Source organism: Agelaius tricolor, unplaced genomic scaffold (assembly GCF_023055355.1).
Source record: "Agelaius tricolor isolate 1412-34295 unplaced genomic scaffold, bAgeTri1.0.p SCAF_25, whole genome shotgun sequence".
Classification (NCBI taxonomy): Eukaryota; Metazoa; Chordata; class Aves; order Passeriformes; family Icteridae; genus Agelaius; species Agelaius tricolor.
In genome coordinates this window covers 10,372,337-10,585,423 of record NW_027269285.1, presented here as the reverse complement: position 1 = coordinate 10,585,423, position 213,087 = coordinate 10,372,337, and the positions used below count along the sequence as shown (strand labels likewise).

Sequence of the window (213,087 nt, the reverse complement as noted above, 5' to 3'; positions counted from 1 at the left end):
ACCTTAAAGCCCATCCTGTTCTACCCCTGCCATGGGCAGGGACACCTCCCACTGTCCCAGGCTGCTCCCAGCCCTGTCCAGCCTGGCCTTGGGCACTGCCAGGGATGGGGACTCCACCCCAGGGAGGTGGAGGGAGGGCCCTGGGCAGCCCCTGGCAGTGCCTGACTCCCCTTTCCATGGGGAAATTCCTGCTGATGTCCCCCCTGAGGCTCCCCTGGCCCAGCCTGAGGCCGTTCCCTCTGCTCCTGTCCCTGTTCCCTGGGAGCAGAGCCCGGCCCCCCCGGCTGTCCCCTCCTGTCAGGAGCTGTGCAGAGCCACAAGGGCCCCCCTGAGCCTCCTTTGCTCCAGGCTGAGCCCCTGCCCAGCTCCCTCAGCTGCTCCTGGGGCTCCAGGCCCTTCCCAGCTCTGTTCCCTTCCCTGGACACAAACCTCCAGTTAACCCTGCACCATCAGCTGGAATTTTGGGGCTTGGTGTGTTTGGTGTCCACCAGGACCCACCACATTCCCCTCAATGGATCTTGGCCTTCAGCACCTCTTCCTCTTTCCTAAATTCCCTCCATCCCACACCCACCTCCCTGGCAGAACCCTCCCAGTCCATCCCAGTTCCCTGCTGGCCCTGGGAGCCCTGGCAGCTGCAGGAGCTGCTCTGGGAGAGAAGCCCCAGAACCAGCTCGTGTTGTGAGGTGCTCCAAAGCTCCCTGACAGGGGGCTCCAAAGAAAATGGTGTTTACCCTGTCCTTGGCATTGGTGCCATTTCTTCTGCAGCCCCCAGGACACCCAGTCCCTGCTGTCCCTGTCACACAGGTCCCACCCCCACGAGGCTCAGCTGGGAGGACTCACTGAGAGGCCCCTCCTGATCCTCCCTGTGCTCCCTCCATCCATCTCCTGATCTCCTCTGTGTCCTCACACTCCCTCCATCCTCATCCTCTGTGTGTCCCTGCATTCCCCCCATCCTCTCCACATCCCTGCATTCCCCCCATCCTCTCCACATCCCTGCATTCCCCCCATCCTCTCCATGTCCCTGCATTCCCCCCATCCTCTCCATGTCCCTGCATTCCCCCCATCCTCTCCACATCCCTGCATTCCCCCCCATCCTCTCCATGTCCCTGCATTCCCCCCCATCCTCTCCATGTCCCTGCATTCCCCCCATCCTCTCCCTGCTCTTCCCCACTGCTCCCAGCTGGTGCTGGGCAGGGAGGGCACTGCAGGGGACAGTGTGGGTGACAGGGGGTCAGTGCCACAGCATTCCCATGGGAATTGGCACCTGCCATGTCCTAAAACAGGGCTTTCCCCTGCCCTGTGGGACAGCTCAGCCCTGTGGGGTGGAGCCAGGCATGGTTCCATGTCCAGGATGTGGATTTGGTGGATCACAGGATTTCCTGGATGGGCACTCAGCATCACCTGACCACAGAGGCTGGACCCATCACATCTTCCTCATCTTTGATTAATTTTTTCAAGTAAAAAGCTGAGTCAATTCAGTTTTCTTACAAATATTCATAAGGATTGAAAGGATTCAAAGGGAATGAAGAAGAAATAACATATCATTAAAAAAATTACCTAAAGTTTGCCCTAAACTATGAATTTGTTGCATTAATGACTTTCAGGCCTTGGTATCAGGCATGTTCCAAATCCTGTGATCCACACCCACCTGGGCCACATCTGGAGCTGCTCCCAGGGCAGGATTTCCTCCTGCAGTTCCACTGGGGTTGCCTTGTGCTCAGGGTGGATCTTCCAGTGCCCAAATCCACCCAGGTGAGCTGGGTGCTCACACCCAGCGCTTCCAGAGGCACAAGAGAACACAAGGACCCAGATCAGACCCCTCTGGCTGTGTGGGGACACCCAGAAGTGGGGACTGGCTGGCACAGCTGGAGCTGTGGGACCCTGCTCTGGGACCCTGCTCTGGCTGTGCCAGGGAGGCTCTGCCCTGCTGGGAGCAGGGATTTGCTGCCCTCCCACAGCAGCACCTCCTGCCTCCCCTGGAACTGCTCCTGGTGGAGCTAAAAGGGGCTGCAGGGCTGGGATTGCTCAGGGAGGCTTTCAGGGAATGGATGCACCCGGGAAAAGTGACCTGAGTTCAGGGAGGGTTCTGTTCTGCCAAGGGCAGTGAGAGATCCCAGCTGGGAGAACCTCTCTGGTGTCACAGTTCAGGACCAGCCCATGCTCTCGTGCTGCCCTAAGTGTATCTGACTCAATACCTGTAATTGCATCCCCTTTTCCATAGGCTTTGATCTGGATCACGGCGCTGCTGGGGTTCCCCATCCTCCTGCTGCCCCCTGCCCTGGTTTGGGGGGTTTTACCCAAAGCCAAGGCACAGAGCATGTCCTGGCTGCCACTTCCTGCCAGGGGGCACCTGGTGCTTCCAAACCCAGCCTGGAGACTCAGGAAGTTCCACCCTGAGGGGCAAAATGGACAAAAATCATTTGAACTTCTTAAAGCCAGGGAGAATTGGAGGGGCCCTGAGGAGTCCTGTGCCTGGTCCAGTTCCCCCTTCCCTGGCACAGCCTGGAGCCCTCCTGGCTGCTCCATGGGCTCTTCCAGCTGTGCTGCTGCTGGATCCTGACTCAGGGCTGACTCACCTGCCATGGGGGCTGCGCTTCAATTTTGCATGAGGATAAATATATTTGTTTCCAAAAAACCTCCAGCAGGAAAACATTCCCCCAAGCAGAGCATTGTCATCCATCAGCTTTGGCTTCATCTGGCTCCACTCCTAAATCATTTATGATGTTGGAGCTGCTGCTGTGCCCTGAGGGGGAAGGAAGAAGAGATGGGAATTAATTGAAGGAAGGGCATCGTCCTCATTTTGTCACCTCCTCATTTTGTCACCTGCAAACTGAGGAGCTGCCAGAGGGAGGGACCCAACCCAGCCAGGACATTTCTGCTCCTTCACTGTGGGGAAGGGGAGACAAGAAATCCCTGGGAAATCTTGCAAAGGAAGCCCTGGCCCTGCTGGGGCTGAGCTGTGCCAGGCTGGGAGCTCAGCAGGTCCCCCTGGCCTGGATCTCCTCCCTGGCCCAGCCCAGCAGTCAGAGCAGGGGCTGGAGGTGGCTGGAGCTGCTGGCCCCGGGTCCAGCAGGGACATTTGGGAGGAGGGGACCCAGCCAGGGACCAGTCCAGCTCCTCCAGGCCAGACCTGCACCCCTGAGACCCAGGAGCAGCACCAGGGAGGCCAAGGAGGGTGGGGGTGAATCCAGCCCGTGGAGTGCAGGGAATTTATGGCTGTCAGCACCCAGTGCCCCATCCCTGGTGCCCAAGTCCAGAGGGGCCCCAGGAGCTGCTCCCAGGGCTGGAGCCAGGCTGGCAGAGCTGGGGGTGCTCACCTGGAAAAGGCTCCAGGGAGAGCTCAGAGCCCCTGCCAGGGCCTGAAGGGGCTCCAGGAGAGCTGGAGAGGGACTGGGGACAAGGGATGGAGGGATCAGGACACAGGGAATGGCTCCCAGTGCCAGAGGGCAGGGCTGGATGGGATATTGGGAATTAGGAATTGTTCCCTGTGAGGGTGGGCAGGCCCTGGCACAGGGTGCCCAGAGCAGCTGGGGCTGCCCCTGGATCCCTGGCAGTGCCCAAGGCCAGGCTGGACAGGGCTGGGAGCAGCCTGGGACAGTGGGAGGTGTCCCTGCCATGGCAGGGGTGGCACTGGATGGGCTTTGAGGTCCCTTCCCACCCAACCCATTCTGGGATTCCTTGGAGCTGAGTTCTGCCCCAAGGATGTATTTCCACCTTCTCCCCATCCCAGTTCAGGACAGGCTCTGGAGCTGCTGGGGAGGGTGGATGCCTCACCTGGCATGGGGACTCAGACCCCCAGGCAGCAGTGACTGGGGGCATCTTCCAAATACAAATTTTTAAACCAAAAGATCCCCATCGCTTCAGGACAGACTGAAGTCAATGAGAAGGCTTGCATGGAATTACTTCAGGGAAAAAAAAAAAAGGAAAAAAGAAAAAAACCCAAAAAAACCACAACCCCCCCCCCCCCAAAAAAAAAAAAAAACAACCAAACCAAACAAAAAAAACCCCAAACAAACAAACAAAAATAAACCCAAAAACCCAACCAAACAACCTCCCCCCCCCAAAAAAAAAACAAACCAAAACAAACAAACAAAAATAACAAACCAAAGAAAATCTTGAAAAAATTCAGAAACCAGCAATTACTTATAAAAAGGTGGTGAAATCCTGATGGAAGAAATGCTCTATCCTTTCTGTGTCTCTGCTGTTTCCATCACCGGCATTTTTAGGGATGCTGATAACAACATAATCCTCACCTCTGGGGTACCATCTGGGAGATCAAGCACTGCTAAACTCCCTCTCTGTGCCAGGGGCTGGGCTTGGCTCAGCTGTGAAATCCTCTCAGTGCTGAACACGTGTTGGTTGGGAAGCAGGGAGAGCATCAAAGGCAGCAATGACCAGCTGCTAAAGCCCGGAGCAGCCCGGGGTGCCTTTCTGGGAAAGCTGGAGCCTCCTGTCACATCATCCCCATGGCCACCTGGCCATGAGGGGCTGGCACTGAGCCCCTCTGGACGCTGAGCTGCGGAAATGGGGCCTGGCTGGAGAGTTCTGCACTGGAACGGGCTCGGTGCAGCCCTCGCTGCATCCTGGCCATGGGGATCCTCAACTCCGGAATGTACCTGGAGGGGCTGGAGGTGTCCAGGGCAGGGAATGGAGCTGGGAAGGGGCTGGAGCAGCTGAGGGGGCTGGGCAGGGGCTCAGCCTGGAGCAAAGGAGGCTCAGGGGGGCCCTTGTGGCTCTGCACAGCTCCTGACAGGAGGGGACAGCCGGGGGGGTCGGGCTCCAACAGCTTCAGATCCTCCTCTCCTTCCCCTGCAGGGCACACCCAGAGGGGATTCAGGGATTGGGCTCCCACCCTCCTGAGCCCCTCTGGACTGGGGGCAGCTCCTCACACTCTTCCAGCCCAGCTCCAACCATCCAGTGGCTGAGAGCCAGAGCACTGCAGATGGATTTGTTTGAGCCTGGAGGTTTCACTTGGACTTTTGTTTTATTTGCTTCTTTCCCAGGCTCAGGCTGGGCTGGTAAAACCCCAATCCCCCTTTTGTCTTTCTGACTGACCCCCACACCCTCCTGTGGGGCAGCAAGGGCTGCTCCTCCCCTGCTCAGCCACCAGCATGGGCTGCTGGCAGCGTTGGGTGATGGAAGTGTCGGGAAAATTAATCCACAAACACCAGAGGTTTGTGTCCAAAGAGGAGACAGAGGAGTCCTTTTGCTTTATTCCAATAAAGGCAGAGGCCATGGGGCATTCCCCTGGGGTCTCTCCAATTTTTGGAGCACCCAGCCTCCTTTTTATCCCAATTTCCAGACACATTTCCCTTCTCTCTTTCCCCATTGGTTGAGGTACCTGAGAGGTTCAGACTTCCCAGAACACCTGATACCAAAGATTCCCCTCTAATTTATAACCCTCCCTTTTGATTTATAATTCTTACAGAATTTAGGGGTTTTTCTTCCCCATTGTTTCTTTCATCTTTCAATGTCTAATTTCATTTATCAGCAAACCTAAAGTTTATTTGTGAAAGCAAATCTCTTTTTCCATTCAGCAATCAGTGGAATCCTTCCCATTGTTTCTTTGATCTCCCGGTGCTGGTTTTATCTACCACAGCTTGATTTTAAAGACAAATCCACTGTTCCTCTCAGAACTTTGGACAGACTTGTATTCCCCAGGGAAAGGTGTTGCAGTAAGGTAGAAAAATTGTAAAGAAAGGCCTCATAAAATCAGACCTGCTCTCCTAAAATCAGTGGCTGGCCTTGTCAGGCCAGCCCTTTGCAAGTTCCCGTATGAAAGCAATCCTGGTGTGAGCAGTTTGTTAACATAACAATCTATTCCTGGGTAAAATACCTACACCTGTATAAACTGTTTTTACACCTTAGATAGAAAAATGAAAACTATCTCTCACAAACAACTTTCCCTGCACGTACACCCTGGGGTTTGAGTGACCAATTAACACAGGGTAACAACTTGTTACTAAGCAATGAAGTAATTGGCAAGAAAGCTCCTGACCAACTGGAGTCACCCACGAGGTCTGTACAAGTGTATAAAAAGGAGTTATGTGAATAAAGAAGGGGCTTTTTCCACCATGAAGAAAATGCAGTCTGTGTGATTGATTCCCACAGGAAGGTCCCAGCCCCGAGGCCAGGGGTGCCAGGGGTGCCAGGGTGGGGTCTGGGGTCTGTGCAGGGCCAGGGGCTGGGTCCTTCCACCCCTGGAGATTCTGTGACTCTGATTCCTCCAAGGAAACACCTGCAGCTCCTTTCTCAGGTGTGAGATGGCCCAGGCTGCTCATTAAACACCCCAGAGCAGAGCTCCTGCAATTGGAGTTGTTTCCATCTCCACAAGCAGCTCCCAGCAGCGTTTTGCTCTCTTTTGCAGACTGAGACTCCAAACTTGAGCCCAGGGAGGAGCAGTTCTGGAGGAATGTTGGCAGCAGTCACCTGCTCCACATCTCTAACAGGTTTCCAGCTCACACTGGCTGCTTCCTTTGGGTATTAGTGCTGAAATCACTTGAACTACGAATAGTGCTGAATAAACTCAGAAATCTTTGCAGCAGAATCAGTGTGAGAGAGAAAATGAGTGCTCACATTGTTTAGAGATTCAATATTATCTTTTATCAATAGGATTCAGGGCTTTCTAGGCTGTTTGCAGACTTCACTCCTCCTTTGATAACACAATGTGAGGTTTTGATGTTTCTTATCTCCCATCTAAAGCCTTCAAAGCCAGGCAGTCGGCCCGGGCTGTGCTGGCTTTGTGCTCCTTGAGTTCTGCCTTCCCTGTGCCTGGAGATCCCAAACCTCCTGCAGGGGCAGTGGCAGCTCCTCCCTCCCTGGGAGGGTGCAGGGGAAGGTCTGGCTCCGGGTCTGCCCCAGTCCCTGCAGGTTTTGTGACCTGGACAAGCCCCGGAGTGACCCCACTAGTGAGGATTGGGCTGGAGGCCTCCAGAGGTGCCTTCCATCCCATAATAGCCAGGGGCTGTTCCATGTAAGAGCTGAGCTTTGCCCTGGGTCATCCCAAATGGTTCCCAGCCATGCACTGGGGGATTTTGCTCCCTGTCCCATAACGGAGTCCCCAGTCCCTCCTGCAGCCAAGGCAAACCCGCTCTGCTCTCTGCACCTCAGGGCCACCACAGCCCTGTCACAGACACATTTTATGGAAAATCCTTTCCTCAGGATTTTTCCTCCTGAGAAGCTGAGAGGCCTCAGGAACAAAATGTAACCAATGGTTATCTGCTGCTGTGGAATGCAACAGGTGCATCTGGGATTGGGCTCATGTGGTTGCTTCTAATTAATGGCCAATCACAGCCCAGCTGTCTGGACTGTCTCAGTCAGTCACAAGCCTTTGTTATCATTCCTTCTTTTTCTATTCTTAGCCAGCCTTCAGATGAGATCCTTTCTTCTATTCTTTTAGTATAGTTTTAATATAATATATATCATAAAATAATAAATCAGCCTTCTGAAACATGGAGTCAGATCCTCGTCTCTTCCCTCATCCTCGGGCCCCTGTGAACACGGTCACACATGGTCACACAGTGTCACACACGGTCACACAGTGTCACACACAGTCACACAGTGTTCACAGTGTTCACACCCTCTTCCCCCCCCCCTCCCCTGTCTCTTCCTGTGGTTTTAGGGTGGTTTTTTGGGTATCTGGTTTTTCCTCCAAGATCTTTAAGCTGTTATCCAAAATCCAACTTTCCCCAAGGCCTTCTGTGCCCAATCAGCAAATATCACCTGATTTTGTGGGGATGAAGCCATTATGTCTCCCTCAGCAAAATCTTCTCCTTTTTCCCCAGGGGGAGGAGAGGCCTTCCCTCAGGATTATGGGATTAAGCAGAGCTTTAAAAGAGAGATCTTGCTTTGGTGCTTGAAGAGCTTAATCTGAAATCCCCTCCACAGTGAGTGGGGCTTTGCAAACGCTGAGTAAGGGATTGGAGCTGATCCCTGCCCTCCAGGCCTGGAGCTCCAGGTGGGATCAGCCCACCCTGGAGCACTCCTGGTGTCCTGCTTTTCTCCTGGGATGTGCTTTGGGCACAGCTGGACGGGCCCCTCCTCCTGGATCCCAGCCTTGGGGGGAAGTCACAGCACCACCCTGGGATGAGCCCAAACATCCCTGATCCCTGGGATTTGCCACTGGATGTGGCTGAGCTGCCTGGAAGGCACCTCCCCTGGGTCTCACCCACCTGGAGAAGTTCCAGCACTCCCAGGAGCTCTCCAGGGGTGCTTTGGATGGAGCTGCCCATGGCCACATCCCACCCCACTGAAGGCTTCCCCTGCTCCAGCCCTTCCACAGCCCCTGGGGCACAGCAGCCAAACATCCAACAACCCAAAAGGAAGGTGGAAAACCACGTGGCTGCTGTGTGTACCTGCTATTTATATTTATATTTCAATTTATAAAAATATTTATATTTATTGTGACAGTGTTCACAAGGGTTCTTGGATCAGGGAAGAGATGAGGATCTGACTCCATGTTTCACAAGGCTGATTTATTATTTTATGATATATATTACATTAAAACTATACTAAAAGAAAGAAGAAAAGGTTTCATCAGAAGGCTGGCTAAGAATAGAAAGGAATGATAACAAAGGTTTGTGGCTTGGGCTCTGTGTCCAATCCAGCTGACTGTGATTGGCCATTAATTAGAAACAACCCCATGAGCCCAATCCCAGATGCACCTGTTGCATTCCACAGCAGCAGATAACCATTGGTTACATTTTGTTCCTGAGGCTCTCAGCTTCTCAGGAGGAAAAATCCTAAGGAAAGGAATTTCCATAAAGGATGTCTGCGACAATTTATATTTAATTTTCTATTTATATTTGTTATTTTTATTTATATAGTTATTTTATAGTTGTTTATATAGTTATTTTTATTTATCCACCCTCCCAAGGCACGAGAGCTACAGAGGTGCTTGGAAAAGCTCTCTGAGTCCCCAGGCAGCAGAGGAGCTGCTGCTGGGATGAATCCACTCTGTCTCCTCAGCAGTAATTTGCCATGCTCTGCCTCTGAAATTTGTGTGCATTTCTGGCCCAGTGGAGAAGCTCTGGCCGTGTGCTCATCCCACACTCCAGGGAATTACACCCAGAGCATCTCCTGATGGAAGGAGGGGGGATGGCTTTGCCTCCTCCTTCCTCCCAGCCAGAGCCCAAATCCCAGCTGGAGCTCTCCTGGCAGCCCTGGGCACAGCTGGGAATTCCTCAGCAGCTTTTACCTTTTACAGAGGGTCAGGAACAGAGCTGGGACATTCACAGGCCTCTGTCATCAACAGAAATTTGGGAGGCTCCACCAAGGGGCTGGAAAGCCCTTCCCAAGCTTTTCCTCCTGTTTGTTTGTCTTTTGTGCTCCCCAGGACTGCCATTTGTATCACAAAAAATGCAATTCTGGGGGACTTGGGGGAGTTTTCTGCTCTGTTGAGCTGTCACTGGTGACCACAGAGCCACAGAGCATTTGGGGTTGGCAGGGACCCTAAAGCTCCTCTCTTCCAGCCCCTGCCATGGGCAGGGACCCTTTCCACCATCCCAGCTTGGTCAGAGCCCCACCCAGCCTGGCCTGGGCTCCCAGGGATCCAGGGGCAGCCACAAACAGAATTGCAATGGAAATACCCAGGCTGGAAATATTGTCCCTTTCAGTGCTGGACACTGCTCTGGTGGCAGCTGCAGGGACACCTCAGTGGCCTGGGGGAGTTTGTTTGATCCCAGTTAAAATTCCAGCTGGCAGGTGCAAGGATGGGCTCTGTTCCCAGAGGTGCTGCTGGGAGCAGGACCAGCACAGGGAAGCCAGCACAGCATCCCTGAGCACTCCCAAAGCCTGGGGCCATTCCTGGCAGCTCCTGGACAATTCCACCTGGAGTTTTACCACACTGGACACCACAGTGTCCCCCTGGCCCCTCCTCCTGGCCATGTGGGAGTGCCAGAGCTGCCAGCCCAAGGCCAGGCTCTGCACATCAAAATCCCATGGAAGTCTCCCAAGGTTTGCTGCAAGGTGTGTGGAGGCTGCTCTCCTCCTTCCTGCTCTGCCTTGGATGCAGCATTCCCAGGAAAACTCCAGGGAAAGTGTGTGTGAGGGCAAAGCAGGGCAAGGCAGGAGGAGAGGAGGAACTCAAGGAGATGTGCAGCTCCCAGAAGGCTGCCCTAAAAGAAGGCACGAAGCTGGGATGAATGATGCATGAGAGAAAAGCCTGGGCACAGCAGGGAGGGGGAAGGAAGGGTGGTGGAAATGGATGAGAGAGATGAGTGGAAGAGCCACAGGAGCAGGTACAGCATTTAGCAGGAGCAAGGGGGGAAAAAAATAAACCCATGAAACCAAACCAAAAACCTTGTGGCAAAAATTCCAGTGAGCCTCAAGGAGCTTTGTGGAGGGTGGGAGGGACTGGTGACATGAACACTGGTGTCACTTGGAGCTGTTTTCCCTGTTCCAGGGGGAGAAACGGCTCCAGGAGCCCTGCAGGGCCAGGTGCCTCCAGCCAGGCCAGCAGGGGTGGATCTCCCCCAAATGGGCTCCTCTGGGCTGCAGGAGTGGGAAGGGAGAGGGAGAACAAAGGGAGCCGAGAGCCCTCGGGCACCTGGAAATTGTTAAATGGAAAATGTGTAATCTCATCACAATTAATGATGTGAACGTCTGGGAGCATGGGAACACATTCGTGTGCAGAAGCAGGGCCAGGGAAGGGCTCCCAGAGCCCCCCCTGCTCAGGGACCTGAGCCCAGGAGGATGGGGATGGCCACAGCAGAGGGGCTGGGGAGGCAGAGCAGGGATTTGGTGCCTCAGGGCTGGGAACGAGGGAGAGGAGGGGACAGAGGCTGGGGTGACCCTGGGCAGGTCCCTGCAGAGCCCCCGGGGCTGCTGGGCTGGCTCTGCAGGGAGGGGACAAAAGCTGAGCCTGGGGAAGGTGAGGGAGGAGCCAGGGCTGGGGTTTTGATAAAGGGTCTCAGAGCCGGGAAAGGAGCTGCGGGGCAGGAGGAGGAGGAGGAGAGGCAGTGCCTGTCCTTGCCGAGGACAGGGAGCTGTCCTTGCAGGGCTGTGCTGTAAATCTGCTGTGCAGAGCAAGGAGAGGCAGCTCCAGGACGTTCATCAGCTCCTTCTCCACAGGCAGGAGCCCAGAAACGTCCCCACAAACCCTGGTGTTGCTGTGGCTCCAGGTTATCTGGGTCTCACACACTTCCCATGTGGATACAGCTCTGCTCCAGAGGGTTCCAGGAGCTCCTGGAGGATGGTCCCAGTCCCCTGAGCCCCAGCTCTGCCTGCTGGACCCCCCTGCCCTTGTGTGCCCTGCTCCTGTCCCAGTGTGCTTCAGCCAGGGAATGGACCCAAACAAAGCAATGCTGTGAGACTTGAACCCATTGGCCTGGATTCACTCCTGTGCCCTCAGTGCTCCCTGGAATTCTGCTGGCCATGGGTTTGTTCTGCTGCTGTTAAACCCTGAACACCAAAGCCAGGCTTTGGGAGGAAGGCCTGGGATGCCGTGGTGTGAGTGAGAAAGCAGCTCCAAGGGCTGGGTCTGCCTCTCCCCTCTCCTGCCCACCCTGCTGGGCTCTTCCAAAGCCCTCCGGGAGCCACCTCTCCCCGGGATGGTGCAGAGCAGCCCCTGGATGGGCACAGCCTCAGACCCATGGATCCTGCAGGGCCAGGAGGCTGTTCACCATCTCTACTCCAGTTCTGTGTCCAGGTTGGTGGCACCAGGGCACCATCCAGCCCTGTTGGGGCTCTCCATGGCCCCAGCCCTGCCCTGCCTTTCCTCGGCTGTCAATATTAACGCTCGGGGTCAAGTGGAGTTAAGTGGCTGCATTAATTATTCATCAGTTCCTCGGAAGGGAGGGCGGTGGCACAGCACGGCTTTACCTTTGCCGGGGGAGTGTTTGGGCAGCCCAGGGCCCGGGCTGGGCAGGGTTTGCTCGGGACTCTGAGCTCGGTGCTGATGCTGGGTGGGGCTGGAGCCGGGCACAGCACATTCTGCACCAATAAACGAGGCCAAACTGAGCTCCCCTCCACAGCCAGCTCCACAGGCAGGAGGGCTGCTCGGCCAGAGCATCCCTTCAGTGAGAGCTCTGCTCCTCGATTAAAAATGCAAAGCCTTTAGTGCTCACACTCATCACCCTGACAGGGGCTTGTGGTAACTGCGGGACCAAACTCCAGTTAAAGGCACAGGGAAGGCACAGCTGCAGCGGTGCTGAGAGCACAGCAGTGGTTTCTGGAAGAAGTGGTTGGGCTCAGTCCCTGCCCTTCACCCTTCCCCCTGCAGTTTGGAAATGCCAGCAGCTTTGGGAGTTCTCTTTCTCCTGGGTCTTTGCCTGAACCATTTCCTGACTTTGCCTCAGTTCTGTGTGAGAGCCCCATTAAGGCCAGGAAGGTCAGGTGTCCCAGGCTCCTGGTGCCCGTTCTGCACATGGACACCTGTCTGGTGCTCCTTCAGAGGCTGCTGCCTGTGGGCTCAGATGAGGCTGCTTTTGGGGCCTGGCCAAGGGATGAGACCTCCCTGGCCTAGCTGTGCCTGCTCTCATCCTCAACAAACTGAGGGGCAAATGCCCCCAGCCCTTCCCAGCACAGCCTCCTCTTTTCCTGGGAAATCCAGCTGTTCCAGAGGTGACCTGATTCCCTGGGAAATGAATGGAGCTGAGCCCTTAATCCACCCCAGCCTGGGTTTGGTGTGCTCACAGCAGCAGCAGGGACTGAGCCAAAAGCAAAGCCCTGCCCAAGGTCCCAGGGCCAGGAACCCACTCTGGAGTTCTCTGCCTCCCGTTGGATCAGCCAGCAGGGAACCAGGCTGCAATGATAACCCCACCCTGACCTGCCCTCAGCACCACATCAACGAGCTGAGGAAAGCTTTACTGATAACCTCACACTAGCACGGTCCTGAAATCCAACAAAACTCAGGAGAAAAGCAAAACCACTGATGGAGACTTGATTGAAAAATAGAAATAGTCTTGCTGGCACATGCAGAGAAGGGAGGAACCCCCAGCCAGTGAAGGAGCTGCTGTGAACACCTCACCCTGGGCAGCTGGGGCTCCATGGTGGATGCATTTCAGAACTTGGATTTAGAGAGTTCTTGATGTCAGCTTTGTGCCCTCCCAACCACATCCTCCTGTGCAGAGCACAAGGAACATTTGTGCAAAACCAAATTTCTTCCCTGCTTTGCAAGAGGTGCTTCATGTCTGCCTGAGCTCAGCTGGGAGGAGGAGGGGCTTTGCTGTGAGCTCAGCAGGTTCAGGCCCCACTGGAAATCCAGGGAGAACAAGTGGCATAACCAGGAGAGGATAACCAAGGAGCCAAGAGAGGCTTGGGGCTGCTCAGGATAACCAAGAGAGTCCTGCTTGGCCAGTCCTTCCTTTCCTGTCCTTTTCCAGTCCCTTGCTCTACAGGCTCAGGTCTGGAACCACCCCAGGTTTCTGCTGCAGGAACAATGTCCCAGCCCTTTGGTTTTCCTTCTCTTCTCCTTTCCTGATCCCTGGCATTGAGCAGTCAGGGCCCTGCTGAGGCCCTGGGCTCCAGGAGGGGTGAAAAGCTACACAAGGTGACCTGTGGTGGCTTTTGCTCTGTGTGGGTGTCACCCCTGCCTGGGCTGGCACTGATACCTTGGGTTTAAGTTTTTCTGTTCTGTTTTGGTGTGCAGCTTTTAGCTTTACATTAAGTGTCACTAGGATCTTTTCACAGGGTGGTGAAGACAAAACAATCCCATTCTAGCTGGAGACTCAGGGACAATCTCTTCAAACTTCAGGCTCAAAGCATAAATAATGTGAAAAGAGAAGAGCAGGCAAGCAAGCAAGAAGGATGAAACTTTATAATTTGAAGCTGTTAATTGGACAGTTGGCTCCTCTATGCAAATGGACTAAAATTTATAAAATGTAAGATCTCATGACCAAGCTCTCTTTTGCTTCCATCTTGGAGCCATCTGGGCAGAACCATGACTGTGGCTCTGGTACTGCCAGGGTGTGGCCTTTGAAGGCACTTCCATAAATATCCATTTTATTCCTCTGAACTCCATCCAGCCTCTGCTCCAGCTCCTTAAGGCATCAGCACTGCCAGCCCTGCAGCTGCTCAGGCCACAGCGATGTGTTTGATGGATTTGATGGGTTTGATGGGTTGGATGGGTTGGATGGGTTTGATGAGTTGGATGGGTTGGATGGGTTGGATGGGTTTGATGAGTTGGATGAATTTGGTGGGTTTGGTGGGTTGGATGGGTTTGATGGGTTTGATGGGTTGGATGAGTTTGGTGGGTTTGATGGGTTGGATGAGTTTGGTGGGTTTGATGGGTTTGATGGGTTGGATGGGTTTGGTGGGTTGGATGGGTTGGATGAATTTGATGGGTTGGATGGGTTTGATGGATTGGATGAGTTTGATGGGTTTGATGAGTTTGGTGGGTTTGGTAGGTTTGGTGGGTTTGGTGGGTTGGATGAATTTGATGGGTTTTATGGGTTTGATGGGCTGGATGGGTTGTATAGGTTGGATGGGTTGGATGGGTTGGATGAGTTGGATGAGTTTACTGAGCTGCGCTGAGCTGCTGCTCCAGGGGACCCGATGGGAGAGGATCCCAGATGGATACCCAGGCAAATGTGGGAGTGTGGGAGGATCCCCATGGCCCCTGGAGTGAGCAGGAGCCCAGCAAGGCTGGGGAGCACCGAGTGCAGGGATGCAGTAAGGCAGGGAGGTGTTCCCACCTCTGCTCCTGACCCAAGGTCCCCCCGCCTGTTCCCTTCCAGGGACCCCCGTGGAGCCCTGGATTGGGAGGGGGCTGCAGGGGCAGCTTGGGGTCACTGCTCTGTGCCCTGGGGCTGAGCCCACAGCTGGCTCTGTCCATCCAGGCTCCATCTCCAGCAGAGCCCCAGGGTGACCAAAGGTGATTTCTCCTCCCTGTGATCCCCCAGTCTTGGCATTCCCTCCAAAATCCAGAAATGTTCTGTGCTGCCTGCTTTAAACTCCAGTTCCAGCAGCGGCTCCTTGGCTTTCCCAAGGAAGGGTCCCATTTCCAGAGCATTGTTAATCCTGGATCACAGGATTTCCTGGTGCCTGGGGTGTTTGCATACCTCACTTCTATTCTATTCCTTCTCTGCACTTTGCTTCCATGCTTTATTCCAGTGGTCCTGCTGCGCCTCAGGAGCTTCTGAGCTCTAATAATAATTGTAGGGGTAATAAAATAAATCATCCTGCTGCTACCTGCATATGCCTGGTTACTTTCCTTGCATTTCTAATTAGAGCTGGACTGGATCAGTTGGGAGTTTGGACATTTTCCTTTGAGCTCTCCATGTCTGTCACTCCCAAACCCATCACAGCCCAAAAACCTCAGCATGGCCTCGTGGCCACGAGGTGCCATCAGCCCATGACAAATGGCTGAGGGTCCTCACTGAGGCTTTTTAGTGGGTGAAATCCCAAGGGATTAAGGGCTGGCTGTTCAGAGACTCCAGGCTGTGACAGCCACTGAGTGAAGGTGCTGAGTCAGCACAAATGAGCTTTGGACTCTCAGGGTGGAAACATCCAGGAGCTGGGAAAGGGGCTGGAGAACTCCTGAGGGAGCTGGGCAGGGGCTCAGCCTGGAGCAAAGGAGGCTCAGGGGGCCCTTGTGGCTCTGCACAGCTCCTGACAGGAGGGGACAGCCGGGGGGGTCGGGCTGTGCTCCAGGGAACAGGGACAGGAGCAGAGGGAACGGCCTCAGGGAAGGCTCAGGGTGGACACTGGGACAATTCCTTCATGGAAAGGGTCATTCAACCTTGGCACAGCTGCCCAGGACAGGGTGCAGTCCCCATCCCTGGAGGGGTTTACAGCCCTGTGCATGTGGCACTTGGGGACATGGGGCAGTGCTGGCCCTGGCAGTGCTGGGGTGGTTGGACTCGGTGATCTCAGAGGAGTTTTTTAGCTGCAGTGACTCTGTGATTCTGTGATTTGTGCAAGAAAAGCCTGTGTGACTGTGACTGTGTGACTTTTTCAACCACCTCTGGCCACGGCAGTTTCCAATTTTAGAACAGAAGAGCAGCAAAAATTTGGGAGCAAAATGGACCCTTCAGAGCTGCCCTTGCAGGTGGCAGAGGGCTGAGGCAGGGGTTAATTCTTGTCCAGTTCCACACCAGGAGCCATGGCTGAGTCATGAACACCATTCCCAGAGCAACAGTTTGGGACTGCAGCCACATTCTCCCTGCTCTGCTGGAAATGATGGATTGGACATGTTCTATCCTCACCTGGAGACACAAAAATATGAAGCTTTGGGAGGCTGATGAGCTCAGGATGGAGCTTTATCCATCACAGCCCTGGGACTCTGGGCTCTGTCACCAAGGGGCAGAGGAAGGTGGGTCCTGTGTCCATGGAGAGCCTGGCACAGCCACCCTCCCTCAGAGCCCCAGGTACAGCAGGAATTCCCTGACCAAGCCCCACCTGCACAAGTGGGAAGACAAAACCTTCCAGAGGTGAGGGGATTTGCTCTGTGTCCAGTTGAGGAAATGGCAGGAGAAGGAATATTCTTATTTTTTCCCTTTCCCTTTGGTGTCTCAAAGACAGGAGGAAGGAGGTTTCAAGGCCTTATGGCTCCTGGGAAAGTGTTTTTTAGGCTTAATAAGAATGGAAAAACCCATCCATCAATCCCTTCCTGCAGCTTCCAAGCCCTCAGCCACACCAGGATTTATGAAGCAGCACATTTGTGATGTGTTCAAGTGCCTGAATCCTCCAGAGCTTCTCTGTTCATTCTGTATTTTTGGGATGAGGAAATAAAGCCCTGGCAGAAACCGGGACAAGGGGGAGAACTGCACTGAGCCAGCTCCAAGCCAGAGCCAGCCAAAATCCTGGAGACCCTGAAGTGAGTCACATTTGATTCTTCTCTGCTTTTTTTTTGCCCTCTGTGCCCCTCCTGGTGCTGCACAGCTGCTGCCCCTGGGGGATGGAGCCTCCTGAGGAAATCCAGGATCACTGATGGGCTCCACGTCCTGGTGCCCAAGGGCTGTGTGCCCAGGGGCACTCCCAGCGCCCCCCCACACACACAGGGAGGGTCTTCAGGGGACTTTTGGAGGGGTTTGACAACCCACCAGGGTGTCCCATTGGAGAGGGGATGCCTGGACCCACGACTGAGGGAGCCAGGAGCTTCCCATGAGGAATTTGGTGTGGAGCTCCCTCCTGGGGGCTGGCACTAGGCTGGGCTGGCTGTGCAAGAGAAGAGTGGAGGAGGAATGTCCCTGCTGGACAGCACTGGACAGCATCCCTGGGGAGCCTGGCCTTGGCCAGGGATGGGCCAGAGGGCTCCTGGCAGGAGAAAACTCCTGGATGGATGGACATGGAAATTGGAGTGGAATGTGGAGACTGCCCTGTCCCTCCTGGGCTGGGTGATACGGGGAGATCAAATGGATCTAGAAAAGCTTCCTTGGCTGCAGGCATGGAATGGAACAGAAAAGCCCTTTCACTGGGGGGGTTTAGCTGTTCCTCCTTGCAGCATTACAGGGAGCCTCTCCTGGGAGCTGCTTCACCAGGGGTCAAACCAGCTGGGCCCTGGGGCAGAGTGCTGTGTCTGGGTCACCCATCCTGAGCACCAGGGCTCTGGGGTGCCCTTCCCAGCCCTGCCCCTCCTGTGCTCCCAAACCCTCTGTGCTGGGCACCCCGATGGACTCTGCACTGTCCCCTTGGGCCGCTGTCCCTGGCACCGGGCAGGGCCGGGCTGGGCCGGGCAGGGCTGGGATGGGCTGGGCAGGGCAGGGCCGGAGCAGGGCTGTGAGAGTCTGTCTGAAATATCCCTCATCTGCCTCACGATTGTCATTGGAGAGACCACCGAAAAAACAAAACCCCTCATGTCTGCTGATCTTATAGGGGGAAAGTCATGTGCCTGAGACCTGAGAGCTTTGCTAAGCTATTGTTTTCACAGGTGCATTTGCTATATACTACACTGAGCTCAAAGGGCACCCTGCCCTTTTGCACAATAGCTCTGGAATCCTCCCCACCTCTCGGCCTGGCTGGACTCCTCCTAAGCTTTAGGGTGGTCTCCCCCAAAGGAAGACCCCTCTCACCTGTCCTTAACTATCGTGACAGACAAGTAGAGATGTAAGAAGCCTCTTCATCAAGAGACCGAGACATGAAATCCCTATGTGAGAAGGCCCCTCTCTCCTTCCTCCGATGTTGCAGTGTGATTTCCTGTTTCACCTATCCCAACCCCCTCAGGTGTGCCAACCTTTCCCCCTCCCCCTTTTGCCCTCCTGCTAAGAGCTGTCCATCAATCTTAACATTCCAGCAAGGGCGTCATGTGGGTGGCAGATGCCCGTCAGGTCCGGGCTCATTGGCCTGTCCAAGTGTCTGTATCCTTGGGCCTTCCCCTCCTCACACCTGGTTGACCCTCACCTGTCTCCTCCCCTCCCCCGATCCCGGGGCTTAAAAGGACACGAGACCATGCGGCCGTGTGTCTGTCTGTCTGTGAGCTGTTACCACATTCAGAAGTCTACCATGCTGCAATAAAACTCTGGACTAAGACTCTACGACAGAACCCGCTTCTTTTCTCTTCACTGCCGCTTGAACCTTTTCCACCACAGGTAAACTGAGTTCCTACTTTGCCTGGATTTGTTCCGAGTGCCCAGTTGCAGCACCCAGCTGGCCAAAGGCATCTCTGGGGTGAAAATGCCACAGCTGCCGCCTTTGGTCCAGCAGCGAGGGCTAGAAGAATTAGGCACCCCACACCCGGAAACATTGGGGTCTAATATTCAATACTCCAGAGACTGGCACTGAAACCCCCAACTCGGGGGAGGTGTGTGGGGGGGGGGGGAAGGAAAGCTGCCCAAAGCAAGATGGATGTTGCAGCTGCAGGCCGTGGACCACGAAAATAATGGCTCTTGCCTGCTGCCTAACTTGGACTGTGTGTACCCTTATCCAAACACTATTCTTCCCCCCTAAAGATACAAAGCTACCTTTGTTTCAATTGCAAAATCCATCCCCTTTCCCCCATCAAAAAAGAGTATAATTGGGGTCCAGATGAACTGTGCCTCTGAGATCTCCCTGGACGTGGCCTTGTGAATTCCATTGGCAGGATCCCGAAGGACTCCGCAGTACCACGTTTGATAGCTATACACCCATTCTTTTTCCTCCCTCTTTTCCCTTATTTTCTCCTTTTTTTCCCCAGTTCCCTCCCCAACGCATTTTTGCTGTGGTTATTTCAATGAAGCTGCATTTGTTTTGATTATCACTGCAAATCCCCTGTGCCGTGTTGGTTTTTTGCACCCTGAGATCAAATCCAGGAACCATCATGAAACCCATTTGTAAGGACGGATCGTGACATGGGCCTGGGCAGGGCAGGGCCGGGGCAGGGCCTGGGGGCTCCCTGCCGCTGCTTTCTTCTCCTTGTCCATGTTTTCTGTGTTTTCTGAGCCTCTCCCCCAGCCTGTGAACCCTTTGGGTCCCAGCTGGCTGCTCCTGCCCTGCTCTGTAGGCCCCAACCCGGGCTGGGCCTTGCTCAGGGCCTGGCTCCTGGGCCAGACAGCTCCTTGGCCAAACTCAGCCGTGCTCACTTGCAGAAATGGGATTTTGGGCAAAGCTTGCAGTCTGCCTCCAATCCCATTCCTGCAGTGGCTCAGGCTCCTGGGATGGATCTGCAGGAGCCTGGCCAGAGGCTTTGGAAGATGCTGGTCATGCTGAGGGACTTCTTCAGAGTGAAAACCTTCCATCCTCTGAGCCCAGACTGTGTTTGAGGTATTTAAATATCCTGAGGTCAGGTTCTCTGTAGCTCAGATCTCACTGGCAGCCCATGCAAATTAAAGTCCTGCATAAAAGGGAATTTAAGATTCCTAAACCATGCTTGAAAATCTTTACTTGCACCTTTTTTGCTGTTTCCCTGGACCCTCCATGGCACATTTCCTTCTCTGCCTCTCCTGGCATCTCCAGGCTCTGGTCCCCTCTCATTTGAGGCGTTCATTATTTTCTTCACAGCATGAAATGCTGCAGCCTCTGAGAAGCCTGGTCCCTCACTCTCCTTCCCACCTCCATCCCATCAGATACTCCTGCTCCCTTTGGCTCCATGCACTTTATATCCTGATTCCAGCTGCAGCCTGTGCCAGGCCCAGGAGCTCCATGCTGGGGCTCCAGAAATCAGGGAATGTTTCTGCAGCTGAGGCAAAAAACACTGGGGGTTTTTCCCTGCTCCCCAAGACTTTTCCAGGAGAGGCTTTGCAGCCAGGCGGGTGTTGGGGAGGTTTGGGGGAGCCTGGGAGCACCAGGACACAATTCCTCACAATTCCTCTGCTCCTGGAGGGATCAGCAGCCCCAGCTGACAAACCCTGGGTGTCTCTGGCAGCGCTCCATCATTTTGATCTGGATTTTGACACCATGTCTCTCTCTCTGGTACTAACAGAATGGGAAAGGAAATTATGTGTATTTGAACAAATCACAGCACTCTGACAGGAGTCAGGAGCAGTTTTAATGAAGTGGATTTGTTCCCTGTCTCATCCCCCTGACTGGTAAATTTAATTTACTTTGTCCCTTTAAATAACAGAAATCTGTGATGTCACATCTAATGCTCCATCAGCATCTGTAATGTCATCAGTCACAGAGGCAATAATGTGACACAGATATTTTTTTAATGATAAATGGCTTCTATCATTCTGGAAAAGATCCCACCTTAAATGGATTGAGGTCGTGCAAAAAGATTCCTTTGGATTAGTTTGGGGTTTTTTTTTTCAATTTTACTGAAGTGAAAATTGGCTCGGGAATGATGTTTGAAGTAGGAGATGGGGAGGTCTCTTGGTTTGGAAAGACAGGACTCTGCTAAGGAAGGCAGGAGCCTCCCCTGAAATGGAGAATGTAAACCCTCCCCACCCCTCCGAATTGCTGTAAATTTTAAATTAAGGAGCTCTCAGGCAAAAATATGGGAGTAGGAAATAACAGTTCTTTAATAGGGAAAAAAAAAAAGGATAAAATAAACAATGCAGTACACTAGAACAACACTGACAGAGTCAGAACCCAACCTGACACCCTGTGGGTCAGGGTGTTGGTAGCAGTCCAACTGGAAATGTGGCTGCAGCCCTCCTGCAGTGTCAGGGCTGGTTCTGCTGGAGCAGGGATCCTGTAGAGAAGGATGGATTCTGCCTCTGAAGATCCAGTGGAAGAAGAGGCAGCTGCTGTTCCTCTGGGAAATCCCGTGGAGAAGCTGTGCTGGTGTCTCAAAACCTCTGGATTATATCCAGGTAGGAATGCTTGGCTCCTCCCTCTGGGCTCACATCTCCCAATGGGATGCTGTAGTTCTTATCAGCCATGCAGGGACATTCCATAGCTGTTATCAGCAGATGTCCCCTCCCGAGGGAGGAGTGAATGTGGTCACTCAGAGAGAGAGATAAGGCAAACTGCCCACTTGACAAAGGTAATCTGCCATACAGATGGTAATGGAAAACATCTTGCATTGCAGTCTGGAACAGGAGGGAAGAGCCCTGCCCTGGGCACAGAGCGAGCAGAGGGCACTGAATGGGGCACGGCACAGCCCAGGCTGTGCAGGGATTGGGGTTTGCATTCCCCCGGGCACGGCACAGCCGGGGCTGTGCGGGGATCGGGGTTTGCATTCCCCTGGGCACGGCACAGCCGGGGCTGTGCGGGGATCGGGGTTTGCATTCCCCCGGGCACGGCACAGCCGGGGCTGTGTGGGGATCGGGGTTTGCATTCCCCTGGGCATGGCACGGCCCAGGCTGTGCAGGGATCGGGGTTTGCATTCCCCTGGGCATGGCACGGGCTGTGCAGGGATTGGGGTTTGCATTCCCCTGGGCATGGCACGGCCCGGGCTGTGCGGGGATCGGGGTTTGCATTCCCCTGGGCACGGCCTGGGCTGTGTGGGGATTGGGGTTTGCATTCCCCTGGGCACGGCCCAGGCTGTGCAGGGATTGGGGTTTGCATTCCCCTGGGCACAGCACAGCCTGGGCTGGCCCCGCTCAGCTGTGACTGCTGGCCTCATCCCACAGCCCGGGCATCCCTGCAGCCCCGGCTGCTGCCAGTCCCAGCCCACCGAGGGGACAGCACACGGTGCCAGCAGCTCCTCGCTGGCATTGCCCACCCTGGCTCTACCCCAGCTGTGCCATCCTGGGCTGGGGTAGCCAAACCCCTCGGGCTCTGAGGTCCTTCCCCACCTGTGCCCTCCTGGGCCACCTCTCGGCCACCTAAGCAGCTGCCCCCAGCAAAAGCTTCTTGGCAGAAGCGTTCCTGCTCCAAACCCAGGCACACACCCCGGGAGAGCTGCTGGGGCTGGGCAGGGGCTGCTGAGGGCTCTGGGTTCCACTGCTGAGTGCTGATCTCTGCTCCTGGGACAGGAACAGGAATGGCTGGGGCTGGGCCAGGGCAGCTCAGGCTGGAGATCAGGGAAAGGTTCTTCCCCCAGAGGGTGCTGGGCACTGCCCAGGTTGCCCAGGGAATGGGCACAGCCCCGAGGCTGCCAGAGCTCCAGGAGCTGCCAGGGATGCCCAGGGTGGGATTGTTGGGTCGGGGGCTGGACTGATGATCCCTGTGGTCCCTTCCAGTCAGGCTGTTCTGTGATTTCATGACTGGAACTGTTCTCTGCTCTCATTCCCACAATCCATTTTCATTCAGTGCTGCTCATTCCTCAGGGTGCCCCTCACAGGAACAGCCCCAGCTTTGGGATTTGTTTCCCTTTCATTTCTTCCAAAGTTTTCTTCTTTTATTTATTTCTTTTCTTTAACATCCGAGCTCATGAGTGATGCTGCCACCACTTCATTTCTCTCCCCTAAACTGCAGAAACTGCTGCCCTCCACCTTTCCAGGTGTGACAGCCAGGGGAGGTGGGGGCAGAGCAGAGGGGCGATCCCAGCTGGGCGTGACAAGAGTGGAAACTGGAACAGGACAGCTGCGCAGGGATTTCCACTGTCAGTTCCACCTGGGAAATGTGCTTTCCATGGATGAAGGGGTTCTGGAAGCCTGGTGCCAGACAGGATTGCACTGCTCAGATGGCCCAGTGCAGGTTGCAGGTGCTGCCTCTTTTCCCTTGAACTTGACGATTCCTGCAATCCAAATAAACCCTGCAGAAGCAGGTTTGTGTTTTTAGCAGCCTCAGTCCTGCTCTGTGCAAAGCCAGGCAGCCTCAGGAGCTGCCAAGAATCACAAAGGAGTCTTGGAGCTGCAACCTGCTCCTGCACCTGGTTTTCATTATTTGTGGCAAAATCCTGAGACCTTTTGTCACTCACTGAACAAGCACAGGAGGAAAAACACTCTTGGGGAGGAGGTGTTGGTGAGGGCTGTCCTGCTGATGTCTCCTTGGGTAATCCTTTGGAGAGGGGAGCAGAGGGGAGCAGGCCAGGGGATCATTCCTGAGCACTGTCCTGGCTGGGGCATTTCCTGCATGGAAACTTGTGCTCACCCCTGGGGCTGCTCCTGCCTGGGCCTCTGAATCCTTCTGGGAAAACCTCCCAGCTCCTGCATGAGGGCCCTGGGCTGTGGCTCAGGAGAGCCCAGGTGGGGTCTGGGCTCAGGCTGAGCTTTGGGAAGGGGCTGGGAAGGAGCAGCAGGGGTGACCATGGGAACCAGCCCATGCCAGGGCTTTCCTCATTTCCCACTTCCTGCTGATCCTGGGCCTCTCTCCCCACCCACCTCCAGGACCCCTTTTGCCCTTCCAGGTCTTTCTTCAGGGTCACACTCCCAGCCAAGGATGATCCCTCTGGAAGTCCAGGCTGGAGGGATTTCATGGGGAAGGTCCCTTCCCTGCGCTCCTCTGCCCAGCTGCCCCTCCTGGCTCTCAGGGAGTCTCTCTCCATGTTTCCTGTCAGCTCCCTCAGGTCCTGCAAGGTCACAATTCAGTCACCCCAAAGCTTCTCCTGTCCAGGTGAGCATTCCCAGCTGTGCCAGCCTTTCATCCCAGCAGAGCTGCTCCATCCCTCTGCTCATCCTGGAGCCTCCTCTGGGCTCCTCCAGCAGCTTCAGCAGGAGTTTCCAGGGAGCTCCACAGGTGGACCCTGCGTGAAGGATCCCCTCTGACCAGCAGCTCCCTAAACCATGACTCCACGTGTGTCCAATGGCATTTGCCAAAATTCCAGGTGTGTCCAAAGGCATTTCTCCTGCAGGCTGGCCCCTCTTCCCCCTCCATCCCTGAGGAGATCCTGCCTGGCCACAGGATGACCAGCCAGCTGAGCCAAGGGTGCCACTGGCACACTGTCACCTGCCTGTCCTCTCCATTTCATTCCCATCTCTCTCTCCAGCTTCTCCCCATCCTGCCACCTCCCCTGCTCCCCCTCAAGACCTGCCAGGACTGTGTTATTTATTCCCCCTCCATCACAGAGGGGGTGCTCCATGGGCTGCTCTCCTCCTGCTGCTCCCCCAGCACAGGGCACGGCCGGGACAGCAGCAGAGAGGATTCCTGGGCTGTGATGGGGCCACAGGAAGGGTTAATCCAGGTCCTCCAGCAGGAATGGAATGGAGGTAATCCCACAGAGGCTAATGGGAACCTCTCCATGATGATACTCGTTGTTCTTACGTCCTTGTCCTTCAGTTATTTGATTCATTCACTTTTAGGATAAATACAGGATTAACCCAAAATGAGGTTTTAGGAGGGACAAGCTCTCACTCTTTAATTTTAATCTAAAATTCATTCAAAAAATTCCCTTTAGTGATTGAGGAGAGGTGATTTAGGGAAGGATAAAGGCACGGGGCAGCCTGGGGGTGGATGGGTCTGGGACAACCCCTGTGGGTCCCAATGTATGCTTCAAATAAACCCAGCACATCTTTCTTCTTTCTCCTCTCCCTTCCAAGACCTCCTGATAAGCTCTTCATCCCACATTTGGGGGTTTAGCAGATTTTTTAATCTTTGGTTTTGCCTTAGGACATCTCTCCCCTGGGGGCTGCATTAGGGCTGCTGAGTATGGACATCACATCTGCCTGCAGGCCAGGTACAAGGTGAAGAGCCATCATCCCATCCCATTATCCCATCCCATTCCATCCCATTATCCCATCCCATCCCATCCCGTTATCCCATCCCATCATATCCCATCCCATCCCATTATCCCATCCCATTATCCCATCCATCCCATCCCATCCCATCCCATCCCATCCCATTATCCCATCCCATCCCAAGCTCCTCTGCTCCTGCTGGGAGCTGCTGGAGCAGGAGGGCCCCAGCCCTGCCCTGGGCAGAGCCATGGGGAAGGAAGGGGCAGCACAGACACCCCAAGGTTCTGGGCACTCCTCAGGGTCCCAGGTGGGCACAGGGCTTTGCCTTTGATTTGAGGGTTTCTTTGCATGCACAAAAGCAAACCCACAAAGCTGCAGCTGGTCTTTGTGGTGAGCTGTCCCCATGGAGGGCCTGGCACTGCCCCTGCAGGGGACAGGGTGGCAGAGTGACAAAAGTGTGGTCACCTCTGTGTCATGCCAGGGATAGGGAGCAGGGAGGTGATGCTGGAGGTGACTTTGCAGCCCCTCCACTGGGCTCTCCACTTCTAGGAGACGACCAAGTCTACAACGTAGCTGTCACGGCCCCTGCTTTCGTAATAATTTTCTTCATAGTTATACCAATTATAATCGGAGGGTTCACAAACTGACTAGTTCCACTAATAATTGGAGCCCCAGACATAGCATTCCCATGAATAAACAACATAAGCTTCTGACTACTCCCCCATCCTTCCTTCTCCTCCTAGCATCTTCCACAGTTGAGGCAGGTGTTGGCACAGGCTGAGCAGTGTACGTCCCACTGGCCAGCAACCTAGCTCATGCCAGAGCCTCACTGGAGGCCTGTCCATCTTCCCAGCCTTCCTCTGGGGGAGGGTTGGCCACGGCCAGGCAGGCCAGCAGCTTTCCCATCCCATCCCATCCCATCCCATCCCATCCCATCCCATCCCATCCCATCCCATTATCCCATCCCATCCCATCCCATTGCCCCATCCCATTATCCCATCCCATCCCATCCCATCCCATTATCCCATCCCATCCCATCCCATTCCATGCCATTATCCCATCCATTATCCCATTCCATCCCATTATCCCATCCCATTATCCCATCCATTATCCCATTATCCATTACCCCATTATCCCACCCCATCCCATCCCCGGGCCGGGCTCTGGCCCCGCCGCGCTCGGGGATGCTCGCCCAGCATCGCCATGGAGACGGGAAGCCAAGGTGAGGAGCCAGAGCTGGTCCTGGCACATCCCGGCAGCACGGACCCGCTCCCGCAGCATCCCCTGGGGCAGGGGACAGCGGACAGACATCCCCGGCTGCAGGCACGCCCTGGCATCACTGGCACGGCTGAACGAGGTGGTTTTATTTTAAGTGTTGCCTCGGCTCCGTGTGGGAAGTAAATATTCCGTTCCAGGCTGAACCCTTCCCTTCTCCTGCTCCCGTGTGCTCGCCCCGGGGCACAGGAGGGGCGGGCGGGGGTCGTGTGTCCCCCCCGGGGCAGTGACACAGCGGGGCAGCGCTAAATCGTGCCTTGCATTGCAGGGAAGAAAAGCTGCGCTTCAAAGAGCGCTTTAATGACTGCGCTGAGCCCCGGGGCCGCGGGCACCGAGCGGAGCAGGAGCTGCTCTGGGACCGGCTCTGCGATCACTGCCAGGGAGGGATCGAGGGGCAGAAAGGAGCCCGAGGGCACAGCAGCCTCTGCCACGGCCCCAGCGATCTAAAATCCACCCAAAATCACGGCAGAGAGAAGCTTGGAGGGGCTGGAATGTGACTGAAACCCTCAGGACGTTATGGAATCACAGAATCATGGAATGGGTTGGGCTGGGAGGGACCTCAAAGCCCATCCAGTGCCACCCCTGCCATGGCAGGGACACCTCCCACTGTCCCAGGCTGCTCCCAGCCCTGTCCAGCCTGGCCTTGGGCACTGCCAGGGATCCAGGGGCAGCCCCAGCTGCTCTGGGCACCCTGTGCCAGGGCCTGCCAGGGAACAATTCCCAATTCCCAATATCCCATCCATCCCTGCCCTCTGGCAGTGGGGGCCATTCCCTGTGTCCTGTCCCTCCATCCCTTGTCCAAAGTCTCTCTCCAGCTCTCCCAGAGCCCCTTCAGGCCCTGCAAGGTCACAGTTCAGTCACTCCAAAGCTTCTCCAGTCCAGGTGAGCATTCCCAGCTGTGCCAGCCTTTCCTCCCAGCAGAGCTGTTCCATCCCTCTGCCCATCCTGGAGCCTCCTCTGGGCTCCTCCAGCAGCTCCAGCTCCTCCCTGTGCTGGGCCCAGGCTGGGGCAGCTCTGCAGGTGGGGTCTCACCTGGGCACAGGGGCAGAATCCCAATCCCTGCCCTGCTGCCCACGCTGGGATCAGCCCAGGATTTGGGGTTTCTGGGCTGTTCCCAGTGCACATGGATGGCTGTTTTCCTTCTCTTGTGAACTGGGAGCCAAACTCTCTCCTCCCCTCTGGGGACATCCCCCAGCCAGGGCTGGGCACTGGGACTGGGTCCCTGCTCTGGGCCAGGATGCTATTCCTGGGCAGGGGCTGCTGCCCTGTGTGAGCACCTGAGCCTGGTGCCAACCCCTTTCCCTGGCTCTTGGTGGGCTGGGAAGCAGGGAGATGCCAAGAAAATATGGGAACTACTTGCCAAGTCCCTTTGGCATGTGCCTGACCTCAGATGGAGGGGGCAGTGCCTGGGCTCAGGGACTGAGCTTCCCTAGTGCTGAGGGCTCCCAGCTCAGAGCCACACCTGTCCCACACTGCCAGGGCCACCCAACAGGACTGGTGGCCCCAGGACAGGGCTCCTGGAGCTGGGCTTGGGCTGGTTTGGCCACACTGGATGGAGAACATGGTGGCACATGGAAAAACCACACACAGGGAACATGGAGAAGCCACTCACAGGGGACATGGAAAAACCACACACAGCGGACATGGAAAAACCACACACAGGGGACATGGAGAAACCACACACAGGGGACATGGAAAAACCACACAGGGGACATGGAAAAACCACGCACAGGGGGATGTGGGTGCTGGACCTTGTAACAAAGTCTGGCTCACTCCATCCTAAATGTGGGCTCTGTGTCCTCCTGAAAGAGCAAAAGACACCAAAGTGACCCCAACAGCCTGAAAAATGCACCAGGCACAGGGAATGGGCAGGGTGGGCTCTTTGCTGAGACCCTCCTTGGCTTTGCCTCCTGCCTGGATGGGTGGAGGGACATGGCTGGGCTGGCAGGGGGGAATTGCTGGGCTGGAGGAGCCCTGTCAATGCAGCCAGGCCTGCAGGTGTGGGGCAGGGAGGGCACGTCAGGAGCAGAGCAGACTGCAGGGACAAAACCTTGGGGGGTTTTAGTTGAAGGTGTTCCTGATTTGAGGCAATTTGGAATTTTCCAGCGGTGTCTGACTCAGTTGAAGGCAAGAAAAAACAGTTAAATAACTCTGTGGGCAGCAGAGCCAACAGGAGCTGCTTTCTGTGGAGTTATGGCCTTCAAATCTTCATCCAGCACTCTCAGCTCCTTCCCTCAGTCCCCACCAGCCTGGCAGCAAAACTTGGGAACAGGATTGTCCAGGCCTGGCACAGCTGCCTGGGGCAGGGGTGAGTCCCCATGCCCAGAAGGGTTTGAAATCCACATGGCTGTGGCTTTTCCCAGCCTCCCTGGACCTGTGATTTTAGGGATTGAAGCCCCATGCTTGGGCTGGGCAGTGATGTTGTCTCTGCACATGGCAGAGCTGAATTTGTCTCTTCCTCTCACAGAATTTATTCTGGGCTTATTCAACCACTTGTCCTGAAACCTGTTGGAAGAGCAGACCCTTGGGATCTCTGCTCCAGGATGAAATGGAGTCTGAGCTGGGCAGTGTGTGCAGGAGGGAGCAGGATGGGCAGTTCAGGGATGGGGGCTCTGGCTCTGTGACCTTGGCTTTTCCTGAAGCTGCAGCTGGGAGCAGCCAGGGAGGAGCAGCACTTGTTAGAGCTGTCAGCTCACAGCTCCTTAATTCTTCTTTTACATTTGGAGAACCTAACCCAGCCTGTCAATAAGGGCTCTTCTGTTCCCACTGTCAGTTAGAGGCTGATTTATGTCCTGAAACAGGATGATTTAGGTCTCCTTCACATTTTCCTTCCAAGCTGCTTGCCAGTGGAAGTGGGGATTCCCATCATCTATCCATGGACCATCCCCCAAGGTCCTGCCCAGCCCTGGCCCTCAGTGTGTCTTGCACAAAATATCACCCACCAACTGTGGAAACAAAAAAACCCTTTTTTACATATCTGGAACGCAGATACTGCTTTTTATCTGTCATTATCATATCCCCTGACAGCAGACATGGTAAAGATTAATTTCATGCTGATTTCTGCCTTTCAAACACAGGTGAAGCTGGGTTTTTTGCCAGATTTTCAGCTCTTGAAGGGGTCTCTCCTTAGAGGACAACCTGGCACTGATCAGGGTCAAGATCAGGCTGAAGCCTGTCCTGGGCTGGGCAGGATTAAGGAAGGCAGAAGCCTTTGATGGGAAAAGCCACATCCATATGGCAGGAATGCACTTTAATTCACAAATGTGGGGAAAAAAGGAATAAGTTGTGATTATCAGCTCCCCCATGTTTAACCAGCTTTTTTGTTTGTTTCCAAATTCCTTTTGAAGTTCTCCAAAACAATCCCCCAGTGCAAGCCAAGATGGGTTTCAAAGCTTTGTCTTTGGATTCAGGAAACCAACCCCCTGCCCATAGGTTTGCAGCGTGTTCTATTCTCTCTGCTTTTTATCTTTATTAAAGGGCTGTAATTTGGGTGATTCATTGTGAATTCAGCTGGCAATTTCCTTGCCCTGACACCGTCCTCCTCCATGCAGCACAGGAGGGTTCTCAGAGAAACCCCTCTGGGAATCAGGAATTCCTTCATTCAGTCCCAGGGAGGGCTGAGCTGCTCTGTGCTGTGCGAACTCAGAACGAGGGAGGCAGAAGGGGCTCTTGTAACCTGAAACCAAAGCAAGTGAGGTGGTGTGGCCTCCAAAACACCTGATGGAGTGAGACAAGATGCATCCTGACACATCAAAACCTGCAGGAACAGCAAAGGTTAACACTCCTGGGCTCAGGAATGGCAAAAGTTAACATTCTTTGGCTCAGAAATGGCAGAAGTTAACATTCTTGGGTTCAGGAAAGATAAAGTTAACACTCTTTGGCTCAAGAGTGGAAAATTCAGCTCTCCTGTGAGCTCAGCCACTCCTGGCTTTCCAAGCAGCCTCACTGAGCTGGAAAAGGAATGGAGCAGGAACATGATGTGGTGTTTGGATGAGATCCTGCCCAGCTCTCCCCTTGAGGGATGGGTTTGTGCCACCCCACTGCCAGGGCTGGGGGTGATGTCCCTGTCCCAGGGCCCTTCCCACCCCTCCAAGGGCCCCAGAGCCCTGCCTGGGGAAGGGTGGCTGAGCTGCTGTGAACAAGAGGGGCCTCCTGCAGGACCAGCAGAGTCTGGGGGCTCTGGGCAAGGCAGCTAGAGCCAGGGGCTGATCCAGACTCTGCTCCAGCTCCTCTCACCTGAAGTGCCCTTCCCTTGGTGCTTTTTGGAAGCCTCTGTCTTCCCATTCATCTGCACAAACCTGATGTTTCCATTAGGCTCAATCCTTGAGCAGGCTCAGGGACAGTGAAATCAGTGGTGCCACTTCCATTAGGAAACCAAAACCCAGCAGGAGTGAAATGAGCTCCTGCAGGGCTGAGGAGCAATGCTGACCCCAGCAAGCCCAGCGGGCACCTCACTCCTGCAAACACCCACTGCTGCTGGGGCTGAACATCTGCCCAGCTGCAAACCCTCCCAGAGAGGAGGAGACAGGCCCAGATAGGGCCACCTGTAAGATTTAGGGTGGAGGACAAGTGCCAGATTTAGGGTCTGTGGAAAAGAACACATGAATAAACCTTCTGTGACCCCAACTTCACATTAATGGTGTCCAACAAAGCCAACACTGAAACTGTGGCAAATGAGGGACTTGAGCTCACTGCACAAGGAACATCTCCTCTGTTGTGGCCATGGATCTGCTCATTCTAAAGAAGAGGGAAAAGTGAATATTTGCAGTCAAAAGCCAAAAATGCCATGATTCCAGGCTGGCATCAAGCTGATGTTTGAGCTCACTGCACAAGGAACATCTCCTCTGTTGTGGCCATGGATCTGATCATTCTAAAGAAAAGGGAAAAACCAACAAAAGCCAAAAATTCCATGAGTCCAGGGTGGCATCATGAGGTTCATTTGCCCCTCACCACAGACTCCCAGGCTGACAAAAGAGAAGGAATAAATGCAAGGTTCATTTCAGAAACACGAGGAGTCAGCTAAAAACACAAACAAGGCTGAGGCTCTTCCCAAAGTGGAACAGCTCAGCCTCTCCAGCCTGGCCAACTGCACGCCTGAGCCTGACTGTGTTTGATCTGGGAATCAGATTTAGCCCACACCATCCCAATGAAAAATATCACACGTGGTCTGCACTTCAGGCTATGTTCCAATATCTGAAGGAAGGGATCTTTTAATTGAAAACCTTAATGTTTCTCGTTATATTTAAAATTAGAGCAGAACGGCAATAAAATTGGTCATGGGATTGAAACAAGTTTTCAGGGAGGGAAAGAAATTTATTCTTCATTTTTTACATTGAGGCATTCGTTAAAGGCTTGGGCACATTTGATTACGTCAATGCAAGGATTAATAATTAAAGGAACAACAACCACATGCCTTGGAGAGACACACGAGCAGCTCAGGCTGGAGCCTCTGAGGACACCCTGGTTTTTCTGGAATCTCACCCCTGCCTGCTGCCCCTCAGTATTTAGAGAAGCACTTTCCCAGCAGGCTCTGCCAGGCGATGCCTTTCCCAGGAATTTTCAGCTGGTGCCTAAACCCAGGGAATTGGTACCAAGGCTTGGTTCAGATTGATTTTGAAGGAAGACTGTGCTGTTCCCACAGTTTATGAGGGGTTCAAAGAGAAGTGTTGGGGGTGACAGCCTCCAGCCCCCAGCAGGAAGCTGACAGATGGTGATGCACCAAAAACCCCACAGCCCTGAGTCAACATCACCCAGGAGTGATGGAGAAGGAGGCTCCAAAGCCTCTCCCTGTGCATGCCCAGAGGCAGATGGGAGTCCACAGGCTGGGGCTGGAGACAGAGCCATTCTGCTCCCAGCGTGGCCCCCAGCCAAGCAGAGCCCTTGGATTTTGCTCTGTGGATCCATCCAGCAGCCCCAGGGCTGTGAGTGACTTCCCGGGCACTGCAGGTGGCTCAAAGCCTTGGACTGAGGGACAGACTCCCACTCCAATGCGGTTTTCCCAACCAGGCCCAAATGGTGCTTCCCCTCCCTCCCCATCCTTCCTCCCTCCATGGTGGGAATATTCTCGTTCATTAATAACCTGCTAATTATCCCAGCAGCTTGGAGCTGGGTTGCAGCATGGAATTAGAACCAGCTTTTCCTTTTGGCACCCACCCCTGGGTGTAATTAATGAGGCGAGAGGAAGCCAGAACACGCGGGTCAGCCTGAGAGCACGGCACGCACTGGTCAGACACCCAGAGCGGGATGTTCCCAGCCAGCCTTGGGGAGGGAGGGTGGCACTGTGGGGTCAAACCAGGCAAAAGGAGATAAAGAAGAAGAAGAAAGATGTGCTCCTTGTTTCCTTTGGTTTTCCTCATTCGAGCTCAAAATCTGGACCAAGGAGGGCTCCATGGAAACCCTGCTCTTCATCCCCTCTTCCCTTTTTTTGGGAAAGCTGGATGGAAGGCTGGCACCGTGTCCTGGCCATCCCTGCCCTGCTGAGCAGCCCGAGAGGCCCTGAGAGCCCAGCCTGTTGCAGATGAGTGTTTTCATGGAGGTCTGGAGAGCGACTGGATCTGGAGAGGGACCTGGAGCTGAAGGAGGGACCGGCGTCACTCGCACGCCGCCAGTGCCAGGCTGTCTCCCCACTGCCTTGGCACCAGCAAGTGGCCTCCAAATCCAAATGGAATTGCTTCCCTGCTCACGGGATGCGGGCAGGAGCTGAAGACCCCATCTTGCAGAGCTGGGCTGGGGTGACGCAGCCCTTCCCATTCCCCTTCCCCACGGCCCTGGGTGACGCAGCCCTTCCCAACAGCCCCGCTCCACCCAGGGCTGGCGCTGGGAGGGCAACGCCTTTGGGCACCGCCACAGGCTGGTGGCATCACCAGGACAGAGGGACACGATCCTCCTCCTCCCACTTCTCTGGAGCACTGGTAGAGCACAAACTTTGCTCCGTGCACCCTCCGGAGCGCTCGGGCTGCCCTCGCCCACCCCGCTGCCTGTGGGATCCCCTCTCGCCGCGCACCGTGCCTGCTGGAACGAGCCTTGATTTCCAGCCTGCTGCTGCCAGCGCAGCTCCCGCTGCTGCCGGATCCGGCCCCGCGGGCTGCCAGGATGCCCCCGACGGGCGGCAGGAGGATGCTGGCACTGGCAGGCCCGGGCGGCAGCGCGGCGCTCCGGGGGCAGCAGCAGTGCCAAATTGGGGTTCTAGCCCTTTAAATCCGATCCGGTACTGCAAAAAAAAAGGACGAGCGAGCAGGAGAGAGCCTTCAGACTCTTTTAATTAAAGCTTGTACCATATTCTGTATTCCCAAGTCACGGCAGCCGCCCGCGCTTCCCCAGGACACGCCGGGCTCCGTCTCCGGCTGGGCATGGACGGGCACCGCGCCGCACCGGGCACCGGCGGCTGGAGGTACGCGAGGGACGGGGCTGCGGGCACGGCTTCTCCCCGCTCCCGGCTGCCAGCTGGGAGCATCCCCCTGCTTTCCCCATGTGTTTTCCCGTGCCGGGGAGAGAGCGGAACGCGTGGCTGTGGCTGACGCGGGGCCGGGGCAGGAGGAGCCCTCCCACCGCGCACCTGGGGCCGGGGCCGCCTGTCCTGCCACCTCCGCTCCCTTCCCGCTCCCCTCCTTCCCTTTTAAATAATTGAGTGCATGACCCGGAGTTGTGGCTTTTTCCCCCCTCGCTGTTGAAATCCCGGAGCTGCCGCTCAGCAGAAGCTAAGTTGGGATGCCTGGCCCATAAATCGCGGCAGAAGTTGGTCCCCGCCGCGCTGCCGCCGCTCGGCTCCTCTCCGTCCCCCGGCTCTCCCAGGTTAGGGGAGTTTTGCCACATCCTTCCATGCGCATTGCACTCGCAATGCAGAGCAGTTCTGGAGAGCCTCGCGGAGCGAATTCCGGGTTATTGGGAACGACAGCGTTGTTTGCACGCCGGAGTCTCCTCTCCCCAGCACTGTCACCCACCCCAGCCTTCACCGGGCTGATAAATCGCCTTTCAGCAGGAGCCCTGTGCCCAGAGAATGTTTACTGTGAACTGCCCCACTCAGCCAGTGATTTTCCTCTCCCCCTCTCCTCCTTAACCGAGTGGCTCTCTGTTTATTTATTAAAAGCCACGCAACGTGACTTTTTCCTTAAATCATGGATTGTGCGTTCCTTCATCTCCATTTCAGGTGGGTGCATCCTTAAGGTGCCCTGACCGTAATGAGAGCCTGTTTGAGTCCTTGCAGCCAGGTCCCAGGTGAGGTTGGGTCCCTGGGAGCCTCTGTCCCTCAGGATCCATGCAGGAGAGAGGCTGTGCCAGCAAACATTTATCCTGGTGCCTATTGGAGGTTAATAACTCTTTTGACAAATAGCAGCCTCCTCGAGGCTTGAAATAGGATTGGAAAAGCAGCCACTAATCTCCTTGAGAAGTGCTCGATGGTGGCCACCTCTCAGGAAATCAGGAGAGGAGCTGTTTATGTTCTGCATGTCGAGGCGTTAGCACAGCAAAAAAATCCCGCTTTTCTTAATCCACTGGGAAAAACTCTGCCTCGCCTTCATCTCTCAGGGTGGAGGGCCTGGGGAGGGAATTCTGTGAGCTCAGCACGGCCCAAAGCCCACAGGACCGTGGGGGCTGCACAGCTGGGTCAGGAAAATGGGGTTTTTCTCCTCACACACGGTGTTTGCCATCAAGGAGGGAGAGATGGGACGGGGAACTTGGAAGTGAGCAGGGAGAGCAGAGCCGTGGGTCAGAGAATGAGCATCTGAGCAGCAGCACCTGCAGGGATCAGCTGGTTTGTGGGCAGCAAAACACTTTGCCTTGAGCAGTAAAGGAGTGAAACTTGAGAGGAGGGGGCATAGAGCCTGCAAGGAAAAGCAGAGGTGCCAGGACAGAGGGAAATCCATGGCACAGCTCCGTGCTGAACTCATGGAGTGCGAGGCAGCGCAGGCAGAGGGATGCTGGGCACCCTAGGGCTTTGGGATCGTTGGTTTTCCCTGCTTTCCTCAGCAGTTCCCACCCCTTGGTAGTTCTTTAGCCATCTGTGACTTTGGCGACATTAGGAAGGAGTTTGTCCCCTGTGAGGAGAGGTGGGATAATGGCTCCATTGTTCCCAGCTCCAGGGGAAGAAAATGACCTGGCAAGGAAACCTGAAAGTGCCTGAAAGTTAAGAAGCCCTGTTCCCGTGATCTGAGCAGGGCTGCAGGTGAGCTCTTCTCGGGTGAGGCCCCTGGAACCTGTTCCCTCCATCCTGCAGAGCTGGAGAACACCAAGCAGGGCTTGCAAACCACCAAAAAATACAGGCAGCGTGTTGAAAGATGAACAAAATGTGCATCTTTTTTCAGCAAAGCAGCTCAAGCACACGGAGGGTGGGGAGTAATTATTTATAGTACCATCAGCAGAAATAATAGAATGAATTGAAGAGCTGAAAAGTTTTGCTGACTCTCAGGGAATGCGTCCTGGCATGGACGGATCATTCCCGGGCCCAGCCCTTCGTATCTCCAGCGCTCCCAAGAGCAGCCTGGAGCCACAGCAGAGCCTGGGATCCAGGGAGCTGCTGCCAGTGGGAGGATGGAGCTTCCCTGGCAGCTCCCAGCTCCCTGCCGAGCCCCCTGTGCTGCCCGAGGCCGGATCCGTGTCCCGCTGGATGCCTGAGCACGGGAGGAGCAGCGCTGCCAGCGCAAGGGCTGGGTGCCCAGGTTTGGCTTTTCCGTTTCTTTCTGGGAACACTGAGGTTAAGAAGGGAGGTGAGGGGATGTTTTTGAGGTCAGCAATTAGTGTGATCTGGTGTTTTGTGCTCTGTAACTGAACTCAGAGTGCAGGGTTTGTCACTCCTGAACCCAGGAGCTGGGAGGGTTGGCAGGCACCCACAGGGAATTGCTCACCTGGAATTTATTGCTCATGTTAAAGGTGATCTGCACCAGGGTTTGTTTTCTAAAGGGATATAATTGAGTTTGAACTCCTCTTTCTGGGGATGAAAAGGCCTCTTTGGCATTTCCCCCCCTTTTCTTCACCCAGGAATGGTGAGGAGTGCCAAGCTTGTCCCTCCCCATCTGGGCAGATGTTGGAGGTGGCCACTGAGGCTGATGCAGGTGGGAAGGGTGAATTTAAACCCTGACTGAGCAGCAGGTCCTGGACAAGTGTGGCAGAGTCCCCAGCATTCCCCAGGGACAGGCTGGACTCCGTGGGACAGGTTCTGAGCAGCCCCAGCGCCCTTTCCTTCCCCAGGCTCCTTGATAGCACCACCAGGGACCATCCCCAGGTGGGCACAAAGGGCTGAGTTGAAAGGTCCCACCAGGCCTTTTGCTCCATCTTGCCCTGCCTGTCCTTCTCCAAGCAGCTGAGATTTTCCTGCTCCAAACTAGAGCTGAATTTCTGAGAAAGAGGCAGAAAAATAATTCTATTTTTATTGTTGGCAATAACCTTTCCTACCTCCTTGAGTGTAGAGTGGAAGGAGCCCAGCACAGAAGGCAGAGCTCTCATTTCTGCTTTCCCTTTGCCAGTCACCTTTAAACAAAAGGAACCCAGCAGGGTGTCTGGAGCAGGAAGGGACCAATATGGATCTGGCGGAGATAAAACCTAAATTTACTACTTGGAGCTGCTAGAATCTAATAGATTCTTCTATTTAGAGCAAGGGATGTTTGTCAAGCCCGTTCTCTATCACTGGCAGGGTATTGCAGTTGGAATTAGTCTGATAAATTAAAAGCAGTCTAGAGAAGTCTGAAGTGGTAAAAAAACGCAGCATATGAGTGAAATTGCAGTTATTGAGGGAAATGCTTGAGGGACAGACACCAGCACGCTGTGTCAGGCTGGGGGTGGCAGAGCCACTGCCAGGGGATGGCAGGATCCAGATATGGACCTGTAGGGATGGATCATCCTGCTCATGGTCATCTGCTGTGCTCACCCTTTCAGAGCAGGTTCATCCACCTCACGCTCTGCTCGTCTCCTTTGGTGTTTTTACCCTTTTTTCCCCTCCTGCAGGATGTGTTTTAGCCTTTTGAGCAGAAGCCACTCCCAGTGCATTATTTTAAGCCCCCACTTGAATGGAAGGAGGTGAGAGGCTGCCCAGACAATGCAAACCTTGTGTTCCATGGTCACCCAGAGACTGCCAGAAATCCGTGTCTGCTGGAGGCTGCTCTTTAAATAGAGTTACATCATGTCAGGAGCCCTGGGGACCCTTGAGAGCAGAGTTTCAGGAAAGTCATGTACAGATGTTGCCCAGTTTGATGCAGGTTTCACCCTTTAAATCCTCTTGTGCTCAGAACTGAATGACTCTGGGTTGCTCCTGGCTCCAGCCAAAGCCTGGACTCCAGTTTGAGACCTGCCCAAGCACTCTGGGAGCCTCAGGCACTGTTTCAAAGGGGATTAATAAACCCTCAGGAGCTGCTGATGCTTCACTGGGAGCTGGCAGGGAGGCCCGTGCTGATTTTGGAAAGGTTTCTCCTGGAGGCTCCACTGCAGGAGCAAAGGCAGGAAGGGGCTGGCACCCCCAGAGCTGCAAATGGAACAGGAACCTATTCAGAGTGTGCTTTGATTTTTGCTGCCTCATAAATCCACTGTGGCAAAGCAGCCTACAGAGCTGGGAAAGGATTAACTGGGGAAGAGGGAAGGTCTCCCAGGGGTTAAGCACAAGAAAGCTGCTGGTTCTTAGGAGCAAGGAGCTGCTGTGGAGGAGTCACCGGTGTGGCTGCCCCGGGGATGTTTGTGCCTTGTAATGATCTGCAACCCCCCTGACACCTCAGCTGGCTCCAGGCCTGGGGCTGTGCTCGAGACAGCAGGAGAGTGTCCCAGAATCCTGGAATGCCAGGCTGGGCCAGGCTGGGAGGGGCCCAGAGGGTCCCTGGTGGCACCTCCCTGCTCAGGCAGGGCCATCCCAGAGCACAGGGCACAGCATTGTGTGCACAGGGCTCTGCAGGATCCCCGCTGAGGGAGACTCCAGCCCCTCCCTGGGCAGCCTGCTCAGGGCTGGGCACTGCCCAGGGCAGAAGTTGTGCCTCCTGGGCAGGGGCAGCTCTGGGCTCAGGCCCTGCCCGTGGCTCTGGTGCCACTGCTGGGCCTGGAGCCGAGCCCGGGCCCTGCTCTGCCCCTCCCTGCACACAGGGACACCCAGGGCTGAGGGCCCCTCTCAGCTGGGGCTCCTCTCCAGGCTGAGCAGCCCCAGCTCCCTCAGCCTTTCCTGGGCACAGAGATGCTCCAGGCCCTCCTCATCCTCACAGCCTTAGCCTGCCCTGCTCCAGGAGCTCCTGTCCCTGCTGTGCTGAGGATCCAGAGCTGGACACAGCACCCAGAGCTGCCCCGAGGGCTGGGCAGGGGGTCAGGATCCCTCCCTGACCCTCTGGCAAAGCATCACCACGGGCAGGGATCGACTGTCAATGGTGGCTCCTGGGAAGGGCAAAGCTCCTCTGTCCTGGTGATGGACAGGAGGCTGTTATGAGGTGTGGCTGTCACAAGAGTTAACTGCTGTCACAGTGGTGCTGTGACAGTGCCAAGCAGCTTTTTTTGGGTGGCACTGTCCCTTGGCACCTCGGTCCATGCAGACTGTGTTGGTTTGGTAAGTTCCTCTCAATGAGTTCACATGCAAAATCCCATTTTCTGGAACAAAATTGCAGATCCCAGAGCTGTTGTAATGCAAATAACACCAGTGGGATTAATCCCAAAATAAACCCCAGAGAAAAGCCTGAGGGGGCAGGACCCCATCCAGCTGCACCCTGGCACAGCAGGAGTCCCACTGCTCCCAGCCCATGGAGCCCACAGCTGTTCCAAGTTCCTGATGAATGCCCAGTGGAAAGGAGATCCAGGCAGTTTGGATAGTCCATCAAACAAGCTGGAAGAGTGGATGGTTTCTTTTCTCTGTGAGGTTGTACCAGGGTCTGAAGGTGCAGTTTTGTCCTGTGACCTGATTGAAGCCAAGAGTGCTCTCTTTGGGGTATTTGGTAAATGTCCTGTTCCCTCCTGGGGTGGAAGCTGTAAAAGGGGCTTGCTCTGGGATACAGGAAGGAGATGGATCTGTGGAAAATGCTGTCCCTGCTCTTTGCAGTCCAGCTGAACCGTGTGGAAGGGTGGATGATGAGGTGATAAGGGCTTATTATTCCTGTTCTGGCACTAAAGGCAAGGAGGCTCCACCTGGGGTCTCATTTAATGCTTGAGAAAACCACTGCAGCTCCAGAGACTGGGAGCAGCCAGAGGCACCAGGAAGCCCTGGTCCCTTTGGGAGCCCTGACCCTATTTCAGCTGTGCGCTCTGCACAACCCAGCAGAGCTGGCTCTGGATCTGAGCTGGGCCCCCAGGCTGCTCCAGGCTCAGGTGCCAAAGTGTCAGAGCCACTGCTGGGGACAGTGAGGGTGGCCCTGCATGGGCAGGGGGAATGGGATGGACTTCTTCAACCCAAGCCACTCTGGGATCCGTGAGAAGCCCTGGCAGATGCTTGTCTGGGGGTGCAGGCTGGGTGAGAGGAGCTGCTGTGTCCATGAATATCCATGGACAGGGGACAGGAGTGCCTGAGGCCTCGGGGGCACAGGGGGGAGCCTGGTGCCACCCACAGCACTGGGACATCCTTGTGCTGCTGCTGTGGCTCAGCAGCTCTGGGAGCCTGGAGCCAAAGGCAGGGGGGATTGCCTGGACTGACAGTCTGGCTTTTCAGGGCAGGGCAGGGTGACCATGGGAGCTGCAGGCACAAGGGGCAGGAAAGGAAGGAGAGGGAGAGGCTGGGGAGGTTCCCTGGGCTTCCCCAGAGGTTCCAGAGAAGCTTTCCAGTGGGGTTGTAAGGAAACACAAGGTTCCCCATGGCCCTGTCCTTGTCCTGAGGATTGTCCCCTGTGGGCACCCCCTTTGTGTGTTCTCTGGGGACAAAACACCAAAATAAGGTTTGTTTATAAAATTAATGATGGGGTGAGAGGGGAAGGTGTGAAGGGAGTCCTGGCACCCCCTGGTGCTGAGCTCCAGCCCCAGGCAGGGCTGCAGAGCAGTGTGGGATGGAGAGCATCCTTTGCACAGGGGTTTGTACAGCACAGCAGCTCTGGTCCAACAGCAGAGCCCAGAACTCCCTGTGGGACCTGGAGAAACCAGAGTCTGCCAGTGCCTTCCCTCCTCCCTCCCTGCCACCCCCCAGGCCACAAAGTCCCTTAAAGCTATTTGGTTTTGGTGCTTGAGGGTTTGAAAGGACAGATTAGCTCAGTTTAAGAGTGTGAGTTATGAGCAGAACCTGCTCTGTGCAAAGCACAGGGTGACCAGTGATGATTTCACTGGGCTTCTTCCTGACCATTAGTTAAACACTTTATGTCCCAGCTGTGATCCACAGAAAATTGCTGGAACATATCCTGCAGCTCTCAGTGTCCAGCAGCTCCAGGAGGAAATATTTGCTTTTCTGGCAGTAGGAAAAAAGCCACAGAGACTCAGGGCATTGGTATTGGAGCTCCATCCTTGGGACTCTCTCTAGTGAGGACAAATTCCCCTCTCACCTCATCTCCCGAGGAAGGGCAAGTGCAGCCCATTCCTCCTCCAGCTTCCCAGCTCCTCTTAACCCCTGCTGAAAACTTCCTGAGCTGAAGGCTGTCTGTCACTCTCAATGCAATATTTTATTCCTCTTTTGAGCACTTAATGTCTTCCAGGAAAAATTCAACAACATAATTGGGCACTATTTGCAAAAAACACTTCTGCCTTTTTCTTTTTTTGAAACCATTTCTTGGTAATTTCCTTGTGTATCTCTTGAGTCTGGTGCTGTGAGAAACAGCAAGTGTTTGTTCCCTGTTGCCTTTGCTCCGTGATGTTGAGGATGTGATAAAACTCTGGTTTAGTAAGTGTTTCCTACATCCCTTTCAAGCATCTCTTTGCCAGACTGAAGGGCCCTGACTTGTCAATCTATTTCTGTGCAGAATTCTCTCTCTGCCTCTGTCCAAGCTCCTTTCCCCCTCTCACCCTTCCTCGTTCTGTTATCTCCCCTCCTGAGCTCTCTGAGCAGGGATTTGTTCATCCTGCAGGTGCCCAGCAGAGCCAGACAGCAGCACAGCTCAGTTTGCTCTGTTTCTCTGACAGAAATCTCTCACATTGCATTTTCCTGTGGCTCTTTCCAAAGCAGCCTCCACATCCCCCCAGTGACTCCTTCCTGGCCAGCAGGGCTGAGCCCAGAGCTCAGCATTTGGTAGGGAGACCATGGGGTCTTTTCTGCTGAGCAGGATTTGGCACTGAAATTCAGCTCTTCAGACCTCAGACATTGGATTTTGTAAGATTTTTGTGCAGCTGTTGCAGCAGTTCAGGGTTTGCTGATCCTGCTCGACTCTGTGCCATTAAGGGAAGCTGTCACTGCACTCACACAGCTCCAGTCCCCAGGCACCTTCCCAGTCACTGAGTGGGTCTATTTTACAGGGCTCTCTGGGGCTGCAGTGGGAAGTGGTTTCCATGATGAAAACTGACTGTTCATCTTCGTTTCTGCCTCCTTTCCCCATCTCCTCGGGAATGACAAGGAATGCAAACAATTCCCTGGCCCTTTCAGCCTCTCCTGAGCTGTGCTGGGTGCTCACCCATCCTCCTCACCCCCTGCCAGAATTCCTTCCCCTCCTGCTTCTGACCAGGCTGTGGTGTCCCCTCTTCAGAGAGTTGTTGTTCAGGCCCCTTTTTGGCTGTCCCCCTGCTCCTGTCTGAGCAGTTTGTCACACCCAGGGGTCTCTTTCCTCCCTGGATACACTTTGAGCCTTTTAATTCCCCTGCTCTGCTGGGTTGCTGCACAACCTTTTTTCCTTTTACCTTTGGTTGGTTTGGTAGTCTGTGATTATTCCAGGTTTGCAACAGAGAGTTTAAAGCAGTTATTTTAATCTTTTAACTTCTCCTTTTTTATTTCTATTCAAGCAGATTCTCAATTTTTAATGTGTTATATAATTTTTAATTATATAACAATCAGTATATTCTGTGTTTCTACATTTATACCTTTTTATAATTAATATAAAATGTATATATTTACATATATATATATAGTCAGGTGTGAACATAACTCCTCTATAATATAATTGTAATATATTATATATTGTAATATATATATTATAATATAATTATAATATAATATGTATTGTGATAAATACATACATTTTATATTAATTATAAAATATAATAATTTATATTTGCAGTTATGGGAGTAATTCTGACACCTTGGATTGCTCATGGCCATCTCAGAGCCAGAGTTTGTTTTCTGCTCTCAGAGTTGATGCTTTTCCATCCAACAATTCTTTATTGCTCCCCAGCTCTGCCAAGGCCAGCACTGCCCCGTGTCCCCAAGTGCCACATACCATGTGGGTTAAGCCCCCAGGGCAGCGGATGCAGCAGGAGGCAGAAGCTGGGATGTGGTGCCTGGAGGCAGCTCCTGCTGCTGCTGAAGGCAGCCTTGAGCCAAGGCTTGTCCCTGGAGTCCCCTCCCAGCTGCCAGCGTGGCTTTGGGGGGTTTGCCCTGGGTGAAGCACTGACACTCACTGAACATGCAGAACCCCCAATTTCCTGCCTGTTTGTCCCCTGGGATGAGCTGGGTGAGCCCTGCCCTGCCCTGGGGGTGTTCAGGCATCTCCTGGAGCCGGAGCAGCTCCTGAGCTGGGAGCTCTCCCTGCTGTGCCCAGTCCCTGCCTGACCCTCGGGCACGGTGCCCTCCTCCCACTGCCACCCAGAGTGCCCAGAGCTGCCCAGAGCCTCCTCCTCCTCCTCCCTGAGCAGCTGTGCCAGGGCTTGCCCAGCTTTCCATGGAGGAATTTCCCCAAAATCCCCCCTGCCCCTCCCCTGGCCCAGCCTGAGGCTGTTCCCTCTGCTCCTGTCCCTGTTCCCTGGAGCACAGCCCGACCCCCCCGGCTGTCCCCTCCTGTCAGGAGCTGTGCAGAGCCACAAGGGCCCCCCTGAGCCTCCTTTGCTCCAGGCTGAGCCCCTGCCCAGCTCCCTCAGCTGCTCCTGGGGCTCCAGGCCCTCCCCAGCTCCATTCCCTGCCCTGGACATGCTCCAGCCCCTCAAGGTCTTTCCTGGAGTGAGGGGCCCAGGACTGACCCCAGATTTGAGTTTTGGCCCCACCAATATTGAGTGAAGTCATAATTAATCATCACCACTCATCCATTTCAAATCCCTTTCCTTTTGAAGTCACTCCTGCATTGCTGTGACAGTGGTCAAATGAGAGGTGGCAGGACTATTCAAGCAGGCCTAAATTAAGTAATAATTGAAATGTTTGAAGGAAAATGAGAATGGTTGTTGGGGTCAGCCTTAAATATGTTTTGCTAGCAGCTTGCAGAAGAATTCTGATGAAAATTGCAGTACTGTATGAGCCATGATTGGCTTTTATTTCACAGTAAATAAGTAGAACAGGAGAAAAAGGGGAGGACACATGAGAGCACAGTTAATAAGATGTATAATCAAATTAAAACTTTTGCACAGTGATATTGCATGAGGTAAAGCTGCAGAGTTTAAATACAGAATAGATTTTGTTTTTCAAAACCCTAGAATGTTTGAAAGCACATTGGACTAATTTATACATCCCATGCTTTATGGAGTATTTATTTAATTTGGGGAAATGAGGCCCCTTTTGATAAGCAATAGCTCAAAGTTCTGCTGAAGAACAACAGCAGCATAGAAAAAGTTATTTTAGAAATCTCAAGAGCTGCCAGGCAAGTCCTGGTTTAGAAAAACATGGAAATTCAAGTGCAGTGACTTCAGCCAATGGCACAGAGCACACGCTGAGGTGGAGACTGTGCCCCTTTCTCTTACAAATCCTTACACTTGCTTTCCTGAGCCAGGAAAAGGAGTTCCTGATTTCCTCAGGAGCACCAAGAGCTTTGAGCTGTAACAGCCGTGGGTCATTGAAATCACCTGGCACTGCTGCTCTGGGCTGGTGCAGGGTGGCCACAGGTCACACCTGATGGGCCTGCAGCTCTGTCCAGCCTCAGAGATTCCATAAATGTGGTTCTGTAGCACAGGGCCACTTCCAGAGGAGCACTCTGAGATGCCAGCACAGCTGACAAGGGTTTAGGTATTCACCAGCTGCATCCCAGTGCTTCCCATGTTTCCAAAGGCTGGGATCAAGCCTTGGTGCTGTCAGAGCCCTGAGGGCAGTGACCCTGTCCTGGGGCCACCAGTGCCACCAGGGAGGGATTGTCCTGCTCTGCTCTGGGCTGGGCCAGCCTCATCTCGAATGTTGGGTGAAGTTTGGGGCACCACAATGCAGGAAAGCCATGAATCCATTAGGATAGCCATGAATCCATTAAGAAGCATCCAAAGGAGGCCATGAAGAAAGTGAGTGGCCTTGAGGGGAAGAGGAGCAGCTGAGGGCACTGGAATGTTCAGCTGGAGCTGAGGAGACTGAGGGGAGACTTCTCATGGTTGCATCGTCCTCATGAGGGGCACAGGAGGGGCAGACACTGATCTCTGCTCTGGGGGACAGGGACAGGGCCCAGGGAACAGCTGGGGCTGGGCCAGGGAGGTTTAGGGTGGAGATCAGGAAAGGTTCTTCCCCCAGAGGGTTCTGGGCACTGCCCAGGCTGCCCAGGGAATGGGCACAGCCCTGAGGCTGCCAGAGCTCCAGGAGCTCCAGGGATGCCCAGGGTGGGATTGTTGGGGTGTCTGTGCAGGGCCAGGGGCTGCACTGGATGATCCCTGTGGTCCCTTCCAGCTCAGGATATTCCATGGTTCTGTGATGCCCTGAGTGTCCTCACCAGGGTCCCACCCACACCCTGCCCATGGAGCCCATTCCAGATATTTCATTCCCTGCAGGTACCTTTGTTCCCACCCTGTCTCCCCCACCTCCACTGCAGCTTTGTTTGCATCTGCTCCTGACCGAGCTTTTTGGGTAGGGTGGATGGAATTTCTCCCTTTTCCCTTGAGTGTCTCCAGCACTCAGCTCTGCTCACAGAGCTCAGAGCCTGCAGGACCCTCGGGGAGGGCTCTCCCTGCTCTGGGGCCACCCCTGGGCACTGCTTTGGTCATTCCCACCATGGAGCAGGTCCCCTCTGTCCCTCCTGAGCCGACACTCCAGGCTGGGTCAGTGCCAGCATGAGGAGCAGTGGTGTGGCCTGGGGGATTTGGCTTCCCCACTGGAATTTCCAGGAGCTGCTGCTGCAGCCAGGAGCAGGATGTGGAGGTGGGATGGAAGAGGCCTCCTTGGCTGGCTGAGCACATCCATGCCCTCACACTGCTGCTGAAGCCCTGCTTGAGTTTCAGCACCTCTGGGCATCTCTGAGAGCCCAAAGTGTGGTTTGAACCTCCCCTGGCCCAGAGGCTGCAGCTCTGAGTCAGGGCAGCTCTGCCACTCCACAGACCAGCTGTGCCATTCCTCAGGGCAGCTCTGCCATTCCAGAGCAGCTCTGTGCCATTCCTCAGGGCAGCTCTGCCATTCCAGAGCAGCTCTGCCATTCCTTAGGGCAGCTCTGCCATTCCAGAGCAGCTCTGCCATTCCTTAGGGCAGCTCTGCCATCCCTGGGCAGCTCAGCCATTCCAGAGCAGCTCTGCCATTCCACAGGGCAGCTCTGCCATTCCAGAGCAGCTCTGCCATTCCAGAGCAGCTCTGCCATCCCTGGGCAGCTCAGCCATTCCAGAGCAGCTCTGCCATTCCACAGGGCAGCTCTGCCATTCCAGAGCAGCTCTGCCATTCCAGAGCAGCTCTGTGCCATTCCTCAGGGCAGCTCTGCCATTCCAGAACAGCTCTGCCATTCCTTAGGGCAGCTCTGCCATTCCTCAGGGCAGCTCTGCCATTCCTTAAGGCAGCTCTGCCATTCCACACTGATTTTCCTTCCATCCAGCCTGGCCATCCTCACAAGCACCTGCTGGAGCCTGGCTTCGACCCAGACCTGCCTGGTTGGACCCAAACCCTGTTCCTCCTTCCTTCTCCTGCTCGTGCCTCATTCCTGGCTGGGGCTTTGAGGACAGGAGCCTCCTGCTCTGCACAAACTGCTGCTTCCATCCTCCCAGCAGAAGCATTTCCAGGGAATTTGCTGCAGCACACGGCAATTATGTGACGGAAGTTGGGTGAACGGGAGCAGGAATAATTTGCAAGTTCTGCCAACAAAATCTCATTCATTTTTGTTGTTGTTGTTTTCTTCCCCATACCTTGGCAAGACTCTTTCCTGTTTTTCTTTCGTTCCATGGCAAATGCACAATAGGAACAGGAGGTCAGTCACTGGGAATTGTCAATTTATAATTTTTCTGACGTTGCCAGTTGCTTTTTCTAAAGACTGTGAGCAGTGTGTGAAGCTCTTGTTGGGTAACAGACTTAATTGGATGATTCCTACATTTCCAAGAGCTTTTAGGTACTCAGCACAATCCTTCCCTAATATCCTGTGGCTGTGTATTTGTGCTAATAAACTGAATTGTTTAAGTCAAATTGACCCCAGAACTGCCACCCTGCAGGTTTTGGGAACAGGATATGTAGGCAAAAAATAGCAGCTGGAATGGAAGAGTCTGTCAAAGAATCCCAGGATGTCAAAAATAGTATTTTTGTCCAAATCCTTCCAGCAAAGCTAAGAGGATCAGGGCAGGTACAGGAGAAGGAATAAGAAATGATTGTTACAGATCCAGGAGGTCAGATAAGCATGGCTTGGTGAACAGGGAAAATATGCCTGTAAAAGTAAAAATGAGTGAACTTTCAGCTGGGTGGGGATGAAAAAAGGTGGCTACAGGGAGGGAAAAAAAGAAAATTTGAGTCAAACTCTGCTGAAGTTGACAGCTCTTTTCCTCTGCCAAAATGGTCCCTTCTGGTTTGGGTCAGGAAGCAGTTTGGGAGCAGCAGGAGCAGTTTGGGAGCAGCAGAAGCAGTTTGGATTTGGGGATTTCAGATTTAAAGGAATTGTTCACATTTTTTTTTTTTACCAGATCATTTTAGTTTGCATGAGAAGCTCTCCAGTGGGGAGAGTGGAGAGCTGAGCCTATCCCTGGGCTGGGAACAGCCAAGGCAGCAGGGTCTGGAGATTGCTGGAAAATCCCCAGTCCCAGCCCAGCTCCAGGCTCTGTCCATGCTCCCGTTCCAGCTCTCCCAGGCACAGTCTGTGGCCCATGGCTCCTGACCACGTGGAAATTGCAGTTTGCAGTCCTGAGGCTCAGCCTTGGTGCAGCAGGAGGCAGAAGCTGGGATGTGGTGCCTGGAGGCAGCTCCTGCTGCTGCTGAAGGCAGCCTTGAGCCAAGGCTTGTCCCTGGAGTCCCCTCCCAGCTGCCAGCGTGGCTTTGGGGGGTTTGCCCTGGGTGAAGCACTGACACTCACTGAACATGCAGAACCCCCAATTTCCTGCCTGTTTGTCCCCTGGGATGAGCTGGGTGAGCCCTGCCCTGCCCTGGGGGTGTTCAGGCATCTCCTGGAGCCGGAGCAGCTCCTGAGCTGGGAGCTCTCCCTGCTGTGCCCAGTCCCTGCCTGACCCTCGGGCACGGTGCCCTCCTCCCACTGCCACCCAGAGTGCCCAGAGCCTCCTCCTCCTCCTCCCTGCAGGCTCCAGTGGCCTCACCCCCTCTGGGCAGATCTTCCTGGTTCTTAGGGACTGCCAGGAAATGAGGAGGTTCTCCCCAGCCCCCATTGTTTGTCAGGTTTGGGTTTTCTGTGCTGGATTAAAGCCACAGAGGGATTTGGGACTGAATCAAGATGAACTTTGGGTTCTGCTAAGACCATCAGAGAGTGAGGAGATCATTTGTATGATCCATGAATGTGTCCCTGCATGGGCCAGAGGTGGCTGAGGGCTTTGCCTCTCCTTTGCCTGATGTGAGCTGTGCTTGTGTGTCTCAGGAATATCCTGTACACGCCTGTGTCCCAGCTGCAGCCTCACCTTTACCTATTGCCCAGCCCAAATCCCACCTGGAAACACCAGGGAGCATCCACGGCACTATTCCAGGGTGGAGAGGAGTGCTCATGAGCTGCCCTTCATCCCCACAGCCACAGAGCCACAGAAACCTTCCCACCTTCTGTCCAGGTGCCAAGGGCCTTCCTCAGCCTGCTCCCCAAGTGAGAGGGCAGCTCGGGCATTCAGGATTGAATCCTGCCTTGGAAGTGCCTGCAAGCCCTGTTGGACATCTGGGAAGTGACTGAGTGACCTGTGAATGGAATTGGTTTGGGACAGAGTGTACAATGATCCACTGTCTCCCTCCACTCCTCTCTGCACTTCCCCAACCCTCTCCACCATCCTCTGCCTCTCCTGGAAAGAAAAATGAGATGTGAAGGGAAGGAGGCCGGGGGGAATGCGGGAGTGCAGCTGTGTGAGCATCAGCCCAGGCTGCGGCAGGGGGAGCCCTGAGCCCCAGCCAGCCCCACCCGGTACCTGCTCCCAGCTCCCAGCCCCGCTCCAGAGGTGAAGTCTGGAGCAGCTGCTCATTTCCATTTAAGCTGTGGGGTTTGGGCTATTAATAAGCCTGGAAAATAACCACATGTTCCCTGAATTATGTAACAGATGTTAAATTCCCTGAGATGAAGAGGTGTCAGCCTGATGGAAGAAGTGATGTGAGGACCCTTCTTTTCCCTTAGAGCTGGGTTCTCCTCTTCTGAGCAGCACTGATTATCAGAGAAAAGAAAGCAGCGTCACCCCCGGTTAGGACGAGCCCCACCTTTGCTCCGTGCCCGTGTTCGTGCCCCTCCTGGCTCTCCCCAGCAGCACATTCGGGTGACAAGTGTCACCAAACCGGGATGAGCTCCGTGAGTCACCGTCGGGCTGGCTCCAAGGAGAGAGGGAAGCAGGGCCAGGAGCTCCAGTGCCGGGCCAGCGAGGGGCTGGGCGGAAAATGCCTTCCCAATTAACCCTTTCAGGGACACCAAGGTGTTCACAGCCTCACTGCGGTGCTGTGAGAGGGCTGGAGGTGAGGATGGAGGAGGTGTCTTACCGAGGGGGTTCAAAAGGGTCCCATTCAGTCTTCTCTTTGATAATTTTTAGTTTTAGGGTTGTTGTTCCTGATCTTCCTCTCTCCCAGAGTGAGCACTCCTGGGGAAAGGTTCTCAGCAGTTCAGGGTGGTGTTTACTCACAATGGAGCTCTTCCTAAAATCCCTGCCGGGCCACTCGGCACAAAGATTGAGGCCACACCTGGAGGATGAGGCACCTCCAGCCCTGTGTCCTGTTCTGGGCTGCTCCAAGGAAGACCCTGAGGGGCTGGAATGTGTCCAGGGCAGGGAATGGAGCTGGGGAAGGTCTGGAGCCCCAGGAGCAGCTGAGGGAGCTGGGCAGGGGCTCAGCCTGGAGCAAAGGAGGCTCAGGGGGGCCCTTGTGGCTCTGCACAGCTCCTGACAGGAGGGGACAGCCGGGGGGGTCGGGCTGTGCTCCCAGGGAACAGGGACAGGAGCAGAGGGAACGGCCTCAGGCTGGGCCAGGGGAGGGGCAGGGGGGACATCAGCAGGAATTTCCCCATGGAAAGGGGGCTCAGGCACTGCCAGGGGCTGCCCAGGGAGGTTTGGAGGTGTCCAAGGAAGGGTTGGATGTGGCACTCAGAGCTCTGGGCTCGGGACAAGGTGGGGATGGGGCACAGCTTAGGCTTCATCCTGGAGATCTTTTCCGAGCTCAGTGATCCTGGGATTGGAAGGTGGAGGGGAGCTGTCAGAGCAGCTGAGCTTTGGTAGAGCCGTGTCTGGATGGGGACTGGAGACCCAGCCCAGGGGTGCCACGTTCTCTGTGGGTGGAGATAACACAGAGACAGACACCAGAGGCACGGGACAGCCCTGCTCCAGGGGGAGCTGCTCCCCCGGGGTGACTCTGCTCAGATCTCATTTCTCATCTGCTCCAGCATCTCCTGTTTGTCACCTGCTGGCAGGACAGCAACAAGCCCCTGGTCCAGCACCGGGAATGCTCGGGAATGTGGCTCAGGCACAGCCAGGGATGGGACAGGTCCTGAGGGTGGGGACAGATCCTGCTGCAGCTGTGGCTGTGTTGTGCCACCACCACTGTTAATGGCACTGCAGGGAAGGGCCCTCCTGGATTCCTCCCTCTTTTTTCACATCCTGCACAAGGCAGGGACAGAAATGAAGTGACTGCCTGCTAAGTGTGGAATTCAGCAGGATTTAGGATGTGCAGGGACTCTCCTGAGCACAGACACCTCACCTGGACAGGCTGGCGCAAGGCTGGATGCCCCAGGCATTGATTGTTAGGCACTCGGCAGTAAAAAAGAAATGTGGTGAGCAGGGGACTGGATTTTGGGTGGTTTCCCCATTTCTGCCTAGTTCCCCTTTCCCTGTCCTTCAGGAGCAGTCTCGGTGTTATTCACTGCTCACCACTGATTAAGGGGCTGCTAATGGCATTACTTATTTCATTATCCAATCTGCAAGATCAGTCATTATCTAGGGAAAAGAAAAGTCCATTTCTTACTGGCATTAGGTGGCTGGCTGGCAGAGTAAAGTGCAAGGTTCACATTTGGGAAGAGGAGCAAGAAAAAATTTATTTTCAGGGAGAAAATTTGTGCTGAAAGTCATCTCCAAGTTTGCATTGCCCAAAGAATGGAGCTCAGATATCAGAGGAGGTGCTGCAAATCACAGAGATAAAAGAGGTAGCCCAAAGCATAAGGACTGTGTCAAGAAGATGCCCTCAGAGGGCTGGGATAACAGTGCTGGTAGTAATAATAATAATTAATAATAATTATAATTAATAATAATACACCTTGGAGGGCTGGGTCAGAGCTCAGGTGCTTGAGGTGTTGTGCAATTGCAGGCAAAGAAATTATTGCTTTCAATTCACCTTCCACAGAAAGGGCGAGCGAGGCCAGCTGGCGAGTGACAGATGGGCAGGGACAGCAGGGACGGGACACAGGGAGGGGACACAGGGAGGGGACAGCCGGGGCGGGGCCCGGGGCCCGGCAGGAGCGCGGCTGGCCCGGAGCCGGTGTCAGGAAGGATAACGAGGGGCATCTGTGGGGCACCCGGGGGCACCCGGGCCAGCAATAAATAAATAAATAAATAAATAAATAAATAAATAAATAAATAAATGTCAGAGCACGGGGAGAGCCTGGCTGAAGGATCAGAGGTTCCTGGAATGTCCTGAGTGGGGAGGATGAATTCCAGCTCCTGGCCCCGCACAGGACAGTCCCTAAAGCAGTCCCTAAAGCACAGCAGGTGCCTGGCAGCATTGCTCCATCGCTCCCTGCTCACGGCTGCTGTCCCTAAAGGAATGGGGACAGGGCCAGCCAGTCCCAGCCACAGGGGCCCTGCCATGGCCATGTCCTGGCTGCAGAGAGGAAGGGGAGCTGTGGCCACGAGGAGCCCTGGCATGGCCCCGCTGGGCATGGGAGGGGAAGGGGAGCTGTGGCCTGGGCTGGGAGTGGCCTCAGGGCCCTGTGGGGATGGGCAGGGGCTCGGTAGCACGGCACAGAGGGGCTGTCAGGCTTGGAGGGTTTGTGTGTCACTACTGGGGAGGTGACACTCGCTGAGGGGACACCCCGGGGGTGACACCTGCCGATGAAAGGTGCTCCTCTTGTCCCGGCACAGCCCGGCAGTGCGGGCTGGGGTCAGCTCTGCCCGGTGCCACCTCCTGGCACAGCTCTGGGGCCGCTGGGGGGACCCCGAGCGAGGCACTCCGGGCTGGCACCAATGGCAGCGGCCTCCTGGCCAGGGGGCTCATGGATGCCCGTGCGGGTGTGTGCAGGAGCCTTTCCAGCCTGTGCCCAGCACTGCCAAGGAGCGCCTGTGGAACTGTGGGTCTGAGCTCCCCCAGCCCGGGCTGCAGCTGGAGCCAGCCCTGCCCCTTCCACCTGCACTGTGCCAGCCCAGGAGCCCTTGGCTGGTGCCCCTTCCACTCGCTTTGTGCCAGCCCAGGAGCCCGTGGCTGGTGCCCCTTCCACCCACTCTGTGCCAGCCCAGGAGCCCTTGGCTGGTGCCCCTTCCACCCACTCTGTGCCAGCCCAGGAGCCCATGGCTGGTGCCCCGAGGGAGCAGGGCCGTGCCCCGCACCGTTCCCTGGCACTGTGCATTCCCCCGAGCCCCGCTTGTATTGGGAACCGAACATCTGTTCCAGATGTGGCCGCTCGGTGCCGGCGCTGCCGCTGCTGTCCCGCTCCTCGGCATGAATTATTGACCTGGGGGGTTTAAATAAATGATAAAGCCTGGCCGTGCGTGCGCTGAAGTTTGTGTCGCTCCTCCGCAGAGTCGCGCTCCGGGCTCGCCTGGCCCCATGATGAGCTCGCCCCGCGCCCGGGCCCCGCCGACTCGAGTGCCCGATGGGGCTGATCCAGGAGCCGGCAGAGGGGCAGCCCAAGCGTGAAGGTGGCCGCGGGGATGAGTCTCCGGGCGAGAAGGAGGAGCCGCCGCAGCGGAGCCGGCAACCGGAGTTCCCCTCCTGGCAAGTGCTTTCGTGCTCTGCGGGCCCTTCCCGGCGCTGGCAGGGAGGGATGGAGGGAGGGAGGGAGGGGATGGGGGGACGCCGCTGCCCCCGGGGTGGCCGTGGGGACGCCGGGGTGCGGGGAGGATGCTGGCTCTGACCCTGGAGCAGAACCCGCCCCAGGCGCTGCTGAGCGCGGACGAACCCCGAGCATCTCCCGGGAGGGCAGAGGGACCCCGGGCTGCAGCCAAAGGTGGGGCCCGAGCGAGCCGGCCCCTCCTTTCCTGCTGCCTTCGCCTGGGAAGTCCGAGTGGAATTTTGGAAGCCGAATTTTGGAAGCCTGGTAGCCTTGGAAATTGATTTTTTTTTTTTTTATTACTTTTCTTTCTTCACCATTTTGAAAAATGGCTTGACTCACAGTTGCATGAGGCTGTGGGGACTCACAGCAGACCATCTGTTTCAGCTGTTAACAGTCATTAATTCTTTCGTAATTTTTGCTACTTTCGAGACACTTTGGGGAAAAAAATATGTTCTGGATGGCATTGGAGGAGTTCAAAGTCACTAACATATTTTTCTCACAGAAACAATGTGCCGTGAATGCAGTTGTTCTAAAAGAAATACATTTTTATTGGCTTTCTAAATGGGGAATTTGTCTCCCGTGGCCATGCAGGAGGACACGGTGTTTATCTCCTTTTCACCATGTATTTGGCTCATACCTGCACTGCAATCCACAGACTGAGCAAGGTTTTTCTGGGTTGAATCTACTGCAGAAAGGCTTTTATTAAAAAAAAAATACAGTGAGATTTTCTCTTAAGCCACTGCATTTCTGGGCCCAAGCACTCAGTGATTAACTCTGGGATTGTCTCCTGCCCTCCTGGGACAGGTGCCCCCAGCTGATGGCTCGGGGTGCTGGGTGGGGCTGGGGCAGCTGGCCTGGTAAATATTGGCACAAACCATCCCATTGTCACTGTCCCCCCAGCCCCCCAGAGGGCACATGGACCCTCCTGCCTCCTGTTCCCTGAGCCAGCTCCTCAGAGGGGCTGTTCCTGAGCAGGGAATGCCCCTCTCTGTGCTTCAGGTGTGCTCCTCACCTGCTCCATCAGGGCCTTCACCCAGGCCTGGGGTTCACCTCTAAGCCCCTCTGGGGGTTTCCCTGTGGCTCATGGAAAGTTTTAGATGCAACAAAAAAACATCCTTGTGCTTTGCATGGAGTGCCAGGACAAAGGGAATGGTTTTAACAGCCAGAGGGCAGGGATGGATGGGATACTGGGAGGGAATTCTCCCCTGTGAGGCCCTGGCACAGGGTGCTCAGAGCAGCTGTGGATCCCTGGCTCCCTGGCAGTGCCCAAGGCCAGGCTGGACATTGGGGCCTGGAGCAGCCTGGGACAGTGGGAGGTGTCCCTGCCATGGCAGGGGTGGCACTGGATGGGCTTTGAGGTCCCTCCAACCCAACCCATTCCGGGATTCTGCGATTCCACAATTTACGGAAATGGAAAGAGAGGGTGCAGGACCTTGGGAACACGAGGTGGGGCAGCTCCCCCAGGGGAGTCCCTTGTGCCACCACGAGCCCGTGGGGTGGGGACAGCAGAGCAGAGCACAGAGCTCTGGCTCGTGGCTGAGCAGCTTTGGGTCCTGTGTCTGTGCCAGGAGGTCAAACACGGCCAGGAGCCTCCGGAGCTGCTCCGGGGAATGAGGAGCAGAGGGGCCCTGCCCTGCCTGGCCGGTGGCACCGGGGAGGGGACAGCCAGGACAGGGAGGGGACAGCCAGGACAGGGAGAGGACAGCCAGGCACAGAGGGGGGGACAGCCAGGATAGGGGAGGGGACAGCCAGGACAGGGAGAGGACAGCCAGGCACAGAGGGGGGGACAGCCAGGCACAGGGCGGGGACACCAGGCACCAGGGAGCACTCCCAGCCATCCATCAGCACTGTGGCTCTCCCTGCAGTTACAAAGGTGGCCTGGAAAGGCTCCCTGGAGCTGGCCCAGGACCCTGCCCGGGCTGGCTGGGGGAGCAGCTCCTTGGCACCACCTCTGGGGCCGTGCTGAGGCTGAGCCTGGGCTGGGACACCGAGGGACACCTGGGTGCTGGGGAAGATGAAACAGGAAAGCCTTATAAATATGATTGCCTGGCAAAAGATTTTGAGAATATAGAAACTATAAGTGAGATTGAAATGAAAGCAAGCTTTGAGATCCCTCAGTTACTGAACAACTGGAAAACAATGGCATGGCCAGCTGAAGGTGATCCCCTTTTGATGGAACACCCTCTGCTTGCAGACAGGCCCAAGGGTCAGAGCAGACCCTACAGCTTGGCAGAAGGGGCCCAAAGAGGAGTTTTAAGGGTTTAAAATGTAACATAGTGTGGTAATGTAATGATTCTTATAGGCTGTATGTAAATGCTATAGGATTTGTATATTGTACTAGATTGGTCAGTGAGAATGAGAATATTCAACACAGAAGAAGATTTATTGTATTGGAACAATCGCTCTCTTACCTTTTTACTCCCTTACTCTCTTACCCTCTCATCCTCTCTGCCCCTCTCTTCTCTCAGGCCTGCTCTGAGCTGTGCCTGGCAGCTCCCAGCAGGGCCCTGCCCCAGGCCCTTTGCAATAAACCCCAAGTTCCTGACCTGGCTGCAGAGATCTCTGCTCTCCATTCATCCCCACTGTCCTGCCCCCCAACGCTCCAACACTGGGGACAGGGGGTGGCACAGGATGGCAAACCCCAAATGGCTCCATGGAGCAAAGCAGAGTCCATGGGATGTGCCCTGAGAGCTGAGCTCAGGTCTGGATGATCCCATATTCCAGGGATGGACTGCAGCCACCTCCTGGCCTTTTCCAGGCCATCCCTGGCTCCTGCTCTCCTTCCTGAGCAGGGGCTGTGCCCGAGTGCTGGAGGACAGCCAGGATGTGCTCGCCAGCAGAAGGTGCAGGAATTCACATCTGGAGCCTTGGAGACGTTTGGGGCCAGTGTGGTTTTCATTTGAGGCCTTTCCGTTCTCCATTGACTTAATTAAATTAAAAGAAAGAAAGAAAGAAAGAAAGAAGCAGGCAGGATTGGGCTTTTTTTTTCCCTTTTTTTTTTCCTGATCAGATGCCTGGCTCGGTGTGCAACAGAGCCAATTTTCATTTTGAAATTTCCTTTCATTTTAAAGCTCCCCACAAGAATTTGGAGCTGCAAACCAAAATGAGGAGGTGTCAGACTTCACAAACCAATCCAACCCCAAACCTATTCATTAACTCAAAAAGCATCTTCTGTTTTGTCAATTTTCTGGAAAAAATTGACTTAATTTTTTCAAATAAAAACATTGCTTTTAAAAAGAAAGAACAAACAAACCTGAATTAAGCAGAATTACTCAATACTCCTCATGATTTGCTGCAGGGGAGAGAAATGGGGGTTGGCTCTTGGCTGAGGGCTGCTCTCCTCCTCTGCCCTTCCTGCTGCCAGTCTGTGCCATGGGACAGAGAATTTCTGACTATGGACAGAGATTTGCAGGTTTGATAAGGATGATTTGAGATCCTGAGGCCTCTTTATTCCTGATGCCCCAAGATTTGTTGGTTTTCCCTGCATCCATCCTCTTCCTCCTCCCTCCAGGGGCTCAGATCTCGGTGCACCCCAGAGACCCCCAGGGCACAGCCTGTGAACCCCTCCTGCTCCCAGTGCAGGGAGGGAGGGAGGGAGGGAGGGAGGGAGGAAGGAAGGAAGGAAGGAAGGAAGGAAGGAAGGAAGGAAGGAAGGAAGGAAGGAAGGAAGGAAGGAAATCTCTCCCCAGCAGGAAATTTGCCCATTAACACCCCAGACACCAAAGCCTCAATGGAGCTCTTCCCTCAGCTCAGATGCCTCTCCCTGATGGGAAGTCTAAAAATAAGCACATTCTCCACAAACAGCTTAAAGATGTTGAAAATGAAAAGCAACAAAGGCTGGAGAATGGATGAGTCACTAAATTACAGGGCTATCTTTCAAAGAGCAAAACAAACCCCAGAGAGCCCCCCCAGCCCTGGCTGCTGAAATTCCTGCTGGCTTTGGGGCTGGGGCTCAGTCTGTGGGCTCTGAAGGGTGAAACCTCACCCACTTCTGCTGCACTCTGTGCCAGAGCTGCTCTGAGTGACCAGAGGAAAGCCAGCCTGCCCAGCAGCACCAACTGGAGGTGTTCTTGTCTCCCACATGGGCATTGCTGGGAGTTTTTGGGATAATCCCCCTCACAGGAGCTCCTGGCATGAGGAGCCTTCCTGCAAGGGCTGTAAGCAAAAATTCCTGTCCACAGAGGGTTCCCTGGCCCCAGGGAAGCCACAAGTGTTTGGAGCCTCTCTGGGAGAAGATCCCTGTGGGTGTCTGTGCCTTTAGCTGGGTGAGGTAACACAATTAAAGGTTTGGGATCTTCCCCCTCCCTCAAGGTCTCCGTTCAATGAGCTCCACCAGGGTGGACTCTGTTGCAAAGCTGCAGCTTTTTTAGCATTTGCAGATGAGCTTGAATCAAAATGCTGGCATTTGAGGCAGCAGGAAAGGGGCTGGCCTGGAGCCAAAGCTGTGCCTACATCTGATGCTTGCAGCCAGCCCCAGGCTCTGGGAGAGGCTGCCATGGATCCCACAGATGGTGGGGCTGAGGTGCTGCTGTGCCAGCCCTGCTGCTGGGCTGTGCCTGCCCTCCTTGGGCCTGCAGGGCTGCAGGGTGCCCAGGGGGAGCCCGGGGTGCTCGGGATTTGGAGGGACTTCAAAGGGGTCCAGTGCCACCCCTTCAAAGGGGTCCAGTGCCACCCCTGCCCTGGGGACCCCTTCCACTGTCCCAGGGAGCTGCAGCCTGGCCTGGGGCACTGCCAGGACTGAGACAGCCGCAGCTGCTCCGTGTCAGGGCCTGCCCACCCCGACATCACCCCCAGCCCCCTCATCCCTCCTTTCTGTGGCTGTGGGGGAACAAGGCTGGCAGCCTGGCCCGTGTCCCCAGCCCGCTGCGGCACCACTCCCGGCCCAAAGAACCCTTTGATCCATAAATCCATGGCCTGAGCTGGCAGCTCCAACAAAAGCTGTGCCCAAGGATCATCAATCCTGGAGCAGAGCTCGCCCAGCAGTGATTTAATCTCAATATTCCATTCTGAAATGTGCTAATTAAACTCCAGGAGAAAGCATCCAGTGCAGAAGCGAGGTGGAGGAAAAGGAAAAATAAAAGTTTCTCCTGGAATAATTAAGCACCTTTAAAACATGAAAATCCAGGCTAGGGAGCAATTGTACTCCTTCCACCAAGTGTTTCATCAGAAATAATGGGGTGGAATTAAGCAATACTGAAAATGTGGGCTGGAGGTTGGAAAACCTCTCCTACTCGAGGGTGGGAAAGGCTCCTGAGCCCTCCCCGGGGTGGGGACAGTGGGTGTTGCCCAGGACATTCCACACTGGAGTGGGCAGAGCCCCCTCTGAGCACTATGGGGAAGGGAGGATTGCAGAGCTCCCCCCTCCAAGGGCCTTCCCGATTTTCTGGGCTTTTCATTCCAGAGGCCCATTCCTAACTAACAGAACAAAGCTCTTTAATCCCATCGAGGACTTTCTTCTCTGAGGGACCCCGAAGTTTGGCCCTCCAGGCCTCCCCTTTGGCTACAAGGGATCTTGGAGAGGCACACGGCTCTCCTGGAGCCATAGCCTGGCTTGCCCTGCCTCCCCTTGGACACCCAATTTATTGCTGCTGCTGCTCCGTGGTCCCTCACCCCTGGCTGGGCTCCCAAACCAGGACCCTGCCCTGCCCTGGGGGTGGCTTTGCTGGGCAGCTCCCCACGAGCTGGGCCCCAGGGAGGAGCCTGACTGGAGGGAGCAGCTCCTGGGGAATTCAGCAGGTGCTGGTCACCCTGGGAGTGACACCCACAGTGTCCCCAGGCAGGGACAGCCGCCTGCCCTGCTGCCATCACTCTCTGTGGCACCTTAGGGTTTTATCGGCTCTGCTGTATTCCAAACATCCCAGGGCTGATCCCCAGGGAAGCCCCATCCTCCTGGAGAGGTCCATCCCCCCCTCAGCCCCAGGAGAAGCTGAAAACCAGAGGGTTTGGAGTGACCAGCTCTGCACTGTAACAAAGAAAAAAGGGAAAAGAGCCGTGGGCTGCCCCTATTGATGTGGACACAACCTGGAGATATTCTGGATCTATTTGGGGATTAATGAGGACTCGTTCCTTTCAGAATTTTTAATTATAAATATATTGGCCTAATGGGTTTTCCAGCTACTGTTTTCAGCCATGAAGGTTGGGACCTTTGTGGTTAATGTTTTCCAGAGCTGAAGGAAAGGAAATTAGCTAAAGGCAGGGAATAACTTTCCCACATGAGGAGGTTTGCCCCCATTTACTCACATAGGCAGCCCAGATGGAGATGAGGGAGCTTGCAGGTGAAAGTTTTCTCATGGATCAAGGGGAAAAAAATAGGAACAAAAAGTAAAAGGATGAGATTCATCTGCATCTCATTCTGATTGAACAACATTTGGTGCCATCACTCACCTTCCACCGCTGGTGCTGAGGGCCTTGCTCCTGGAGCAGGGATTATCTTCTCACTGAATGCCAATAAATTAATAAAAATGGTGAAACTCTAGCCCAGCCCTGATGGTTTATAAGGGACTTGGAGCGTGGCTAAATTCCTGAATCTCTGTGCAGGCAATGTCCAGGCAGTGGGAGAGGGGCAGTGGGATGCAGAAATCCCCCCTGGGGCAGGACAGCTGAGCTGGTGGAGCAAAATGAGTTGACCATCAGTGGAGATGGGGTTTCTGTGGGGTTTGTCTGCACAGGGAGCAGAGAGAGCCAAAATCCCTCTGCCCCTGGGTCCTGAGCTGCAGCCCATGTTCATTGTGATCCCAATAAATCCCAGCATGGGGAACACATGACCCACGAAGCTGAAGGGAAGGAGACAGGAAGGATTTTACAGCAGAAAAGTACAAGGGAGACAAGATGTGAATTAAACACCTTTGAGCCCTAAGATCCACACTCTGCAGGCTTTGTCTGATGCACACAGGGCTGTGGGAGTTGCTGGAGATGGCAGGTGTCTCTCCAGGCTGTTTTCCAGATCCAATTGAGGCAGTTTGAGCCGTGCTGGGCTCCCATCAGAGCCTCTCCTGCAGTCAGCTGCTGTCACAGCACAGCATCTCTGCTTCCTTTCAGCCCAAATTGGTTTCAGTCAAACTTCCCCTGCTGGGAGCGTCCTGGCCCAGCTGTCCCCGGGGTCAGGGGCTGTGCTGGTGCCAGGCAGGGATCCAAGGACTGTGTGCCTCAGGAGCATTCCAACAGGAGCTGGGCAGCCAAGGCGGCTCCACCGAGTGCTGCTACCAGCTGAAGGTGACTGCAGCAGGCAAGGGGGGAGATGTGGCTGGGAGAAGGGCATTCCTGCAGGCACCTCCTCCTTCCCAGCCCCTGGGATCGTGATGTGGCTCTGCCAGTGGGGCCAGGCAGGCTGGGGGCCCTGGATGCAGGGAGAAGCAGAGTTTGTGCACACAGAGCACAGGACACACCTGCAGCTGTGGATTCTTCTCCTCCACTGCTGCTGGCCAAGAAGTCCAAGGCCATTCTGGCCAATATCAGCAATGGTGTGACCAGGGCAGTGAGGGCAGTGACTGTCCCCTGTGCTGGCACTGCTGGGGCACCTCCAGTGCTGGGGGAATTTTGGGCCTCACGCAAGACAGACCCTGAGGGGCTGGAGCAAGTCCAGGGAAGGGAGTGGAGCTGGGGAGGGTCTGGAGCCCCAGGAGCAGCTGAGGGAGCTGGGCAGGGGCTCAGCCTGGAGCAAAGGAGGCTCAGGGGGGCCCTTGTGGCTCTGCACAGCTCCTGACAGGAGGGGACAGCTGGGGGGGCCAGGCTCTGCTCCCAGGGAACAGGGACAGGAGCAGAGGGAACGGCCCCAGGCTGGGCCAGGGGAGCCTCAGGGGGGATTTTGGGGAAATTCCTCCATGTAAAGGGTGGTCAGGAACTGGCCGGAGCTGCCCAGGGAGGTGGTGGAGTCCCCGTCCCTGGAGGGATGGGCGTGGCACTTGGGGACAGGGGTCACTGGTGGCCTTGGCAGTGCCGGGGCAATGGCTGGACTTGATCCTGGAGGTCTTTTCCAACCAACGATTCCGTGCTTCTAAAAAAGGAACCGGCGGCTTAACCCCGCTCCCTGCCGAAAGGAGACCTGGAGACGCACCCTGCCGAGGGGGGCTCGGCCCCCAAGGAGCGGCTCCCCCCGTTCCCCGGAGCCCTGCCCGGGGCTGGGGCCGCTTCCTGCGCGCAGCATCCCCGGCTGGGCTGGGGCTGGCGCTGGGGCGGAGGGGGGAGCCCGGCGAGGAAGGGGGAGCCCGGCGAGGAAGGGGTTAGCGGGGGCCGCGCCGCAGGGCTGCCGGCGGAGGGGAGGGAGGGTGGTCCCTGGCCGGGCCGGGGGAGCGGCGCGGCGCGGCGGGGCTCGGGCTGCGCTCGGGGCTGCGGGGCCATGGGGCGCTGAGCCGGGGCTGCCGCGCCGCGCCGCTCTCCTCCTCCTCCTCCTGCATCGCCTCCGTTCAGTCCAGTTCTTCGCTTCTTTGATTTGATTTCATTCCTTCGCTTGGTGGGGTTTTTTTTTTTTATATTATTTTTTTTTCTCTCTCTCTCCGCCATCCCCACCGCCCAGATCTCTGTGTGCCTCCTCCCTCCATCCTCCTCTGAATAACTCGTCTGCGAGCGATCTGGAGGGGCGGGGGGGGACAGTGGAGCCGAGCAAACCTGTGGCGGAGGAGCCGGCTGGTGGAGAGGTGAGTGAGGAGGTGGCGAGGATGGGGAGAGCTCGGGCTGCCCCTCGGCCGGGCGGGGACGGAGGGAGGGCTCGGAGGGAGCCGGCAGCGCCCTCCCCTCCCCGGCTCGGGGGCACCGCGGCTCCACCGGGAACCTGTTGGGGCTTCAGCCAACGCCGCCAGCCGGCTCAGCCGGGCCGGCAGCCGAGCGATCCCCGCGGGGGGAGCCGCGGGAGGCCGCGGGGTGCGCGGGGGGATGCTCGGGATGCTCATCCCCTCCCCTCGGTACCCGGATCCGCGGCCGTGCCCCTCGCCGGCGGTGTGCGGCTGTGGGCGCTCACACGCGTGTTTGTGGAGTTGCCATGGAGCGGCACAACAGCACTTTGGCTGCCCAGAAAACCTTTTTAATTCGTGTCCTGGCCCCCTGCTCGTCCGTAGCGGGTGATGTAATGAGAGCTCGGTGTCTATGCGGTGTCCTGCTCTCGGGTAGTCGGACACGGGTGGAGATCCCAGATCCCGGAGCAGAGGGAGCATCCGCCATCTGTTTGAATGGACGGGTCCTTATCAATCTGTCAAACCCAACCAATGCACTTGACGGAGGAATCCGGCCCCGAACACCTCCTGATGCCGCTGTCGGCAACCGAAATGCTCCGGGCAGAGTCGCGCCCGACCCCCGCTGCCCGCTCGGAGCCGTGATGAGCCCAGCCCCGGCTGCTTTCAGCTGATTCAGTCACCAGGTCCAACACCTGATTTGCAGCGCTCGCCTCCTGCATCCCCCTCGAGCAGCCCCGGGGCTGCAGCGGGGCTGGGGCTGTGCCGGCTCCTGGCCGAGCCCTTCCGCGGTTACTCAGCAGCTCCTCAGACCTTTCCCACCCACCAAGTTTCGCTGTTTTCCGTGGAGCAGCTGCCTCCCCCTTAGCGCGGGGCGCCTGGCGAGCTGTGTCCCCTCCCGGTGGCTTTGGGAGTGTTGGAAGTCCTCGGGACACGGATGGGCTGCGCCGGGAGATGAGAGCGGGACGGGCGCTGCGGTGGGCTCTGGGTACCGGAGGAGAGGTGTGTGATCCTGGGTGGCTCCAAGGGCTCGCTGGACTACAGGAGGAGCTTCCCGCAGCCTGGGAAATGGAATTTGCCCGTTGTTGAGCTGTAGAATAGCTGAACAAGGCCGGCAGTGGCACAGGACTGGAGCGCCCAGGGTGCTAGCATCACGTAGGCAGCTGCCACCGAAATGACACACTTGATTGAAGGCCAAAAGAACCCAATACGTAACTGCTGTGATTAAGCTCCATATGATGCCTCAGAGCAAGTAAAAACCCCTCCTTCATCTCATCTTGCTTGTAACGAGACAGCCGTTGCAGGGATCTCATTTGGGTCATGTTGTGGCTTTTGGGGGATTCTGGGGGGGTTGTTTTGGGTCGGTTTTTTTTTGCTTCTGGCTGTACACACCCATGACCTGCAGCAATCAGCTCCCCCGCGATGCCCCCTGAGAGCCTGGGGCTGTAGGTGTGCTGCTAGCTGGGAATACAAATCCGAGCAGGTAAGAGCTCCCCATGCCAGGTCTTTAGCAGGGAATTTTCCAGCTGGCTTCCCGTGGGTTCTGCACGCTCCCTTTCCCCAGCAATGCATGTGTGGGACTCTGTTCCCGGGAAGGGTTTGACGGGGAAGCTTCATCCTCCCAGTCCGGGGAGTCTCGGTGGATGCTCGGCTCTTTGCTCAGAGGATGCTCTGGACCTGTAGCCAGATCCTCTCTGCACTGCACCTGTGGATAAAGGCTGTGCCCGGAGGGGTCTGCACGGCTGGGGCACAATCCCAGCGGCAATGAGGGAGAGCAGCCGGGTCCTGCTCGGGTGAGGCTCGCGGGGGTGCCAGGCTCTCCCCTGGGGAGGCTCTGTCCTGCGGGAGCTGCGTTCTGCTCCTCCATCCCTCGGGAGGGTGCAGAGCTCGCCTGGCTCCCACAGCGCCTTCCCCTGAGTTCTCGGTGGGGCAGGGGCATTTCAGCAGGGAACAAAAGCGCCTCGGGAGCAGCTCTCTGCCATCGAGCCCAGGGCAGAACTTGGCTTGCCAGGAGAAAAAGCCCCAATGGAAACAGAGCAAAAGGCACAAAGGGAAATTTAACCCCGATCTCTTTCCTGCCTGCCTCACCCGTGGGGGAGCGGGGCTGAGCCTGGTTCCCCCTCCCTGGCTCCATTTCCAGGCAGGTTCTGTCCAATCGCGGTGTGCTCGAGGGTTCTGCTGATGCAGCCGATCCCTTCCATCCCACGGCAGCTCTGTAACTATAGATGGGCTTAGAAACAGCATTTTGGGGGCTGCTTGTCCGGGCTGCCCTGCCCCAGCCCCTTCAGTCACATTGCAATGGCCGGTCCCGTGCGGCTCCCCCTGCCCCCGGAACGCTGCCCCTGTCGGTTCAGAGCAATGCAACTTTCCCGTCGTATTTCCTTTGAAATGTCCTAATTTCTAAGCAAAATCATGGCTTGACCCGTGCAGTGATGGTGCCGTGCATGTTTTGTCTTCCAGAGTTGTGGTAAACTGAGCAAAATGCGCATTGAGAAACTCCTTGGACTAGAAATACCCTCCACCATCATTTTACATCTGTGCTCACAAAGCTTTTATTGATTTGGGATGAAATATGGCAGGCAATCTATGAGGAGATGCAAATTCAAACAGACAGAGCCTTTTCAGAAAATGCTGGGAATGTCAGAAGGGTCTGGGAGCATTCATCGTATCCAGGTGCCTTCCTGAGGTGAACTGAGAGGGTTTTCTAATGTTGTGTAAAAAGACCAAGTCAGTTTTATTCAGTTCATACAGTCCCCAGGTAATGATGTACTGGGAATTGATCATATGGCAGAGCTTTGCCAGGCTGGGGAGGCTTTAACTGTGCTTTTAACCTGTGAATGTGGTTAGAAGTGTGAGGCAGAAACTCAAGTAAATCCTGGGTATTATGCAATAGTTCTTGGGCTATCATGAAAAAAGGGCAATAGAAACAAACTGGTTTAAAGGTCTGCTTTTAATTAACTGCAGCCTCCTTCGATAAAAGCACTAACATGTGAAAATGGTTCTCAGAATAAAGACATTAAGCAGTGGTAATAAAAGCCACAGTCTGAATTTAGTCTGTTGAACCTGGAGTCCATGGGCAGGACCTGGAGGATGTAAAGAAATTCAGTGGGTGGTTCTAAAAGTGCCCTCTCATTCCTTGAACTTAACATCAGCTTGTGGAGGCTTGCTGGGCATCCTTGCAATTGCATTTTTACAGCAGGAGAAAAGCAAATCTGGAACATCTGCACTGAACCCTGTCCTTAGGTCTGTCCCTCAAACATCTGCACTGAACCCTGTCCTCAGGTCTGTCCCTCAGACATCTGCACTGAACCCTGTCCTCAGGTCTGCCCCAGCTGGGGCTTCCAGGCCCCTTTTTGGTCCTGGACCTTTCCTGGCCCTCCCTTTCCCAGGCACTACCCAGCATTTCACCTGGCTGGGTCCATATTGCTCCATACCTGGAGCCATTCCCTGTTTGCTGGCCTCCCTGCAGGTTTGGTGGCTGTCCCTGGGGTGGGGACACTGCCCAGTGGGGTGACAGGGCCCAGTGGGTTCATCTGTGAACCCCAGCACTGAGTGATGCCTGCTGGAGGAGCTGGTTTGGGGCTCTCTGAGCCCTTTTCCTCACCCTCCTGTATTCCCTGCCTTTGCCTGAAGTCCTTCCCTGCAGCAGGGCTTTGGGAGCTCAGGAGTGCAGGAAGGTTAAAATGTGAACAGGGCTGGGCAGTGAGGCTTGCCTGTGGGTGTCCTGCAGGGTGCCTGGCACAGGTGACAGCAGGGAGGACATCTGTGTGCATCTCCTTCTCCTGGCTGCTGGAATGTTAGACCAGAATGTGAGGCAGCCTGAGGAGCTGGGACTCATTCAGTGGTGGGAAGGGCTCTGCTGGTGCCCTGCACAAATCCAGCCTGGCTTCCTCCATGCCAGCCCCCATTCCTGGGGTCTGTGCCCTGTTCCTGCCCAGGGCCTGGCTCTGCAGGGCTCAGGGGGGCAGAGACTCTCAGAGCTGAGGAGCTGCAGGAGCCTAAAGAGGCTCTCTGTCCCTCAGGGTGTGCAGGGCTCAGCTGTTTGAGACCCCTCCTGCCAAGCCTTGGGCAAACTGAGGAGGAAAACGCGGCCTGGGTGAGCCCTGCTGGTGCTGCTGCCTGTCCCAGCCTGTCCCAGCCCAGGAGCTGAGGGGTTCCCAGCCTGTCCCAGCCTGTCCCAGCCCAGGAGCTGAGGGGTTCCCAGCCTGTCCCAGCCTGTCCCAGCCCAGGAGCTGAGGGGTTCCCAGCCTGTCTCAGCCCAGGAACTGAGGTGCTGCTGCCTCCAGGGATGCTGTGACCCTGGGGGCAGGGCTGGAATACCTGCACGTTTCTCTGCTGCTGATTGACAAATGTCCCCAAGGGTTTGAGGCTGTGTCCAGAGGCTCCCAAGGATGTCACAGTAAAGTGTTCCTTGGGGTCTATTTATTCATTCAGGTCAGAGACTCTGCTCTGACCCCTTTTAAAAGCAGCACTCAAGGAGAAATGGCCTCTCTCCTTTTTCCCCTGGATATCCCTGACCTCTCCAGGGCAGTGATTTCTCCTCAGCACATCAACCCTTATGCAAATGACATTCCAAAGAGTTGATCAACCCAGCCAGGTATTAAGGTTGGGAAGAGCCAGCCCGAGAGCAAATCCCAGAAAAAACAAGAAAATGAAGTCTCTGTAGCTGTTTCCAATTAGCCAGTGCTGCTGGTTCTCCTGGTGTTTCAGGAAGAAACATGGAAATCTCAGAGCAGAGCTTGTTTACAGAGTGCTTGTGGCTTCCAGGCCCAGCCAGCGTCAGATTTCTCTCGTACGTTCCCTTCAAATGAAGGCTGAAATAAAAATAAGGATGCTGTAATTTGTGCCACCCTGAGAGCCCAGCACTGCTCCAGCAGGAAATGATCCCTGGGGTTCCTGGAACAGCTCTACTGAATCTTCCCAGGAGCAGGAGCTTGCAGGGAAAGCAGCACAGCCTGACCCTGCTCTCTGACAGGAGCTGGGCAATCAGGGATGGTGAGGGGCTCCAGCATGGGCTGGGGCCAGGGAGAGCCCAGAGCTCCGGGGTTTGGCCCCTGGAAAGGGCCCAGTGATCCCAGTGACCCCACACACAGCAGTCACTGGGATCCCTGCCACAGGAGGGGGTGCATGGATGGATGGATGGATGGATGGATGGATGGATGGATGGACGGACACACAGACCACATTTGGCAGCAGTGCTGTGTGTCCAGGGCAGCTGACATTCCCAGTGTCTGCAGGAGTGGAGCCATTGGCACAACAGCCCCTGCAGCCTTTGTCCCCACAGCCCATCCCTGGGCAGTGACAGCCCAGCCTGGTGGCCCTGGACCCTTGGGGAGGAGTCTTTGTCCCCACAGCCCATCCCTGGGGCAGTGACAGCCCAGCCTGGTGGCTCTGGACCCTTGGGGAGGAGTCTTTGTCCCCACAGCCCATCCCTGGGGCAGTGACAGCCCAGCCTGGTGGCTCTGGACCCTTGGGGAGGAGTCTTTGTCCCCACAGCCCATCCCTGGGCAGTGACAGCCCAGCCTGGTGGCTCTGGACCCTTGGGGAGGAGTCTTTGTCCCCACAGCCCGTCCCTGGGCAGTGACAGCCCAGCCTGGTGGCTCTGGGCCCTTGGGGAGGAGTCTTTGTCCCCACAGCCCATCCCTGGGGCAGTGACAGCCCAGCCTGGTGGCTCTGGGCACTCTGGGGGGGACAGGTCTCCTTTTGGAGCCGCCCACCCTCTCCCAGCAGCCTGGGATCCTCCTTGGATCCCTTGAATCTGGGCCATTGTGTCTGAGGACGCTGTTCCAAAGAAGCTGCTGGTCCTGGATGTTTGCAGGGAAGTGCTGGGAGTGGATCTTGGTTGGAATCTTACACCACAATCCACTCCAGTTTATACAAAATTATTCCACTGTTGGGGTTGCCCTTGTCTCTAATTCCCTTCTGCTCATTTCTGTGTGTTGGTGGCTCCAGTCCTCCCAGCTCCCAGGGAATTTTCTGTAGGAACCATCAGCCATTGCTTTACAAAATAACCCTCACCAGATGTCCCAAAGCCTCCTTTAAAGATGAGGTCTGGCAGAAGTCAGATTTATTGGGAGCAATTAATTGTCCTGCTAAGAGCCCTCAATGTTTTGGCATTTCATTAATAAGACGTAATCAACCACCAGGCTATTTGGAGTGTGTTACTCTGTCAGATCCACTGTTAATTGTCATTATTTGATAGATTTCATGTTTATAATTACTGGTGTGTGACGCAGGGTGTGCTCTGAATAATCCATTGTGTATTGTTTTGTGAACCAGGGTGCTGGGGGTGCCAGCAATTGCTGCTGCTCGTGTCTCCAGGGCTGATTTATGCCTGGCCAGGGAGGGAACTGGACAGGAGGGAATGAACAGAAGCTCAGAAAAGTCCCCTCTGGCCAGGCTCAATGAGCAAACACTCAGCAGCTGTGAGTGGAGGAGAAAAGGGTTCAGCAGAGCAGGGAAATGTGTTAGGGATGGGTTATGGGGGTAGGGGTGACATTTCCTCCCTGCTTTGATGTGCTCCTCAGCTCTAAGCTCTGGGATATTTATTTTTCTTGCTGTCAACAAGGACCTCGTTCCCATCATTTAATTCTGAGTGATCTCAAGTTGTACTCAGGGAAAAAAACCAAAAGAGCTGAGTATTCCAGAGAAAGAGAATTGGGATCTTTTAGTGAGTGAGCAGCCAGGACTGTGGGGCTGGGCAGGGCTGGGTGATGCCCCAGAGCCTCTCTGGCACCCCTGAGCTGCCCTTGGTGCTCAGCTGAACCTGCTCCTGCTGCCTTTATCCACCCTGACTTCTGGAGAAGCTGATTCCTGGGAAACAGGGGCCAGGAGGAGCCCCCTGTCCATGCTGCAGGGATCCCTGGTGGGCACAGGCTGCTCCTGGCTCCCCTTGCAGCACCAACAGGAGGGGCTGGGCAGGGAAATGGGGCTGCAGGGGCTGCTGTGGGGCCTGGCAGCTCCAGCAGCTCCCCCCAGGGCAGCCCTCCTGGGTTTTAGGGCCCAGGAGGAGCTCAGAGCCCCCAGTGTGGGAAACAATCCATCAACAGCCCCAGATTTTCACCCTTTAACTCCAACAACATCTTCCAGTGAGGCACCAGGGCCTGGTGACAGGCTGGAGGTGTCCCCCTGGTCACACAAGATTGGGGTGTTGTGAGGTCCCCAGGACGAGGTGAGATATGGGAATTTGACTCCATGTTCTCAGAAGGCTGATTTATTATTTTATGATATGATGTTATATTAAAAGAAATTATATACTAAAACTATACTAAAGAAAGGGAAAGGAGACATCAGAAGGCTGAACAAGAATGATCATGAAAGCTCCTGACTGACTCCTCAGAGTCTGACACTGCTGGGCTGGGATTGGTCATTAATTAAAAACAATTCCCATGGAACCAATCAAAGATGCACCTGTTGATGAATGATTTCCAGACCACATTCCAAGCAATCAGATAATTATTGTTTACATTTCTTTTCTGAGGCTTCTCAGCTTCCCAGGGGAAGAAATCCTGGGCAAAGAGGATTTTTCAGACAATACCATGGTGACACTGACACGTCCCTCCTGGGATGTTTGTTCCAGAGGCTGATCAGCTTTGCCACGTGTGCTGGTTTTGGTTTGTTACTTTGAGATTTTGTTAATGTTGAGATTTTTTGGTTAATGTACTAATGAGTGTGGTGGGTTTAGGGTTAATTACTAGTTAATTACTAGTGTATTTACTTTTTGTTGTGAGGTAGGATTAGGAGAAAGGTAAAAGAGGTTTAAAACTTCAAAAGGGTATAAAGAAAAATGTATTAATAGTAACTAAAAGAAAGAGTAATAAAAGAGTAATAAGAATTAGAACAGAACGTTTAGAACACTTTTCTTCTTACAATTTTTTTTGATAATATAAAGAAATAAAACTTTAAATTTTAGTTAGCTTACTATTTTTAGAACAGTCTTTCTTTAGTTTACTTAGGGAGAGAAGTCTGCCTCAATTCCCCATGTGCAGATCCTTCAGCTTCCCTTCTACCTGGAGATTTGAGAGGTTTTTGTAGCCTGTGTGGGTTTCCTCTCCTAAATCCCTGTCACCTGAAAAAGGCTTTTTTTGGGGATCCTATGTGATGGCTGTCCCTGGTGTTCTGTCCCACAGGAGGGAATGGGAGGCTGAGCCTCCCCAGAGATAAAACTTTCATTCCCAAACAGATTTTTTCACATTTCCAGGTGAATTATTAGAGGGGAGAAGAGATTAAAGACTTTTGTCCCATTGCTGGCTTTCTTTTTTTTTACTTTATACCACCAACTCAGGCTTTCCAAACCTGGAAGATGGAATTTTATTTTTACTAATCTTGATTAAACACAAGTGGGGGCAGCAGCAGTGACAGAAAGTGGAAGAGGGCAGCACAAATCTGGGGATTTCTGCCTGCAGGAGGTGAGGATGAGTTTGGGAGCTGAGGTGAGAGGAAGCACGGGTGAGGCAGCGCTGCAGGTTCATTAATGGGGCACTTGAAACCTGTTTGTAGAGGAGAGGGGCTTTGTCCCCTTGGGAGGACACACGAGATATCGGATCCTTGCAGTCCCTCTGCTTCGGGATCAGCTCCAGGCACGGCTCAGAAACCACAAACAGCAGCTCTGGGCTCTGGCCGTGCTCTCCCAGGCAGAAATGCTGGGTTTGATCCTGACCCTGCACCCTCAGCTCTCCCAGGCAGAAATGCTGGGTTTGGTACAGACCTGGCACCCTCAGCTCTCCCAGGCAGAAATGCTGGGTTTGGTACAGACCCGGCACCCTCAGCTCTCCCAGACAGAAATGCTGGGTTTGATCCTGACCCTGCACCCTCAGCTCTCCCAGGCAGAAATGCTGGGTTTGATCCTGACCTGGCACCCTCAGCTCTCCCAGCCAGAAATGCTGGGTTTGATCCTGACCTGGCACCCTCAGCTCTCCCAGGCAGAAATGCTGGGTTTGGTACAGACCCTGCACCCTCAGCTCTCCCAGGCAGAAATGCTGGGTTTGGTACAGACCCGGCACCCTCAGCTCTCCCAGACAGAAATGCTGGGTTTGGTACAGACCTGGCACCCTCAGCTCTCCCAGGCAGAAATGCTGGGTTTGATCCTGACCTGGCACCCTCAGCTCTCCCAGACAGAAATGCTGGGTTTGATCCTGACCTGGCACCCTCAGCTCTCCCAGACAGAAATGCTGGGTTTGGTACAGACCTGGCACCCTCAGCTCTCCCAGATAGAAATGCTGGGTTTGGTACAGACCCTGCACCCTCAGCTCTCCCAGACACAAATGCTGGGTTTGATCCTGACCCTGCACCCTCAGCTCTCCCAGCCAGAAATGCTGGGTTTGATCCTGACCTGGCACCCTCAGCTCTCCCAGGCAGAAATGCTGGGTTTGGCACAGACCTGGCACCCTCATCTCTCCCTCTCTGCCAGAATTCAAAGCAGCAGCAGCAGTTGTGTCAAGATGTGCTGTCTTTTCAAGTGCCCTCCCTCTGCTTTTTCATTTGGAATTTACTGCAGAAGGTGGGAAAACCCCCAGCACAAAACCTTCTGAAGCTCCAAGTGCTTTGTAGCTCTCGAGGGTGGAAGTTTGTGGCTCCTGGGGTGCTGTACATTACATGAGGCTGTCACTCAGATCTTGTTCTCTGCCTTGCAGAGGATTTTTTTTTCTTCCCAGTTACCTCTTTGAATGCTGAGAATGATCTGTTTGTAAAGGCTTTTTGACCCAGTGATCACCATGAGCTGCTTTGTTGTTGGTATCCCAAGCCAGGTGTGCCAGATCTGCGTTTCCTGCCTGAATCAGAGGAACATTCCCTTAGGATTGTGCCAAGAAATGATCAGATAGAGCCCAAATGCCATGCAGGTGTGCTGAGGGCACGTGGGGATGTGATGGGCCAGGACAGGGAATGGTCCCTGGACGTCAGTTTGGGTTTAACCTGGATCCCCAGCAGCAGATGCTCAGTGAATCTCACGTGTGTGAGTTCACATTGTGTTTGCAGTCCATAAATCCTTGTGAAAGGTGGAATTTGTCTGAGAATGCATGTGGAAAAGCCAGGTCTAAGCTCTGATACCCAGCCAGGGAAAGGGGAGCTCTCCTGTGTCCCAGAAGAGCTCTCAGGGAGCTTTGGGGCTCACTGCCCTCTCAGCCCAGCCTGAGCAAATCTGGCTCCCCAGCCCTGCCCAGAGGGTCCAGTGCCCTGTTCCTCTCTGTCCTATTTATAAATATCCCCAATGTGCCTTCCTGGTGGCTTGGGCTCTGAGAGCAATAAAGACTGGGATCAGTAGTCAGCAATCACAGACTTCCTGCAGGACTGGCCTCCCTGCGAGGATCTGTGCTCTATTTTAGATTGAAAATTCTCTTAAAAGAACCAGACTTTATTTTTCCCCATCCCAAGGCTCCTTCCAAGGCCACTTCTCGTGGTTTGTAGTACAGACTGAGCCTGAGCCTCCTCTCAGCCCTGGCTCTCTTCACACCCCTGAGCTGAGCCTGGTTAAACCAGGCCTGGGCAGTTCATACCCTTCACACCTTGCTGAGCTCTGCTCCTCCTGAGCCAGGAGGAGCCCTTGGAGCCCTGCAGGCTCTGCTGTGGCCAGCTCAGGCTCAGATTGCACTCCAGGTGCCAAGTTTGTGCACAAAGTAAATTAAAAAAGAGAAAAAAAAATCTTTAAAGCTATTGTTAGCAGCAGGGAATGCAGGTGACAAGGGACAAAGTGACTTTTCCCAGCACAAGGATTTTGCCTTCCCTGAACGGGGCTGGCTTCAAAGCAACCGTGGGGATTTAGTCCAGCTCAGCCTCTCCCATGGCAGAGGTTAAGCCAGGCCTAACCATGGCCCTCAGCTGTCCCAGCCTCCTTAGAGAGAGAGAGGGAAGCATGGACAGCACCATGGAAAAGGACCAGGAGTAGCAAAGGAGCCTCTCTGGGAGGTGTCCCCTGGCTGGTGCCCCATGGAGGGTCAGGTACCCCAGGCTGTGTTTGCTCTGCTGTCCTTTGGATCCAGCTGGATCCCACAGCCTCCCTCCAGGACAGGGGCAGTGCCTCAGGCCTGGGGAAAATGGGATCATTTCCTCCAAAGGATCATTTCCTGCTCTGCTGTAGATGTTCAAACACTGCTGTGCCCAGGGAGAAGCAGCTTCAACACCATCACTTCATTTGATGAATTTTTAAAGGGTTTAAAAGTGACCTCAGGGAATTCCCAGCTCCTGCTCCATTTTCCTGACTGCTCCCTGGATTTTCAAAATATTCCTGGATTCCTTTCAGCCCTGAGGAAGGGCTAGGAGAGCAAAGCTTGTGCTGGTGCTCCCCTCCTGCCCTTGGCCATCCATGGAGGGGTGCTTCCCATTCTTCCAGCTCAGCCTCCCTCAGCCCAGCCTGTGGCAGAGCTGGAAATCTCCAATTTATCCTCATCCCACTTTTCCTCATTTCTGCCTGGTCTGTTGGGCACCACAGGGCTCAACATCCAGCCTGGGGTCCTGCCAGGGCGCTCCCAGCCCCTGGGATCCATGGAATTGCAGCTCCATGGGGAGGGCAAACACAGCACTCTGGCTGGGTGGGACACAAGGGAGGTTGTGTGTTCCATGCCTGAGGCTGGAAAAGCAGAATGGACTCCCCAGGGTGGATTCCCGGGCACCCTTTGGGCTGCACATGGGAGAGAGAGGAACAAGGAACCTCTTCTGAAGTGGTGACCAGCCAGGAGATCCAGGATCAGCAGAAATTGGTCCCAGTTCTGTCCCAGAGATGGATCCTGAAACCTCATGTTTAATGTTTTAATGGTCCTGTGGGGTTCTGTGGGCTCTGAGCCTCTTTGGGAAGAGCAGCACAGGGGCTGATGAGGAATGGGAGCCACAGACATGTGAGCAGTGTGGAGATGGCTTTTTTTAATCCAGATGGAATATTGCTATGAAAATCTTCTAAATTCCACAAACGTGAATGTGCTGACAGGCAGGAGTGAGACTGGCAGGGCACAAAGGGGTGGGAGCTGCTGGGAGCCTGGACAGGGACTGGAACCTGCCAGGGGACTCTGGGGACAGTCCACAGAGCTGGTGAGGGCTCTTTGAGTGTCTGGGTTTGAACAGCCAGGTGTCTGCTAAGGAAGGCAGAAATGGAGAATGTAAACCCCCTCCCTCTGAATTATTATAAATTTGAAATTAAGGGGCTCTCAGGCAAACGTGTGGGAATAGGAATAACAGTTCTTTATTAGGGAAACTAAAAATACAAATGTAATAGTACAGAAAAAACCCCACAAACCACTGCCAGGGTCAGAGCAGGCCCTGTCCCCTGTGTGTCAGGGGGTGGCACAGCCCCATCCCATGGGGGCTCAGCCCTCCTGCAGTGCCAGCTGTGGCTCTGCTGGAGCAGGGATCCTGCACAAGGGGGGAGTTTTCCTCTGCAGCTCCAGGGCTGCTGCAGATGGGCCTGGGCTCCCTCTGGCCATGCAGGGCAGCAGAAGCTGCTCCTCTGGCAATGCACTGGGCAAAGGCTGCTGGGCTGTGCCAGGCTCACATTGGATCCAGGTAGGAATGCTTGGCTCCTGCCCTGGGCAATGCAGCATCTCCCCATGGGATGCTGGAATTGGATCAGCCCTGCAGGGACACTCAGTGGCCATGGACAGCAGAGATCTCCTGCAGGGAGGATTGGCTGGGGGAGAGATCAAGAAAACTGCCCCAAGAACAGCAGAGAACTGCCCAGCTCTGACAGATGGGGATAGAATGCACACCCCAGTTAAATCTTTCAACTTTAGACATTGAGGTACCATGGGGAGATCTCCACACACTTGGTGAGGGGTTCTTTGGGGGATTTCTGGTTCAATGTCAATGTTTTCGTGGTATTTTCATGATGTTATCCAAGGGGATTGCACTGCTCCTGAACCCCCACACTGTGCTGGGTTCACAAGGTCCTGGTGGAAAATGTGTCTGTGCTGGAGAGCCCAGCCCAGCCCAGCTCCCTGCTCAGGGGCTGCTGGGCAGCTCTGGAGAAGGGGCAGGAGCCCCAGGGCCACCCTGAGGATGGGGCAGAGTGCTCAGATGGAACATTTGGAGAGGTAAAATGCTGTCAGTGCCTGCCCCCAGCCCCTGCTGCTGATGGTGCCAGGTGCCACCACGGGGATGGGGTCAGCAGCACAGGGATGGGATCAGCAGCACAGGGATGGGATGGAGTAGCAGTGCAGGGATGGGATGGGATCAGCAGCACAGGGATGGGATCAGCAGCACAGGGATGGGATCAGCAGCACAGGGATGGGATGGGATGGGGTCAGCAGCACAGGGATGGGATCAGCAGCACAGGGATGGGATGGAGGTGCAGCACAGGGATGGGATGGAGGTGCAGTACAGAGATGGGATGGAGGTGCAGTACAGAGATGGGATCAGCAGCACAGGGATGGGATGGGATGGGATCAGCAGCACAGGGATGGGATCAGCAGCACAGGGATGGGATCAGCAGCACAGGGATGGGATGGAGGAGCAGTACAGGGATGGGATCAGCAGCACAGGGATGGGATGGAGGAGCAGCACAGGGATGGGATCAGCAGCACAGGGATGGGATCAGCAGCACAGGGATGGGATCAGCAGCACAGGGATGGGATGGAGGTGCAGCACAGGGATGGGATCAGCAGCACAGGGATGGGATGGAGGTGCCGCTCACTCCAGTGTGGTTTGAGTGTCCCAGGGCTCGCTGGGCACTGGGAGCAGCAGCCACAGGGAAGCTGCAGGAGGTTTCTGTGTTTCTGACCTGGATGGACACTTTGGCTGCATTCAAAGTGAGCCTGTCCCAGAATCCCAGACTGATCTGGCTGGGAGGGACCCACCCAGTGCCACCCCTGCCACGGGCAGGGACACCTCCTGCTGTCCCAGGCTGCTCCAGCCTGGCCCTGAGCACATCCAGGGATGGGAATGCCAGCCTGGACCAGTCTGGCTGTGCCAGGACAGCCCTTTTACCCCTGACAGGCACCTACATATTCCCAGGAGCTTTAATGGATCCCCCCCTAAGGGCTTTCCCACTCCAGTGCTTTGGAGCTCTCCCCCACCTGCCCCTCCTGGGCCCCTTTTTGCTGTTTTCTCCCCATTTCAGGCTTGGCTTTGGCTGCAGGTTCCTGCCTGAGGGTGCTGAGGGTTCCTGAGGCACAGCTCCACATCCCTGGGGGCCTCTGGGCCCCTTGGAGCATCCCTTGTTAGAGCTGAGAGGTGCTGGATTCCGGGGGCTCTGCAGGGTTTCTGCTGAATGATGTTACAGCTTTATACCCTAATATATCTGGGCAGCAGAATTTAATCCAGGATTTCTCACTCCAGGGTATCATGGCTCTCCTCCAGCACTAAAACACACCACAGGATCCAGGTAGGAGCTGATTTTCAGCTCTTCAGCCCTCAGGGGAGAGGCAATGTCTTTTTTTTTTTAATGGTTGTAGGAGCTAAGGCTGTGCAAGTGATTTCAGGAATGCTTTAAACCCATGGTGAGCTGCTATTCCATCCGTGGCTGGGCTCAGGGGGTGCAGGGCTGGGGTTTCCTTCACCCAGGGGCTGGGCCAGGGGTGCCAGAGCCCAGGCAGCCCCATGGGCTCACTGAGTGTGCAGGGCAAGCTCCCCCAGGGGAGACTGGAACTCCTGTGATTTGAAAATTCAGTGCAATTGCTTTTAGTGCTTCTTGGGGCTGTGCAAGGGTTGGACTCGATGACCCCTGTGGGTCCCTTCCACCCCTGTGCTTACCCTTGGGGTGATTGTCCAGAGAAAACAGGAGCTGGTCACTGCCTGGATGGTTTGTGGTGGGGCTGGGAACAGGTGAAGGTGGTGCAAGGGGCTGGAAGTGTCTCTGCAGTGAAAGCAGAGCTGGCATTGCCTCTGAGTGTCCCTTGGCCAGGTAAAATTCCCATTTTAGTGCTGAGCAGGTGTCAGAGGGAGCAGCGTCTCAGAGTGGAACCCATGAATTGGCAAGGGCTGGGAAATTACAGATGTGCCTAATGAAACAGAACCCCTTGTTTATGTTTCTGATGTGCTGCTGGAGCAAACTGGCTCCCAAATAAAAATACTTAAAACTACGATTAGGATTTATTTACATAATTACTGCCAGGGAAATTCCTGGAGCGTGCTGAGCAGTGCAGGAGGAGCCTCCTGCTCTCCCTCTGTGCTTTCCTGCAGGTTGGTTTGCTCCTGGGGGGTCTCTCCAAGCTCTTCCCAGCCCAGGGAGCAGGAAGGCTTTTGTTCCCACTGAATCCATCTGCATTGTCTGCATCGTTGGGTTATTGGCTGAGGCACAGCCAGACCATCCTGGTGCTGCTGAATGGAGCAGCATTGCAGAGCTGGCACCTCCTCCTGGGCACAGAACTGAGGGTGGGCTCTGAGCAGCCCCTGCCCTGTGCACTGAGGGCCCTGGGGGCTTCCAGAGCCACTCCCAGCCTGTCCTGGCCACCTCCAGCCCCAGGCAGTCCCTGGCCAGCTCTGGGTGGCTCTGATGATTTATTTCTGCTGGAAATGTGCAGCCCAAAGCACAATAGGCCTGGGATGAGGTTGTGCTGATTGAATCCAGCCCTGGGCATGAGAAATCTTCCTCTTAATATTTCAATTGACTTTGGCAAACTCGCCTCCTCCTCGTGCCTCCTAAATCACAGGGTGAGTGCTGCTGACAGCAATTCCCACTCCTGTCTGGGCAGTGCCTGCCCTTCCCTGGGCTGGCACCTGTGGGGTTTGCAAACACCTCCCTGCTCCAGCCCCCCATGCAGAGGGATTTCTCCTCAGCTCAGACCTGGGAGATGGGAATGTTCTTTGTGGGGCCCTGCTCCAGTGTGGATGTTCTCCTCTCAGAGGGGTCTGCAGTGACAGCACCCTGCTCAGGGTGGGTGGCTGGGCCCTCTGAGGGGGCTGCATGCTCCAGGAGGGGTCTCAGGGGTGCCAGACCCTTCCCTGCCCTTTGGAAGTTGTGCTGCTGGGCAGCACTTGGGGCTGCCCCTGGATCCCTGGCAGTGCCCAAGGCCAGGCTGGACAGGCTGGGAGCAGCCTGGGACAGTGGGAGGTGTCCCTGCCATGGCAGGGGTGGTTCAGGATGGGCTTCAAGGTCCTCTCCAACCCAAACACTCCACAATGCTGTAACCTGTTCCCTGCAGGTCAGTGCAGAGCCCTGTGCTCTCTGTAATCATTACCAAGGCTGAACTCTGCAGGCTCAGTGCTGGGCAATCCTGTTCCCCAAGGCTCCACTGCTCTGGCTCCCCTCACTCCTCTCCAGCAGCCAGAGGCAGGAGCTGCTTTGCTGTTTGTTCCTTCAGCCTCAGAGCCCAGCTCTGAGCTCAGACCACCCCTCTCACACCCACCTGGGCTGCTGCTCCAGCCCTCTTGGGTTTGGTGTTCCTGGAATGGCTCCCAAGGTATTAAAGTCTCTTTTTCCCCAGCCCCGTGACTGCAGAAGAAGTTGAGATTCCTCAGCTCTGGTTTTCAAGGTTGTTTATTTTCTCTTATCTGTTCCATTCTTTCTCTGACCTGCTGAGATCTGTCCAGCAGGTCGGGTTGTGGCACAGCCCCTGCCCTTGGGGTGCTGTTGGCTTTTTATACTGAGAACTGTGTGTGCTTTATTTACAATAATTTCCCAATACCCATCACCTATGTTAGACAGTCTGTCTCTACCCTAAACCAATCCAGAAGTGTCACCATCACAGCAAAAGATGGAGGACAAGAAGAAGAAGGACAGGACATGCCCAGATTCCTCCATCTTGCCTCTTGGACCCCCATTCTAAATCCCCAAAATTCTACTTTTTCACCCTGTGACAAATTCACTATCATTCTACTCAAACTCTTGTGGCTTGTAACTCTTCACACAAAGTTGGTAATTGTTTCTATGGGCTAAAATCAAAGGCACAGGTGTTTGTGACTCTGTGCCAAGGTCCCTGTGCCCCTGCCAGGGTCTCGAATCACCCAGGGCAGCCAGAGGAATGTCCTGGGCTCTGACACAGCCCCTGCTCCAGGCCAGCCTTTGCTCCATCCCATGAAACAAAGGTAGATAACCACAATGACCCTCTCTTTTCCTGTTTTGGTGGCAGGGAGAAGATGCCATTCCACCATGTGACAGCTGGCTTGTTGTACAAGGGCAATTACCTGAACCGCTCGCTCTCGGCTGGCAGCGACAGCGAGCAGCTGGCCAACATCTCTGTGGAGGAGCTGGATGGTGAGTGCTGCTGGGCTGGGCTGGGCTGGGCTCACTGCACCTTCCCCTGCTGCAAGGACACAGTTAACTGGGAAGTTATTGTATTTGCAGGGACCCCCATGGCAGGAAGGAATGATGAATCTGACTCCATGTTCTCAGAAGGCTGATTTATTATTTTATGATACTGTATTATATTAAAGAATACTAAACTAAACTATACTAAAGAATAGAGAAAGGATTACTTACAGAATGCTATAAAGATAATAATGAAAACTCCTGACTCTCTCCAGAGTCCCGACACAGCTTGGCCCTGATTGGCCAAAGAGTGAAAACAACTCACAGCAGAATGCAATGGAACAATCACCTGTGGGTAAACAATCTCCAAACACATTCCTCATGAGCACAACACAGGAGAAGCAAATGAGATAAAATTGTTTTCCTTTTTCTCAGAGACTCCTCAGCTTCCCAGGAGACAAATCCTGGGCGAAGGGACTTTTCAGAAAACTTCTTCACAAGAAGTGGGATGGCTCAGCAGATCAGAAACACAGAGAACACCCCTGACCAAAGCTGTGCTGGGAGCTATGGAGTGATTTTAGTCTTAGCTTTTGTCCTTCTGCAGCTTTTTGAAATATTAAGTCTGCATTTTATGGGTAAAATGAGAAAATTTAGGGTCATACTGCCCCAAAGATGTCTTTAGCCTTCCCTGGGGCCCTGCAGAGCTGAGTGTGTTCTTCACACCAAGTCTCATTTGCTTTGAGGCCTTCCCAAAGGGAGGTTCCTCTCCATGTCTCAGTGTAAGAAGATGCATGGAGGTGGCTTGTGGCTTAAGAAGAGCTTTAAAATTCCATTTTCCAGATCAGTGGTAGGGAGCACAGAGCAACCCTAGTCTGGCATGGGCCATCAGGAAGGTTGTCCACATGTGCTGCCTGGAGGATCCCATCATTCCCCCTGCAAGCTGCTGCTGTTAATCCTCTCTGCCCTGGCCTGGGATGTGTGGCCAGGTAGGGTTCCAGGTCCCCAGCTGGCTCAGGGGGGAAGGTCTCTTTTGTAGAGGATTTGTGGCTCACCAGGGTCATTTCTGAGTTAAATAATTAATGTTGTTGAGTATTGTGGAATGTATTGGAGCTCTTGGTTTGCTTTCCAGTGGACACTTGGTACAAGTCATGGTCACAATCAGGGGCCTCCATGGAGAACTTTTTGAGGGAAGGATCAAGGGAAGGGTGCAAAGTGGAACTGGACAGGCTGGAGGCATTTTGGAGCAACAGGAGGCCAACATTTCTGACCACCCTGTCCCTTTTCTTGTGTGCTTTGGTAAATCAAACCTTCATTTCCCAGCCTTTCCACCTCAGAGCCTTTGGATTTGGGTTTGTGAGCTTTACATGAATTTAGCTCAGGTACCAACAGTGTTTTCCTCTTTCCAGTGAGGGTGTGAGGACACAGCTCAGGTGAGAGACAGCCTGAGAAACCACTTCAGTGCAGCTTAGCCCAGACCCAGGAACCCCAGCACTGCCAAGGTCACATTCTGGGCTCTTGCCTGGAGCTTGGCTTTCAGGTTTGAGTTCAGCTGAGCTGAGCTGGCTCAACCTCTCCTCACCCCAGAGACGCCAAGAGCATGGCCAGGCACAGCTCTGGCCTGTCCTGGTGGGGTCAGGGGGCTGCTGAGCACACTGAGGTGGGAGCAGCTCCTGCAGCTCACTCCAAGCACAAACAAGGATCTTCTGTCAGGGCTGTCCCCATTAAAGCACGGCTGCTGGAATTGCCTGCTAGATTTGCAGAGACCTGCCAGGAGTGGCTTCGAGTGGCCCCGGGGCTGGAATCCCTGCCAGGGCCGGGCAGGGCTCGGGGGATGCTCGGGGGATGCTCTGTTCATCCCTGCTCTGCTTCCCCCGTCCCGTCTGCATGGAAACTGGGCTGGGGCAGGAAACCGGGCTGGGCTGGGTCAGAGAAGGGAAATGGATTGGGCTGGGTCAGAGAAGGGAAGGGAACCGGGCTGGGCTGGGCTGGGGCAGGGAAGGGAACCGGGCTGTGCTGGGTCAGAGAAGGAAAGGGAACCGGGCTGTGCTGGGTGCGGGAAATGGGCTGGGCTGGGTCAGAGAGCCGGGCTGTGCTGGGTCAGAGACCCTGGTTGTGCTGGGTGAGGGAAATGGGCTGGGCTGGGTCAGAGAGCCGGGCTGTGCTGGGTGCGGGAAGGGAGCCCAGCCCCGATCCTTGCCCTGCTGTCCCGATGGCCGCGGGAGGAGCTGCAGCCCAGCCCAGGCCAGCCCCGGGAGGATCCGCGCTCCGGAGTCGCGGATCGCCGCCGGTAATGAACGGCAAATGAGGGAGAGGAGGAGCCGCCCCCGGGAAGGAGCAGCCCAGAGCTGCCAGTCCGTGTCCCACCGCAGGGGCCGTGCCGGGATCGCTGCCTCCCCTCGCTCCGGGAGCCTGGACACAGCTCTGCACCTCAGCATCCATTGAGTCCCTGTCTGCCGAGCACGGGCTCCAATGAAGGTCCTTTCTTGTCCACACCCCTCTTTGTGCCTTTGCCGTGAGGATGCCCCAGCTCTGGGACAGCTCCGAGCTCCACCTCAGCTCAGTCTCCACCTGCACACACGGCACCAGATCCATCCGTGTCTGAAAAGCCAGGGCAGCAGAAGAAGCTGGAGATGCTTCTCCATGTGCCAGCAGTGTTCAGCCTCTGGAATTTATATTTAAAATGAAGTCAGCAGTCTCCATCTCCCTGTGTTTTGTCTCTAATACCAGATCAGTGCCTGACTGTGCTGGTAATTGGGAAGGTTCACTGCCCAAACCCCAAACAGAATTAGTCTTTCTGCCTTTAAGCATAAACTGTCTGAGGATGAGTAACAAAATGTTCTTCCTTGAGAAGTTAATGTCAGGCTATTGGAGCTCTGTGGATGGATCAAGCTGTGAGAGCTCGATGCCAATAACAGATTTGCATTTCATCTTCCAGGCTGGGGAAGAGATGCCAAAATTCTCCTTGGTTTCTTTTTCAATGAGGTTTTGGTCCTGAGGGAGTTCCAGCCTATTGAGAAATTCCAGTCACACAGATTAAATTATGATAAGTTTGGAGCTGGAGGAGTCACTGGGAATTTTCTATAACGTTCCTCTGCACTCAAGGCTCCAACAAGTGCCTGATCTGTTGGGTTCTTTCCAGCAGATTTCTTTTTTTTTTTTCTGTGTCTGGCTCTGTGTGTGTCAACACTGTTCCCTTGGGAAGGGTTTCTGGGATCCTGCAGGGGATGGTGCTGCAGCCCGACCCCACTCCCAGCTCATCCCACAGGGAATAGCCAGGAGTTCTCCCTGATTCAGCTGCAGCTGGGGGCTGGAGGAGAACAGGGAGATCAGGAGATGGAAAAGAGCTCTGATTTCAAGAGATGTAAGGGGAAAGAGCCCAGGGCTTGGGGTGAGCACTCAAAGTGCTGCTCTGCCTCTTCTCTGAGAGGTTATTCTCCAAATGAATATTCAGAATCCCAAAATCCCAGAATGGTTTGGGTTGGAAGGGACTTTAAATTCCATCCAGAGCCACCCCTGCCATGGTCAGGGATGAACTCCCACTGTCCCAGGCTGCTCCCAGCCCTGCCCAGCCTGGCCTTGGGCACTGCCAGGGATCCAGGGGCAGCCCCAGCTGCTCTGGGCACCCTGTGCCAGGGCCTGCCCACCCTGCCAGGGGACAATTCCTCATTCCCCATATCCCATCCATCCCTGCCTCTGGCAGTGGGAGCCATTCCCTGTGTCCTGTCCCTCCATCCCTTGTCCCCAGTCCCTCTCCAGCTCTCCTGGAGAGAGACTGCAAGGGGCTCTGAGCCCTCCCTGGAGCCTTCTCCAAGTGAACAATCCCAAATTTCTCAGTGTGTCTCCATAGGGGAGGAGCTCCATTCCCTTTATCAACTTCACACCTCCAACAATTCCCTGTCCTCCCCATGCTGGGGACACCAGAACTGTGTCCAGTTTCCCAGGTGAGGCCTCAGCAGGGCACAGGAAGTTTTTCCCTGTGAAGCTTTCCTGACCTGCAGCAGCCATCTGCCATCCCCAGCTCTGCTCTGGTTCTTCCCACACTGCAGGAGCAGGGGGAGGCAGGAGAGGAGGGGTCACTCTGCTCATGGGGGTCCATTCCCAGCAGCAGGTTTGCTGTTTGTGGGGCTGGAGTAGTGTGAGGGTGTTTGGGAGCTGTCACAAAGGGAATTAACTGGCCCAGAGCTAAATCAGGAGTTGCTAACTCTGGGTAAATAACAGAGCTGGAAGTGGCAGAGCCAAGGGGCTCAAGGGCTGGGGGGGCTGCAGCCCCAGGAGCAGGGCTGGGGACACTCTGGGGACACTCTGGGGACACTCTGGGGACACTCTGAGGTCACACACCCCTGGTAAAATGGCCCAACATCACCAACACAGCTGTGCCACCCTACCCTGCCTCTGAAAGCCAGCCCAGGTCTGGAAGTGGCACCATAACCTGGCTCTGAGGGACTGGAGGGGTCTGGGGTGGATGTTAGTGCCATGTGCTTGGAGGTTTCTGTGCATGAAATGATAAATCCAGGCTGGGAGGGGCTGTTTTACACAGATTTTCTGGCTCTTGTTGGTTGACATGAAATCATGGCACAGTTTGTGCAGACTCTGAGCTTTCCACGTCCCTTTCAAGGCAGCTCCTGTCCTCACGTTCTGAACCACCAGGAGTATTTTTAATAAAAAATGCTGGATGGAAATAATCATGTCAAGCTTGAGTCATCCACCTCCACAGGCACTATCTAAAGGGTATTGTCAGGAGGGAAAAACATTTCCAGAGTGGGAATGTGACAAATCTCACCTGAAGGAAGGCACATGCATGATAAGCAGTCTTGGGGGAGATGCAAGTGGGGCCTTGCAGAGAAACCCAAATGTGAAGCATGGCAGCAGCATTTGTCCAGGCAGACATCCCAAAAAATCCTCACCTGAGCCAGGTGCCTTGGGAATCAGCAGGAGGAAATGTTGCTGCAGGGCAGTGCTGGCTTCTGGTGCCTCACCCAGGGAGCTCCTGCCTCAGGTGGGGCTGGGGTGTCTGTGGGGTTTCTTCTAGACTGGGGGAGATTTTTGGGCTTTATACAGAATCCCAGAATCACCAGGTTGGAAGAGACCTTCAAGACCATCGAGTCCAACCCAGCCCCAACACCTGAACTCACCCCTGGCACCCAGTGCCACATCCAGGCTTTGTTAAACACACCCAGGGATGGGGACTCCACCACCTCCCTGGGCAGCCATTCCAGAACTTTATCACCCTTTCTGTGAGAAACTTCTTCCTAATATCCAGCCTGTATTTCCCTTGGCACAGCTTGAGGCTGTGTGCTCTGGTTGTGTCAGTGCTGCTGGAGACAGAGCCCAGCCCCAGCTGAGCACAGGCACCTTTCAGGAGCTGTGCAGTGACAAGGTGACAGCACAGCCCCTAAGGAGGGTGGCAGTGCCAGGGCTGGGCCTGGCTGAGCTGCAGGTGTGAGCAGAGCAGGCCAGGGCTGCAGGAGCTTGGCATGCAGGGGAACACAGGGCAGGAACGGGGGGCTTTCCCTCACCAGGAAGCTTTTCCATCCTCATGGTTACAAACCACAGCAGGTGCCTGAGTCCTGCTGCTTCTTCCCAGCACCTCCCCTCTGCCAGCAGCTCCTGGCTGGTTTCTCTTTCCTGGCTGGAGAAGACATCCCTGAGCAGCTCCTGAGTCACTGGAAGCAGCTCCTGAGGGAATTTCGGGGTCCTGGCTAAGTGCTGCTGCACATGGAGTGGGATCAGCACTGGCAGTAACCTAGGCAGGGCCAAGGGGCTCAGGGGGCTGCAGCCCCAGGAGCAGGGCTGGGGACACTCTGGGGACACTCTGGGGACACACACCCCTGGTAAAATGGCCCAACATCACCAACACAGCTGTGCCACCCTACCCCTGCCTCTGAAAGCCAGCCCAGGTGAGGCTGTCCCCCTCCTCTGGTGACACCTCTGGTGACACTCCTGGGTGCTGGGAGCCCTGGCAGGGAGGGGCCGTGTCCTGCAGGGCTCTGTCACCAGCCAGGCTCCTCTGGGGCTGTTATTTGGCACAGCCCTGGGAGCCAGGAGGCTGGGGCTGCTCAGAGCTGGGGCTGTGCTGTGTCCAGGAGAGCTCAGTGAGGTTCCCTGGCTCAGGCAGAGCTGCTGTGCCCCAGCTCCTGCCCCTCTGCAGAGGCTGAGCCTTCCCTGGCACTGCCATCCTGCAGGTGGGCACTGAAGGGAGAGGGGAAAGGACAGGGAGGGTCCCTCCAGCCTCCCCTGTGGGACTGACTGGTGTTATCTTTGTGTGCCAGGTGGGATCCAGGCAACAGGAGCAGGAACGTGCTCAGGGAGGAGAGCCAGGGGAGAGGCATTAGTCAGGGCTGAGTCATGGACAGCAACAGGCTGAGCCTGCTGGGCTCAGGGAGGGGAAAACACCTGGAAAGGAAAGGAAAAAGGAAAAAGGAAAAAGGAAAGGAAAGGAAAGGAAAGGAAAGGAAAAAGGAAAAAAGAAAAACAAAAAAAAACAAAAAACAAACAAAAAAAAAAAAAAACAAAAACAAAAAAAAAAAAAAGAAAAAAAGAAAAAAAAAAAGAAAAAATTGTCCTGGGCTAGGAGATGCTCTGGACATGGATCCCTGCACAGCTCCCCAAGAGCTCAGTGCAAGCCCTGCAAGCACTCATGCAGTGCCTGGGACTGTGTAAAGCTCATTTGCTGTTTCCCAGAGTTCTTCCAAGGGAGGTTCATCCCCAGTGTTGTGCTGTGAGTGGCTGGAAATGGAATTATTTCTGTCTGCTATTGAGCTGTGATGGGGTTTTGTGTCCCTGGATATCAAACTAACAGCACCATGGCCAGGCTGCTGGGGACAGGAGCAGCTCTGTCTGTCCCTTCTGCTGAGCTCCTTCTGCCAATTTTCCAGCTACAGCTTGGAATTCCAGAGTGGATTTCCTTGAGACTTGGAAGTTCCAGGTATGGAGCAGCCTCCCTAAAGAAATGATAAAATCTGGTGCAGTGTTAATGTTCTGAGGATTGCAGAATGCTAGAAAGGTTTAAGCTGGAAGGGACCTCAAATTCCATCCAGTGCCACCCCTGCCATGGCAGGGACACCTCCCACTGTCCCAGGCTGCTCCCAATGTCCAGCCTGGCCTTGGGCACTGCCAGGGATCCAGGGGCAGCCCCAGCTGCTCTGGGCACCCTGTGCCAGGGCCTGCCCACCCTCCCAGGGAATTCTGCAGGAATTCTTGGGCTGTAGGTTCCCATTTGCTCCAGACAGTTCCTGGATGGGGATGGAGTGAGTCCCTGTCCCTGTCTTTGTGACAGCCCAGCCCTGGGGAGGCTGCAGGGATCCCCCAAGGCAGAGGTTTTGGGGTCACTCCCTGTGCTCTGTCCCATCAGGAGTCTCCAGCATTGCTGGCAGCTCTGGCTGAGGGGAGGCCCTGCCCAGCACAGCTCCATTGTCCTGAGCTCCTTTTGGGAATGCTCCCTGTGGCAGGGGGGTCCTGTGTGCCATAGACACTTCCAGCACCACCAGCATTCCCTCAGCCTCCAGGAGAGCTCTTTGTCCCTGGAATTGGCATCACTTCCCCACAGACAGGCAGGGCAGTGTGTGCACAGCCAAAGGGTGGGAGCACTGGGGGTCTCAGAGGAATCCCAGGCTCTGAGGGTTTGAGCTCCTGCCTTGCCATCAGGACCACTGGGGCTGGGGATTGTAGGAGCATGGGGGGCAGGATGGTGGGGATGGATGGAGAGCAGAGATCTCTGCAGCCAGGTCAGGAACTTGGGGTTTATTGCAAAGGGCCTGGGGCAGGGCCCTGCTGGGAGCTGCCAGGCACAGCTCAGAGCAGGACTGAGAGAAGAGAGGGGCAGAGAGGATGAGAGGGTAAGAGAGTAAAAGGGGTAAGAGAGTGAGGTTCCCGTTCCAATACAATAAATCATCTTCTGTGCTGAATTCTCACTAACCAATCTAGTACAAGATACAAATCCTACAGCATTTACATACAGCCTATAAGAATCATTACATTACCACACTGTGTTACATTTTAAACCCTAAAAACTCCTCTTTGGGCCCCTTCTGCCAAGCTGTAGGGTCTGCTCTGCCCCTTGGGCCTGTCTGCAAGCAGAGGGTGTTGTTCCATCTAAAGGGGATCACCTTCAGCTGGCCATGCCATTGTTTTCCAGTTGTTCAGTAACTGAGGGATCTCAAAGCTTGCTTTCATTTCAATCTCGCTTATAGTTTCCATATTCTCCAAATCTTTTTGCCAGACAATCATATTTATAAGGCTTTCCTGTTCCATCTTCCCCAACAGGGGATGAGCTCTGAGCTCTGGAGCTTCTCAGCAGGAGGGTGGCAGAAAGCTTCCCCCACCCAAAGCTTTCTGCCCCCCTCCATTCCTTATTTTGGAATGGAAATACTTCTTCTACTTCCACAACAAGAAGCATTTCCATTCTCCTTTACACCCCAAGCCCTGCACAAGGAGGCTGGACTTTGGCAGGTTGATTTTCCAGGGGGACAAACCCAGCCTTGGGAAGGGCTCAGGGCTCTGCTCCCCCTGTCCCACACCCTCTGCCAAGGGGAATGTGTCACCTGCACTCCCTGCCCCCAAAATGCAGGAACAGGCAGCAGCAGCATCTCCAAGGAAAGAGTCCTTGCAGCAAGAGAGCACAAATAAAATGGGATTGGCTGCCAACAAATTAAAATGACAGGGACACCATCTGGACAACAATTAAGGGGATGGTTTGAGCTCCAGCTATGCTGACACAGTTTGGGAACAGGCTGGTGAGACAGGGAGCTACTGGGGGGATATTCAGATATCCTTGGGCAGGGCTGGAGGACTCCTGGATTACTCTAGTGGAGATGGAGCCTGTCTGAGCTGGAAAAGGATGGATTTGGGGAGAGGGATCCAAACAGTGCCTGGGTGCAGCTCCTTTTGGGTGCTCTCAGCAGAGGTGCTGCTGAGGCTTTGGTGCTCCCTGGCATTCCATGGATCCTGCCAGGCTGATGCTCCTGTGGCTGGGAACTCACTGCCTGTGTCCCCTCTGGACATGGTAATGGAGCAAATCCACATCAGGAGCTAAACTGCCCTAACAGGCATTTCAATCTGGCTGTGACACATTTATCCAATTTTTAATAGGGATTTTTAATTTTTGATGCAAGCTCCTAGGCTGGATCATTAATTTTACAAGTCCTTCAGTCCCTGGTGTTAAAGCTGGGTTTAGCAAGTCCCTGCTATTGCAGGAAATGTTCCTGGATGCAAACAGGGCTCTCATCCTCACCTGCTGCCTTATTGCTCTGCTGGGCTGTGGCACTGTCTGGGACAGGGCTCCTGCAGCCCAGAGCTGGGGCATTCCCTGGACATTCCCTGGACATTCCCTGGACATTCCCTGGACATTCCTTGGACATTTCTTGGACATTCCCTGGACATTCCCTGGACATTTCCTGGACATTCTCTGGACATTCCCTGGACATTCTCTGGACATTCCTTGGACATTTCTTGGACATTCTCTGGATATTCCTTGGACATTTCTTGGACATTCTCTGGACATTCCTTGGACATTCCTTGGACATTCCCTGGACATTCCTTGAACATTCTCTGGACATTCCCTGGACATTCTCTGGACATTCCTTGGACATTCCTTGGACATTGCTTGGACATTCTCTGGACATTCCTTGGACATTCCCTGGACATTCCTTGGACATTCCCTGGACATTCTCTGGACATTCTCTGGACATTCCCTGGACATTCCCTGGAGGCTGAATGCCTCAGTGTCCCCCATTTTCCAGGAGGGGCAGAGCTGTGGATTCAGGGAGCTGTTGGTGTGTTGTGCACACCCAGCCAGTCCCAAACACCTCATTCCTGCTGGCCCAGCTCCCAGGGATCCCTTGGGACGGGGTCAGTCTGTCCAGAGCTTCTTTCCCTGGCAAAGGGAGGCATCAGTTCCTGCTGAGGCTTTTGGGGCTGGGCAGGGCTGGCAGTGCCACAGGGACAGATGTGGGACATCCCTCCCACCCCCTAAAGGGCCTCTCCTTGGGATCAGGAGGGAATTGTCCCAGCCATCCTGGCCACAGGAGAGAGGCCCTGGAGAGGCCTCAGTGCTGCAGAAGGCACAGCAGCCCTGGGGACTCGAGTTGCTGGTCCCCAGCTGAAAATCTCTTGGGACTTCTGCTGGTCAGAGTGACTTTGAGATGTGTTAGAAAGTCTCTTTTTCTAGTCTGGCAGTTGAAGAAGGAGGCAGAACTCTTCTATTCTTGTTCTTAAGGTTGTTTATTGTTTCTTATCTATAAAATTCTTTCTCTGGCCTGCTGAGGTCCATTCAGCCGGACAGTCAGAGGCACTCTGCCTGCCCCAGGGTGGTGTTATCTTTTTATACTAAAAACTACATGTACTTTATTTACCATAACTTCCCAATACCTATCACCTATGTTAGACGGTGAGCTTCTACTCTAAACCAATCCAACAGTGCCAACATCACAGCAGAAGATGGAGGCCAAGAGGAAGAAGGAGAAAGGCTGGACACACCCAGATCCCTCCATCTTGCCCCCTGAACCCCCATACCAAAAACCCCAAAAAATCAATTTTTCACCCTGTGACAAACTAATAATTATTCTACTTAAACTGTTGTGGCTTGCAGATCCTCATATAAGGTTGGTAATTTTTTCCATGGGTCATAATCAAAGTCACAGGGGTCTTGGGCTCTGTGCCAGGGTCTCTGAGGCCCCTAGCAGGGGTTCAGGCAATCCAGGACAGCCAGAGGAATGTCCTGAATTCTGACAAAAATCCCTCTGAAAAGCCATTTCTTCCCATTTAACTGCACAGGCAGAGGCACAAACCTGCCCTTTTCCCTGGATTTGAGCTGCCTTAGGCATCCCTTGGTGGCACTGAGTGCTGAGCCAATGGCTCACTCTTTATTTCAGTTCCTGGGGCCTCTCTCAGTGCTCAGGAGCTCAGGGAGGCTGGACAAGGCTGTGCAGGAGCTGGCACAGGGAGGGCTCTGGGGGGTCCCAGCAGGGCAGCCCTGGGTGCAGGGCCCAGAGCAGGGTGGGCAGAGGGGCCTGTGGGGCTGCCAGGCTCTGCCCACTCAGACAGGGTCTCAGAGCTGGCATTTGCAGATCCATCTTTAATTGCCCTGATTCAGAACCCTGCAGGGCCTGGAGGTGGTCCTGGTGCTGGGCTGGTGGGGCAGTGCAGTGCCAGGTGTCCCTGGAGCTGTGGGGACAGGGATTCCAGCCAGGAGGTGACATCCACTTCAGCACACCAGCTGTAACCAAGCCCAGCCCAGCAGAATGCTGAGAGCAGCCTCCTCCCCAGGCACAAACCCCTGCAAAACCCCACTGATCTGCACAGGGGAGCATTCAGGAATAGGTTTCCCCCTAAATAAGAGGGTTTGGGGGTTGGGTGCACACTGGAGAAGCAGAAGGGCAGATCCCTGCTCATCCTTCACTGGGATCTTTTGGCTGTCACTGATGTTTCTGTGCCTCAGTTTGCTGGGATTTGGGGAGGGGGAGAAGCTGCCCCAGCCTTGGGAGCTGTCCCAGCCTCTCTGTGGCTGCTGCTCCCCACCAGCAGTGGCTGTGCCTGGACTCCCCAGTGCCCCTGTCCCTGTGGTCCCTGCTGGTGACACGGGGGTGGCACCAGGTCCTGGCACAGCGCTGCTGAGGCAGTGGCAGGGACAGAATCCCAGTGACAGAGAGGGTCTCACCTGGTGCCTTTGCAGGGCTTTCTCCAGATGCTGCCCCTGGAGCAGAGCCTTTGGGGTCAGCCCCAGGTGTCCACATTGGTGCTCCTGCTTTGGGGTGGGTCCAGAGCCCCTGGCACTGCAGGATCCCAGCCCTGCTGCTCCAGGGAACATCCAGCACCCCCAGGGCTCTGCTGGGGACACTGCAGTCCTGTCCCCATGTCCCTGTGGGCCACAAAGAGCCTTTCCTGTCCTGAGGAAGTGAGCAGGGTGTGGAGCCAGCAGAGGGGTGTCAGCAAACTGGGAATTAAACCTGGGTGTCCTCTCCTCTGGCTGGATCAAACCTGGGTGTCCTCTCCTGGTTGGAATCCTCTGTTTGCCAGCTCCCCTTGCCCAGCCGTGCCTCCTGAGACACCTCAGCTCAGCTCAGATGGGAAGAGGTGCCAAGGCTGGTTTCATGAGCTGGATTGTGCAAGGATGCTCCCCCAGGGGCTGCACTGCATGTTCCCAAAAGGGCAGAGCTGGGGGAAGCAGGAGAGGAGGGGAGGAGCAGGGGGGATGTGCCCCAGGGCATGGGGCAGGATGGGTGGAGGGAGCAGAGGGTTTGGAGCTGGGGAGGAGCTGAAGGAGCTGCAGCCTCCAGCCTTGGATCTGCCGTTCCCAGAGCCCTGTCCAGCTGTCCCTGGAGCCCAGAGCCTGCAGGCAGACAGGCCCAGGGGCCAGGGATGGAGCAGGAGCCCAGCAGGCAGGGCTGCTCTCCCACCTCTGATCTCCTGTGCATCTGCAGGAGCCCTTGGAAGTCCAGCCTTGGGCACCCATCCATGGGGTGCCCCTCTGCCAGGGACCCTGGTGCTGCCAGAGCTGGGCAGGGCTGCAGGGCCCCCACAGGGCTGTGAGGGACAAGGATACTCTGGGAACAGCCCCCTCTGCTTCCTGATCCAACCCTGGATACCAGGAGGGCACAGGAGCACAGGGAGTGTCCAGGGGCACAGGGAATGCCCAGGGGCATCGGAAATGTTCATGGGCACAGGGAATGTTCATGGGCACAGGGAATGTTCATGGGCACAGAGAATGCCCAGGGGCACAGGGAGTGTTTGGGAGCACAGACAATGCCCAGGGGCACAGGGAATGTTCAGGGGCACAGGGAGTGCCCAGGGGCACAGGGAGTGCCCAGGGGCACAGACAATGCCCAGGGGCACAGGGAGTGTTCATGGGCACAGGGAGTGTTCATGGGCACAGGGAATGTTCAGGGGCACAGGGAGTGCCCAGGGGCACAGACAATGTCCAGGGGCACAGGGAATGTTCAGGGGCACAGGGAATGTTCAGGGGCACAGGGAGTGCCCAGGGGCACAGACAATGCCCAGGGGCACAGGGAGTGTTTGGGATCACAGACAATGCCCAGGGGCACAGACAATGCCCAGGGGCACAGGGAGTGTTCATGGGCACAGGGAATGTTCAGGGGCACAGGGAGTGCCCAGGGGCACAGACAATGCCCAGGGGCACAGGGAGTGCCCAGGGGCACAGGAAAAGCAGCAGAGCTCCCAGGGCCAGGCAGGAGCTGCAGTTTTGGAACGCTCTGGGAGCCCTCAGTGGCAGCACAGCCACTGCAGGGTGAGAGCACTGCAGCTCCTGGGGCTGGTGCCAGCCTGGCTCAGGTATTGCTCTCTCTCCAAATGAAATGAGTTGAAGCTGAGCCGTGGTTTTGGCAGGCTGAGCTCAGCCCCAGGTCCTGGCTGGGGGATGCTGGGCAGGGAGGGCTGGCCAGGGGCTCTCTGGGGCACCCTGGGCCTTGCTCCAGGTGGGGTTTGGGGCATGAGCCGAGCCAGGATCTCTCTGTCTGCCTTGGTCTCCTGTTCACCCCACTCTGAAGGGCTCTTGTGGCCTGGGCCCAGCTGGGAGGGACAAAAGGGGGGGACAGTGGCAGTGCTGGGGCAGCAGCAGGACCCTCATGAGCATCACATGGAGCAGCCCCCAGAATGACAGGGCAGGAGATGGTGGGGCTCAGTGCCCAGCTCTGCAGCCCTGGCACTTTCACCAGTGGGGAAAGCAGTGGGAGCCAAACCTGGCTGCAGCTGGGGTGGGCTGGACAAGCAGGGAGCTGCTCAAGGGCCGCAGGCAGCCAGAGCCAAGGAAGAGCAAGAAAAAAAGCTCCCCAAACCATTCACATTTGGAATTTTCACTCTTTACTAGTGCAGAACAGCACAAAAGCTTTCTGAAAATGTCTCCTTTATTTTGATAACAATTCTGGGAAAAAAAAAAAAAAAGAACAAAAGAAAGAAAAGCCCCAAGCTTTGGTAGTGAATTATGTTTGTGTCTCATGGTCCTGAATGCACATCATTAAGATGTCATTTAGGAAAGTCTCTCTAAATAAGCCATTAGAACACAAGCCTATTAGAAACATCTGGGATGAGGCAGTATTTTGTATTTTAGGATTATTCTTTTGGGCAATTTCTTTTTAATTTGTGAGGAAACACAAATCTCATTATTTTCCTTTCAACAAAATCTAATCCAGGACATGAGATTGTGTGAACAGCCCTGGGCAGGGAGGGGCAGTGTGAAAAATGCCAATCCCTTGTTTTTAAAATTTTAAAAGTTTAATAATAAAATGGTTATAAACATAACAATATAATTAGAGTAATAAAAATTTGGACAATTTGGATTAGGACAATATGAGACAATAAGAACAAAGAGGTATGGACAGTCCAGGTACCTCTTTCTGGGCAAAATAAGCCCGAAAAAGGACCCACATTAACAGAGGATTAACCCTTAAAAGCAACAGCCTGTTGCATATTCATACACCTCATCCATGATGCAGAAATTCCATTCAAACCCAGGATTCTGGCTGGGCAGTGTCAGCTTCTTCCTCTGAGTCCTGACTGCATCTTCAGGGCTGAGCAAGGCAGGACAAAGTTCATTTCTTCTGATAATGGAGCAATGAATTCTCTTTGTCTGAAAGATTCAGGTGTCCTGTGGCTGCTATCTGGTGCAAGTACCTCACTCCTTTCTTAAAAAAATATCCCACATACATAGTCCCTATTTAACTACAAAAGTTACCTTTTAACTACAAAACTCCATTTACCATGCTACTAAAATGTTCATACAGCACTACTAACCAATACAACATAATACCTACAGTAAATATCTGCATGGAGCCATATCATCTGTACTTTTCACAGGCAGGGAAGGACTCTGGAACCGATGGGAATTGCTGCTGCTTCCCAGAGGTACAAAAGCCTTGGAGCAGTTTTGTGCTCAGCAGTTCCTCCCATTGGCACACGAGGAGGGGACTGTGCTGGGCAGGGACACAAAGGCAATTTCTGCCTTTGGAATGGGAGCTGTGTTTGCCAGCATGTGTAGCCCCACATTTCTCATCACAGAGAAAAGCAAGGCACATCTTCCCAAGAATATTTCTGGGTTTCACATTCTCTGAACCTCAGAGAAAGGAAAAATAATTCTTATCATTTGCTGTACCTGTGTTTGTGCAAAAGTAGAATGCAACATGGAGATTGTTTACCCACAGTGATGGTGTTTTGGTTCCTTGGCCTGTCAGGGCCAGGTGTGTGTGTGTGTGGTGGTGTTTGAGGATCCCCAGGATGAAGGAAGAGATGAGAATCTTGACTCCATGTTTCAAAGGCTGATTTATTATTTTATGATATATATTATATTAAAAGAAAATTATATACTAAAACTACACTAAAGGATTTCACCAGAAAGTTAGCAAACAAAGAGAATGGAATGGAAAATGATAATAAAATCTTGTGACTGACCAGAGAGTCTGAGCCAGCTGAGTGTGATTGGCCATTAATTAAAAACAACCACATGAGCCCAATCCCAGATGCACCTGTTGCATTCCACAGCAGCAGATAACCATTGGTTACATTTTGTTTCTGAGGCCTCTCAGCTTTGAAGGAGAAATATCCTGTCAAAAGGATTTTTATAAAATATGTCCATGACATGTGTGTGTCGGGACTGTTGGGTGACAGTCACGAGTTCTGTGCAGGCTCTGCAGGGTTGGGTGCTTGGCAGGTTCAGTTTGGATGTATAGAATAATATAATATAACAAAGTAATATATATAATAAAGTAATTATATATAATAGATATAATAAAGTAATATATAATTTATATAATTTATATAATAAAGTAATATATATAATAAAGTAATTAATTAGCCCTCTGAGATCAGTGGAGTCCTCCTCATCATTCCTCCTTCGCCGGGGCCCTCACAGCACAGCTCTGAGTGTCTCTGAGGGATGCACTGCCCAGCACTCAGTGCAGCTTCTCACTGCATGGAAATGTGATTCCAGTGCTGCAGGAGGGAAAAGGAGGAAATAGAGACAGTTGGATGGTCTGTCCTCTGTCACAGACATATTTCATGAAAAATCCTTTTGCCAGGATTTTTTCTCCTGAGAAGCTGAGAAGCCTCAGAGGAAAAGAAAAACAATAATTATCTGCTGCTGTGGAATGCAACAGGTGCATTTTTGATTAGTCCATGTGAGTTGTTTCTACTTGATGACCAATCACAGTTCCAGCTGTGTTGGGACTCTGGTCAGTCACAAGATTTTATAATCTTTCCTTTCCTTTCCTTTCCTTTCCTTTCCTTTCCTTTCCTTTCCTTTCCTTTCCTTTCCTTTCCTTTCCTTTCCTTTCCTTTCCTTTCCTTTCCTTTCCTTTCCTTTCCTTTCCCTCTGATGAAATCCTTTCTTCTATTCTTTAGAATATCATATATCAATATCATATATCAAATATATCATTTTCTTTTAATATAACATATATCATAAAATAATAAACCAGCCTTCTGTAACATGGAGTCAAGATTCTCATCTCTCCCCTTGTCCTGGGACCCCTGTGAACACCACCCCAGTCCTGCTTTGCTCCTGGGGGAAGTGCAGTGAGACGGGCTGAGGTTCCCTCTCTGGAGCACAGGAGTAACGAGGTCCCTGATTGTACAAATCTGTTACTCAGGGACTGCAGGGAGAGTTAACAGCCCCAGGACAGGCACTGCCTCCCAGTGCAGCTCTGCAAATAGGGGATGGTGCAGTTTATTGAAGTTTAAAAGTAAATGGATACCCCTACTTTTTTCTATTTTTTTTTTAATCGGAGCCAAATCAGCACATTTGAATTTTTGCATTTTTCTGCCATGAATCGGAAGTTACGGAAGAAAAAAGAATTCTCATTCTGTTCCAAAACAAAGTGTTTCATTTTGAGTCTGAGCTTTTTCACTCAGTTCTGCCCTGAAGGTGTGGCAGTCGTGCAGATTTTGGCTGGCCATGTCCCAGCTTCCACAGCAAGAGCAAATCCAAGCATGGGGCGGGGGCTGGGAGCTGATGAGGTGTCAGGAGAGGCTGGATCTGCTTTGGGGAAAGCTCTGCAGGACACACAGTGCCTGGGGTGGTTCTCTCCCAGCCAGGGGCACAGCAGCAGGGCCAGGGATGGGCAGGGATGGGCAGGGATGGGCAGGAGGGGCAGGGATGGGGAGAGATGGACAGGGATGGGCAGGGATGGGTAGGGATGGGTAGGGATGGACAGGGATGGGCAAGGATGGGCAGGGATGTGCAAGGATGGGCAGGGATGAGCAGGGACGGGCAGGATAGGCAGGGATGGGCAGGGATGTGCTGGGATGGCCAGGGATGGGCAGGGATGTGCAGGGACAGGCAGGAATGGACAGGGATGGGCAAGGATGGGCAGGGATGGGCAGAGATGGGCAGGGATGGACAGGGATGGGCAAGGATGGGCAGGGATGAGCAGGGGTGGGCAGGATAGGCAGGGATGGACAGGGATGGGCAGGGATGTGCAAGGATGTGCAGGGTTGGGCAGGGATGGGCAGGGATGGACAGGGATGTGCAGGGATGTGCAGGGATGGGCAGGGATGGACAGGGATGGGCAGGGATGGACAGAGATGGATTGGGATGGGCAGGGATGTGCAAGGATGGACAGGGATGTGCAGGGATGTGCAGGGATGGGCAGGGATGGACAGGGATGGGGAGGATGGGCAGGGATGGACAGAGATGGGCAGGGATGGGCAGGGATGGACAGGGATGTGCAGGGATGTGCAGGGTTGGGCAGGGATGGGCAGGGATGGACAGGGATGGGCAGGGATGGGCAGGGATGGACAGGGATGGGCAGGGATGGGCAGGGATGGACAGGGATGGGCAGGGATGGACAGGGATGGACAGGGATGGGCAGGGATGGGCAGGGATGGACAGGGATGGACAGGGATGGACAGGGATGGGCAGGGATGGGCAGGGATGGACAGGGATGGATTGGGATGGGCAGGGATGGACTGGGATGGGCAGGGATCCCTCCCATGATGGCAGAGGAGCTCCAGGAGTGGGGTCACACCTGAGCCACCCCAATGCCCTCAGGGTCCTGCCCAGGTGCTTTCACTGCTCCCTGAGGAGCTCCCAGGAGCCAGCCCAGGCTCTGGCCAAGCCCAGGAATGGCCATTCCAGCCCAGCAGTGAAAATCCCCAGGGTTTGGCTTGGCTGGGCTGCAGAAGGGACCTTCCCACCCCTTTCTGGGAAGGGCTGAGGGAGCTGATGGCTTCCTCAGGGTTCATTCCAGCTCATTTCTGCACAGCTTTCCTTTGCTGGATTCCCCATCCTCCCTTTTGTCTGGCTCTCACTTTTCACAAGGCGAGGCTGGAATGTCTGAACTGAGGAAATGGCAGCAAGGCAAATCAAGAGTCTGGTAAAATCCAGGGCTCTGGAGGGGGAGTCTGGCTTCTCCTCAGGTTCCCTGCTGTCCTGCACTGGCTCTGGCATTTCCAATCTGCTTTTTTCCTCCTTGGATAAGAAGATGTGCTTTGATTTCTGCAGCTCACATCAACAAGAGTAAGGCTGAGGTGTCCCTCCAGGCCTGGCAGAAGGAGATGGGATCAGACAGCAGCTCTCACTTCAGAAGCTGCTGCTCAGCAGCTCTTGGGGTTTGGAGAGGAGTTTTTGAATGATTGAAGGGTTCAGTTTATTTCCCCTGTAAGAGAGCAGCAGGCCAGGGCTCTTGGCTGGGTGACACCTGATGTCATTGCTGTGGGGAAGGCCTGAATCTTCTGCTCTGGGAATGTCTCTGCTGAGGTCTGTCTGCAAGAACAGAGCTGAAGTTGCTGCTTTCAGCTGTTTAGGGTGATTATTTCAGCCTCTCACCCACAACTGGGGCTGGAATCAGGTGTGGCAGATAAAAGCTCTGCTGCTGATGTGTTGAGAGCTCCTGTTCCTCCATCCCAGCAGTGCTGGAAGCCAAAGGTGGCACATCCCTGGAGTTCCTGTGCATGGAGAAGCTGCCCATGGGATGTTCCTCAGGAGGAGCAGGGTTGGTTTCTTTGCTCAGCCAAGGGAAGAGCTGAGCTTGGGGAGGGCCTCAGTGGCTCCCAAGGAAAAAGTGCAGAATTTCCCCAATGTGAAATCCTGATCCCAGTGATGGAGGCAGGGAAATTCCCATGCATGGAGCTGAGCTGGCACTGAAGGGGTCAGATAACTGCTGGTGTCCTTAGAGTCTATTTCTCATTCTAATGGAAACCTTTTAGGGATCAGCTCCTAGAGAAAGTTTCACCTTCCTGAGTGCTGGAAGATTGGATGTCTCATCCCCTCCTGGGGGTTTCTGGGCTGCAGCTGCCCATGAGCACAGCTCACTCTGCCAGCCTGCCTCTGCTGCCTGAGCAGGTCTCAGCTCCTGGGCACAGACCCAGTGCCAGCCCAGTTTGTCACTGGACTGGGCCTGGCTGTGAGAGGGGCTGGGCTGGGAATCAGTGCTGGAACAGAGAGAGGCTCTTTGAACCTGGCCCTTTGGGTAATTACCAGTATGGTAATTGATGTGCTTCATTAATAATCAACTCTCTGCATTCCCTTACCTCTCCCAGCTCCTGCTCCTGAGGCCTGTGAGGCTTTGATGGGATGAGAGCAGCAGAATTAAGAGACAGGGCTGGAAAGGGAGGCTCTGAGGCAGGAGGGCCACAGACCCCTCTGGGTTTGTCTAAAACAGATCAAACAAGGGGGTTTGGTGCTGCTTGGGCATTTCCCTGCCACCCTTTCAGGGAGGCACCTCCTCCCCCTCCATCAGCCCCAGCTGTGCTCTGGCTGGTGCCTGTTCAGGGGCAGCTGGGATAACCCCAGGGAGGGGACAAACCCTGTTGTGGCACTGGCCAGAGTTCCTCACCTTGAGCCTTCCCTAAGGGAAGAGCCTGAATGAGAGATGTGGGACTCCAGGCAGTTCTTCAAAATGCAGTTTATTGTATCTAAAATGCAGTTTATTGTACACAAAATGCAATTTATTGTATCCAAAATGCAGTTTATTGTATACAAAATGCAGTTTATTCCATCCAAGGCGTTACACCACTCCAGGGTTGTGGGTGACAGAGCTGTGCCCACAGCTGTCAGCTCCAGCTGCAGGCAGGCCTGGACACCCTTTGGTTTTGGTTCCAGTGCATTATAGACTTTTCTTTGCTGAGCATCTTCATACAGTAGAACCAATCTATACCTTAACTATTATCTATAGCCTATCATAACTGCTGTAATTGCCATATTCATGTTACTGTTCTCCAATCACTAAAAATTAGTAGTTACAGTTTAAGCTGGAAGTTGTTTTTCAGTTTTCTTGCAATGGAAAATTCTGAAAGCCTTTTTGAAAACCTGAAAACCTTTTTGAAATCCTGAAAACATTTTTTCTACTTGCAACATCAGCAGCCTTGTTTGCCAGTGCTATCTTTTTGCTTGGTAAAAACATCTTCTGTTTGAGCTGGGTTTATCCTTTGCTCTAAGCCATAAAACCCCTTCTAACTAACACAGCCTTTGCCTCCTTGGTTATCCAGTGAGACTGGCTCAGCAATTCTTTTCTTCTAGATCAGAACTTGCTTCCATCTCTATTGCATTCTCAGGTTCTACATTCAGAGATGTTTCTGCCAAGCACACATATCGGTGAGACTTTCCTGTCAAACTTTCCTCCTTCCCAACCCCTAACCCCTGATTGCTGCTGCCCAGGGCACAGCTGGGCATCCCAAAGGGTGGCACTGGGGACAGGCAGTGCCTGAGCAGCTCCTCACAGCAGCTGCTTGTCAGGGTCTCTGGCTGGTCAGAGTTACCCCAAGATAAGTTAGAAAGTCTCTTTTCCCAGCCTGGCCCTTGAAGAAGGAGTCAGAGCTCTTCATTTCTCGGTCTCAAGGTTGTTCATTGTTTCTTATCTATAAAATTCTTTCTCCTGCCCTGCCAAGGCCCATCCAGCAGGACAGTTCCAGGCACTCTGCCTGCCCCAGGGCAGGGTTATGTCCTTATACTAAAAACTACCTGTACAATATTTACAATTACTTCCCAATACCTATCACCCATGTTAGACAGTGAGCTTCTACTCTAAACCAATCCAACAGTGCCACCATCACAGCAGAAGATGGAGGCCAAGAAGAAGAAGGAGAAAGGCTGGACACACCCAGTTCCCTCCATCTTGCCCCCTGAACTCCCATACCAAAAACCCCAAAATCTACTTTTCCACCCCGTGATAACTTCACTATTTTTCTACCTAAACTGTTGTGGCTTGCTGGTCTTCATCTAAGGTTGGTAATTTGCTCCATGGGTCATAATCAAACCCACAGGGGCATCTTGGGCTCTGTGCCAGGGTCTCTGAGCCCCCTGGCAGGGTCTGGGCTGCTCAGGACAGCCAGAGGGATGTGCTGGGTTCTTACAGCTGTGAGCAGCCTGGGCTCCAGCTGGGGCTCCGTGGGACAGCCCTGGGTAACTCTGGGCAGCTGTGAGGAGAGGAGCTCGCTGGGTGTCAGCTCAGGGATGTGTGTAGGAATCTTTGAGCCATAAATACTTGCTGAGGGCTGCAGTGACTTTTTTAATTTGAGTGGGGAGAGCAGAATGTGGCAGCCAGGAAAAAACCTATGGTACAAAAATAGTAATGGCCCTTTTGGGAAGAGGAAACGATATTCCACTAAAAACAGCAATCCCAATTAAATGGGAGCATTTAAACCAGGGAATTACTAATTACCTAGATATGGATGAGACAAACATGGCAAACAGATTTATTGGGGAACTTGGAGCTCTGTACATATGTCCACGATGATTTATTTTCTTGCCACGAGCTCAGAATTGTCTGGGCTGTGTAAATATTGTGGTTGGTGGCTGGAAAGATTTCCAGTGGATCAGGCTGGGAAGAGTTATTTGGTCAACCACTGTTACCAGAGCTGGGGACTTTCATCAGTGGGGACTTGGGGGCATGGCCAGGCCCATCCTCACCCTTGTTTTAATTAACCCTTGTTTTAATTAACCCTTGTTTTAATTAACCTTTGTTTTAAATAACCCCTGGCACGTGAAGGGAACCTCTGCCACCCCCACTTGGCTGTGGTGACCTTGTCTGACTCTGGTGGAAAAAAACACCTTTCCAGGCAGGTTTGTTTGTTACAATGGTGCAAGAGGGGCAAGATGTTAATTTTTAAATATGAAAGTATTGATTTTCCACCTGGAATGTGGGAATTGGCTCCTGCCTCGTGTGGAGGGTGATGGGGATGTCCCTGTGTTCACCCTGCACGGGGTGGGCACAGACCATGGTGTCCTTCAAACATGGATTTCCAACAGTTTTCCACACCTTCACATCTCTTCTGTTTTGACATTAATAAGAATAGCAAAGAGTTCAGAGAAAGTAGTTTTGGCATCTACTGTATTTAATTTGCTCCAACTTTCATGTGGAGTTTAATTTAGACTGATGAGAGAGGCAGTTTTATGAGTATAAAACTCCATTAATTACAGATCCTGTCTTAATTATAAATGGCTCTGTTTTAAAGGAAGTTTTACAACCAAAATTAAGACTTGGAGCAGTTCAATCAATACAAACATCAATTAGACCTGACTTTGTATTCCAATTAATTTCTAAAGCTTCCCAATGAAGTGTGAGCAGCGTGGCCCTCTGTGCTGCTGGCTCTGCCCTCGCTGGGCACCAGGAGGTCCCTGAGGTTCCCTTGGAGCCTCCTCAGCTCAGCGTGGCTGGAATAACAACCTTGCCACGGGGCTGGGTGTGCCCAAAGAAAGCAGCAGAGCTCGTGGTTCAAACGGCCCAGCCTGGCACAAAGGGGGGCCAGATTTGTTCCCTTGGCTGTGGCCCAGCAAAGGTTGGGATCCCCAGGTGGAAAACTGTCCCAGCAGGCCCCTGCTGCCCTGGGGAGCTCTGGGACACCCCAGGGTGGCACATTTGTCACAAAGATTACACAATTCCAGCATGGGTTGGGCTGGAAGGACCTTAAATCCCATCCAGTGCCACCTCTGCCATGGGCAGGGACACCTCCCACTGTCCCAGGCTGCTCCCAGCCCTGTCCAGCCTGGCCTTGGGCACTGCCAGGGATGCAGGGGCAGCCCCAGCTGCTCTGGGCACCCTGTGCCAGGGCCTGCCCACCCTCACAGGGAATTCTGCAGGAATTCTTGGGCTGCAGGTTCCCATTTGCTCCAGACAGTTCCTGGATGGGGATGGGGTGAGTCCCTGTCCCTGGCCCTGTGACAGCCCAGCCCTGGGGAGGCTGCAGGGATCCAGGGGCAGCCACAGCTTCCCAGGAACACTCCCCCAGGTGTGGATGCCACAGGCTAAGGACTTGGGAAGAGTTCAATCTTCAGGGCAGGATTTAGGGAGGCCCAGAACTCTCTGTGGCCTTCAGACAGGTCCCAGTTGCCTTCTCCTCCCACGGCTCCTTAGGCAGGGACTCTGTGCCCATCCAGCTGCTCCCAGTAGAGCCCAGCCCAGAAATCCCAGGAAAACCAACAGGAAACTGTAACCTGAGCATGCAGGAGGAGCTGGGAAGTGTTAGTCCATCTCATTGCAGATTTTGGTGGAACCAGGGTTTTGGTTCCAAGCTCAGGGCTCTGGAGCTGTCTGAGGTTGGGAGAAGGGCAGGCAAACCAAGGCAGCCCCTGCCCCAGTTCCCAGCAGATGTTGGATGTTTGAAGCCCTTTCAGCTGAGCCATTTGGGCTGGAGCAAATTCTCCTGAGATATTTTTAGACAATAGGAGCAGCAAAATCTTAGCCCAGAGCAAGAAGCTTCCAGGGGCTGCCCTGGCTGGTGCTGGGAGACCTGGGGACTGCTGGGAATCAGGGAATGAGGGATTTCCAAAGGGATAGAACTGCCAGGAATCTGGGAATGAGGGATTTCCAAAAGGGTACAACTGCCAGGAATCTAGGAATGAGGGACTTCCAAAGGGATAGAACTGCCAGGAATCTGGGAATGAGCCTTTTCCAAAGGGATACAGTTAACAGGGATCAGGGAATGAGGGATTTCCAGAGGGATACAACTGCCAGGAATCAGGGAATGACAGATTTCCAAAGGGATAAAACTACTGGGAATCAGGGAATGAGGCCCTTCCAAAGGAATTAACTGCCAGGAATCGGGGATTGAGGGATTTCCAGAGGAATACAACTGCTGGGAATCAGGGAATGAGGCCTTTCCAAAAGGATAGAACTGACAGGAATGAGGGAATGAGGGATTTCCAGAGGGACAGAGCTGCCCTGGCCCTGTGTGCACAGTTCCTGTGATGAAGTGTGAATGTTGCTGCAGCTTTTCCACGAGAACAGGAGAGTGAGGAGGGGAAGAGGCAGGTCCTGCCAGCTGTGGCTTCTCCCTGTGTTTCTGGGATGGGGCCATTCAGGGAATGGCCAGTCCAGCCCTCAGCAGCTCATCTGAGAGCTGGGGCTGCCCAGGGGGAGGCCCTGGAGGTGCCCAAGCTCCAGAGAGGCTGGTGGGGATAGTCCCCATGGAGATGGCCAGGCTGGAGGTGCTGGCCTGGGCTGTGGGGCTGGTTTGGGACCCCAGGAGCTGCCCATGGCCCACCCTGGGCCTTGGCTGGCCATGAGGGGAGGTCAGAGCCCTGCTGGGATCCTGAGCCCTGGAGCAGGGGGGAGCTGGGATGGTGAGGTCACTGCAGACTGATATTGTACCATGGATTGGAGATCCTGGCTGGGATGGTGAGGTCACTGCAGACTGATGTTGTACCATGGATTGGAGATCCTGGCTGGGATGGTGAGGTCACTGCAGACTGATGCTGTACCATGGAATGGAGATCCTGGCTGGGATGGTGGGGTCACTGCAGACTGATATTGGCTCCATGGAATGGAGATCCTGGCTGGGATGGTGGGGTCACTGCAGACTGATGTTGTACCATGGAATGGAGATCCTGGCTGGGATGGTGGGGTCACTGCAGACTGATGTTGTACCATGGATTGGAGATCCTGGCTGGGATGGTGAGGTCACTGCAGACTGATGTTGTACCATGGAATGGAGATCCTGGCTGGGATGGTGGGGTCACTGCAGACTGATATTGGCTCCATGGAATGGAGATCCTGGCTGGGATGGTGAGGTCACTACAGACTGATGCTGGCTCCATGGAATGGAGATCCTGGCTGGGATGGTGAGGTCACTGCAGACTGATATTGGCTCCATGGAATGGAGATCCTGGCTGGGATGGTGAGGTCACTGCAGACTGATGTTGTACCATGGAATGGAGATCCTGGCTGGGATGGTGAGGTCACTGCAGACTGATATTGGCTCCATGGAATGGAGATCCTGGCTGGGATGGTGAGGTCACTACAGACTGATGCTGGCTCCATGGAATGGAGATCCTGGCTGGGATGGTGAGGTCACTGCAGACTGATATTGGCTCCATGGAATGGAGATCCTGGCTGGGATGGTGAGGTCACTGCAGACTGATGCTGTACCATGGAATGGAGATCCTGGCTGGGATGGTGAGGTCACTGCAGACTGATGTTGTACCATGGAATGGAGATCCTGGCTGGGATGGTGAGGTCACTGCAGACTGATGCTGGCTTCATGGAATGGAGATCCTGGCTGGGATGGTGAGGTCACTGCAGACTGATATTGTACCATGGAATGGAGATCCTGGCTGGGATGGTGAGGTCACTGCAGACTGATGCTGGCTTCATGGAATGGAGATCCTGGCTGGGATGGTGAGGTCACTGCAGACTGATATTGGCTCCATGGATTGGAGATCCTGGCTGGGATGGTGAGGTCACTGCAGACTGATGCTGGCTCCATGGATTGGAGATCCTGGCTGGGATGGTGGGGTCACTGCAGACTGATGTTGTACCATGGATTGGAGATCCTGGCTGGGATGGTGGGGTCACTGCAGACTGATGTTGTACCATGGAATGGAGATCCTGGCTGGGATGGTGGGGTCACTGCAGACTGATATTGGCTCTATGCAATGGAGATCCTGGCTGGGATGGTGAGGTCACTGCAGACTGATGCTGGCTCCATGGATTGGAGATCCTGGCCTGTCCCTCTGGGGGACACGGGGATGTGACCCAGCTCCTGGCTGTGGCACTGGGGCAGCTCCTGTGCCCAAGGGAGCTTTTCCAGCAGTGCTGAGGTTTGCAGTGTGGGATTTCCACCTCAGGTGTTCCAGGGATTGGGGTGGGTGCCTGGAGGTTTCTTTATTTTCTTCTCCTGCCCATGGCTCAGCAGCAAGGAGAGGTTTGTCAGGAAAATTAATCCACAAACACCAGAGGTTTGTGTCCAAAGAGGAGACACAGGAGTCCTTTTGCTTTATTCCAGTAAAGGGAGAGGCCATGGGGCATTCCCCTGGGGTCTCTCCAATTTTTGGAGGATGCAGCCTCCTTTTTATCCCAATTTCCCAGCCACATTTCCCTTCTCTCTTTCCCCATTTCCGAGGTACCTGAGAGGTTCAAACTTCCCAGAACACCTGATACCAGAGATTCCCCTCTAATATACAACCCTCCCTTTTAATTTATAATTCTTACAGAATTTAAGGGTTTTTCTTCCTCATTGTTTCTTTCATCTTTCAATGTCTAATTTCATTTATCAGCAAACCTAAAGTTTATTTGTAAAAGCAAATCTCTTTTTCCATTCATCAATCAGTGGAATCCTTCCCATTGTTTCTTTTATCTCCCAGTGCTGGTTTTATCTCCCAGCAGACCCACAGATGGTTTGGAAAGACAAATCCACTGTTCCTCTCAGGTTCTTGTCAGGGTCTGGTGGCAGCTCTGTGTTTCTGGTGGCCACAGAGTGTCTGGCAGTGGCTGGAAGGGCCACGTTGGAGGGACAGGTGACAAGAAGCTGTGACAGCTCAGCAAAGCTCCCAGCCTGAGCAGAGCCCAGGATGTGGCAAATCCAGGCTGCAGAGTGGGAGAAGGGTGTGGAGAAGGAGAACAGGGAGCAGTTGTTGGCTGTCTGCTCCAAAGCAGAGCTGCAAATGTCAGATGGAGCTGGAGGAGGTGTTTGGGAGAGGAGAAAGTGGAGCAGCACTGCTGGCGTGGGTAATCCATGGGACTCCTTCCTGCAGGGGAAACTGAAGTAAATGTGATCCTGACAGGGAATGGGAGCATTTGTGGGGGTCTTGGGGCTGTTTGAGGAAGGGCCCTTGAGGCTGGATCAGATCTACCCTGACCTGGTGCTGCCCTTCCCAGGAGCTGCAGAGCTGCAGCTGTCCCTGGGCCAGGCTGGGCATTCCAGGTGCCCCCAGTGCCCTTCCTTGGGCAGGGATGGAGCCAGCTGGACTCCCCAGTGCCCAAGGGCAGGGCTGGATGGGATATTGGGAATTAGGAATTGTTCCCTGGGAGGGTGGGCAGGCCCTGGCACAGGTGCCCAGAGCAGCTGGGGCTGCCCCTGGATCCCTGGCAGTGCCCAAGGCCAGGCTGGACAGGGCTGGGAGCAGCCTGGGACAGTGGGAGGTGTCCCTGCCATGGCAGGGGTGGCACTGGCTGATCCCTGATTCCATGGACACTGTCCTAGTGAGCTTCATGCAGGCACAGGGAATGTGTGAGGGCACTGCCAGCCCCCTGCTGGGACCTGGGATGGAGTGGATGGGAAGGGATGGATGATGTGCTGCAGCAATAAACTCCTGCTGGATTCCTGGGGCTGTCCTGTGCAGGGCTAGGAGCTGGACTGGGATGGTCCCTGTGGGTTCCTTCCAGCTCAGGAAGCTCTGTTTCCATGAAATTGGCAGAGCTCTTTGGGATTTTGCTTCTGTTTTGCTCTTCTGTGCTGTTACTAAAATACCCTTGGAGAGAATATCAGATGGAGACGAGGACCAAGGAGCTGCTTTTATCCTTCCCCCAGGTCCTGGAGCAGATCCTCCATGTCCAGGATCCCTCCTGAATCTGCAGTCCCTCTCCACAGGCAGCTGGCACAGGATGCAGCCTGTGGAAGGAGCACAGCTGGGATTTCCCTGCTCCTCGTTATTCCTTGGCCACTGTGGAGTCCCCTGGAGCTCTTGGCAACCTGAAGAACTCACAGCAGCTTTTCCTGAGCTCTGGAGGTGCTGATTCAGTGTCTCCAGGATAACAGGCAGGTTCTGTCCCGCACAGTGGGATCAGCTGAGAGGGATGTGGGAGCCTCTGGAAGCAGCAGCTGCTTCCCAGCAGCAGTTTCTGCTTTGAGGGAGCAGCTGCTTCCATGAGAGGAGTGGGAAAGTAACAGAAACTTTGGGTTTTCCCCCTGAACTGACTTAGGAACTTTGCTCCCTTCTCACTGCTTCCTTAGGGAGACAATCCCCCTCTCTCCTGAGATGTTTTCATAGAAAACTCCTGAATCCAGGTGTTGGACCAGGATCCCCCTCCCAGGCAGGGTGGTTGTGCCCCTCTGGAAGAGCCCCAGCAGTTCTGGGAGAAAGGGATTGGTACTGGATTCTTTCCCTTCCTGCCTCCTTTGTGCTGGAAATCCAGACCAGGGCTGGGTTTCCTTGGAATTGAATTATGGATTTAATGGCCAGGCTGCCAAGAGCAGTCATGTGGGCTTGACTCTATTTCCCATCAATCTAAATCAATTCATATTTGCAAGAAATACTTCCACAGTCATTTTATCAACCAACTCCATTATTGCCTGGGGAAATTCAATGGAATTTTAAGATGGGACCAGTTGCACTTTGTATTCCAGGCAGACCAGGAGGTTTAGGGTGCTGTGTCTGTGCTCATACTGTGCATGGATATTGTGGGGAAACATTGATATATTGAATATCTGTACTGAGGCTGTAGTGACCCTGCTGCTGCAGCACTGCACTGTGTCCCTGGCACTGCCACAGCCCCTGTCACACTGACTTGTCACCATCACATTTTCTGGAAAAATCCCTTCACCAGGATTTCTCTCCTGGGAAGCTGAGAAGCCTCAGAGAAAAATGAAAACAATAATTATCTAATTTGCTTCTCCTGTGTTTTGCTGCTTTGGAATGTGGTTTGGACATTGTTTACCAACAGGTGATTGTTTCATTAGTTTCATGTGAATTGTTTTGACTTAATGGCCAATCACCATCAGCTGTGTCGGGTCTCTGGAAGCAGTCACAAGTTTTCATTAGTATCTTTTAGCCTTCTGTCTGGATCCTTTCTCTATTCTTTAGTATAGTTTAGTATAGCATTCTTTAATATGATATAGTATCATAAAATAATAAATTAGCCTCCTAAGAACATGGAGTCAGAATAATAATAATAAATAGTAATAAAATAATAATAATAAAATAATAATAATAAAATAATAATAGCCTTCTAAGAACATGGAGTCAGATTCATTCCTTCCTGCCACGGAGGACCCCAGAAAATACCACACTGACTGCTCCCAGTGTCCCTGGCAGTGCCACAGCTCCCTGTCACACTGACTGCCCCCAGTGCCTCTGGAGTCAGGTACTGCACACCCAGCTCAGGATCATTTCCCCAGCATTTTCCATGTGCCATGGAACAAACCCACCCAGAATAATCCAGCAGGTGGAAAGGGGGAGGCTGCTCTGCACTAAAGGCACTGGGCCTCTCTTCCCTGTGCCCCTGAGTGCAGAGCAATCCCCACATTGTCATAAATAACAATCCAGGCAATAATGGAATTATTCCTGGGATGCTTTGGAGAGTGCTCTGGAAATAGGGTCAGCAGTACTTGGAGAGCCAGGATCAGAGCTGGAGCAGAGGAGAGGTGGAATTGATTTCCTTTTCTTCTTATCTCTTGGGAGATAAGGAACAGAGAGGTCCCAAAGCTCTGGGAGCTGTGGCTGTTTACTCAGTGGGGAGTGCCTGGTGCCAGCTCCAGGGCTGCTTCCCAGGATCCTGCTCCCATCCAAGGCTGCTCCAGAACATTCACCTGGAGCTCACCTGTGACAGCCACACCTGTGATCACTGGGATGTGGTTTTGGCCATCCCTGCCCTGGGCTGGGCTGTGGGATGGCTGCAGGGAGGGCACGGCCCAGCTCAGAGCTGCTCCTGCTCCTGTCAGCCCAGAGCTCCAATCCCAATGGCTCCAGGAGCAGGAAATGTCTCCTTGTCCTTACTCTTGGGCAGCTGCAGCCACCAGCATTGGTGTGATCCATGAGCAGGCTGTGGGAGGCAGCCATGGGCACAGGGCAGTGCTAAAACCCCAAAGTGCTGATCCCTGTGCTCTGATCCCCACGTGCAGAGCCTGGCCCTGGCCCTGCTCCCAGGGATTTTCCATGGTTCCCACTCTCAGCAGGCTGGGGACAGCCCAGGCAGACTCCAGGCTGCTGCTGGGCACAGAGGGACAGGGCATGGCCTCAGCACAGAGCCTGCAGGGGTGCAAGGAGAGAAAGAGCCATCTTTAAAGAGATAAGGAACCATCTTTAGGCCATCTGTACTGAAATAGTGACTCAGGAGTCGTGCTTCCATTTCTTTCTGAAGTTTTTGTTGCATTTGTGAATGGAAAAGGCCAGAATTGCTGAGTACGATCTCCACAGGGACAGAACACAGAAATGGCTTTGTGTCACCCCTTCTCCACCCAAAACAGTGGCACCTTCTCCAGCAGCTTTCTGCAGAGCACCTGGAGGTGTTACCAGGGGGAGCTTCCCAGCAGTCAGAGCTTTGTGCTGGGCTGGGAGAAGCAGATGTGGATGTGGGAGGCAAAAGCCCTTTCCAGAATTCTGGAAGGCTTGGAGAAAGGGAGGCATCAAACGGCTCCAAACACTGGGCTGGAAGCAGAGCAGGCAAGGAAAGGGAGCTTTGCTTTTCTCTCACCCCTTCCCACCACCCAAAGGCCACCAACTTGAACCAGACCCAGCTGGAAGAAGTTCTTCCATGATTTTATGTTGTTTTTCTTATCAGCTCTAGCTACACCTTTTTTTTTTTTCCTACATTCTCATTTCTTATCCAGTCCCTTGCATGAATAAGAGATGCCACATCCTTCCCTGACATGTCTCCCTGCTATAAATATCCCTGTGAGCAGAGAGAGCATGGACCTGGTGTGTTTAGATGTATCCTGGATCCTAAGTGACGTTTCTCCAATATTCTGTCTTTAATGGGAATTCACTGATTAGGTGCAGAAAAGGCTCCAGGAGACGCCTGGGCTCTCTTTAATACAAAGAGTACTATGGTTGCTAAGAGACTGATCCTTCAACTTTGGAAATCTTCATCCCCACTCGATAGATTATCTTGGCAAATTGGACTTTCTGAGTTGGCAGCAAATGGGAAAGAGTAACTTTTAAAAATAGAGATAATTTAGGTGACGTCAAAGGCATCTGGTGTCCTTTTCCAGCAACGTGAGACTGATCTATTTTGCTTTGTGTATAAATCACTCTGCATCCAGCGTGGGGCTCTGCTTACGCCTGCACTCGGGGCTGGTTTATTAATAACCCCCCTGTGTTTGGGATATTCAGGCAGGTTTGTGGCAGGGAAAGGAGTTCTGGGATATTTGTTTGGGTTATTTGGCCAGGTTTTGGGCAGGGAAAGGAGCTCTGGGATAATTGTTTGGGATATTCAGGCAGGTTTGTGGCAGGGAAGGAGCTCTGGGGTATTTGGGATATTCAGGCAGGTTTGTGGCACGGAAAGGAGCTCTGGGATATTTGTTTGCGTCATTTGGCCAGGTTTGGGGCAGGGAAAGGAGTTCTGGAATATTTGTTTGGAATATTCAGCCAGGTTTGTGGCAGAGAAAGGAGCTCTGGGATATTTGGAACATTCAGGCAGGTTTGTGGCAGGGAAAGGAGTTCTGGGATATTTGTTTGGGTTATTTGGCCAGGTTTGTGGCAGGGAAAGGAGCTCTGGGATATTTGGGATATTCAGCCAGGTTTGTGGCAGGGAAAGGAGCTCTGGGATATTTGGGATATTCAGCCAGGTTTGTGGCAGGGAAAGGAGCTCTGGGATATTTGGGATATTCAGCCAGGTTTGTGGCAGAGTAAGGAGCTCTGGGATATTTGGGTTATTTGGCCAGGTTTGTGGAGGGAAAGGAGCTCTGGGATATTTGGGATATTCAGCCAGGTTTGTGGCACAGAAAGGAGCTCTGGGATATTTGTTTGGGTCATTTGGCCAGGTTTGTGGCACGGAAAGGAGCTCTGGGATAATTGTTTGGGATATTCAGGCAGGTTTGTGGCAGGGAAAGGAGTTCTGGGATATTTGGGATATTCAGGCAGGTTTGTGGCAGGGAAAGGAGCTCTGGGATATTTGTTTCGGTTATTTGGCCAGGTTTGGGGCAGGGAAAGGAGTTCTGGGATATTTGTTTGGGATATTTGGCCAGGTTTGTGGCAGAGTAAGGAGCTCTGGGATATTTGTTTGGGATATTCCATCAGGTTTGTGGCAGGGAAAGGAGCTCTGGGATATTTGTTTGGGATATTCAGGCAGGTTTGTGGCAGGGAAAGGAGCTCTGGGATATTTGTTTGGGATATTCCGTCAGGTGTGTGGCAGGGAATGGAGCTCTGGGATGTTTGTTTGGGATATTCCATCAGGTGTGTGGCAGGGAAAGGAGCTCTGTTTGCAGCACAGTGCCCTGGGAGCAGCCCAGCTCTGTGCTCCGAGCAGAGCAGCATCTCCTGTGCCCGGAGACCCCGGGCTGGGCAATGGCTCACCGGGACAGTCCCTGCTCCACTTTCCCGAAATTCCAAAAATTGGCTCCTCATCCCCTGCGGGGTTCGCCCTGCCTGGCTGAAGGCTCCATCCCCACCTCGCCCACGGGCTGAGTCCTCACCGGGATCGGGGAGAGCAGGGAAGGGGGAGGCGTGTCCGGGCTGAGCCAGCCCTGCCCATCCCTGCTGGAGCCGGGGGAGCGCCGGGAATGGCACAGGAGCTCTGGGTGCCAGCCGGGAATCCGGCAGGGATTGGGAATCAGGCAGGGATTGGGGCTGGGAATCGGCAGGGATGGGGGAATCAGGCAGGGATTGGGGCTGGGCATTGGCAGGGATTTGGGAATCGGGCAGGGATTGGGGCTGGGAATCGGCAGGGATTGGGGAATCCATCAGGAATTGGGGCTGGGATTCAGGCAGGGATTGGGGCTAGGAATCGGCAGGGATGGGGGAATCAGACAGGGATTTGGGAATCAGGCAGGGATTGGGGCTGGGAATCAGGCAGGGACTGGAGAATCAGGCAGGGATTCAGGCTGGGAATCAGGCAGAGATTTGGGGAATCAGGCCGGGATTTGGGATTCAGGCAGGGAATCAGGCAGGGATTCTTGTGTTTGGAATCAGGCAGGGATTTGGGATTCAGGCAGGGATTGGGGAATCAGGCAGGGATTGGGGCTGGGAATCGGCATGGATTGGGGAATCAGGCAGGGATTTGGGAATCAGGCAGGGATTCAGCTGGGAATCAGGCAGGGATTTGGGATTCAGGCAGGGATTCAGGCAGGGAATCAGGCAGGGATTCTTGTGTTTGGAATCAGGCAGGGATTTGGGATTCAGGCTGGGAATCAGGCAGGAATTCTTGTGTTTGGAATGAGGCAGGGATTTGGGCTGTGCATGAGATGCAGCAGAGAAGGAATGAGGGAATTGGAGAAAAGGATGGAAGGGGCAGCACAAGGCTGGTGTGAGAGAAAGGGAATAAATCAGGAATGACTCAAAGCTGGGGTGTAGGAGGAGATGGCCCCAGGTCCCTGGGGGACAAGGATCTCCCTGTGTGGTGGGGCAGGAGAAGAGGGAGTGATGGAACCCTCAGAGAAAAGGCACTCCAGGAGTGCATCTGTGGGGAGGATGAGCTGGAAGAGGCTCCAACACCTGCTGGAGGGTTTTCCAGCCATCACCTGTATCCTGGCAGCACCTTTCCCTGGGATTTTCCATGGTTCAGCACCTGAAGTCACATAGACAAGCCATGGCTGCCTGTGTCACCTCAGCACTCTGGGGAAGGCTGTCCCCACCTCAGGGGTGGCTCTGCCTCCCAGACAGAGATGGATGGCCCAGCATAAATTATCTCCTCCAAAGCAGAGCTTAAGGTGGACTTCTCCAGAGTTCAGATAGCACGCTGGAATTTTAATGTCAGCTCTGAAATGCAGTTGCAGCCTCTGTGCTTGGTTGTGTGCTCAGGTTCTGAGATTTCCTGGTATTTTTAGAAACACTCATTTGTTCCAAGGACCAGCAGATAGAGAAGTGGCCACTGAAACGTGACCATGGGATGTATTTTGGAGGTATTGAGTGAACAGGAGTGAGATGATGATAAAGGCAAGGGTTACACAGCTTTTTCCAGCTCAGACAATGCCCTGTAATTGTATGTCAGAAGTCCTTCAGCTTTGGGATCACACCAGTTAATTAAAGCAGCCCTCTGAAGAGCCTGAGTGCTGGCAGCTTTGCTGCCTCCTTCTCAAGCACAAAACAGCCTCTGAAGGCAGCTCTGGTGTTCAGTGCATCCATCTGGATGGGAACAAGCACTTGGGAAATGGGAGATGTGATGGAATCCACCTCTGGTTTTACTGGGATGAGCCAGGCTGGTTTCCAGCCCAGGTGCTGGAGGGAGGAGCAGCCTTTGTGCTGTGCTGAGCCTTTCCTGCCACTCACTTTTGGTGGCCTTATCTCCATCCCAAAGTCTGTGATCTGTGACACACTGACATGGCAATCCAGGTGTAGTTCTTGTTTCTCCTGGGTATCCCAGAATCCTGGAATGCCAGGCTGGGAGGGGGCCCAGAGGGTCCCTGGTGGCACCTCCCTGCTCAGGCAGGGCCATGCCAGAGCACAGGGCACAGCATTGTGTGCACAGGGCTCTGCAGGATCCCCGCTGAGGGAGACTCCAGCCCCTCCCTGGGCAGCCTGCTCAGGGCTGGGCACTGCCCAGGGCAGAAGTTGTGCCTCCTGGGCAGGGGCAGCTCTGGGCTCAGGCCCTGCCCGTGGCTCTGGTGCCACTGCTGGGCCTGGAGCCGAGCCCGGGCCCTGCTCTGCCCCTCCCTGCACACAGGGACACCCAGGGCTGAGGGCCCCTCTCAGCTGGGGCTCCTCTCCAGGCTGAGCAGCCCCAGCTCCCTCAGCCTTTCCTGGGCACAGAGATGCTCCAGGCCCTCCTCATCCTCACAGCCTGAGCTGGCCCCGCTCCAGGAGCTCCTGTCCCTGCTGTGCTGAGGATCCAGAGCTGGACACAGCACCCAGAGCTGCCCCTGCCCTGGCCCAGCCTGAGGCCGTTCCCTCTGCTCCTGTCCCTGTTCCCTGGAGCAGAGCCCGACCCCCCCAGCTGTCCCCTCCTGTCAGGAGCTGTGCAGAGCCACAGGGGCCCCCCTGAGCCTCCTTTGCTCCAGGCTGAGCCCCTTCCCAGCTCCCTCAGCCTCTCCTGGGGCTCCAGGCCCTCCAGGGCTCTCCCATTCTGAGGGGCTCAGCACTGGACACAGCCCTTGAGGACCTCAGCAGGGCCAGCACAGGGGACAAAGGGAACAATCCCTGCCCTGGCCATTCTGTTTTTGATACAGCCCACGATGCTTTTGGCCACCGGGGCACCTGCTGGGGTCATCTTGAGCCAGAGCCAGGAAGGTTTGGGCTCCCCTTCTCTGGTGTTTGATGCACACAGAGGAGCTTTGGGGCTGCTCCCAGGATCTGGGAATGTAACCTAAGGAGAATTTAAAATTCATCCACTCCACAGTGCCTTCAGAGACTGTTAAACCTTGGAGGAGCTCCCCAGGGGGGTTCTGCCAACTGCTGCCTCACCCAGATGGATCTGATCATCTGCAGGCAGTAAAATAACAATGCTGGGTTTTGGTGTCCCAGTCCAAGCAGTCAGCACCAGCAAAGAGCCCAAATCTCACTTCTCTTCCTCATTCCAGCAATGTTTGTTTTCATTCCACCACAGGAAGAGCTGCCAAGCTCCTGCTTTTGGGATGGGACAAAAAAAAAGAGTGGAAAAAAAAAAAGAAAAATATGTTAGCAAAAGGTAGGAAATGAAAAGAAATGAGTTCTTCAGCATTATTGAAATTGAAAGTGTCATTAAAGCTTGCATGGAAAGCAATCCCTTCCAAGCTGGATTGTCTGTGCTTGCCTCCAACACATTTTTCCAATGGAATTCTCAAGGACTGCTTTCAGGTACACAGCACACAGAGAGAGAACAGGATTTATTCTCAGGAAGGCTTTATTCTAACGGGCCTTTGATGTGCAGAAATTGCAGTTTCATTCAAACAACCAAACAGGAGAGAAATGCAAATATTTCAGTCACTCTCCTGGAACATTTCAAGGTTTATAGTACAACAGTTTTTCCTGTTGTCTGCAAAAGGTAAACAGAGGAAAATGAAACCCAGGAAATCTTCTCCTACACCTGCTATTAAGTACTTTGGAAGTGGAAATTCCCTCTGGATTTGCAGATTTGGAAGAGTCCTTGCAGGTCTCTCCATATCCCTGGGACATGGCAGGGTCCACTGAGTCTCCTTCAGGAGCAAAGTCCCCAAATCACGAGACTGAATTTGTTCCCATCAGTGAGCAGCTTCCAAATATCCCTTTACATTTCCAAATATCCCTTTACATTTCCAAATATCCCTTTACATTTCCAATTATCCCTTTACATTTCCATTTATCCCATTACATTTCCAGAGGTGGATGTTTGAAACTGCCTTTACAACTCCTCTCCCTGATTTCTTTGGTTGGAAATCAGGCTGGGCCTGTTTTTTGTACTGTTGGGGACAACAAATACAGAACAGCCCCTGTCTCACATGCCAGGACCTGCCTGGAGATCAAATCCAGGGGAATTCCAGTCCCAGCATCACTTGTGGTGTTATGGATGGACCTTCAGCCAGAGTGAATGAGCACTCACAATGCAGCTCCAGGGTAAAATTCAGATTTTTGGAGGGGTTTGCAATGAGTTTGCTGCTCTCTGCACAGGGCAATACTTGGGAATTGCTGCCAAAGCTGCTGGAGCCGTGTCAGTTTTCCAGAGGGGCTGAAGTGTTGCTGTGGGACTTTTTGGGGCTCCGTGTCCTTAAGGGAAACACCCCAGTGATGCTTTGGGAAAAGCTTTCCCAAACTGCTTTAGACATCACCAATTGGAATTCTTCCATGGAAACCTTTTCCATCCCCAAAATGCAGATTTGATTCCATTCCCTGTTGGCAATGGCCCTTTCAGCCAGAAATAATGGAAGGGCTTCCTTTTGGGAATGCTGCAATATTTCCTTTGGAATTGATGATTTCAGTGTTTAAAATATTAAATAACAGGGCCATGAAATACTGGGACTACAGTGGGGTGAAGCCTTTTCTGGAACCCATTCCCAGCAGGAATGATGGATGAGCTTTGGTTCTGTTCCACTGCAAAGCACAACAAGGAAAGCAAAGCAAACCAAGGAGTGGACTAGTTCCCAAATTCCCTCACCTTTCTTTTGGCCAAAATATTTGGAGCCTTTTGCTCCACTGTGGCCTGATCCCAGATGCTGAAGAAGAGGCAGCCAGGCTGCCCAAAAGCTCCTTTTCCTTTGCCTTTGCCTTTGCCTTTTCCTCTCTTTTTATGGTTTCTTTTTGTTTTTGTTTTCCTTTTTGCCTTTTCTCCTTTTCCTTTTTTCTTTTTGTTTTTCTTTTCCTTTCTTTTTATTTTTCTTTTTCATTTTCCTTTTCCTTCCTTCTTTTTCTTTTCGTTTTATTTCTTTTTATTGTTTCTTTTTGTTTTCATTTTCCTTTTTGCCTTTTCTCCTTTTCCTTTTTTCTTTCTCCTTTCTTTTTTTCTTTTTCTTTTTCTTTTTCTTTTTCTTTTTCTTTTTTTCTTTTTCTTTTTCTTTTTCTTTTTTTCTTTTTCTTTTTCTTTCTTTTTTTTTTCCTTTCCTTTTCCTCTTCCCTTTTTGTTTTAATTTTCCTTTTTCTTTCCCTTTCATTTTTTCAAAATTTTAATTATTTTTTCTTTTTACCCATCTGCCCTTGCTGCTATCTGTTTTCTGCCTGCTGGCAATCCTGAGTTTGTTTGGGAATTTCCAGAGGCATTGAGGAGTCTGGGGCTGCAGGTTTGGGTGCTGAGGACTGAGGTCACAGCCCCTCACCTGTTCAGCTGCTCCTGTTCCTCAGGGATTTGGGGATGTGCAGAGATCCCTTGGGAGGTGAAACTGCTGGCTGGAGTTTGGAGATTGCAGAGATTGGCAGCCCTAAATGAGAAGGTGCCCAATTTATGGAAAGGGAAAACAATGGGGAAAACTGCTCCAAAGCAGGGGCAAAAATCTGAGTTTAATTCTGCACTCAGGTTTGGGGTTCTGTGCACAAAGAGCAGAGTTTGTGTCTGAGGGTGGAACCAGGAGGGGAATTCTGGCATGGCCAAGTCCTTCCCAGAGTTTCCTTTCCAAACAGAGCTGGTGCTGCCTCTTTCCTGCTCTGGAGCCAGGACTGAGGCTCCTTCCCTGAGCTCCCAGCAGGGAGGAGGCAGGGACAGACAGGATGCGTGGAGTGGGATTTATTGCTGGGCTCCTGATCACCAGTGGTGCTCTCAGGGAAGCATTTCTGTGCTAGAATCACTCAGGACTTTTGGAGAAAAGATTTTCCCAGGATAGAAAAGATTCTGGGGCTTGGGGAGCAGAAAATGCTCAGGAATAGGGAATTTTGGATGAAAAGCATGAAACTAGAGGCAGGTCCTTCCCAGGGGCAGCTGCTCATCTTGGATGGGGATATTGGAGAAACAAGGAGTGGGAATTAATCCAAGGGATGCAGAGGGCAGCTGCCCCTGGAGCTGGAGGAAGGGACAGTGGGAGGTGTCCCTGCCATGGCAGGGGTGGCACTGGATGGGATTTGGGATCCCTTTCGACCCATCCCAGGATTCTGTGAAGTCTGTTGAGAGGAAAGGGATGAGAGGGATGCTGGAGGCACTGCTCCTGTTCCACCTGGAGGATTTGGGGGAATGAGAAGGAATATTTCACTGTGGGCTCCACTCCTGAGTCCTGAGCAGACTCAGTAGGGTCCAAGGTCCTTCTCTGGTCCTCAGTAAAGCCACAGTAAGGCCTTGTTAACCTGGGCTTAATGGGAAGTTAATTAAAGCAGAAGGGTTGGGAGAGCAATGGAACTCCAGGAAAACCTGCTGCAGGCACTGCCTGTCCTTCTGAAGGGTGAGTTTGGCATGGGGAGGAGGATCCCAAGCCATCCCCTTTGTCAGCCAGGTCTCAGGGTTTGTAACAATGATCCCTATGGGCTGTCCCAAGGACATGATTCCACTTGGCACAGGAATACTGGGCAGGAAATTCCCAACAGAGAGTGCTCAAAATCCAGCTGAGGCTCTGCGAGGTCCAGGGAAGGAGCTGCACATGAAGGGAGAGCTTCTGCTTCCTACTGGGCACAGATTGAGGGCTACTGGTTGGAGACCTACAGAGCTCATTCCAGCAGGAAACCAGGGCAGGATCAAAATTCCATCCAGCAACCACAGGGAACAATCCCATGTGGCTGCTGGGAGAGCAGGGATGGGAGGGGTGGGAGGGATTGAGGGATGTGAGGGATTGGGAGATGTGAGGGATTGAGAGATGTGAGGGGTGTGAGGAATTGAGAGGCGTGAAGGATTGGGGGATGTCAGGGGGATGTGAAGGATTAGGGGATGTGAGGGATTGGGGGATATGAGGGGATGTGAGGGGTGTGAGGGGATGTGAGGGGATGTGAGGGATTGGGGGATGTGAGGGGACATGAGGGGATGTGAGGGATTGGGGGATGTGAGGGATTGGGGGATGTGAGGGGATGTGAGGGGTGTGAGGGGATGTGAGGGATGTGAGGGGTGTGAGGGGTGTGAGGGGTGTGAGGGATGTGAGGGGTGTGAGGGGTGTGAGGGGTGTGAGGGGATGTGAGGGATTGGGGGATGTGAGGGATGTGAGGGGTGTGAGGGGTGTGAGGGATTGGGGGATGTGAGGGATTGGGGGATGTGAGGGGATGTGAGGGGATGTGAGGGATTGGGGGATGTGAGGGGTGTGAGGGATTGGGGGATGTGAGGGGATGTGAGGGATGTGAGGGGTGTGAGGGGATGTGAGGGGTGTGAGGGATGTGAGGGATTGGGGGATGTCAGGGATTGGGGGATGTCAGGGATTGGGGGATGTGAGGGGATGTCAGGGATTGGGGGATGTGAGGGGATGTCAGGAACTGGGGGATGTCAGGGATTGAGGGATGTCAGGAATTGGGGGATGTCAGGGATTGGGGGATGTGAGGGGATGTCAGGGATTGGGGGATGTCAGGGATTGGGGGATGTCAGGGATGTCAGGGATTGGGGGATGTGAGGGGATGTCAGGGATTGGGGGATGTCAGGGATTGGGGGATGTGAGGGGATGTCAGGGATTGGGGGATGTCAGGGATTGGGGGATGTCAGGGATGTCAGGGATTGGGGGATGTGAGGGGATGTCAGGGATTGGGGGATGTCAGGGATTGGGGGATGTGAGGGGATGTCAGGGATTGGGGGATGTCAGGGATGTCAGGGATTGGGGGATGTCAGGGATTGGGGGATGCCTGGGACGAGCAGGCTGAGCGGGAGCTGCAGCGGGGGAGGCTCAGCGAGGGCAGCGCCCGCTCTGTGCTGCTCTGGAAGGCGGAGGGGGGAGGAGGCTGTTTGCTGATAGAGAGAGCTGTGAAAGGGAGATGGAGCTTTCTTTGGAAAACACTGGAAATTTATTCCCTCCTCATTCAGCCTTTTAGCAGCGGGTTCTGGAGTTGTAAACAAAAGTCGTAGCATGAATCTGGAATTTATCTGCCTTGTAGCACTAATCTCCTTTCAATGCGGGGCGTTGGGGTTTTTTTCCTTCTTCTTTCTTCCTCTTTCTTCTTCTTTCTTTTTCTTCTTTTTCCTTCTTTTCCTTCTTCTTTCTTCTTTTCCTTTCTTCTTCTTCTTCTTCTTTTTGTTCTTCTTCTTCTCCTTCTCCCTTCTTCTTCTTTCTTCTTTTCTTCTTTTTCTTCTTCTTCTTCCCTTTTCTTCTTCTTCCTTCTTCCTACTTCTTCTTCTTCCTTCTTCTTTTCCCCCTTTTTCTTTCTTTTCTCTGTTTCATTTTTTTATTCTCTTCCATATCTTCTCTTTATTATTTTTCTTCTTTCTCTTTTTATCTCTTTTTCTAAAACTTTTTCTTTTTTTTTTTTCTCTGTCTCATTTTCTTCTTCTTTTTCCTTTTCTATCGATGTTGGGTAACACATTTTTTCCTGGCCTTGCCCATCCTGGGTTATAGAACTTGCAGAAGCCCCACAGAATTCTTGCTTCTGGACCAGCCCCACCTGGGGAGCAGAGCCGGGGAGGACCCCCAGGGCAGGGGAGTTCTGGGGCTGCTCCCAGGGCATTTCCATGGTCAGGGAAGCCCAGGAGGAGCCTGTGCCAGTGCTGTGGGATCCCCTGGATTTGTCTGGGTGTTTGGAGCCCCTCTCTCACAGAGGTTTTGTGTTGGACAAGTCAGAGGAAGGGTCTCTGTGCTGGCACCTCAGGGTCACACAGTTTGTGCCAGGGGACCAAACCCCCCTGGAATGGGTGTAAGGTGCTGTCCCCATACCCATCTCTGCAGGGGGACAGGGATTTGCAGTGGATGTGGCACAAAAAGCTGATTTTTTATCCAGGGAGCAGAACAGGGCCATTGGCTTGGGCAGGGCCCCTGTCCTGGTGCTGCTGTTCAGAATTCCAGGGCTGGGTGCCCAAAAAACCCTGGTGGAGATGCAGGGAGCCAGGGATGCAGCAGGAGGGGAGGGCAGGGAGCTGAGGAAAGGTTTCAAGCAGTGACTGACAGCTCAGAACATGAGCCCTCATTTAGGAATTCACAGGGAATAATCTGTAGGAACAGGAAATTTTCTGTAAGGATTAACATGGAATTGTCTGTAGGAATTAATATGGAATCATCTGTAGGAATTAACATGGACTCACCTGTAAGAACAGGAAATTATCTGTAAGAATTAACATAGAATCATTTGTAGGAATTAACATGAAATCAACTGTAAGGACATGAAATAACCTGTAGGAATGACCCTGGAATCACCTGTAGGAATGACCCTGGAATCACCTGTAGGAATGACCCTGTGTGTTTATACTGACTGCTGCAGTGTGCACTGAAATATTTGATAAAGGATATCAAGACTGAAATATTTGGAATAAAAATGTTCTCAGCAGGCTGGAAGAGGTCCCTGGAGGCTGAGGTTGCTGCTGCTGGAAGTGACTTGGTCACCAAAGCTGCCCAGAACAGACAGAGCCCCATTTCCCACTGCTCACCCCTGGAACTTCCTCCTTCTTGAGGCCAAATTCCCTCATACCCATTTGTTCCTACACCAGTGGTGCTCCTCACCTGGAATGGCTTTTCCCTGTCCCTGGAATGTCCCCTCCCTTTTCCTGTCCCCTCACAGGTGGAAATCAAAGCCCTGTGAGGATGGGCAGGCCCTGGCACAGCTGGGGCTGCCCCTGGATCCCTGGCAGTGCCCAAGGCCAGGCTGGACAGGGCTTGGAGCAGCCTGGGACAGTGGGAGGTGTCCCTGCCATGGCAGGGGTGGCACTGGATGGGCTTTGAGCTTCCTTCCAACCCAAACCATCCCAGGATTCCATGAGTTGAGTCCTGCCTTCCTCTCCATCACCCTCCTCACTTCTTTCATTCCAAGCTCATCCTCAGGCCCAGCCTGGCCCTTTCCCAGCACAGAGAGAAGGTGATTGTTCCTCCTGATTATTCCCCAGGCACTGACAACTTGGCTCTTCCTCCTGATTTACAGGGGGGGTCAGAGCAGGGCCCCTCCAGCCTCACCCTTCTCTGGTGGGTGAGCCCTACTTTCTCCTGCAGGGATTTCCACAGCAGGGAAATTGATACACAATAGTGGAAGCTGCTGGTTTGCCAAATCCTTCCAACACCTGCAGGATCACAGTGCTGCTGCCCCCCAGCCTGCCCTCAGGGGTTCCCAATCCTTGAAAAGCTTCCCTTTGAGGGTGGATCCTGCAGCAGCAGCTCTTGTTGTGTCCTGCAATTCCATGGAAATGGCAGCTCCCAAATGTCACCACTGAGTTAGGAACAGTTGAAGAAAGGCAACACTGACTCCATGCTCAGAAAGCAGGAATTGAGATTTATTAGGAACTACACATATTTATAGACAGGATCCAGAACCTGATTGGTCCTTAGACAACACCCCTCACCCCACTGGTTAATTAGGAACGACACCTTTTTGTAAAATATCTTTCCATACATATCACCTACAAACGTTCCACATGTTCACAAACACCAGGTGCAGAGATTAAGGTAAGAATTGTTTTAATTCTTTCTCTGAGCATTCTCACAACTTCCCTAGGACAATGCCTGGGAAAGTTTATCTGTTTCTCTCTCTAACCTGTCGCATCCACACCCAAAGGTTACCTGGAAATATTCAATGTGCTTGGGAGCAGAAGCACCAAAAATGTCTTTTCCACAAATCATTTGTTTCTTGGGGAAGGTAGAGATGAATAAAAATCTGCCCAATTCTGTGACAAACAACCCCCCTGGGGCCAGAGCAGCCCCAGCCCATCCAGTGCCACCCCTGCCATGGCAGGGACACCTTCCACTGTCCCAGGGCGCTCCTGAGTTGTGAAAGTTGAGATCTTTCCCAGCTGTGCCAGGTGAGGAGCATTGGATCATTGGTGCCTTTGCCATCCCCGTGTCTCTCCCAGCCCCTGGAGCACCGGAGCCCTGTCAGTCCTGCTGGTTATTCCCATTCCAGCAGCCTGGTCCTGCTCGGTTTGGGGGATGCTGACAGAGGAGCCAGAGGCTGCAGCAGCTCGGGGGGACACCCCAGGGCACGGTGAGAGCACTGCTGAGCTGCTCTGCCGAGATCCCGAAAACCAAGGGAAATATTTTGACACTTCCCATTGGAATACGTTGGGGGGGCGTTGCCATTAGATAAAAACAGGATTATTTTGACACTTCGTTGCAATTTGCGGCAGGGAAAAAAAACCCACCCAAAAAAACAAGAGTGAGAATAGCAGATGGAGGGCTGGAAATTTCCAATTTTTTAGCCGTAGTAGTGCCAAGCCTCACTCCCCGGTTCACTCAAGGACAAGCTGTTTGCAGCTTTCAAATCCTTCCCTCCGTACTCGGGGGCCCAAAGGTGCAATTAAGGACAATTAAGGACGGCGATGAGTGGGGAGATTTGGGGCGGTGTTATCTCGGCTCTCATCTCCCCAATGACAGCGCCGTGCGGGCTGCGGGGTAATGACACTTTTGGGGTGGGATTTACACCCCAAACCACCCCAGGGCGGCCAGGGCATGTGATGGCATTAATTCTCCAGGGAATCGTTATTCCTCCTCGTCCAGGAGACACAACAAAATGACGATGGGTGCCCAGGGAAATCACTGGAAATAAACCCGGCCCGGGGGAGAGATGAGCGGGAAGGTCGGGCAGGAGCGGGGAGAGGGATGGGCTGGAGCAGGGAGGGGGATGGAGCAGGGTTAGCGGGAGGGGAGGATGAGGATGGATTTGGGGGAGTGAAGCACTTTCAGGCTGGGTGTCAGGGCCTGCTCTGGCAGTGCTGTTTGTGCCCTTCAGAAAGGTAATGAAGAACCCTCCTTTCCCTGGTTCTCCCCTCCTTTCCCTGGTTCTCCCCTCCTTCTCCCGGAGGAGGGGTTGATGGGACATGTGCTCGGTAATCGGGATGCTGTAAAGTGCAGCTGTTCAATGGCAGCAGAGAGACGGAATGAATCAAAAGCAAACACATCTCCCCCCCTTCCCCTCCACAGCTCTGGAATGCTCAAATAACTCCGGGAAGGGAGTGCTGTGCTCTGGGCTCCTGGGGAACAGGAATCTTCACACCCAGGGAGGACCATCAGGATGAACTTTCCTGGGAAACCTTTTAGGGCCAGCTCTGCTCCTGCTGCCCAGCCCCTTCTGCCCCCAAACCCTCACTGATTTGTTCCTTTCTCCTCGCTGGACATGCACCCTTCCAGTTCTTCCCAGCCTTGGATCATTTGGGAATTAAATTCATGTTGTGGCTGCTGCTCTTTGAGGTCATTAACGAAGGTGTTAATCAGGATGATGGGGTGGCCAGGGCTGGCTGGGGCTTGGAGCAGCCTGGGATAGTGGAACAAGATGAGCCTTGGTCCTTCCCAAGCCCAATCACTGCAGGACTCTGGGATTCCATGGGGCAGGATGAGCTTCCTGTCCTCTGGTTTTTCCTGGGATCTCTTCCCCCTTTTATCCTCTGGTACAGTTCTGTGTCAGCTGCCCACGTTTGGGAGTAAATGAAGACATTGCTTAGGGAAAGAGGAATAAATATTGGGATTTCTGACCCCCCAGTGAGGGGAAATCCACGTGCTTGGTTTTCCCTGCTGCCACCCAGGCTGGGCATGGGGAGAGGGCAGCTCCTGAGGCAGCAGCTCCTCAACACCCTCCCCCCTGTGATCCTTAAAGACAAAACAGGGCTCTGCTATCTTGCACCAGGGCAAAGCATCCCTGTGGAGATGCTGGAATAGGAAAGATCCCAAAGCTTCTCCAAGCCCCAGCGCTGTCTGTGGAGAGATTGACTCCATGGACCACATCCCCTCGCAGCTCTGAGCCGGGAGCATCTGTTGCCATGGAGACTTGGTGGGGAAAGGCATCTGGGGAAAGGGAGGCTGTATTTTTAGCTTTGGGTAATGAAATGTAACAGCTGGAGAGGAAGGTGAGGGGCAGCCAGGGGCCACAGGGCCCTGGAGCGGGGTTTGGGAGCAGGGCTGGGCTGGGGGAGGGTGCTCAGGATGGGCAGCACCTGCAGGAGCATGGGAATAACCCTTGGGAAGAGAAGGGCATGAGGAGGAGCTGTTCCATGTAAGATCAGGAGGAGGCTCTGCCTGAGGTCACACTGCTCCCTGTACAGTGTGTTCAGCCTATAAATAGCTCATATCTACCTCTGCACAAGTGGTATTTATAGAGTGGGGAGGGGAAAGGCTCTGTTTGGTGATGGGAATGGATTTGGGGAGGATGTGCTAAGCGTGGTCTAAAGTTCAGGTCTTTGAGAGGAACAGAAAGCCCCAAATGTGTGTGTGGGGGGGTTTGCTCTGCTCAAAGCTCAAAGGTTGAATGCTGTTAATGCAGCTTTTGGGATGGATGTGCCTGGAGAGGGCCCTCAGCTGGAGCTGCTGTGTGGATATTCCCCAGCAGAGCCCTGGACACGTGTCCTTTATCCCTGGCATTTACCCCTGGCATTTGGATCAGTCTCACTCACACGTAAACTTTTCCAGATTCATGTTTTACTTCTTAAAATCCTCTCCCAGCTCCCTGCAATGAATCTCATTCTTCTGCCTTCAGCTGTCCCAAGTTTGTTTTCCCATTAATTGATCTGGGTGTAATGTTTACTGCACTGAGCTCTCAGGACCACACATGAAAGGAGATTTCCCTGCAGCTGGCAGAGTCTGGTGGGATTCAGAGATTCAGTCCTGAATACTCCAAAGGCTCCTGGAATTATGAGCCCAAGTTTTGAGCAGCCTCCCCACATCTCCCTCCCAGCAGGGTGGGCTGGCAGGGAGACAGGAAATGGGAGCAGGAAATGAGAACAGGATCCTGCCCTGGAAATGGGAACAGGAAATGATGGGAACAGGATCCTGGCCCTGGAAATAGGAACAGGATCCTGCCCTTGGAAATGGGAACAGGAAATGGGAACAGGATCCTGCCCAGGAAATGAGAACAGGAAATGGGAACAGGATCCTGGCCCTGGAAATGGGAACAGGAAATGAGAACAGGATCCTGCCCTGGAAATAATGGGATCAGGATCCTGCCCCTGGAAATGGGAACGGGAAATGGGAACGGGATCCTGCCATGGAAATGGAAACTGGATCCTGCCCTGGAAATGGGAACTGGATCCTGCCCCTGGAAATGGAAACAGGAAATGGGAACAGGATCCTGCCCCTGGAAATGGGATCAGGATCCTGCCCTGGAAATGGGAACTGGATCCTGCCATGGAAATGGGATCAGGATCCTGCCCTGGAAATGGGAACAGGAAATGAGATCAGGATCCTGCCCCTGGAAATGAGATTAGGACCCTGCCCCTGGAAATGGGAATGGGATCCTGCCCCTGGAAATGGGAGTGGTCTGGTGGGGGCAGGGGAGGGTTGAACCTGGGTGAGGTGGTTTAGAAGCAGATTTTGAATTGTAAAGCTTTAAATAAAGATTAGGAAATACCACCAGAACCATTCCCTGGTGGGCTCTGGTGCTCCTGTCTTTTTCCCAGGAACATCCAAAGGTTTCCTGAGGCCTCTCTGCAGGGTCTGGCAGCCCCTGACTCCTGGGGACAGGATGGGGGGAGGACTCTGGTAGCCCATGGAGGACTGGGAATATTTCCCTTAAAGCCTGAACTATGCCAGGCAGCCAAACATTTTCCATCCTGCAGTTCCTGATGGAGAATGGAGAAATTTTTCATTAGTTTGGGGTTCTTTTCCCAAAAAACCTGATGAGTTTTCCCTCCTACTTCTCCAGAGAAATGTTTTAAGTGAAGGTGAAAATCCTCTGAGCAGTTGCAGTGGGCCCTGGGCTGTTCCCAAATCCCCATTCCCTGAGGGAGATGATGGAGCATCCCCTGATTCCCTCTCCAAGCATGGGGCAAAGACTGCTTCACCAAAACTGAGGCACCTTTTTCCCTCCTCACCTCCAACCTTTCCAGTGAAACAGGCTCCCAGCTGCTGGGAAGTTACAATTTCTCTGGCATTTGCAAGAGGCACATCTGGGGAGTCTGGGGCTGGGAGCTGAGAGGTCTGTGAGCAGAGACATTGAGGTGGTGGATTATGGAACCATGGAATATCCTGACTGGAAGGGACCACAGGGATCATCCAGTGCAGCCCCTGGCCCTGCACAGACACCCAGCAATCCCACCCTGGGCATCCCTGGAGCTCCTGGAGCTCTGGCAGCCTCAGGGCTGTGCCCATTCCCTGGGCAGCCTGGGCAGTGCCCAGCACCCTCTGGGGGAAGAACCTTTCCTGAAATCCAACCTGAGCCTGCCCTGGCCCATCCCCGGCTGTTCCTGTTCCTGTCCCTGTCCCCCAGAGCAGAGATTGGAGCTGCCCCTCAGTGTCTCCCCTCACACAAGGGGCTGCCACAGGCTGGAGCAGTTAAAAGTTAAAAAACAAACCAAAGTCAGATATCAGGAGCTAAGCCAGGCTAAGGACGATTGATGGAAGTGGTTCCTTATGTTCCATCAGTATTTTTATTGATCTGAGGCTGTTTAGTGCTGTAAAAACGTTATAAATTAGAGAAAAGCTGTGAGCAGGATCTAGAGAAGGAAATCACCCAGGGTGACAGCAACAGCAGAAGAGGAAACAGCCTCAGGTTGTGCCAGCAGAGGTGCAGGTTGGATATTGGGAATTATATCCTCACTGGAAGAGTGGCACAGGGTGGAGTCCCTGGAGGGGTTTAACAGCCCTGGGGATGTGGCACTTGGGGACAGGGCTCAGTGGTGGCCTTGGCAGTGCTGGGTTAGGTGGTTGGACTCAGTCTTAGAGGGCTTTTCCAGTTCTGTGTCTCTGATCCCAGGATATCCTTAGTGCATAGAGGTTTGTGGGTGTGCATTAACATATCCTGATCATCCTGCCCTGGGATGATCAAATATTCACAATTAACCTTGGAAAAGGCAGAAGCTGCGGCTTCTGTGCTCAGCATCCACAGAGTCCTCCACCATAACAGCTCCTCCCTTCTCCCTTCTGTTATAGATGGATAATGAGATGATTGGCTCTCACAATTAAAAGATAAGCATTGTGTGAATATTAAGAGAAGCTTTAGTGATGTACAGTTATGTTAGTGTAGTTTAGATGGCCTCTGTTCTCCCCACAGTTCCCTTTCCCCCTGTATTGCTGCCATCAGACAGCCTGGGCTGTCTAGCACAGGTACAAAGAAGCTGCACAGGTGTCCCTTGCATGGGGCAGCTGGGAATGGAAAAGCTTGGGGTGCTCAGGGGGTGGGCATGGCAACACCTGAGCTCCAATGCAGGTACAAAGCAGTCTGCACTGATAAATGGCAAAGCAGAGCTGGCTGACAGACTCTGGGAGGGGCCAGGGCTGGCTGATGCAACCCCCAGGGTATAAAAGACTGAGCATCCAGCTTGAAGATGAACTGGCCATGTGGTGTGCATGAGGGGCAGTTCCCAGTGCTGCAGCTTTTTCCTTATGTAGTCCTGTGAAAAACGCCAATCACTTGGTTTTTCTTAAATTTTAAAAATTTAATAGTAATAAAATGGTTATAAAAATGATAATATAATTAGAATAATAATAATTTGGACAATTTGGATTAGGACAATATGAGACAATAGAAACAAAGAGTTAGGGACAGTCCAGATACCTCTTTCTGGGCAACATAAACCTGAAAAAGGACCCACATTAACAGAGGATTAACCCTTAAAAGCACCAGCCTGTTGCATATTCATACACCTCATACATGATGCAGAAATTCCATTCAAACACAGGATTCTGTCTGGGCAGTGTCAACTTCTTCCTCTTAATCCTGACTTCAGGGCTGAGCAGGCAGGAAGAAGTTTGTTTCTTCTGATTAGGGAGCAATAAATTCTCTTTCTCTGAAAGATTCAGGTGTCCTGTGGCTGCTATCTGGTGCAAGTCCTTTCTTTAAAAAGTATCTTACATAGCATAGTTTCCCTTTTAACATTATGTTAAAACCTAAAACTATATTTAACACACTACTTAAGAAAATTAATACAGCATAACTTTCTAACACAACACATATAATATTCATTTGAATATTTGCGAAAAGCCAATCATAAAATACGCATTTTTCACAGGCCTTCTGTTGTGTTTTTGTTGAGGTTTAACAAACCTTTTGAAATTTCCCAAGTGAGCAGTTGTTTCTCCCACTTCCCTCCACAGAGATCAGGGAGGCTTTCCGAGTGCTGGACCGGGACGGGAATGGCTTCATCTCCAAGCAGGAGCTGGGCATGGCCATGCGCTCCCTGGGCTACATGCCCAGTGAGGTGGAGCTGGCCATCATCATGCAGCGCCTGGACATGGATGGTGAGTGCTCAGGGCTGGTGCCCTGATTTTTTAAGGTTTTCCAAGCTTTCTGATGTTGACATTCTTGTAGCAAACTTTCTCACACACTTTCTTTAAATAACTCATTGTTTTGCATTCCTTCATGGCGGAGGAGAAAGTTGATGGACTGTTGGTCTGTCCAGTGTCATTGGAGAGGTGGCACTGTGACCCTCCAATCCACTGTCACTCTTGGAAAACTATAAATGTTAGAGTCAGAAAATAAACTTCCCTTTTTTCCTTCACCTTGAGAACAGCGGTGTGCGCTTCTGTTCTTTTGTGTCCTATAGTGACACAGGGGCTTTCCCAGTGCTTGGCAGCCCTTGGATCCCCATCCAACTGCTGCTCACCACGGGAAGGGTGGAATGGAGCTGGGAAATTTTGCTGTCTCCACACAAAAGGAAAGGGCAAGGTGAGATGTGAAGCTGCTGTGGGTAATCCCAGGGATCAGGCAGTCCATGGAAGGGGTGTCGTGGTGTGTTAAGTCCCGGCTAGGTGATAACAGGGGTGTGACAGAGCTTCCTTTGGGCTCTGCAGAATCCCAGCTCTTATAAATGATCAATTGAAAAACCAAATGATCAAAAATGCAAAAAGATTTTATTTATCTTTTTCTGCAACCAAAATACGGTCCTGAAAACCACCACAGCCAAAGAGACAGCGTTGAGCCCGGGATCGGCGCTGGGTGAACCTGGATCCGACCTCTATCGCATTGCATCCCCCTCTGTTCACGAGAGCTGCCTCTAGCGGGGGTGTTTTATACAGTTTATTGTGCCCGAGGCCAAGGAGTCCCAATTTCTTTTGTAACTCTGCACATTCAGAGTTGGTTCTTTCACTGTGCAGAGCTGGACAATCGCCGTCTCCTGGTTGATAGCCAGGGGAAGCCATGTATTCACATGTATGTTCCTGGCGTCCCTGCCTATCTTGATTAATGTTATCCGCAGGACGATGATCGATGATCGATGATCGCTCTTAGGAGGTTTCAGATGATTCTCATCCTGTTGGGTGCTCTAGTCTTAGGCTAAAATGCCTTATCTAGCCAACTCCAGGAATTTCAAAGTTTGAATAGACATCCGTCCCTCAGGCTGCTTGTGGTCAGAGACTCATTTGGATTTCACAATCTTTATAAAATACATTCTTTGATAGCATGAATTATTTCTAACATATATTACACAGCCACCAGTGGAGGTTTGGCGCAGGAACAAAAGGCAGTAGCACGGGCCTGGGGTGGAACTGGGGTAACTTTATTCGATGGCAAAACAAAGAGTCCAGGATCCCAAGCCCTGAACCGAGGGCAGACAATAGTTTATAAACAGGGGAGGTCTCAGGGGAGGATACAATCTCTAGCTAATCGGGAGAGCTGGGGGTGGAACACAAGGTAGGGAATACAATGTGTAAACCAATGGAGGGTTTCGAGGGAGGAGAACAGCTTAAGTAAACCAATGGGGTTCTGAAGGATACAAAACTGACAGGGAAGTTTCTAAAGGGAAGGCCAGGTTTGGGGAGGGATTCACATTTAATGGGAGGAGGAGGAAGGATGGTTCTGGGGAAAAGGACAGGGACAGGAGGGGTTGGCAACTGGGAAAGGGGGGGGTTTGAAACTTGGCAGGGAGTGGCCAGGTAACAAACAGAAAAACCGACACTGAACTGAACTGATTAACAATGAGGGAGCAAGCCTAATTTTACAAACATTATATACAAAATGGGGGGCTTGTGCCACTCCAGAGACAGGGGGAGGACAATACAGAGGGATTGCAAAACCACAAATTAAACAGTGAATATGCCAAATAAAGAACATGCACTACAACATGCCCAGTGAGGTGGAGCTGGCCATCATCATGCAGCGCTTGGACATGGATGGTGAGTGCTCACCGGGCTCTGCTCTCTGCTGGGGCATTCCAGGGGCTTTCCCAGTGCTTGGCAGCCCTTGGATCCCCATCCAACAACTCCAGCTCACCATGGGAAGGGTGGAAGGGAGCTGGGGAACTTTGCTGTCTCCACACAAAAGGAAAGGGCAAGGTGAGATGTGAAGCTGCTGTGGGTAATCCCAGGGATCAGGCAATCCATGGAAGGGGGATGGATCATCCCTTGTGGGATACAGCTGGATGAACCCAGAGCAAAATTCACAATCCCAACAATCCCATCTGGGAGCTCCTGGAGCTCTGGCAGCCTCAGGGCTGGGACCATTCCCTGGGGAGCCTGGGCAGTGCCCAGCACCCTTGGGGTGTAATAGACAGTAATAATAATTAAGTAATGTAATTGTTGGCTCTCTCAATTAAGATACAGATATTATACAGATGTATAATAATGTTATTGTAAGATGTCATTCCACAGTCCTCTTTCCCTCCCCTCTTTGTAACAGCCTCAGCAGTCAGGACATTTAGAGGAGGCTGGCTTGTCGCCAGGAGGGAGAGCATAACAACACCTGGCCTCCAGTCAAGGTGTAAAAAGTGATCTCCACCAATGGATGGCACAGAAGGAGTTGACTGACAAAACTTTAAGAGGGGCTACGGATGTAAAAAGCTGAGCATCCATTTTGAGGAGGAGCACGTGGTTGGTAGTCATGGGGGCTCCCAGCACTGTAATTTTTCCTTATTTAGTTCTTGGTTGTAGTTTTTGTTAAAATTTAATAACATTTGAAAAAGTGAGCAGTCATTTCTCACAAGGGCAAGAACCTTTTCCTAAAATCCAGGTTAAACCCCCCTGGCCCAGCTCCAGCCATTCCCTGGGTGCTGTCCCTGTCACACAGAGCAGAGATGGGAGCTGGCCCTCAGGAGGAGCTGAGTCTCCCCTCTCAGAGTGGTGAGGGGCTGTCCCAGCCTGGAGGGGGACATTCCACAGCTGAAACACAAACCAAAGTCGGATGTCAGAAGCTGAGCCAGGCTGAAGGTGATGGAAGCAATTCCTTTTATGCCATCACCATCATGGAATATCCTGAGTTGGAAGGGACCCCCAGGATGATCCAGCCCAGCTCCTGGACAGGCCCAGACAATCCCACCCTGCACAGATAATCTTTGCCAGGCTCTTTGGACCTTTCCCTGTGCATTCCTGGGCAGCCCTGGCCAGTGACATTCCCGGGAGAGGAGCAGGATTCCCCCCAGTCCCGGAGCTGCTCTGATGAGGTGTTGATTGCTCTGCCAGAAGAAGTTTGGAGGGATGGAATCATCCCGAGCCAAGTCCTGCTGGGAGAACTCATCAAACAATTACCGAGGGAATAAAAGCAACAGAACCCCTGTTAGGGAGGGAAATGCAGGATCGGGATGCTGGAGCCAGGGAGGGATTTCAGCCACTGCAGAGCTGAGCACAGGGAACAATTCCTTTAAAATGTCCTTGGCAGGGCCGGGGGAGCCCTCCCTGCTGCCAGGAGCTGGGGTGCAGAGGCAGCCGTGCCCCGGGGCTGTGACAGGGGGGAGAACGCCGGAATCCTGACAGAGCAGTGTCACAGACAACTTTTATGGAAAATCCTTTCCTTAGGATTTTTCCTCCTGAGAAGCCGAGAGGCCTCAGGAACAAAATGTAACCAATGGTTATCTGCTGCTGTGGAATGCAACAGGTGCATCTGGGATTAGTCTCACACAGTTGTTTCTAATTAATGGCCAATCACAGCCCAGCTGGCTCAGACTCTCTGTCCGAGCCACAAGCCTTTGTTATCATTCCTTTTTTTTATATTCTTAGCTAGCCTTCAGATGAAATCCTTTCTTCCATTCTTTTAGTATAGTATTAATATAATATATATCATAAAATAATAAATCAGCCTTCTGAAACATGGAGTCAGATCCTCGTCTCTTCCCTCATCCTCAGACCCCTGTGAACACGGTCACAGAGCAGGGGCTGGGGGATCTGGGAGAACCCAGAGTCCTTGGGGACACTGGGGAAATCCTTGGGGACCCTGGGGAGCAGAGCCCGGGGAGAGGGGGCAGTGACACTCCCCTGCCCCCCTGGCATTCCCCATGTCCCTGTGAGGCACAGGGCAGTTGTCACCAGGGCGGGGCTGTCACCCTGCTGAGGGGGTCCTGCACAGAAAGGGCTGCACAGCCTGGCAGGGACAGGAGATCAGCTGTGGGAATGATCTCATTCCCTAAAGAAAAGGGGAAGAAAGGAATCCATCACTTTTAGAAGTGTCTGTCCAAGAGCTGCTCTTTGCCCCTTGCCCTGCTGTGCTGGCCTTTCCTGGCAGAGAGGGACTCGGGCTCAGGTTTGGCAAAGCCAGGCTTAGTGTGCTGCCAGCTCCTGGGGTCTTTTCCCGAAATTCGGAGCTTGTTTGGAAAAATGTGCTGGGACTTGGCTCCCAGTTCTGATTCATCTCCAGTCCTTCCCTGACTCTGGCAGGCTTTGGCACCGTTCTGTGCAGACTGCTGCTGTGGAGGGACCCGAGCTGGGGAGTGCAGTCAAACCTGGAATGATGGAAGGGGTAAATTCCTGCTGAGGCTTTCCAGGCAGCTCTGTGTGCTCTCTGCAGGGATGGCAGCTGATCCTCCAGCTCCAAACTGGCTGTACTGGTGCAGTGCTGGAGCTGGGCTTTGGGGGCTCTGCCAGGGGAAGGTCAAGTGGGCCATGGATTTAAAAAAAGTCAGGGAATGGGAAATTCCTGAGGCACTGAGCAAAGAGGGGAATGTTCTGTGAAAGATTTACCTTGCCTGCAAATTGAATTAGTGCTGTACAGCTTGAATTTATATTATGGCTACTTTTTCTCCAATGGATTCTTCACCTTTTCCTGGGATTTAACTTGGACTGTGGAGTGAGAATCAGCAGCAGCCTCCTCCCTCCTCTCCCACTGGGAAAGGGCAGCATGCAGGAGCAGGGCAGAAATGCTGGCTGTGCCCAGTGCTGCCAGGAACAACAGCCTGACCACCTTCCCATACACTCCTGGGGAGGGCTGCTGAGGCTTTACAGGTTCTTGCTGGCATTAAATGGGTTGGAAGCTCGGGTGGATGAAAGGTCACACTCAGGGAGGAGTCTCCAGTGGTCAGGAGAGCTGGGGGGAGGTGAAATCCTCTGCACATCCCTGCCCCGTGCCGTGAGTTATGATGTGCTGGCAGGTGGAGCAGCCAGACATCCATTCCTTCCTTCCCATCAAAACTGCTGCCAGGGCCTGCAAATGAGGTAAGAAAATTGGCAGGGCTTGGGATTTAAGCTGAGCCAGCCTGAGCAGCCCCAACATCCAGTTTTCATCAGCAAATTCCAGCGTGGCAGAGGGGCTGCATCTGCCATGGCCAACTTCACTGAGGGCCAGCAAAAACCAGGAGAACCAGGGGCTGGAGCTTGAGCTGGAGCTGGGCTGGGGCTGAGCATAAAGGGACCTGACCAGAGAACTTCACACCTGGTGTCACCTCCTGCCACTGAGCCAGGGACAGACACGGGGAGTGGCACAGGGAATGACACTGGGAATGGCACATGGAGTGCCACAGGGACAGACACAGGGAATGACACTGGGAATTGTGACACTGTTCATCACAGGGGTCTTAGGATGAGGGCAGAGACAAAGATCTGACTCCATGTTTCAGAAGGCTGATTTATAATTTTATGATATATATATTATATTAAAACTATACTAAAAGAATGGAAGAAAGGCTTTCATCAGAAGGCTGGCTAAGAATAGAAAAAGAAGGAATGAATAACAAAGGTTTGTGGCTCGGACAGAGAGTCTGATCCAACTGACTGTGATTGGCCATTAATTAGAAACAACCACACGAGACCAATCCCAGATGCCCCTGTTGCATTCCACAGCAGCAGATAACCATTGGTTACATTTTGTTCCTGAGGCCTCTCAGCTTCTCAGGAGGAAAAATCTTAAAGAAAAGATTTTTCATAAAAGATGTCTGTGACAGGGAATGGCACAGAGAGTGTCACAGGTTCAGACACAGAGAATGGCACAGGGAGAGCTGCCTCCAGGGCCACGGTGTGCAGCTGCTCAGTGACGCTCTCAGAGCTCCCAAGGGAGCAGGAAGGAATGGATGCTCCATAATTCATCACTTTTGGAAGAAAAAGAGGGTTAGGGAGAGAACACTGCTGGAGCTTGAGCAAAACCAGCCCTGGCACAGCTGGGATTTGGGCAGGAGCTCTTCACAGGTGTCACCTGTGATGCCTCCATGGCAGCTGAGGGCTGCCAACACCTCCCTGCAGAGGGACATGTCACCTTCCTGCAGAGGGGACAGGCCAGCAGAGGGATGTGTCACCAGCCACCAACCTGGCACTGCCATGGTGCCCAGGAGTGCAGGGAGTGGCTCTGCCCTCACTCCCCTCTGCATTCCCCGATTTCCTGGGAATATCCCATTCCTGCAATCCTCCCTGGAGGCAGGAGAGCAGCAGGGCTGGGAATCCCCTGGATCCCTACAAATCCCTCCTCCAGTTCTTCCAAAGCTTTGCTGAGAGCTTGGGCAGCGCTGCCAGGCCCAGGGAGGGCTGGTTGGGGTGTCTGTGCAGGGCAGGATTATGGATTCCCTCATCCCTATGAGTCCCTCCCAACTCCAGATACTCTATGATTCTGGGATTCTGCCAGGTGTCTTGGTTTGAACAGCCAAGTGTCTGCTAAGGAAGTGTCCCACATTGCAAGGCAAGATGTATTCTATTACCATCTGTATGGCAGCTGTCTTCTGTTCATTGGGCAGTTTTCCTTATCTCTCCCACATCTGCTGATAACAGCCATTGAATGTCACTGCATGGCTGATAAGAGCTAGAGCATCCCATTGGGAGATGTGAGCCCAGAGGGATGAGCCAAGCATTCCTACCTGGATATAATCTGGAGATTCTGGAACACCAGCACGGCTTCTGCACTGGATTCCCCAGAGGAGCAGCAGCTGCCTCTTCTTCCACTGGATCTTCAGAGGCAGAGACTGCACCTTTCTCCAGGATCCCTGCTCCAGCAGAGCCACCCCTGACACTGCAGGAGGGCTGAGCCACAATTCCAATGGTTCTGCTGCCAACAGCCTGACCCACAGGGTGTCAGGCTGTGTTCCGACTCTGTCAGTGTTGTTTTGGTTTACTGCATTGTTCATTTCATCCTTTTATTTTCTTCCCTATCAAAGAATTGTTATTTCCTGCTCCCATATTTTTTGCCTGAGAGCCCCCTAAATTTATAGCAATTCCGGGGTGGGGGAGTGGGGGGAGGTTTACATTCTCCATTTCAGGGGAGGCTCCTGCCTTCCTGTCTTGGTTTGGAAAGACAGGTGCCTGCTAAGGAAGGCAGGAGCCTCCCTTGAAATGCAAAATGTAAACTCCCTCCCTCTGAATTGTTATAATTTTGAAATTAAGGGGCTCTCAGGCAAAGATATGGGAGTAGGAATAACAGTTATTTATTAGGGAAGAAAATAAAAATAGAAAAATGCAGTAATACAAAGCAACCCTGCCAGAGTGAGAGCAGTCCCTGTCCCCCTGTGTGTCAGGGGGTGGCACAGCCCCATCCCATGGGGGCTCAGCCCTCCTGCAGTGCCAGCTGTGGCTCTGCTGGAGCAGGGATCCTGCACAAGGGGGGAGTTTTCCTCTGCAGCTCCAGGGCTGCTGCAGATGGGCCTGGGCTCCCTCTGGCCATGCAGGGCAGCAGAAGCTGCTCCTCTGGCAATGCCCTGGGCAAAGGCTGCTGTGCTGTGCCAGGCTCCCATTGGATCCAGGTAGGAATGCTTGGCTCCTGCCCTGGGCAATGCAGCATCTCCCCATGGGATGCTGGAATTGGATCAGCCCTGCAGGGACACTCAGTGGCCATGGACAGCAGAGATCTCCTGCAGGGAGGATTGGCTGGGGGAGAGATCAAGAAAACTGCCCCAAGAACAGCAGAGAACTGCCCCAGCTCTGACACATGGGGACAGAACACACACACCCAGCCACATCTTGTAACCCAGGACAGGGAGCTTCACCCAGCTGAAGAAACACAGCTGCCATGGGGAAAATGGTGCAATTGGCATAAAACCCCCTCAGTTATGGAGAAAAATCAGAATCTCCTTGGAATATTTCAAAGTCTCCAGAGAAATCCCGAGACATCCTCAGAACCCTCCTGTGAACTCCAGGAGATGCTGTGGCACTGCTGGGATGGGAAGTGCCAGATCAGGACAGGAAGAAAAGCGATCTGCTGGGCAAAAATGTTTCTCTTTAGAAAGGGAGGCGAGGGCTGGGGGTTCTGAGATTCCCATTAGCCCAAAGCTTTGTTTGGAAGTGTGGGGCTGTTCCCACAGAGGTTGGTGGTGGACCTGGGCACCCCTCTGGGGGCTGTGCCTTGTAGGGAGCCAATATTTTGGTCTGGGAATGCTCCCAGAGGTCAAATCTGACCTTTATCCCATGGATTCACCTAATTTTCAGACATAATTCTGCATTTAATGGACAAAAACTGTGAGAGGGGCCCGTGCTTCTCTCTGCAATATGGGGAATGAGCTGGAATGTTCTGCCAGCACAGGGAAAGGGAAATATTTTAACATTTCTGTGCTGGAAAAAGGAATTATTTGTAAATTCTTCCAATTGGCAGCGATGCTGAAAAAACATTGGGAAATGGCACATGGAATGTGTGGCCTTATCTGGGATTCCTCCTCTTTAAGCAGGATTTGCCATAAAAGAGATGAATGTGTGACTTAAGTGTCACAAATGGTTTCATTGGGATTTTTATCTGAGGAATAAAATGAGCACTTGGTGAACTAATTAGAGGAGCAGCTGGAAAAATAACTCCAGGCTACCACAAGAGAGGGGGGAAAATCCACCCCTGGATGTCAAATTATTTATTGGGATGAGAATGGGGAGTCTTTTGATGAAGCAAAAGTTGAGCTGGTTTCAGCAGGGACCTGCCTGGGACATTCTGGGATGGTGACATCCTTGGGAGCAATGAAAAATGGGGGAATCTCAACTTCACATTCTGGAAGAGTCATGGAATAATTGAGGTTGGAAAAGATCTCTGAGGTCATCGAGTTCAACCATTCCCCCAGCACTGCCCAGGCCACCACTGCCCATGTCCCCAAGTGTCACATGCACAGGGCTGTTAAACCCCTCCAGGGGTGGGGACTCCACCCTGCCCTGGGCAGTGTCTATGCCTGACCAGCCTTTCCATGGAGACATTTCCCCAGTATCCAACCTAAACTTTTCCTGATTGTTTCCAGAACAACCTGAGGCTGTCCTGGGTATTCAAACCCAGGCAGAAGTGGCATTGGTGCTGTGGTTTGGTGGCCGTGGTTGGACCTGATGACCTTGGAGGTCTTTTCCAACCTCAGTGATTCCAGGACTCTTCCAGAACTTCAAACTGAGATTCTCCCCTAGTTTTTCATTGCTCCCCAAGATGTCACCTCTCCAGTTCTGCCACTGCAGGTGACGCATCCCAGAATGTCAGAGAGTCTCTCTGGAAAGGGAAGAAGTGACAGTGCCATGGCTGTGTGGTGTCAAGGTCACTGTGTCCCTCCAGGCTGTTGTCCTGCTGTCCATGGGAGGGTCTGCTCCTGGGGAGGGAAGGGACACCAGAGCTGGGGACAGGGATGGCAATGGTCAAGGGACATGGGCTGGGACATCTGGAGACAGAGCAAATCTCTCCTTCAAAATGAACTGTTCAGCTTTCTCCTGGGGCAGCCAAAAGACAAATCCCTTGTTCTTAGGCATGGACAAATCCCAGGATCACAGGATTGTTAAGGTTGGACAAATCCCAGGATCACAGGATCATTAAGGTTGGAAAAGACTTCCAAGATCATCCTGTCCAGCCTTTGATCAATGAAATGTTGGCTTCTGTCCACAAGCTCAGCTTGAGCTGCCCTGTGTGGGACAATGGTGACATTCCCAAGCTGGAAACATTTTCTCTCCTTTTTTTTGTCTCTCGCTTTTCTTCTTTGGGTTTTCCTGAGGTTTTTTACTGTGGTGGATGTTTCCTTGTGTTTCAGCATGAAAAGAGCTAGATAAAATATTTCATATTATTTCTCAATATAAAATGTGTTTCAATATAAAAGAGCCCAGACTGCTGGAGGGGGACCAGGAACCATTTCTGGGTTAAAATCAGAGTTCATAGGAGTCAGAGAATCCCAGAATCCCAGGTTTGGGTTGGAAATAATCTTAAAAGTCATCTCACTCCATCCCCTGCTATGGGCAGGGACAGCATCTACTACCCCAGAGTGCTCCAAGCCCCATCCAGCCTGGCCTTGGGCACTTCCAGGGATCCAGGGGCAATGGCTTATGATGGATTTGGGGTTTGTCCTTTGATCTCAAAGTGATTTTTCAGTGTGAGAAATGATCCAGCCGCATTCCAGCCTGGCTGTCCTTTAAAATGTGTTGCTGAGCTGGGAATTTTGGGCAGCAGGATGGATTTGATGAGATGTGTCTGGATTTATGGGGCCACTCTCTCCATGTCTGCTCTCATTTGGACAATGAGGATTATCACATTTTATCCCATTCTGTGTTCTCACTGCAGAAATGAGGAGTAATTACAGCTGCTGCTGCAGCTTGTCAAATCTGCAGCTCAGGAGCAGCAAGAGGTTCATCAAATTACACTGAATTACATCAAATTATACCCAGTAATATCCCACCCTGCCTTTGCTGAAGTGCAGCCCAGCACAAAAGGAAGGCCTGAAGTGCAGTGCCCCTTCTGGAACCCACCCATTCTCGGGCTGGGATGCACCTCATGCCCTGTGCTTTGTTTCCATCCTTGTGGAATTTGATTTCTGGCTGAAATGCAGCGCCCTGGGATCATTTTGGCTCCCCAGGGTGTGTGTGCCCCAGGGAGCACCCAGAGTGATGAGCTGCTGCTGCTGCCCAAGTGCACCCAGAGCTCTCTGCCCCTCCCAGGGCAGGGACAGAGCTGATGGAATCCTGGGCAGGCTGGGGTGATCCCACTGCTCCTGATCCATGGGACACAGGGACCAGCTGCTCACAGCTGGGGACAGACCTGAGTCTGCACAGACCTGCCAAATGGGTTTGGGTGCCCAGGGAGGGGATTTCAGAGAGGGCTGGGGGCTCTAGGGACTCACACCCCCCTCAGCAGCCCCTGCAGGGCCCTTCCCTGGGGACATCTGGTGACAGGGCTGGTCCCTGGGCATCCTGCAGCTCCCTGGGGCTGCTGTGGAGCTGGCAGGTGTCTAAAAACAGTCCCTGTTTTCCTGGGACTTTCCCTCCTGGTTTGAGTGCTGGAGCAGGAGCAGGAGCAGGTCCCTGTCCCCCTCAGTCCCTGGGGACATGGGGAGGGCACAGATTTCATTTTAACGGGACAAACCAGGCCTGGGGAGCTGTTCCTCCCCCTGCAGGACAAGCCAAGGGATGCCAGAGTGAGGAGCTCTCCAGCTCCTCTGCTCGGTGGGATGGACAAACCCCCCCTGCTCCCCCTTCTGGGCTGGGCTGGAGCCTCCCAGCCCCATGGAACCCCCTCCTGCAGGGATGGTCCCTACAATCCATGGAGATTTTCTGTGGGGCTGTCATGGAACCAGATCCACACAACTGCTCTGAAAACTGCAGGAGTGAAGGGATTTAATGGACAGAGAGGCTCCTGTGGAGATATTTATCCTTTCCTCAGTTTTGATGGAAGTTTTGATGGAATCCCAGAATGGTTTGAGTGGGAAGAGATCTTAGAGCTCCTCTCATTCCATGGCAGGGACACCTCCCACTGTCCCAGGCTGCTCCCAATGTCCAGCCTGGCCTTGGGCACTGCCAGGGATGCAGGGGCAGCCCCAGCTGCTCTGGGCACCCTGTGCCAGGGCCTGACCACCCTCACAGGGAACAATTCCTCATTCCCAATATCCCATCCAGCCCTGCCCTCTGGCACTGGGAGCCATTCCCTGTGTCCTGTCCCTCCATCCCTTGTCCCCAGTCCCTCTCCAGCTCTCCTGGAGCCCCTTCAGGCCCTGGCAGGGGCTCTGAGCTCTCCCTGGAGCCTTCTCCTCTCCAGGTGAGCACCCCCAGCTCTCCAGAGGTGTCCCAGGCCTGGCAGCATCTCCGTGCTCTCCTGGATTCACTCCCACAGACCCACGTCCTTCCTGGCAGTGGGGGCAGCTGTTCCTCTCCTCCCAGAAGTCACTGGAGCTGTCTGTAATTAAAACTCTTTCCCAAGGCCAAAGTTTTGCACCAGACTTTCCCTGACTGAACTGTAATTAGGGAGAAATTCTTTGCCTCGTGCTGGGCGAGGGGTCAGGCTGCTGAGGAGGCTCTGACCTCCCAGTCTTTGAAACCGAAAGCCTTATCTGGGAAATCTCCTGAGGCCGGAGCTGTTCCTGCTCATCCTGTGCCTCACCCCAGGGCACAGCCTCGCCCAGACCGTGCCAGCCCCGCCAGGCTGAGCCGGGCACGGCAATGACACAGCCCGGGCCGGCCGGGCACCGCAGGGAGAATAAAAATAAACAGCACTTGTGTGCTCCGGGCCCCGAGCTGCAAACCCAGCTCATTAACTTTAAATATCTCACCTCGCTGCTCGCTGGAGGTCAGGCTCGGCAGGAGGAGCGCGGTGCTCATCAGCTCCCAGCGCACATCCTCATCCTCATCCTCACCCCGGCCCGGGGCCACGCAGGGAACTTCCAGGGACCTGATTATCCTGAGAATGGCCAGGGAAAGGCTCATTTAGGGAGCAATCAGTGAGCATTATCCAACCAATTCGATATACAGGGCTCTGAAAACCCGGGCTAAGTCCGTTCCGCCCGGGGGGTGGAGATGATGAAATCCAGGAATGTTTTCCCCCTCTCATTTCCTTTCTCCTCCTCTCATTTCCCTTCCCCCCCCCTCATTTCCCTTTTTCCCCTCTCATTTCCAGGAATGTTTCCCCCTCTCATTTCCCTTTCCCCCTCTCATTTCCAGGCATCTTTCTCCCCTCTCATTTCTCTTTTTCCCCCTCTCATTTCCAGGAATGTTTCCCCCCTCTCATTTTCCTTTTCCTCCCTCTCATTTCTTTCCCCCCCCCCTCTCATTTCCAGCCATCTTTTCCCCCTCCACTTCCCTTCTCCATCTCTGCCTTTCTCCAGATTTAATTCCACCCTCCAAGGCAGCGGCTGGGACAGGAGAGGTTTGCAGAGACAGGGGTCTCTCCTGAGGGCTGAGGGTGGGGCTGTGCTATGGAATGGGGTGGGATGGGGCCACCCCTGCTCCTCTGAGCATTCCCTTGTTCCCTCAAAGCTCGGGCAGGAGTTCCCAGGAGCTGCTGCTGCTCCGTGGGATGAGGGGATTTGGAGCCCTGCTCTCCCTGCCTGGCATTTCCAGCCTGGGCAGATTTCTGAGGTTGGATCCTGTGGGATCAGGACCAGGGGAGGTGGGATGGGCTCAGGGGGTGGTTTGGGTGCAGCTGGGGCTGTTTGGGGCTGGTGGTGCCTGGACAAGGGGACTGCACAGCTCTGGCTCTGGTTCCTGCTGCCCATCCCAGCAGATCCAGCTTCCCCTGCTCCCCGTAGTGAAGGGCTGAGGGAAGATGAAATCCTTTGTTTGAGCTCACAGCTTAGGGAGAGGGTGGGAATTCTCTGTGCTCAACTCTCACAAACCAGTGCAGAACCAGCAGGAGCAGCTGGTGCCACCTGGAACCTCTTGGTGCTGGGGACATGGGATCAGAATCTGGAGGAGAATTGGTGTTGAAGGGAAGTGAGATCCCTAAGAAAGGGGATTTACTTAGGGAGTAAATCCCCTTTCCAAAGGGCTGGAGGCTCTTTCATCTCCCCTGAGATGGTGTTCAACCCACAGTCTGCTCCCTGGAGGGCAGTGGTGCTTTTCCAGTCCCCTCCAGGTGTTCAGTCATTAATGGTTTTCTTTTTCCTGTGTCCCCTCTCCTCTGCACAGCTCCTGACAGGAGGGGACAGCCGGGGGGGTCGGGCTGTGCTCCAGGGAACAGGGACAGGAGGAGAGGGAACGGCCTCAGGCTGGGCCAGGGGAGCCTCAGGGGGGATTTTGGGAACATTTCTTCTCCGGAAGGGTGATCAGGCATCCCTGTAAGTGTTCAAAAACTGTGTGGATGTGGCTCTTGGGGACAGGGGTCAGTGGTGGCCTTGGCAGTGCTGGGGGAAGGTTGGACTTGGTGATCCTGGAGGTCAGTTCCAACCTCAATGATTCCATGATTTTGTGGTCCCACAGGTTTATTCTGGAGGCCCAATGAACATTTTGCAGAGGTGCAGCCACCTCTTGCTTGAGTCACTCAGGTCCAAAGCAAATCTCCCTGGGCTGCAAGGTGTGGAAAAACCCCTGGATTCCCAGCTCCATGCTGCAGTGGTTTGGGGTGGAAGGGACTTTAGAGATGATCCAGCACCAGCCCTGCCATCCCCACACTTGGCACAAGTGTTGGATGTGCCATGGGAGCCCAGGATTCCCTGCTGGAGCTCTGTGGAGCTCTGGGAGTGGCCAGACTGAGCTCACACATGGCAAATGTTGGTGCTGGGGCTCCTCATGCTGGAATTATCCCCAGGCTCTATCTGCACCCCATGGATGAGCAGTGAGGGGGAGCTTTGGCAAGTCCCTGCTGGCCACACGAGGTCTGTGGCACTGGAAAGGTTCCCAGAGAACCCAGAGGTGTTGCTTGGTGCCTTCAGCATCCTCTTCCCACAATGGGACAACGAGCCAGGCTCCCACCACTGCCATTCCTTGTTATTGTCACACTTCCCTGGTTTCTGCTGGGAGCAAAGGTCTGTGGGCACCTGGAGCTCTTCTCACCCAGCTGAAGGCCTGGGGATGATGAGCTGATCTGATTTGGCTCTGCTGGGGTGGCCAGAGAGGTTCTGAGTCATTGTTTGAGTCATGAGGCTCAGCCTCAGCGCTGGTGCCCCCGGGTGACTCGGTGACATTAATGCCAGGATTAACAGAGCTTTACAGGGGAGGAAAATGTGAGGGCACTGCTGGGAGGGAATCAAGGAGTGCTTTAGGTGGGTTTAAACCAGTGCTTAAGCTCAGCTCTGGTGTTCTGCAAAGATCACCCACACAGGCAGTGACCCAACCCTTGGCCCAGGGATCTCAGGGATGGGGTGGAATCCTGCCTGGAGCCCCTCTGTGCTCACCCCCTTTGCCACCTGCCAGCCTGCCCTGTTCCAGCAGCCCCTCACCCCCATTCCCAGGCTTTCCATGTCCCAATAGACCCCTCAGCCCCATTCCCAGGGTTTCCCTGTCCCAATAGACCCTTCACCCCCATTCCCAGGGTTTCCCTGTCCCAATAGACCCCTCAGCCCCATTCCCAGGCTTTCCATGTCCCAATAGACCCCTCAGCCCCATTCCCAGGGTTTCCCTGTCCCAATAGACCCTTCACCCCCATTCCCAGGGTTTCCCTGTTCCAGTGGACCCCTCAGCCCCATTCCCAGGGTTTCCATGTCCCAATAGACCCCTCACCCCCATTCCCAGGGTTTCCCTGTCCCAATAGACCCCTCACCCCCATGCCCAGGGTTTCCCTGTCCCAATAGACTCCTCACCCCTGTTCCCAGAGTTTCTCTGTCCCAATAAATGCCTCACCCCCATTCCCAGCGTTTCTCTGTCCCAATAGACCCCTCATCCCCATTCCCAGGGTTTCTCTGTCCCAATAGATCCCTCACCCCCATTCCCAGGGTTTCCATGTCCCAATAGACCTCTCACCCCCATCCCGACGGTTTCCATGTCCCAGCAGATCCCACCTCACTGTGCCCCTAGGTTTCCCTGCCCTCCCAGTTTGTAAATAAGCTCTGGAAATGTGTGAGTGCCTTGGAATCATGGAATCATTAAGCTGGAACAGAGCTCTGAAACCCTCAGGTGCAGCCATTAACCCATTGCTGGCCAGTCCCCACGGAACCATTTCCCTTCCTCAGTCAGGGAGCTCAGCCTGAGCGGGGTTTATAAATCTGTGTTTGTGCCTGGGAGCAGGGACAGGAGGGAGCTGTCCTGGGGCTGTCCCGGGCCAGGGAGCACATCCTGCTCCCCCTGGCTGCAGCTGTCCTGCTGTGCCCCTCCAGCCCTCCCAGGGGTTCTCATCCTGCAGGATGAGCTGTGCTCAGGCCTCGGTGGGAGCCTGGAGGCAGAGGAGGGGAGGATGTGACCAGCACCCATCTCACAGGGGGACTGGGGTCCTGTGAGCCCTGCTGGGGTCAGGGATTGTGGGATGGCTCCTGGAGAGAAGCGAGGAAGGTGAGGGAAAACGGGCAGTGCACCAGCTCCCGCCCAGCCTTTTTCTCTTTTCTCCCCATCCTTAAAGCAACTCTGAGTTAATTTGTGGATAATCCACACATGGCTCAGAATCCCAAGGACCCTGGGGAGAGCAGCACATCTGCAGCCCGGGGATGGGAGGGCTGGATTTGATTCCAGGGCTCGATCCCCCAGCAGCTCCCAGCGCTGGTGCGAGGCCGTGGGGAGGAGCAGGAGGGTGAGCTGGGCAGCTCCTGCCTGTGCCAAACCCCAATTCCACACTCTGCTCCCAAGATGAGACGTGAAAACCGGGCTGTGGTGGTGCCTGGGCTGTGCAGAGCAGCCCCGTGCAGGTTTTAGTGTTGGTTTTTATAACATTTCTCTCGTGGCTGTCAAAAGGAATTTTCAGACAAACCCGTCATTTCTCTCTGTTGATGAAATGATGCTGCAGTCTCCTGAGGTGCTGATGGCAGGGAAGGTTTGTTTTCTGCAGCTTCACATGAATGTTAAAGGGATATTTCTACCAGGCAAAAGTGTGGTCTAGCTGCCTTGCTAGTTAAGAGTTTTAATTGAAAAAGCAGTCAATAAGGGGATAATGCATTTTTCAATGGCATCTTTCTTTGGAGGTTGTGGAAAATGCTCTCATTAAGCTGACGATTAAAGCCTGTGAAGTTAGTGATGATCCCTGGCAGAGGCACAGGGAAGTCACGAGCGAGGGGCTGCCCGAAGTCTTGTACAAAGTCAGAGCCCAGTAGTCCTTTTCTCTGGAATCACGTGTGGGACCGAGTCCTGCGTGTCCTCTGAGGGTGGAGTGACACTGGAGAGAGCCTGAACCGAGTAACTCCGTGCTCGGGGTCACACGGGCACAGGCCAAATGAATGCGGGGGCAGGTACCAGCACCTCTTTAAAATGCAAATTGTTTTCTTGCTAATCTGGCTAATTTAAAGAAATTAGCATCCCAAAGCATCCCGATTTGCATCCCAGCGCATGGATTCGCTGCTGTCGGTGCCATCGGTGTAAATCACCCGGAGCCGCTGTCACCTTGCGTTCCCTTCCCGAGCGATCCGGCCGGGAAGGGAACGTGCCGGGACCATCCAGCCGCGGGATGGCCCCCGAGGGGCGCCGGGGGGAGCGCGTTTCCCCCTGCTCATAAATGTTTTACAGAATGGCTCCGGGGGACGGGCTGCCCACCCCTTACCTCAATATGCTGGCCCAGAAATGAGCTCGGTCCTGCAGAACCCCGGAGCTGGGAGCGGCTTTAGCAGCGGGACCATGAACGGATCCCCCGCATTTCACAGGATCCCTTTCAGAGCCTCACCCCAGGATATTCCCTCCCAGAAATCCCAGATCTCCTGGAGCCCGGAGATCCCAATTCAGCCCAGGGAGTGCCCGGGCTGTGCCGGTTTCGTGCCCGGGCTGTGCCGGATTCGTACCCGGGCTGTGCCGGATCGGTGCCCGGGCTGTGCCGAATTCGGGCCCGGGCTGTGCCGGATCGGTGCCCGGGCTGTGCCGAATTCGTACCCGGGCTGTGCCGGTTTCGGGCCCGGGCTGTGCCGGATTCGTACCCGGGCTGTGCCGGTTTCGGGCCCGGGCTGTGCCGGATCTGTGCCCGGGCTGTGCCGGATTCGGGCTCGGGCTGTGCCGGTTTTCCCACAGCGTTTGTGCCAAGATAAGGGCACGGGAGATGGCGATCAGCCGCGCGGCTTCTCGGATCGGCACACGGGCTGTGATACAAGGCACAGATGTGATTGATCAGAAGCACAGATGCACAGGTGTGATCAGAAGTGCAGATGTGATTGATCAGAAGCACAGATGTGATTGATAAGAAGCACAGATGGACAGGTGTGATAAGAAGCACAGATGTGATTGATAAGAAGCACAGATGTGATTGATTAGAAGCACAGATGTGATTGATAAGCACACAGATGCACAGATGTGATAAGAAGCGCAGATGTGATTGATAAGAAGCACAGATGTGATTGATAAGCACAGATGGACTGGTGTGATAAGAAGCACAGATGTGATTGATAAGAAGCACAGATGCACAGGTGTGATAAGAAGTGCAGATATGATTGATAAGAAGCACAGATGTGGTTGATTAGAAGCACAGATGTGATTGATAAGAAGCACAGATGGACAGGTGTGATAAGAAGCGCAGATGTGATTGATAAGCACAGATGCACAGGTGTGATAAGAAGCACAGATGTGATTGATAAGAAGCACAGATGGACAGGTGTGATAAGAAGTGCAGATATGATTGATAAGAAGCACAGATGTGATTGATTAGAAGCGCAGATGTGATTGATAAGAAGCACAGATGTGATTGATAAGCACAGATGGACTGGTGTGATAAGAAGCGCAGATGTGATTGATAAGAAGCACAGATGCACAGGTGTGATAAGAAGCGCAGATGTGATTGATAAGAAGCACAGACGCACAGGTGTGATAAGAAGCACAGATGTGATTGATAAGAAGCACAGACGCACAGGTGTGATAAGAAGCGCAGATGTGATTGATAAGCACAGATGCACAGGTGTGATAAGAAGCACAGATGTGATTGATAAGCACAGACGCACAGGAGTGATAAGAAGCGCAGATGTGATTGATAAGCACAGATGCACAGGTGTGATAAGAAGCGCAGATGTGATTGATAAGCACAGATGCACAGGTGTGATAAGAAGCACAGATGTGATTGATAAGCACAGATGCACAGGTGTGATAAGAAGCGCAGGTAGCAGCGGTGGCACGGCTGGCACACGGTGCTGGCACATGGCGCTGCTGTGGGCACTGCCCGTGTTCCAGTCACCGCCCTGGCATTGATCTGCTGGAGCCTCAGGGTCTGAGACACTTCTCACACCTGGTGACTGAACAGGGCAGCTCCAGGGAGGGCTGGATGCGGCCATTTCCCGCTGAATGGGAGTAAAACACAGCCCCAAATCCTGCTGGTGCAGGGAGCAGGGCTGATTTACCCAGCCCATCAGTTCATTAACATGGAGGAGGAGATGTCCGTGGCCTGATCAATGAAGGAGATTTTCCACAAGATTAGGTTAAGCATTCTCAGGAGATCTGGGCATTGAACTGCTCAGACAGACAGGGATTTTAAAGATCTTTCAGCAGGCATGAATATCCCTTTTTTTGTGGAGGTAAAAGTGACATTTGGTACAAAACTCCCTCCAAACAGCCCCGTGCCTTGTTCAGAGCAGGAGCCACACTCAGCACTGCACCAGCTCGGCTCATTAGTGGCAGGACCTGTCACCTGTCCCTGCTGGTGGCACTGAGGCTGTGCCTGCTCTGCCTGCTCTGCATGCCAGGCACACACGGATGCTGCTGGGAAGCTGGGCTGAAAAACCTGCTGGATCTGCAATGGCCTGGCCCCTGCTCTGCCTGCTGGATCTGCAATGGCCTGGCCCCTGCTCTGCCTGCCCTCCCTCCCTCTGGAGCCTGGAGCTGGCCCTGTGAAGCTTGTGCAGAACCTGAGAGGCAGAGCCCTGGCTGTGCTGCTGGCTCCTCCTGTCCCCCTGCCAAAATGGCTTTTTGGGAGCTGTCTCAGGACTCTCTGGGACTGGGGAATGACCTGTTCCCCTCAGTCCATGGCCTGATTCTGTCCTTGGGGCCATCTGGGACACAACGGGGGCCATTCCCTGGCACAGCAAAGGATTTGGGTCCGTGGGCACCAGGAAGCTGCTGTGGAGGTTTCCCAGGGTGTGGGGGATCCTGATGTGCAGCAGGTCCAGTGGTGCTTGTTGGGCTTGAAGGGGTAATTAATTTATAATAATGAGGGTGGTGAGGCCCTGGCACAGATTTCCAGAGTAGCTGTGGCTGTCCCTGGATCCCTGGCAGTGTCCAAGGCCAGGCTGGAGGGCCTTGGAGCAGCCTGGGATAGTGGAAGGTGTCCCTGTTCACATCAGGGTGTTGCACTATATGGCCACTAAAAGTCCTTTCCAACCCAACCTTCTCTCTGATTTCTGAGTCTCTGATCTTTTCCTCTCATTCCAGGGGATGGCCAGGTGGATTTTGATGAATTTATGACCATTCTGGGACCTAAGCTGGTGTCGTCGGAGGGCAGGGACGGCTTCCTGGGGAACACAATAGACAGCATATTCTGGCAGGTAAGTCAGCATTGCTTGAATTGCAGCTTCAGGCAGCCCTCAGCAGCTTCCAGAGTGGATTTGTTGAGGAGCACAGGATGTTTGACTGAGTGGGAATGACTGTGGAAAGGGTGTTGAGGTCCATCATGCCAGGGGCTGTGGAAGAACATCCCATGTTGGGGGAGGGAATTGTGTCCAGCCAAGGCCTGTGTTCCTGTGGATGGAGGCAGCTGGACACAGCAGCACCCCGAGACTCATGCTGCACCTTTGGGAGTCTGGGATTCACTTCTGGAAGAGAAAAGCATTTTTCTCCAGGAATCTTTTGAGTTGGGAACCTTGAAGCCGCCTGGCTGCTCTCAGAAGTGTGTCCCTGTCCAGTGTCCCTTGGCTGTGGCAGGAGTTGTTCCACACAGAGGGGCAGGTCAGGTCCCACTGGGATTTCTGCTGAATTTAGGGATGAGCACTCTGTATTGTGCCAGAGAAAGTTTTGCCCCAGGTGCTGCCTTGGGGTGGTTTGGTCCTGCTGGTCCCAGGCACTGGAAGGACACAGATCCAGCACTGGGAGCTGCTTTTTTCCTGCTCTGCAGTGAGACTTTAAACAGAGCTGGAGCTTCCAGGAAAAGCAGTCCAGGCTGTTATGGCAGGATCAAAAATTCTCCAAAACACAGAGCTGCACGTTTGCTGCCAATGGTTCAAATGTGTGGCTTCCTGTGGGATTCCAGCTCCTTTCACTGACCATTCCACAACCCTGGCCTGCTGAGAAACTTTGGCTGTTCTCAAGTTTAATGAAGCAAAAGAGCCAAACCTGGAAATGAGATTTTCTGCCTTCTTTTACAACCCTCCAGCCCTGTCCAGACTGAATTGGGTGGAGCTTTGGAAGAGTATTTTAAAAGCTTTTAAAAACTTGTTCCTGGCCTCCTGGCATGGGACAAGAATAACCCTGAAAATCCTGCTCTGGATTTCAGGATTTGGTTGTCAAAGCAGGAGTTTGGTGCTGGTGAAGCCCCCATGGTTTGTGATGCACCTGGGGGGAGTAAATGGCACCAGGAGGGGTAGGACTGGGTGCCAGGGATTTTTAATGCCTCCATTGCTCCTTGTGAGCCTCATCCCAGGCTGGGAGGGAGAGGAGGGAGCCCCATCCCATCCCATGGAGCCATTGGTGCCTTCCAGAATCCCAGTCCCTCAGGAGCTGCTCAAGAAGCAAAAATCCTGGTGGGAAAGTCAGGTTTGTGAGCTGAGCTGTTGGATGGGGAGCAGAGAAGTCTGGAGCCTTCCTGAGAATTCTGCTCACAGTTTAACCCATGGCTTTTAGTGACACTCCCACCCCTGCAAATGCCTGGAATGAGGCTGGGAGACTGGATTGGATTGTGCCTGGATTTAGGGCAGAGGTTCCTGGGATCAGCTTCCACAGGGACATGGCCCTGGTGCCTCCCTGGCTGTGGTGGGACAGGGAAAAGGGAGCAGAGGCTCCAGGTGGGAGCCCTGGGTGAGCAGGGATAGCCCCGGGGGCTCCTTCAGGCAGCAAAGCTCTGACTGAGTTCCACCAGTGCTCCATGGCCTGAAGAACAGCAGTTATGGGCTTTAGCACCTCTTTACTCAGCACTTCCCTGGATTTCTGAGCCCTTGAAGAGCTCTGGTTGCTTTTAATCTGGGGTTGGAGTACAATGTCTCTGCAGCTTTTTCCCAAAGAAAAAGCAAGGAAAAAATCATGGAAGTGTCATTCAGGGAACAGGTTCTCTTTGCCCATTGCTCCCTGGCTTTCCCCAATCCCTCTGCAGGGCCATCAGTCACCTCCTCCCTGAGCATTTCTGCCTCTGCAGCATCTCCAGTGGGACTCCTGATGGGAAGCCAAGCCTTTGTGGGAACCAGGGCTTGGCCGTGTTCCCCATTTCCCCTGATGTGCAATTTCCACATTTTCTGCAGTGAGTGGCAGGGGCTGAGCCCAGGTTCCTGACAGAGCCCTTCAGCCCTGCAGCCATTCCCAAGGAAGGATTTTAAGAAGGGAATGGTGCCCACAAGGCTGTGGCCGTGCCCAGGGCTGGGAGGCAAGGATGGGACAAAAGGGACCGGGCTGGGCAGTGCCACCATGAAACCTCACCCCAAAGCTCCTTCAATCAGTCCCACAGGAGAGAGGAACCATGTGGGCATCCCAAAAGTGCCTTCCCCTCCCCATCCCAGCAGCTGCCCTCCAGCCCTCCCCATGCTGGGATGTCTTTGCCAAGCTCATTTCTAAGGGCAAAGACCTCCAGGCTCCAGGGTTAAACACTTCCTTGGGGATAGAATGTAGAGGAGCTCTAGGCCCTGGGGCCCAGAGGGAATAACAGCCCTGGATGAGAGGTTTTGGATGGAATGAACCTCTCTGGGGTGGCTGAAATGCTTTGGGAGGTCAGGACAAGTGGCATTGTTAAACAACAGGGCTGCATCTGCATCGGGGGCAGGGGAAAATCTGTGCCCACAGCACTGATGAGGTGATTTGGAAAAGCCAAATGATCAAGTACACTTCGTACCTGACCAGCTGAGAGCCAAAGTGCTGCCTGATTGATTTCCCCCCTTTTCCCTTTGCTGTGTGCACACGGAGGGAATTTCAGGCAGGATATCTGGGGCTTTGTCTGGTGTGAGGGGACAGGGCTGGATCATCCCCTCAGCCATGTGCCTGTGCATGCCATCAGGAGCAGCCTGGGCATTTGGGGATAAACAAAGCTGCTGAGCAGAAGCAGCAGAATTCCAATGGGGAGATACTGCCCAGAGCTCTCATTTCTCACTGCTGGGATGTCCCTGCAGGTTTGGGGAGGCAGGTCCTATGTGATAGTTTACTTGTGGGCAATTTTGGAAGGAAATTGAGACAGGACCTCTGAGCTGGTTTTGATAATGAGGTTTATTTTCTTATCTTCTACATAGGCAGGAAGGGTGAGTTGAGCTCACTGCATGGTTCACAAGATCACAAGACCCTTAGTTGCAAGACTTTTTAAGGAGTTATTGACCAATAAAACACTGCCAACAAGGATATTTATGTTTTTGACCCAATCCTTAAATATTTCATCTTATGCACCCATGCTACAGCGTAAGCTTTCTTAGCCATCATGTTATGACACACAAACCTACAGTGCTACATGCTAAACTCCTTCTTTACCTCTGTAACTACTTTTATTTTTTCTATATCTTAAACTCTGAAACTCTAAACTTTTCTCTACTTAGCTTAACGTGTCTCTGCTTTAAACCATAAATCCACATTCTCACTTCTAGCACCTAAGTTTGGAAGCCTTTTCCAAGGTCTCAGATCAAATCCTGTGTTTAATCCTAAATTTTGGATTACAGGCCCAAAGTTCTGAGAGTTCCTTGCATTTCATATTCCACCAGTCCTGCACAGGGAACAGCTCAGCAGTTGTTTGTGCTCTCTGGGTTTGGGGGAACCTTTTCCTTTCTCCAGGCTCTCACAGACTTTTGCTAGGGGGAGGGATAGCCTGGGGCTTGTGATCCTTGTTGGGTGAGGAGGAATGGCCAAAAATCCAACAGCACCCCTGTGCGAGGAGGGAGGGATGTGCAGGGACAGCAGGGACCGGCCAGGGACAGCAGGGACAGCAGGGACAGGCATGGGACAACAGGGACAGGCATGGGACAGCAGGGACAGCAGGGACAGGCATGGGACAGGCCAGAGACAGCAGGGACAGGCATGGGACAGGCCAAGGACAGCAGGGACAGCAGAGACAGCAGGGACAGGCATGGGACAGGCCAAGGACAGCAGAGACAGCAGGGACAGGCATGGGACAGGCCAAGGACAGCAGGGATGGGCCAGGGACAGCAGGGATGGGCATGGGACAGGCCAGGGACAGCAGGGATGGGCCAGGGACAGCAGGGACCAGCCAGGCGCAGCAGGGACAGCAGGGATGGGCCAGGGACAGCAGGGACAGGCCAGTGACAGCAGGGACGGGCCAGGGACAGCAGGGACAGGCCAGTGACAGCAGGGACAGCAGGGATGGGCCAGGGACAGCAGGGACAGGCAGGGATCCCTGACTCTGTGCTGTACCCCCAGCACAGGCCCCAAAGGCCACTTTGTTCCCTGGAAAATGGAGCAGGGCCCACATCCAGCTGTGAGGGTGCCTTTGGGGCTGGCTGGGGAGGGAATTCACCGAGAGGAGGGGGGATCGGTGCTGGCAGGGGACACGGCTGGGCTGGGACACGGCTGGGGTGGGACATGGCTGGGGTGGGACACGGCTGGGGTGGGACACGGCTGGGGTGGGACATGGCTGGGGTGGGACACGGGACAGCGGAGGGACACGGCTGGGGTGGGACACGGCTGGGCTGGGACACGGGGGTTCCCCTCCCATCCCAGCACCGAGGGTGTCAGGTTTCCCGCTCTGCCCGTGCAGCTGGGAATGCAGGAGAGTCCCAGGGGACAGATCGGGGCTCTCCTGATCTGGTCAATCAATGAGAGCCTTAATAGAGTGAAATGAAGGGGAAAATGTGAGGGAATGGCCGTGGCACAGGGCAGGGCAGGGAGGGAGAGGGACTGAGGGAGTGAGGAACAGGGAGTGAGGGAGAGGGAATGAGGGAACGGGGTGAGGGAGCAGGGGGTGAGGGAGAGGAAGTGAGGGAAAGGGAGTGAGGGAACGGGGAATGAGGGAGAGGGAGTGAGGGAACAGGGGGTGAGGGAAAGGGAGTGAGGGAGTGAGGGAGCAGGGGTGAGGAAAGGGAGTGAGGGAACGGGGTGAGGGAGCAGGGAGGGAGGGAGAGGGAGTGAGGGAAAGGGAGTGAACGGGGAATGAGGGAGAAAGAGTGAGGGAACAGGGGGTGAGGGAGCAGGGGGTGAGGGCTGTGTTGGGGCTGTCTCCGAAGACAGTTTTCCCTGGAGAGGGATTTTTCTTTATGGAGTTCAGAGATAAACCTGCTGCAGTTGCTTCCCATGTGTGAGTTCCTCCTGCCGTCCCTGCAGAGGAGTTAATCTGATGATGGCAAATGAGCCTTGCTGCAGAGGAATCGTTTGTGTCTGTGTCCAGTTTGATGTGGGAACAGCTCCAGGTGCCCCTTTGGGGTCAGCCCTTCCTCCCCTCCTCCTCCTCCTCCTGAGGCAGTGCAGCCCCCCTGGGCAGGTGCACGATGTTGTAAAACCACAGCATGGGACATTTTACATCTTGCAGCAGAAATTTTTGCTGGTGCTGAGCTGCTCTGCTGCAAAAATCTCGATTCCAGGAGCTGCTGTGTCAGCTTTTAAAAGAACCTTCTCAAATCGGCTGCTGGGGCTGGGGAAGAAGAGAAGTGAGAGATTGGGAAGGAATTCTTTACTCAGAGGGTGGGCAGGCCCTGGCACAGGTGCCCAGAGCAGCTGGGGCTGCCCCTGGATCCCTGGCAGTGCCCAAGGCCAGGCTGGACAGGGCTGGGAGCAGCCTGGGACAGTGGGAGGTGTCCCTGCCATGGCAGAGGTGGCACTGATGGGCTTTAAGGTCCTTCCAAGCCAATCCATTCCACATCTCTGTGATTCACAGATCCAGTGCCCTCCCTCTGGGTGGCTGCTCTGGGGTTTAAATCAGGAAATGCAGCTGAAAGTTTGGGTGGAAATTGGATGGATGGGGCCAAAGATGGAGAATTGGGGCCAGACCATTGTACCAGGAACGCCTCCCAAATTCTCTTCCACCAAGCAAAGCATCCCACAGCACCACCTCATTCTGGGCAGCACTTTTTGGTTGTTGAATCTGAAATATCTTCAAATGATTTCCACGGAAAAAAATTCTGTACATTTAAAATATCCACCATGTCTTGGGTTTTCTCAGCTGGAAAAGTAAAAGAGCAGTTGGAAACCTTGGCACTGATTATCCTGCAAAAGCACTGCAATGTGAGCTGGGAGCCAAGGCAGAGACCTTTCCCTGGGACACTCAGCTGTGGTCATTGTGTTCACCAGTGCCCCTGACCTCAAGCATCCTGATCATATCCTAATTTCAGGAATCAAATGTCTCCTGCCACAGCTGCTCCTGCAGTTTAGGTCATGGTTTCCTCAAATCCATATTTAAAAGGTGAGATTTTCCATGGGAGGTTGCAGGTGGCTGGTGTGAAGTTCATCCCAAAAAACCTGGGACACTGCTCAGTGTCCTTGAGCTCATCCCAGATAACTTGGGACACTCTCAGATTGTCCCTTGGAGCTATCAGAGGGAAACAACCACTTCCAGGGTACAATTCAAGGGATCTGCTTTGGGCATCAGCCTCAGGAAGAGATAAATTGTGTTTCAGAAGTGCCATTTTTACTGCATTTGGTGCAAAAAATGTGGAGGGAAGTGGCTCAGGTGGAGCTGTGTGCACTGGGGACAGCTAAATGTCACCTGTGGGTCCCAGCAAGGCTTTCAAGGCCTTTTTGGTGTAAGTTCCAGCCCTGTGGTGCTGTTATCACTGGTAGGGGAGCAGTTCTGCTGCCCCACTGAGCCTCCCTTTGCTGCCAGGACATCTTGGCCCTGCTGCTCTCTGTGGATTTGTGGCAGCACAGGGAGAGCTGAGCCCATGCAGGGATGAATCCATCTCCAGACACTGCTCTCTGTGCCAAGGTCTGAGTCCAGATGTGCTGGCACAGCTGGAGCAGATGTGAGCACTGCAGGGCTTTGTGCTCTGGCCCGTGGTGGCACGGTGTCCCTGTCATGCCCCTGGAGCCCTGGATGAATCCACCACAGCAACTCTGGCAGGCCTCACATTCACCTACCTGTGAAGGGACCTCCTTTCCACCCCCACATTTTCCCTGCAACAAAATCTACCCTCCCAAACCTCCAGGGCAGAGTTTACAGCTGGAGATGGCAAGGTTTTGGAAGCAGCAAAGCAGGAGAAAAGTGGGATTTCCTTGCCCAGCTGTGGTTTTGAGCTTCAAGCAGCACATTTAGCCCTCAGAAATGCTCTGCAGCTTTGGTTCAAAGCCTGTTTAAAGCAGGCACTTGGTATCCAAAGGGTTCCTGCCTGCTGGGTTCAGGATCTGGCTGCCCTGGAAGGTGTGACTGGGCTCTGTGCACCCTCTGCAGCACTCAGGGACACTTCCTCCAGCAGCTCTCATGCTCCAGAGGTTCTTCTTTCTGTGCCAGTTTATTTATAAACTCAGTCTGCAGCTCCAGGGCTTTTTTTGAGAGTTTTGTTCTCTTGCCTGGTGTGTGAAATGGGAATTGTGCTGTGGATTTCTCAGGGATTTTCTTGGAAGTGTCAGGAGCAGCCTGTAGGAAAGGGGAATGTGTGGGAGCATTACCTGATCTCCCAGCATCACGGGGCTGGGAGAGGCTTCCTGGCTTTTTTCTGAGGGGATTGGAATCCCCAGCACCCCTGAGGACCAGGATCCACCCCCAGTGCTGGTTTTCTTGGAATTGGGATCATTTTTCCTTTGGAAAAGCCTCTTTGGGTGATGGAGCAGAGATGATGAGTTTCAGTCAGGGGACTTTCAGGGCAAATCCCAAATCCTCTCACTCTCAGTGTCAGAAAGGAGTTTCTGCCAGAGAGGAGGCTCCACCCGGCCTTAAATCCCAATCTAGATCTCAGGATCATCCATCCCTCATCCATCCATCCATCCATCCATCCATCCATCCATCCATCCATCCATCATCCATCCCTCATCCATCCATCCATCCATCCATCCATCCATCCATCCATCCATCATCCATCCCTCACCCATCCATCCATCCATCCCTCATCCATCCATCCATCCATCCATCCATCCATCATCCATCCCTCATCCATCCATCCATCCATCATCCATCCATCCATCCCTCATCCATCCATCCATCCATCCCTCATCCATCCATCCATCCATCCATCATCCATCCCTCATCCATCCATCCATCCATCCCTCATCCATCCATCCATCCATCCCTCCATCCATCCATCCATCCATCCATCCATCCATCCATCATCCATCCATCCCTCCATCCATCATCCATCCCTCATCCATCCATCATCCATCCATCCATCCATCCATCCATCCATCCATCATCCATCCATCCATCCATCATCCATCCATCCATCCATCCATCCATCCCTCATCCATCCATCCATCCATCCCTCCATCCATCCATCCATCCATCCATCCATCCATCCATCCATCCCTCATCCATCCATCCATCCATCCATCCATCATCCATCCCTCATCCATCCATCCATCCATCCCTCATCCATCCATCCATCCATCATCCATCCCTCATCCATCCATCCATCATCCATCCCTCATCCATCCATCCATCCATCATCCATCCATCCCTCCATCCATCATCCATCCCTCATCCATCCATCCATCCATCCATCATCCATCCCTCATCCATCCATCCATCCATCCATCCATCCATCCATCCATCATCCATCCCTCATCCATCCATCCATCCATCCATCCATCCATCCATCCATCCATCCATCATCCATCCATCATCCATCCATCCATCCCTCATCCATCCATCCATCCATCCATCCATCCATCATCCATCCATCCATCCATCCATCCATCCATCCATCCATCCATCATCCATCCATCATCCATCCATCATCCATCATCCATCCATCCATCCATCCATCCATCCATCCATCCATCCATCATCCATCCATCCATCCCTCATCCATCCATCCATCCATCCATCCATCCATCATCCATCCATCCATCCATCCATCCATCCATCCATCATCCATCCATCCATCCCTCATCCATCCATCCATCCATCCATCCATCCATCCATCATCCATCCATCATCCATCCATCCATCCATCCATCCATCCATCCATCATCCATCCATCATCCATCCATCCATCCATCCATCCATCCATCATCCATCCATCATCCATCCATCATCCATCATCCATCCATCCATCATCCATCCATCCATCCATCCATCCATCCATCCATCCATCATCCATCCATCCATCCATCCATCCATCATCCATCCATCCATCCCTCATCCATCCATCCATCCATCCATCCATCCATCCATCCATCCCTCATCCATCCATCCCTCCATCCATCCATCCCTCATCCATCCATCCATCCATCCATCCATGGGAGCAGCTCCAATCCTGCTGGACTCTGCCTTTGGCTTCCCTGGATTCTTCCTATTCCTGTAACAAAATCACCTCTCACTGCACTTCAGGAATTTTGTTGAGGGAAATCTTAATTGACTCAAAGGAAAGTCTGATTTTCATGGAGATCTGAGATTGGGAACTTAAAACAGACTTGGCCTGTTTATTTCTTCTTTTTTTCTAAAGAAACCCCACTGTGAGATAAAAATCTACACATTGCCCTGCCTCTGAGCTCTGGCATTCAGTGGAGTAAAAATATCAGGGAAACTGAACTAAGGCTTTAAAAAGAAGAAAAAGCAGGAAAATAGACACTCCATCATTCATAAATAAGCAGAAACCTCGAGGCGTTGGCAACTGTTTGCAACAAAGAAATGTGTTAGGAAGAAAATGACCTTTTCTGTGAAAGAAAAATCTAAAAAAATAAATTACCTGCTTGGAAAAAAAAAAAAAAGAAAGAAAAAAATACCTTTGGAAAAATGTAAATGAAGAAGCTGCAAAGATCCCAGTGTTGGGGGTGGGGAGTGCTGGAGTTCCTTGGGGTGAGGGGAGGAAAGGCATGCAGGGAATCCCTGCAGCCCAGCAGGTAACTCCCATTTCCCAGTGTGTATCCCAGATTTCAGGTGCACCTGGAACCTGGCACCAAAGCCCTGGCACAGGGTGCCCAGGGCAGCTGGGGCTGCCGCTGGATCCCTGGCAGTGCCCAAGGCCAGGCTGGATAGGGTGTGGAGCAACCTGGGACAGTGGGAGGTGTTGGGGTAGGAATGGGATGGCTTTGAAGGTCCCTTCCAACCCAAACCCTTCTGGGGTTCTGAAAGAACTCCCTGGAGGTTCCAGACCCTGAGTGACCCCTGAGTGAGCCACGGGGGTTTGTGATGCTCTCCAGGTGTCTCCTGAGCTCAGCTCCTGCCAGGGCCACCTGGGGCTGGGCTTCTGCCCCTGCAGAGGCAGCAGGAGCAGTTTGGAAGTGCCCATGGAGAAGAGAGGTGTCCCCTCTTGCTCGTGCTCGTCCAGCTGTCACCTGTGTGGGTCAGCTGTGCCACCACTGGTGGCCCTCTCAGAGTCACCCAGGCCCAGCTGTCCTGAGCTCCTGCCAGGATGGGGACATTCCTGTGGCCACCAGGGTGGTGATGATCCCTGCTGAGGAGGTGGAGATGGCCTGGGTGTCCTGCAGGCCCAGCTCCTCCCTGCCCTGTCCCCTGGGCCCTCTGCTGCTGGCAGGAGGTGGGACAGGGGCTGGGCCCCCTCCCTCCCCTTCCTTTGGGATCTTGCCCTGATTTCTCCAGGCACTTGTGCCACCAGTGCTGCCAGTGGGGTTGTGCTTCAGTTTGGAGGTTTTTACCTCAGTTTGGTTTTTTTTTTACTTCAGTTTGGGTTTTTTTGTCAGTAATTTCTGGGCTTTTGGGAGATGTGCAGGGACTGAGGGTGTTCATGGTGCTGTGACTATCTCACATCACTGCACCAGTGCCAGGCAGATCCTTCCCAGGCTCTGAATTTATCAGCAAAATTCCCAGCAGATCCCTAATGCAGTTCTACCAAGTGAATGGAACAATGCAGATCTTCAAGAGAAATTCCTTGAGGATTTTTCTTTAAGCACATTTACCACTTTACTCAGAACCCGTTCTTTTGTCTGGGTGATTTCTGCACCATCATTTCTCTGTCTGAGGAGGTTTGGGGTTATTTTTGTGCTGACAAAGACAGAAATCTGCATTCTGAGGTGGCTGCAGCCTCCAGAGCCAGCAGTGCTGATGTGGTGTACAGATATTTGTTTTGTTATTTTTGCTGTTGAGAACACAACTCTATCAAGTGGTCATTAGAATAAATGATTCTGTGATCCAATACATTTACTCAGTTAAAGGAATGTAGCCACAGCAGGGGCCCAGAGCAACCTGAGGGAACTGTGCAAGCATCCAATATTTGTGTGAGCTTGGTGGGAAGTGTTCAGAACTGATTTTTATCATTTTGGAGAGTGAATAAGTAGATCAGGCTAAGGGGAAGATCTCTGCTCACAATGAGCCACAATAAGGCTGCAGTTCCCTCCAGAGATGGATTTTAGTGTTCAAATTTCCTGCTCTGAGCAGAGCCAACCCTTGGGATCACCCAGCAAGGTGGAGCTCATGGAAGGGTTTGAGCAGGGAGTGGGAGCTGCTGCCTTCCCTGGGGAAGGGATGGGGGAATCATTCCTGACAGTGATCTGCGTGTTTTTCATCTCCTGCCCCTGCTGGGGGTTGGTTCTGATGTTCCCCAGGGGGTTCCCTGCCCAGGGGATCATTATCAAACATGTCCCTGTCACAAGTGCTCCCCTGTGCCCCTGCAGCTCCAGTGGCCTCAAACTCAGGGAGTGACAGAGCAATAGAGAGACAAACGAAACTGAGAAATGCTACTCACTTCTAAAAATTTAAAAGGGTTATTAAAACCTTATAAAAAATACAACAGAAGACTGAATAGAGAAAATATTACAGCACCAGGAGCAGAGGATTTTTCCCACCATGTGCTCACCCACACCATGGAGGTTTCACCTTTTAACCCTTTGACCCCTCCCAAAGTTCTGTCCATGGACTCCTCCTTCCCTGCCCAGTGCTGGAGATCACTGCCTGACACCTTGATTGGAGCTCAGGTGGTGCCACAGGAACGAGTGACCCTCCCAAATGTCCCAAACCCAGGGCACCCCTGAGAACAACACAAGGGGGGAAAAACACAACTATAAATCTATAAAACTGCTCCTAATATCCATACAGGATATTTGCCTTTTAATTGTGAGAGTCAACCATGGCATTGCTCATCTATCACAAAACAAATGGAGGCATTTGAAAGGAGCAGAGCTGTCAGGGAGGGAGCCAGGCTGGGTGCAAGTGCCACATTCCAGGGATTTCAGGGACCCTGATCCAGTGTGAGGACAAATCCCTGAACCTCAGCTTCCAGCACTTGTGTCCTTTGTATACAGACAATTGAAGCAACATAAATATTTGTTTTATGGACAGCTGGTGTGTGGGTGCATGCTTTCACAACATTATCCAGGATTAAAGTGCCAGAGGTCAGGGTTAGGTGGGATATTGGACAGGAATTGTTCCCTGGGAGAGTGGGCACAGGGTGCCCAGAGCAGCTGGGGCTGCCCCTGCATCCCTGGCAGTGCCCAAGGCCAGGCTGGACATTGGGGCTTGGAGCAGCCTGGGACAGTGGGAGGTGTCCCTGGGTGGCACTGGATGGGCTTTAAGGTCCCTCCCACCCAAACCATGCTGGGAATCCAGATTTAGGTTAAATTTATCTATTCTCCAATGTTGGCTCTTCCTTTTGCTGTGTCAGCCATGTCCTGGCGTTTTGCAATGCCACATTTTTAACACAGACAGAAAGCTCTGCTGAACTCATGCTCAAAACCCCCTGTGTGGATGTTCCTGCGCCTCTTTTTCCTACTGCCATTTGAAAGTTCTCTGTTTCAAGGGCATTTTCAGGGCAGAAGTGGAATTTGTTATAATCACAGAATGAAATGAGGATGAAACCTCCCAGGAACTGCTGTTTCAGCTCGGGATAGGTGTGGAAAATAACCCCCCTCTTGCCCAGGACTGCTGTTTTGTGAACTTCCAGAGAAGGAGAACAAAGCCCTGTGAGGATGGAGGGAGTGGAGAGAAGCCTCCCCTCTGTCCTGCTGTCCCTGAGCCAGCTGAGCCTTTGGCACCTTCAGCCCCTTCTGAGCTTTCCTTGACTTCCTGTGGAACACAGGGGCTCAGTTGAAGCACTTGATCTGAGTTTAAACCTGATCTGGGGAAAAACCTCAGCAGATCAGTGCTGAACATGGCTCAGAGCAGAGCTGGGTAGGAACAGGCAAACTGGTGTGGGACAGGGCTGAACTGGCCCAGAGCAGCTCCTAAACTGCTCCTAAACTGCTCCCAGCCCTCTTTGGGGCTGGCAGGGGAGGTGTCCTGGTACCCTGAGCCAAGCCTTTAGGTGTGATCTCAGCTTGTTGGGAAGATTCAGATTTAGATTTTAGGTTTGTGTTTTGGTTCACATATTGATTCATGCTGGGCCTGTCATAAGCAGGGAAATGCCAGCATCAGTCTCCCAAGATGAGGATCTTGGGAATGAAGGGGTGAGCTGAGCCTGCTCTGTGTGTGCTGTGCTCCTTCCTCCTGAGCTGAATTGGGGGTTTCATTTTGGGTAGGTGTGTGATACCTCAGAGAATATTTACACTGATGATTGGGAATAACCAGCACATTTTTGTGAATCCAATTCCCTTCAAATTGCCCTCTGTTTTTACCCGAGTGGGCCTTTGATCAAAGGCTTGGAAACTGCTGTTAGACTCGGAATTCCTGCCCTGTTTTTCCTGAATATGTGCCTGGTTTTCATCAGTGTGTTTTAAAATGTGTTTCACTCAGCAGTGACACAACACCCTCATTTATCTGGGCCTGTTTCTCAGCAAACAAATCAAATGGGGTTTCTCTTGTATCATTTGGAACAGAAAATGGAGCACTGGGCCAAAGGAAAATGACTTTGAGGTGTTTGATGTGGGGTTTTGCATTTCTGTAGCTCAGTGCAGTTTGTCCTGAGTGACCGTGGGGTTGTCACACGTGGCCAGGCTGTCACTGAAGTGCACTGAACTGGGGCAGGTGTCCCCAGGGCTGGGGACAGGGACCTGCAAACCTGGATTGTAAAGGTACTTCCATAGCAGTACCCCACTACTGTGGCTTCCCACTGCCAGAGGGCAGGGATGGATGGGATATTGGGAATTAGGAATTGTTCCCTGTGAGGGTGGGCAGGCCCTGGCACAGGGTGCCCAGAGCAGCTGGGGCTGCCCCTGGATCCCTGGCAGTGCCCAAGGCCAGGCTGGACATTGGCAGCAGCCTGGGACAGTGGGAGGTGTCCCTGCCATGGCAGGGGTGGCACTGGATGGGCTTTGAGGTCCTTCCAACCCAACCCATCCATGATCCTGGGGCTCACTCAGAACTTTCTGAGTCCCTTTCTTCTCTGGCAGTGGTGATTTATTCTCTCTCCAAACTTCCCCCATATCTCCCTGGGTTAAAGATGATCCTGATCCATGTCCTGAAGGATGAGCACTCCTCTGGCAGCCTGGTCTGCTTTGCCCACCACCCCTCCCTCTCCAAGACTGTTCATTATTCACAGAACCCCAGAATGGGTTGGGTTGGAGGCACCTTGGAGCCCATCCAGTGCCACCCCTGCCATGGCAGGGACACCTCCCACTGTCCCAGGCTGCTCCCAATGTCCAGCCTGGCCTTGGGCACTGCCAGGGATGCAGGGGCAGCCCCAGCTGCTCTGGGCACCCTGTGCCAGGGCCTGCCCACCCTCCCAGGGGGGAATTTTGTTCCTTTCCCACAGCCAGGGGCCAGCAGGGCTCTGCCAGGGCAGGGGCAGGGAAGGAGCAATGTGAGAAGGAGCAGGCACAGGGCTGGGGGCTCTCCCAGCTCTGAGGAATCCTCTCCTTTCCCCACCTGCATGGCTCTGGAGCCAGCTGAGCACTGATTGCTGAGCAGGAATTAAATTAGGGCAGTTAAACCCCAATCCACCCCAGCCATGCACACTCAGAGGAAACGTTTGGTAATCAGCACGGAGTGGCTGATTAAAGGCCATTAAAATGCACCAGGAATGATTCTAATCCTCTCTCCACTTCCAGCCCAGCTCCTTTTCCGGGTGTTGGATAATCAGTGCTGACTTTAGCGATCAGCCCTGACACAGTGCCCCTGCTCAGGCACGGAGCTGCTGCCCCATCTCACAGCACACAGGAAAACAAGGCAAGAATAATTGGATTTATAGAAAACAAGGCCTGGAATTTGCAGGAGGAAACACCCTGGAAGTGTTAGTAAAGTGATAGTAAAAGATTTTAAAATTGTGAAAAATGCCAATCTCTTGTTTCTAAAATTTTAAAAGTTGAATGATAATGAAATGGTTATAAAAATAGTAATATATATATAGTAATAAAAATTTTGGACAATTTGGATTACGACAACAAGAACAAAGAGTTATGGACAGTCCAGGTACCTTTTCTGGGCAGCATTAGTCCGAAAAAGGACCCACATTAACAGAGGATTAACCCTTAAAAGCAACAGCCTGTTGCATATTCATACACCTCATCCATGATGCAGAAATTCCATTCAAACACAGGATTCTGGCTGGGCAGTGTCAGCTTCTTCCTCTGAATCCTGACTGCATCTTCAGTGCTGAGCAAGGCAGGAAGAAGTTCATTTCTTCTGATTAGGGAGCAATAAATTCTCTTTCTCTGAAAGATTGAGGTTCCTGTGGCTGCTATCTGGTGCAAGTCCTTCCTTTTAAAAAAGTATCTTACATAGCATAGTTTCCCTTTTAACATTATGTTATAACCTAAAACTATATTTAACACACTACTTAAGAGAATTAATACAGCATAACTTTCTAATATAACACATATAATATTCATTTGAATATTTGCAAAAAGCCAATCATAAAATATGCATTTTTCACAAAATCATAGTAAATTCGGGGAGTTAGAAAGGAAGTTGGGCTTAGTAGGCCCTGGGAAAATGTTAGGCCTTTTATTTGCTAGATCATGTGAAACTGCATCTGTGTAGTCAGTATATGATAAATTGCTAGATGTAATTAGATATAATTATTGTTTAAAGAATCATGAGAAACTATGTTAGGGGTTTGAGGAGGATCATGAGAAATCCATGCTTGGATGAAATCAATGTATACAATAGAACAATGTAAGTTTAATAATTAATATGTAAGTTATATAATGATAGGATATAAAACATGTTCAGCTCGAACCCATGTCGGGTCAGATTTGGGTCTGTACCCCTGACACCCAGAGCTCTTTAATAAAAGCACCTGCATATAATCATTCTGTGATTATGTGTTCCTGAACACTAACACAGGGACACAGGAGACATATGGGTGATATTAGAAATTGAATTGCAACAAGAGTTGACAGCTTCTGTGGTGGGGAGTTTGTTGCATCTCAGAAATTTGTGGGGAATGTGGTAGCTTTATTATATTTATTATGAGAAAGTTACCATATTTATTCCTGTTTTCTGAATGTGAAACTGGAAAAAGCTCTGAACTTCCCTTCCCTGAAAGTGTCTATTCCACAACATCACAAACACCCCAGTCCTTACTCACCAAGGTCATCACACACCTGTTAAGAGCCCTTAAACCTGCCCAGGATAATTTACATTATCCCTCCTGCCTGAGGCTGCTTTCAGAGCCTCCCGGCCTGTGCTGTTTGACAGACAATGGAAATGGCTCTGCAATTAGAGCTGCAGTCAGTTCCCTCAGCACCTGCGCCGTGAATTCCGGGCCCTGGAGCCGTTCCCTGCCTCGGGGTCACTCCTGTCAGTCTGGGCAGGCAGCGATGTCCCCCAGCTCTCAGGGCTGGCAGAGCCCCGAGGGGCTGGGAGAGGCTGGCTGAACTCCCAGTCAAGCCTTTGAGTGCCTTTTGTCACTCCCGGGTCATTGTTTGGGGGGTGGCAGCGCTTTGGGGGCTGCAGTGTCCCCTCCCCTCTGTGTCCCCTCACAGTCCCCCACACAGGGCTCCGTGCCCTCTCTGCCGCAGCCAGGGCTCCTCTGGTCACACAGGGGGTGGGGACACTCCTGTCCTGGCTGGCACCTGTCCCCACCATGGCTCTTCACCCCAGGAGCCCTGGTGCTGATGATGGCTCTGGACCAGACACTGCTGCAGCTTCATCAGGTCAGGACTTGGGGCTTCCTTATCTTAATGCCTTCACTAAAAAGGGGGCAGGAGGAGATCCCAGGAATCGTGGAATGGTTTGGGGTGGAAAGGATCTTAAAACCCACCTTGTTCCAGCCTCTTCCTCCATCCCAGGGTGCTCCCAGCCCTGTCCAGCCTGGCCTGGGACACTGCCAGGGATCTAGGGGCAGCCACAGCTTCACTGAGATGTACAAATTCCATGGTTCTGTGTTTCTGTTATTCCTTGGTTCTGTGTTTCTGTGATTCCATGATTCCCTGGCTCTGGGAAGCAGGACCCAGCTCTGGAGAATCAGCAGGTCCTGCTGTGCTCACACTGGATGTGCAGAGACCTCATTTCAAACAACCTGCCATTCTCTTTTAGCACAAACTCCAAGTAGGTGCAGCCACCACATCCCAACTAATGAATTGCACAGAAAATGAGACCTGGAATTCCACTGAGAAGGCTTTTCTGTAGCTGGGAATAATAAAATCCCTTATTATGAGGGCTTGGATTACTGGAGTTGCATCTGAAAAGCTGCAGAGGTCAAAGCTTCAGCTCACTGCAGGGATGGAAACATTTCTTCTTTATAATTAGAGGATAATTAAGGTTGGAAAAGACCTTTGAGATCATCAAGTCCAACCTAAAGCCAAAGGAAAGGGCAGGAAGGAGATACAGGAAATAGGGGAGAACATCAAACACAAATAGATCCATCCATCTGACCCTAGCACTGGAATGGGAATCTGAGGAGGAGAGCCTGGATATTGGAGATGTGGAATGGGATTTCAGGAGCTGCTGGATCATAGCAATAAATGACACCTTGGTTTAGCATTGATTGAAAACACTCCCCAGTCAGTGTGAAGGGGGCTTTCAGCCAATTGTTTTTATGCCAGTTTTGCCAAACTGGAGAATCTTTTGGGCAATGACAATTGCAGTGACTTTGAGGAGGCAGCAATATTCCCTCTCAGTGTGCAGGTCACCGTGGGTGGGGGATGATGAAGCCCCGTTCCCTTTTAGCATGAACAAGACATGTTCAAACTTTAAATACTTCAAATATCACTGACAATAAAAAGTCACATTCTTTCAACATGATGAACCCAGTGATTCATAAGTCTCTGTTCTCTTTAGAGCAGGGGAAGGTACCTAAGATGGAAATATTTCCCAGAAAATCAGATTTTCAGTCTGTGGGGATGGAGACCAACCCCTGCTTGAGGGCAGGTCCCACCTGAGGAGGTGACAGAGCCACAGTTGTGCAGGCAGAGCACCCCAGGGGCACCTGGAGGGTGACAAAAGGCTGGATCAGGGAGTGAATCCCTCCACCAGCACTCCCTGCCAGACACCCAGCACGGAGCAGAAGGCCAGGGGCAGCTCTGCCTGAGGAATGAACTCAGCTGTCAGAGGAGAGGGATCTGCTGGTAACCTCCTTCCCTGCTGGAATTGCTGAGCCTCAGCACAGAGGGAGCAGGAGCCTGGGCTTTGGGAAGTTATTTCCACTCAGCTCAGGGGAGAAGTCAATCAGTTCATGGCTTTAATTAGCAATCTTTTCATGTGTTCCCTTCAGCACAGGCACAGGTTTGCCCACGCTGGGGTTTGCAGCCCCCGTGATTCAAACTCTCCTTTGGATGTGCCACACAATGAATAGAAATCCCCCTTTTTTCCAAGCAGAACTTGGGGCTCCATTTGAAGCAGCCTCTCCTGTCTGTGGCAGAGCCTGTACCTGGGCACATCCACTGCCACTGCTCTGGTTTCTCTGTTTCCCTCATTCCCTTTCTCCTCTGGCTCCTTGAGGAATCAATCCAAGTGCTGCATGTTCCATCTTGCTGCAGGAAGCAGGAATTTCACATCCCCTCAGTCTCAGGGTGTGATGAGCTGCCAGGGGAGCAGGACTCCTGAAATCCCAGGAACTGATCTGATCACACAGGCAGAGCTTGTGGTTGCTTTTAGGATATGATGGGATCATCAAGATAAAATTTTAATTAAATTACAGTGATTCCCAGGTTTAATGGATGTTCCAGTTTTCAGTGTTCCTTGGAAACAAACCCCACAGGAGCTGAGCTTTGTGATGCTGAGGGATGTGGGGTTATTATTGCTGCCACCCCCTGGGGCAGGAAGGATGGCAGGGCATGGAATGGGAGGGATGGCCTTGGGATGGAGATGGCTCAGGAGTGAGGTCCCCTGCTCTGGGATGGCTCAGAGCCTCCTCTCACAGCCTGCCTGAATAGAGCCTCCTTGCCACCTGCCAGTGACTCAAAAGGCCTCTGTTTGTCACCCTGAGAAGCACCTGAACAGCTGAGCCAGGAGGATGTGCCAGAGGGAAGATTCCCTTTCTCTACCCCAGTTCCTCACCCCCAGCGAGGGAAGGTCAGGCAGGTTTAATCCCAGAGATCCCAGCCATGGAGCTGGGATTCTCTGGCACAGAACCCCTGTTGTCCCCATGTGGCAGCATCACAAGCAAACTTCTTCCTGCACAGAAAGACATTTCCCAAACTTCTGGGCCTCTGGGTTTACTCAATCCCAGGAAAACCTGGGGTTTTTTCCCAGCTCCTCAGCCCTGCCTGATTTGCCAGACTCCTGCATTCCTTTCTTTGAGCTGTTGCTGCCCCAAAATGTCCCTGTGTTCATCACTTTTCCTTACACCAAGAGCTTTTAGCAGAGACAGGGTGGATTTAGGGCTGCCCATGTGCAGCTTCCTTCCCCATCTGTTCCTCAGTTGCTTCTGAAACATTTGAGAGCAAAATCTCATCCTCATAAAATCAGTTCTGATAGGAACAGAGAGCAACGGGGCACCTGCTCCACGTGCATTCTTCCAAGCTGCCTGTGGAGTGGGTAATGGAAGATTATTGTAAATACTGTGTGTGTTTACATTTCTTTTATAAATAACTCCATCCAGCAGAGCTTCGGAGCTTCCTTACACTGGGAATAGAGGTTGGATCTTGTTGAAAAGTGAGTTTGTCTAAAAACCTTCTGGCTGGGCATTCCAGCAGGGCTGGGAGCAGCAGGGGATGCTGAGAGCCCTGCTTTGGAAGCCATCAGGAGGGATAACACAAAGGAGCAGCTGCTGGGCTCTGCTGACTTTGCACACTCCAAACCCAGGAGCTTCTGCTGCTTCCTTGCTCGGGTGTTCCTGGGCCAAGCTCTGCCTGACCAGAGGCACAAAGCCAGCACTCTCCATCTCCCAGGGGAGTCATAGAATGTCCTGAGCTGGAACAGACCACAGGGATGATCAATCCAGCCCCTGGCCCTACCCCAACAATCCCTCCCTGGGCATCCCTGGAGCTCTGGCAACCTTGGGGCTGTGCCCATTCCCTGGGGAGCCTGGGCAGTGCCCATCACCCTTTCCCTGAGACCCACCCTAAGAAGCCAGAGCATGGATTTGCCGCCTTGCCTTGCACCCAGTGGAGCACCCAGGGAGCATTTATCCCTTTTCCCAGTTTTTTATTCCTTTTCCCAGTCTGCCATTTTACCAGAAAACATTGGCTGCTGGGGAAAAATAAATGTTTTGTGTTTTCAGATTTGATTTTGTGCCATTCTCCTTTTGCCCTTGGGGGTGGCCATTGTGCCTTGAATTCTGCTTAGAGCCAGGCTTTGGAGTCCAGTGCATTGCTGGGATGTGTGTTCAACAATTGCAGATAACCCAGACAATGCAGACACTTGGATTTGTGTTTAATTCCTACCTGAGCCTTGGCCATGGGCTCCTGCATGGGAAGACCTGCTCCATTCTCCCTGGAAAGCACTCAGCTGCTTTGTTTTTCTATTTGGGTGCTTTTTCCTACTGCTTGGCTGACATTTCCTCCATTTTTCATTTGTTTTCGTGTGCCTGTGGAGCTGGGGATGAAGTCAGGAGTTCTCAGAAGGATTGCCAGGCAGGGAAGCAGCCTCAGTAATAAAAGGCATAAAAACAACCCCCCTCCTAAACCCAATCCATTATTTCCTTGCTCACACACTGAAAATGCAAACTCAACTTATTAACTCACCATTCACTCCTGATTCCATGATTTTATGTTTGCCTTTTATATCCATAATATTCATTTTCCACTTTCTTAACACCCAACAAAAAAATCCCTTCCCAATCCCGCCCTCTTTGTTCTCCTGTGTTTGCAGCCAGTCTGACTGAGCAGGAGCACATCTGGAGCTCAGCTGCAGCTGTGCTCCCAGCCTGCTGTGGGATTTTGGGGAGTCTCAGCCCTCCCACGCTGAATTTGAGGCAGCAACTGGAGCTCGTGTAGAGCAGTGGAAGATAACGCTCTGCCAAAATGAAACTTTGATAAACAAGTTGGTTTTCCTTTTTTTTCTAGTGGGAAATTGTATGTGCAGTCCAAAGTATTAAACTGCACATTTGGAAAGTGGGATTTTCCTGGAAGCTGGTGAACTTTGAGGCTTTGGGATCAAAGGGGTGGTTCAGGGGTTGGTATAAAATAACAAAATGTGACAAGGGGATGAGTTCACATCAATGAGCTGTGTTATCCATTCAAATGAGCCAAATTTCCATGGGTAAGGAGACAAAAAACTCAAGTGGAGACAAAAATTCAGGTGATGTCAGGTTTTCCTGGTTGTGGCCAGTGTAATTCCCACCAGCCCTTAAATTGCAGGAAAATGTCACAATTCTCCAAAATGTAAAAACCCACGGGGCCCAACAGTCCCTTAATTAAAGAGAAATGTAAAATGTAGCTCATTAAATCATGGAATCATGAATTCATGGAATCATGAAATCACAGTCATGGAATCATAGAATCATAGAACATTGGAACATATACATAACATAGAACAGACTCATGGAATCATGAAATCATGGAACCATAGAATCATGGAATAATGGAGTGATAGAATTGTGGAATCATGAAATCACAGAATCAGGGAATCATTACATCATAGAATCATTGAATTGTGGAATCACAGTGTTATGAAATCATGGAATCATGGAATCCCAGAGCCATGAAATCATGGAATCCTTGAATGGTTTGGGCAGGAAGGGGCCTTAAAACTCCCCTTGTTCCAGCCCGTGCCCCACAGTGTGAAACAGCTTCAAACTGAGAAGGGCTCCTTGAGAAGCAGCCTTTCCTTCTCCAGGGCCAGCATGGAGTGTCTGGAGTTTCTCCTCGATATCCCAGCAGGCAGGTTGAGACCCAAAACAGACTTGGCATCAGGAGCAGCAGGGATCAGCTGAGGCAGGCTGAGGGATCAGTCTGGTCAGGAACCAAGGCTGGAGCCATCCCATCTCCTCCCAAAGCCAGAGGCAGTCACAGGGCAGAGCTTTCTCTTCACAGTGGGATTTTATGGACACATCCCTAGGCATGGTGCACAGAGAAGGTGGGAATCCTGGCTCCTGGGTCATAGTTAAAATTGCTTCCTTGTGGTGCAGCTGTTCCCCTCTGGCTGCTGGACAGATCCCTTGGATACACTGCTACAGAAGCTTTTCCCAAAGAGGTGAATCCCTGTGTTGAGCATTAACAAACACCTACCGGGGGTTAGACAGGAGAGGATGGAGGACACTGATGCTTTTCCAGCTTAAAACCCCTGGAGAATTAAAATCCCAGCTGTAGGAGCATATCCATGCAGGGAGCCCCTGATGTGGGAATAACATGCAATGACTCCATTATTCAGAAGGCTGAACAATTGCTTTATTAAGCTATACTATATTACACTACATACTGTACTAAACTACACTAAACTCTATACTAAAGAAAAACCAGTGACCCTTTCAAACAGTCATGACACAGCTTTGACCTAATTGGTCAATCAGTCCAAACAACCATCACCAGAGTCCAATTAACAAATCCCTTTGGGTAAACAATCTCCATAACACATTCCACATGTGCCAAACAACAGGAGTAGCAAGTAGAGATAGGAATTGTTTTCTCTTCTCTCTCTCAGCTTTCTCACTGCCTTCCCCAGGAAAAATCCTGGGAGAGAGAATTATGTCTCTGTTCAAAGAGTATGTGAATACCACAGGAGTGAGCACTGAGGGAAGGGAACCACTGCATTGAGAAAGGGAGCAGGACACCAGCAGGGCCATTTCCAGTCGGGCTCCAGTTTCACCCAGCTGCTGGACAGCTGCATCAGAATGGGGATTTTGCTCCTTTTCCTGCAGATTTGCTCTTCTGTGGGAGCTGTGAGCCAGTGGACAGCTGTCTCCAGGGTGAAAGTGGCTGATTTCTCCATGTGGATGGTGGCCAGTGTCTGTGTCCCCTGTCCCAGTTTGGAAAGACAGGTGTTTGCTAAGGAAGGCAGGAGCCTCCCCTGAAATGGAGAATGTAAACCCCCTCCCTCTGAATTGCTATAAATTTAAGGGGCTCTCAGGCAAAAAAAAATGATAGCAGGAAATAGCAGTTCTTTAATAGGGAAGAAAATAAAAAGATAAAATAAACAATGAGTACACTAAAACAACACTGACAGAGTCAGAACCCAACCTGACACCCTGTGGGTCAGGGTGCTGGCAGCAGTCCCATTGGAATTGTGGCTGCAGCCCCCTGGAGCAGGGATCCTGTAGAAAGGTGCAGTCTCTTCCTCTGAAGATCCAGTGGAAGAAGAGGCAGCTGCTGTTCCTCTGGGAAATCCAGTGCAGAAGCTGTGCTGGTGTTCCAGAATCTCCAGATTCTATCCAGGTAGGAATACTTGGCTCCTCCCTCTGGGCTCACATCTCCCAATGGGATGCTGTAGTTCTTATCAGCCATGCAGTGACATTCAATAGCTGTTATCAGCAGGTGTCTCCCCTGAGGGAGGAGTGGGTGTGGAAGAGAAAAGGAAAACTGCCCAACAAACAGAAGACAACTGTGATACAGATGGCAAATAGATACAATTTGCTTGACAATCCAGGACATCCCCTCACTTTTGGGAGACAGGCACATGCAGAAGGATGTGGAAAACACCTGGGATGCTCTGTAGAAGAAAGATGCTGCTGGTGCTCATCCCTGGTGCCCTCCTTCCATGGCAAAATGAACACAGAGTTACACCAAACCTTTTCCACACTGTGCATCTCTGAGCTCAGAGAGGGCTGGCACCACTCGGGAATGAGACCCTGTAGCAGCTCCATGGGAATGTCAGCTCAGCCCTCAGCAAGTGGAAAACTGGGGAAGGTTGAGAAGGGAATAGGGAAACACCAGCTTGTGGTGTGTGTTCAGTTCTTGGATGTCACTGGGATCTGCTCCACCGTGCCGTGGAAGGGAGATGATGGGATGGGAGAAGTTAATGAGGAGGAAACCTTTATCAATTCCAGGAGGTGCTTCCTCAAGAGGAAACTTTGGTGGCTAAAAAGAAGAAACTTAAGTGGGTAAAAAGAAGAAACTTAGGTGGAGAAAAAGATAACTGGGTTATCTTTTCTATGTCAGAATTTGGGAAGGTGATGACTAGAGCTGGGGAGGTACAAGTGAAACAGGAGACAGTTTCAGAGCAAGCCCAAGGAGAGGATTTCTCCTGCAAGGTGTGAAATTTCCTGACAGCACAAGTTGGATGTGCTGGAAGTTCACAGAACTTCCCAAAATAACTTGGCAAATTATTCACTTGAGGTCTCTCTTCCTCCCTTCTGCAGTGAAGGTGGGATTGTCCTCCTGACATCTGCTCTGAACCTGCCCATGCACGTGTCCATCCATGGGTTATAACATCCACCAGGAGGAAAACTTCTTCCCAAAGAAAGAGATGGAGTTTAGGGGATACTAAAAGTGAACATTATGCTCTTTTTCCTTTCCATGATATAAGCAAATAGCAGCTGTAATAGACCCTGATCTTGAACCTCAGCAGTCCAGACCCCACAGTTGCTCCACCACCAGTGGAGAAAATGAGCTCTGATGTTCTCTGAAAGCCACCACTGTATCTCCTTCATCTTCCAGCATTCAATATTTCCTCTTCCAATAATCAATATTTCTTCTTCCAGCATTCAATATTTCCTCTTCCAATATTCGATATTTCCTCTTCCAGCGTTCAATAATTCATCAGGAATTTGCTTCTCATCGACCTCTAAACCCCAGCATTGCCCCAGAATGGCCCTGGAGTGATGGATTGCACCATTAGCATCTAAATGTGGGATAAAAACTCCAATTGATCTTCCTAGAGGCAACAGAAAATTCCAATTTAAGCCATCACTTTTTATTTTTATTGCATAAATTACAATCAAGACTAATGATGTCTGGGGATTCTTTCTGCCTTTCCTTTGATTCTGTAGTTAGCAGAGTCTGCATCTTCCCAGGAATTTATCCCATTCCACTGATCTGGAAGTCTCAGTAAAGGCTGAAGTTAGATGGAGAAATGCAATATAAGGGTGGGAGGGACTGGGGTTGCTGCTGTGTCTCCTAAGGAACCGCAGCACCAGCCCTGGCTCTGCTGCACATGGACCACACAGAATCCCAGGATCACTGGGGCTGGAAAATCCCTCCAAGAGCACTGAACCCACCCTGTGCCCCATCCCCACCTTGTCCCCAGCCCAGAGCTCTGAGTGCCACCTCCAGCCCTTCCTTGGGCACCTGCAGGGATGAGCATTCCAAACCTCCCTGGACAGCCCCTTCCAATGCCTGAGCACCATTTCCATGGGGAAATTCCTGCTGATGTCCACCCTGAGGCTCCCCTGGCCCAGCCTGAGGCCGTTGCAGAAAAAATGCAGATAGAGTTGGGATTTTTAGCACTCATTTTATTTAATTTTACTTTTTGCCAAGCTTGTCAGTGAGAATTCGTGCTGTGACTTAATAAAGCCAGTTCATGACTGTCCTGGCCTCCCCACATCTGAATGTCAGAGCCACGGGTGCTGTTGGGGCACTGTGGAGATTTGTTTGCAAAGGCCTTGAAGGTTCCCCCAGGCAATCCCAGGGTGGTGATGGCTGCAACTGCCCAATTATCACCCCAGCACCACCACCATGCTCACCACTAAATCATGTTGTTAAAAATAGGTTAGAAACTGTTGTATGTGGTGGTGTTCGCAGGGGTCCCAGGATGGGGGAAGAGATGAGGATCTGACTCCATGTTTCAGAAGGCTAATTTATTATTTTATGATATCTATTATAATAAAACTATACTAAAAGAATAGAAGAAAGGATTTCATCAGAAGGCTGGCTAAGAATAGAAAAGGAATGGAATGATAACAAAGGCTTGTGTCTCAGACAGAGAGTCCAGTCCAGCTGACTGTGATTGGTCATTAATTAGAAACAACCACATGAGCCCAATCCCAGATGCACCTGTTGCATTCCACAGCAGCAGATAACCATTGGTTACATTTTGTTCCTGAGGCTTCTCAGGAGGAAAAATCCTAAGGAAAGGATTTTTCATAAAACATGTCTGTGACAGTTGTAAAATAGCTGATGGATTGGTAAGCATGTACTGTTAGTTTGGTTGTTATACTGAAAAAGGGGTTCAAAGGGTCGTTATAAGAAATCCAGTACTCAAGGTACCATAACACACCTCAGTAAAGTGCAGCATGAGCCAGCCTGGAGAGAGCTGTAATGGGCCAATCGAGCACCTTAAACCTTCATGCAAATGAAGGATTCAAACAGAAACCAATCCAGAGGGACTAAAAACAGGATAAAAAGGGGCATCTGACCCAGTGAATCCGTGCTGCTCCACCTGGACCGTCGGGGGTATCATTGGGGCCATCGCTGCTGAGCAGCCCCAGCGCTGGCGCTGCTCCATCCTTGGTGGGAACGCTCCTGCCTGGCCCGGGCCCCCTTGCTTTGGGCCTTTCTTTTATTATAACAAATGCTGAAATCACTTTAGTACCAGGAGCCTGCTCCTGTTTTTATCACATGTCCTAGGTGCCACATCCACACTTCTTGGACACTGCCAGGGATGGGGATTTCACCACTGTTGGATAACTCTTGAAGTGAAGAAATTTTTCCTATTTTCTCATCTAAACCTGCCCTGGCCCAGCCTGAGGCCGTTCCCTCTGCTCCTGTCCCTGTTCCCTGGAGCACAGCCCGACCCCCCCGGCTGTCCCCTCCTGTCAGGAGCTGTGCAGAGCCACAAGGGCCCCCCTGAGCCTCCTTTGCTCCAGGCTGAGCCCCTGCCCAGCTCCCTCAGCTGCTCCTGGGGCTCCAGACCCTTCCCTGGACAAGCTCCAGCCCCTCGGGGTCTGCACTGTCCTGAGGAGCCCAGGGCTGTCCCCAGGGTCTGAGGGGTCTCAGCAGTGTCACACATCCCTGGGTCCCCCCCAGCCCCATTCTGCAGCTCCTCTCGTTCCCCATCTCTTTAGGAATGCTCCAGGCTGGGATCAACCTCTGTGTCCTGTACTGGGCCCAAATGGCAGAGTCTGAGGGAAACCTGCAAGAGTTAAGAAACAAACAACAGCATAAAGAGTTGAGTTATTTTTAATTTAAAATGCAGCACCCAGAGAAAGGCCAGAGCTACCTGGATCTCCTCACCTGATGAATTATTTATGTCTAATGACAAGAAGGCTTTGCCTCAGTGCTGGTGTTTGAAGCAGGACTTTGTATCAGCCAGGACTCAGAAACCACACTCCGTCAAAAATCCCTTTCTTCCCCAAACCCATTACTCACCTGTAGGAGTATTTCAGATGTGTTTTCACAAAGCTGCCTGACTTGTAATTAGCGAGTGCTCACACAACAAACTATTAAAGAGCAATTAGCTCAGGGAAATTTACCGGAGCTGTTTGCAGGGCTGACTCGAGGAGTGATAACATCTCCTTGATGGAGGCATGTCAAATTCACACAGCCAAATCCCGGAAATTTATCGAATCCTCAGGATTCCCTGTGATCCCGTTCATCTCAGGGAGTTTTCATTAGCACCTCTAAAGAGCAGCTAACACTAACACCTGTTCCCAGGGTGTCTTTTCCCATCTTCTCCAGTACGTGTTGCTTTGGCTTTTTAAGCTCTAAGAGAAGCAGATTCCCCTTTGTTCTCCCAGCTCCTGAGCACCTCATTTATATCCATTTCTTTATTAATTGACAGAATATATAAATTGAAGACCAAGTTTCATTCCTTCTCACTGCATATAACATTGCCTTGTCAACTCTGATAACTTCTCTGTTCCCAAATAATTTGAAAATTATGCATGAATGCTGCAAACTGCTTCAAATTATATTTTTCCATGCCTTCCTATTGATTACCTCAGTTCTGATGGATGTGGATGTGCACACACACACCCAGAGCAGTTCTGGGGGCTCAGGGACTCCCTTCCCTGCAGCTCTTCCCAGCTTTTCCCTTGGAAAATCAACAACAACATCAAACTTCTCCAAGCAGAGCATGCAGAGGGAAAGAAAGGCTTTAATACAGAAGGTGGTAGAGTCTGTTGTGAACTTTTGTTGCCTAAATGTCAATTTTATTCAATCGACCACGTTGCCAAAAGAGAAAAAACACAAACAGAATTTAAAACTAAACAAACAAACAAACAAAAAACCCCAAAACCAAATCCTGAAGAACCCACATTTCCCTTTACTAGGAAAAAAACAAAATCAGTGAAAAATGGACCTGTTTTGATGCCTAAGCCCCAGGCAGATATGACAGAGTCTGCTCACCTTATCTCTCTGATAAAATCCAGGTGCACTTGACACACTCAGGTAGAGAGCAGATATTTCAGCCTGGCTCCAGCACTGACAGCAAAATTGCTGCACAGTAAATGGGCAGGTCACAGAGGGAGCACAGAGGCAGGAGATGATTTTAGAGCCCCTTCCAACCCAAACCACTCTGGGATTGAGCGATTCTGAGCTACCAAAGAGCAGCAGCTCTTGGTGCATTTTAGATTGTTCCTTTCTTTTTGCTTTCCTTCACCCACTCCTTGGTGAAATCAGCATTTGTGAAAGGATTCTTAGGGCAGCAAAGCACAACTTCCCCTCAGTGTGGCTGAAAAGGGGTAGAAAAGGTGCAGAAAAGGAGCCACTCAAACCCTCAGCAGATGTGGATTTCTCTCTCCTGAGGGATTTCAGACCAGGATGAAGAGTGCCAGGAAAAGTGTCAGGGATGACAGGAGCTGATGAGCTGGAACAGCTGGGCAGGGAGCTCAGATTCCCTGCAGGGAAAGGCAGCTTGTTGTGAGCAGGGAAAACAGAAAACTTGACATGTGTCACCAAGGAAAAGGGAAAAAGACTTTCTGGAGCTGCTGCTGGAGCCTGAGCCCAGGCAAGGAAAGGAGCAGGACCTTTCCAAAGGGTTCTTGTGCAGGCAGGCACTGAGGGGGTGTCACCCCTGAGAGCTGGAGGGATCCACAAAACCTGACCCCAAACCCACAGGATCACCCTGAGAGCTGGGGGGGTCCACAAAACCTGACCCCAAACCCACAGGATCACCCAAGGCCTGACCCCAAACCCACAGGGTCCCTGTGCAGGGCAGGAATGCAGCAGGGTTTGCATTGGTTCAGACAAATGAGCAAAGTTCAAGATAAATCCTTGGCAAACTCAACCCTCCCTCACCCAGCAGGATGGATGTGTTAAGATCCCAAATTCCCAGGGATCACAATCCCATCTGGACTTGAGCAGACGCTTTGTCCTCTGCAAATGGAGCTCTGGAGATGTTCCTGGGTCAGGGCTGAAGGGAAGGCAAAGGACAGCCTGGCTTTGTAGCCTGGTCCTCCTTCCACTGAGTGTCACAGGATTGATCCAGCCTCTGTCCTCAGCTTTTTCTTCTGCAAAATCTGTGAATTTTTGTTTTGCAAAAGAAAGAATTTCTCCAGCAGATGGAATGAGATGAAAATGCTGCCATTGAGCCAAGGCTCTTGGGCAAATAACAAACATGAAGTAACATTTGCAAAAGAACTGCACCCGGGGACTGATGAATCCAAAACTGGACTCAAGGAGTGATGAAATTGAGATCCTTTCCAGGCAAAAGGCCATCCCAAAGCTGGTGCTGGTGTCCCTCACAACAGGTTCTTCTTCCAGGGATGGAATTGGTCACATCTCTAAGTGCCATTTCTCCTGGTCCCTGCCAGGGTCTGCAGTCAGCTCAGGTCAGGCTGCCAGGTCCTTCCCTCTCACCATTAGGCCTCAATTTAATGAGGTTTTAATGAACTCAGGGCTCAGAGTTTTCATGGATCAGTGACATTTCCTATTAGAGAAATATCCCTGCTCAAGCTGTGGAAGGTTCATGTCCTTCTCCAGGGCTGGGGCAGAAGCTGAGGACTCCAGGGTTGGAATGAGCAGGATTTTATTAACACATTTCATAATTCGGTGAGAAAATTAGATTGGTGCCTGCAGAGCAGAGGAGGCTTCAGCAAGGCTCCAGATGAGGTCTTGGACTCAGTGGGATAAAGAGAAATAGGGAATTATTGCCAGGGGAATGTTCTGGTGTCAGGAGGAATCAGTGAGGGAGGGAGATTTCAGTGTGGCATAAAGCTCATTTTCCATGTCCGACATCACAGAGTGCCAGGATGGGTTGGATTGGAGGGACCTTAAAGCCCATCCAGTGCCACCCCTGCCATGGCAGGGACACCTCCCACTGTCCCAGGCTGCTCCCAGCCCTGCCCAGCCTGGCCTTGGGCACTGCCAGGGATGCAGGGGCAGCCCCAGCTGCTCTGGGCACCCTGTGCCAGGGCCTGCCCACCCTCCCAGGGAACAATTCCTAATTCCCAATATCCCATCCAGCCCTGCCCTCTGGCTGTGGGAGCCATTCCCTGGGTCCTGTCCTTCCATCCCTTGTCCCATGGTCTCTCCATCTTTCCTGTCAGCACCTTCAGGCCCTGCAAGGTCACACTGAGATCACTCTGGGGCTTCTCCTCTCCAGGTGAACATTCCCATCTCTGCCACCTCTCCCCCAGCAGAGCTGCTCCATCCCCAGCTCTGGGCTCTGTTTGGAAACCCAGCTTTGATTTGGCCCCAGGCGCTGTCCCTGGGCTCTCCAAGGCACAGGGTGGGGGAGCTGAGCTGCCATGTGACAATTTATTCAGTTTATTTTAGTGGGACAAGAGCCCTTAAGTGTCACTGAGCTAAATATTTCTCTAATTCATGCAGAACTGAAGTGCAATTAGCAGCCTGATGTCACAGGCCTAGGTCAGAGCTCTCTCCTGTGGTGTGGCTGCTCCAAGGTGGGAGCTCAGGGCTGGGATGGGGCAGGGCTCTCCTGCCTTGGGGACAGTCCCCAGCTGGGCCAGGGCAGGCTCAGGTTGGATTTCAGGAAAGGTTCTTCCCCCAGAGGGTGCTGGCACTGCCCAGGCTCCCCAGGGAATAGGCACAGCCCCGAGGCTGCCAGAGCTCCAGGAGCTCCAGGGATGCCCAGGCTGGGATTGTTGGGGTGTCAGGAGCTGGACTGGGTGATCCCTGTGGTCCCTTCCAGTCAGGATATTCTGTGATTCTACATTCAGCTCCCCAGAGACTCATGGTCAGATCTGCCATAAAGGACACCCCAAGATAAAAGATCATCCAAACCCTTTAATAAAAGATAAAAGATAATCCAAAGGAATTTATTTATTTATTGTGATAACAGCACAGCAAAATCTGATGATGGGGCAGTTCAGACAAGGCAGGGAAGGAAAATTCCCTGCAGCCGCCCCATCTGCTGTGTGCTCTGTTCTGAGGAACCCCTGGAGTCCCCCTGTGCCCTGTTCCTGGTGCAGATGATGGGATGGAGAGCTGCTGCTGGGAGGGTCCCACTGCACTCCCAGTGGGCTCCAAACAAGCACGTGGAGCTCCTGAATGTGTTCCCAATCTGCACCATCCCTGCTGTCCCCAAGAGTTCCCCAGGTGAGCTCTTCCCATATTTCACCTGCACTCTGCTGTGGGATCCCCTGGGCTGGGGCCCAGCTCTGCCCCTGCTTTCCCTGAGCCTTCCTGCAGGAAAAGCTGCTCATTTATTCCAGAGTGGAGGTGCCAGGGCTCCCTCCTTGGTGCAGACTGAGTCAGGCATTAAAATCACTTTGCTGAAGTTTATTTTTCAGCACTGACAGCTGCTCTGTATTTTCTGCTCTCTCTCTCTGTTATTGGTCACTGCCAGGAGCTCACAAATGCCAAGTGAATTGCTGGAGGGGACTTCAGAAGTGATCACCTTGTTTGTAGCATGGCAAAGAAAAAAATCATGGACTCCCTGCACTGGAGTAACTGAGCACATACTCCAAGATTCAGTTTTGATGTCGTGGTTTTCAGCTGAATTAATCTTGGTTTCAAACAATGGTTGCTATGTGCAGAGCAAAAGGTGGCATAAAAATAATTACAACATGCAAATATAAGGAAAGACAAATCCACATCCCAGCACAAGGCGACAGAGAGAAACAAATTCCAAATATTCAAATCATTTCTGTCCTTCCTTCCCATACTCTGAGCCTTGGTGCACCAGCACCAATTTTTCACATCCTGTGCCCTGGAATTGCTGAACTGAGCTGCAGGAGGGGAGGGTTTTGCACTGTGTGAATTTGAGATTCAGTGACTTCCCTCAGGGTCCTGACGTGTCAGGCGAGATCCATGGCAGCACCAGGGGAGCTGCCCTGCCAGCTCTCAGCACATGTGGGGCTGTGGGGGTGATGGGATGGGCTTCAGAGACACCCTGGTGCTGTCTGCTCAGGGTCTTCTGGTGAGCTTTCTCTCTCTGCCTCTGGGTAAGCCTCTGAACACCGGGAAGGGCGGGAGAGAGTCCAGGAGCCTGTTAAATTTACTGCTCAGCTCCTCTTAGAGTCACAGGCGGTGCCCCACGTTGGGCGCCAGCTGTCGCACATCCCAGCTAGATGGTGACAGTGGGGGGGGTGACAATCCCCTCTTTTGGGGCTCCACAGGATCCCAGCTGCCAGTGGAGGCATAGCACGGAACAAAAAGGCCACAACAGCATGGGCCTGGGGTGGCACTGGGTTCCTTTATTTGATGTTACACTCCCCGTGTCTCGGGGTTCCAGGCAATGAGCTGGGGGCAAGCAACAGCTTATACAGGGGGGCAGGTCTCAAGGGAGGATACAATGTTCAGCTAATCAGGAGAACTGGGGGTGGAACACAAGGGCAAGGGATACAAGGGAGGAAATCTGCTTGGGACAGGAGGGGTTAACAACTGGGTGTGGGAGGAAGGGGTTTGAAACTTGGCAGAAAAGTAGCTAAGTAGCAAAGAGATAAACCGACACCTGGCTCAATTGAATAACAAAGACAAGTCTGTGTTACTCTAAAAGCAAGGGGGAAAAAGCCCAAAAAATTACCAAACAACAAATGAAACAATAACCTGCAAAATAAAAACACACTGCAACACCCTGGTTCCTACAACTTAGGAGGAAGATGGAAAATAACCCCAAAAGTGGTGTTTGTGTGCCTTGGCTGTGCCTGCTGGGCTGGGGCACTGGGCAGGCCCCTCTGGGACACGCTGCTGGTGGCACTTCCACCCCCTCTCTGCCAGCTCCTGGGCCCCATTAGCCATGTCAGCAATGGCATTTCAAATTTGTTATTTCTTCCTTCTCCTTACAAAGTGCCAGTTTGACAAATCATGACTTTTCCCAGCACAGATGAATTTCTCCTGCTTTAGGTGAATTTCTCACTGTGAAAAAAAATTGTCTTTTCAATATTTCATGTCCTGCAAATGAGAAGGTGCCAGTCCTAAGGTCCTGGGGTATTCCAGACCATGTCAGCTCAGATATAAAAGCTAAGAAAAGTAGGAGGAGGGGGGGTATTTTTTATTTACCATGTTTGCCTTTGGGGAAACTCCAGGGGCTTGAATCCTTCCTGGGAACTGGCTGAACAGCACCTGCTGATGGAAATAGAGAATAAAAACTTTGGGATTTTTTTCTCTTTTCCCTTCTGCTTTAGAGGGTGGGCAAGCCCTGGCACAGGGTGCCCAGAGCAGCTGGGGCTGCCCCTGCATCCCTGGCAGTGCCCAAGGCCAGGCTGGACAGGGCTTGGAGCAGCCTGGGACAGTGGGAGGTGTCCCTGCCATGGCAGAGATGAACTTTGAGGTCCCTCCCAGCCCAACCCATTCTGGATTCTGTCTTGGCTCTGGCTGGTGCTGCACAGCAGGATTAGAAGCTCTCCTTGCTGCCTCATTGTTATTATTTTTCATTAACCACCATCAGCAGTGCCAAGGATGCCTCAAGTCCCCTACAGCAGCTCTGGGGCTGGTTTGTAAAGCCTTTATTAATGATTTGGTCCTTTGTGCAGCCCAGGAACAGGTCTCACCTTCTAATCCACTTCTCCCAGCGTTCTCAGAACATTTGTAGCTGTTAAAGAAAAATTGGTTTCCTTTGGCTGAGGGCTTCCAGGAGACAGCAGCAGCAGGGCCCATTCATTCCCCTCACTGGGGCTTCTGCTGCCTCATCCCACCCAGGAGCAGATTAAAGATCCCCTCTGCAGGCAGGGGAATGGGAAGGCCCAAGGGTCAGTGCTCAGTGAAACTGCCAGGGGAGGGGATTTCTGCAGGGCCTGGCCTTCCCCTGGCTCCACAGTCCCTGTGCTGTCAGGTGTGTCCCTGCTGTCCCAGGCTGTGTCTGTGTCCCTGCTGTCCCAGGCTGTGTCACTGCTGTCATGGGCAGTGTCTGTGTCCCTGCTGTCCCAGGCTGTGTCACTGCTGTCCCAGGCTGTGTCACTGCTGTCCCAGGCTCTGTCTGTCCAGCTGTCCTGGGCACCTGGTGTGGTACCAGCCTCACCTGGCACACAGCAGAGGTGCCTTCACATCCTGCTGCTGCCTGGATCAGGAATTACAGAATTCCCAGTGAGAGGAACAGTGGATTTGTCTTTCCAAACCATCTGTGGGTCTGCTGGGAGATAAAACCAGCACTGGGAGATCAAAGAAACAATGGGAAGGATTCCACTGATTGATGAATGGAAAAAGATATTTGCTTTTACAAATAACTTTAGGTTTGCTGATAAATGAAATTAGACATTGAAAGATGAAAGAAACAATGGGGAAGAAAAACCCCTAAATTCCATAAGAATTAACAATCAAAAAGGAGGGTTATACATTAGAGGGCAAACTCTGGTATCAGGTGTTCTCGGAAGTCTGAACCTCTCAGGTACCTCAGAAATGGGGAAAGAGAGAAGGGAAATGTGGCTGGAAATTGGGATAAAAAGGAGGCTGCATCCTCCAAAAATCTGAGAGACCCCAGGGGAATGCCCCATGGCCTCTCCCTTTACTGGAATAAAGTCAAAGGACTCCTCTGTCTCCTCTTTGGACACAAACCTCTGGTGTTTGTGGATTAATTTTTCTGATACCAGACAGCAGCCTGAGGGTCCCCCTGGGGTGCAGAGCCCCTGCTCTCCCCTCTTGGGGGAGGCTCTGTGGGGCAAACACAGAAGGATTTTCCCCTCCTTGGAATATTTGGAGTTTTGGCACAGCCTCAGAGTGATCTGCCCCAAACTCCCTTGTTGTGCTCACACTGAGCCAAGGGGGGAACAGCTCAGGGTGGAATCCTGTTCCTGCAGAGGGACACGGGATTTCATATTATGGGATATCACAGGATAGCACCAGGCAGGACTCGAGCACATGCAGAGAGGGCAACAGGGCTGGAGAGGGGCTGGGAACATAAACCCTGAGAGGAACCCCTGAGGGACCTGAGGGTGCTCAGCCTGGAGAAAAGGAGACTCAGGGCTGCCCTCATTGCTCTGCACAGCTCCTGAAAGGTGCCTGTGCTCAGCTGGGGCTGGGCTCTGTCTCCAGCAGCACTGACACAACCAGAGCACACAGCCTCAAGCTGTGCCAAGGGAAATACAGGTTGGATATCAGGAAGAAGTTTTTTACAGAAAGGGTGATAAAGTTCTGGAATGGCTGCCCAGGGAGGTGGTGGAGTCCCCATCCCTGGGTGTGTTTAACAAAGCCTGGATGTGGCACTGGGTGCCAGGGGTGAGTTCAGGTGTTTAGGGCATGGGTTGGAGATGATGTTGAAGGTCTCTTCCAACCCAGTCATGCTGTGAATTCTGTGAATTTTTGCTTAAATATTTAACAACTGTTATGTCCTACACTGAAAAATCTTTTTTTTTTTTTTTTTCCTGTGTGAATTATTTATTGTGTGAATTATTTTGCTGTTTTTGAGGCTGCCACCTGCCATTTCCATGTCAGAACAGACAGCACCATCAGGGCAGTTTTACCTCAGCTCACTGCTGGATTTACCCCAGGACAGGAGCCCATGAGAGCTCCAATCTGGGGGACAGGCAGAAGATGGTTGGGGCCAAATGGGAATTCCCAGCTCCAGCCCCCATTAGCTGTGAGGAGTTTGCTCCCCCCGAGGCTCCCCCAGGCCTGCCATGGGTCAGGAAGGTGCAGCCCTCGTTAGGGATTCCCTTGGATTGGGATCAGCCCTGGCAGCCCTGAACCCACACCACAGAAATTGTTGGGGCCTGTTAATTTGTGCTGCAGCCTCAGAGCATTCACTAATTAAAAAACCACCCAACCACCACTTCTCTGTGGTTTACTAAACTATTTCAAGTTAATTGAATGTGGCCAGCATTAATACTCCTGCTGTGTGTGAGGGGAGGTGGTGCCTCTCAGGCGGCCGATTCCTCTCAGCCCAGTTAGGAACCATCAGATCCCAGCTGGGAAGGGGAGGCACGGCCAGAGAGCCACTGCCCTGCTCAAATCCTGCCCCAAAATTAGTCTGGGCCTAGGAAAGCCTGGGACCAGCCTCAGCAGGAGGTGAGACCAGCAGAGGGAATTCTATCTCCAGGAGGGAATTACAGCTCCGGGTTTGTTTTTGGATGGAAAAGCGTTTCCTTGCAGCCCAGCCCAGCAGCATTTCCCACCTCCAGAGCCAAAGGTGTTCCTGGGGGCTCCTGGCAGGCACGAGGGGACCACTCCAGCCCCTGTCCCAGAAGTCACAGAGCAGCAGCTCTAAGGGATGCTCCAGATCCACACTGGGCACCATGGAATATCCAGAGGGAAGGGACCCCAAGAAGCATCGAGTTCAGCTCCTGGCCCTGCACAGGACAGCCACAAAATCCCCCATCCCTGGGAGCAAAGGGGCTGTTTGGAGTGTTTGGGGTGTTTGGAGCCCAGCCTGGAGCAGGTTGGGACCCACAGACACCAGAGGATTCCACGTTCCCCAGGGATGGCCCCTGGTGACCCCATGAGGGCTGTGGGACACACTGGAGGTTCCCAGGGCCGGCTGAGGCTGGAATTCCTCCTCATCTCACAGTGCAGACTTGGCCTGGGTGTTTGGGGTCAGGGTGCTGTGTGCTCAAACCTGGCTGCAATGGCTCAGGTGTGCCCTGAGCCCCGCTGGGCGTTTGTCACCAATATTCCAGCAGCAATCAATTTATTAATGAATATGGTAAAGTATGAGCAATACAGCGCTGGGTACAGTGGGGGAAGTTTTCCCTCCAACTGCACACCCATAGGTGGGGCTTACAGGTATTTATAGGGGTACTCATCAGCTTTCTCAGCAGTTTCTATTCCCCATTTTTATGTCACAATTCTATACACTATTGTGACTTAGTTTTTCCTCAGGATGTATCCCAAAAGGAGCATCCCAGGTGGTGGTGGTTCAGTTTCTGAAAGAAGGAAGGAGTATTTCATCTGGTGAAGTCCAGTTTCCAGATGTGGGTCCACCTTTTGATTGCAAGGACTATAAATCTCATAACAGTGATGTCCACCTTCCCTATCCTTGAGTTGACGTCCATCTTCTTTTCTCAAGCTGCATGTCTCCTTTTTATATATTCTAAAGCTATAGTTTCAAAAGATCCTTTCTACAGGCAATATTCTAAAATTATACTTCAAAAAGTTATTACTGCAAAACTCTTTAAGGCTTACAAGCAGAAAGTTCCTGTCAAAAAGCAACATCCTTAAAGCTTTAATTCAAATGCTCCTAAATCAACTTAAGACTTATAAAGGTTAGTTGCAAATAAAGGGTAGGTTCAAAAGCCTTCTTCCATGTTTTATTTTCCTCAGTAATTATTAGAATTCTTCTTTATAACTGTGCCATGGTCGGTTTCCACACATATCACAATGACAAATACACACATTGCCTGTGTGTACTTGACACGAACCACAGCTTTGTATTTCACAGTCACCACGGGCATTTGTCACTGCGTGTCCCAGCGCTGCTGCCGGGAGGGGCGGAGCCTGTCGCGACAGGGGACAGGGAATTTCTCCATGGAAATGTCGCCGTGCTCTTCCTGCTCCCGGCAGCCTCGGGAATGTGGGACGGTTATGGGGGATGGCAGCTCCACCAGCTTTGTGGGACCCACAAGGGGTGATTTTAGGTGATTGGCTTTAGGGCATCTACACCATGGTGTGGCAAAAGCTGATAGGCCAAGAAATGCTTACAGTGTATTGTAATTAGGAAATAATTGGCTTCTGATTGTGATGGTGTGAATGATAACATCTGTATTGTCTCACCCTTCACATGAGACTGAAAATGGAGTAAAAGTTTTTAAAACACCTCTCAGCTGCCCCATCTCTGGGTCAGAAAAAAGCTTAATCCAACATCCAGCCTAAATGATTCTCTGATTCTTTGAAGCTTTTTGGGTTGCAGAATTAATTTTCAGAACATGAGGCAAAATCCTGCTCCACCTGGAGCTCTCAGCAGCCCCAGCTGACCCTTCCAGGTGGTTTATTTGGAAAACCTGGGTCTAAGTGCTCTCCCAGCTAAACCTCCCTGCCAGAGCAGCCAGTCCCACCTCTTGTGGAGCAAAGTGGCTTTAAAAGACCCTGCAGGTCCCCAGCGTGGCCCTGCTCCCATCCCTGCAGGGTCCCCCTGGCCTCACCCACCTGCAGGGCAGCAAGGCCACCCTGGCCCTGCAGAGAGGAGCCTCCCACTCTTTTGTTTTAAAGCTGAGCTGCTATGAAATGATCAGGAGCGCTGCTCCAGCATTTAACCCCTTCAAGGAACAAGCCCTTCCATTGGGCCATTCCTGGGAATGGGGCTCTGCAGGCAAGGCAGACACAAATTTGGGAAATTTCAACTGGGGAGACTCAAGGAACTGAGGTAGGGATTCATTTCCTGCAGGAATTTTAAGTCAAGAAGGAAGCTAGAGGCTAGATTGGACCAGGTGCAGTTTCCCTCCCAGATATCTCATGGGACAGCACCCTCCAGCCTTAGGGTCCCTCAGGAGCTGAGTGCCCAGGTCCTGGTGCTCTCCACAGCTCCCACTCACAGCAGCACCTGGAGCCTGCCTCAGCTCAGTTTGTTTTACTGCTCACAGTGAATTATTCTGAGGCTCACAAGCAGCTCCATTGATTTCCCCTAATTATAAATCCTATAGAAAGTTTCCAGTTTGCCACAGTCCCCATTTTCCTCCCCACGGAGTCAATAAAAGCTAAGAGTTGCTCCCTGGTTCCTGTCATTACCACAATAAAACCCAGAGTAATTGAAAAGTGAATCAGGGAAATTGCTGGGTTGGAGAGCAGGGATAATTGGAATGACTTGGGAGTCCAAGCAGAGCCTGTCCCTGCCTGCCCCGAGCTGGAGCCACCCTGGACACTCTGCCAGGGTGACACAGGGCTCAGGGAGGGTGGCTGTCCTGCAAGGGGCAGAGACCAAAAATCACTGTATAGATTGACAGATTGACAGTCTTCTGAGCTGGGACTCCCAAAGATCAACAAGCCCAGCTCCTGTGAGCCACTGAGGGTGATTCTGAATCCCATCTGAGGTTGTTCCACCTCCTAAAGGATAAATATGACAACAAAACAAGTTAAAAAGATAATTTCTCTCTCTATTAGCATACCATTTGAGATGCAGCAGCAGCTGAGCATTTGTCAAGAGAACAATTCCTTCCCTCCAGACAGATTTTAATGGGAACAGGAAGACCCCAAACCCCTCAAGTCATTACTGCTGGCACAGTTTGAGGATGAGCTGATCCCCACAGTTGTGTTTGTGCTCCAGCCTGGGGCAGAGGCAGGAGGACAGAGGACTCTGCAGAGAATTTTCAGTGGCAGTGCTGGGAGAGAGGGAGAGCAGCAGAGGCTGAGAGGCTGAGGGAGCTGGGGCTGTGCAGCCTGGGGAACAGGGGGGTGTTGGAGACATCCCAGCACCTGCCAGGCTCTGGAGGGGACACAGGGAAGGCAGAGAGGGACCCTGCACCAGGAACTGCAGGGGCAGGACCCAGGGAATGGCTCCCAGTGCCAGAGGGCAGGGATGGATGGGATATTGGGAATTAGGAATTGTTCCCTGGGAGGGTGGGCAGGCCCTGGCACAGGGTGCCCAGAGCAGCTGGGGCTGCCCCTGGATCCCTGGCAGTGCCCAAGGCCAGGCTGGACATTGGGAGCAGCCTGGGACAGTGGGAGGTGTCCCTACCATGGCAGGGGTGGCTCTGGATGAGATTTAATGTCCTTCCAACCCAGCCCATCCTGGGATTCTCATCACTCCTGAGCTGCTCAGCCTGAGGTTTTCTTCCCTGACCCCTGCTCATGGCACAGGTGCAAAATCATTCATCCTCCGAGGGGTTAATGAAGGACAAGGAGTGCACTTTGCTTAATCTGGGCCCTGCATTATTCCCATCTATCCCTGGGTGTGCAGGCAGATTTGCACACATCCCTCTGGTTTTACCCAGCACCCACAGAAACACCAATTTCCCCAACTCCCCTCACTCATTTCCTGCACCATCCCAGCCCTACTGCAGGAAATGTGCAGGGGAGTGGACAGCAGGGACCAGAGACAAAGTTCTGGCTCTGTCCAGATGAAAAGCATTTCTGTGAGCAGCAGGGCTGATGGGTTTGGTTTTTCTGCTGTCTCCTTCCTCAGGGATTCAGCTAAAAATAGTGAGCGCCCCATTGTCACCAGTGGCTCCTTGGTGCCCAGTTCAAAGCTGGGCTGCAAATCCCCCTGGGATTTAATCACCAATTTCCATCCTGCTTTGTTGTGCATGAACAAATCTCACCAGCCCTGCTCTGCTGTCTTTAATGTTGAAAAGGGAGCAGCTGTGCTCTTCACATCCTGTTCCATGACAAAAAGCGTTTCTCCTGGCAACTGAAGGTGTGGAAATTTGGGATCATTCCTCTGGTTGCCTTGCAGCAGTGCTGGGGGTGTTGCTGGAGCTTTGCAGGGGGCAGTGAAGCTGCCCAGGGTTCCCAGCCCTCCTGGGTGGCTTCCTGCAGTGCTGATTGCATGGGGGTGAATCCAAGGATTCCCACCCAACACCCCCTCCTGCATTCCTTGGGGTCTTCATCCTGGGAAACTCCAACCTGAAACAGCCCCAGCAATGGCAACCCCATCATTCCATCCCCATTGTCACTCCCTGCCTGCAGGAGCAGCCCCTCAGCCTGTGGTCACCCCATTCCACCTCCTTGGGGCTGATGCTCAACCTCTGCTGGAATTCTCTTCCAGTTCTGCCTCAGGGACGATTCTTGAGGCCAACTCAAATCTGGGCTTTGCTGTAGTTTGTGGGTTTGGCTTTTCTGACTTCAGGGAATCAGGATCACAGAAAGTCTTGGGCTGGGAGGGACCTTAAATCCCGTCCAGTGCCACCCCTGCCATGGCAGGGACACCTCCCACTGTCCCAGGCTGCTCCCAATGTCCAGCCTGGCCTTGGGCACTGCCAGGGATCCAGGGGCAGCCCCAGCTGCTCTGGGCACCCTGTGCCAGGGCCTGCCCACCCTCCCAGGGAACAATTCCTGATTTCCAGTATCCCATCCATCCCTGCCCTCTGGCACTGGGAGCCATTCCCTGTGTCCTGTCCTGCCTGCTCTGTCCTGTTCTCCCCAGGCTGGGGAAGGAATGGGAATTCCCTGCTGCATCCCCACTCTCCCAGGGCAGAGGGAGCTGGGACCTGGCATTGCCCTCCCTCCACTGGGGCATTGACCAGAGGGGTTTGTGTAAGAGTCTGATTGAGGGATGCAGGACTCCAGGAAGCTTTTCAAAATGCAGCTTATTATATACAAAATGCAGTTTATTGTATACAAAATGCAGTTTATTTTATCGAAGGCGTTACACCACTCCAGGGTTGTGGGTGACAGAGCTGTGCCCACAGCTGTCAGCTCCAGCTGCAGGCAGGCCTGGACACCCTTTGGTTTTGGTTACAATGCATTATAGACTTTTCTTTGCTGAGCATCTTCATACAGTAGAACCAATCTATACCTTAACTATTATCTATAGCCTATCATAACTGCTGTAATTACCATATTCATGGTACTGTTCTCCAATCACTAACAGTCAGTACATTACAGTTTAAGTTTCAAGTTGTTTTTCAGTTTTCTTGCAGTGGAAAATTCTGAGACCTTTTTTCTCCTTGCCACATTTGCTGCCTTGTTTGCCTGTGCTCTCTTCCTGCTTGGTCAAAACATCTTCTTGTTTGGGGTGGGTTTATCCTTTGCTCTAAGCCATAAAAACCCCTTCTAACTCACACACCCTTTGCCTCCTTGGTTATCCAGTGAGACTGGCTCAGCAATTCTTTTCTTCTGTATCAAAACTTGCTTCCATCTCTATTCCTTCATCAGACTCTACATTTAAAAATCTTTCTGCCATGCATACATATCTGTGAGACTTTCTTGTCAAACTTTCACCCTTCCCAACAGGTTTGGCCTTTCTGGGTACCCTGAGGTGGCTCAATGGGGTGGAGGAGCCCTGGAGAGCCCTGGTTCCTGTGCATGAGCCCTGCTGGGGCTGCAAGGCCTCACTTTGAGGAGCTTCTGCAGCACTCAGGAAGACTCACCATGGCTTGGAACATTTCCATCCTCCTTTCCTACACCCAGAGAGAGTTCTCTGCTCCCCTGGCACTGCACAGCAGCCTGGGTGTCTCCTCTCTGCTGCACCATGAGCAGGGATTCATTAATACCACAAACTGCACATGGCCAATGTCCTGCTGGGGCAAAATGTTCACATTCAGCAGGAATTGGGGGTTTAACACTTGGCTGGTGTAAGAACAGCACTTCCTACTGGATCCACAACAGAAGTCAGCTCTGGGGGAAGTGTCCTCTGCTTGTTCCTCCCTCCAGGCATAACTGGGGGGTTAGGAACATAAAAAAGGGGGCACAAACAGAGTTGTGGCTCATGGGAGGAGTGAGAGATACCAGGGGAATCCCTGAGGGTTTTCTCTTTGTTGGGATGGACTGGATTGCTGCCTCTCCAGCCTGGAATGCCATCCCTGGGTTTCTGGGTTTCTCTGCTGCTCCACCAGTGCCAAGACCCTTTTACAGCATCAACTGTTGGAGTGAAACCAGCCCCAAAGAGCACAAACCCACCCTGAGCTGCTGAAATGAGGATGATAAAAACACGAGCTGGGGATTGTGGCCTTGCTCTAGGCCTGCTCTCCTGGGAGCCCCATCCCTGGGTTAACTGGGCTGTCTCCCACAGTTTGACATGCAGAGGATAACGCTGGAGGAGCTGAAGCACATCCTGTACCACGCCTTCCGCGACCACCTCACCATGAAGGACATTGAGAACATCATCATCAACGAGGAGGAGAGCTTGAACGAGAACTCTGGCAACTGCCAGACGGAGTTTGAAGGTGAGAGAGAGTCCCTGGGGTCCTGCTCGATTTTCCTGTGTCTCTAAAACTCCCTCTGATCCAGGACAGGGGTGCCTGGGGGTGGCAGGGAGTTATTTTGGACACCCAGAGAGCTCAAGAGCTGCCCTCAGACTTCTTCTGTCTCTCAGCTAAGCTGATCCTTTTCCAGGCACAGGGATGAAGCACTGGGGGTTTCCCCTCTCTCTGCTGGGATGCAGGTGCTGAGGTCAGTGTCTAAGCCAGGCTGAATTTCCCTACAGAAACACCTTGATTTCCCTCATCCCTCCATGGAATGACTTTCTTGGCACTGGCAGGCCCTACCAAGCTGTGTTGGCTTCTCCACTTTTCTGTGAGATCCCAAGAAGGCTCCCAGGGAGCAGCTGGGACGAGTCCTGTCCTGCACTGTAACAGCAGCAGTGAGCAGAGGTCTGTGCCCTGCTGCCCTGGGCACCTTTTGCTCTGAGCTGCCAGGACCTGCCTCAGCCAGGACAGCTCCTCTGAGCACGGGAGGAGCTCTGCAAAGCCAAGGGCTGAGCGGTGCTTGGAGGCACCCAGAGAAAGGGAAACATTTCCTTCCTTTAGCAGAGCCTCAGGGGATCAGAAGGGTTTGGGGCTGGTCTGGTCTGGGGCTCCTGGCTCCTTCAGGAGTTGGGATCAGAACTGGGCTCTGCAGTAAATCTTGCACTTGGACAGGGCTGACACTGGCAAGGACATTCCCCATTTTAAGCCACCTCAGAAGCATTTACATTTCCTTGGCCAGAGGAACCCACACTGCTCTGAACCAAAGAGGTCCTGGTTGTTCAGCCAGGGGCAGTGCCCAAGGCCAGGCTGGACACTGGGGCTTGGAGCAGCCTGGGACAGTGGAAGGTGTCCCTGCCCATGGAATGGGATGGTTTTTAAGTTCCCTTCCAACCCAAACTGATCTGTGATTCCATGAAATCATCTCAAGAGCAGAAGAGCCCAGGGAAATGGAACCGGAGAGCTCAGAGTTTGTGCCCTGGTGGAACCACTGCATGTCCCACCCAGCAATCCCACTTTAGACCATTTTGGGGGGAATTGTGACATCCTGTGGGGTCAAACAGCTCTGAAAGGGCACCAGGCAGAGACAAAGAGCAGAGGATGAAAATACAGCCCAGTCCTTGGCCTGGCTGATGAATGGGGTGCAGCAGCTCCATTCTCACCCTCACCTCTGTCCAACAGGGCAGAGAAGCTGGAGGAGCACAGCTGAATTAAAAAAGACCCTGCAGGAGGGAAGCAGCAGCAGCACTCTCTGAATCAGGCCAAGCAACAATTTTCATGTTCCTCCTGGAGAAGAGTGCAGAGGAAGAGATGTCTCTTCCTTGCCTGGAGCTGTTGTGCCCACTGACCTGCTGATCCCTGGGGACAGGAGCCAGCTGTCACTGCTGCAGAGTTTTGGGAGCTTGGCTGAACCATCCCAGAAAAAACCTGGGTTCCTAATGCTCAGCATCTCATTTTGGAAGCTCCAGTTTCCAAAAGTGCAGCAGGAACAGCTTTTCTCGTGGGATGTTTTGGCATTGCTGGTGCCAGGCAGAACCTAGAAGCAAAACAGACCCTTTTTTAGATGTTGGGAACACACACAAATTCAGCAGGGAATAAAGATCAGCTGAACCATCAACAATGGGACACAGTTTTGCTCCAGGTCCCAGTGGAAGGGGACAGCTCTGGTCTGACAGCTCTGACAGGAGCATTTCTGCCAGGAGAGGACAGGTTGTGTCCCTGCAGCTCTCCAGGCTGCCAGGAATGACCCTCAGAGCTCCCAGCTCTCCAACACCAGGATCCCTACAGGCCTCAATAGCAGGAATTACATGGCCTGGATTGTGGCACTAAGGGACAGCTGTCAGCTGTCCTGGGGGGTGTCCCTGGGGTCACTCACTTCTAATTAGTGCACTGAAGGAGATGCTTTTTGGGTAGAACCCCTTGAGTTTAATTTAGGTGCCACCTTGGGATGAGATGAATAGCACCCTAAAAGAACTTCCTTTCTTAGTTCAATTCCAGCAATTCAAATATTTCTTCCAACTCCCATCTATATTTAATGCACCATCCACCCCATGAAGGGCCTTTAATTCTGGGAGGAATGAAGCCAAGAGGAGCCCCAGTGGTTCCCACTGAGATTTGGGGATCTCCCAAGGGAGCAGACACAGCAGAGACTTCCAGGAGCAGCTTGGTGAAAGGGGGATCCCCACTCAGTGTCACCTCTGGGTGTGTTCTTGGATCCCAGACCAGCCCCAAACCCTTCTCCTCCTGTGGGCAGAGACATTCCTCTTCTCCACACCTGGACATCCCCATTTTCCACACCTGGACACCCCCATTTTCCACATCTGGACATGCCCCTTCTCCACACTTGGACATCCCTGTTTTCCACATCTGGACACCCTTGTTTTCTACATCTGGACAACCCCATTTTCCACACCTGGACATTCCCATTTTCCACACCTGGACATCCCCATTTTCCACATCTGGACAACCCCATTTTCCACATCTGGACATCCCCATTTTCCACATCTGGACACCCCTGTTTACCACACCTGGACACCCCCATTTTCCACACCTGGACATTCCCCTTCTCCACACCTGGGTGAGCTGGCTCAGGTGCTGAAGAGTGTTGTACAGGTAATATCACCATCAGTACAAAGCCATGAAATTCCTGTCATACAATTATGGAAATAATGTGATAATAAGGTCTTTATGACCATGAAATCTTCAGTATCAATGTGGATGGCAGACCTTGCACCTCTCAGCACACAGCTTACCCCAAATATACAATATTTGTATTACAGTCAGGGCCAAGGCCAGGATTTCCTCAGCTCCCTCTGAGCACTGAAGTCATTTGCAGGGGAAGGACATGCCCAGGGCAGAGGCACAGTTCTGTCCTCAGCTTTATCTCTGTTTTTATCAGCACTCAGGGCAGGACAGTGAAGGCTGTGTGATTTCCTGGGACACAGGCAAAGGACAATTTGCAGCTCCCAAAGATTTACAGCCCAGCAGCTTTTTCCTGGCAGTTCCCTTGATCCAGCACTCAGGACACAGAGCTGGTGGCACAGCAGTGTCAGTGGCTACAGGACTGCCAGGGGGGTGCCAGGCTCAGCCATGACCCTCACATCCACGGGATGCAGCCAGCAGCTCCTCCCTGCTCCCCTGTCCTGCTCAGCTCAGCCTGGGGATGACAAACTGACTTGTTAAACCAAAAATAACTCCAGGCAGCCTGAGCAAGGCACCATCACTCACCTATGGCAGGGCTGGGACAGGGCTCTATAAATACACTGCTGCTGTCCTTGTGAGGAGCTGTTCTCCTGCAGGAGAGAAGGCTCCCAGTGCTGGGGGCACATCCCAGACCCACTGTGGGCAGGGTGACCTGGAAACAGCCTGGCCCCATTAGCCCCAGCTCCTGGAGGGGTTCTGGGGGCTGTGGTCTGTGCCAGTGGGGGAGTTCTCCTCCCCAGCCTGTCCTGGGACTGTTGAGGAGATGAAGAATGACCCAGCCTTGATTTGCCTTTGCTTCATGAGGTCTGATGGATGTTGCAAACCCCTGGGTTGCTCTTCCCCCTAAAAGGGTTGAGGATTTCTCCCAAGGAGCCTCAGGCTCTGCCCATGCCCAATGAACCAGCTCCACATCCAACCCCTGGCGTGTCCTGTGGGTGGCAAAAGCTCCCAGTGGCACCCAAATGTTGGCATCCAACTCTGGGACAATGCCAGCTATGGGAACCAGCAGGAAAAGCAGATCCTGTGCTCAGAGGTGATGGATTTAGAGAAAGGAGAGAACTGAGGGCATGCCCTCCCCAGTAAGCAGGGCTGGTTAAATGGAATTTCATGTTGTAGGGAAGAATTCCAGGAATCAGGACATCAGGAGTTCAGCTCCTCTGCCTCCCTGTGGATTTTAAGGGAGCAGGGCAATGCTGATACCCAGCTCTTTCCTGGAGTCATTCCCAACCAACAGCCAGAGGGTCTGGCTGGGCAGACATTCCCCTTTGCCCCGGGGTTATTTGTAGGTAATTTGGATGGTTGGTGTCCCTTTAGTAGGTAAAGAGCAGTAAATGGGACTTCCCTGCATCCTGCTGCCTTCAGGCTCTGTTGTATAACAGAACCCTGAAGAAGTTGTTCAATTCAGGAACATTTCTGCAAAGACACCAAGCATCTTTTACTCTTTTCCTCTGGAGAGGTGAGTTTGTTATCCCAATAAACCCTTGGCCAGCCTCGGGCTGCTGTTCCCATCACCAGCCCCACCCTGACAGCAGTACTGGTGCTGTCAGTGATTTCTCTGCTGCCTGGGAGTGCTTTCAAAGTACAGAAATAATAGAAAATACATAAAAAAAACAACTACAGCTGGGCAGGAATGAGCTTTTCAAAGCAGCAGGGCACTGTGCACAAAGCCAGGGAGGCACAGCACTGATCCTGTGTGGTTTATAAAAGCCAGAGAAGGAATCCTGGAGCAGAGCACTGCAAACAGAGAGTGAGGAATTTGGGAGAGCTGCTGGCAGGGGGGATTTCATTCCCTGCCCAGAACACAGCGAGGCCTCAATCACATTCCCTGCCCAGGGCAGGATGGCTCCAACCCCTCCCAAGGAGGGCTCTGTGCCCCTGGCACTGAGCTGGGGCCACTGGGAGCTGGGATTGGGGCACAGGCACTGCTGAACACCAGCCAGAGGAGGTGATGGGGGAGAAAACTGGGATTCAAACCCAGCAACCAGGGCTCTCTGTGCCATGAGGTTCAAGGCTGGATCAGAACAAGGGGTTTTTCCATGAATTCTAAAAATATTCTCCTTTCCAGCTTTCTAAACACGGGCACCTGGAGCCTGTTCTTGGCTGCATTTTAGGTTTGTTTTGGGGCAGTTTTCAACCATCTGAAAGTTTCCCATCATCACAAGACCATCCATGAGGAGAAGGTGACAGGGACATCCCTTCCCAGGGCAAAGCAAGGCCCAGGGCAGGCAGGCAGAGCTGTCCATCCTGGCTGGGGTGATTTCCTGGCTGCCCCTGACTGACCTGCACAGGCCAAATGCCAGGTCCTGCACTTGTTCCATGGGGCACAACAGGAACAGAATGTCCCATGGAGCACTCCAGGCTGGGACAGAGGAGCTGGACAGATGGGAAAGGCTTAGGAGTGCTGGAGCCAGTGCCTCTACATGAGCCCAGGTGTGCCCCGGTGGCCAAAAAGGCCAGTGGCACCTGGGCTGCACCAGGACCAGGGCAGGGCTTGTCCCCTGTGCTGGCACTGCTGAGGTCCCACCTCAAACGCTGGGGACAGCCCAGGGCCCCTCAGGACAATGCAGACCCCAAGGGGCTGGAGCGTGTCCAGGGAAGGGAATGGAGCTGGAAAGGGTCTGGAGCCCCAGGAGCAGCTGAGGGAGCTGGGCAGGGGCTCAGCCTGGAGCAAAGGAGGCTCAGGGGGGCCCTTGTGGCTCTGCACAGCTCCTGACAGGAGGGGACAGCCGGGGGGGGTCGGGCTGTGCTCCAGGGAACAGGGACAGGAGCAGAGGGAACGGCCTCAGGCTGGGCCAGGGCAGGTTTAGATGAGAAAATAGGAAAAATTTTTTCACTGAAAGGGTTGTCCAACAATGGTGGAATCCCCACCCCTGGAAGTGTCCAAGAAGTGTGGATGTGGCATATAGGAGATGGTTTAGTGGTGAGCATGGTGGTGGTGCTGGGGTGATAATTGGGCAGTTGCAGCCATCACCACCCTGGGATTGCCTGGGGGAACCTTCAAGGCCTTTGCAAACAAATCTCCACAGTGCCCCAACAGCACCCGTGGCTCTGACATTCAGATGTGGGGAGGCCAGGACAGTCATGAACTGGCTTTATTAAGTCACAGCACGAATTCTCACTGACAAGCTTGGCAAAAAGTAAAATTAAATAAAATGAGTGCTAAAAATCCCAACTCTATCTGCTTTTTAATTGCTGCTCTCATTTCTTTTGACAATTATTCTGCAAGCATTCACTTGGAAAGGTTCTTAATAAATCTGATTTGGCTTAAGCACAGAAAACCTAAAACTTAAAAAGTTTGGAAAAGTGACTCATGTGCCATGGATGCTCCTGGGAATTGTCACAATGGGGGACTGAGTGTCATCAGGGAGCACTTCTTGATTTTCCACTCATTCCCAGTTGACCTGGATGAGTCGGAGGGATTCACACAAGGTTGATAATTGCTATTAAAGAACTTTAGAAACAACTTAGTTCAAACTGAAAGAGGGGAAGTTTAGGTCAGGAGGGTGGGGAGGAGGGTGGGCAGGCCCTGGCACAGGGTGCCCAGAGCAGCTGTGACTGCCCCTGGATCCCTGGAAGTGTCCATGGCCAGGCTGGATGGGGCTTGGAGCAGCCTGGGACAGTGGAAGGTTTCCCTGCCCATGGGACGAAGATGAGGTTTAAGGTCACTTCCAACCCAGCCCAACCCAGCCCAACCCAACCCAACCCAACCCAACCCAGCCCAACCCAGCCCAACCCAACCCGACCCAACCCAACCCAGCCCAACCAAACCCAACCCAGCCCAGCCCAACCCAACCCAGCCCAACCCAACCCAGCCCAAGCCAACCCAACCCAGCCCAACCCAACCCGACCCAACCCAGCCCGACCCAGCCCAGCCCAACCCGACCCGACCCAACCCAGCCCAGCCCAGCCCAACCCAACCCAGCCCAACTCAGCCCAGCTCAGCCCAACCCAACCCAACCCAACCCAACCCAACCCAGCCCAACCCAACCCAGCCCAAACCAACCCAACCAAACCCAACCCAACCTGACCCAACCCAGCCCGACCCAGCCCAGCCCAACCCGACCCGACCCAACCCAACCCAACCCAGCCCAGCCCAGCCCAGCCCAACCCAACCAACCCAGCCCAACCCAACCCAGCCCAGCCCAACCCAACCCAACCCAACCCAACCCAGCCCAGCCCAGCCCAACCCAACCCATTCTGTGATTCCAACTTCACAAAGAGCTTAAAAGAAATACACAGCTAACCCCAAACATCCCTGTGAGCATTTAAAGGGATCAAAAGCCATGATGAGGGAAAGGAGTTCCTGAAGGGTTAGGAAGGACTGGGATGGGCTGGTTTGGAAGTCCTGGAGGGCTGGGTGGGTTGTTTGGGAATGTCCCAGCAGGCAGAGGTGACAGTGAGAACAGGAGGGTTCCTGAGCTGCTCTAGGAGGGAACAGAACCCCTGTAGGAATGTGCCCCCTGTTGATGGAATGACAAAACTATCCATTGTTTCCTTAAAAAAGGAAAAAAGCCCAGAAGTTTCCCTCCTCAATTAAGTAAAAAGACACCTCATAAGACCTGAAAAACTTCACCTCAAACTTAAAGATAGCCACTTGAACAGAAGCCAAAAAGTCCTGTCTAAGCAATTTACTAGAAAAAGAAAATAACAAAAAACCAAATTGCTTTTGTGGGGTATTTTACCAAAAGCAAGAACCTCTTGCACCTAGCTCGAGTTTTCTCTGTAAAGAAGAAAAATTAGATGAGAGGCAATGTTTTGTCCTCCCTTGAGGAAGTTAGTTATGCTTAGGCAGTGGATTAAAGGGTTAAAGTACCCTAGGGATGTGAAGAAGTTTGAGAGAGGGGTTTGTTTTGTGAGGATGAGTGTTTGGGCTATTTTTGAGATTTCTAGGGCTAAAGCGATGCCTAGGGCTGTTACAACTAGGGCAGTTATTTTAATAATGGAGAGTGGTATGGTTGTTGGAGTATATAACAAAATTGTTGGAGTAAAATAACAAAAATAACCTTTTGTTATTTTGCCTTTTATTAAAACTTTTCTGTTTCCAACACTACCACAGAAGCCATCCTGCTAATTTGATGCCTTTTAAGGTAGCTATCTTAAGTGTGATATAAATCTCCAAAAGCTTACGAGACCTAGCTCATAAAGAGCGTATATCAAAGCCCTGCCCTGTGTGACACCGCTCTTGTCCCCGCAGTGCACGCCCAGAAGCAGAACCGCCAGACGTGCGTGCGCAAGAGCCTCATCTGCGCCTTCGCCATGGCCTTCATCATCAGCGTGATGCTGATCGCGGCCAACCAGATCCTGCGCAGCGGCATGGAGTAGCTGGCACGGCTCGGCTCGGCTCGGAGTGGTCCTGGCACGGGATGGCCGCCATGCATGCGCACCCGGGAGAGCTCCCGCCCCGATCCCACGGCACCGACACGCGGGCACAGCCGGCGCCTGCGGCGGGAGCCGGAGCCAGCAGCGTGTCCTGTGAACCAACCACATCCTTTTGGCAGGGACATCAAAGGGCTGTTCTAATGCTTTAAAGGTTTTGTTTCCTAATGCAATAATCCCACATCCAGGAGTCCCGAATTATTGCTTCGAAACAGCAATGGCAGCGCGGAGGACGCTTGGATCCGGCGCTCTGCGGGTGGGAGGAGGCTCAGCCTCGTGACTGGTCCTGACCCAGGGCCCAGTGACTGTCCCACGCAGCTCCCGCCGGGCCCGCATTCCCAGGAAGTTGATCGTAGCATTGCCACAAGCAAGTCCTGTTCCTTTTGTTCCACGTGTTCCAGCTTCACTTTCCTTTTCCCTTATGACCATGCCATGGAGTTTACGGCATTAGAGGGGAGCTAGAGCATCCTTGTACAGTATTTTCTGAGGAAAAAAGGGGAGATTTGCCAGCACCATACAAAATGTCTATTTTTTGCTTCATCAACTCCACCTTTGACATGAGACTGTGGGGTAGCAGGAGTCTGTTGGCCGTTTTTTTCCGACTGTGAATCAGGGCTTGAGGAGCACCCCTTTTTCCCACCTGGGCATTGCTGAACTTGTGCAAAGTCTTCCAAGGGACTCTGCCACCACCAGCGCCAGCTAAACCTCCCTCTCCTCGGGCCTCTCTGCATATTCAACATTTCCTCTCCAGCAGTTTTACTCTTCTTCTTTATTGGTCTTCAAGAATTTTTTCCCAGGTGAAAATCCTGAAGGAAGCTCTTCCTGAGCTTCCCTCCCCTTTCCTTGCCTGCACAATTTTGATTTATTCCGTTTCATGTGGCCTGGTTATGATCTGCAGTGAAACCTCCATGGCAGACATCCTCCTGTGGGGGGAGGTTTTATTTTCCTCCACCAGGTAAAGTGTTGATTTGACCAGCCAACTTCTCCATTCCCTCCCAGGATCCATCCCACCACCCCCATCCCATGGCAGGCTCCGACAGGAGCCATTGGAAAAGCTGAGCTCAGCAGGAGAAGAAGGAACCCAACCTGAGCCCAGCCCGTGTGCTTGGAGTGTGTCAGACTTCCAGGTCTGGGGAGCCTTGGCTGGTTTTCCTGGAATACCTTTTAGGGAGCAGCAAGGAGAAGATGGAATGGTGCAGAGCAGGGACACCACACGGGAAGTGCAAGGAGCCAGTTGGACTTGGGAAGGTGTTTTTCCTTTGGAACTTGACACGAATCCGTGCATTTCCCTTTGGATGAACTGTGCCCCTGGGTGCCACACCAGGACAGAGGTGATCTCCTGCCCTCCTGGGAGATCCCAGCTGGTGATCATGGAGTGCTCCAAGGGAGTTCCATGGAGGCACTCGGGTGCTGGAGTGGGGTGGCTGTGCTGGGAGAGCTCCAGGCACACCCAGGAGCCCTGAGATGCTGCTCCTGGAGCGGAGGTGACTGTTCCCTGTGCCACAGGAGGGGCAGGACGGCTCCCCCAGGGGCTGCACAGCCCCAGCCTCCTTCATCTCACCCTGCAGCCACTGACTTACACTGGATCTATCCCCAACTCTCATTCCAGCTCTTTCTTTTCTACCACTCTGAGTGACATTTACCTGTATTTTTAGCAGCCTAATTTAAAAATCTGCTGTTCTTTGTCCTGTCTCCCACCACTCCTTTAAACTCAAGTCACTTTTAAGTGTCTCAGTGTCCCACCTTCACCTTTTCCTGCCATTTTCCTGCTGTCCCTTCCATCCCAAAGACAACACCTTTTCCACAGCAGCAGAGTTGTTTTTCTCTGCCTTTCCCAAACACATAATTCCTGCATTTCTGTTCTGCTGTGACCAATAGAGGTGAACTGCAGAATATTCCATTAAAAAAATGATTCTGTCTCCCAGAAGACAGAGAGATTTCCATTTGCTACAGGGCAGCAGCAGAATATCTGTGGGATATTCTGGTGTGGGATTCTCAGTACTGGGGAGCCCAGACACATTTTCTGTGCTGGGCATTGCAGATAACAAACTTGGAGATCATTTTGCAGAAACTCATCCCCACTTTTAGGTCTCAGGGGTCTGTGGAAAGGTGGCAGCTGTGAGAAAAAAGTCTAAATGTTCCTTGCCACCAAGGAATACTCATTTTGTCCCTGGGATTGTGCTGGAGTGAGCATGGGCAGAGGGAGGTGGAGGGGAGGGATGGGGGAGCACAGGGCGGAGCAATGCCTCCACTGAGCCCAAACCCACAACCCCAAACCAGGCATTTCCCCACATTTCCTCACCCATGTGCCACAAACCCCAGCAGACTCCAGGCCCAGCAGCACCTCATGGACAATGATTGTCTGCATTCCTTGAAGCTTTCTGGAAGGCTCTAGAATTGCCTCCTGCATGCCCCATAAACCCTTGTAAATAGAGCCATTCTCCAGCCCAACCCTTCCCCTCCCAGCTCCATTTGTAAAGCCAAACCTATAATGAATATATTGGTAAAAGCCATAGCCTGGTGTCAGTAGAGTTCATTGCACAACTCCCCACTGATTTTACTGGGTACAGGATTTTTGGGGCTTTGGGGTGTGATTTTTCTGTAGGGAACCTCTCTTTTTCATTATGAATCAGGGTCATGTCTTGCCAGAGGTCTCCTTTCCCTTCCTAGAGCAGCCTTCCTCCATCCCCAGGCATTGTGAAAAGATCCTTCTTTAATCAGTGGCTCCTGGCAATGCAGGATGGATCAGGCCAAGCTATTCCATCCTTTCCTTCCCCACAACCTTCCCATCCAGCAGCACTGAATGTCTCCTACCTCCCTCCCTGGCTCCATTTATGTAACATCCATTTATCTCTTTTTTTTTTTTTTTTCCTTCTACACAAGAGGGGAAAAATAGGGCTTTTTGCTGCTTTTACAGACAGGAGGTAAAAATAGAGCAGTAAAATTCTGATTGGAACCTGATGGCAAAAGCTGAGGGGGGAGAAAGCAGAAGAATCAAAGACATAAAAATAAAAACCCCACATCCCATACTTTAAGGAAAAAAAACCTTATTTAAGTGCTAATTAACATACTTTAAAAAATACCCAGACTGCAGCAGAGCTGTCAGAAAAAGCTCTAAACTTCTGCTCTTGCCAGTTCCAGGAGGATTGAAGTGTCTTTTCAGCCCTGCAGTTCTGGAGGAACAGGAGATTGCCATGGCAACCCTGGCTGTTCGTGACATGGGTGCCACCGTGGCAGAGCACACATGATCCAGACTTCCAGGGATGGGCAAACAGCTCCCAGCAGTGGGACAGGGGCTTTTCGTGGATTAGGAAATTATTAGGAATTCGTGAGCAACTCTGTTGGCTTGGCCACAAAGAACTGTGTGCAATTAAGGGGATTGATGTGCAGGGAAGGCTTCAAAAGGGATGAGATGATTTCAGCCCGGGAGAGGCTTTGCTTGAATTCAGGAGGGAGTGAAATCCACTCAGTCTGAGCACTGCCTGTCCTGGGCTTGCTGAGGACTCTTTGGGAAGGTTCTCCATGTAGGGGTCAAGCTCTGGTGGGAAGGATTTGGGTTCCTGCTCCTGCACCTCTGATCACCACTGACCTTGGCTTCAACCTTTGGCTTCAGCAGTGATCCTGATCCGTGCTCCTGGAGAAGCCAGCAGAAGGAACAGCAGCCTCACCAATGCTGAAATAATTTGGAGGGAAGTGAATTCCAGCAAAATCTGCTGAAGGAACACTGCTCACCTGTCTGAGCCAAAGACATTCCTTCAGGGCAGCCATGAGGGAACCACAGCTGGGGAGTTCCAGGCAGGACAGGTGCAGTGGCTTTGTGGCCAGGAACTGGATTTGAGGTCCTTGTGAGTCCCTTCCAACTCAGGACATTCCATGATGGTGGTGCTGGTGGCCCTGGAGAGCCAGATCCTGCTCCCAGCCAGTGACACCTGGGAGGTGTCACCTCTGGTGCCACCCACGGGAGCCTGGCCCCTCCATGAGTGCACCACTGAGGAGGAATTTCTGATCAGAAGCAATGTCAACATAATTGAAAGATTTAAATTAGGAAGGCTTGGCTTTGTTAGGGCTCTGGTCCTCATGCTGTGGGAGCTGACAGGGAATTAGAGAGAGTTCACAAAATAATTCTCCTTCCTGCTTGATGGGCACCCCCATTTCCCCCAGTCACTGTCAGCACCTGGGACAGTGATCACAGACCCCAGGTCCAGGGTGAGCAGGAGGGTGGGAGGGAGGAGCACCCCCAGCTCCTGTCCCTGCTCCCCGGTGAGCCAAGCTGAATTTCTGGGTGTAATCCAGTTCATTTGAGAGATTCCATCCTGGTTATCCAGAGGTTTCACCTGTTGGACACGTGCAGTGGCAGGGCTGATGTTGGTTGCTTTAATCCCAGCAATTTGGGTACCCCTCTTTATAAGCTGGGCCGGGTAAAGAAGGGCTTTAAATCCAGAACTAGGGTAGGAAGCAAGCAAAGCAAGCCAAACTAAAAACATTCCCAAAGCTGCCACTCTGGGTGGCTGAAATCTGTTCGGATGAGCCGAGCACCCCCTGGTCCTTTCCTCCACTGAAGTTTAGGAATATTTTGTCCCACAAACCGACTCTGCATCCTCCTGCCTGTTGGAGAAGAGCCAAACATCTCCTGGGCCACCCCTGGCACTGGGAGGGGCTCCAGGTGACTGGGAGGGCTCCGTTCTCAGTGAGGGCCCCAGGACAAAGGGGGACTCAGCTTTTCCCATGGAAAACTCAGCCCCTGCACGTGCTGGGAGCTGCCAGGGCTGTCACCACCCCGAGGTGACAGGAGCACAGCCCCCATCAGCCCTGCAGCAGCGAGGGGAGAAGCAGTGGGAGGAATGACATTAAAATCTCTAAGAATGAAGTCCCTTATTTTACCCACCCCTGTAATCCATGATTTAGTTCCTGCTTTATGGATGAGCGTTTGAAAGAAGAAAAACCAACCCTTCTAAAAATGAGAATCTGATGAAGTGTCTTTTTTTCTTGGCTCTGAATCATGCTTCCATTCCACTGATGAAGATGTACAGAACTTGCTGGGTTTCAATCTATTATTTTACCCTCCTGTGCTCTGACAGTGCAATTACATTTCCCTGGCATCACTTAAAACCTGTTCCTTTCCCAGAAATTTAATGCAGAAAAAGGCAAGTTTCACCACATTTTCATATCTTTATGTTGTTGGCTGCTATCAGGATGGGCTCTGTATTTCTCCAGTTCAAGAAGGACATTTTAGGCAGCTCTAGGAAGTGATGAAGCTTCACCAAGAGCAAGGTGGGCAGAAAATCTAAGACCCATAATTGGAAATGTGATCCACTTGCACCTTTCCAGAGGCAAAAGTCTGGAAAACTGCTGTAATTTGGCATCTTCACTATGAAATAATTGCAGCCCCAGAAGAGGGAGAAAGGAGAAAAAAGAAATCCTCTGGATCTAGAGCTCAGTACTTGACAATTTGATGATGAAAGTACCACAGGGTTTTTTTTATTTTCTGCCAAGACTGACCAAAATACTTTGTAGCCTTGAAAACCATTGCTAGATGAAATTGCCATTTTCCACCCAATTATTTTCCCAGCTGTTCCTGGCCTGTCTTTGACAGCATCTCAAACCAGCAGCTGGATTTGCCCTTCTTTAGGTGAGATCCATGTTCCAGCTTTCCTTTCCCAGCTGTGTCTCCATCAGCCAGCCAGGAGACCTTGGGAAGCTCTGAGGTGGCTCTGGTGCCACCAGCACTTGGGCACCTTCTGTCCCTGCTGGGGGCCATTGCAAAGGGTGCAGGTGATGCTGGTGACACCAGCCCCCAAATCCCTGCCTCTGTTCCCTCTCAGCAGCCTGAGGGTGGGCTCACCCTCCTGAGCATCCCCTCTGGAGCAGCCAAAGCCCTTCCAGCTGTTGATCCTCAGATTTCTCTGAGCTGGGTGAGGAAGGGAGAGCAGGTTACCTGTGGGCCCCAGGGTCAGTCAGAAATAACTCAAATGAGTTAACTGGAATAAGCCCAGGAGCCAGGCTGCTGCCATTTAATCCATAGCAGGATCTAAGGAATCAATTCCTTATTAGGAATCCTCCTGATTCATCTCTAGGAAGGTCTCCACTAATCCCTGTGTCTCCCTTTTGTCACCAGCTCATGTTTTCCAGCCCTTTACTGTTCATTTGTAAACTCACCGGGTTTTTTTGGCTCGTTAACAAAAGACATGGCTTTTTAATTAAAGAAAAAACTTCACAAAGTCAGCAGCATAATAGCAAAAAAAAAAAATCCTAACAAAAAACCTTTGTACAAAATACTGTAAATATTAATATAAATTAACTGGGCATGCAACTGAAATAAATCCTATGTTATTACAAGTTATCTGAGTGTATAAAGGAGTGTATAAAGGAAAACTGAATGCCATATGTATCAGCTGTTCCCTCTAACCAAACTCTACTGTAAATATATAATCTGTATAAAAATATTTTAATTTTACCATTATTTATGCAATAGAAATAAAGGTTTTTTTCTTTTGATGAAGTTTTTTTCCTCTTTTGAAGCACTGATATTTATTCATGCCCGAGTACAAGAGCAAAAGCAAGATTTGCATAAAATATTAGGACAGAGACCCTTTATTCCTTCTGAGAGATACATGAACATTTGGGGGGGTTATTTTGCTTTGAAAATAGATTTACATATTTAAAAGCCTGTTACTACAGAAGGAGCTCCTGGCTGGAGAAATGGGATCAGCAATTCCAGATGCACAGGAGGCCAAAGGGAGGGATTGAACTTCTCCTCTGGAAAGCAAAGCCACAAGCGGTCAGATCTCAGAGAGAAAGGTCAGCATTTGCTTTAAAAGCCCTTTGTTATCCCTCCCAGAGAGCCAGAGGCTGATCCCTGAGCTTGGGAGGGCTTGGGGCACTGTTACTGCTGGGAGGAGGATGTTGAGCACAGCTTTAATCCTGACTCTGGTACTGCCAAGGCCTGAGGGCTGCTCTGGGAGGATTAACTGCACTCAGGTGTCCTGCAGAGCCCTTTGTCCCTTAACAAAATCCAGAACTCCTCATTTCCCTGGAGCCCCTCCTGCACAGGAGCCAGCCCAGGCTGTCCTGCTGGAGAAGGTGACAGGTTAATGACTGTCCCCACCATTCCTGGCACTGGTGCCTGAATTCAGGTTGAAAAGGGAATGGTTGTGCTGGCAAATCAGCTTCCCCCAGGTGGGGCCAAGCCACGGTGGCAGGACAAGGCTGGGCTGGGGAAGGTGTCCCTGCCCATGGAATGAGATGGGCTTTGAGGTCCTGTCAGCCCAAACCATTCTGGGATCCTGTGACAGGTGGGGTCTGAGCAATTCCATGCAATCCCTGCAGTCCAGGCAGGGATTGCCACTGGACAGCAAGCAGTGCAGGAAATCCATGTTTACCAAATTTAAAGTAGGAAAAAAGGCACTGCACACTCTCATTGATCTCTCATGTCAGTGGAGAGTGTTCCAATGAATGGCCCAGGAATGTGCCTGGATTCATTATAGGAATGAATCAAATGTACTCCAGGAATTCCTGTATATTCACCACAGGAAGGATGAGCAATTGAAGGAATTCCCAGCTGGAAGGAGGAACCTGCAGCCCACTCTGAGAGCTGTTCTCCTGCAGGTCAGTGTGTTCAGTGCCTTCAGTAGAAGTCAGGCTTGTGCCTTGAGTTTCAGCCAGCAGAGCTGCCCAGAAATTGAAATTTGCTGCTCCTACAGATCCTCTGCCCACCAGCCCTTGGAGAGGTGAGCACAGCTCAGTGTGACACCACCGGGAAATCACCCCTGGCTGCAGGAGAAAAGCAGCTTTAAAAGGGAAAAAACACTCCACAACTGGCCTGAGAGCAAACAGCTTTATCTCTCCAGAAGCATCCCACGAGCACAACCATTGTCTCACCTCCACCAAAGGCTGTTTATCTCCCTTGCCATTTTAATACTCTCCATTAATGGAGACTTGAATGGTTAATTTAATGCTCTCCATTAATGGAGACTTGAAGTGTTAATTTAATTCTCTCCATTAACGGAGAAGTGCTGTGAAAACACCACCCAAAAGCCCCATCCTTCAGCCATGCCCCATCAGGGTTTTTGGGGGCTGCTGCTGCTGTGGCACCAGCACTGGCACTGGGCAGGAGTGATGGTGCAGGTCTAATCCAGCTCCCAGGGAGGCAGTGGAAACATTCCCAGACTTTGTGGGATTTGGATTAGCTCATCACACAGCACAGCACTTCACACCCTGGATCCTTGCTTTGTTTAAATGGAGCCTGGCCAAGGCCTGGAATTGAATCACTGAAATATGAGTCCTGAAGAAAATAAATAAACCTTTCCTCACCCTGAGTGAAATTCAGGCCCAGCCCCTCTGGCCATGGCTGGGCTCCCCAGGCTCAAACCTGCAGCAGTGCCTTGGTTTGACCCCACACTTTCCCCAGGCAGGTCCAGGCTGACCCAGAGACCCCCCCCCCAGCCCTGGGCTGATCACAAAAGGGCAGGGATTGGGATTCTGCCCCTGTACCCAGGTGAGACCCCACCTGCAGAGCTGCCCCAGCCTGGGCCCAGCACAGGCAGGAGCTGGAGCTGCTGGAGGAGCCCAGAGGAGGCTCCAGGATGGGCAGAGGGATGGAGCAGCTCTGCTGGGAGGAAAGGCTGGCACAGCTGGGAATGCTCACCTGGACTGGAGAAGCTTTGGGGTCACCTCAGTGTGGCCTTGCAGGACCTGAAGGGAACTTACGGGAAAGATGGAGAGAGACTTCAGACAGAGGCATGGAGGGACAGGACAAGGGGGAATGGGATCAAAGCGACAGAGAATGGGTTTAGGTTGGATATTGGGAATTAGGAATTGTTCCCTGTGAGGGTGGGCAGGCCCTGGCACAGGGTGCCCAGAGCAGCTGGGGCTGCCCCTGCATCCCTGGCAGTGCCCAAGGCCAGGCTGGACAGGGCTGGGAGCAGCCTGGGACAGTGGGAGGTGTCCCTGCCATGGCAGGGCTGGGATGGGATTTAAGGTCCCTTCCACCCCAAGCCATTCTGGGACTCTGTGGCCCTGCAGGCTGCCTTTGTTGCTATGATCTCACCCACTCCATTCTCGCTCTTTCCTCATTAACATCTCTAGGAAGTATTTGCTAATGCAAATCCAGAGGCAGTAATTTATTTGGGCCAAGCCAGTTAATCCTGGCAAGGCTCTCCCTTGTAAGTATAGACCAATATCATCTTGTTTTAATTGCTTCTTTCAGTGTTCCTCAACAAATCAAAAACATTTTAATTAAAAAATTCACCAAGAGTATCTTCCTGATCTTTTCCCATTTGTTCTTCTTCCTACCAAAATTATCAGGACAATTGTGAAGTTCTAAAGAAAGTAATTACAGCAGATGTTGATCTCTGCTGTAGCACCAGGCTTGCTGAATGCTACACATCAGTCCCCTGACTTCTACTTTTTTGCAGCTTTGTGAAGCAGAAATTTCCATCCTTGGTCCTCCCTCAGAAACGAGGCTGTCTGTGTAGGAGCTGGGATGATTTCATTTCACTTTCAGCCAGCTGCTAAGGCACAGGGAAATTTGGAGGGGAGAAGGGGGAAGAAAAGAGGAGATAGAATTAAGGAACTGCCAGGGATACAGGGATTTGGGCACAGAACAGTGAGGGATGGCTGACAGATGTTTTATTTTACTCTAATACCATTCCTGGGCAGAAAGGCCCTGCTCTACCATCACCTCCCCAAAAGGGAAGATGATAAATCCACTGGAAGTGGCAGTATCAGGCTGAGGATGTCAAATGCCACGCCTGGCACACTGCAATAAATCTCTTTTAACCCTAATTACTGCCTAAATTCCCCCTTGCCCATGCTGACCTGCTTTGGAATAAGCTGTCAGAAATAACTGCCCACGCAATGACAGACAGCTGAGATGATCACAGGGGTGTCACTGCAGACAGGAATTAAATGCAAGTGTCAGCACATGGCCCACAACCTGTAGCAGGATGCTGGTGGTCTAGGAAAGCCAATTTCAGTATCCTCAGACTGCTCAGGGCCACAGAAGGAGCAGCTTTTAATTGAAGGAGCAGTCCTCCACTCATAGGGCAAGAAAAATATCATCCCTTTATTGGAGGCAAAATGCCTCTAGGTCTGAGCTAAAATTATAAACACAAAGGGACAAAACTCTGGCAGCTAAAGTTGTGCAAAAGCTCCAGCTCTTTCTCTATAAATTTTCACAAAAAAATTCAGGTCTCTGCCTCCAGCCCATCAGTTCTCAGCCTCTGTTGTGCTGAACTCATGGAGCTGGACCTGCCAGGGAGGTGTCTCTGCACTGCAGACTTTGGGTACAACCCCAGCAGGTGCAGGAATGGGCCCCATTTGGTTGGGTTTGAGACACCAAAGACTGTAGAATCCCAGAGTGGTCTGAATTGGAAAGGACCTTAAATCCTATCCAGTGCCACCCCTGCCATGGCAGGGACACCTCCCACTGTCCCAGGTGCTCCCAGCCCTGTCCAGCCTGGCCTTGGGCACTGCCAGGGATCCAGGGGCAGCCCCAGCTGCTCTGGGCACCCTGTGCCAGGTTCCTCACAGGGAACGATTCCTGATTCCAAACATCCCATCCATCCCTGGCAGTGGGAGCCATTCCCTGTGTCTGCCATCACAGCTGGGACAGCAGCAGCTGACCCTGATCTCTGCAGCGCTGAACTTCACACACAGATTGCAGGGCAAGAGCACAAACACTGCAAATACAGCACTGGGGGTGCTGCAAATACAGCACTGGGGGTGCTGCAAACACCCAGCCCTGGGGTGCTGCAAACACCCAGCACTGGGGGTGCTGCAAATACAGCACTGGGGTGCTGCAAACACCCAGCCCTGGGGTGCTGCAAACACCCAACACTGGGGGTGCTGCAAACACCCAGCACTGGGGTGCTGCAAACACCCAGCACTGGGCTCTCTCTGCAGTTGGGGTCACCCCCCTGTAGTGAGGGCTGATCTGGACAAGGCTCCACTGATGTCTCCACTCCTGGCACTGCTCCAGGGGCAGAGCAGAGATGCCAGAGGCACCTCAGCCCCAAGGAGAACACAGTGCCACTGAGCCACCTCCAGATCCAGCAAGTTGCAGCTCACAGAGCATTTCACAGCAAAGCACCAGAACCTCCTTGAAGTGAAAGATGTCACCTGGAGGGGCTGAGAGCCCCCAGCCTGGTACGAGCAGTGCTGGTGGAAGAAGGGTAATCACTGCATGTGAGGCAGAAAAACTCTCAAGTGATTGCTGTTTGCAGAGGCTGATTAAATAGAAATTAAACTCATCTGCATGTTCAGTGAGGAATGTGAATGGAATAGCAAGAGCATCCTTCCCATTGGCCTTTGGGGAGCTCATCCCTGGCCTGGCATGTCTCACACATGGAGCTGTGGAGCTTCCAGGCCAGCATCAGCAGCTTTGGCATTTGCAGATTGTTGACATTAAACTTCCAGAGAGGTGGTTTCAGATACAGAATGAACAATGAGTTCATCAGCCTCAGGTTGCTCTCAGGGCAGGACACAGTTCCCTGTTTGCCACATTCCATTCCTGCTGCTCATCTTCCACTGCACTCAGCTTCCACAAGCACTTCTCCAGCTTGGGATGGACCAGACCAGACCAGACCAGACCAGATCAATGTCACAGACATGTTTTATGGAAAATCCTTTCCTTAGGATTTTTCCTCCTGAGAAGCTGAAAGGCCTCAGGAACAAAATGTAACCAATGGTTATCTGCTGCTGTGGAATGCAACAGGTGCATCTGGGATTGGGCTCATGTGGTTGTTTCTAATTAATGGCCAATCACAGCCCAGCTGTCTGGACTGTCTCAGTCAGTCACAAGCCTTTCTTATCATTCTTTTTCTATTCTTAGCTAGCCTTCAGATGAAATCCTTTCTTCTATTGTTTTAGTAGAGTTTTAGTATAATATATATCGTAAGATAATAAATCAAGCCTTCTGAAACATGGAGTCAACATTCTTGTTTCTTCCCTCATCCTAAGATCCCTGCAAACACCACCACAGACCAGACCAGACCAGTTCAGTTTATTTCAGCTGAAATGACCTGCAATGATTATGATCAGTCCAGCTCTGACCACTTCAGGGCTGACCAAAAGTTAAAGCAGGTTTTCAAGGGCAATTTCCAAACTCTTCCTAAACATTGACCGGCCTGGGGCATTGGCCATGTCTCTAAGAAGATGAGGTGATCAGCCTGTCCCAGTGTCTGAGCACCCTTTTGGTACAGAAATGCTTCCTCAGGTTCCTGGCAATGCCCTGAGGCCTCCACAAGCCCTTGCCATGAAGTTTTCAGACAGACCACAGTGATGAATTCTCCAAGCACCCTGGCTCTCATTAAGAAGAGATTTCTTCATCTTCTTCCCCCCTGTATGAGGGGATGGAGCCTCATTTCTCAATCTGAATTATCATCCAGAGCCCCCTGGGCTGGCACCATGTTCCTGCCACCATCTGGGAGCAGCAGGGAGCTCCCTGGTGCAGGAGGGATGGGGCCAGCTCAGAGCACCCTGCACGTGGGAGGTGTCTGGAACACCTGTGGGCTTCTCCTGCCTCCCTCAGCATGGCTCTGGTGACCTGGGCTGAAACCCAGCCTTGCTCTGGGGAGGGAATACTGGTTTCCTGAATTCAGTGGTCAGGAATGGCAATCACCCATTGCCATTGGTAATTCATTATCAGGATGCCAGGATACAGCAGTATCACAGACCCCAGGACACAGCATTTTTTCTCACCATTTCTCAGGGAGCCTTTTTGAGCACAAGCAGAAGCCTGGAAGGGCTGTGAACAGACGGATCCAGGAAGATGCGTGAAGAACCCAGTGACCAAAGCCCTGGGATCTGAGGGAGAGGGGATGCTGCTTCCTGCCACATTGTGTGAGCTCCCACTGTGCTGGTGCCAATTTTAGTGTCTTCTCTCACTTTGAACTGGAGAGAACCTAAAAGCCTGAAAAATACTCAAAATGAGGATTGCTTCTTATGGTGAGAGAAATCTCCAAGTATCAGGAACAGGCTCCAGTTCTGGACCTGTCAACGCAGACCTGCCAAAATTAAATCTATTTGAAAGTGCATAACCTGTACTGTAATCCTGAAGATCTATGACATTCTGCTTGGAATAATTATTATTTCTTATACTCCATTTCATAGAGGATTTTTAAAATCAATTAACTCCTGTCCTATTCACGTGGAGAGTGATCACAGCGTTCACTCCCTCTTGGAGAAATTACCCTTGCAAGTATTTTAAAATTGTTGTCCCCTATAAGGAGGAAAACCAAGCATCAGTTCAGAGGGCAGAAGGGAAGAAATGAGAGGGACAAAACTGGGATAAAACTGAAAAAACTTTGATGAAATGGATTTGCTTGTGCTGGTCTCAGTAATAGACTCTAGAGAAAGATGTGATACATCAGGGATGCTACAAAGTATTGGCATTTCTTGGGAAAGCAGTTTCAGTGTTGCCATGATAAACTGCTTAAACCATTCAGGATATGTCAGGCATGAAGCTGGAGTTCAGTTCATAATTGCAATTATTGCAGCATTTTCAAATGAATCAGAGTCAATGTCCATGAATAAAGACTCCTTTATGGAGGAGCTGGAGAAGATAAAACCCTTTCAGGTGATCAGGAAGGAACCTACAGTTAAACATCATGTCCTTTAACAGCCTTGCTGTGCTACAGCACCTCTGAGAAGAGCAGCAGGCAAAAGGCAAAGATGAGGCAACTCCCCCTGTCAGAACCAGGACCCCAAAAAAGCCCCTCAGGGATCAGCACTTGGGGATTCTCTCCTAAGAGCTCCTGGTTGCCATCCAGGTGATTTCTCCAGAGAATCTGGTGCCCAGCAGGAGCTCACATGTGGGATGGCACTGGGAGGATGTGGGGCTTGCTGAGCCCCCGAGGTCATTGTCCACTCCTGCAGTGTGACACGGGGCTGGGGGTGCTGTGACAGGGAACCTCTGAGCATCCAAAGGGACAGGGCTGAAAGGGCCAGGAGCACATGTCCTGTTCTCCTGTGACCCCAGACAAAGGGGTCAGGGTTTGGGAAGGGCAGGGGAACTCAGCAGGGGAATGTCTGGCTGTGCAGGTGGTGCTGAAGGTTTGGGATCTGAGGATCTACCCTGGAGCAGCTGGATCTGGATCTGGTGGGAGCTGATGGCATCCACGTGCCCTCAGACCATGGGCAAACCCAGGGCATGTGTGGGACTCAGGAGGGACAGGGAAATCCCTGCCCAGCAGCTCCTGCTCTGAGAGGAGCCCCAGGGCCCCTTCTCAGTGGCCCAGTGGCACAGCAGCTGCTGGACGCCATGATGGCTGCAGGGATGATTTTCCTCTGCTTCCCTCTGCATCCCCAGGCCATGCCAGGCATTCCAGAGGGGCTGTG

The 213,087-nt window shown here is 52.8% G+C and overlaps 1 protein-coding gene across 5 annotated transcripts; it reads left to right on the top strand.

Annotated features, from left to right (window-relative positions):
- The first annotated feature begins 32,955 nt into the window (after positions 1-32,955).
- Positions 32,956-205,249, top strand: CALN1 (calneuron 1). Of its 5 annotated transcripts, none has more exons than XM_071448254.1 (7): positions 32,956-33,462; positions 52,066-52,260; positions 77,973-78,097; positions 127,550-127,693; positions 147,689-147,801; positions 190,500-190,653; positions 198,569-205,249. In XM_071448254.1, exons 2-7 carry the CDS (start codon positions 52,139-52,141, stop codon positions 198,694-198,696), a joined length of 786 nt encoding a protein of 261 aa, XP_071304355.1. In that variant the 5' UTR covers positions 32,956-33,462; positions 52,066-52,138; the 3' UTR covers positions 198,697-205,249. The 5 variants fall into 5 exon arrangements, with proteins under 5 accessions (XP_071304355.1, XP_071304356.1, XP_071304359.1 ...); XM_071448255.1 differs by lacking the exon at positions 32,956-33,462 and adding an exon at positions 35,558-35,725; XM_071448258.1 differs by lacking the exons at positions 32,956-33,462; positions 52,066-52,260 and adding an exon at positions 60,636-60,767.
- Positions 205,250-213,087: the final 7,838 nt, after the last annotated feature.

Bases quoted from the DNA above. Each gene is read 5' to 3' on its own strand.
- CALN1 (XM_071448254.1), top strand. From the start codon at position 52,139: ATGGGGCTGATCCAGGAGCCGGCAGAGGGGCAGCCCAAGCGTGAAGGT. The intron at 52,261-77,972 runs GCAAGTGCTTTC...TTTTGGTGGCAG, and splicing joins CAACCGGAGTTCCCCTCCTG to GGAGAAGATGCCATTCCACC. The intron at 190,654-198,568 runs GTGAGAGAGAGT...TTGTCCCCGCAG, and splicing joins CTGCCAGACGGAGTTTGAAG to TGCACGCCCAGAAGCAGAAC.